At 46.2% G+C, this 288,358-nt stretch overlaps 4 protein-coding genes across 7 annotated transcripts; 3 read left to right on the forward strand and 1 right to left on the reverse strand.

The window, feature by feature from the left end:
* Positions 1-14,620: 14,620 nt before the first annotated feature.
* Positions 14,621-110,150, forward strand: LOC141999577 (septin-2). 2 transcript variants are annotated; one of them, XM_074973144.1, is made up of 13 exons: positions 14,621-14,724; positions 56,655-56,706; positions 58,510-58,609; positions 60,739-60,825; positions 61,547-61,670; positions 70,981-71,115; positions 71,589-71,706; positions 77,713-77,814; positions 78,760-78,905; positions 81,114-81,197; positions 82,643-82,700; positions 94,569-94,661; positions 109,277-110,150. In XM_074973144.1, the coding sequence occupies exons 2-12, from the start codon at positions 56,680-56,682 to the stop codon at positions 94,635-94,637; spliced, it is 1,050 nt and encodes a 349-aa protein (XP_074829245.1). In that variant the 5' UTR covers positions 14,621-14,724; positions 56,655-56,679; the 3' UTR covers positions 94,638-94,661; positions 109,277-110,150. The 2 variants fall into 2 exon arrangements, with proteins under 2 accessions (XP_074829245.1, XP_074829243.1); XM_074973142.1 differs by lacking the exon at positions 14,621-14,724 and adding an exon at positions 46,258-46,371.
* On the reverse strand, positions 17,780-21,598 carry CLDN5 (claudin 5). The gene has a single exon (XM_074972664.1). The coding sequence runs from the start codon at positions 21,503-21,505 to the stop codon at positions 20,849-20,851; it is 657 nt and encodes a 218-aa protein (XP_074828765.1). The 5' UTR covers positions 21,506-21,598; the 3' UTR covers positions 17,780-20,848.
* A 5,218-nt stretch (positions 110,151-115,368) lies between the features above and the next one.
* SEPTIN5 (septin 5) lies at positions 115,369-179,829 on the forward strand. 3 transcript variants are annotated; one of them, XM_074972865.1, is made up of 12 exons: positions 115,369-115,548; positions 115,679-115,759; positions 165,182-165,278; positions 166,256-166,342; positions 166,957-167,080; positions 167,543-167,677; positions 168,507-168,624; positions 169,664-169,765; positions 170,513-170,609; positions 172,907-173,042; positions 175,211-175,313; positions 176,281-179,829. In XM_074972865.1, the coding sequence occupies exons 1-12, from the start codon at positions 115,507-115,509 to the stop codon at positions 176,335-176,337; spliced, it is 1,179 nt and encodes a 392-aa protein (XP_074828966.1). In that variant the 5' UTR covers positions 115,369-115,506; the 3' UTR covers positions 176,338-179,829. The 3 variants fall into 3 exon arrangements, with proteins under 3 accessions (XP_074828966.1, XP_074828968.1, XP_074828967.1); XM_074972867.1 differs by having other exon boundaries at positions 115,370-115,549; positions 115,749-115,759; XM_074972866.1 differs by lacking the exons at positions 115,369-115,548; positions 115,679-115,759 and adding an exon at positions 157,572-157,692.
* A 3,619-nt stretch (positions 179,830-183,448) lies between these two features.
* On the forward strand, positions 183,449-186,058 carry GP1BB (glycoprotein Ib platelet subunit beta). Its single transcript, XM_074972713.1, has 2 exons — positions 183,449-183,563; positions 184,522-186,058. Exon 2 carries the CDS (start codon positions 184,530-184,532, stop codon positions 185,142-185,144), a length of 615 nt encoding a protein of 204 aa, XP_074828814.1. The 5' UTR covers positions 183,449-183,563; positions 184,522-184,529; the 3' UTR covers positions 185,145-186,058.
* The last annotated feature ends 102,300 nt before the right edge of the window (positions 186,059-288,358 follow it).

Below are 288,358 nucleotides of genomic sequence, written 5' to 3' on the forward strand. Positions count from 1 at the left end.
AAGAAATAGTATTTTTCCATTCACTCATTACAAGTACTGTATTGCAATCTCTTTATCATGAAAGTTGAATTTACAAATATAGAATTATGTACCAAAAACCTGCATTCAAAAATAGAAGTATTTAAAACTTTAGAGCCTACAAGTCCACGTAGTCCTACTTCTTGTTCAGCCAATCGCTCAGACAAACAAGTTTGTTTACATTTGCAGGAGATAACGCTGCCCACTTCTTGTTTACAATGTTACCTCAATGTGAGAACAGGTGTTTGCATGGCACTTTTGTAACCGGCATTACAAGGTATTTACGTGCCAGATATGCTAAACATTCATATGCCCCTTCATGCTTTGGCCGCCATTCCAGAAAACATGCTTCCATGCTGATGATGCTCGTTAAAAAAAACAATGCAAAAATCAAATTTGAGACTGAACTCCTTAGGGGAGAATTGTATGCCTCCTGCTCTGTTATACCTGCATTCTGCCATATATTTTATGTTATGGCAGTCTTGGATGATGACCCAGCACATGTTCATTTTAAGAACACTTTCACTGCAGATTTGACAAAATGCAAAGAAGGTACCAATCTGAGATTTCTAAAGATAGATACAGCACTCGACCCAAGAGAATCTGAAGTGCCTTCCAAAATCTGAGAGGGACGAGGTGTGGAGCATGCTTTCAGAAGCCTTAAAAAAGCAACACTCCAATGCGGAAATTACAGAACCCAAACCACCAAAAAAGAAAATTAATCTTCTGCTGGTGGCATCTGACTCAGATGATGAAAATGAACATGCTTTGGATCATTATTGAGCAGAACCCATCATCAGCATGGACACATGTCCTCTGGAATGGTGGTTGAAGCATGAAGGGACATATGAACCTTTAGTGCATCCGTCACGTAAATATCTTGTGATGACGGCTACGACAGTGCCATGTAAATGCCTGTTCTCACTTTCAGATGACATTGTAAACAAGAAGTGGGCAGCATTATCTCCTGCAAATGTAAACAAACTTGTTTGTCTGAGCGATTGGCTGAACAAGAAGTAGGACTGCGTGGACTTGTAGGCTCTAAAGTTTTACATTGTTTTGAGTGCATTTATGTAACAAAAAAAATCTAAAATTGTAAGTTGCACTTTCACAATAAAGAGATTGCACTACAGTACTTGTATGAGGTGAACTGAAAAATACTATTTCTTTTGTTTATTATTTTTACAGTGCAAATACTTGTAATAAAAAAAAATAAAGTGAGCACTGTACACTTTATATTCGGTGTTGTAACTGAAATCCATATTTTTGAAAATGTAGAAAAACATCCAAAAATATTTAATAAACTTCAATTGGGATTCTATTGTTTAACAGTGCAATTAAAACTGCGATTAATTGCGAGTAATTTTTTTTGAGTTAATAGCGTGAGTTAACTATGATTAATCAACAGCCCTAATGTATAGCTGGGAAATGTTTTTGGGTTATGTCTAATTCATGTTTCCTCTCAGTTGTGAAAACCTAGCTATTCCTTATTAAAGATGCCATAAGCTTTTTTTGAGAAGCATATTTGCAAATATTTTGCATGTAAATGCAAGCCTTTATGCTACCACTGTATATGTAGATCGCATATTCATGAGCTAAAGCTGTTACTAAAGACCTGCCCATGAAGGCATTGAGCCATTGAAAGGATAACAGCTAATTTTTGAATCTAGCTAAGCCTTGAAATAGGTGTGCCTTCCTCCTCCAGTGAAACTAGGGAAGAAGCATATAAAATCTCCCTGAGAAACCAACAGCGCACACCGCTCCCATTCCTCAACTTTACAGCACTCATCAGTGCTCACTCTGTTCATCTAATCTATACAAGAAAACGGCAGCAACAACCAGACAGTGGAGGAGGAGGAAGGAAAAAACCATCAGAACAAAAATAAGCCATAACATAGCATCATCGAGTAGCAACCTTCCAGTTCAGCACTGTTTCTGCAGCATCACTGGTGAGCTGATGTTTGCAAAAGCACTGCCAAAGAATTAGATTTAAATTTTTCTTGTGACAATTTTAATAGAATAGGAAAATGCTACTATTTAGAGTATGTGTCCCTGGAAAGGAGACACAAGTTAACCTGGGCAAATAGAGAGAAAGGGTAGGATTTAATTTGGATTTAAGATTCTTAGTAGTTATTGATTGGTTGTCTCAAGACTGCTGCTTGAATGGCTTCTTTTAAGTAATTGATTTTATTATTTTCTTAGGTTTCATGGCACCTAGTTAAGATTGCTCACCTTGTTATTTATAAAATGTTTAACCATGATAAACTGAACCGGACTCACTACCCTTCAAGGACAAGTCCTTTGCCCATCTATATACTGTTTATCTATGATACACTGAGACAGGACCCATTACTGACTTGGGGAATAATGTACTTTGGTTGAAAACCCTTTTGAGCCACACACGATACAAGGTTCTGCCATTTGGTCTCTCAGCAACACTGACAATCTTTATGAGATGCATAGTGGTGGTAGCAGTGCATTTCAGAAGAAAAGGCATTCACATCTACCCTCATCTGGACCATTGGCTGATGGGGCAGATCCCAGCAGGAACCTGCAGCATACCTAAAGTACACCCTCTTCCCTGTTCTCTCAGCTGAGTCTCTTATCTCATCACAGATAACTGAGTTCATAGAGGCCCTGTTTATCTGCTTTGCAAATGCAATGGATGTCTCTGCCAGTCAGTTTGTCTCATTCTGTGAACAGCACTATTATATTGATTATAATGTATACTTTAGTGTAAGGAGAATAGTAGTGTTATTTCAACAAGTTTTTCCCTGTGAACTCTCTGTTTAAGTGGATTACCTTGTATTAGCATTAAGTGTAGAGTAGCTGGGACAATACTTTAATAAACAGAGGGCAGAGGGCATCCTCATTATAAGGTTCTTCCTGCTAAAGCTACTTAATCCTGACTCTCAATCCTGCCGGCTTCTATTGTTAGTGGTCCTTTAGCAAACTCACTAAGCATAGCATGCACAGTGTAAGAAAAGTTTTCAAGCTGTTGGATACACAGCTGGAAAGAGAACCTGAAAAGGACTGAAAATGACAAGGTGAAATACAAAAATAGAAAATGAAAGCACTAACAGGAAAAAAGAGAATGAGTAACAACAGAGCGTGAGTGATCAATCTGGTTTGGTTTTCTGGGCTCAGGAAGACGGTATCTTGGAATCTGTGTTTGAGGGCACCTCCTGGGCGGTCACCAAAGCTCTTTTCAGTGTGTGAAATGAAATGGAAAACAATAGTTCTGCAGCAATTGCTTTTATCTCCTCTGATCAAGTGTTTCCTGAATTTGTCAGCAAGATGCCTGGCTCCTCTAGCAGCGTAAACAGTCTGGCATTTCCTGAAATGACAGCACTATGTGGCATTATTCAAAAGGCAAAGTGAAAGGTTCCACTATGAATAAGGGAGGAAAGGAAAAAGATGGAACTATGTTCCACTTCATGGCCTCCACAAGGAAAGGGAGAACACAAATTTTAATGCAGCTGTAGAGTATTCCTAACCCTGGTGATCCAGTTCCTGGTGATCATCTACTTATTTAAAAGGCGTGATTATGGGAATTCTGTCTTCAGTCATTTGCATCAACAGCAGAGAGATGAGTATTTGGTTCTAAAAACCCTAGCATGGAAAGACATGAAAATCATTAACTTATGTACTCAAATGAATACCATGAACAGGTAGATCTTTTCCGTTCCATGCTGTACTGTGTCCTTCATAGTCACTACATTGCTGGGTAAAAGACAAAGCCAACATTTTTTCTTCATCATTTTTCTTCCCTCATTATATTAGCAAACTAGTTAAGGAATTGCTGAGCCATGCACTTCCTGATTAGTCCTTTTTTAGTCACTGAATTTTTTAAATCTCTCTTACTCCTGGCAGATTTTGTATGTTGACTGATCATGTTTGTCTGATTACTCATCTTTTCCACCCTACCCTAATAACTAGTCTGCCGTTCCTTATTAGCAAGAGTGCCTTGTAGAAATCTCTTGAAAGCTAGCACTACTTATCTCCAAGAGCATAGCACTGATCTTCTCTCAGAAAACCTGTGTGTCTCATAGCTAAGGAGTGCTGCTCCTCCTTCTCCTCCTCCTCCTCCTTTATTTCAGTGTTTAGGGGAAAAATGTGATGATCTACTCACTTTTTTGTTTTCCAGCACATTTTTGTGGTCCTTTTTTCATTAAATCTTAAACTGTTTTTATTTCCTCCTGCACTCATCATGACTCTTCTGCAGGGAGTATGTAAGGAAAAGCTTCTCTGATTCAAAATGACGGGCAGATCCATGGCACATTAGTGAATGTTGTGAATTAGCAAGTAGGTGAACAGACCATAAAAACCCAAGCTAGAGCATCACAAAATGGACTTGGCTTATTTATTTTTGACAACTGTTTAGTTTTTAATTATATGATACTTATGCTACAGCGTTATTAGTATATGTCTAGTAACCAAAATAGAAGTTTAACAATATGAAACCTTAATACAGCTCTGTTGATTTTTCTACTAAGAAGGGTGAGAACACCACTTTTTAATTCATAAAAATAAGAGCCCAGAGTTGTTAGATTCTACTGTATACGTGTATATTTATACAAACATACTGACTTCTGACATGCACACAAATAGGTTAATGTTTATTTCTTGGTTAGATTGAAAGATGTAATTCTTTGTTATGGTCTGTGGAGTTACTGCTATATTTTTTACGAACACTTTTAGGTTACATGTCCTGAACTGTCTTTGAGTTTTTGTCAAACTGCATCACTCTCTTTCCCCCTTTCAGTTTGGTTAACTAAATATCCAGAAAGTCCCTGCTTCACGCTTACCTGTTACTGTAGTTTCCACAGGAGAGTATCTAGCATGGTTTTATAAAATGGCTATAAGAAAAAAAGAACTCCTCTCGACACTGGATGGGAGAAGCTGCTGGATCTCTGCTAGCAACTAATAAGTTTAAACATGGATGTAGCTATCACATTGCTGATCCCAGTGTGGACAAGACTTTACACTTTTAAGTCTTTTTTAGCATGTGAGCTTTTTCTTCTACAACTTTTTTTAAACCCTAAGAATGGAGAAACTGATGAAGTTTTAGGTTAGAACAGGGGTAGGCAACTTATGGCACGCATGCCAAAGGCAGCACGCGAGCTGATTTTCAGTGGCACTCACGCTGCCCGGGTCCTGGGCACTGGTTTAATTTTAAATGAAGCTTCTTAAACATTTCAGAAACCTTATTTACTTTACACATGGCAATAGTTTAGTTATATATTATAGACTTATAGAAAGAGACCTTCTAAAAACGTTAACATGTATTACTGGCACGCAAAACCTTATATTAGAGTGAATAAATGAAGACTTGGCACACCACTTCTTAGAGCATTTAGGCCACAATTCTCCAAGACATGTAAGCAGATGTGTAATTCCATTGACCTGACTGGAACTTTTGGTGCTAAAAGTCAGGCACATACTTAAGTACCTTGCTGAATTTGAGCCTCATTATTCATGACAGTCATTGTGTCCTATCCTATTGTTACAGTTCCCAGACACCTCTGAACCCATATCCACACTCTATACTAATTCCAATACACTGAAAATAGCATACTCTATTATCCTTTTGGGTCTGGATGTCAAAATTAGGTCTTCAAAGCTGACAGTCCATTCCAGTGGTCCCCAACACAGTGCCCGCGGGCGCCATGGCGCCTGCCGGGGCATTTATGTGCGCCCATCGACTGACAAGGGAGTGCTTCCACCAGACAATCTGCCGCCAAGGAGCACCGCTGCCGGACAACCCAAGAAGAATCGGCGGCATTTCGGTGGCGGCGATTCTTGGCGGCATTTCGGCAGCTGGTCGTCCGGCACACTCTTCTGGGAACATGAATATGCCTATTGCGACAGAAAGGTTGGGGACCACTGGTCCATTCAGACCACACCTCTGCTGAAGCATGTTCTCTCACTCCAGGAGATGGGCATACTGTTATTTTAATGAATATGCAAGAGAGGTGTGGAAATTTGTAAACTGAGCAATGTCTTCCCTTCCACGCGTGCCTCCAAGGCAGAAAGGGATTTCATCAGTAATTCATTGTTCCGGTATCTGTTTGGAGTTAGTCATAATGTGTGCAAGTACATGGAACAGTTGGCACAGTGAGAGAATATGTAAATATAGCCCTGTGACATTCATTAGTGCTCTAAGTACTGATGGGAGGAAAGGGCCTGCCCGTCAGTAACATACTATGTTAGAGATGGATTATAATAGTAAGATGCTGAGTCACTCCCCTCTTGTGAAAATACCTGAGGAAAGGACCTAAGTGAGGAAAGTCCATGAGAATGTTTTTGCAGAGTTCACCCCCCTGGAGTGATTTTAGGGAAGTTTGTCTCATGACCCCCTCTCTATGTACGCAATGAGCTACAGTTATGTTCCCAAACCCAGCAGAACTGTGGGGATCTGCAGGAGTCAGAGACATCTCCACTGAGGCCCTGTGCTTCTATGCTAGTTCTGGGGTCCCCCTATCTCTGGCATTGCTTATGAAAAAGGTGGGAGCTCAGGTGGGAAGGATTAATGAGAGGAACTGGTCTCCTTACCACCTGGATAACGTCATAAAAACGGGACAAAGTTGTGCTGTTGGTAAATGATACTGGGGCTCAAAAATGGATTCTGGACTAGATGTTTAAATTTCACTGTTGCATTTAAAAATTAAAAATAAATGTTGTAACAAACAAATGAAGTCATAAACAAACCCAGCAGCATGTACAAGAAAGTATTATGTTGCTTTGAATCTTGGCAGTAGCTTCCATAGAAATAATAGCAGGAAATTATGGAGGGAAAAAATGGGTGAAATCACTCAGCCTTGCTTATTCATTGTAGTCTTCTGTCCTGAGATAACGATTGGGTTTATTTGTATTATAAAATAAAAGATTGCTCTTATAATTGGAAACCGTTCTAGCTGTGTAGCTAAGGGTAAAGGTTATACTGGTTATTGCAACAGATATCCTAATTCTAACAAAAGATACTCAGCGAAGACAGAACATTTAACAACTGGACCACCTAGCCTAAAAGTATCCATGAAGCAAGAATTTTGCAATGTTGGGAATTTTGTTGGAGCTGACAAGAAATCTCAGATTTTTCCAGTGATTTTTGTTTTCATTCCTTCACATGGGGCAAAGTTTTCCTGGGAAGCTGTGTGCAGATAGAGTTGCACCATTTTGAGGTTTCACGTGTGCTCCCACCACGGAGTACTTTATTTTTCTTTCTCAGATGGATTATTTTGTGCCCCAACCTGCACTCATTTGAGACCTAGTCTCCCCCGATGTGCGCACACTAGAACGGCCATTAGCGTTAATGAGTTATGCGTGTACACATCAGGGGGAGAATAGGCCTTATTGTTGAGTTTGTTTGAAAGCCGGGGTAGAATCCACAGGTACCTACACAGAGGGAGACTAACTGACACGGTAGCTGGAAAGAGTTCAAGAGAAATACCAGTCAGCGCTCAATCAGCTAACCATTCTGAGTAATGTTGGTTGGCTGAAACTTAAGAAAAATACACTGTTAATACATAAGAACATAAAGAATAAGCAGAGCCCTGCAGGGATACAAAATTCATATCCACGGATGTAAATTGGCATCTGCAGAGCTGCAGGACTCTGCTGGGAACTGCAGCGGGGAAAGCAGCAGCATGTCAGGCCAATGCTCCCGGGAGCCAGCGCCCCACGCCAGCAGCTCCTCTGGCCTGGCTGTTCTGCCCCAGCCACACCCCCAGCCCTGCTAACTGCACTGGCACCATGCCCGCCAGCAGCTGTCCCTGGTTGTGCTAGTGTGTGCAAGTGGCTCACACACTTCCAGACAGGATTCCCTTCCACGCAGCGTGTCTCCTGCATCTCCTGTCCGGGAGCATGTGAGCCGTTTGCACACACTAGCACAGCCAGGGACAGCTACCGGTGAGCCTGGTGCCTGCCCCCGTGTGCGGGGCTGGGAGCAGTACAGACACGCCGGAGGAGCTGCCCGCGTGGGGCGCTGGCTCCTCAGAGTGGCGGTCCAACATGCTGCTGCTTTCCCTGTGGCAGTTCCCAGCAGAGCCCTGCAGCTTCGCAGATAGCAATTTATATCTGCGGATATAAATTTTGTATCCACCCAGGGCCCTAAGAATAAGGCTCCTGATGTAATCCTGGCAATTATAGGCTATTTAGCCTGATTTCAGTACCAGGCAAATTGATTGAAACTATAATAAAGAACAGAAAGGTCAAACACCTAGATGAACACACAGTGTTGGGGAAGAGTCAACACAACTTTTGTAAAGGGGAATTATGCCTCACCAATCTATTAGAATTCTTTGAGGGTGTCAGCAAATACATAGTCAAGGGTGATCTAGTTGATACAGTGTACCTGGACTTTCAGAAAGCCTTTGACCAGGTCCCTCACCAAAGGCTCTTAAGCAAACTAATCAGTCATAGGGTAAGAAGGAAGGTCCACTCATGGATCAGTAACTGGTTGAAAGATAGGAAACAAAGGGTAGGCATAAATGGTCATTTCACAGTGGAGAGAGGTAAATAGCAGGGTCCCCAGGGATCCGTACTGGGACCAGTGCTGTTCAACATATTCATAACTCATCTGGAAAAAGGGGTAAACAGTGAGGTGGCAAAGTCTGTAGACAATCCAAAATTACTTAAGATAGATAAGCACGCTACACAGAGTTACAAAGAGATCTCACAAAACTGGGTGACTGGGCAACAAAATGGCAGATGAAATTCAATGTTGATAATTGCAAAGTAATGCATATTGGAAAACATAATCCCACCTACATGCACAAAATAATGGGAGTCTAAATTAGCTGTTACCACTCAAGGAAGAGCTCTTGGAGTCATCATGGATAGTTCTCTGAAAACATCTGCTCAATGTGCAGCAACAGTCAAAAAAGCAAACAGAATGTTAGGAACCATTAGGAGAGGGATAGATAATAAGACAGAAAATATCATAATGCCACTATATAAATCCATGGAATACCTGCACCTTGAATACTCTGTGCAGTTCCAGTTGCCCCATCTCAAAAAAGATACGTTAGAATGGGTAAAAGTACAGTGAAGGGCAACGAAAATGAGTAGGGATTGGGAACAGCTTTCATATGAGGAGAGAGCTAGGACTGTTCAATTTAGAAAAGAGATGACTAAGGGGTGATATGAAAGAGGTCTATAAATCATGACTGGTGTGGAGAAAGTGAATAAGGAAGTGTTATTTACCCCTTCACATAACACAAGAACCAGGGGTCAACCAATGAAATTAGTAGGCAGCAAGTTTAAAACAAACATTAGGAAGTACTTCACGTAATGCACAGTCAACCTATGGAACTCATTGTCAGGGGATGTTGTGAAGGTTAAAAGGATAACTGTATTCAAAACAGAGTTAGACAAGTTCATAGAGGATAGGCCCACCAATGGCTATTAGCCAAGATGGTCAGAGATGCAATCCCATGCTCTGGGTTTCCCTATACCTCTGACAGCCAGAAGCTGAGTCTGGACGACAGGAGATGAATCACTTGATAATTGCCCTGTTCTGTTCATTTCCTCTGAAGCACCTGGCACCGGCCACTGTCGGAAGTCAGGATGCTGCACTAGATGGACTATTGGTCTGATCTAGTATGGCCGTTCTTACGTTTTTATATCTAAAAATGCATTTAATGTTACAACCCATTTTTTTTACTGGGTAACATAATGGGGTCCATTTTCCTTGGTCCTTTTAACTGTACCTGCAATATTTATGTTGTCATAAATAGAAAGGGAAGGGTAACAACCTTTCTGTGTACAGTGCTATAAAATCCCTCCTGGTCAGAGGCAAAACCCTTTCACCTGTAAAGGGTTAAGAAGCTAAGATAACCTCACTGGCACCTGACCAAAAATGACCAATGAGGGGACAAGATACTTTCAAATCTGGATGGGGGCGGGGAACAAAGGGTTCTATCTGTCTGTGTGATGCTTTTGCCGGGAACAGATCAGAAATGCAAGCCGTCCAACTCCTGTTAAGTTAGTAAGTAATCTAGCTAGAAAATGCGTTAGATTTTCTTTTGTTTAATGGCTGGTAAAATAAGCTGTGCTGGAGGGAATGTATATTCCTGTTTTTGTGTCTTTTTGTAACTTAAGGTTTTGCCTAGAGGGATTCTCTATGTTTTGAATCTGATTACCCTGTAAGGTATTTACCATCCTGATTTTATAGAGGTGATTCTTTTACCTTTTCTTTCATTAAAATTCTTCTTTTAAGAACCTGATTGATTTTTCACTGTTCTTAAGCTCCAAGGGTTTGGGTCTGTGTTCACCTGTACCAATTGGTGAGGATTCTTATCAAGCCTTCCCCAGGAAAGGGGGTGTAGGGTTTGGGGGATATTTTGGGGGAAGACGTCTCCAAGTGGGCTCTTTCCCTGTTCTTTGTGTAACACGCTTGGTGGTGGCAGCACACGGTTCAAGGACACGGCAAAGTTTGTACCTTGGGGAAGTTTTTAACCTAAATTGGTAAGATTAAGCTTAGGGGGTCTTTTATGCGGGTCCCCACATCTGTACCCTAGAGTTCAGAGTGGGGAAGGAACCTTGGCATATGTTCTTATGAGTTTTGCTCATATAAAAAAGATACACCTGAAAATTAAGGAGCCCAGCTGAAAATTTGGCCTGTGTTGTTTAAAATCACCATACATAATTTTATTTAACACAAGCATGCATTCCAAGCCTGATAGCAAACCTGAGAGTGACTGTTACAGTGTCTGCATTTTTTACATTGTATTTATTTTTCTGTAGTACGTTATTTTCACAAGACTCAACAGGGGCCAGATTTTTCATTGCATGTGCGTGGGCAGACCCTTGCACCCATGCAGAACCCCAGCAGAGTTCTTGGGAAGCAAGTTGGAGGATCAAGGCCAAATGCATAACATCCAATTAGTCTATGCAATAAGCAATGTGTGAAAAGTGGAGTAGATGTGGTGCAGAACTCAGCAAAAACAAACCCAAAGCATACTGTCTACACTATGTAGTATTATTTAGCTAGTAACACGCTGCATTTAAATGCTTATAAATTATAGAAATTCTTTCTAACATTTTGTTTGCCCTCAACTACTCCAAGTACTGCGAATAGCAGTAAGAATGTGAAATATTAGCATGCATTGGATATATTAGATTGCATTTAATATATTTGCAGTATTTTAAATGATACAATAGGGTTACAATTCTGCTTGCCTAAAACGGCAAGTGATTTTCCCATAACTAAAGGTCCTGATCCTGCAAGGTGCTAAGAGCCTAAAATTCCCATTAATGTCACTTAGCACCTTCCAGGATTGGGCTCGAAATCAGCAATGTGCAGCAGTGTGATAACAGCTGGCAGAGAATTCAAAGATTGCTGATGTGATCAAGGCTGGTTTTGAGAGGGTTAACCACTGTTTACATTTAAAAATCAACCATTTAAAACATTTACTTTTGTCCTCCAATGTGAATAAACAAACTGATTTCCATTTAAACAAAATGTATTGCTTTTTGTTGTTACCCACCAACTGAAAGGTGGCCATAAATGTGCATGATGTTTTATTGACCATATATGTAAATTACATGTAAACCCTAAAATCTCTTTCCCTCCCTGCACCTTAAAATCTGTTTAGATCAATATGATAAAGAAATTAATCAGATTGTATTGTTCTGCCTTTTAATTAAATTAGCCATTCACTAGCAGGTTTATAAATTAATCCTTTAGAAACTTGTCTCTGTTTCATTAAGGCCAGGGCAGCATCTGGCTGCTTCTTGTAATCTGGATCCATTTCATTTTGGACTGGGCCCCCCCATTCCGTAAATGCCCTGTATTCACCAGTCTCCCAGCTGTCCAGAAGCAGTTAATGCAGGGCTGACAGGTCTTTGGGACAGTGAGAAATCAGAAATTTTTAGTTCTCTTTTCTTTATTATTAGATCTTAATGATCTAAGCAAAAGTCTAAAAATATTTAAACACCCTGGACCCACAGGTTCAAATCCCATCAGGTTTAGCTCCAGCCATCATCTTTCTGAGGTAGGTACACTGAATTCTTGGCAGTTTAAGATAGATGGTTTCAGAGTAACAGCCGTGTTAGTCTGTATTCGCAAAAAGAAAAGGAGTACTTGTGGCACCTTAGAGACTAACCAATTTATTTGAGCATAAGCTTTCGTGAGCTACAGCTCGCTTCATCGGATGCATACTGTGGAAAGTGTAGAAGATCTTTTATACACACAAAGCATGACAAAATACCTCCCCCCACCCCACACGCTATTACCAGCAGGAGAGTGGGTTTGGGGGGGAGTGGGCGGGGGGGGTGAGAAAACCTGGATTTGTGCTGGAAATGGCCCAACTTGATTATCATACACATTGTAAGGAGAGTGATCACTTTAGATAAGCTATTGCCAGCAGGAGAGTGGGGTGGGGGGAGGTATTTTTTCATGCTTTGAGTGTATAAAAGATCTTCTACACTTTCCACAGTATGCATCCGATGAAGTGAGCTGTAGCTCACGAAAGCTTATGCTCAAATAAATTGGTTAGTCTCTAAGGTGCCACAAGTACTCCTTTTCTTTTTAAGATAGATGGGTCTTTCAAATAAGACGTTAAACCCAGGTTTTTTCTGCTGTCTATGGACATTAAAGGATAGAGGTTTGCTCCAGTGTCTTTAGTCATTTCCTCTCCCTGAAGTGTTGTGCAGATGGCTGTTTGCTGATTTGCTACCATCCCCAATCCCCATTCAAGTACTAGCTGTGTTTCAGTAGTGATGTATGTAAATTGAGGCAACATCTGTGCCACTCAACCCCTGAGGAAGCTGGTGATGCATGGGGGACACAGTAGGCATTAGAAGGGAGAGATCCTCCCTGACTCCAAACCATAGGCTGGGTGGAGAATGGCTCCACAGCCATGGCTGCAGCCGACTGAGGTACTCCGAACGGACTGTAGTGTTCTCTAAGCGCACACACCCTCACAAGATCCACATAGGCCTCGTCTAAAATCGGGAACCTATTCAAAAAATTCCTATGTTCCCAATACCAGTTCATAGGTAGTTCATACCAATAGCTCCATCAGTGTTCATAACTCTGGGAGCCTTGCTGTAGACAGCGTGCCAGCGACTGCCACCATTTTAAGCACCATGTCCATTAGAACCACTCTGAAAAGGGTCCGATGGCATGATGTATCTATGTCTGCCCAGTGTTCTAGTCAATCTAGATCACTTTATATATTCTGTCCTGGCTGGTGTTTACAACTCCTTTTAGGTTCATCTACAAATGTTTTGAACATGCAGCTTGTTGTTCATGGTTCTATTACCCTGTAGCTGGTTTGTGATTTTTTTCCCCTCTCTTTATAATTGTCCCATTATTTGACTGTGGTTTGAAATTAGAATTACTGGATAATTGCAAGGATCTTTCTTCTTTCAATTTATAAAAAGTAGTACCACGTTTGCTTTTCTCCAGCCTCTATATCTCTGTAGTTCTCTATCACTGAAAAAAAAAATGTAAGTGATCCAGTTCATTTAATTAATTTTTAGACTGCGTGTCATCCAGGCCTATGGACAGGGGTGTGTGTGTGTGTATAATATAAATATTTCAAACATGCCTGTAAGTCTGCCTTTTGTTAATAGCTACTTTCCCCCAGGTCTTTGTGATGTCCTAAATGTAAGAAATGCTGAGGCCTGATTCTCCACTGTCTTGCACCTTGTGTAGTCATTTTACACCTGTGGATGTGAATGTAAAATGTGGCCAATTCAGTTATTTTGAAGAACTGTAGATAATGATACAAGGTGCATAGGAAAGGCATATCTTTCTTTATTTTATTTTATTTTTCAGAGATTTTAAAAAGGAATTCAGTATCCAACAACTCCCCCCCCCCAAAAATCAGTGTATGTGCAATATCGCCATTCTTTATGATAGATAGATTGTGTGTCTATGTGTACAAGACCATGATACTGAAGCAGGAGAAGCCCCGGGTCATATAACCAGATCTGTGGCAATTCCTTTGCACTTTCTAAATCACAAACAGCACACTTTCTTGGCCTGAACTGATGAAGGCAGTTTTGCAGCCTAAAATTTGAATTCAGTTGAGGATACTCTTCAGTGTGGCAAACACAACATCCCATAACAGCCTATGATGGGCTAAGGAAAAGCAGGAAACCCATGTAATGAGAAGATTGGTTAGGAGCCCTGGGTGGAATGCATCAGCATGCCTTTCACATAATATGTATGTTTTCAACCATGTAGGTTAATTCACAGCACTTATGACCTTTTCCTGCCATAACTTTGGTTTGAAACTGTGTAACATGCACGAAGGATTATGGGAGAGAAAAAAGCTCAGTGTTGTAAACAAACTTCTAAAATGCCAAAGACAAAGCAAGTTGTTAAAGTGATTCATGGCAGACTCTCTCAATCTGTTTAAGAAAAAGAAAAGGTAAAGCAAGGCTTGAGTAGCCAAGCAACCTCAAAGCCTGACCACTGTTGCCATGGGAAGCTTTATCAATGACGCAGTGGCTGAAATTGTCCTTTTCTTGTAATTGAGAGCTACAGTTAGAAGAAAAGGGAGTTTTCCAGACAGGCAGCCCCCTCCTGCAGAGAATCAGCAAGGAACAGACTGGAATTAAGTCTCATTCACACACACACAAAAGTCTGATCAAAATGGGATTGACAAAATCTAGTCACTTTCAGAACATAAATCTGAGTCCTTTTGAGGCTCTGTCTTCGAAAGGATTTGCCTTACCACAACCAGACTACAGGTAAGTTGAATGCAATTCTTGACCTGAAGACAGAATGTACTTGCTGTAATGTTTCCTGATCTGTTTAATTTGGCAGAAGTATTTGCTACATTTTACCAAGCAGAGTTACAAAAGCAAACCCTGACACCCAAGAGATGTACCTATTAGTGATGATTTGCATACAAAGTTAGAGGGCTCTTCATTTCACTTCAGTGATGCATTGTGGGTCCAATCTGAAACTGAATCTTGCATCTTTCAGCATTTCCCAAGTAAAGAGAACAGACAGGAGACTGATTTCATGTTTAGGATGCTGTAACGGGTCTCAGCTTGTTTAGAGCAAGGTGGGTTTTAAACACAAATTAGACTGGAGAATAAAGTAGGGTGCACTACTTACTTGCTCTTGGGACTTTAGAGATGGACAAAAAAAAAAACAAGGACAAACTATGTAACATTCAGTGGTCAGGTTTTAACATGGGAATAGCTGTATAAAGAAAACTGTGGGCATGAACTAATTCCTCCCTTGGAGTGTAAAAGGCTTCAGTACATCCCGAAGAACAGATGCATGACAAATATATCTTTGTGCAGGAAAGGGAAATATTTCTTAAACATCCTATAGCAAACGTGACTGACTGAGTTTCCCTTTCCTCCTGCCTGGTGCATTTCCCCTCTTTGCACAGATGGGTTCTAACTACATTTGCAGGGTATGAACTATAGCTGACATTCAGATTCATAGCTCTACTAGTTCATTTAGCAGTGCGGTTCTCAAACTGTGGGTCGGGACCCCAAAATGGGTTGTGACACCATTTTAATGAGGTCACCACGGCTGGCATTAGACTTGCTGGGGCCAAAGCCAAAACCTGGGCCCCACCGCCTGGGGTCAAAACTGGAGCCCTACTGTCCAGGGCTGAAGCCAAAGCCTGAGGGCTTCAGTGCTGGGTCATGGGCTCAGGTTACAGGCCCCCCACCTGGGGCTGAAGCCCTTGGGCTTTGGCCTCCCCTGCCTGGGGTAGTAGGGCTGGGCTTTGGCAGGACTTGGGTGGGCTCAGGCTTCGGTCTCCCCCTCCTGGGGTCGTGTAGTAATTTTTGTTGTCAGAAGGGGGCTGCGGTGCAATAAAGTTTGAGAACCCCTGATTTAGCAGACAAAGGCCAAGCAGGGAGACACCTTTTCTCCAGCCCAGCATGTGGAAGGCAATGAGAGGGTGGTGAGGAGCTTTTGTTAATCTCAACATAGCTGGCATGAATGCTGAAAAATGCATTCTTTGAAGATGTTTTCTTTTTTAAGCAACAGCCTGTCCAAACAATGGGATTATTTGACGAAGTCTGTAAAGTATTGAATGAACTCCCTGACAAGGCTAGAACCTGGGCAAGGTCCCTGCTAGTCACAAGAATGTAGAGTTTCACTGAACATTCATTTCTTTTGTATGTTTGTGTTGACAGCATTTGCGAAATGTCCTTTTTTCAGCTCAAATACACTTAGTAGAAACTGAGTGGCAAAGAGGATCGGTAATAGTGCCCCACTCTTAAGGTACCAGCTCATCCTGGGCCTGATCCAAAGCTCATGGAAGTCAATAGGAATGGTTCCATAGACTTCATAGGCTTTGGATCAGGTCCACTGAGCCTGGATTCGAAGTTGTTACAGTGAGTTGAAGTTGTTACAACCTGATGGCTGTTCAGGGGCCTGTGTGAAATGACTTGGTGGCTCTTGATCCATTTCCTAAGGTGCTTCTGTCACAAAACCTACAACGACCACTACTCATTTTGTTAGCAGTTCCAGCAGCGAGGCTAAGAACTGAACAGTCCATAGAGAAGAAACTGCCCACTTTCCACTAGGGGTGATCCATCTGTGATCTGTCTCAGCCATGGAGGTGCAATTTAAACACATCTTGCATTGCTGCTGTCCGTGTCATGCCTGTTCTCTGAGGTCAAATAGCTGAGTTCTTGTCAGAAACACAAATTTAATCTGAATTTTTTTTCCAAAAACAAAGGCCCCAGCCCTAAACTTTGGGAGCTGGAAGTGCTCAGTCAGCCCCTGGCAGGATCAGGCCCAAACCTCATTCTGATTAAAGCAGGACTTTCTAACGTCTTCAGTTATTTCTCCAGTGCTGTTATGATTTTTATTTTGTTTGTGACTCTATGTAGAAATAAAAAGCATCCAAACCTCAGGCTTTTATCCTGATTCCAGCTCCAGTGACGTTACTGTTAGTGTTCTCCCAGGTTATTTTATAAAGGCTGGCATAGGAAAGCCCATCAAGGGACGTAGAGCCATGAGATTCAGAATAAAGAAACTTTCAGAAGAAGTGGGCCAGTTTTTTTTGTTAGTGTAAAAGGGCTCAGCTCCAGTCTTTCAGGAGAATTTTGTCCACTCACATAAGCAGAGAATGTGGCCCATTATTGGCAGAATGATGCTGTTTTTAGTGAGAGACATGCACAGAAGTAACACTTTTTTCATATAAGAGCTCTGGCTACAGTAATTGTTTCAGATGTTGCTTTTAAGTGGATGCAGCCCTATGGTGGTGTACAGCTAGCTATGCTTCTAGAAGGTTGCTCTTTTAAAGAAAGTTTCCCTATAAGGTGTTGATTTTTTATAAGATTGGTTCAAGGGGAAAACACAAACTATTTGATACTTAACGCCAGTACCAAAAATGGTTGTTCAAAATATTGCTGGTCAGAGTGCAAATCTTGTTTTGTTTATTTAGGCCTCAAGTCCACAAACACTTTCACATGGACACAGCTTTACCCTCATGAGTGGGACTGCTCACATGATAAAGCTAGATACAGGCGTGTTTGCAGGATTGGGGCTTTATTCCTGGCTCAGGGAAAATTCCCATTGGAGTCAATGAGGTTTTGCCTGAGGAAAATGAGTAAGGACTGCAGGTCTGTTAATTCCTTTCGTTACCCACAGGGGATCAACCATAGTTAGATTAATTAGAGTGACAGTGCAGTGCGAGGGGAAATGATAACGACAGGCCCAGATATACCCCCATTGCCTTTTCTGGAGTTAGTATGGGGATTCGTATTCTCATTTTTTGTTTTTTTTAAAGGACACAAATAAGACACCACACAAATTACAAGCCAGTTTTGGTAGATTTCTTGCAAAATGTACACATTTAAATACATTTACAGTTTATAAGGTTACAATGTTTACAAACAAAAGTTGCAAAGATGAAACACAGAATATTTCACTCTTGTACCAAAATCACATATTACATCACAATAACAGTATTGTAGCTCTCATTTAAGACACTGACAATTTAAGAACTGCACCTCTTTACTGAGGAAACAATTCTACACATATGGAGTTTGCTTAATGATCACATAGGCTCAGATCCTGCAAACATGCTTGTGTTTAAGCATGAAGTTTTATCTCCAATGGGTCTAATCATGTGCTTAATGTTAACCACATACATAAGTGTTTGCAGGATCAAGGTCCTAGTTTCTCAAGCCTCTGTGTATTGACACCACCACTTTTTTATGTTTACTAAGCAAAGCAAGAACAATATGGATGAAGCCCTATTGCAAAACTCCGGATCCAGTTAAATCACAAGTCTCAACAACAATGGCAAATATTCAGAGTTGACATACACATGTATATTCTACGTTTGTGATGGAACCATTAGGCTGTAATTAAGGTTTAGTGTTATACTGCGAGGGAGACTAATGTGTAGAGTGTTTCCTTATTAGTTGGAGGCAGAAAGTAGCTCCTTATGGAGTCCATCAGGGTCGGTAGAAGTGTGCTGAGTTGGTATAAGAGTACTGTCACATGGCCTCGAACTTTTGTCATTGTTTTTAGGGTTTGCATTAGGAACTGTCACACTTACTCAGTCCCTAATCCCTCGTTTCACATACATCTAAGTCAGGAAATCCCAAGTTGTGGAGCGAAAATTAGTCATCCTTCCTCCCCGGTGATAAAAGTTATGATGGCTATGGGAGCCATAACCTAGCATTTCTTGATTATTGCATGTAAAGTCTCAGCCATAATATCAGGTTAAGAATTTTTTGCATTTCTTTGTTTGTTTTTAAAATAAAGAATGGTGTTAGTAAATTTAACTGCTGTTGCAAAACCAAACAGATGCATTTTCACATTAAATTGTGCCCCTGCTGAGCACACAAAATTTGATATTGGCAGCAAGACGGACTCAGTAAGACGGCAATCAAGACCTTGCTGAGTCCTTTACATTACTTGTAAAGTGACATCGGAAGAAGCCTATTTGGCCCAACCATATTCTATTCACCATTAATGCTTCCAATTTCAAATTGTGCATGCAAAGCATGTGCCAGAGCAAGTACACATTGTATGCTATAATGATTTCATATTCAAGTAAACATAGACTAGGAATGGATTAAGGAGGAGGGATGCTTGGCTGGCCTGAGAGTACAGAGCAATCAAGGTTAAAACTCATCTTACATTGTATTTGAATGCCCAGTGCTTCAGGTGCACATGGATCAGTGCCTATACCTGAAGGACTGTCCCAATTAGAGGAAAATCAAAGATCCCAGTCCATGATTGTTCTAAACCAATTTTCTTCAAACATAGCAGGGCAGAGGCTAATTGTCTAAACTGAGGAATTAAGACCAAGGTTAGTTTGAATCTTTAAAAAGAACTTAAATTTTATTTCAAACAAATTGAAAAAATTCCTTAAATAATGAAAAAACAAATAAACCCACCACTGTTACAATAAGCCAGATGCAGGTATTTTCTTTACAAGAAAATAAATAAAAGACATTTCAACCCAAAGGGGTTTTTTTTTTTAAGAAAATGTGAAAGGCCTGAAAATGTTTTATGAGGAAAGTTAGTGTAATAGTGGCACAATTCATTATCATCACACAGATCAGTTGATAAGAGACATAAAAATGTGAAGTCTTGTAAAAGAATCCATTAAAAAAGCCAAATCGCACCCATGACGTTCAAATTTGAAGGAGGTGATGACAAAGTCCTACTGGGGGAATGTTCTGGGCACCTGCCCCTAGGAAAAGATGTTTGATAGCACAAGCCATTTGATGCACTAACAGATGCAAACTCCTCTCTTATTTTTGCAGATACATTATACTATAAACTCCTATGCACTAAGGGTTGTTCTCGACCCAAAATGGGAGAACAATTTGTTAGCTGTGCATGATGCCCCAGCATACCCCATCTCCTTCCAAAGTTTGTCTCAAACAACCAGACACTGGTTGTTCATTACCAAATTCCAGTGCTGGGCTGTCACCTATTCCTGCCCCAAATAGTTCGGACATCTTTACAATAACAAAACATGCAGCCAGAATATAAAAATATACATATAAAATATAGACAATCTTGTTTGTTTTTATTTCAAAACCAGGGTTAACAAATAAGGAGTGTTGAGTTCTGAAATAGTTCTGTAAAATCCTGTACCAGAATCGTCCTAACTGCTTAGACTGATGGCCCGCAGAGTTTAGGTTAGTTAATTTCATTAGCCATGTGTTCACTCGGGTCTGTACAGCGGCAAGGCAGCACATTACAACAGCAGAATTAAGCTTTTTTAAATTAAAAAAATTACAGGAAGGGAAGGATGATTCCTCCTGCTGCTATGGCTAGGGAGATGAAGTCGCTGCTTAAGAGGTTTTGTTTTAAGGGAGTTCTCATTTCTCCACCATCGGATGGAGACTTTATCTTATTCTTTAACGCTACCTAACCAATCCCGTAGGTCATTTTTGGGGCAGCAATAACAATCAAATTAAATAAGCAGGTGCGGGTTTGTAACTGGTCACGAAGTAGTTTTAAAACCCCCTGAGCCCCTGCTCTGTGGTCCACATTCCTGCAGTAACAGGTTAACTCGCGTTCAGGTTACATAGCATACATCTCAAAACAAACCAGCCATTGGATGACCGGCCGATTTACCGCTCATCCCGGAGGAGGCAGAAGGGCCGGGAAGAGAGACGGAATTCATGCCGGTGGTCCTTTTTGTTTCACGTTTGTCAAAGGCTCAAACAGGGGCGAGCTCCTGGCGCCTTCAGGCGCGCAGCGGGGCTGGTCTTGTCCCGGGCCCTGCGCACAGTCCAGTTCGGAGCTCGCCTCCCCGGAGCCATTTCAAGCATCCCCGGGGAGGGAACCGGGCACAGGGCAGGGTCCAGTGGCTGCTCTGGGTCCGGCGGGGAGCTGCAGCCCGGCTCGGTCCCTGGCCCCTCAGACGTAGTTCTTCTTGTCGTACTCCCCGTTGGAGGTGGGCCGCCGGGTGGAGGCCGAGTACTTGACGGGGAAGGCGTTCTCGCCGTCCCCGGAGCAGGAGCAGGAGCAGCAAATCAGGCTGCCCCCGAGGAGCAGCAGAGCCGTGGCCGCCCAGCCGATGTAGAGGGCCGCCCCCATCTCCCGCTTCCTGGACTTGGGCACGTTGGGGTCGTAGAAGCCGCTGATGATGATGTTGGCGAACCAGCAGACGGGGATGAGGACCAGCACCCCGCAGAGGATGTACAGGACCCCGCCGGCCATGACGATCCAGGACTTGGCCTTGCCGGCTCGGACGCAGGTGGTGCACTGGGCCCCCACCACGGTCACCATCAGCGCCACCAGCCCCAGCAGGGCCACCAGCACGGTGAGCGCCCGGCCCGCCTGCACCTCGGGGTCCAGCGCCAGGATGGAGTCGTAGACTTTGCACTGCATCTGCCCGGTGCTCTGCACCACGCAGTTCATCCACAGCCCTTCCCAGGTGGTCTGCGCCACCACGATGTGGCCGTCGGCGAAGGCGGACACCTGCCACATGGGCAAGCCGCAGGCCAGGATGACCCCGACCCAGCCCAGGATGCCCAGCCCCAGCCCCAGGATCTCCCGCGCTGCCGAGCTCATGCTGCTCCTCTGGGTTCACCGGCGGCTCCGCGCTCACAGGCCAGTGGCTTCGCGCTGCCTCGGGAGCGGGCTCGGGTGGCGATTGCCCGCCTGGGGCCCGCTATTTGAAGCCGCAGGGCGGGCGCCTCCCACCTCCGGCCAGTCCCAGGCAGCGAGGGGCTGGGTGGAAGGAAGCAGGAGCGCGTGTGAATGACAAATGCTTGGAAGGAGTTGTTGTTTTTTTTTTTTTTGGGGGGGCGGCAGGACAAGAGGCTGGAAAGGAGCCAGCTGCAGACGCTGCAGCTTCCCCTTCCAGGGGCTGATCCGCGGCATGGAGGGGGGGTCCCCTGTGTGGTTAAGGGTGGGTGGGAGCCTACGCCGGCTCTTGCATTGTGACAGTGACGCAGGATGGGGACACACTGGGCCCCACATGATGAAGAGGGAAGTGACCGTCACAATGGAAGATGAAGTCACTTCAGTTACCCCTTCCGGGGTTCACTTTTCTGGCACGGGGGGGAAGGGGAACCTGACCTCTCCTTTCCCTTGCCTGCGTGCCTGGACTTCACCCTCGGCTGTAGAGTGAGTCGCTTTCCCGCACTACTGCAAGGGGTTTGTGTGGAAGAGGCTCCGCAGACATTGGATTAGTTTGGCTGGGCGTCAGCCGTGAACTATTTGCAAACCGTCCCTTTCACAACCGACTCTTGCTGAAACCGCTGCTGTTATCTCGGCCTGGTAGTCCATAAAGCACAGAGATGCTGTCGCAGCTGTTACTGGTTATGGACAACATGTGGGGTGCTGTGTTGTAGCCCGTTTGGTCCCAGGATAGTAGAGGGACAAGGTGGGTGAGGGAATGTCTTTTAATGGACCAACTTCTGTTGGTGAGAGAAGAGAGGAGCTTTCCACTGCACAGAGCTCTTCTTTGGGTCCTTGGACAAAATGTCATTCTTGGTTGGATCATTCTAATCGCTCCTGAAAACCTTAGATCTTCCTAAATGACCAAAGGGTGGTATTCAGAGTAGCAGCCGTGTTCGTCTGTATTCGCACAAAGAACAGGAGGACTTGTGGCACCTTAGAGACTAACCAATTTATTTGAGCATCAGCTTTCGTGAGCTACAGCCCACTTCATCCTTGCAAAGAAATTCTCTCATGGATCCGATGAAGTGAGCTGTAGCTCACGAAAGCTGATGCTCAAATAAATTGGTTAGTCTCTACGGTGCCACAAGTCCTCCTTTTCTTTGTGCAAAGGGTAGTAGTAGTGCAACACGATGATAAACTTAACAAGCAACAGAAAGAATTACAAAGAAGGCTGAGAGAAATAATGAGGGGATGGGATGTTTTTATTGACAAAGCCTATGGTGGCAAGTTCAAAGAGAGGCCACTGAGCTCTCGCTGGGCAGAAGCACAATAGCCTGCACTACTTGACTAACAGTGCAGAATTGTTCATTTCCTCAGTCGAAGAACTAAATGCATTTGCCAAAAAAGGCATAACACTGAATACACATTGCGTACAGCACAAAAGTCTAAGCAAATTCCATGCCAACATGTAGTTATGAGAAACCTTCTCCAAGAACAATGAGCTATACGTTATACATGGAATCTTCTCATCCTGTTTCTTTACCCATTTCTTTACCCATTCATTTCTTTACAATGATTACTTTAATATTCTAGCTAAAATACTGGTGAAGAGACTTCTGCATTCATGAAGATCAATCTGTTTTATACTGGGGAGGACAACAGGAAAGGAAAGATGCACATTGTCCAGTGATGACCTACATGTTTGAAGGAGACACATTTGACTGATTACTCACTTGATCATTTTTGTTATGTGAGTGTCAACAGTGAGCTCAGTGCACAAAAAGAGTTTGACTGGGTTAAGTTGGGGGTATTCACAGGAGATTTCACCAGCAATGCAACCATTAAACCAATGGACAAGAACTTTGACGTTTTAGTTCTAATGCATTAATTAAAACCAACGATATGATTTCTGATTTATCCATAGAGCCTTTGGTTTATGTGTTAAGAGAACTGATGTTAGCTGATTGGAAGGAATCCATCTAGGTATATGAATTCATGATTTGCTGTTGCCACTTTGATTTATATGGCTTATTAGATGGAACCTAGTGTCAAGACACCTAAATACTTGGGGAAATTTATCTTGTGAATATTCTGGTTTAAGAATTAATTGGGGAAAGCTTGTTGCAGCATAGGGCTCCTTGAATAAGCTTCCACTGACATGGAATATTGATGTGATCAAATTGTTAGGAATATAGAAGTGGAATCAAAGTGGAAGAGATACAGGTGAGAGGCAATGTCTTTAAAGAGTTGGTTTATGTGTTTTTTAACTAGCTGATTCATAAACTATGAGACAAAAATGGAGGTTGGATTCTTTGACTACCAAAACTATTATCCTTGCAAATAAATTCTCTTGTATAATCCCTGCAATCAGTGTGTTTATTGGCTCACACCTTGTTTGCAAAGCTGCCTGCAAAATCCCTTGGCGAGGAACTCAGATGCAGTGAGTAGGATATGGCTCGATAGCATTCATCACCATATATTTTTTGACAAGATTCCATGCCCAATTTTGGGCTTATATACCGCCCTCTGTTTCTGTTTCCATTGGTGTCAAGGTTAGGCGCCGTCAGCCATTTTGAATTTTTTTTAAAATTATTTTTTATGTTTGAATAGGGGGAATGTTGCATGCTTGTGCCTTGATACAGTTAGTTGATTGTTTAGAGAAAAAGGTTGAAAGAATAGAGTCAGATTTATTAGGCGCATAACTGTAAGTAGCAACAGCTGTCACGGCATTAATGATCATTTGTTAATGAATCGTTGAACTGTAAGAACATCATGAGTTTTAACAAAAAGGAACTCAGATGCTTGTTTGCAAAGACATGGTTTATAAATAGTAATTTTATGACTTAACATCCCCCATGAAACATCAAATTGATCTGTGCTTCCTTTTAGGCAATCACAGCCCTTTTCTCCTCTGGTTGTTGAAATTAATTCCGTTCTGTGTGCAGCGTCTTTAGGAGGCGTTCCAAGGTATAGGACAGAGCACAAGAGATCCCCAAACTTTACAGCAACTGTGCCCTTTTATTTGCCTAAAACTTCAACTAGACCGGCCAGTGCCCAGCAACTCCCACTCACTGTATATGCTCAAACCTGCGGGAAAGCTTGTGCACCTTCTCACAGCCTTGAGGCTGAGGACTGGAGGAGCCAAAGATCTCTTGAGGGTTTGAGCACATGCAACCGTTTGGGAGGTAGGCCACAAGGATACATCAGGGCCCAGCATGCAGACTCACCCAGGGACGGAGAGGAAGCCTAATCTGTACCCATCACAAAAGCCTGAAGTAACCATACTCATATGAAATACCAATGGCTGGGAACCAGTATGTAGCACAGCAGCTGTGCTAAACTTGCCACTAATTCACATCAAATTATAACCAGTTTGCTTTATACTGTGCTTGTTAAGATCATAAAATCATAGAATATCAGGGTGGGAAGGGACCTCAGAAGGTATCTAGTCCAACCCCCTGCTCAATGCAGGACCAATCCCCAACTAAATCATCCCAGACAGGGCTTTGTCAAGCCTGACCTTAAAAATCTCTAAGGAAGGAGATTCCACTGCCTCCCTAGGTAACCCGTTCCAGTGCTTCACCACCCTCCTAGTGAAAACGTTTTTCCTAATATCCATCCTAAACCTCCCCCACTGCAACTTGAGACCATTACTCCTTGTTCTGTCATTTGCTACCACTGAGAACAGTCTAAATCCGTCCTCTTTGGAACCCCCTTTCAGGTAGTTGAAAGCAGCTACCAAATCCCCCCTCATTCTTCCCTTCTGCAGACTAAATAATCCCAGTTCCCTCAGCCTCTCCTCGTAAGTCATTTGCTCTAGCCCCCTAATAATTTTTGTTGCCCTCTGCTGGACTCTTTCCAATTTTTCCACATCCTTCTTGTAGTGTGGAGCCAAAACTGGACACAGTACTCCAGATGAGGCCTCACCAATGCTGAATAGAGGGGAATGATCATGTCCCTCGATCTGCTGGCAATGCTCCTACTTACACAGTCCAAAATGTTTTTAGCCTTTTTGGCAACAAGGGCACACTGTTGACTCATATCCAGCTTCTCGTCCACTGTAACCCCTAGGTCCTTTTCTGCAGAACTGCTGCCTAGCTACTCGGTCCCTAGTCTGTAGCAGTGCATGGGATTTTTCCATCCTAAGTGCAGGACTCTGCACTTGTCCTTGTTGAACCTCATCAGATTTCATTTGGCCCAATCCTCTAATTTGTCTAGATGCCTCTGTATCCCATCCCTACCCTCCAGCGTATCTACCACTCCTCCCAGTTTAGTGTCATCTGGAAACTTGCTGAGGGTGCAATCCACACCATCCTCCAGATCATTAATAAAGATATTGAACAAAACCGGCCACAGGAGTGATCTTGGGGTACTCTGCTTGATACCGGCTGCCAACTAAGCATAGAGTCATTGACCGCTACCCTTTGAGCCCGATGATCTAGCCAGCTTTCTATCCACCTTATAGTCCATTCATCCAGCCCATACTTCTTTAACTTGCTGGTAAGAATACTGTGGGAGACCGTATCAAAAGCTTTGCTAAAGTCAAGGAATAACACGTCCACTGCTTTCCCCTCATCCACAGAGCCAGTTATCTCATCATAGAAGGCAATTAGGTTAGTCAGGCATGACTTGCCCTTGGTGAATCCATGCTGACTGTTCCTGATCACTTTCCTCTCCTTGAAGTGCTTCAAAATTGATTCCTTGAGGACCTCCTCCATGATCTTTCCAGGGACTGAGGTGAGGCTGACTGTCCTGTAGTTCCCCGGATCCTCCTTCTTCCCTTTTTTAAAGATGGGCATTACATTAGCCTTTTTCCAGTCATCTGGGACCTCCCCTGATCACCATGAGTTTTCAAAGATAATGGCCAATGGCTCTGCAAACATATCCATCAACTCCTTTAGCACCCTCAGATGCAGTGCATCCGGCCCCATGGACTTGTGCTCATCCAGCTTTTCTAAACAGTCCTGAACCACTTCTTTCTCCACAGAGGGCTGGTCACCTCCTCCCCATACTGTGCTGCCCAGTGCAGTAGTCTGGGAGCTGACCTTGTTCGTGAAGACAGAGGCAAAAAAAGCATTGAGTACATTAGCTTTTTCCACATCCTCTATCACTAGGTTGCCTCCCCCATTCAGTAAGGGACCCACACTTTCCCTGACCTTCTTCTTGTTGCTAATATGCCTGCAGAAACCCTTCTTGTTACTCTTAACATCCCTTGCTAGCTGCAACTCCAAGTGTGATTTGGCCTTCCTGATTTCACTCCTGCATGCCTGAGCAATATTTTTATATTCCTCCCTGGTCATTTGTCCAAGCTTCCACTTCTTGTAAGCTTCTTTTTTGTGTTTAAGATCAGCAAGGATTTCACTGTTAAGACAAGCTGGTCGCCTGCCATATTTTCTATTCTTTCTACATATTGGGATGGTTTGTTCCTGCAACCCCAATAAGGTTTCTTTAAAATACAGCCAGCTGTCCTGGACTCCTTTCCCTCTCATGTTATTCTCCCAGGGGATCCTGCCCATCAGTTCCCTGAGGGAGTCAAAATCTGCTTTTCTGAAGTCCAGGGTCCGTGTTCTGCTGCTCTCCTTTCTTCCTTTTGTCAGGATCCTGAACTTGACCATCTCCTGGTCACTGCTTCCCAGGTTCCCATCCACTTTTGCTTCCCCTACTAATTCTTCCCGGTTTGTGAGCAGCAGGTCAAGAAGAGCTCTGCCCCTAGTTGGTTCCTCCAGCACTTGCACCTGGAAATTGTCTCCTACACTTTCCACTGGATTGTCTGTGCACTGCTGTATTGTTCTCCCAGCAGATATCGGGGTGATTGAAGTCCCCCATGAGAACAAGGGCCTGTGATCTAGTAACTTCTGCGAGTTGCCTGAAGAAAGCCTCGTCCACCTCATCCCCCTGCTCTGGTGGTCTATAGCAGACTCCCACCACGACATCATCGTTGTTGCTCACACTCCTAAATTTAATCCAGAGACTCTCAGGTTTTTCTGCAGTTTCATACTGAAGCTCTGAGCAGTCATACTGCTCTCTTACATACAGTGCAACTCCCCCATCTTTTCTGCCCTGCCTGTCCTTCCTGAACAGCTTATATCCATCCATGACAGTACTCCAGTCATGTGAGTTATCCCACCAAGTCTCTGTTATTCCAATCACATCCATAATTCCAAGAGCAGAGATAAGAAGTTTGTTTCTTTCCCCACTTTTTAACAAATACAAGTGAAATTATATTAAGTTTTGTAAAGGAATAAACACTTTAAAAGACAAGCCTATCTGAAGAAACATTCCTTCATTTCAGAGTAGCAGCCGTGTTAGTCTGTATCCGCAAAAAGAAAAGGAGTACTTGTGACACCTTAGAGACTAACAAACAAACAAACAAATAAATAAATAAAATAAATTTGTTAGTCTCTAAGGTGCCACAGGTACTCCATTCCTTCATTTAGCACTTTTGCATATGCGTTTCCATAAAAAATTGGCATGCAGAATCATCCCAGGGTTAAAATCACGGACAAACTCTTTTAAAAAGTAATTTATAGTGATAAAAAGTTTCCCCCCTATGTTTTAGACTAACATTGGTCATTTTTTAGTGAGGACAATCTGAAGCAGCATGCTTTTGCAGCAAAGCCACTGTTAGCGAAAACAGCGTCTGTGAGGTAGTGGATCAGAGATAAGAAGACTGCTTCCCCCCCCACTTTTTAACAAATTATTAAGTTTTGTCAAGGAACAAACACTTTAAAAGACAAATCTATATGAAGACAGAGCCCTTTATTTAACACTTTTACATGTGTGTTTCAATAATAATAATAATAATAATTAATAATTAATAAAAAATGAGTATGCAGAAGCACCCCAGAGACAAAACCACAGAACCTTAGTAACCGTAGTAACTTTTTATTTCTGATCCACTGGCTCACAGATGCTGTTTTTGCTGCAGCTTCAAGTTGTCCTCACTAAAAGCATAAGGAAAAGCTTTTAAAAACTTTTTGTTACTAAGGGTTTGTGGGTTTAACCCTGGGGTGCTTCTGAATGCTCATTTTTTATTGGAACACACATGTAAAAGTGTTAAATGGAGGGATGTTTCTTCAGATAGGCATGTCTTTCAAAGTGGTCTTCTTCTTTTCTTATCCACTAACTTAAAAAGGCTGCTTCAAATTGTTATCACTAAAAAATAACCAATGTTAGCAAAAGCATAGGGGAAAACTTTTTTTATTACTATAAATTACTTTGATAAACTGGTTTTGTCTGTGGTTTTAATCATGGGGTGTTTCTGCATGCTCACTTTTTATTAAAACACCTGTAAATAAAGGGCTGTTTCTTCAAATAGGCTTGTCTTTTCAAGTAATTATAAAATAGAGCTTTATTCTTTTACAAAACTTAATATAACTTTTAATTGCTTTTGTTTGAAAAGAAACAAACTTCTTATCTCTATGTTCTGGACATCTAACAGCCTTCTTTATCTCTAATTCACTGGCTAACAAAGCTGCTTTTGCAGCAGCTTCAAATTGTGCTCACCAAAAGCATAGGGAAAAACTTTTAAAAACTGTTTGTTACTAAGGGCTTATGGTTTTAACATTTATTAAAGCACCTATATAAAAGTGCTACATGGCGAGAAAGATGCTTGGGGTCTGTTTTTTTAAACAAGAATAAGGCAGTTAAAGGGGAGGAGAGGGTAGAAAGGGGAGGGGAGGGGAAGGGAAGGAGGTGGGTCTTGTTTAAAAATCTTGGGACTATAGGATTGGTTCAGGAAAATGTATTCTGTGACACACCTGTAGAACAGCACCTGATTGGTCTGATCCAAAGGCATAGATAACTAGCCTGAGGGGTTGTGAGCCTTGGCAGCTCCCTCTTTCCCCAGGGACAGTCACAAGGGTAAGATCTCTCTCTCTGACTCGACCACGTGATGCCTATCTTTGCCCTTTGCAAAGGGGCTTTCTTTTCCCTTTTCCTGCCGTGTTCTCTCTTTTAACCTATCTTTATATTTTTCTATTTTATTTAACTCTTTTTAAATGCTCTTTTCTTAACCTGCCTTTATATTTAATAAACTTTTTAAATTTATCTCAACGTTTTTTATTCTTTAATAACTTGCCAAACTAGTCCTTTAAAAACACCCCTCCTTACCAAACACCTTTTTTTTCTTTAATAACTTGCCTCTATTCTTTCAAGGTAACCCTTTAAAAACAAAAATCTTTAATTTCTCTCTTTCTATTCTTTCATAATATGCCAAACTAGGCCTCTAAAATCATCTCTCCTTACTAAACCTAACCAAACAATCTTTCTTCTTTTTAATAACCGTTCTTTCCTTTTTTCCTCTAAACCTAATCAAAGCTTTCTTTTTTTTGAAAAAAACCCTCCTTTCCTTTAAGCTCTCTCTCTATTCTTTCAACCTTTTTCTTTAAACAGTCAACCAAATGTATCAAAGCAGAAGCATGCAACATTCCACCTATTCAAACATAAAAAATAATAAAATGTTTTTCAAAATGGCTGACGGCACCAAACCTCAACACCAAAGGAAACGGGAATAGAGGGCGGGACATAAACCCAAAATGGGGCATGGAAACCTGTCAAAAAATACATGGTGATGAATGCTATTGAGCCATATACAGTGAGTGAATGCCAGCAGCTGCTATAAATACTTGAAAGCAGTTGTAGCACAGCCAAGTTCCATTGCACACATGGCAGTGGGCACAAGGCCGTGTGGAGACTTCTGTTTTCATTCAAACCAGGATTATTTTGGTTTCATTTAAATCAATTACAAATTGGATTCAGCTAAACCAAAATAAATGTTCACACTGGGATTTGCACCAGTTTATCTCAGTTGGTTTAAAAATTAATTTAAGTTAAACAAATGCAACTTTCTTGTGTAGAGGAGACCACAGAATTCAGAGTCCCTGGCTATAGTCACTGCCTCTGATCCAGTCAGGTGTCAGCCTGCAACGCAGCATGGTCACTTAGGCCCAGATCCACAAAAGTATTAAGGATAAACGCAAAGTAATGCACACTGGAAAACATAATCCCAACTGTACGTATAAAATGATGGGGTCTATATTAGCTGTTACCACTCAAGAAAGAGATTTTGAAGTCACTGTGGATAGTTCTCTGAAAACATCCACTCAATGTACAGTGGCAGTCAAAAAAAGCGAATAGAATGCTGGGAATCATTAAGAAAGGGATAGATAATAAGACAGAAAATATATTGCCTCTATATAAATCCATGGTATGCCCACATCTTGAATACTGCGTGCAGATGTGGTTGCCCCATCTCAAAAAAGATATATTGGAATTGGAAAAGGTTCAGAAAAGGGCAACAAAAATGATTAGAGGTATGGAGTGTCTGCCATATGAGGAGAGATTAATAAGACTGGGACTTTTCAGCTTGGAAAAAAGATGACTAAGGGGGGATATGATAGAGGTCTATAAAATCATGACTGGAATGGAGAAAGTAAATAAGGAAGTGTTATTTACTCCTTCTCATAACACAAGAACTAGGGGTCACCAAATGAAATTAATAGGCAGCAGGTTTAAAACAAACAAAATAAAGTATTTTTTCACACAACGCACAGTCAACCTGTGGAACTCCTTGCCAGAGGATGTGAAGGCCAAGACTATAACCGCGTTCAAAAAAGAACTAGATAAATTCATGCAGGATAGGTCCATCAATGGCTATTAGCCAGGATGGGCAGGGATGGTGTACCTAGTCTCTGTTTGCCAGAAGCTGGGAATGGATGACGGGATGGATCACTTGATGATTACCTGTTTTGTTCATTCCCTCTGGGGCACCTGGCATTGGCCACTGTCAGTATACAGGCTACTGGGCTAAATGGACCTTTGGTCCAACCCAGTATGGCCGTTCTTATGGATTAATGAAAGTTAGGAGCCAAAATACCTTTGAGGATCTGGGCCTCATATGGCTTCAGTAACCCTGTTGCACTCTTGTTCTTTCTTTTTGCCACATGAGCACGTCCCTTTATTGTGCAGTTATTACTCATGTTTGTTACATAGTGCTTACAGACCAACTACGGACCGGGCTTTTTTGTACTCGGTGCTGGCCAACCCACAGTAGTAGGCAGTCCTCGCCCCCAGTGCAGCAGTACCTGCTGTGTGATTTACATCTTCCTGGTAATCAGCATCTCTGTCCTAACTACCTAGAGGTTACAAATTAGATACTTAACAAGCAGGCATGCCAACAAATTATCCCATTACAATTCTAGCAGATGAAACAGTGGCCAGCACACATCTTCACGATATTCTTCCTCCCATCCCCATTGTTTGGAGACTGAGCACGTGGTCTCTGCTACTTTTCCAGGACTGATCCATCCCAGTTTGTAAAAGCCAATATTTCTGTGCCCACTTTCAACACATATAATATAGTCATGCTAACTCAGGGCAGCTGCAGCCTCAAATTGATTTTCTCTCTCTCTCTCAGCAGCCGTAAACATTTCTGGCGTGAGAAGTGTCTTCCTAACAGAGGCTGCCTGGGAGAGCCAGTTGAGAGGACCTATCACTTCTCTCCAGCCATTTTTGAAATACACACAGTTTACTTATATTATTTTCAGGAGTAAATCCCATTATACAAGTAATGAAATTTGGCCCTGGGTATTGCTCCAGACTGTCAAGCTGAGACTACTGTTGTTAAATCAGAAAGATCTCAGGTATCAGGGAGAGAAGTGAGAGAGAACCAAGCAGACAAAGGTAGCGAGCACAGGGTGAACAGGAAGAAAACCAGAACATAGGCTGAAATTGAATATTTGCATTGATTAAAAAATCCCATCACCAGAACAATAATATAAAGGGGGAAGGAAAGCCAGATACCTCCGACTGCAACCACAGGAAGGCCACCACCCTTGCCACTTGACGGAAAGCACAAAACTCCTAATTTCCCCAGATAAATAACTGAGCAATGGAAACAGACACATGGGCAACACATGCAACCTCTTGAGGTTTCCTTTGCTAAGAAAGCAAGGTCACTGTATGGCTAGAATACCACTGTGCCCTCCTCCCTATCCACCTGTCCCTTACCAACCTATTCTCACTAATTGCCCTATCCCAGACAATCAAAGCTACATAGGAATGTATGCTTAACAAGCACAGTATGAAACAAACTCTCTGGTTATAATTTGATGAGAATTAGTGGCAAGTTTAGCACAGCTGCTGTGCTACATACTGGTTCCCAGCCATTGGTATTTCATATGAGTACTGTTACTTCAGGCTTTTGTGATGGGTTCAGATTAGGCTTCCTCTCCGTCCCTGGGTGAGTCTGCGTGCTGGGCCCTGATGTATCCTTGTGGCCTACCTCCCAAACGGTTGCATGTGCTCAAACCCTCAAGAGATCTTTGGCTCCTCCAGTCCTCAGCCTCAAGGCTGTGAGAAGCTGCACAAGCTTTCCCGCAGGTTTGAGCATATACAGTTGAGTGGGAGTTGCTGGGCACTGGCCGGTCTAGTTGAAGTTTTAGGCAAATAAAAGGGCACAGTTGCTGTAAAGTTTGGGGATCTCTTGTGCTCTGTCCTATGCCTTGGAATGCCTACTAAAGCCATTGGACACAGAACGGAATTAATTTCAACAGCCAGAGGAGAAAAGGGCTGTGATTGCCTAAAAGGAAGCACAGATCAATTTGATGTTTCATGGGGGATGTTAAGTCATAAAATTACTATTTATAAACCATGTCTTTGCAGGCAAGCATCTGAGTTCCTTTTTGTTAAAACTCATGATGTTCTTACAGTTCAACGATTCATTAACAAATGATCATTAATGCCGTGACAGCTGTTGCTACTACAGTTATGCACCTAATAAATCATCCTAAAGGGAATGCATAAGGGGCTTTGCAACCCGTGAACAGTGGGCGGATGTAGCATTCAAGCTGAAAACAATGACACAGAAGTCATGCTGGACTGAGAGGAGCTCAGGGATTAGAAATGATTGTGTTCTCACTCTTTTCTTGCAGCAAGCAGGAAGAGCACCTCACTGGCCAGGTTTAGATGGACTTGCCTTTTGGACAGAGGAAATATGACCTGGGGCTCACACTGCATTTAAAATTTTCTGAGTTTCACATACCTAACTACATCTGTTCCCTCCCACCCACTGAACTCTTGAGCATTTGAAGGCAGGAATGAAATATCAGAGTCAGTAAAAAGTTTATACTTGAAGCCCCTATAATTCCCCTGAATAACAGACACTGGAGACTAGAGGCCTGATGCAAAGGACATTGAACTCAATGGGAGTTCCTCTCACTTCAATGGGTTTTGGATCAGGTGCTAAAAAAAGCGAGGAGTGATAAGTTTAGCATCCAGTTTGGATGGATTGTGTGCAATTTTCTTTTTTTAATTAGCGCCTAAGTGGGAGTGCATTAGGAGCACTGATAAATTAGTGAAGAACGGCTCTTTATCTAAAGATCCTGATGCTTTCCAGTCAGAACCACTTTTTCTGATGCCGCTGTAAAGATGCCATTGTCTTTTCCAAGAGATGAGTTTGAATGGGACCCTATTTTGGCTTCAATATAACAGTACAAATGGGATTTGCACCCTATACACAAACCACTGCCCTCGTGAGTCCTGTGTGTAACCAGTGCAGATGCTCGTGTGGTGGTAAAAAAAAGAAGTGGGTAAACTAATCTAAACTCTATATTCTCCACATGGAAGTGGATATACTGTGTTTACCCTTGACACATGACTGAGTGCAGACACGTCCTCACTCAGTCCAAGGCGACCTTCAAGGAGATTAACGCAAGAGAATGAGCAGGTCATTGCAAAATGGACGGGAAGATATATTTAATCACAGGGTTCAGCCCAGGGTTATCTCTACTTGGAGCTGGGTTGAGTGAGTTTGCACCAAAAGCTTAGTGTCGTTTCCTCCGTCACGTCATCTTTCGGCTTCCCAAAACACATGAAATAGCGTCAAGATTTTGTAATGGTGCCTAACTAGGCCCTAATTACTTCATCTCTTCCCTTTTATAATGTCAGTAACTGACCAACTTCCAGGAGCAGGGAAGGGTCACCAGGTTTGCCTTTTCTGCTCTGTGCTGGTGCTTCCAGGGGGAGGGGATGTCAGAGCAGTTCAGGAGAGTGTGGGGAGGAAAGGGGTCAGAGCTGTGCCAGGGGGATGTAGTAGAGGGACTTCAGCTCTGACCCTCTGCCTTGTCCATATTCATCCTTCTCATTTTTGTCCTCCCCACCTTCAAAACATGTGCACACTGACTCCATGTCAGCCCCTGCACTGTTCTTGCATTCTCTGCTCAGTTCCTCACCTGGAGGCCCTCACCGATGCCTGCCCCTCCTTGGGGAGGAGGGTTGAGGATGGAAGATAGGGTTGTGCTGGATAGGCCGAGAGATGGGAGATAAGGAGATGATGTAGGGGCAGTGAAGGGACTAAGGTTGTCTTTCTTGTATGGCTGGTTTAATCATTGCCAAGGAGCCAGAGGCATTGGAGGCAGAAAGCTGGGTTATGGAACATGTCCCAAAGAGCTTACAATCTGATTGCCATGGGGGCAAATCCTGAAGTGCTTAGTTATGGCCTGATCTCCCACACACTCAGGGTCACTCTGTGTGTGTATCTGGATCCTGCCCCATGGCAGGTAGTTCAGCTGTCTCCTGGACGCTGTTTCCCCTTTCTATGAACCCTGAAGAGATCTCACAAAGAAGGTACTGGGTCTGCACACAGGGCGGGAGTGGGCCCTGGGGGATGCACATTGTCTCTCTCAAGCCCTGCAGGGAATATGGACAAAGGATAATATAGTCCCCGGTTGTATTAGTTTTTGCATGTAGCCTACCATACACCTAGCGGCCAGTTGGGAGATCCCTTACAGCCCTGTTTTCGTTCTGTCCTGTATGAAAGTCAGTCTCCTCCTCCAGATTGCTGTGTATAATTATTATGATTCTCTTTCACCCCTTTCCTACCTCAGATTTGGAAAATCACCTCAAATATCATTTGTAATTAATACTCTTAATGAGAACACATGAGATAGCTTTGTAATGTCCATTGCAGAGGTTTGAACAACTAAGGAAAGAATCTGGCCACAAAGTTAACTGCAGATCCTGTGGGGGCCAGGGAGGGAGGGACGAGTCACTTACACTAATCATGACTCCTAAAGATGAATTTCTTTACAAAAAACTAGAGGCTTGAAATTCCTGCGCTGGCTGTGACACTGACTAATTCTCAGCAATGTTCTCTCTATTGTTAACAGGATCAACACAGTACAAAGAGGTTTATAAAGACTGACAGACATCATCTGTTTTGTTAGTCCTAATTCCACTCCCTAAAAGTGAGGTTGATTGAAAGAGTGGGGGAAGAAAATTTCCCTTTCTACTCAGAAATGTCACCTCAATAAAAACCAGGGTGCCACAATGGCTTCTCTTTTGGGTAATTATGAAGGGGAAACATCTCTGTGACTACAAAAAAATATAAATGGGCAAAGGTGAAATTATTTAGCAAGTAACCAATGCCAGTTCCTTAGTGATTTTTATTACAATGCAAAACATTGCTGTTCCTGGAAGAGGAGTGCAAAATAAATCCTATCTCTGAGACATTTTGTAGGTAGAAGGTAAAGGAAATCCGCTGATTCTTCTCCATTGTCATAATCAGTGCTTTCAAAAGATGAGTTTGTGTGTGCTGGTGTATGAAAAGTAACAATCTCATATATTCAAGATTGCTGTGATATACAGTACATGAAATCCATTAATCTGGGAGTTTTGGTGCATCTCTGAAAAATATGCAAGTTTCTCCTCTTCTAGCCAGCCAGGGAATGTATTTATTACTTGTAGATTTTCCTATGGGTTGCTAAATAGATGTTGACATTGTAGCTTGTAGCAATAAATCCAAGTACATTCACAGGCGCTGACTTAATGCTCTTATATTAACAGACTTCCAGCAGTCTAAAGGCTTGTGCAATTGACCAACTTCCAGCAGTGCTGGGGTTCTTGGTTTACAATACAGTGGCCTGAGAGGAACACATCATTACAGTTATTTACCTGTCTGAAACTTTGAGATCTTTGTGTGGCTTTCCTCCATAAGAGATTTCACAAATAAATCTTTGCTTGGGAGAGGTACACATTTCACTGTGGTCAAATCATTAACTGTAAATGCTGGGAGAGAACGGATGGAAAGAGAAGTCCCCATGTGAAATATTTATCAATGAAGCACTGACCATCATTTCACTCAAATGTCTAGAAAATGCCCAGTGCATCTAATCTAGTCTGTATGCTTTTCATGTTGTTATTGTCCCATGTAGAGGATTTATCCCCAATCCCTTAATGTCCACAGGATGAAGCTTCTGTCTATTGACTGCTGAAGGACTTGTTCCTGCAGCCTTAGATTCTGATTCAGCAAAGCACTTAAGCACATTCTTAACTTTAAGCACATGTATAAGTCTCATTGAAGTGAATGGGATTCAAGCACATGCTCAAGAGTGCTTTGTTAAATCCAGTACATAGTACTTAGTACAGCCGTAGTGTTCTCCCCTCCCATCGACTTCAGTGGGACTTAACGATGCTCAGCATCTTGCAATATTGGTCCAATATCTCCAGGAGCAGTTCCTGTAACACAAGATAGCTGCTGCTAATTCAGCCATTACAAAAACAATACATTAATCTTTACTTCGTCTCATATCCCGTATATTTGCCCATATCAGGAACAGATTTACAGCCCAATGGGAAAGCAAGTTAAACAGGTTCCCACTAACTGAACAAAAAACAGCTTTATTTCATCTCAAGTGTTTGTCTATCACAGCTGGTGTTCTGACCACATATTCTGTATTGTACTAATTTAATGGAAAGGATGCTATACAGTGTGAGATTGATTTAGCTACATAATCTCAAATTATGGTTCCATTAATATAGTAGTATTTATTTAAAATCATATTAAATCATTTCTTTAAAATCAGTTTTAACATTGCTTCCCACAGAAAACAACAACAACAGATACAAAGTGTTTTTCTGGACACAAAAATTGCTTCCAACTTGACAAGATGTGACTCCAGACAGAATGCAAGATCGGAATGAAAGGATAGGGCTCTTATTGTATTGTCAACAATGAAAACTGAGGTCTGCCAGTGACTTTTATAAAAGGCATTAGGAGTACTTTGATGGAAGGACAGAATCAACATTCACTCAAAAATCAACATTATGGTAGTGTGTGGATCAGAAGTAAGTAAGGCTGCCATTCACCATAGCAAGCTCTCGCTTACACTTGGGATGTCCTGAAATAGAGGACCCAGTTCAAGTCCCCATTCAGGGTGACATTTAAAATATGCTCAAGTCCCACAGGCATCAATGGAACTTAAGCACATGCTTAAATATGTGCTGAAGTTCTGTCCTGAATAGGTATGGACTTAAGGGCTTGCTTAACAGCATACGTTCCTGAATCAGTGCCTGTAAACAGAATTTGACCCACTCTGACGTTGCACTACAGAATATTCAGACATGTGCGTGATATGTATTGCAATAACTGCATTACATATCATAGACTGCTATAGTATGGCACAGTGGAGCACATTTAAGAGGATACAACAGACTTAACTCTGCATTCCCTTGCTTTTGTCAGTAAAAACTGAACTTGTAACTGAGTTGAATTTTACGTATAATCTTTTACAGTTGACAGTCGATAACCTTAACCAGAAGGCAGTTATAGTTATACGAGATAAATAGTTCACCACTGTTTGCTTCCAAACTGAACCACATAGTTTCCCCATCACCTCGCTCCAGGGCATATTGTGAACGAATGCCTGCTGCCCAAGAAAAAAAGATTATAGTTATGTCCTGAGGGGAAATTTTTTCTGCTTCAGAAGGATTTTCACTTCACAGATGAGAGGGGAAGACTTTATCCTAGACAAAACAAGTTATCTGCTTCAGACTGTTCATAATCTCATGTCAGCTGATTGAGTCATGGACATAACTGACAGACATGCAAATGTAACAAATTTTAGTATAAGGATAGTCTAAAGCATATGTCTGGGGCGGGGGGAAGAGTCTGCAAAAAGGGTCCTCTCCTGCACTCCTTACTCACCCAAGATTTCTATTGAAGTGATGTAAGTAAGACGATGTGGCCTGAGCAGGAGTGCATGATCATGGTAGGATCAGCCTGTTCTAGAAACAACCCTACTATTGCAAATTGCAAATATACAAACAGACTAATACAGGGCCACTCAAAATTTGTCCTGCTGATTTATAGCTTGTTAGGAGTCCAAGGGCTCCCTTTATTTGCTTAAAATGAAGGAGAAAGCTGCCACCGTTATCTTTAACAAGGTGGCGTGACCCATAGAGACTACAGGCTTGATCACCAGGCTTCTGTGGAACTTTTGGGTCCCCTGTCAGCACGACAGGGCTGATAACCCTGGACAGCTGGCAGATTATTTGGGTAGTATGGAGGCTCCACATCCCACTGACGGTACCAACACATGAATGTGGCCAGGAGAAAATGGAAACTGGACACAGTGTATCTTTGCAAAGGTTATTACTGGCTGCTGGAATGGCTCCTTGTCAGCAGTGTTGGAAATTATAGCTGTCCTAAGACGACTCTAACTTACACTGGATGCTGAATTGGTCCCTGGCCCACCTCAGAATTGAGGAGCCACAAAGGTGGTATAAAGTTAATGGTCTCTGTCCAAATATGGTACACAGACATCGCCATCCCTGTTTGTATTTATTGAAATCCTGGCTGACAGTCCAACACAGAGTCCAAGGAAATGAACTGGCCATGAAGACTGACCTACCCTTTCATCCCTTCGAGGAAATATATCCATCTCAAATCTGATAATCTGGTGCAGGCACACTGGTAAACAAGGGTGGAGGTAGCTTGCATTACAATGTGCCTCTTGTGTTGCTCCCGCTATGTTGTGGCTAAATGGACTTCATTTTCCATTGCTGTTGATATGGAATCTTTATCATTATAACGGGGTAAATTCTGCCCTGATCTATGTTGATGTTAGGGGGTTGAGATGCATGTTGCCCAGGACTGTGAAAAATATGGCTCTGTGCTTGTTTAGAAATTTAGAAAAAGAAATATACTAAAAAATGAAAAAGGGTTGCTGATAAAAATGGAAACAGACTGTCTAGTGCTAACGGGACCAGTGAGAGCTGCTGCAGAGCATAGGGTTGGATCCCATGGGCAATCTGAAAGCTCAAAGGTATTTGGATGAGAAATATGACTCAGACAATCTGGTGAGGGGATATCTGAAGCAGAATGAGTTCAGCCTGCACTGCATTGGTCAAGATTAACTTGTGTGTGCAGATATACAGGCGACAGCTAGACTGTTTGCACAAGTGAGAACCAAAGTGCCAGGCTTGCAGAATATGAAGTCAGTGGAGCAAAAGAGATCTGCATATTTTCTGAAGAGTTACTTAACTTAAGACTGGCTGTCACTTCATTTCAACTGGACCTAGGCAGTGTAGCTCAAAAGCGTGTCTCTCTCAGCAGCAGAAGTTGTCCAGTAAAGGATATTACCTCACCCACTTTGTCACTGTGAGGGGTGATGTTTTGGGACTTGGGCCCTGTGTGATAGGTGTTTCTTCAAGGTGCTGAGCACACTGTTTCCACTGAACTCAATGGGAGTTGAGGATGCTTTATGTCTCAGAGGGGGCCATTGGCGAAAAGGACCTACTTGTTCACCCATGATGACGATGGTTCAGGATGGAGTTTGTATCAGTTGTTTCAGCATTTTTCAGAATCATAGAATATCAGGGTTGGAAGGGACCTGAGGAGGTCATCTAGTCCAATCCCCTGCTCAATGCAAGACAAATCCCCAATTTTTGCCCCAGATCCCTAAATAGCCCCCTCAAGGATTGAACTCACAACCCTGGTTTAGCAGGCCAATGCTCAAACCACTGAGCTATCCCTCCCCCTTGGGAATCTTAGTGAAGGTTTCCCAAGAGTAAGGATTATAGTGCCAAGCCACAAAGGCACTATCCCGTCTTTGGCAAATGAAGAGTTAATAACATGGGCTCACACAGGTGCTGCAAGAACTATAAAGGCAGCTGCTCTAGGAACTAGAGGACAGCCTGGGAGAAGGCAGGCCTCTGAATCAAGAGGTGAATCTGGGTTAGTTCCCCATTTTTGGGTTTCCTATTTGTTCCATATCCGATCTTTTAACTGTTGTCCCATGGCTGAGCTATAAAGTTCTCCCACAGAAAAAGACACAAGTTCTGTGTTTTGTGTGCTTAGTCACTTTGCCAGCCTGCAGTGTAGATAACAAAACTATGTTTCCTTTTGACAATGCCGTTTGAAAATAGGCATCAATTCAGCCTTTTCCATAACCAAGATTATGATCCCCACAAAAAATTCTGACCACTCTGCATATAGGGAAAGTTTAAAACAAACAAACAATATAAGACATAGACACCAAAAATATAATGGGGAAAGTTCACCTATTAACATGTAAACAAAGAGAAAGCAGTTCTTTGTACAGAAAAGGGGAGGCATGAAAATGGAATAAGAGTTCTATTAATCAGAGCCTGAAAACAGAATCAGCCAATGGTGGCTCCAGCTATTACACAGTGTCCTGTAGTTGCACAATATTTTTCCTTTTGAATTATGGGGTTTTAGGTTTTTGGAAGTGCTAGAGTTATCCCGGCCTTTTTAGCTCATAACACTTCCATTACACTGCAGGAGCACACCCAATTCTCCTCCTATTAGATATGAATAATGATAAAGTTACTGTGAGTTAGTCACATCCTGCTGGGGAGAACTGTGCCTTGGACCTGCAGTTCTGCAGAAAAGGACCTAGAGGTTACAGTGGACGAGAAGCTGGATATGAGTCAACAGTGTGCCCTTGTTGCCAAGAAAGCTAACAGCATTTTGGGCTGTTTAAGTAGGAGCATTGCCAGCAGATCGAGGGATGTGATCATTCCCCTCTATTCGGCATTGGTGAGGCCTCATCTGGAATACTGTGTCGAGTTTTGGGCCCCACACTACAAGAAGGATGTGGAAAAATTGGAAGGAGTCCAGCGGAGGGCAACAAAAATGATTAGGGGGTTGGAGCACATGACTTATGAGGAGAGGCTGAGGGAGCTGGGATTGTTTAGTCTGCAGAAGACAAGAATGAGGGGGGATTTGATAGCTGCTTTCAACTACCTGAAAGGGGGTTCCAAAGAGGATGGATCTAGACTGTTCTCAGTGGTAGCAGATGACAGAACAAAGAGTAATGGTCTCAAGTTGCAGTGGGGGAGGTTAGGTTGGATATTAGGAAAAACTTTTTCACGAGAATGGTGGTGAAGCACTGGAATGGGTTACCTAGGGAGGTGGTGGAATCTCCTTCCTTAGAAATTTTTAAGGTCAGGCTTGACAAAGCCCTGGCTGGGATGATTTAGTTGGGGATTGGTCCTGCTTTGAGCAGGGGGTTGGACTCGATGACCTCCTGAGGTCCCTTCCAACCCTGATATTTTATGATTCTATGAAGTTGGAAATTACATTTTCCCCATCAAGTTATGGTTGGGAAAGTTGCAAAGTCAGGACAAAATCCTGCCTTTATTGCTTTAAGGTGTGCAAGGGAGGAGCTGATGGGTGCTGGCTAGAGGGAGTGTCCCCCAGAGTCATTTTGGCAGCATAGCACATGATGGCACAGAGCAGGTGGGAACACATAATGTTACTGCTTCTCTGAAAAGGAGTAGTATGTGCTCCAGCTACTCATGCTCATGAGTATGTCTTTGCAGGATTGGGGAATAGAGAATAAAACTAACATTCCATATCCACTGAATGTTTTTCTAGTACTAATTAGTAATATAGGACCAGACTGTTCCCATAAAATACACAGGAGAAGACTAAGAAGGAATGAAAATCCCAGGAAGATTTCCTCATGGCGGCCCCCCCCACTTCCATTGGAGATGGGATTTACCTCTTCCAAGAACAGCTGTGATTCTGCCACCACGGCCCATGTGTCCACTGCACTGGCTCTATGGATGGGTCTCGGGAATCATCTGGCAAACATGGTTTTAAGATTGCAATATAATTATTTGGACTTTACATTGAGCCTGATCCTGTATAAGTTGTGACCCAAAGTAGGAACATTAAAGCACGTCGTAAGTATTGTATGGTGGAGTACTGGATTTACAAAAGCTCCATTGTAGCAACTCAGATAGGCATATGTATTAGCCGGTGATAACAAAAATCTGTCAAATACTCTTCTTCTGGTCAAAGCTTGCGGGCTTATTTGTATTTTCTAATACACTGAATGTCAGCCATACAATATAAGCTCTGAATGTTAGTGTGTAACTGGTAAATTAAACTAGGCTGCAGAGTGAACAGTTCATGATTAGGGGACTTCCATACCTCTTTTAAGGCTATTGTTTCAGTAGTCTGGCCGCATGCAGACACCAAAGGACAATACTGCAGAAGTTTACATTTTGAAGGTTATCTCTGCAACCAGAAAGGCTGGAAACTTCATTGTAAAACATGAAAGCAGCATGTTTTACAATCCCATCAACACTACAAAATAGAGCTGGTAAAAAAAAACAGGAAAAAAATCAGACATTTTGCAGTAATTTTTGTTTCATGTTGCAATGTACTTTTTCAAATCAAAATCTGTAACTGAAATAGCTCATTGATCAATTATAGGTAAGGATATGATTCTGTCATGGAGGTCACAGATTCTGTGATTTTTCTGGGGCTTCCGTGATTTCTTCTGGGCCCCAGACAGCAGTCCCAGGGTGTAAGCAGCAGCAGAGGTTGGGTCAGCATCCCTGGGACTGGAGCAGCGGCAGTCAAACCCTGCTGCAACAGCAGCCGCAGGGCTGGAGCAGCTGCCCCCACCCCAGGCCACCTGAACAGCGGCCGGCGGCCAGCACTGGTGCTGCCAGAGAAGTGGCTGCTGACCAGCCCTGGAGCTGCTGGAACAGTTGACAGGTGGTGAGCTCCAGGGCTGAGAGAGCAATTGTCCCAGCGTCACAGGAACAGCGTCTGGCAGCCAGCCCTGGGGCTGCCAGAACAGCTGCCCAGCAGTAAGCTCTCGGGCTGCTGGAGCAGTGGCCCCTGGGCTGCTGGAACAGCAGCTGGCAACCAGCCCTAGGACCACCAGACCAGTGGCCGGTGGCCAGCCCCGGGGTCACCAGAGCAGCATCCAGTCCTGGGTCCATCAGAACAGCTGACTAGCAGTCAGCCCCAGGGCTGCTGGAACAGCTGACCAGCGGTGAGCCCTGGGGCCAATGGAGCAGCAGTCCTGAGAACAGTGGTCAGTGGCCAGCCCTGGGGCCGCCAGAGCAGTGGTCCTCTGGCCTGGCAGAGCAGCGGCCGGGGTTGGGTCAGCCCTCTGGGGCTGGAGCAGCTGTAAGCCCTCAGCATCACTCTATTTGTCCCCCCAACCCACGGGCACTTTTAGGAAAAGTCAGGGGCAGGTTGTGGTCTTCTGTGAATTTTTGTTTATTACCCATGACCTGTTCCTGACTTTTACTTAAAATACCTGTGACAGAATATTAACCTTCATTATAGCTTTCCATTTCTGAAATAAGATTTTCTTTTTAATTAGTTTTTGGGTCAGCTTAATTATGTGAGGGGATTTTAAAAAAATGTTTATAAATTAAAACAAAACAATTTTCAGACATTTCTTGTTTTGAAAATAGAAAATGATAAAAAGTTTCCATAGAAATAAAGACATTTTTCGACAAAAAATATTTTCAATCTGAAAAATGTTGATCAGCTCTACTACAAAGTCAACTGTGCTGAGAGATCTAGTTACAAAGTGGTTAAAGCCTGTTTGCATTTTGTAGGGCAGACATACATGTTGATAATGTGCAACTCTCCTATCCTGATGGCAGTGGTGTAGGTGGCTTCTTCTTGCACATATACAAAATGGGAAATGACTGCCAAGGAAGGAGTACTGCAGAAAGGGATCTAGGGGTCATAGTGGATCACAAGCTAAATATGAGTCAACGGTGTAACACTGTTGCAAAAAAAGCAAACATCATTCTGAGATGTATTAGCAGGAGTATTGTAAGCAAGACACGAGAAGTAATTCTTCCGCTCTACTCCACGCTGATTAGGCCTCAACTGGAGGATTGTGTCCAGTTCTGGGTGCCACATTTCAGGAAAGATTTGGACAAATTGGAGAAAGTACGGAGAAGAGCAACAAAAATGGTCTAGAAAACATGACCTATGAGGAAAGATTGAAAAAATTGGGTTTGTTTAATCTGGAGAAGAGAAGGGGCCACTGCTCCAGCAGCCCGAGAGCTTACTGCTGAGAGTGGACATGATAACAGTTTTCAAGTACATAAAAGGTTGTTACAAGGAGGAGGGAGAAAAATTGTTCTTCTTAACCTCTGAGGATAGGACAAGAAAGAATGGGCTTAAATTGCAGCAAGGGCGGTTTAGGTTGGAAATTAGGAAAAACTTCCTGTCAGAGTGGTTAAGCACTGGAATAAATTGCCTATGGAGGTTGTGGAATCTCCATCATTGGGGATTTTTAAGAGAAGGTTGGACAAACACCTGTCAGAGATGGTCTAGATAATACTTAGTCCTGCCTGGAGTGCAGGGGACTGGACTAATGACCTCTCGAGGTCCCTATGATTCTTCACTTTGGGGGGAAGACATCAAAATCTGTGATGGTGTTTTTCACATATATGATTAGGCCATATTTCAGATAGTAGTGGCAGCTAGTTGTGAGGTTGTAACCATGGATACAGTAGCGGCTAGCCTGTTGGTCATCAGAGATGTGATTTCTTGGAGCATAAGGATGAAAATGTTATTGTCTTCAACATGTTTGCAAGATACTTGTACTTTGCCTGGGAAAGTCCCTCAGTGGTTATGTTGGAGGATCCTTGTTCCAGAACCTATCTGGCCTGAAGAGGGCCATTATGGTGGCTTGAGTTGTTGCTCTGAAGACTGGAGATCACTGATCGATGTTTGATCACAGGGTTGAGGGTATTACATGTGCTTTCTCACTTAACAGAGTGGGCCGCATGAAGGCTGCCATCTTCCACTCATGGGCAACCCTAAACTGCATCTGCAGAAACCATGGCAGATATGGATACTTGCTGCAAAAATGGAAAATTAAAAACTCTCCAGTCTGTCACTGGTCACCCAGAAGACCATGGAACATATAACAACTCAATGTCCAATTCACAAATACGAAAAAGGCATCGGAGCCATACACTCTGCTGCTCCAGATGCAATTATCCGGCTTTACCATCTGAACATAAAATTACAGCTGTTGCTCTACAGTTACCTCAGCCACACGAAGAAATGCAGACATGAGCTGACTTGTTGCAACCAGGGCCTTAGGTTGTAAACTCTTTGGGGCAGGGATTATCTTTTTGTTCTGTGTTTGTACAGCGCCTAGCACAAGGGGGGTCCTGCTCTGTGGCTCCAGCTCCTGGGTGCCAGGGTAACACAAATAACAGAAAAGCGCAATTTAAAAATCTGTTGCAGCCGCCCTAGTGATCGGCGCCCAGCGGCTATTCATGGGCTCCAAAACCACCTGGGGCTTTGCAGCCCGCCTCCCACGAGGCCATCACAGTGGGGATGTCATGCGGCGACGTCATGTCGCTGCCCTCGCGCCGCAGGATGGTGTGTCACGCTGCCAGCCGTGCCCCTGAGCCCAGCGGCCTAGCCCACAGCTCGGCCCAGCCCCCGGCTGCCGGCTTTCCGGGCGGGCAGGAAGGAGAGAGAGAGAGAGAGAGAGAGAGACACTCTAGCCCCCGTCTCCACTGTCCCTGACACCGCCCTCCCTTCCCCTCCCCACCCCACCGCGTGAGCGGCACAACCATAGAGACGCGAGGCCTGAAGGCGAGCCAGCGCGGTGGCGTGTGGGATGCCGGAGGAGCAGGGAGTGGGCGGTTCCGGTCCGGAGCGCGGCCTGGCAGCTGGGCGAGCGCGGAGGCGGCTAAGGCTCTCGTGGGGTTGGGCCCAGGTAAGCACCGGGCGGAGAGCGGGGCGCCGAGTGCAGCCCGCTGCCGGCGCGGGGGTGTCTCTGCAGCCGGAGCCTCCCCCCGCCGTTAGGGAAAGGGGGTGTCTGCGGCCGGAGCCCTGTGCGCCCGGGCCGGCCCTGCCCTTCCCCCCCCGCGTGTAGCCGCTGGGCAGCCCCCCTGTGGGGCGCTTGCTACTGGCGTGGGGCTGGCTCTGCATCGGGCCGCCTCTGTCCACTCCGGCGCGTGGGCGGGGTGTCTGTAATGGGGGTACCTGCCCGGAGCGGGGTGTCCAGGGCTGCCCGAGAAGAGCCCGTGTCAGGCAGCCCGTCTCTCTTTCCCCCTCTGGCTCCCTGGCGGGTGTGAGAGCCTGAAGCGAGTAAAAGCCCCGCTCCAGTAGCCATGCCTTTTTTCTCTCTCTCCCTCCCACTCCCCGCAGCGCCCCTCCAGCCTTTCTGGGGTTTTGGGCCGTGTCTAGGTCGCTGTGTGATTTTAATTAAAGATAATTGTGTGATTTAATAAGGTTTAATTTTTAAGTGTGCAGCACTGATGCCTTTTTAATGTCACAAGCCCAAAGCACGTTGGAGGCTCCAGGGGGAGGGAGTGTGTCTGACTGGAACTCAGAAAATGGCAGGGCTTCTTTTGTAATCTGTTTATTGAAGACTGTTTTACAAGATACACAAAATACATTAAAACACAAACAAACAAGGAACGGGTAGATCTTTTTGAAGGGGACTAAGGCCCGGCTGTTGCTTGTTGGGCTCTGCACTGCATAGTTTAATCAGAAGTGCTGGGTGTGAATGGAGCCAAGAAGTTCCAGATCCATTTGGCATTCCTAAAATGCTTTCAAAATTGCAGTATCAAGCATAATCTGAGGTTAGAAGCAAGGGAAAATGGGGACGTGGAAGTTGAAATGTAGATCCCACAGCTGGACAATAAGACTTGATTTGGTAGCTGATGACACGTGCCTTTTAAAATTATTTTATAGGTCTTAAATTATTTCTCGGCATGTAGGAGAGAATCTAAACAGTATCATGACAGTTACATTAATATTTGCAATCCTTTTCAGAACATTTTTATTTTTGTGGATGCAGATTCTCTTGCATGGAACAACATAATGTAGTCTTTTGCCTTTTCCCCCAACCACTTTTAAAGCTGTCTTGCAGAATTGTCACTAACCTTTACCAGCCCATGCACAGTATCTGCTCACCTGCCCTGTATTATGATGACTTATGGTGAATAAAATATAATTAGTTTTTTTCCATCAAAATTATTTTTCTTTGACAAGTGGATGATCAAACTTCTACAAGACCATTTTAAGATATGTTTTCACAATACAATAACTCTTTGAAAATGTTACCAGTAGTTGCTTGCTTAGGAAGGAAACACATTAATGACTTAATATACATTATGTCTTTGAGTTAGATAACCAGCTCTATAAGACTTATTTCTCAGTGACTATATGTTGAAATGATGGCAAGAAAGCGTCTAGAGTACTGTTGGTGCTGTACAAATAATATTAGGAGAAGATAAAGCTGGATTTAAAATGAGTAGGGTCAGAACTTTAGATTTGTTCATACATTATTTATACATGCTGTTCTAAAAATCAGAGCTTTACATTTTTAATATAACGGAATTATTTGTCTTAAAACCACATGGAGAAAGTGTTGAATATTAACGATATAAATAAATGGGTCCTGGCAGTGGAAATGCCTTCTATCAGGTGTACTTATTACTGCAAGTCATATTGTTGGCTTCGTTGAAATGGCTACTTGTATAAGTGGTATGGCTAGTAAGTATTGGTAGGATCAGACCCATTCTGTTCTAGTGTAAGCCACTGTTTTCTGGTATTCATAATCAATGTAAATACTACAGTAACAATACTCTCTGTTAAAATTTAAATTTTCTGCTAATTTTAAACTTTCTGCTTTCTGATTCAATGTGATTGTAATTTAGAATTTTTTTTAGGTGAGTTTAGTGTTCTTAATTGAAATAAAATATTTTTAAAAAATAGCCCTTGGACATAAAACTGCTCAACTTTAACTTCACACTGTGAGTGTGGTATATTTCATTATGTGATACAATGGAATTCATACCTGCAGAAAGGAGAAGAGAGAACTAAGCACTTCTGTGGTACTGTGGAAAGATGCCAAACCCATGACAACTTTTCACCAGTGTTTTGTAATGTAACACCGGAATTGCATCGATGCTGGAGTGTGTGGTGTGATTTATGTGTAAGTAAAGTAAGGCAGATTGTGTGGGGGAGAAGGGAAACTTATTTCCCAACTGAAAATAACTTGGTGAAAAATGTTAAAGGGTTCCTGAGCAAACATCCACTTTCTAAGATGTATCTATCAATTGAATAGTCAAAAAACATCAAACCTTTCTTCGTTAACTTTTCCAAGTCACTAATATTTAAAGACAAAAAACCTTGTAGTCAAGAAATTTGTAATGTCAACAATTCTATTTACCTTTAATACAAATTTATTAAGTAATGAGGGTGATAAGTACAAAAGATAAGGGAATAGAGCAACAGTGAAGCATTATATATTGAATTACAGAATGTATACATTGTTTTTATAAGTTATATCAATGAGTATTTAAATCTCTTCATCCTATTTGGCCCATCTTTTCTTATTTCCTTGTGTTCCAGTAGTTCAGGATCTCAGAGGTACTGTAATTGATACTTTTATTTAAACTGATCCCCATCTAAAATGGGTGTGTGTATGTACATAAGCCTTTTTTATAATACAGAAAGGTTTCAGAGTAGCAGCCGTGTTAGTCTGTATTCGCAAAAAGAAAAGGAGTATTTGTGGCACCTTAGAGACTAACCAATTTATTTGAGCATAAGCTTTCGTGAGCTACAGCTCACTTCATCGGATGCATAAAACCGATGCATCCGATGAAGTGAGCTGTAGCTCACGCAAGCCTATGCTCAAATAAATTGGTTAGTCTCTAAGGTGCCACAAATACTCCTTTTCTTTTTTTTGATAATACAGAAAGTAAATTAAGGACATTGCATTTCCTCTGTTAAAGAATAGAAGCCATAAAATTATATCAAAAAGGTTGATAACACTGAATACAAGGTATTAAACTATTGGTTTATCTTGAAGTGGCCTGTCTGCCAATGCTGTAGCAGTAGCAGGTTTGTTTTTGGAAACAACAGTTAAATCCCTGCATTCTAGGTCGGTGGAAGTGACTTGCTTAGTTTCCTACGAGAAGGAAGTCAGTGTACTTCTGCATTACTCTGAGCCATGGACGTGTAAAATAACATTCTTCAGTCAGTGACAGCTATTTCCGTTCTGAATGAATCAGCAGCATAGCCAGCCTTTTGATATGGAGGCAGCTGTTGCCTCCCCTTACTAGGAACGGCCTAGAATTAAAATTTCTCTGTACTTTGATACTCCCCCACCCTACCCATCTTAAGAGTATGTCTGGAGAAGAATGTAATCCTCTTCTCCACCAAACTCCCATATTTCTTGGTATGCAAGAGGTATTCTAAACAGTTTTATGTTAAAAGAAAAAAGAAAAGGAGTACTTGTGGCACCTTAGAGACTAACCAGTTTATTTGAGCATGAGCTTTCGTGAGCTACAGCTCACTTCATCGGATGCATAGCATATCGTGGAAACTGCAGAAGACATTATATACACACAGAGACCATGAAACAAAACTTCCTCCCACCCCACTGTCCTGCTGCTAACAGCTTATCTAAAGTGATCATCAAGTGATCATCAAGGAAGGCCATTTCCAGCACAAATCAAGGTTTTCTCACTGGATCGTGTGGTGTGTCGTCTACAGCCAAGCTCTGCGATACAACCGCATTTGCTCCAACCCCTCAGACAGAGACAAACACCTACAAGATCTCTATCAAGCATTCTTACAACTACAATACCCACCTGCGGAAGTGAAGAAACAGATTGATAGAGCCAGAAGAGTTCCCAGAAGTCACCTACTACAGGACAGGCCTAACAAAGAAAATAACAGAACGCCACTAGCCGTCACCTTCAGCCCCCAACTAAAACCCCTCCAACGCATTATTAAGGATCTACAACCTATCCTGAAGGATGACCCAACACTCTCACAAATCTTGGGAGAAAGGCCAGTCCTTGCCTACAGACAGCCCCCCAACCTGAAGCGAATACTCACCAACAACCACATACCACACAACAGAACCACTAACCCAGGAACCTATCCTTGCAACAAAGCCCGTTGCCAACTGTGCCCACATATCTATTCAGAGAACACCATCACAGGGCCTAACAACATCAGCCACACTATCAGAGGCTCGTTCACCTGCACATCCACCAATGTGATATATGCCATCATGTGCCAGCAATGCCCCTCTGCCATGTACATTGGTCAAACTGGACAGTCTCTACGTAAAAGAATAAATGGACACAAATCAGATGTTAAGAATTATAACATTCATAAACCAGTCGGAGAACACTTCAATCTCTCTGGTCACGCAATCACAGACATGAGGGTCGCTATCTTAAAGCAAAAAAACTTCAAATCCAGACTCCAGCGAGAAACTGCTGAATTGGAATTCATTTGCAAATTGGATACTATTAATTTGGGCTTGAATAGAGACTGGGAGTGGCTAAGTCATTATGCAAGGTAGCCTATCTCCCCTTGTTTTTTTCCTACAAAACCCCCCCCCCCCCCCCCCCAAGACGTTCTGGTTAAACTTGGATTATTGCTGTGCACATTGTAAGATGAGCTATTGCCAGCAGGAGAGTGAGTTTGTGTGTGTGGTTTTTGGAGGGGGGGTGTGTGTGTGGGGGGGGGGTGAGAAAACCTGGATTAGTGCTGGAAATGCCCCACCTTGATTATCATGCGCATTATAAAGAGAGGTTTCAAAGAGGGATGGGCTATTACCAGCAGGAGAGTGAGTTTGTATGTGTGTCTGTGTGTGGGGGGGTGGGGGGGGAAGAGTGAGAAAACCTTGATTTGTGCTGGAAATGGCCTTCCTTGATGATCACTTGATGATCACTTTAGATAAGCTGTTAGCAGCAGGACAGTGGGGTGGGAGGAAGTTTTGTTTCATGGTCTCTGTGTGTATATAATGTCTTCTGCAGTTTCCACGATATGCTATGCATCCGATGAAGTGAGCTGTAGCTCACGAAAGCTCATGCTCAAATAAACTGGTTAGTCTCTAAGGTGCCACAAGTACTCCTTTTCTTTTTTCTTTTTACGAATACAGACTAACACGGCTGTTACTCTGAAACCAGTTTTATGTTAGTCTTCCTTATGACATGCTTGAGTAGTTGCATTGGACTTCATTTGTCACAGGCCATTATGATAACAAAGAAATCATTCTGCAATATTTAGTTAAAATGTTCTTGTTGGCTTACTAGTGGTCCACACTCTTGAAGACTGGGAGCATATGTGATCACATAGTGCTGATAAGACCAAGTCCAGCATACACACCCCTACCACAGTTTTCACTTCTCCTGTGGTTCCTTCTTAACTTACCAAAGGATCACATATACTGTTAAGTATTGATTTCAGAAAAGAGGAATCCTTGTACAGTCTCCTGGATCTGTTTAAAGAATTGGCTATTGATGTCACTCAAGAATTGTTTAAAATAGTATTTATAATCCTGTATAGAAGACTTCCTTGTACATTTTCCATAGCATTTTTCTTCTCGTTACCATTAGGAAAATCCCATACTGCCTACTGCTAACAGTTTATGTCTTACATCCTGAAAGGAACAAAGGAAATGACCTGGTTTCCTTCCTCTCTGCCTCACTAGACGGTTTTTTTTCATGGTAGAAGATGGTGGGGTGACATGCTTGTGGCGTCTGTGTTTGCAGAAGCACAGGCTGTAACTGAAATTGGTATTTGTCTAGTCCTTGGACTCTAGCACAGAGACCTGTTTAAGATGGGATTCCTGTGAGATCGGAAATAGGCATTAGTACAGAACATGCAGTTCAGAAAGCATACTTGCTGAGTGAAAATACACTTATTTATGTACTGTAGCTCAATATACCTATGCACAGAGGAAATTACTTTCAAAAGCCCATCTTGCTTTTGTAAAATGAAACCTTGTAAATGAAATTCAGTTGTATTCAATTTCTGTTGTGCTAGAAGGGTAAAAAATGTAAAAGCAGGAGTTAGTTTGACTGCTTAATGTGTCTTATTAATTCAAGTATGCTTATCTTTATAATTTCCTTCATTTGTACATGTTGCTTTGCTTGTCTTCTGACACTTGAGGTGGGTCTTTGAATGCCTTCTGCCATAATATGATCTGTTTGCTTTGAATTAAAATTGTTTTCACTAATTTTATTACCAAGTGTTGGTGAAAGTTCATACTGTAATGTTTCTATACATGGCACGGTTTCCCACCTGATCAAACTGATTTCTTTTAGTCATATTTTATTGTGTGACTCAGTTGAGTGCATGCAGATAATAGTAGTTTGTTAGTCATTATTATTTACTACAGTTAGTCCCATCTTTACTACTAATCTACTCTGACACAGTGCTTCAGTACTACTGCGATTTGGTGCTATAAAGAAACATGAAAGACTTTCTCCTAATCCATTCTTCTCTCTAGTTTTCGTTACTATTAACTTAATGTTCAAACAGTTTTAAACTGGTTTCGTTTTAGTTTTGCTTTGCAGTAATGGGGCAAAGGGTCCAATAATATTTCTGAAAGCCTATTGATGTCCAGCTAATTGTCATTGGATTGAATTAATTTCTTGATGACCATACCATTCAGGCAATGTTCTGATCCACAAGGTCAAAAGCTGAAATTACTTTAACCATCGTAGAGTAATAATTTCCTAGAAATATGTCTGGAGTGATTTTTTTTTAATATGGTAAAATAGTATTTTAAATGACAATACCTCAGTGGCAATGTGGATAGAATGTTAGGGACCTTTAAAGTTAATTTGTATCATGTGACTAATAAAGTTGTTTGCTTTTGGGTATTTTGTTGGCATATTAAGGGATTCTTTTAAATCACTTGGGTTTGATAAGTTTTGTAAAGTCATTGATTCATTGGTTTATAACTGGAATCCAAATTGTTCCTGAAACATTCTTCATTGCAAAAGTGTTCATCTTATGTTGCATAATATAAACAATTATAAACTATTATTGAAGAATTGTGCATGTGATAAGGAATAGAACTTGTTTAATTATTCCTCCTTTCATATGCTAGGTATAGCAAAATACTAGACAAAGTAACTGACTAGATACTAGCGTTATCAAGACTGTTAAGCAAACTCTTAAGATGTGATCAGCAGTTGCTCTTTCACAGACTCGGATATTATGAGCTTTTGATCAGAGTAGGGTGTAAGGCAAATATTAGCTGTATAATAGGATCTAATGGAAAGTACAAACGTATCAGTAATTTGAATAGCTAAGGTAGCTTTGCTTCAAAACTGCACCACTTTTTTTGGGAAATTGTGCTTACCATGTATTACAAGAATTTTCTTCAGTATAAATGGGAACAAAAATTATAAGCTGTAGTAATATTCACTCAGAAGTAGACAATGTACTGTTTATGAACTGCAGTGACTGAAATGGGTATCTCCAGATTAAAACTTAAAAAGTAATTAAGGGAATTTTAGTGCGGGTAAAAGGGGCTTGCCTATTCAACAGCCCCAGAGATTGTTTTTAATGTGCAGTAGGTAGAGTATAGTAGGCCTCAGTGTCAGTCGTTATCTGGAGAGATCATTTCAAAGAGTGAAGGGATAGAGGGTGTTCTGTCTTCATTCCTATTCAACCCAGACTTCTCTGCTTAAACTTCTACTTGGCTGGCTTTTGAGACATGCATGTTTGGCCCTTAAGAAGTGAACTGAGACCACCAACTCAATTCCGATACAGTAGAACCTCAGAGTTATGAATACCTTGGGAGTAGAGGTTGTTCCTAACTTTGAACAAAACGTTATGGTGGTTCCTTCAAAAGTTTACAACTGAACATTGACTTAATACAGCTTTGAAACTTTACTATGCAGAAGAAAAATGCTGCTTTTAATCATCTTAATTTAAATGAAACAAGTACAGAAACAGTATCCTTGCCTTGTCAAATCTTTTTTTTAAACCTTCCCTTTTTTTTAATAGTTTACATTTAACGCAGCAGTGTACTAATGTTGTTTATTTCTTGTCTCTGCTGCTGCCTAATTGTGTACTTCTGGTTCCAAATGAGGTGTGTGGTTGACTGGTCAGTTCGTAACTCTGAGGCTCTACTGTAGAGTCATTCTTCCTGAGCCTTTCAGTCAGTATGAAGTTAGGTTGGGTTTGAACTGAAAATCAAGAGGTAATACGCTCACTGTCCTATTACCAATCCCTGGAGACATCCAGCTCCCTGTTGAGAGAGTTAAAATTTCAGAGGACTGGGGAAAGGCAGAAAAAGAAAAACACCAATGTGTTCCCTTTTTCAGGAAAATTATTATTTATTGTAAACCTTGTTCTGTGAGAAGCTAGTTTCTGTGAGCCAGATGTACATGTGCAGGGGAGCTTAATAATTTTAGCTCCTCTGTTTTCCAAACTAGTAATTTTGGCTTGTACTAAAATGTCACTTGTAACAGTGGCGGTGTTCTAGTGCACTTTAATTATGAAGTACGTTGTTAGTTTCCAGGGAAAGACGACAACAGACATTTCCAAATATAGAAACAAAACTTGGGCAAGCAGTTGCATCTGTAGGTTAAGTTGTGACTAGGGAATGAAATCTTTATCAATGCCATCTTTGCGGATCCATAATATTGGCTGGCTGGAAACCCAACTCCTAGTGTGTTGAGTCATAAAAACAAACTCCACTGCTACAAAATCATACTTAAAACAACTTGGGAATCGCAATGTGGGGATGCCTAGTTAGAGACACTCAGAAGTGTCATAGAAACAAGACTAATATTTCTTAACCAATGGCTGTGCCAGACAAACAAACTGGATACATAAGGAGGTTGGCGGAGGAGGGAAGACGCTGAGTTGACCTTGCTTACAGGTTGGCTGTAGTCTATACAGCCAGCAGGAAATTTGAAACTTTTGCTTCTGGACAAACTAAAAATGACATCGGCTGTGAATACATTTTCCTCTAAACTCCAAGTTGCAATTACTGTTAACTTGTATTTGCAGAGCTAAGTGACCAAGTTTTTATATTAGGATTTGGCTGAGCAGTTGCATCTAAAGTTGTGCCACATCCTGCTGGCTAGAGTAGCTACTACTAAGCATTAGGGAAGCATCTGTTTTCTGAGTGCACAGGTGTCTGCATAGGTCACTTCCCCCCTTTCTCAGCCAAGAGCTGTGTTGTCAACAAGTCAAGCTGTGAAGTATTCCTTCCCCCCTCCATTTCCTTTCAGTGTTATGTAGCTGTTCTGAATAAAGTGGACCGTTAGTCTGTATAACACAGCTAGTATTTTTCAAATGTGGAGATGTGTGAGGCCACTGAAAGAGAGGGCTCTTCCAGATAGCTAGCTGGTGTTGAAATGCAGATACTTTTGACATACACATTAACATTGTGGTGAATTTTCATTTCCAGTGGGTATTAACCAAATGCCAGGCTTCTCTCACATTCAGTGTGGTGTTAGTGTTTAGAGATGACATTTACATTTAGAATACTATTTTCAGTCACTTCTGTCACCCTCAAAGTCTGTGGGTATTTGGTTTTCTGGAGAAACTTCTGTGTGCTTTCAGATGAGAAGTTTGGGAATTTTGTAATGAAAATTCACTAAAATCCATTTGACTGTATGTAAATTACTCCTGTGAGGTGAGGAAGGCATTTTTCAGCTGTGAGAAGAAAAAGAGGAGGAAATGATTCATGGCAGGGTAAGGAGGGAAAGTGTATGGGAGTGTCAGGGCATTATTAGAAAACTGTTGAACCAAAACAAACTAAAAATTACATCTGTACTGTACTGGCACTGTACATCCTCAGATTCAGTAAGATGCATCTGTCCCCTACTTAAAGAAGCAAAAGTAATGTAAGCATACAGAGTTCTAATTAACTAGACTTAAAAAATTTCGTGTGTTAAAATCTTAATTTACAATTGCTTATTCATAACATTTAAAGTGAAGGATTTTGTTTTGTGATGATTTTAACCCCGTTATTTGAATAGCTTCATTTGGTAAACTGTATTATCCTTATTGCAGCTACTAAGTGACTAAATCTACAGAATCATATACAGAATAATTCATTACTAGACTGCTCCCTGTATGTTGAGGAAAACCTTGTTAATTTTCCTTTGGCATATTATAATAAATATGTGATAGGTATCCATTCTTGGTCATGTTCTTAAACTTGTGATGAATCTAAGCTATAGTACTGCTAACAAAGGTCTTGTTTTCTAGGTTCTGAAACTTGCAGTGACGGAACATGTCTCAGTCAGGTGAAAAAGTAAAGGTAAAGAGAAGCCTGCATAATACAAACGTGGTATATAATTCTTTTGAACCTTTGAAAATACTCATGTTTTCACTGAAGTACTTAAACATTCCAGCTAAATTTATTAGCTCAAATATATTTCTTAAATTTACTGAAAAACAAATTTGTATGTAATCCTAGTAATATAGTTTCAATAGGTTAGCCCGTCTTCCTTTATCTGGTATTCTTGTATTTATGCATAGGGATTGATGTCTGTACTTCATGCAAAATTCTTAATTGGGTATAAGTTACAATTTAAAATTTTTCCCATCTGGGTGAGTTGTAAAAGGCTTGTTTGCAAGTAAAATAACTGCCCTTTGGTGAGTGATTTTAGTTCAGGAGTATTTGCAGTATATCATTTTATTAAAAGTCTATCTTTCAAGTTCAACTCCTGTGTCTGTCTTGAATAAATGTTTGTTGCTATCAATAAGCTCAGAGAGCCCAGAATTCAAGTGGCTGCAATTCTTGTTTAGGCCTAAAATAGATATTGGGTCAGTTCATAACAGAATGAAGTGGACTGTTATTTTTATGGCCCAAATCTATCAGATACTTTTTCAGGTACATTTCTGTATCTTCCTTTTGTGTCAAAGATTTAGCACTGTGAACTTTGGAGCTTTATGTTCAGCTATATTACTAACTTGTTCACTTATGTGACCGTAGTTGCATCTTGGGAGGTGATGATAAACTCAATACTCTGCGCATTACTACCGAGTGTGCTTGTGTTTCTACATATATTTACAGAAATGTTTTTCCTCTGCATGTATACACAGGCATTCTTAGGTGCTGAAATTCACTATATTTAGCCTATATCAGGAGAGCCTATTTCTAATAACTTTTCAATTTGTAAATGTCAGTGATTTTAAGATTGCTTATGATTTAAATCTTTCATTAACTTTTTAACATACCTCAATGAAAGAGTCACCTTTAACTCTGTCATTGCCACATGGGGACTGCCCCTGCAAAAAAAAAAAAAAAAAAAGGAGCAGAGTCCAATGTACTTGGGCTGATTGCCTGCTGTGAAATTGGGCTTAAGGGCAGGCGCTTGAGCCTTATACAGGGTGAGGCATCTGCCAAACCCACCAGCAGCTGTCTTGCAGGCATTGTGGGGAATTAGAAGGCCCTTGAAGGGCCCTGAGTCCATAGGCCCTCCGCCTTCTGAGAAAACAAAAACCTCCAGGCAAGAGGTGCTGGGAAATCAGGAAGACAGATCCTCAGGTAGGAAGGGGGACTGAGGTGAAAGAAATTAACTTCAAAGGAGGACTGACCCTTCGGAAGAAGGGTCTGGGCCCAGCTCAAACTGGGATGAAGATTTTGTAGATTGGAGGTCTATTTTGATTGACTTTGTTCAGGACCTAATACACTGGACCCCAGAAGGGGAATGTTTTGAGTATCTGGGTACTGTGGGTTTTTAAAGGGGTCTGAAGTGAAGGGGATAGTGAAGCAGGCCTTAGCAGAGCCATGCTTGGGGGTCCCTGAGGGCAGGCAAGCCCATTTACAGTCACAAACAGGGCTACCTGTTGCTTCTTATGGTCTTGTGTTAATGGCAGTGTTTTCTTGCGGGCGTACGGTCAGTGTTGTCCAGGAAGAGCCTTTTGCTCAAGTATGTACCGCAGCACCTATGGAATCTTTACTTCTCTCAAAGACTTCTTGGGGAAGGAAGGGTTGGGAGGGGTTGTTCCAAGGGCTGTCTTGCTACGCTGCCAGGTAACTGGTTGATTCTCTATCTTTCTTTGTGCAGTTTATTTGTATTTTTTTACTTGTGTTCAATTTTGTTTTTCTTTCCAGTTTTCCGACTCAGCAGGCTATGTGGGATTTGCTAATCTGCCCAACCAGGTCCACAGGAAGTCTGTAAAGAAGGGCTTTGAATTCACTCTAATGGTGGTTGGTAGGTGATTTTCTTTAATTGCTTGAGTGTTAAAATATATTGTCTTGCACATCAGGGGCTTGTCTACAGCAACATCTAGTTTGCCGCAAGCTGAGGTGTAAATCTACCTCACAATAAAGCTAACCACTCACTCTAGGTAGCCATGTGGACCCTGCTGACGCGTACTAACAGTTTCTTGGTGTGCTTTGATTTACTCCTGTTTCAAAGCGGGGTAGATCAAAGCATGCTAAGGAACTGCTAGAACCAGTCAGCAGGGTCCGCACTGACACTTAGCATCTGGCAAGGTAGTGTGGGGGTAGATTTATACCCCAACTTGCTGCGCACTAACTGTTCATTTAGACAAGCCCTAAGTATGCACCTGTTCTTAATTAACTACTGTATTTGGTGTACTGAAGAACAAAGACTTTAACTAGCGTATGCTGTCAAATTAAATTCTGCCTATTTTGTGAAGTTGTTTGGGAGGGAGCATGCTCTAGTGGTTAGAGCATGGCTCAGACCCAAGGATTCAGGTTTCTGTTCCTGCCTCTTCCAGTGTTTCTACCCCCAACTCATTGTTTGACGTTAGTGGTAGTCACTTAACCGGTCTTTGACCCGTTTCCCCATCTGAAAATGGGGATGCGCGTGCACAGTGGTGTCGCGCCGTTGAAATGGGGATTCTATTCCTAGCTCTTCTCTTGCTTCCGCCCTGACTCACTGTGTGACGTTAAGGGTAATGTCTCTGATTAAATTTCCCCATGTGAAATTGGTGTTGTCTAACTGGAAGGAACTTTTAAGTGCAAAGTAATTTAAAAGTGGCTTGTTGAGTTATATTGGTATTTTCACCTTTTAGTTAAGCAAAAATCCTACAATTGCTTTTATAAAACCCAAATTACTCTCCTTTCATTAAGAAGCTTTTTGAGATACTTGCCTTAATGTTACATATTATTGAGAAATTAGTAGGAGAAAGGAAATCACAACTTTATCACGAAGTACCATATGTAACGTCTTAAAACAGCCTGTGTGCTGACAGCTGTAGCATTGACCAAAGATTATACAATAAATTAGTTTCAGCAGTTGTCTCCTACTTGTGGTTGTTGATCACTGTAGAACTTCTTATGTCTTGTAGTTCTTGATGACAAATACAAGATTTGCCCATCTAAAACTAGGTTAGCAACATCAACTGAAGCGTAGACAGCTTATGTTGGGTTTTCCTTTTCTTAAATTTTTATTGGCATATAATATACATGACCATTACAGATCACTTTAGCTTCCTGAAACAATTTATGTAGCAAAGATGAACTTGCAAACTCCATATGCTCGTTTTAGGGAGTTTCAGGTAAATTAAAGTGATCGTAAACTTTTAGAATTATAAAACTTTCCAAGTGAAGATCAAAAGATTCTCAGTGGCTTTCTTTAGTTCTTGCTATGTAGAATAAATATAGTCTGAATGCAAGGATGCTAAACTTGGTTGCCAGTTGTGCTTAACCTGGGCCTGGTCTACACTACCTGTTTCCTTCCCTGAGTGGTGTAGTTAAGCCAACCTAATCCCCAGTGTAGACAGTGCTAGGATGATGAAAGAATTCTTACATCGACCAGCTACCACCTCTTTGGGAGACAGATTATCTACGCTGATGGGAGGACCACTCCCATCAGTGAAGTGTAGTGTCTACACTGAAGTGCTACAGCGGTTTTAAAAAATAAAGCTGATTTGCATCTCTAGCTTAAGAAAACCTCAAAACTTACAAAAACGTGAATTCGAATGTCATGGCTTCTGATTTCATAAGTAAAAGAGAAAAGGTTTGAATACTTTGCCACTGTTTTGATTCAAGACTTGGAAGTGCTGTGGTGTAAAGGGGGTATTTTTATATATGTGATCGTTGCAGTTGTGACCTTTTTGCTTGCACTGTTAAATCTAATAGAGTACATTTAGAATTTTCATGCGTTCGTATATGTAAGCAAACACCAAAGATTTGTTTTTTCTTTTTTCTTTAGCATTGCTTAGCTGAGTCTCTGATCTTTTTATCTTAAAAGATAGGGTGGACCCTGGCTGAACAAATTATTTTTACTCCACTACATAGGCTTGTGGGGTTACAGGGAGGCTGATAAGGAAGATGAAGGTATTTAATTACTTGAAATGATCTTGTTTGCAGGAGAATCTGGTTTGGGAAAATCCACCTTAATTAACAGTTTATTCCTGACTGATCTTTATCCAGAACGTTACATTCCTGGAGCTGCAGGTAAATTTGACTGTGTTCTTATTTAAGGCCCTACATCATTCAGTCCAAGCACACACCTGCAACCTTGTTTCCTTTCACATCCTCCCCATCATTATTCCTCCATTCTGACAATGGCTTCAGCCATGAAGCCCACTTCGTTTTGCTTCCATGCCATTGATGCATGGAACAGCACTCCCAATCACTGTTGGTTAAGCCACTCTGTTCTCATAATTTAAGGTTTGATGTCTCCCTCCTACAAACTCACTTCTGCTGTTACTACGAGTATAAACAAACCCCCAAACTCCATAAGATGTCTATATGCCTAAACTGACCATGTGATTTTACTGTAATCCCCACTTCCTCCAGCTGATTGTTACCTTGCAGTGGTCATGTCTAAAATCTAGATTATAAACTCCTTAGGACAAAGAACTCCCTGTCTGTAAAGAACCTAGCACACTTCTTAAAGTTATAAAAATAAAACATTAAAAAATGATCATCACAGCATCATTACATGTGGCATACCACTGTTTCTCCACTCATTATGTTCTGGGTATTTCAGTTAATCATAGATTGTAGTTACACTTCTATTAGTTTATTTGGCATGTTTTTCTGAAGGATTCTGCATTACATAGCGGTGGAGGTGTAACTGGTTACAATACACTTTTTAAATAAATCTGGTACGTGAGCATCTGTGGGGTTGAACAAGAGAAATACTAATGTTTAAAACATTATTTTATTATAGAGAAAATAGAGAGAACAGTCCAAATCGAAGCTTCTACAGTAGAGATTGAGGAGCGAGGGGTGAAACTCCGTTTAACAGTAGTTGATACACCAGGATATGGCGATGCCATTAACAGCCAGGACTGGTATGTCTGTTTTAGCCACCGGGATGAATCTTTAAATCCATCTCTGCTTATGGTGTTATATGTATATGTTAATCCTAGTGTTTTGTTCTCTCCTTTTTATATGTATCTTGGTGATTCAGTGGATGGGAGTGGTCTTTGGAGAACAGTGTGTATTATTCCTGTATTTTGTGACATGCAAAGGGAAGCAACCACTTCATTGTTGTTTTTTTTAATAGCAATGTATTGTTATCTAGGGATCACAGTAGAGATTGTCTTCCTACTCCGTCCATATTTATTTGGAAAGAAAACACTTATAAAAATAGTCCGTAAATTTCTCATACTTTGTTCTTTTTCATAGGAATCTTCTTCCAAATAGTTTCTCTGATGTTTGGCAAATACAGAATCTGAAGTGTGGGAATGGAGGGACAGGGGAAAGGTGACAAATGTGGGGGGGTTGTAGAAGGAGGGTCAAGGGCTCCCTACGTTGAGAGAGGTGCTAGAAGGGAGCTGTAGCCATGTGGTTGAAACTGGTTTAGTTAATTAGCATTTAGCTTAGTTTTGGATTCTTATTTACCCAAATAACTTCAATGGCACTGGATTCATGTATAAATCAAGTTTGAGTAGAATATTTGTCCTTTATTTCCTGCCTCCCCACTGCAAAAACATCCCATAATAGATTAAAAAAAAAATCTCTGAATTATGGACCAAATTCTTTCCTGATGTGACTCTAGATGAAGTTGGTTGGAATTATACAGTCAAATTAATCTCTAGGATATAATTACAGTCATTTTGTAGTGATGTAAGTCTTTCTGTACAGCTTGCTAATTTAGACTTATGCATAGGGTCCTACAAAATTCATGGTCCATTTTGTTCAATTTCATGACCATAGGATTTTAAAAATTGTAAATTTCATGATTTCAGCTATTTAAATCTGAAATTCCGCTGTGTTGTAATTGTAGGGGTCCTGACCCAAAAAGGAATTGTGGGAGGGGTCGCAAGGTTATTGTAGTGGGGGTTGCGGTACTGCTACCCTTACTTCTGCAGCAGCACAGAAGTAAGGGTGGCAATACCATACTATGCCATCCTTACTTCTGCACTGCTGGTGGTGGCAGTGCTGCCTTCATAGCTGGGCTCCAAGCCACCAGCCACCACTCTCCTGTGCTGCCTTCAGAGCTGGGCAGCTGAAGTAAGGGTGGCAATATTTCAACCCCCTAAAATACCCTTGTGACCCCCCCCTTCAACTCCCTTTTGGGTCGGGACCCCCAATTTGAGAAATGCTGGTCTCCCCCATGAAATCTGTATAGTATAACGTAAAAGCACACACAAGACCAGATTTCATGTGGGGAGACCAGATTTCACGTCCGTGATGCATTTTTCATGGCTGTGAATTTGGTAGGGCGCTACTTACGCATTTTGATTAAGAAAGGAAGGATAGCTCCATTCTGTTTTTAAAGAAGGAAGACTACCCCTGTGGTAGCTGGGTTTTAAATAAAAATGCAATATACTGGCACTGGTGAGCGGCGTGCCAACTGGGGACTCTCAATTATTTATACATCCTATACAACTGGAGGCTAAGAATCCCTGGTAAAATTCATTTCTCTCAGCTATTTGTTTTTATTGTAAGGAAGCAGCACTAAACAGAGAAAAGTAACATTAAATAAGCAGATGACTTATTTACATATTATGCCACTGGAAATAAATAGTCATAAAATCAAGCTTTTGTGCAGGGGATAAACAGCTGATATAACTACAATTAACAAACACCGCATTTCAAAATCTTGTGGTGTACATCAGACAAAATTTGAGATAATGGTGAAGAATATTGTTGGCAAACGGGTTTATTTTTTCCTGTCTATGGAGTGCTTTGCAAGAAGACCACTCTGAAATGGGAGTGATTAGCTTCTTTTACCATGTCTCTTACATGTGCTTGAAATTCACTGGATGAAGGGTCAAAAGTGTGGTGGTAGCGGTAATTGTATCTTCAGCTTCCTTGTCCTCAGTCTATGTTGTTAAACTAATTAAAGCAGAAACTTCTGAATAACTGTAAAGTATCTTTTTGGACTGCAGTGCAGTCTTGCTCATTGTCAGTAATGTTGATTTGAGCTTCCTTTCGCTGGAATTAAGAGCTGTTAAGCCAGTGTATTGTGTTACAATGAGACCTTCCTGTTGATTGTGTTCTAATGCCCTTGTTTATTCTATTAAGATGTTTCTTAGAGACCTACATGTTCAGATTCTCCCCCGCCCCTCCTTTTCTCAGTGCAGGCTTTCTAAGCAAGCTAGTTCCATGGGGAGTCAGACACATCTGAATAACTTAGTATAAAATTCTGTACTAGGTTTCCAGTGTAAATTCTCAGAACTCAAGCAGTGACTTCAGAGTATATGATAGAAGCAATTTTCCTGCAAAATAGCACTTGTGTATCTTTTGGAAGATGTACACAGTGAATTCTCACGTCTAATTTTTTTTCCCTGTCCCCCATCCCTCCATAGTAAATTTTTAAAAATATGTCTTGTCCTATCTAGGGAGCGAGTGGCAAGGCAGCAGTTCTGCAGAAAAGGACCTAGGGGTTACAGTGGATGAGAAGCTGGATATGAGTCAACAGTGTGCCCTTGTTGCCAAGAAGGCTAACGGCATTTTGGGCTGTTTAAGTAGGAGCATTGCCAGCAGATCAAGGGACTTGATTATTCCCCTCTATTTGGCATTGGTGAGGCCTCATCTGGAGTACTGTGTCCAGTTTTGGGCCCCACATGCAAGAAGGATGTGGAAAAATTGGGGAGTGTCCAGCAGAGGGCAACAAAAATGATTAGGGGACTGGAGCACATGATTTATGAGGAGAGGCTGAGGGTACTGGGATTATTTAGACTGCAGAAGAGAAGAATTAGGGGGGATTTGATAACTGCTTTCAACTACCTGAAAGGGGGTTCCAAAGAGGATGGATCTAGACTGTTCTCAGTGGTAGCAGATGACAGAACAAGGAGTAATGGTTTCAAGTTGCAGTGGGGGAGGTTTCGGTTGGATATTAGGAACACCTTTTCCACTAGGAGGGTGGTGAAGCACTGGAATGGGTTACCTAGGGAGGTGGTGGAATCTCCTTCCTTAGAGATTTTTAAGGTCAGGCTTGACAAAGCCCTGTCTGGGATGATTTAGTTGGGGATTGGTCCTGCTTTGAGTAGGGTGTTGGACTAGATGACCTCTTGAGGTCCCTTCCAACCCTGATATTCTATGATTCTATGATCTAAGTACAGAATCTTTATAAATGGTTGTGCACACACACAAGGAAACAGTATCCTTTGTAGAAATAGCTCACAAACCACTTTGGCCATTAAAACTTGTTTCATTGTGACAGAAGGAGTGGTAGTCAGAGCACACAGGATGTCCCTTGGCCTTTTCAGAAAGTCTTCACTAGGGTAGCTAGTATTGAATGGTTGTATGAAATGCAATGAAAGTATTGAATGGTTGTATGAAATGCAATGAAAGTCAGCAAAGTAGCATGAGATTTCTGCCACATGGGAATATTAACATTCTAGCAATAATACACTGTATCTTCTTGACTAGGTATCCCACCCAACTGCCTCTGCTTTCTGCCCTTGGATTCACTGAAGGGACAAATTCAAGAGTTTGTATTTCAAAGAGCAAGACAGGGACATGTTGTATGTGTTTCCCATCCTAGGAGGAACAATGACAATTAGTGGGAGTTGGGAGGAGGTAGTCAGTGGACAGGAAAGGGCAGCCCTAGGAGGTGGGGGAAATGAATAAGAAAATAGATATTCTCCCACTTCTATAAATTTATTTCTGAAATGTGCATGTTAGTGTTGTTTGCAAAGCATTTTTAAACAGCTGTAAGAGGAGGTTGGATCTCAAGTAGGGTGGCATTCTTTTAGTCTAATGTAAACCTGTAGTTGGATGTGAATGACCATTCTGGTTCTGGAGTGTGGCATTGTTGTGGCTGCTGCTGCTACCAGTTGCTTGATTGAGGCATATCTGGATGATAACATGGGTCTTAGTGATGGAAGGTCAGGAATGCACAGCAGATCTGCTATGCAGAAGTGCATGGGAGACGTGGAGGAAACATGTAGCATCCCTCATCATAGAGGACATATGGGATTTTTGTAAGGAATATGAAGAGGATTTGGTGACACTTTATACAAAGGCTACATTTATAAAGTGTAAGTGTTTTAATAAATGATTAATTGTTACAGATTTAGTCCAATTGGTGCTTATAAAGTTGATTTATAACCATGTGTAGCACCTTCGACTGAAGTCCTTTTAACATCTATAATGCATGCTATTCATGCTTATGACATCTACTGTCACTTTGTAAACTATTGTAGGCGAAGTTGGTAGCACCACCTATACTTAAGGTTGCCTGACACTTCCTATTGTAAGTCCCTGTTTTCAGTTGCTTATAACTTTGCCAAATTGTAACCTTTCAGGCTGAGATTTTTCATTCCAGGGGTATGACTTAGGTTGAAGGCTTTGGAAAGTTTCAGCAAAAAGGGTTCATCCCTTTCCGAGAGCCAGATTAGGAAAAAATACATTGTTTTGCCCATGTTAAAAAAAACAAAAAAACAGCTGTAATAATTATTTTTGTTGTGAATCCATAGTGTCCTCCATACTTTTGAGCAGGGGCTTGAAATTTAGCAAGGGGGGTTGCCTTTTGTTGTTTCTGTGGGAAAAATTGCCCAAATTAGAAGTTACAAGCCTTTGAAAAATCGCAATCTGGGGAGGGAGATGGGTGTTGTAAGACAGAGTTGGGGAGAAGACTGGGTCTTGGACTGGGAGCCAGATATTAAGAGTGTTGGGGAAGAGAAGGGAGATGATGTTGGGTTGAGGAGCTGGAGGAGGAGAAGAGACAAGACTGGGACTGGATTTGCACAGGTTGGAGAGGACAAGACAGAGGTGGTCAGGCTTGGGGGTTACAGAGCATAAGGGTTTGCAACTACTACAGATCACTTTCCTCCAGAACCTGGGGTGGAACCCAAGATTTCTGATTCTGGTGTCATCAAATGTCTGTGAAGCCCTCTGGCAAAGCATATATCTCACCTTCATCTAGTTACTGGTCTACATAGAGGATGCCACTTTACTACTGCTGCTAGTTACTCCATTAGCTCAAGTGGCAGAGGTCTGTGCTGTGGATCTAAAAACTCCAACTCTGGTGATGACCCATGTGATCATATGATGGAGTGTATTTTCTTTAGTTTGCTATTTTAGAAACCTCGGGAGGTACATACAAAAAACTTTGTTGGAAGAACATTAAGATTGGAAAGTCAAGCTCTCAAAAGTTAGGAAGGTCCAGGATTAACACCTGTGGAACCTTAATCTAACTCCGTTGTACAAATTCATTGATAGTCTTTGATCACATTCTGGTTTAACTTATATGAACTTTAATGATATATGCACACACAAATGAGGATAAAACGAACTACTGAACAGCTGTGCATTCAGTGAGCACAATTCATCCTGTGCACTCAATGCAGCAGGCCCCTGGTGGGAAAAAACTGTGATAATGCATATGCTCTAGGGGAGTGAATGAAGGTTGTAGACAGTCTTAATTCTGGCACTTCCTAACTTTTGAGTGCTTCACTTTGGAACCTTAAGACTCTTTTTAACATTGTTTTTTGTGTGTAATTTATAAATATATCCTTAATCTGAAGTGTGACAGAGGATTCTTTATGACAGTTTCAGAATCCTGACAAGACAAGGGTGCTCTAGTTCCTAAACATAACTAAATGCAGCCTTTGCAGCTTATTGCACTGCATGCAGTCTCCCTCAGTCCTGGCTTGGACTAGGCAGTCATCAAAGGGGCTGCTGACAACAACACAGCGACCCAACTCACTTGTTAGATACAGGTATTCAGTATATTTTCTTTGTTTCATCTTTGTCCCAGTGTGACAGGTCACTTTTCAGTAGAGCTTATCAGTTCTGTTGTTCCTGGCTTTTGTGAGGCTGAATTTGTGGTTTTTGGCAGCTCAGGTTTATTTTTCATTTTTCCCGAATGAACTCTTTAAAGTAATAATTTCGTTGTTTGCCGTTATGGTACATAGTACAGGATATGCTGTCTTCTAAGTAAAATGATATCATAGTGGTGCAAAGCCAGGTGTTTCCCGGAAATCAGAAGGTGCCATACACTAATGCCACGTTTATAGGAAAAATTACAGCAGTTAGGACTATAAAACTGCACGTAAATGAATTACATTGCCAGAGAAACTTGTAACTAGGGGTGTGTTCCCATTGTTTGTACTGTACTTGGTTTCTGTTCTAATATTCATGTCTCTTCAATCTCATTATCTTTCACCAGCTAAAGGGAGTTTTGTTTAAAAGATCAACAGCAACATAAAATGTATTGTCCTCTTTCAACATGTCTGGGTACTACAAATGCTAGAACTTAAAAATGAGTTTTAGCAAGCAAATACTGAAGTTTCACAAAAGTAATTTTTTAAGACACTCCTCTGCTCTTTTAAGGTTAGGCTTGACAAAGCCCTGGCTGGGATGATTTAGTTGGGCATTGGTCCTGCTTTGAGCAGGGGGTTGGGCTAGATGACCTCCTGAGGTGCCTTCCAACCCTGATATTTTATGATTCTGTACTTTCTTTCTTTCTTTCTTTCTTTCTTTCTTTCTTTCTTTCTTTCTTTCTTTCTTTCTTTCTTTCCCTACAACAAAATATATAACCAGTGAAGTACAAATGAGAGAGACAATAGAAATATACATGTTAATTCTGTTACTAATATCACTGACCTATAGAAGGTATCAGTTTACAGATGGGTTCTCCGTGGATTGTGCAAGAAAGGAGACGCCTACATCTTCCATGTATTTCCAGGTCACTGTGGTTTCAGTTTTGAAGGTGTATCACAGTATACTGGAGGCGTCTCTTCTGCTTGCATTTCAATACAAACCTGAAACTCCTATTGTAACCTAGGTTTTACAGTAACATAAATAATAAGACATTCAAGAAATGCCCATCAAATGCCAGGTAAACAGATATGTATGAGAGTTAATCAGTAAATCAAAAAGCTTAAAACTTGCTAATAATTCTATTTCTGTGTGTATAAAAACGTGACTGAGCTGGCGGGGGGAGAATGCTCTCAATGAGAAGTCTGTCTTGGCCCTGGTTACTTCCAGTCCCTCATATCATGTTTTAGGTTGTTATAATGATATTTTCAGGCTTAAGGTTAGATGTCACTCTTCAACAATTCAGAAAACTTTTTCTGTGGATGTTAGTTCTATCTAGGGATGTAAATACCGTTTAAAAATTTAACCGTTTAAACAATTACAAATATGTCATTTAAATGGTTAATTGATTAAGTGGTTGGGGTCGATCCCACTGGCCGGTGCGGCTGAGGCTGATGGGACTGGGGCTGCTCCAGCTGGGCCCCCTCCAGCCCGGAGTTAACAGTTAAGGTGGGTTAATGGGCAAGACTATTGCTTACCAGTTAACCTTTTACATCCCTAATTATATCCCTTATGCTTGTTTGTTATAGCTAAGACATGTAGACCGAGATGATCTCTTCTGCTTCTGTGAGCAAAAGGGAATAAAAATGTTCGGGTGATAGTTGAGGACAGCACCATCTTGACAGTGTCATTCTGTCCCTCTTTCTCCTAAGTCAGAGTTGAAGCTCTATATGAGGGTAAGGCAGACAGTGAAAGGGGATATGCCCTGGGGCTATTCTTCTGGATGACCTGAATGAAGTTAGAATCCCTTTGTACCAACACTTGCACAGCTATACCAGATTTGCCAGTGGTAGCAAAATGTCCTTCCAAGAGGTGGAACGGGCTAAGAGGGCTGTGTACAAAGGCTATACCTCACCACAGATTCTGTGCCTTCAGTCTTATCAGATGCTCAGGATCCTCAGGGTTGAAAGCAAGAAAACCTCCCTGTTACAGTCTACATTTGCAACAGGCAATGATTGTCTAACCCCCACTCTTTTGCCCTCCCCCAACTTGCTGTCCACCTTCATTCTCCTTATACTTAACTTCTCCCTCCCTTTGTCTCTCCCTGCTTTCTCACTGTTGTCTTCCTTTCTAACTCCTCGAACCCCACCTCCCACTCCCCCTTCAACAACAGAAAAATCACATTTAAAGTTAATCTAAGTGGGGAAAAAGTGAATGGTAAATTTAAAATGTATCCATGACACAAAGTATCTGCTTAATCTTATGTTTGTATCCTCTGGGCTCCCTTGCCTCTCTCCCCTCTCTTCATTGTTTGTTGCTGTCACACCAAACTTATTTAAATTGTTAACACTTGGGAGCAAGGAATGTCTTTTCTTTTTTCTTTTCTTTTTTCTTTTCTTTTTTCTTTTCTTTTTTCTTTTCTTTTTTCTTTTCTTTTTTTTCTTTTTTCTTTTCTTTTTTTTTTTCTTTTTTTTGTGAGGCATCTAGTACACATTGGGGTGTTCAGAAACAACAAATCTGCTTGGTAGTACATGCATCTTTTTTTTTTTTTTAAAAAGCCATAATTTTATTTTTCACCCACTGTTTGTGATATCAGTTAACATATCAGACGTAGGTTGACATTCCATTACTTCCTTCCAATGCATATTTTAAATTGCCTTGAGATAAGTATGAATTTACCAACATAAGGATTGTGGCAAAAATAGCTTAATAAATCACATGATGTTTGAGCACACGTCTTTCAAATATATTTAGACTGAATTCAAGCAGACTAAAATACCAGAATTTTTATAGGTAACTATAGAAACCTGATTCTAAGGTCAGGGTTGTCAAACTGCTAATCAAGAGGATATCCTGGCTATGCCATTTGTCAGCGGGTTTAAAACAAACAAACAAAAAAACCCACCCTATGTTCCTGTCTTTGTCTTGTCTCACCATTGAGTTTGTCTCTGAACTTGCCGTTAACCTTTTCACCCAACAGAAGTGAATTTAAAGTTGCTCCAGAGATAAGTAGTTAGGGGGCAGGCTGTTGTGTATCACACACACTGAACAGTTTTTAAAATTCATCGTCAAAAAAGTGCTCCACAAGAGACAGTATTAGGAAACTTTTTTCAGAATAGCAGCCGTGTTAGTCTGTATTCGCAAAAAGAAAAGGAGTACTTGTGGCACCTTAGAGACTAACCAATTTATTTGAGCATAAGCTTTCGTGAGCTACATGCATCCGATGAAGTGAGCTGTAGCTCACAAAAGCTTCTGCTCAAATAAATTGGTTAGTCTCTAAGGTGCCACAAGTCCTCCTTTTCTTATTAGGAAACTGAATCCTTCTATTCAGAAGGGTTAATCAGAGCACACATTCCTTCTTTGCTCCTCCCTTCGCTGTCACAAATTATTAAAAACCAAAAACATAGAGCCGGTATAAGAAGCCTCTGTTTCTTCCTACCACAGCTTCAAAACAATCATCCATTATATTGACAATCAGTTTGAAAGATACCTTCACGACGAGAGTGGTCTGAACAGGCGCCACATTATAGACAACAGAGTCCACTGCTGTTTTTACTTCATATCACCCTTTGGGCATGGGTAAGAAAATAAATACTTATATTTTAGGGTGTTTTATCCTTAGCGTGCATTTGGTAACTTCCCCGTCTTGGAGACTAACCTTCATGTTAATGGAGTTACTTCCCAAGTTGTCAGTTAGCCAACTCAATTAAAACAGGCTTTGGGTTTAATGACCTCCTCCTGCTTTGTCTTATTCCGGTAGGAATTTAATACGGAGGAGTAAATATTCTCAGAAACACAAAAGCTGGTAATATGCATATTATTGAGATGGAAACTTTAATTACAATTCAACCCTTACATGAGCAGCTCAATAGATAAGTGCTCCAAGTCATTTAAAGTTACAGGACAGATTGTTTACATAGATACCTTGAATTAAGGGCTACTTATATATTGTTAGTACAAGTGCAATAATCCTGATACTTGCCACTTAATATGTATGTTTAATAGTCCCTTAGGTTTAATTTGTTTTTGTTGTATTTTTTTCCTACTTGTAGGCTGAAGCCTTTAGATGTAGAGTTCATGAAAGCTCTTCATGGAAAAGTCAACATTGTCCCTGTGATTGCCAAGGCTGACACTCTGACACTGAAGGAGAGAGAGAGGCTGAAGAGAAGGGTAAATATAACACCCAAGTGTCAGAAAAATGTGGACCAGCACAGGGCTGGAGCCAGATAAAAATAAACCCAGGTTGAACACCATTAGCTGAATCACAGAACATTTCAGACATAGGACCGAACTGTCACCTAGTGTAAATCAGCTCCACTGAAGTCATTGGCACTACACTAAATTACCCCAGATGAGCATCTGGCCCACAGTGTAGAAATGATCAAGGGGAAGTGTGTGTCCCCCAAAAGGTTATTGCAGCACTTCCCTGTGATTTTAAAGTGTGTTATCAAGATGTGTTCTCTAACCTCATTGCTATTAAAAGAAGCATGTCTCCCTGCATCAGTTTTTAATAGGACACTTATTTGTTTGCATGAATGTCAGGATGTACTTAGGGCTGTACTGGAGAAGGAAGTTTTCCAGACAGAGCTGATGATGTAAATCTTTCAGTGTTCAAAGATTTACCTACCTTATTTAATACTGTTTGCCAAGACTTTCCAAGAGTTGATTTTCCAGCCAGTAGGCTGCTAGGGTATGTTTTACAGTGCCATAGTTTGATTAGAAAGCTCCTAAAAACATACAAAAAAATTCAGGAGAATTTTTGCTCCTTGTGTAGTTGGGAACACTGGCATTTTGAGCATCTATATGAATGTTTTCCAGGACTCCTTCAGAATGGGTTCTGGATCTTTTTTTCCAGGTTTTTTGGTTTTATCTGTTTTCTCTGTAAGATGGACCAAGGGTTTGTCTTGACTAGAAAAAGTGGTTAAGTTTAGGTCAGGCTTAACTAGCACATGTTAGCTAAATCCAACGACTATTCCTTGTCACTACAAACCCCAAACCGTTGATGGGGAGAGAGAGAGAGAGTCTCACAAAATGGCCTGTCATAGCACTGTACTCTCCATAAATCTAGGTAGCCAGATTTGCTTTTAATTAAAGTAAAAAGGAAACTTGTGGGGAGAAGTCTTGTCTAAGCCTTTGGACTTTTAAATACTATAGTTTTGTAGAAAAAAACAAACCAACCCTCTAAGACATATCTGGTTGTACGACTTACACCAGCGTTAGCCCTGCTTGTGTGCACTAGGGGTGGCTGGTGAGTGAGAGGAGTTTATTATCTGTTTAGTGTGTTCCTTTGGGAGCTTTCTTTTTATGTAAACGATATTTGATCTTTAAACTAATTTGACTTTTCAGCATGTTTACCCTGGCCCATTAGATGAGCTCTGTGGAGCCAATTTTCGGGCATCGTCACCTGAGTTAAAGTTTCCACTTCTGCATTTGGCAGCAGGCTGAGTGCTTAAGGAGTTAAAATTTGGGTGCCCAAATACAGATTTGGGTGTGTAATGTTAAAGTATTCTTTGAAATTACAAAGTAGATTCAATGCTAAAATGATTATTCTGCTCCCATTTATATTTCAACTGAAATTTAAACTGACATAAAAGCAGAGGTTCTGCATGCATGCCCCTTTCTCCAAAAGCAACAACTCTCTTTTTAAACATAGCTGGATGTATGCCAACCAGGTTTCAGTAGTTGCTAGGACTGTCATTCAGTCATTGCTGTCAGTATCCTGGATTGAACATCCTCTCTTTATAGCACTCCTTTCCTCTACTGTTTGGTGATCTCGCTTTAGTGTCCAGCATCACATAGCATGCATATGATGTGGCATTCATTATGAGGTAATGGCAGAGAGGGTATTACCAGCAGCGGTTGCAGTGAAATACAGACAGCAAGCAAACCTATTTCCTGATCTTCCTTAAATTGGATTGCATGGCTTTCAGCATAACCCCTAAGTGACGTTAGATTGAGGTTTCGCGGTAAATATATATTTTATTGCAATACTGGCAAATAGAGGCAAGTCCTAGCACAACTATCCTATATTGAATGGATGTAAATTAATGAAACCTCACTTGATCATATTCCTTTCACATCAATCTAAATATAATTCCAACTTCCCAGTTTGTAGCATAACATAGTTTTAATAAACAAATCTTATAAAATACCCTTGATTTATATTGAAGGGCATTGTTATTACAGCAATGTCTTGTCTTACCATAAAAACATAAGAGGCACCTAAACTGTTGCCAGTTATGGTGTGGTTAAGAAGATAAACAACTTTTAATTATTTTTGGTCTACTGGCAAAGGTCAGTACAAATGGTTTAACTAAGTAAAATGTGTAATGTGGTTCCAAAGCTTTGAAAGTCTAGCTAGTGTATATTGTTCTAACTAAAAGCATCTCAGTTACAAAATCTCTTATCAGGAATAAGAATCAAAATTTGCCTTTGCTGGAGCGGCTTTGATATTGTTTTAGATGTCTCTGCCATTTGGCGATTAATCTAAGGTAGTGTTTTTGTTTTGCTTCTTTGAACCAAGCTAAAAGATCAGTTGTGGTGCTTGTGAAGGAAACCCAGCTTGGAGTAATTCCTGTTTTGTCTTGCTGGAATTCAAAGTTGTGGTTTTTTTTTTTTTTTTTTAAGAAACTCTTGAGTGGGAAGAACTGCAAGGCGGTTTCACAAGCTGTGCCATGCAAAGCCAGTAAGGAAACCTGCTCAAAAGAATGATTTCATGAGAGGGGAACTAGTATTTTGACTTCTTAAATTTCCCATGGGAATGCTAATCTGTAGGAACACAGAACCCCCTGAGGCCAATAAAACTGAGATTTCAAGACGCAAAATGCTGTTTCATTGTTGAAACCATAAAATACAGTTTGTTTTTATTGCAATTCTTTTTCCTCCCAGGAAAGCACTAGGTTTAACAGCTGTAATATATTCTAGCACCCCTTGTTGCTGGCTTTCCCTCTATTGTTTCAGCTGCATTTTTATCTCTCAAATCTCACTCAGGCTAAATGTGCTTTCTTTTTCCATGCATCTACGTAGAAGCAGCGAACTGCAATACTGCTTCACCTATACCAGCTGTTCATGTCTCATCGTTAGGGGATACTGTAAACTCCAATAAATTGTTGGGTTGCATTCTGCAAAACAGTACTAACCTCTAGATTGATATGGCTCCAAGCTAGTATCCTTTGCTGTTATATATGTATTGTCTTCAGTTGAAATGGGGTTAACGTTTCCCCATCAAAATGTTTTTCCTCTTAACTAGTTGCTCTGTTGTTGTGGACTTGAGCTAGTTTTGATTCTTAAAATGAAATTTACTTAAAATCCCCCTTTCTAATAAAAAATAAATAAAATAATTGAAAGCTGTACTTCAATTTTTCTAAACTAACGTTACTTCCAAATTTGAAACCCAAGACATAACCCTTTAGATATTCAGATTCTGTTATTAAAATGTGGCATATAGTTTATTTGGCATATTTTTTTCTTCTAAAAGTGTGGAAGGTTGCAGGTATGGGGACCTTCATGTAGGTACTACAGAGCAGCTGTGACTTTGGGTTCATTATATTTTACATTGAAAATGATGGTTTACACTCTGCACAGGAAGGAAAGATCCTAGGAATAGGGATGGTACATACACAAGGGTCACTCTTGTATGTGTTCCCTTAGCCCCCACCCTGGATTAACAAAAGGCTTAAAAGTCATTTAAACTTGGATTATACAAACTGTAGAATGGGAGAGTTTCTCCTATAACAGATTTATTGGGTACGATTATAACAGAAACTCATAGGAACAAATGATATTGATGCAGGCTCCATAGCAAGCTCTCTTGTGGACTCAGTAGCTGCATCTATACTAGCTAATTTAGTACCTATTTCAACACTGGTGCAGTTACATCAGTGCTAATTAAAGTGTAAGCACTTATGTGGACAGGACTTCAGTGCCTTTACCACTGTGTTGTGAAAACTTGCTTTCTTGACGTGGAGGCCTTAGCCTGGTCTACACTAGGGCTTTAACCATTGGAGTTGCACTGCTATTTTAAACAGACACTGACTTGCTAGTGTAGCTGCAGCCACTGGAATACCAGAGGGGTGGTTTCTACAGTCACAGTTCCTGGGTTGTCTGGAGCATCCAAGATAACTTTGAAGATGGAATGCTGACTTTCCACCGAAGAGCTAAATGTTCTTTCCAGTGATGCTAAGAACAGCCACACTTCCTTTTATCTGAACAGAATCTCCTCAATGTTATAGAAGGAGGAAATTCTCATTTCAGGCTTTTTTTTTTTAATAGTTTATGGGATCACAGTGGAAGTGTTCTCCTCTGTTTTGAAGGGAAAATTAAATATCACCTTTTGACACTGCCAGAGGTCTAGAGTTAAACTAGCTGTTTACCCCTGCAGTGATTTCATTAGGAAAAGTATGTATACAGAAGTACAGATTAGTGTTTGTTAATCCCAGACATTAGTTACAATAAGGAGAATTGTGTGAGGATAACTTTCACTGTTAAAATAGAGAAAGAAAGTAATTCGAAATCCTCTAAGTGGGACATGGACTTAATTACAGTTACAGATTAGGTGATATAAAACTTAATTTAGCATTTTTTCCATTTTTGAATATATAGCATATAAAATATATAATGGATGCACACATTATGATCTGTGCTTGCTATTTTTTGAAGCTGTGAGTAATGAATATCTCCTCAAAATCCACTTCTGGTCCTTGCTTTTTACCATTGACTGTTACTTGTGTGTTGTCTGCTCCTGCTTCCCAGACAGAGGCAGGGCAGTACGTATACATTCCAACTGTGTTAATGATTTGCTTGTTCTATAGGTAATATTATTTTTAACTTCTTGCTGTCTCTTCAATACCCCTGTTCTTTGTTGGTGTTTAAGACCTATGTTTATCTTTGATTGTAAACTCTCTGAGGCAGGTGCCATGTCTCTCTTAATCTCGGTAAAGATGTATGCAAGAATATAGTGCTATTTTTTGTTAATAAGCTTAATATCCATAGCAAGTGATGATTCCAACTTTAGCATGTTAATAAACTGAATTCTTTGAAGTTAAGTTCAAATCCATTGATTAAGCGCCTGGTAACAGCAGGATGTTTTTTTTTTTTTTAAATTAAAACTTCGAATTCAGTGAACTGTCACCATATAAACTACTGAATTTAGAAGCTATTTGAATCAGCTTGTTTACATTTAAGCTTAATTATTTTATTTGGGTGCCAGCATGACATAAACATACAGTAAAATGAGCTTGAAAATATCTCACCATGCACTTTGATATCCCAAATCTACATCTCCTTGAGTAATGGGGACATAGGTGGCAGAGCTGTCATTCATATTTAACCATTTGTAATTTTGTAGCCCGTGGCTTTTTAAAATTGTAAATAATTCCGTGAAAGTTAATTTCAGAAACTCTTTCAGTTTATTTCTGACACTCTGCATCAGTGTGTGTTTCCTATCCTGCTCAAAAAGAGAACCTACATTAATTAACAAAGCCCTTCAGTGCTTTCAAGTATGGAGACATAATTTTGTCAGGCTAAAATGAAATTTGTGTGAGAAAGTCCTACAAAGCCTAATATGGATTTCCTCCAGACTTCTCAAGATTGTGTAATTATTTCCCAATTGGTAGTTTCCTATACCTCAAACTACTGCTCTCTAAATGGACACTTACCTATTTTTGTGCCGTCCTTCTTAAGCTATTTGTGGACTGAAAGTCCAGGTAGCCTCCATTTAGTGATGGGAGATAAAATGTGAAAATACAGTTTTAAGGTAGAGACTAGGTGGGTGAGGATATTACCTCACCCCCCTTGTCTCTCTTAATATCCTGGGACCACGGCTACAACAACACTGTATCACAATGGAAGTTTTGAGGTAGAAGCAGATTCCCAATGAAGCTAAAACAGTTTCAGGTAATCACCAGGTGGGTAAGTATACAAAACCAAAGACCAAATGTAAATTGTTTTAATGACTTACTTAGTTGCTTGGTCAAGCTATTTAAGAGTAGGAAACATACTCTGGATTTCCTGTTCTGGGGATAAGAGAATTTGGATGGCAGACCTGTACATCAAAGATATCTACTTAAAACCTATAGTGGATCTCTAACCAGATAGAAACTTGATTGTTATCTTTCTCTTTCCAATTTGTGCACCTCCTGTGGCCGCGTGCGTGCCCCCCCCCCCCCAATTCTTCAGGTTCTGGATGAGATTGCTGAGCATGGCATTAGGATTTACCAGTTGCCTGATGCAGATTCTGATGAAGATGAGGAGTTCAAAGAACAGACCAGGGTTCTGAAGGTGAGTTCTTCACCTGATATTTGAAAAGACTGATCATTTTATTTTAACTAGTTTTTATAAAGCTACAGGATTCTTACAGATATTATATTCAGTTATAATGTATTTGTTGAAAATTTGTGACTTTATTCTCTCAGAACTGAATGATAGTCCTCCTTAGACCCAAATATTACATGAACTGCTTCCATGCAGCTGTAGTAAAACACTTCAGTCTTGACCTTGCAAGTACTCCCTTTGATTCTAGTCTTGGATTCTCTGAAGTCCCGTGGTGCTCGATTTTGACTTTTTAAAATGTAGGCAGATGTCCACTAGATGCTAGAATGAGATGCTAATCCTCTCTGACTTAATCCAGAATTTGAAATAAGATCAGAGGAGAGCGAGGCAAAGGTATCTGACTGTCATACTTCACTTCTTGCCTCTCACAAAACTAAATCAGTAATGAAGATCTCAATTTATTTCAGTCACTCATGTCTGTGCTACAGGTATCATTGCATAAACACTTTACAGTGTGCCTTAAACTGTGAATGTCTCTAGCTATCTGTTATCCATCATCCTAACTCTCTATTCTGTTTTTCAACTGTAACTGGCAAATTTCCATGGGCTATTTATGTTAGATGACAGGCCACGCCTGACCTGTGCTTCAACAAAAGCAAAAAGCTCCTAAAATAATAAGAGTTCTAACTGAAAACAAAAAAACCAACAACCTGTAAATAATTTTCCTTTACACAGGTGTGAAGACAAAACTGATCACAACAAGGTTACAGTTATTAATACTGAGGAGTTATGTACAGCATAGGGTATAGGATTAGGCAATGTTCTGTTCTCTGATGCTAATGGGTTTAGTCACATTGGTTTGGTAACTTTTTTTTGTCTTTTCCCTTCAATACTGAAATGTATTTCTATGCTTCTCGAGAACTTATGTTGCTTTTGCTCTGTTGTCTCGTCTAGGCTAGCATTCCCTTTGCTGTTATTGGGTCGAACCAACTTATTGAGGTGAAAGGAAAAAAAATCCGAGGTCGCCTTTACCCTTGGGGAGTGGTTGAGGTTGAGAATCCAGAGCACAATGACTTCCTTAAATTGCGCACAATGCTGGTGTAAGTAAAGGCATGTGTTTAATCTTTGGCATTATGTATCTGTTGAATCAGGAGGTGCCCTTGATGGATTTTTTTTTTTCATTTATGTACACAGACTTCATTTCATTCTAGCCATATTACTTTTGCTTTCTCTATTTTTGGATTCATTTGCCTATAGCAAGGAACAATGATGTACAAAATGCAGCCTGTACATTTAACTGTGTGATGATTACAAGTAAGTATATGTGATGACTTCTTTGCCGCTTACTTCCCTGTGATGGGTTTTTTAAAAAATGCTGTTTGTATTAACTTTAAGAGTTGATCGGTTATCTGTAGCATCCTTGCTTGGGCCTAATTAAGCTACTAGTAAAATTTGGAGCATAAAGAAAATTTTTCACAGGTCAAGACTGCTTATGGTATACCATGGAGTTTAAGTCTACTTAGACTGATGTTTCACTTTTTTGCTTCTTTCCATGCGGTGTAGTTTAAGGATGTTTTAAGATGTTCATTGGCATCTTTATAATACCTAAAGATTCCTGTAGCAGACGTAGACCATTGTCCTGCACATGGCTCCTTGGGTGTGCAAGTGTCCACCTGTGCAGAAGAGCTAGTGGGACTGAGGCCTAAGGGCCTCCAGGCTTTATCTCAGTACAAATTACAAATACGAATCATAGCCCATGACAGTGCGTTTGGATTTATCATTGTTAATATTGTCATTTTATAAAGGAATTGTTGCATCTGTTTAATTCAGATAGCATAATAATAGTATAACCACCCCCTCACCTCACTCCATGAATTATATGTCACCAAATGCTTTTTCACAAAGACTCTTGGCATAAGAGATTCTCTTATTTGATCATATTGTCATCATCTTAGATGGGCACTTATGGGGCTAAGGTCAATCCAAATTCATATTGGACATAACTAGCACTCTCTGCTCAGTGGAGGTCCAGTAATGGAATAGCGCAGGGCTATTGAAGGTATGGATTAAGTTGCTTTGGCATAGCTGCACATAAGGGGGAGCTTGCACATCACCTGCACTAGACAGGTCTGAAGCCAATGTTGTTCTTCCCTTGCTTTCAGTGCTAAATTTGGTCAGAAAGCTTTTAAGTGTTTGTTGTCTTCAGTGAGAGAGTGGTCTACAGTTTGACTCACATTAGGCTGACAGCTATGCTGTTACATCTTTGTGATGAATGATGGCAGTGTGCTTTAAAATTAACCTGTTACAACTTCTTTCTTGTTTGGTAGCACTTACTTAGGAGTGTACTCATGGAGAATCATTCTCTCCTTTCTTCCCGTTCACTGATCTGTACTGCTGTGCTTAGTTTATTTCCACATCCTCAAAAACTTCACCCTTGTTTGCTGTGATTGTATAGTGTATACATTGTATAGTGTTCACTTGTATCACTCTGTCTTTTTATATCCCTCATGCGCTGATGGGTCAGAGTGTAACTTGTAAGTTTGAGGGTTTCTTTTAGGTAGAGTGTTGCAGCAGGAAGACGAAACTTTTCTCATTGATTTGTATTTTTAAAATACGCTAAAGATAGAGGTCAGGATAGACTAAGTCTTAAGCCCTGACAATCTAGAAAGTGCCACTTAAATACAGTAAACCCGATTTATGACTATACCTTGTATGTATAATTTAGCTATGTAACTTTTTTAAATGGAAGTTTATTATGGTAACTTTCTGTTACTGGAAATTCAGTTTCAGTGCAGAGTCCTGGTGCAGTAAGTAGAGCCTCTGCTAGTCAGAGATCGCCCTCTGGTGGTCAGCTTTGATGTATGTTCTTCTGAGAGTTGAAAGTTCTTGGAGATTGCTAAGGAGCTCTACCTAGTCTGAAGTTATAAACTGTATTTTAGGACATAGTTTCTAAAATATCTCTTGAATACTAACATAAGGCAAAGGCAAGGGTTACTACAATTTGGAGATTACTGCAAACAACTCCTCTGAAGTAGTGGACAATGATGGACAGCAGAATTTTTCTTGTTTTTGAAGGTAATTATCGGGAAGAGAGAAATTTAAGCCCCATTTAAAAAAAAACAACAAAAAAACCATGGTGTGGGTATTAATGTTCCAGTTACTTTGTGGGTGGAGGACTTGGCCTTTGTTTCTATCTAGGATTTAGTCCCAAATAAATATAGTGATTTTTGTAATAGAAACCGTGAATTGAAGAGGGTGATTAACGGTTTGGCAAAAAATGTAAAATATTATTCCTTTACCTGTTCCAGAACACACATGCAAGACCTGCAGGAAGTGACTCAAGATTTGCACTATGAGAACTTCCGATCAGAGAGATTAAAACGCACGGGCAAGTGAGTATGAGCTCCTTTGGGCTTTGCTTCTGTTGATTCTGTCATTTTTCACTTGTGCTATTGGACAGATTCTCTTTCCCTGCCATTCTCTCCCTTTAGATCACCATTCTTTTCTGAGATGCAGCACTGAAATGCACCATTAGAGAATTTGTGGAAATAACTTTAACAGGGATCATTTAATAAAGAATGACAGCTAGGTAAATACCACAGCTACAAATTACTGGCTTGGTTGGTTCCATTTGCGTACCCTTTCTCCTTCCTCCTCCCCTCATTTTTAATCTAAAAATGCGTAGAGAAACAGTGGATAGTAAATATGGTGGGGGTTCCCCCCTTTAATAGTCCCTATAAAAATAATAAGCGTAAGGAACTGGGGTATTAAATGGAGACCCAGCCTGTGAAGCTCAGGATGGATGGTGTTTCACTTTTTAAGTGTAAGACTGACACATTGGCCAAGGGTTTGTGGAATGTATTTTCTTTAAGCTTTCTATTTTACTTTGCCTTGTTCAGTAATAATTGGATATACAGCTAGATAGACATGCTTAGCTTGAATAGACTTCCTTTCCACGTTTCCTTATTTCAGTTTAGCATGTTTCATTACCATTCTTTAATTAAACCCATTTGATATCACTTTCTTTATTTGTCATAAATTTTTGTGTCCTTCACAAGCTTCGTTTCTTTCTAGTATGAGGAACATATCTGTTGGCGTCGCATCTTCCTGATGACAGACAACCTATTCCTCTCCCAGCTTTACTTTGAAATGCTTATTAATTACCAAACATTTATTTTCAAAAAGAAAGAAAATTGACATCATTGTATCTATGCCATAGCTTTGTTTTATTACTGCAGTGGTACCATGGAGGGATGGCAAAGAAAATGTCTCAATTGCAGTAAATGAAAGAACAAGGCATGAGAGTGCAGGAAACACCTTTTATGAAACAGTAGGAGAAAGAGAAGATGGGAGTGAGAAATCTAGTTGGGAAGAAATTTGAAGGAGCTAGACAATATAATGTGCTGCTTAGTATAGCTTCTTAAAGCAACAAGACTTTCTCATCCATTCCCTTGTAAGAAAGCATGCAGTCAATCTTGTTCTCTCTGTATGGCCCAAACTGTCAGCCGTGAATCTGTTCTCAGAGATTGTGTGTACTTTTTCTCTTCCATGTCTGTCTTATGCTTTCCTTTTCCATGCCTACACTGTATGATGTGTAAAAAGAAGAGGACGACTTGTGGCACCTTAGAGACTAACAAATTTATTTGAGCATAAGCTTTCGTGAGCTACAGCTCACTTCAGAATGCATCCGATGAAGTGAGCTGTAGCTCACGAAAGCTTATGCTCAAATAAATTTGTTAGTCTCTAAGGTGCCACAAGTTGTCCTCTTCTTTTTGCGGATACAGACTAACACGGCAGCTACTCTGAAACCTGTATGATGTATGTTTGTGTTTGGTAGGCCTGTTGAAGAAGAAGTTGTAGACAAGGATAGAATCCTCCAGCAGAAAGAGGCTGAGGTAAGGATGCATTGTAACAAATTTCTCTTTTGATTCATTACAAAACCTGTAATTAAATGATACATATATCCATATCTGTATGATATATCAGTAGAGATCTCCTACTGTAGGAAAAATTAGTATTTGTGCAGTAAAACAGTGAAATTGAATATTTAGACTGGCTGCAGAATAGTTTTCTCTCCTGATTTCTGCACTTCAGGTCATCTAATGGTCATGGGCAAAAGACTTTAAGGGTTTAGTTTTGAAGAATGTGGGGGACCTAAATGCAAATTAATTGCATTTTGCGCATTTACTAGTATATTGTGTGTACTGTGTACACAATTCCTTGCTTGCAGGTGCATATCTTGCATTTGCAACTGAAGTGTTTATTTTCTTAAAATATAATCCCTGTTTTTTGGTTAAACACTCAGACTCATTTACTTGTGATAGCTCTGTTTGTTTCTTTCAAATAAGACTTCAGGATAGATAGTTGACAGTTAAGATTGCTATTCTAAATGAGATGCATGTTATCCCAGAGTGTGTGGTCTGTACAAACATATTTAAAATAAATGCACCCCTTGTACCTTCTGTAATGCTGACTGCAATGACTTGAAAGCATGAGTACCAACCTCCGGGCAGAATGTTAGGAACCATGCACAAATCGCAACTTGGTTATGAACTCTATGCGTAGATTTCACTAACCAATTATTAAGGGTAAGCTTCTCAGGCACTATAATAACCTAAACACGGAGTATGCAATGTTGTAGCCATGTTAGTCCCAGGATATGAGAGACAAGGTGGGTGAAGTAATATCTTTTATTGGACCAATTTCTGTTGGTGAGAGAGACGAGCTTTAACAGAGCTCTTCTTCAAACTCGAAAGTTGGTCTCTCTCACCAACAGAAGCTGGTCCAATAAAAGATATTACCTCATGCACTTCATCTCTCTAAACATGGAGTCTCACAGTCTCCTTGGGTCTGTCTTGCCACCCAGGTGAACATACCTTTGTGATAGTTGGTCCCTTACACCAAGGAACACAGCAATATTCTTGTTACTTTCAGGTTACTCCCATCCCAAAGGACTAGTCTCTTGTCCCAGGTCAGTTGCAGCTTAGATCTCAGACCAAAGACCACTTCTGTGGCCAATCCTATAATAAACTATATAAAGATTTAATAAATAGGGAAAGGAAATTTGTTATTTGCAAGGGTAAAGCAGGTAAACATTAGTACACAAATGACTTACAATCTTAAATTTCATAAGGTGATATAGAGTTTATGGATAATAAAAGCTTCTATGACCTTTAGGGCTTACCCAAGTAAAGGAGCTGGGGATTTCTTGCTTATGCCTAGAAAAACCTTGCTCCCTGGAGCTCAGGCAGCATAGAGATAGCAAATTCCTTTTGTTTGGGGGTTTTTATCCCCCTCTTGCCATGTACTCTGACCTGCAAATTCAGCTGATGGGAAGAATCCACTTCCATGACTCAGCTTCATGGGGGGCAGAGCAACAAATGTCTTTTGTCCCCTTTAACATCCTACAATAGCCTGTCTGGTGCCGATGAACCTTTCCTGCTGGGAAGGACGTAACATCTTCTGTTGAAGATCAGCCCTTCGTACTCATTAATGTCTTTCTCCTGTCTGGTGATTTACACAGTCACAGAGGCTTACAATACAACCACTCAAATATTACCTTACAATATGGGCTACAGATGTTATAAATGAGATTAATGCATGCAGCAACTCACAAGCATTCAATAAAATCTAACTAGTAAACACAATTCTAATTCTAATGCCTATTTTAACAATATTAATGTGTAGGTGAGCCAGACTGATGCCAGCTATGTATTTGGCAGAGTTCAATTGAGACACAGGGACCTTGGCATAAGCAGGCACCTGGTCTGCCAATGTCAGACCTTGTTGCTTCACACGGAATAATTATTATTGATCTTAGATCTTACATTATAATATAAAAATCATTTCTAAAAGAGTGCGTGAGAAAAGACCATCGGTCAAGGCTTAGCAACTCTGAGGAAAGATGGAGACGCCTACTTTACCTGAACACACCTGGATGAGTCAGGGAAAGTGTCATATAGGCTGTACCCATCAGTTTCCATACTCCTACAGTTTGGTCTCTGATCCCTTACTTTTATGTCTTCCATTTTTAATCTTGTTAAGCTTCACCTTAAAAAAAAATCACGTGTGCAACTATATTGCTGGTTATTTTCTTTTATTCCAGTCACTTCAGAGAATGAGAGTGTTGAATCAGTAATTGTTGTTTTGGTATGAAATTGATGTTTATTTAGGTCTTAAAATGTCCAGCATATAGATGTAGCATTGAATCAGAACTCTTGACACCAGAGACTGTTGGCACAGTATTTAAGTTCAAGTACTACAGCCATATAATTGGTCATTTTATTGGGACATGGAGGTGTTTCACTATCAATCTTTCAGAGAGCAGCATTCAATTACTCAATGCAGTTTGGCCCCAGGTCACAGTGTGTGAATGGAAGAAAATTGTGATTTAAAAGGGAGCAGAGCTAATAGAGACTAGTTTCAGGCCAGATTAAAGATAGCAACTCTATAAATAGTTGGATGCATATTTCTGCGACCAGAGGCAGTCTCAGGACTTCTACATGCAGCCGGAAGTCCATGAAATGCTAATATTTCAGTCTCCATGTTTCCATCTTTCTTTATAGCATGCCTGTTAAGACTGAATCCTGTTACCTGCCTTACTGTCTTCTCTGGATGTTTAAAGACTTCCTTTTGGGGGAAATCTCCCATGGTTCCACTACCAATAGTGGTGGTGGTAGTGGGAACACTGCTGAAGATGGGACTCCAGTGTTTTTTCCACAATGTTATTTCAGTATGGTGTTAAAAACATCATTATAAACCTGTGTTCTGTCAGTGCTAGCACTTTCACTGGTGGAGCTGCATTGGTGATGGTAACATTTCTCCAAGAACAATGTACATAAATTAACTGCATCCTGTTTACTGATTACCAGACTAAGGAACAATAGGCTAACATGGTGACTGCTTTGAAAGTATCAAGAACATCATTTGACAGTGTTTTTCCTATTACGTTTAGAGGTTTAGATTTAGAGAGAGGTTAAGTGACTAGTATTTCTACTTGTTTGCCTGTATGTATGTGGCCAAAGAGATGATGAAGACTTTGAAGTTCTTGGAGGACAATCTCTAAAAGTTCTCAGTGGGACTAATAACCTCTACATAACTACTGTTAAGGTTGTGAAGGATTAGGTTGAAACTTGAAAAAACAAATAGATTTAAACGTCTACTGTCCCTTAAAACAGTGGTTTTCAAACTGTGGGTCGTGATCCAGTAGTGGGTCGCGGAATGTAAGGTGCTGGGTTGCGGCAGCTTTGGTCAGTACTGCTGATCGGACTGTTAAAAGTCCTGTCGGTGGTGTTGCCCGGCTAAGGCAGACTAGTCCCTACCTGTTCTGACACTACGCTGCGCCTTGGAAGCGTCCAGCAGCAAGTCCGGCTCTTAGGCGAGGGGGCCACGGGGCTCCGCGTGCTTCACCCGCCCCGAGCACTGGCTCCACGCTCCCGTTGTCTGGGGCGGTGCTTGTGGGCGAGAGCCTCGGGGAGCCTCTTGTTGTGCCTCCGCCTAGGAGCCGGACTTACTGCTGGCTGCTTCCGGGGCGCAGCGTGGTCCGCGGTGCAAGGGCAGGCAGGAAGCGTGCCTTAACACCCCTGCTGTGCTGCTGACTGGGAGCCCCCCGGGGTAACTCTGCGCCCCAAATCCCCAGCTCTGAACCCCCCCAAACCCAGAGCCCCTTCCTGCATCCCAAATGCCTTATCCCTGGCCCCCCCCCCAGAGCTCTGACCCCCTCCCGCACCCCTGCCCCAGCCCTGAGCCCCCACAAACCCGGAGCCCCCTCCTGTACCCCAAACCCCTCATACCTGGCCACACCCCGCAGCCCTCACCCCCCGGACCCCCACCCCCTCTGCCCCAGCTCTGAGCCCCTCCCACACCCCAAATCCCTCATCCCCAGCTCCATTGGGTGTGGGCATCAACAATTTTCTTCAACTGGGTCACCAGAAAAAAAGTTTGAAAACCACTGCCGTAAAAGATCAAGAGGCTTTGCTGAGTCTTCTGTAGATAAGCTGATATGAAATCTCTTCATCGCCAAGGCAGTCTGAGATTCAGGTTGGGGAGGACTGTGCGGGGAAAGAGGTGCAGAGGAAATGGGCTTACATTCCTTGGCCTTTGCTGAGAAAACAAACAGTCATTTCCCCTTCTGTTTTGCATTCCGATCAGTAACTGTGCTTGAAGTTCTGTTTACAGTTCTGCAGGGTTTACATAACCCCAGAGGGAATGAAGGTTTGGGGATGTGCCAGGATCATCATTATCAAGGCATGATTTTTGCTAAATAATGATCCTTTATTATATCGGAAGACATGTTCCTCGGCCAATTTGAGTCATTAATCTCTAAAACAGGTTTCAGAGTAACAGCCGTGTTAGATTCTTCAGCCAAATTACAAGACCATTTTTGACATGTATAGATTTAATTTTGCTTTTCTGCAGACAGTTGAGTTGTTTTTTCTGTCAGTCTCCAAGTGTTAATGAACTGGTTTTATGAGGGAAGGGAGTGGAGAGAAGAAAGTAACGGTGTTTGCTTTCCTTTCTGTAAATATATTACAGTACAAATTATTTGTTGTGACTTTTTGCTATTAACAGCCCCAATAGCTTTTCCAATAAAAGTGTGGTGGAGACTACTTGGAGCAACTTATCCTGTTATGTCACATTCTGAAATGATTCTCTTGTTAATGAGAATGAGAAGCATAAAGGGTAAAACTTTCAAAAATATCTGAGGCACTTTTGAAAATGACACTTAGGCCCTGTTCATTGAGGCATCAGGGGGCATGGATTCTAGCCCTAATTCTGCAACTAACTCATCGTAAGACTGTAGGCAGTTCACTTTGCTTCTCTCTGCCTTAGTTTTCCCACCTGTCAAATAACACACACTATTATTTCAAAGGCTTTTGAAATCCGTAGGTGAAAGATGGTATGCGAATGTAAATTACTTATTCAGAATCATGCTGGCCTGCAGTAAATTGAACACCCTGTAATACTTAACACTCACAATTGGATTAGTTCTTCTTTGTTTTCCCCTATTGGCCTTGCCTAGCTTTCTGATTTGTCTCTGTTCCTTGATCTCTCAGTGTGTCATCAGATAATAGGGGTACAGTGTGAGAAATACACCACAAAGGGGCAGTCTTCTCCATTTTTCTTGGCCCCATTCTGACAGACATCCCAGTACCTGATAACTCTATGTAAACTCATTTTACCATATTTATATATTCAGTAAGATGCAAGTATTTTGGGAAGTATTTAATGTTTGCATGAAAAGGCTAACATGACAGTTGATGAAGGTCTAAAGACCATAGATAAAAGTATCCTTAAAGTGTGATACCTTTTTCTTTGGTAAGCTATAGTCCTTCTGCAGTGGTAAGAGGAAGTAGTACTAAATTCAGTCTTACACTTTCCTCTGTGGAGTGAAATAGCTTTTATCCTTGGAGAACAGGATGAAAAGAAAACCATCAGGAAAAAAAAAAACCTGATCAGCAGTGCCAGTCCTGTGGAGAATAGAATGATGATGTTGACATAATCTTTGAACAATATATTTTGCCTTTTAAAAAGTTACTTGTTGAAACCAGTTTAACAGTCATAGTTCCAAGTAAGAAATGATACTCGCTGCTCGTAAAGTGCAGTGGCTGTGAACACAGTGACTTGTCTTATTTTATAAATGTAGTATTTATAATTCCAGAGAGTCCCATAAGCAAAACATTTCTCTTGATGGAAATCCTTTTTTGCAATATAATTATTTGAGTGGAGCATATTTTTCTTGGCCTTACTTAACAGGATTAGTTGCACTCTTTGGTATTGAAGGTATTTTTAACAAACGCAGCGAATATCGTGGGAACATCTTGAAGCTACTGAAGGTCCACAGTCTTAAATTCTATTTCTTCATATTATTTTCTTCCTACAGCCCCCTTCTCATCTGAATTTTATTGTTAAGAGGGACCTGGCTATTTGTTTGAAAAATGAACTGTCTTACTGGAAAGTGAACGTTGCTGAGTTCTTACCATTCCTTTTTCTCTTCCATCTGTGGGGCCGTTGCCTAAGCATTACTCAAGCAAGAGTCTGCAGCGTGCAAGGCTCTGGCTGGTTTTGTGTTCTAGCCAAAACATGCAGTAATGGGAATAATCAACCATGTAATACAAAGTTGTATCAATGTCTATACTCTCTTAACTCTCATGTGAAATGTCTGATTCCTCTCCATGTTGTTGTTGCACTGCCATCAAGAATAATGTGACACTTTGAGCTAAATTCAGCCATAGTGTGAGGAGCTCTTTCTCAAGTAAAGTAGATGGAGTTTACACAAAGACTAAGTTTGGTCCTTTGACTTCTGCTTTTTGGGCATTGTCAGGAACTGTGTTTCTAGAGGATTTCCAGAGATGTTCCTCCTTTTTGCCTTTTTTTGCCCTTGATTTGCCTCTCCTCTTTGGGGTTTGGTGTTACAGCATCCGTTCTTCTCTTGGGGGTGAATGTGTGCTCCCTGCATAGCATGTCAATGCTGCTTCTGCATCAGCAAGAGATTTGCTGCAACGTCAAATGAGATCAGAGTATGCTGCCTCTCACTCCATGTCAAGATAGGGAGTAACAGACTAGATATGAAGCTTGAACTGTGGTGTCTTGAGTGCTCTCACCTTGAAGCAACAGGAGGAAAAGTGTGTGTGTTGTATACACAATACACTGGTTGCTCATTTACTTTCCCTCTCCTCATAAGAATGAAAAGAAGTCCACTTAAAACTGTACCATTCAGGAGTGGTTCTTTCATTCTCGCCTCACTCATAAAGATAAATGGCGTAAGAGACTGAGCATCACTTATTTGTGTATAATATAGGTCAGCTCATTCTCCCTGAATCTTACGTGCTGTGTCATTGCTAAATTAATGGATTGAAATGATCTTGTCAGCTTCCAGACAATGGTGCAAATGGACACCACTCTCTCCAGTGACTGCAACCTGCTTGAAAGGGTGTGTTAAATGTACCGTAATCCCCTGTCCATAACATAAAAACTGCCTTTATATAATCAATCATTTAAAAAAAAATACATTATGCCTGGAAGAAATTATTTGCTACATCTCTGCAATCTTTTTTTCCCTAATGCAGCTATCCTAGAGATGAGGAATGGTATGAATTGTTGGTAACCTGGAGTCATTATCGGATTTTGGAAAGTGATCAGTATATGTAAATATGATTCTGTTTTAGTTAATAGAAAAGTCTACTTGAGCTATATTTCCCTACTGAAAAATATCCTTATATATGGAACTCTTCATCAGGAGTATAATATTTAGCAGCGTTTCAAGCAACAATTAACTGTTCCCCACATACTAATACCCTTGCTCCTGTCCTTCCACACACACTCCTCCTTATCCACCCCCCAGTGTAGTTCAGCTATTAGATCTCTTTTCAGCAAGTATTTATACAGCCAGATTTCAGGTCTCGATATCCATCAGTGCTCCATTAAAATATTGTACGTTCTTCATGTAGAAAGTGCTGTAGTACATCAGATACTTGTCATTTTGGTCAGAGTCTGTAACTTTTGCAGGGAGGAGGAATCTCTTATACCACAGTCTCAGAAAAGGAAGTTAGTCTGCAGACCAAGAAGCAGCTCTCCAAGAAGAGCAGAGCTGTGCTTTCTAAATACAGTTGCACTGGCTGCATTTGGTGGTGTCTTACCCTTATTTTTGTGTTTGGCCAGTTTGTTTCAGCAAAAGGAAATTGCCCACTTATCTTCACACTATACTAACTGGTGTAGGATACACAATTATATAGAATCATAGAATATCAGGGTTGGAAGGGACCTCAGGAGGTCATCTAGTCCAACCCCCTGCTCAAAGCAGGACCAATCCCCAATTTTTGCCCCAGATCCCTAAATGGTCCCCTCAAGGATTGAATTCACAACCCTGGGTTTAGCAGGCCAATGCTCAAACCACTGAGCTATCCCTCCCCCATGTGGTTAACTTAATGGGCATTGAATGCCAAGGAAGCTCCTACTGTTAAATAACACTAATGTGGTTTTGCAACCTTGCCATTACTTAATCTGTGCATCTATATAGTATGTGGGGGTAGTACCTCATATCTAGAAAATGCATTACTGTACTTAATCTCTAGATCTCAAAATACTTTATGAAAGTGTGTGAGGAAAATCCTTCTCTTAGGGAAACTGAGGCAAAAGAGGTTAAGCAAAGAGGTTAAGGTTTAAATCTTTGGAAGAACTTTAAAAAACAAAAATCCTTTTCTGTGCTGAGCCTTGGCATGCCAAATCTGTCACCATTGTTATACTGCCTTACTCATGCTGGCAAGGTTCTGGGGTGAATGAGAAGGAATTATCTGCTTTGGGAGGTTTATGAAGTAATATAGAGAGTAAAAAGAAAAGGAGTACTTGTGGCACCTTAGAGACTAACCAGTTTATTTGAGCATGAGCTTTCGTGAGCTACAGCTCACTTCATCGGATGCATACTGTGGAAACTGCAGAAAACATTATATACACAGAGACCATGAAAAAATACCTCCTCCCACCCCACTCTCCTGCTGGTAATAGCTTATCTAAAGTGATCACCAAGTTGGGCCATTTCCAGCACAAATCCAGGTTTTCTCACCCTCCGCCCCCCCCCCCCCCCCCACAGACTCACTCTCCTGCTGGTAATAGCCCATCCAAAGTGACCACTCTCTTCACAATGTGTATGATAATCAAGGTGGGCCATTTCCTGCACAAATTCAGGTTCTCTCACCCCCTCACCCCCCTCCAAAAACCACACACACAAACTCACTCTCCTGCTGGTAATAGCCTATCCAAAGTGACCACTCTCCTTATAACGTGCATGAAAATCAAGGTGGGCCATTTCCAGCATAAATCCAAGTTTAACCAGAACGTCGGGGGGGGGAGGAAAAAACAAGGGGAAATAGGCTACCTTGCATAATGACTTAGCCACTCCCAGTCTCTATTTAAGCCTAAATTAATAGTATCCAATTTGCAAATGAATTCCAATTCAGCAGTTTCTCGCTGGAGTCTGGATTTGAAGTTTTTTTGTTGTAAGATAGCGACCTTCATGTCTGTGATTGCGTGACCAGAGGGATTGAAGTGTTCTCCGACTGGTTTATGAATGTTATAATTCTTGACATCTGATTTGTGTCCATTTATTAAAAGAATAAATGGACACAAATCAGATGTCAAGAATTATAACATTCATAAACCAGTCGGAGAACACTTCAATCCCTCTGGTCACGCAATCACAGACATGAAGGTCGCTATCTTACAACAAAAAAAACTTCAAATCCAGACTCCAGCGAGAAACTGCTGAATTGGAATTCATTTGCAAATTGGTCTCTAAGGTGCCACAAGTACTCCTTTTCTTTTTGCGAATACAGACTAACACGGCTGTTACTCTGAAAAAATATAGTGTGTGTGTCTTCAAAAGCTTTATTTTGAGGCCTTGGGCGGGATATTTTGGTTCAATCAATCTTTAAGCATTTTGTCTTCCCTTTTCTACCAACTCTTTTGGGTTTTTATTTTGTTATAGTGGCTACTTCTCTCTCATCCATTAGGCTTATCCCAATTTTAATTATTGTCCTTCAGGTTCTATAGCAGCCAGGTACATAATGATAGATGTTATGTATAAAAAAACCAAACAAACCCAAGCCTGCTGATGCTACTGTAAAGACAGCAGTAAAGATTTAGGACTATTTGTGCTAACTTGCATGTGCCTGTCTCTATTGGTGTTGATGGCTTCAAGCAAACAGCTGGCAAAAACAAAATAAAATTAACTTACTCAATTACATATTTGTTTATTCAAGAAAAAGGTAACTTTTTAAAAAAATCATGTTTTTCACGACAGATTGGTGGTAACACTGTATTTTTAGCATTTTCTTGACTCATCTGTGTTGAGAATCTCTGATCAAAGGTGTATATACGTGTGAAGTATTATTACAGTTCTAAATGTTTGACTAGGTGATGTAGGTAGATATGAGATATATTCATCTATTACAGAATTTCATCACTGACTTCACATTTCTTCTCATTTCACATCTGAATGTGCTTTAATGCTGTACAGTTCAGATGGGAAACTCCTTTTCTCAGGTTACCTCAGCTATATTCCTTCATGTTCTTTCCCTACTCCTCTGTCCCCTATCTAAGGTCAGACAAAATAAAGTAATATGTGTCTCTGGAACTGTAACTCTTTTCTGATCTGGATACCTGCTTTGTGTAGACAAATAGAATCCATTATTGCTCAGCCCCAAATGCTGAGGATCAAGTGGGTATTTATAGAACCTCCCACATATGATTCACTCATTCATGTAAAATAACTGTTCTCTAGTTAATGTTTTGCTTTTGTATTCATGCTAGACATTTTTTAATGTTTCATTTTTTCAGACTGCATTACATTATTTTAAACTAAAATATGATTAATAACCAATGAAACTTTTTTTTTTTACATTATCCCTTAATATTGTAACTATAACATTCCTACAAAGTAATCAGTAAAGAACAAAAGCATGACTACTTTTTGGGGAGGGAGAAATGGTTAGAACATAACTTTCTTTTCTTTCCCACAAAATAAATTAAACCCATATTCTCAGATTAGCATTCTTAAATTAAAATAGTATCTGGCGACAGTGCATTATCATTGTTGCCGTTGTTTAATGGAACATTGGTGTTCTGCCTACCATAGCAAAAAAATAAGACTACTGCTCTAAAATCTAATTTGTTTGGTTTATAAGCACTCTGTGGCTTCAAGTTTACAATAAATCTAGGTATAATTTACATGCAAATTGTAAAAGGCCTGATTTTTTTCAAAATCATAAGAGCACAAAATGCATATACAATTGGATGCCCCATTTGTATGTGCAATTTTCATGACTGCATATACAAATGTGCAACTGGCCATTTGTGAGTTCAGATAGCAGATTTGTGGGTACAGTTGTAATTGTATGCAGTTTTTGAAAATTGGGCTCATAAGGTCTGTTCCTTGTATTAAAATTAATGTTAAAAAGAAAAATAAACAGGATTTAAAAAGAAATGATCTTACATAATAGATAGCCAACTTGCTTTCTCAAGGGATAGAAACTACAAATCAGTGTCTCTAAAAAGATGAAAACATTCAAAACAAACTAGTTATTTCCAAGAAAATGTTGAATACATAAAATTAAAACATTGGTGGCTAATATGTCTGGGCTTTCCTTTTCTTTCGCTATAGATTTCATTGAGCATCTTTTTATTTTGCACTTGAAACAGTTTTTTCAGCAGGGTTGGCTAATGCTCCTCAAATTTTGGGGCGTTATCCAATTAATCAAACCAAACAGCAACTTCAAAATCACCATTGCCTTTCTGGCATTATGGGCTAAGTACTTGTATTGGAACAAACAAAGCTGATTTACCAGAAATGCACCTCTATACACAAAAAGGAAAGGAGGGTGTTTTCCTCTATTTTGTTATATCTGTGTGCTAATTTGCAAGTCTGCGAATGTGCTTCTGAAAGATCTTGGTTTCCACACTCTCATGGTCAAGATTCTCATGTAGCTTGCTGACCTGAAATGTGTGTCTGATATGACCCTGACTTCACACTCTGGGCCAAAAGGATCTTTGACTGGGATACATCAGTAAGAAATGGACCATGTAATTAAACACTAAATTGTAATATAGGGTGGGAAAGAAACTGGGTCCCTTTCTCCACCAAGGAAGGAAAGGATTCACAACTTTCTGTATATCTGGGTATTTTCCCCATTAGTTTCAGGGAAAGAATGAGCCTGAGCTGTCCAAAGTCTGCGAGTAAAAGGTGGTGTTTTCTTTTTTTTTCTTCACAGCTGCGTCGCATGCAGGAAATGATTGCACAGATGCAAGCCCAGATGAGGATGAAGCCTGGGGATGAGTGAGATGCTGAACATGTGGCTAACAAGGTACATTTTTTGTTTTGTTTTATGTAGCTATTCTCTTCGTTAAAATCCTGTACCATGCTTCATTGATTTGCTAGAAAGTGAAATCTTTGGTAACTTCCTCAAATTGACTTTAGTAAACACTGGGCTTTGGATTTGCCTTTACAAGGAGTCTGTTTCTACAGCTCCTGGCACATTGTGGGTGTTGTCAGAAACAAATTAATAACCAGCAAAGAGCTTCAGTTACCAAACCGAAGAAGAGGTGTAATGGACGGTTTGGGCTGATATAACTGATTTGCATACTGGTTGTCCAGCTACTATAATGGGCCATCCTGATAATCACTACAAAAGGTTTATTTTCTCCTGCTGATAATAGCCCACCTTAACTGATTACTCTCGTTATAGTGGGTATGGCAACACCCATTTTTTTTCATGGTGTGTGTGTGTGTGTGTCTTCCTACTGTATTTTCTACTGCATGCATCCGATGAAGTGGGTTTTAGCCCACGAAAGCTTATGCTCAAATAAATTTGTTAGTCTCTAAGCTGCCACAAATACTCCTGATTCTTTTTGCTGATACAGACTAACATGGCTACCCCTCTAAAACCAGCCTCTATAGTTAGTCTAGATCATTTAACTTCCTGTTTTGGGCTATTATCTGTAAGAAACTAAATTGCATACAGCCCTTTTTTCATTTTCACTGTAAAGAGTGAATGGTGTCTGTCAGATTGGTCCACTGAACTGAGTAAGTCATTTAGTGGAATCCAGTCACGTGAATTTTTCTGGGATCTCCCTCCTCTCAGATGGTGGTTTCTGATTCTGATAATATCGCCTCTGAAACTCCAGTGCTCCTTTCAACAGTCTGTATATATATTGTGCTGCCTTTGCCTTCAAATCAAAACTAAATCTTTTCAAGGTGTGTCAGTAAATGAAGAAAAGTATGCATATCAATGTGAGATTCATTTCTAGATTTGCTAAATATTATACAGAAACCACCCATTAATCACAGCAGAGAATACACAAATTATCCAGCAGCTCATTTTATCTGAGACACTTTGCTGCTTGCTCTAGAAGGCTAGTCTGTGAATTAGATTTGCATCTTGGCTGACCTGATCTCTTCACCCGTTACATCTCTTCACTGCAATGCCTGCTGGTGTGCACAATAGCCAGTAGGGAGGCTTTTTCCCACCATACAGCAGTAGCATGAAGTGTTTCAGTCCTGTTCTCTTCAGACGATAAAACCTCAGAGGGCCATAGCTTGTTTCCAGCCCTCTGCTCTATTCTGGTTGCATATAGCCATCTTCAGCAGGAGTAGCTGATTTGGCTTCAGTTTGCCCTCCGTTCAGGTGTCTGTAGTTTCCTGTGGCATTTCCCCCTGCTTGTCTCTCTCAAATATTATAATTGTTTGAAGTGTTGTAGCCATGTTGGTCCCAGGATATGAGAGAGAGACAAGGTAGGTGAGGTAATATCTTTTATTGGACCAGAAGTTGGTTCAATAAAAGATATTACCTCACCTACCTTGTCTCTCAAGTATTATAATGCAAGACTTTACTGAGGTAAGTCAAGATTGCAGACACTTACCAGTATGAGTGCATATTTCCTTTCAAGAATGTTACTGGCTGATACTTTAACATCACTTTCTGGAGTAAGTAGAGTTAATAACTGTGGTAACTTGCTTATATGGAAAAGTAAGTATAGCCATCATCCTGTATAAGCAGCCTGCTTAATAAACTGACAGTGTTTGCAAAGTGTTAGAGGAAAAAATAGTGGACAAATCAAACTTGTTTACTGGATGCATACTTTCTTGATGTCAGAGTCTACATATGGTATATTAGTCCCTGGGGCCAGCATTCAAAGCTTGCAAGCGCTCAAGGGGAATCACTTTTTATTGTAAATCCCTGTGTTTTCTTCAGGATGCAGAAAGCATAGTTCTTATATTTTCTTAAATACAAGAATAAAAAATAGAAACATATGAGGAGCCTTGTTCCTGTTGTTTGATACTTCATTTTAATGCTCCAGTTTTGATTTGCTGGGTTGCTGGAATGTAAAGCCTGAATAAAATGGATTATATTATCCCTTCTGACCTTGTGACAGCTGCCAACATTCCAGGCCTAAAATAAGGAGATTTTTGTTGCCTTTACTTGAACCTTCACTTTTCCTGTTTACATTTAAAAAAACCCAACAACCCTAGAACTTCTTAAAATTAAGCCTCGAAAAGGAGTAAACTTGTCCACTGGGCCCCTATTAAAGAAGACAAAGTTCTACTGGTATATACACCATGTTCCCTGATGAAAGCCATATTAAAAAAAAAAAAAAGTAAATTAAAAAAAAAAATCAAACTCAGGTCTTTTTCACCCTGTCACAATTCCAAATTCCCAGCAAATGGGTAAGCCTTCACAACTGAGACCAGACTGACCGTGTCTCCTCACCTCTATATTAAAATACATAGTCCCAGAATTGAAAGACTAAACACTCAGGAAATTTCTTGTGGTTGACCATACTGTGTATACAGTAGCAATGACTCACTATTAGTCTTCTGCATACATAGACAGTAGCTGGTAACTTTATGGGGTTTTTTAAATGCTGTAGTTTGAATCAGAGGTGGTTCTGAGGTCCTGGGAAATTAATGGTAGCCCTTTTTTGGTATGTCCAAACCCTTTGATTTTTTATTTTTTTTAAATGAGACAGCTATTTTCATAGGAAATATTTTGAAAGTACTACTACTCACCTTGCCAAAGAACCCAATCCTTGTTGATAATTGCAGATTACATATTTACACAGTCACCTATAGAAATCACTATATAAAATCACACTCGGAATCTAGCAAAATTCTTTCCTAATTGTTGCCTGCAAAGCACACTTGAACACTGTGTGCACACAAGAATATCCAAACATTTTACTTTGATCCCAGTGCTCAGACACTGGCCCAGCTATGAAATTCAGTAGCTGAGAGCTGGCAGAATGCAATACTCTGAACACTGGTTGTCTAATAATGGGACTAAGTTCTCTCTGGTTCAGAAATCCCATATCCAGCTCTGCCATAAGTAGCTTTTTAAAAATTGGAGCAGGGTTTATCCCAGGTCAAGTTTGCAACCATGGACACATGGGCAAACAAAGGTCTGGACATGATGGTATGTGTCTGGGTAAAAAGTGTTTTTGTGGGTGCTTTGCATTACTCACTGAAATACAGCCTCCCCTAAGTATCTGAATTACTCACAGACCAAAGGGCTAATGCTGTGAACTCTCATATCTCACATCATTTTCATTTTGATGCAGAATAAAAACCTGAGAACTAGACCATTTCAGTTTCCTCCTATAAATGTCATCCCATCAATACCTGTAAAATAGATTAGTTATAGGAAAGGATAGTTTCTAATGAAATATTTGTATAAACATGCTAAATCTATCCTAAAACATTTGAAAACCACAGAAATACTGGAAATACTGGGATTGAACACATTTTGAGAAATGGATTTGGCTGAGAAATGCTGTGGCTGTGAGGTGCATGTTATCTATAGGTCTCACCATTTCTTAAGCCTCTGTCTAGACAGGGGACTTGTCAAAACCAGATCACCAGTCATACCATGTTCTGAATAGAATTTTGACGATTCCTCAGTTTTTCCCTTCAAGATGCTCATACTGTTCTTCCATATGGAACAGATCCTCAGCTAGTGTAAATTGTCATAGCTCTGTTGACTAAACCAGACAACTGACATGGGATCCTGTTGTCACTTTGGAGAGGGCACAAGAGCTTGGGCCCGTCCCTCTCTTCAGAGGTTGAACATTCATTTGCTCCTCAGGAGTACTTGCACCAATAACTCCCAGAACAGCCCCCAGTGGACCTTTAAATGGAACAAAGCATATACAAAATTGATAGAGAATAATTGAAAACAAAGGTGGAGCTTCAAAGCTGTGTAACTAGGTCGAAGGTTTCTTATCAGTTGAACAGAATTTCTTGTATTATAGGTGAAGATCGTGCATCCTGAACTTAGCCACGTGTTTTTCTTTGGTTTTGCTGAGGTAATGAATCTCTACAAAGCCAGGCTTTATTGCAGAGGTGGGGAGGGCACTTAACAAACACTAACTGGAAGACTTTTGAAAATATATGGAATGAGGGGGACACGGAATAGGTGGAGATTATAGACAGGAAGGAATGAACTGTGTAGAGCCTTGAAAGAGGATGGGTAGATCAAGTTTGGTATGGAAGAGTGGAAATCTGTGAAGAGATTGGAAAGGAGGTGATGGTGGAGGAGACATAATCAGCAATGAAGGAGGAAGATGTTCTTGAAAGCAGTGATAACCAATACGTGCACATTTCATGATCTGTTCCAGATCTGTGGGAACTGTTGTTTTTTCTGCTCTCCTCTGATGATTAAAGGGTCTTAGAGAGAGCAGCCCCACCAAATGTGCGTGGGCTGCTTTGTGCACATGCCGGGCTGCTGCCTTTTCACTTTCAGCTTTGCTGTTACAGCTATAGTAAATGCCTTCTTGCAGGTTCAGGCGAAGTATGTGTATGTGAGCACCTTCCTACTCACAGAACTGTGCCTAAGTGGTGGTGACAGGCTAATGGATGAGTCCAGTGCAACTGGCCATGAACAAAACAGTTACCCTCATGAGTGTAGTCAAATATACAAAGTATATAAACTGGAAACGTATTTTCTCTTAATTTCTGTTACAGTTGGTGTTTGTATGTGAAGTACGTACAAAATTTTCAAGCAAAAATAATTTTCCTTCTAAAATACAGGAAAATATGGTGTCACTTTAAATACAAAAGCTGTCTTCATTCTTGTGTTTTGAGGATTTAAGCAAGAGATTTGGAGTGTGGGAATAATTAACCAAAAAACTAAACCAGACTTAACTTTCTTTGGCAGGTCAGCTGGCACAATGTATGTATTTGCAAAGTTTCTTCTAACCTGTTAGATTAGAAGGTATACTATCAGAGTTAGTGCCAGTCTCTAAATCTGCCTTTCTCAGATGAATAACTTGTACAAGATGATGAGGTTTTTTTTTAGCTGAAAATGATTGCGGGTAGGTGGTGGAATTTTTTTTCTCCTCAAAGCAGAGAACTCAGCTCTCTGTCTGTTTTCCCCCTTCTCATTCCTGCAGATCTGGATTGCCATTATCTTTCACTCCATTGTCCTGGATAGCTTCAGGGTGGTGTTGGGACAAAGGCAATATAAAATAAATATAGACAGATGGAAATATATTCAGTAAGACTGACATCTTGTTCCTATAACAGCTGTAGAAAATGTTGAAAAGTTTTTAGCATAGCTGGCCATTTCCATGATTGCCTAGAGAGTTGTTAACAAAGTTGCATGTTTTGTGTTTACGCTGTTCATGTTCCTGACAAGCGTAATACAAAAGAAAGGAAGTAAGTAGCTAGTTCCTAATGGATAACATGATGACTTAAAAAAAAAAAAAAAAAAAAGCTCTGTACTGTCATAGCAACCAGCCTTATAAAGTGGTATTGTCAGATGCCAAATTGATGTGATGAGAAATGTCATCTGAGGAAGAATGTAGCATGCTGTAGTTTTGGCAGATGAAATGTGAAGCTTAGGGAATGTAAAGCTTAGGCAAATTTTTAGTTTTTGGAACAACCACCTGGCACAGCTTGTGGATGTTTTTTTTAGCTAGAATAGATGGGCTGCACCATTCTCCCATTTCTTTGGCTTTTCTAGATTCTGAGTGTCAAGTCAGTCTGTCAGCACCACAGCTTCTGTTCAGTGTGTTGCAGTTTTTCTTGCAGAGGGGAGGCTGCAGCTTAAAACTTTCATTCTCCCCTAACCAGTGAGAGAAAAGCTGTCACTCCGAAACACTGAACTCTATGCTGGTGTTCATATTAGTCTCTAAGGTGCCACAAGTACTCATTTTCCTTTGAGGCACTGTAGATGGTGGATGGACCTTGCCGCTAGCTTGCATAGAAAGGTCTTGTCAGTGATCTTAAAAACTTTAGCCAGGGGTATGGAGGCTGGTGTGCTTTCACTAGTTTATAATGCGCAGTAACTCACGGTGTTCAAATGAGACACTGTGATCAAGTGATTAGAGCAGGGTTGGGGTAGGGGACTTCTGTCATTGCCTTACTCTGACGTTGGGCAAATCATTTACTCTCTCTGCCTTATTTTACCCACTATGCTTACCTGGCCAAGGCTGTTAAGGCTAGTGTTTGTAAAATGGTACACTTCTTGTGTGAAAAGGCACTCTATGCATGGAAAGTGCTATAATTCTTGAAATAGTGCTCTGTTCAGCCAAAATATGAATAGTGCCCCATAGCCCCTTATCCATCCAGAATGCCCTGGATTGATAGATTGTCTCTTGATTGTTGTTAGGAATATAGTCGAAGCACCGCTTATCCTTTTTATTCTAATCCTGGTTCTTCCACAGTCTCCCTTATGGTATGTCAACCCAGCAAAGAAAAACCTGCAGCTGGCCTGTGCCAGCCTGCTTGGGGATGTTTTATTGCTGTGTAGACTTCTGGGACCTCCAGAGTGCTAGAGTCTGGTTCAGCCCAAGCCCAGAAGTCTACACAGCAATAAAACAGCCCCACAGGCCAAGATCTGCAAGCCCAAGTTGGTTGGCACGGGCCAGCCATGGTCTTTTTTTGCTGTGTAGACATGCCCTTAGTGGCCTTGGGTGAATCACTTAGCTTCTGTCAGTTTTCTCCTGGGAGTAATGCAACACCTTGTAAAGGTAGTGGTTTTCAAAGCACTGTATATAAAAATTAATCTTCACTAAGTGCTAAGAAAGTCATTTTTGACTGGCGTCTTTCCTCTTGTTCTGTAGAACTTTATTTGGCTTTTAATCCACTCCTTCTGTATGCTGAGTTCCCAGGAATTCAGTGCTTCTTCAGGGCCTACTTCTCTGGGGAATTCTGCAACAGCAAAGGGCATTCTACAATTCCCTACACTATATTGTGTACCAGGAGTTATACGACTCCAAGATCCCGTGCTCTTCAAAATTCCATTCCTGTCAAATCTTATCTGTCAGTGCTGTTATGGCTAAACAGTAGGGGTAGAAATGGAAAAACACAGTACGTGACAACCCTAAATGTTATCTGTCTAATGTAGTGTTTCATTTTTATTTTTTAAAAAGTAGAGGATTCAATTAACCATTTGGAAAACTTCTGTAGGCTGACCGAAAAAGTTTCATACTGGTTGGTGGTATAAAACAAAATGCCTAAGACACAACTCTGCAAGACAGGAGGTTTTGAAGTGCTGGACTTATTTCTTTGAGTGAAAATAAGCTCAGCATGATGAGTGAAATGTCTGGAATGATGATGAAAAATGATGGGATAAATTCCCAGCAGTGCAGATGCATTCCTATGTAATCATTTCATATGACACACCCTGTACCTCAGCATCAGCTGTTCTGTCAGTTAACACATAAATGAAAGTTGGCTTCGTTCGCTAAGTGATCCCACAGCAGAAAGATTATCCAGTGTATCAGATAATTTTTGTGTGTTACAAAGGCAGGTTATTTTATCTTAAACATTGGGTTGTGTTTTTCATTAGTTCCTTTTGAGGAATCTTGACAGATTTTGTGTATGTGCATGATATTATAAATTTGAATTAAAATAACTAGGGCTGTCAAGCGATTGGGAAAAAAAAATCGTGATTAATTGCACTGCTAAACAATAATAGAATACCATTTATTTAAATATTTTGGATGTTTTCTACATTTTCAAATATATTGATTTTCAGTTATAACAGAATACAAAGTATACAGTGCTTACTTTATATTTTTGATTACAAGTATTTGCACTGTAAAAAAACAAAAGTAATAGTATTTTTCAATTCATGTAATACAAGTACTATAGTGCAATCTCTTTATCATGAAAGTTGAACTTACAAATGTAGAATTACGTAAAAAAAAAAAACCTGCATTCAAAAATAAAACAATGTAAAACTTTAGAGCCTACAAGTCCACTCAGTCCTATTTCTTGTTGAGCCAGTCGCTCAGACAAACAAGTTTGTTTGCATTTGCAGGATAAAATGCCTCCCGCTTCTTGTTTACAATGTCACCTGAAAGTGAGAACAGGTGTTCACATGGTACTATTGTAGCCGACGTTGCAAGATATTTACATGCCAGATGCGCTAAAGATTCATATGTCCCTTCATGCTTCAACCACCATTCCAGAGGACAGCTGATGATGGGTTCTGCTCGATAACAGTCCAAAGCAGTGCGGACCGACGCATGTTTGTTTTCATCATCTGAGTCAAATGTCACCAGCAGAAGGTTGATTTTCTTTTTTTGGTGGTTCGGGTTCTGTAGTTTCCGCATTGGAGTGTAGCTCTTTTAAGACTTCTGAAAGCATGCTCCACACCTCGTCCCTATCAGATTTTGGAAGGCACTTCAGATTCTTAAACCTTGGGTTGAGTGCTGTATCTATCTTTAGAAATCTCAGATTGGTACCTTCTTTGCGCTTTGTCAAATCTGCAGTGAAAGTGTTCTTAAAATGAACAACATGTGCTCAGTCATCATCTGAGACTGCTATAGCATGAAATATATGGCAGCGTGTGAGTAAAATAGAGCCGGAGACCTACAATTCTCTCACAAGGAGTTCAGCCACAAATTTAATTGACGCATTATTTTTTTAACAAGCGTCATCAGCCTGGAAGCATGTCCTCTGGAACGGGTAGCTGAAGCATGAAGGTGCATACGAATGTTTGGCATATCTGTCATGTAGATACCTTGCAATGCTGGCTACAAAAGTCCCATGTGAATGCCTTTTCCCACTTTCTGGTGACGTAAATAAGAAGTTGGCAGCATTATCTCCCGTAAATGTAAACAAACTTGTTTTTCTTAGCGATTGGCTGAAAGAGCAGTAGAACTGAGTGGACCTGTAGGCGCTAAAGTTTTGCATTGTTTTGTTTGAGTGCAGTCCTGTAACAAAAAAAAAATCTAAATTTGTAAGTTGCACTTTCACAATAAAGAGATTGCACTACAGTACTTGTATGAGATGAATTGAAAAATACTGTTTTTTATCATTTTTACAGTGCAAATATTTGTAATAAAAATATAAAGTGAGCAGTGTACACTTTATATTATGTGTTGTAATTGAAATCAATATATTTGAAAATGTAGAAAAACATCCAAAATATTTAATAAATTAACAGTGCGATTAAAACTGCGATTAATCGTGATTAATTTTTTTGAGTTAATCATGTGAGTTAACTGTGATTAATCAACAGCCCTAAAAAAAACCCCTTATGACAATTATTAAGCTCTATCTAAATTGCGTGTTTTGAAATGTTAAGAGTTCCTAATAGCTGTCTGCAGTACTCCCATTTAACAGGAATGATGTTAGGAGCATCAGGAAATACATTATTTATTTGTATTTTTGTAACTTCCAGTGCCCTCCCTTGTGATCAGAGTTCCATTGTTCTAGTCACTGTATGTACACCTAGAAAGAGCCCTCTAAAAGGAGTAGTCACGTTCTTTCCTAAGTCAGGCAAGGGGAATGGTGCCTCCTGTTGACCCTATTTACTGCCTCTGAAATAAGAGGCTCAACTATCCTGTGATGAAACATTGTAAGCATCTTCCAGTATTACTTTTTCCTCCAGTAGACGGCGCTGCTTTTAACACAGCTGGTTAAATACATGGGGTATGGCAGGATAGAGAGAAGACAATTACTACTTTAATTCCATGAGTATCAAGCAAGCCTATGGAGTAATTTGTGAAAGCCTGTCAAGTTTTTAAAATGACAACTAGGGGTTAGAGCAAAATTGTGGGTTGTTAAATGCTTTTAAATAGTTTTTTGTTAAATAAGCTTTTTTGGATTGTAGTTCCAGAGCTCATTGCTCTCCATACGTGACTTCAGTGGGTAAACCAGCTATAAGCAAATGAACTGAAAAAAACAAAAGACGTTCAAAGGTATCTGAACCAGCTTCGTAACTTGACGTACACCTGGCAAATGAAATTTTAAAAGGAGAAGGAAAAAAATGCTGCTGATCAACAGAAGGGAAGATGAAATGAAACTAATTTGAAGCAGAGAAGTCAACTATAAGAACGTCTGAAATAACAGGAATGTCTCTAAAAATATATGTGGGGGGGGGGGAAGGAAGGAGGAGAGGAGCAGGAATGAGTCAAAACTGGCTAGTGAAATGCCAAGTGTGGAAGTAAGTACTTTTTCAGAATTGCAGCAAAGTTTTCCTATTACAGCGCATCCTAATACGAGTCACTGTATGATTAAATTCTAATTCACAAGCCTTTCAAAAAAAGATGCATCTGTCTGTACCACTGCGAATGGCTCAGTGATACGAATGCTGTATTTATACCATAAAATGTATGGCATTTGAAGAAAAGCCAGTTTGGGTGTTGAGAGGAAAGGGCTTTGATTATAAAGCACACTTCTCACCTTTAGGAGTAAAAAGGGGGGGAAAAAACCCCAAAAAACAGAAACCTGAACTGTATGTGAGGAAGAATGCCATCTTAGCTGTCACACCCTCTGGTTGTCCCTGAACGGAATTGTGGGCGGAAATTCTTGATGAACCACATACTAGCTCCTTACTTTGCCATCAGTGAAATATTTCAGGTGAGGCTGCTCCCAACCCTGATACAGCGCAAGGACCGAGCCTGCCCCAGAAACACCCCAGGACCCTGCCCCTCCATGTGGGCAGGCAGGCTCAGCAAGGCGGGATCCAGGTGTGGGTTGAGAGGGTTCTGTGCGGGGCAGTCTAGGTGCGAGGGGGATCTGGATGCTCAGTGGATTGTTGGGGGCGGTTCTGGGTGCAATGGTAATGGGACTCTTTGGGGGATCCAGGTGAAGGTGGTTGAGGTTCAGCGGGGGTGGGGTCTTGGTATGGGGGGGATAGAGCTGGCAGGGAAGTCTGGGTGTGGGGTGCTCAGTGGGGGCTCCAGATGCTGGGAGAGTGGGGCTCAGTTGGGTGGGGATCCAGGTGCAGCTGGTTGGGGCTCAGTGGGGTGGGAATCCAGGTGTGGATGGCTCGTCGTGGTGGTCCAGGTGAAGTGGGAGTGGGGCTCATTGGGGGGGGGTTCCGAGTGTGTGTGGGGGTGAGGCTCAGCGGGAGGTTATGAGTATGAGGGGGACTGAATCTACGGGGGTTGGGTGGATGGGGGAGCAGCTCCCTATACAAGGATCCCTCCCCCTGCAGCTGAGGAGCAATGGGTACAGGAAGCAGGGGTGGGGTGAGGGGGTGGAGTTTGCAGAGCTTCTTGCAGCTGGGGGAGAAATCTGGGGGTGGGTCTGACCTGGCCCTGGATGCCGTGCAGGGAAAGAGGAAGTCCCGTCATCCCCAGCCGGGACTAGCAGCTGAGCCTAGCTCAGGGTAGGAGCCACCAGCTGGGTCTTCCAAGTCCCACCTTCTGCCCCACAGTGATTCACCTCTCTGCTGGTTGCTCTGTGGACCCAGAACATACTGCTGGGGCGGGGTCGCATGACTCTTGTGACTTCCCTTTGCTTCCCTGTCAGAAAGTTATTTTTCTGCGGGGAAGCAAAGAAATTTGTAGGGGACATAAATTCTGTGCATGTGCAGTGTTGCAGAATTCTCCCAGGAGTAAATGGATTAACTACCAAAAAAGATAAGCAGTTCTTTGCTGAATTCCCAAATGCCTTCTGCCTAAAGTGGCCTCTACACTTGAGAAGCATTTAGTCAGTGTCCCACTGTGGTGCTAGGAGGCATTGTGTTGCTGGGTGTGTGCTGTATTTCAGATCAAACTTAAAACCTGGTAATTACAAATTCCATGGAACTTTTATGAAAAATGTAGGGGTGTTAACTTGTGTATGGTGGCTAAATTCCAGTCATGGAATGGTAAGGTAATCAGAACATAAGTGTCTGTATGGGTGTGCACTAGAGGTTACCAAGCAATCTTCTAGCTAAAATTTGCTAGGAAGCTTTGTTTTAATGGCATAACGCTGGAAAAATATAGGTTTCAGAGTAGTAGCCGTGTTAGTCTGTGTTCGCAAAAAGAAAAGGAGTACTTGTGGCACCTTAGAGACTAAATACATTTGTTAGTCTCTAAGGTGCCACAAGTACTCCTTTTCTTTTAGGAAAAATATAGTGTAACTGTATTTAAATAATGATATGAACTTGTGTTGCAGATACAGGTATACAAGTTATCTATGGGCTACTGGATCAAATTCAGGGAAATATGGGTGACACTATTACTTTTAATAAGTATAGCAAAACTAGGAAGATAAATTCATAAAAGGAACAGTGAGGATATAGTGGATCCCAAGAATAAAATGTATTTTCTCCCTAGGAGAAAGAAGGAAACGCTAGTTAACGGAATCCATATCAAGAGAGCATGGTGATTTCTGACTCTCTCTAAATAAGGCTTGTACTTGTAAAATGAACAATGAAAATTAGGTTGTTATAAATATTAGCAATTTTAGTGCACGTAATTGTGCAAAATAAACAGATCTATTTTTTTATTTGAAACTCCAGCTTTTTTCCTGAATTTGCAATCCCAAAGGCTTTTGGGATTGTTGATGGACACATTTCTCTTGCACCTGCCAGACAGCTGTGCAGCTGCAGAAGTTTACAAATTTATTTCCTAGTTGGAACAGAAATGTATCATAATAGCCTGTGTTTACAGTCAGCTGCCCTTGGACTCAGACTTATTTAGAGCTTCAGTGATGGCTTGCTTATTCTGTTTGGTTGTTTTTTATTATGTGAAATGAATATAATATATTAGATGATTGGCATGCTGCACAAAATCTGCATTGTGAGAACCACAAGGAGCATAGGACCTTGCCTAAATTGGCTTTGTTAAAGCTTTTTTCCTACAGTGTAATCGCCACTGGGAATCCTAATCTGGATAAATGAAGTTATACCATACTCTGTGTTTTTACTTGCGATGGTAACTTCAGTGTTTCCTAGAATATTCCTTATTATATGCTCAGATAAGTGATAAGATAAAACAAACTTATATCTTGCTATGGACCAGCGGCCTACTGAATTTGAGTGCTTCAGTTTTTGAGTGTCCAGCTTGAGAGATCTTTTAAAGGAGCCTGATTTTCAGAAAGTGCTGAGCATCCACCCTCTGAAAATCAGGCCCTTTAAATGTATTACATGTTGAGTCATCCAAACTGAAGGCACCCAAAATCACTAGTTATTTTTGAAATTGTAGGCCAGTATCTCTTGATTTAACTGTGAGTGTCTCTGGATGAATTCTCAGAACAATCTAGCCATTTTCTTGCTAAGCTTAGGCAGTATTATAAGAGACAGCTTTGATAACACAAAGCTCATTTCTGTTTAGCCTTAATTAGATGGAATTATTGCATTTATTTTCCTTGATAGAAATAAAATTGTACATTTCTGCTTAACAGACTGATTGGCCTTCAGGATGAGACAAGCTTCTTACATTCAGCACTAATCAGCTGAGCCACACCATGGCCTTTGCCTTCTCTCAGACTGAAGAGAATATGGGCATGTGAGAAAATACATGTAACAACTAAAAATAGTCTCCTTCCTCTGCTCTTATTAGAGATTTGAATCCATTAAACATTTGGGGCCAAACTCACCCCAGGAGTAAGTGGACATGATACTCACTGACTTCAGTGAGTTACTCTTGTTCACTCCAGTGCTGACTTAGGTCCATGTTGCGTGGAAACATAAGGGTTTTGATCCCAGGGACTATGTTTATCAATGATTTGGATAATGGCATAGAGAGTACACTTATAAAGTTTGCGGACGATACCAAGCTGGGAGGGGTTGCAAGTGCTTTGGAGGATAGGATTAAAATTCAAAATGATCAGGACAAACTGGAGAAATACTCTGAAGTAAACAGAATGAAATTCAATCAGGACAAATGCGAAATACTCCATTTAGGAAGGAGCAATCAGTTGCACGCATACAAAATGGGAAATGACTGCCTAGGAAGGAGTATTGTGGAAAGGGATCTGGGGGGTCATAATGGATCACAAGCTAAATATGGGTCAACAGTGTAACGCTGTTGCAAAAAAAGCGAACATCATTCTGGGATGTGTTAGCAGGAGTGTTGTAAGCAAATCACAAGAAGTAATTCTTCTGCTCTACTCTGTGCTGATTAGGCCTCAACTGGAGTATTGTGTCCAAGTTCTGGGTGCCAAATTTCAGGAAGGATGTGGACAAATTGGAGAGAGTCCAGAGAAGAGCAACAAAAATGATCAGAGGTCTAGAAAACATGACCTATGAGGGAAGATTGAAAACATTGGATTTGTTTAGTCTGGAAAAGAAAAGACTGAGGGGGACATGATAAGTGTTCAAGGACGTAAAAGGTTTGTTACAAGCAGGAGGGAGAAAATTGTTTTTCTTAACCTCTGAGGATCGGACAAGAAGCAACGGGCTTAAATTGCAGCAAGGGAGGTTTAGGTTGGACATTAGCAAAAACTTCCTAACTGTCAGGGTGGTTAAGCACTGGAATAAATTGCCTAGGGAGATTTTGGAATCTCGATCACTGGAGATTTTTAAGAGCAGGTAAGAAACACCTGTCAGGAATGGTCTAGATAATACTTAGTCCTGCCATGAGTGCAGGGGACTGGACTAGATGACTGCTCAAGGTCCCTTGCAGTTCTATGATTCTGTGATTTTATGTTATACTCTTTGCTGTGATGAGTGATTCAAGAGTAAAACAGCGTTGTCATTTATGAGTTATTCTGTTGTTGTTTTCCATAATAAACTGTTTTCTTTTTCATTCATAGTGATACACGGTTCTCTTAAAAATGGATCAGTGCTTTATTCTGTTTGATGATGCTATTGAACACCAGTAACAACACTCAGATACGATGCTGGATGCAGCAAGACCTTGCGGGGGGAAAGTCTTGAAGATTGTGTTGTGAAACCATATTTTTTTTTATATATCCAACCTTAATCATGTGATATGTATCTTTTTTTGATCCTCTTGGTAATTATGTCTTCATGCTTATAATGTAGGTTTATTATCCTTTCTTTATCTTTTTATACAAAAACTAGTACACCACGCTGTTTGTTCTAGTCATTGTGAGTGGGTTTAACATGATGTATCACATTTCAGCTAGGTTATTCTTGACAATTTTGTGATAAATACTAAAAAAAAAAAAAAATCTTGTGAACCGTTTACGGTAAATGTGTGTGTTTGCACAGCATTCTGACTTTCATTTGCTTTGTCTTAGTGGAAGCATTATATAACTTGTTACTAGTTTAGTCATAACTTTTCTCATATATAATATTAAAAAAAAAAAGACACTCTCTGTAGGTTGTGCTTTTGTTTACTGTGGTAGTGTCATCACTGGTGTATTTGCATAATGAAAAACAAAGGGTACAAAATGCTAATGCTACATCAGAGGTGATAGAGAAGCTGAGTTTCCTAAACCATTGTGCCTTAAGCCATGTGTTCACCCTGCATGCCAAATATCTTTCATGGATGCCTATGAAGACTTGTCTTCAGTTCTCAAATATTGCTTGCAAAAATTTCTATCAAAGGCATTTTTATCCTTCAGCCAACTGAGTGATGGCATGTACTGAACTTTTTATATATCATGACACTAACTTCCCTTGGAGTTTTGTAATAAATTGAATGAACATGGAAAAAAGTTGCGTGTGTTATCCTTTAATTTTAAATCACCTGGGCAGGTTAATAACCAAATCCATGTACAGCACTCTTTTTATTTTTTTTTAGGGACTCGAGTGTTTATCATGAAGAAGGAGCCTTTTTCTTAGGGCTTGTCTAAACACACAAGTTACACCAAGTTAGCTGAAATTAGTTTTGGAACCTGATTTCAATGGGAGTTCAGCGCCCACCCTACTTCGGTGCCTTTGAATATCCTGCTTATCTGCGTCTTTACAGGCCTAAATACCTTTGAAAATCTGCCCCCCAGACCTTGTTATGAACAAGTGAGTGTTGTGATTGTGTTTATCGAATGTGTGGGCTTCACTTGCACTTCTTGTTATTCCGTGTGCGTACACAGGAGCGTGTTTAGTAAATGTGGCATGTAGACCATTTAATACAGGAAAGCGTTCTGTGCTTAACTGGGACATCTCTTGGGAAATTGATTTACTCTAATGCGAGTGAATGGTAATGACTACTGCTTTATCAGGACAGTGTTGACAAACAATTTGCTTCATGGGGATCTGTATTTTGGCTGTATTAAGCAATGTTAAACTGGGAAATGGTAAGCTCCAGTGTTACTAGAGAAGCTGCCAAAGTGAAGTTAAAGGGAGAAATGCCATGAATGACTTTGTTCCTGTATTTAAACCTCTCTAATTGGAATTCTAGACCTGTCTACTGAGATCCCAAGTGATGGGGGTTTTACTGTAAGCTTGTCTCTGACAAGTTGAGGGGATGAACATTCAACTAGGTGAACCTATGGATTCTACCTATGTCATATTTCTAAAGTGCTATTGCAGTACTGCATGTTCTACAACTATCCTAAATTTCTACACCACCTATTTGTGCTCATGGAAATCAGGAGACTACTAAGGCCTTCACCTCCAATCTAAGGATAGCTGCATGCCATGGGAGGTAATATGAAAGGTGTCTCTGTCAGAGCAAATGGAGGCCAGACTTCCAGAAGTATCTAGTGATTTTTGGGTGCCCAAATAGATATATTTTTAAAAGGCCTGATTTTCCAGAAAGCGGCGAGCACCCTCCTTCTGAAAAATCAGGCCTCTTTCATGTTTTAATTTGGGCAACCAAAAATTGAGGCATCCAAAATAATCAGTCACAACTGTGCTTTTTGGGTGGGAACTCCAATTGAACAAGCTTCATAAGCAAATAACTAGTGGCTGATGCTTCTGACTGTATCATTTTTGGAGTCTCATCAGGGATACTCCAGATTAAGAAATGGGAATTGAATAAGGGTCCAGTGATACTCCATCCCATGCCTGATGACCTTTAGTTGAATCCCTTCAGTGTTCAAATTCATAATATTTTGAGGTATTGTTTCATTTTAGTATGATATCTCTCTTCCCTGGCAACATCTACAGTGATTCTTCAACTACATTTAGAAGTTTGCCTTTATTCAAACCCTCACAGTTTATCAAGAGGAACATATATTCATTAAACCAATTTTTGTTGTTGCAAGATGCCTGTTAGAGTAACTCTCTTGAGCTGCAGATTTTGATCCTGTTTTTCCACTATGCTGTCACTCCTGGCAGGGCAGTGTTAGTGTCAAGTACTGAATAAAGTCCATTTTCCTTTGTGCACTCCACACAGGTTTTATCAGAGCAGATGTGAAGCTTTCTAGTATTGTGGGACAAAAAGCCTGCATATGTCTGTTTTAAAGGCTGTCATTAGCAGGATCTGAGAGAGCATGATTACAATCTGTTCAATCTGCATTGCATTTAAAATTCTGTGGCAGACTAACAATTTATGAAGCTGATGATTGGATTGTTGGTGCCTTTTGCTGTGTGGTGAAGACTAATGGCTTGTGGTTGTCTAGCATCCTTAAAGGAGCAAATATGGAAACAATTACTGTACTTTGAAAGATTTTTTTCTGATGGTTGAATCAATGAATGAAAATGAATTTGGGATGATTTCATAGGGGTTTTTAAAACGTGTCTGAGATGGCCAACCTCCAACTTTACAAGTCTTTCTGTGTTTTGATATGGGGTGCGATGAGATGACAGAATAGCTGAAGTAATGGCCAAAACAAGAACTTGAAGCCAGTGCTATAGTATGTGTGCCAGGTTTGGTCCAACATATGGAACATCTATGTAATTATTAGTGCAAGTACATCTATCACTATGCAAAACGCTTGTGTATTGTGCCCAAGAATCATGTATTATAGTACACACAGAGGAAGGCCACATACCTAAAGTCAGGCTTCAACAATGGGAAAACTGATTGAACTGTACATAAACCTATCCTGCTCTTATATACAGTCTGTTTATCAATAGCTGGTATGAACTCATGGTGTATTCTTTTGTGAAGGAGTTAGTAATCTTAAAGTACCCCATAGGTAATAGCCCTTGTCTGCTATAAGATTTTTGGGGACTGATTTTTTTTCTTCACAGGTACTGTGGCTTGGAAGTCGATGAGAACTGCTTCTTTTGAAATCAGGTCTCTGGAGACTCCCATGTGTGTCCCTTACCATTAATATGCTGTATATTAACTCTCTAGTATTGTCCCTAAATTACAATCTAGTTCTGCTTGCCTGTAGAGGGTTTTGAATTCATCTAGGCTCATGATATGACAGTCCTGTCTCCCTATAAAACACTGCACTTCAATTGGCAGAGTTTTCAATCACAATACCACCTCTTAAAGTTGAGTAATGGAAACATGGCAAATTGCTACTCTGTACAGTGTTTTTGTAGGGGGGAAAGCTTGACTCATATTGTATCTCGAGGTAATATGTTAAATTGCAGAGCATGTATTTTCTAATTGATCCAGTTAAAAAGACAGCCATCTCAATGGGGTTTCCTCTCTCTAGTTTCTGTGGTTCTGCTCATTATTAACAACTGTTTCTTGCAATGGGTTATTGACAACTGTACTGCATGTCATAGACTCTGATCCCGCAAATACTTACACCTGTACATAACTTTATGCAGATGTGTCCCAGTGACTTTAGTGAGAGTAGTGATGTACATAAAGTTAAGCATGAGTGTAAGTATTTGCAGGATCAATGATATTGAACACAGTTTTCATGTTGGTACTAACACTTCCTTTTCCAGTCATTAACATTACACTTCAAAGGCTGCATTACTGTAATGGTAAGGTAGCACAGTTAAAATCACAGTCAGGAAATGCAAAAGTTAAGGTTCCAGCAACAAGATAATTAATCTGTAATTACACATGTGCTTTCTACTCACCTTGCTAAATGAATGAATTTACAAGACTGTAGGTTCTTTGGAGTAGGTTCTTTGTCTTTACTTACGTCTCTACAGTGTGTAGCACAATAGGGCTTTGACCTGACTGGGTCTCTGCATAATATAAAAGTTTTACAAAATGAATGGGTCAATTAAAAACTTTAAATGTGAAAAAATCCTCATGAAGGCAATACTTTCATAGACCCATAGGTTCTAAGGCCAGAAGCACCCATTGTGATCATCTAGTCCAGTGGTTCTCAACCTATTTACCATTGTGGGCTGCAAATGCAGCTCTCTGTGTTATCTGGGCCACATCCACATAATGTATATACAGACGCTCCCCGGGTTACGCAAGACCTGACTTACGCAAATTCGCACTTACGGAAAAAGTTCTGTAAGCTAGAAATAGGAGGTGGGTTTTTTTTGTGCAATGTTTGGGTATACATTTCTGACTTGTGCAAAATTTGAGTTACGCAAGGCTTTCCGGAAGGGAACGATTGTGTAAGTCGGAGAGCGTCTGTACTACCTGTATGGCCTGGAAGTTGTCACATGGGCCACAGCTGTGTGCTGATTGGGCTGCAAGCAGCCCTCAGGCTGCAGGTTGGGAACCACTGATCAAGTCTGTAATATGAGCCATAGAATTTACCCAAAATAATTCTTAGAGCATGTCTTTCAGAAAAACATCCACTCTAGATTTAAAAATTTGGCAGTGATAGAGAATCCACCGTTACCCTTGGTAAGTTGTTTCAATAGTTAATTATTCTCACGGTTAAAAAGTTATGCTTTATTTATGGTCTGAATTTGTCTAGCTTTCACTTCCAGCCATTGGATCGTGTTAGCCCTTTCTCTAAGGTTGCACAGCTGTAGAATCTGTGGGAAAAGTTAAGCTATGTTAAAGGTATGTCATAAAGCAACCAGGAGACCCTTGTGTGGTAAAAGAATAGTCTTTCTTTTCTAAATTGGTTCTTATACTGTGACCATTACCATAGTTTGCCTTAAAGAGGCTACTGTTTTGTAAATTAATGGGTCTACTTTTCTTCCTTACCCAATGTGTTTTTTCCATGTGCATCCCTTGCACAGTAAAACACTGTTAAATTGTAACATCTGCAAGGGTAGTAGAGGTCTCAAATGACCTAACTGTATTAACTGTTGGCAATTGAAGAAACCTAGTAACGGTCCTTAGTGAGGATAACTTACGGTGGAAACTTGAACGTTCCAAATGCAGTCTTTGGATGCTTTTTAAACCAGCCTGGGAAAACTCACAGAAGTTGGAAATAGTCGGCTCCCTTTTATGTTAATTCACCAACGATTCCACTGTCCCTTAAATTTTAGTAGTTCCACTGCAGGGAGCTGTCAAGCATCCATCATTTCAGCTAACAATCTTTTTATTTTAAAGTAATGAGTAACTCAAGCAGTGCACTCAACTAAAATAACCTTCCCTGTGCTAAGATGCAAATGTCCTGTGTCCAGGAAAAGGTGGGGGTATGGGTGGGGCTGGTTGCATGAAAGTGGGGTGTAACTCATCCACCCTTGCGGTGTGATATTTAACAGGCCTAGCAGAAGTAGGGTGCCCAGAGCGCAAGTGTGAAAAATCAGGACACAGTTTGGGGGGGGGGGGGGGAGGAAGGAGAGGGTAGAGTTGCATATAGAATGAAATGGGATAGTCCCAATAATAGCAGAGGTCGGGTCCAAGTTTAAAAAAAAAAATCCCTTTGCATCTCCCCCTTGGTAGGGTGGGTGATGATTTAAATCTTATTTGCAACGAGCATCCATTGTGCAACCTGGAGAAGCCCACCCCCAGGGGCTGCTGCGGCGGCTTGTGCGCGGGTGGGGGGATGCCTCTCTGCTGGAGGGAGAGGGTTGGCTACGGGGTGGGTTTTTAACGCGTGGGTGGGGACAGCCGCCACCCAGGCCCTGCAGGCTGCGGAGGGGGCGGGCGGCGGAAGGGCCGAGCGCGGGCGCTGATTGGCTGCGGGCTGGGCCGGCCGGGCGGCACGAGCGCTCCCGGGGGCCAGCCCCGCTCAGCCATGCAGCGGCGCGAGCTGACACGCGCACGCGGAGAGCGCTCTTGGCTGCGGGGCGCTCGGCGAGCCGCTGTCTCTGCAAAGCCGGCGCCGTGAGCACCCGCCGCCGCCCCCCGCGCAGGATGAGCACCGGCCTGAGGTACAAGAGCAAGCTGGTCAACCCAGGTGAGCGGGGCCCCGGGGGGCTGCGTGGGGACTGGGGGCGCCGGGGCTGGGCTCAGCTTCCCTGGCTCGGCTCAGCCTCCCTGGCTCACGCCGTCTCTTCTCGCTTTCTCTCCCTCTGCCGCCGCTGCTGGGTTCCCCGATGGGCACCGCCGCCGCCTCCTCCTCCCCCGCTGGGGCGCGAACACGGATCGCCTTGCAGAAGAAAAACAGGTAGGTGGGGCTTGGTCCTTCCCTGCCTCCCGCCCCCAGACACCCTGCCCCGGGGCTGGCAGGAGCTGCCCCGGCCCGGCCGCATTGCTGCGGTGGGGGGTGGGCGATCTGCCGTGGGGTCCCCCTGGCCCGCCCATGCAGCGAGCGGGGGGCGGGGGCGCTACCTGTCTCGCCTGGGCTCGCTGGGTTTGTTTCTCCTTTGGCTGCATCCCGTGCAATAGACCGTTAGCCACGGTCCCCCTGGGCGTGCGGAGCGGGCTGGGATGCAGCGGGGAGCTCGGGATCCGAAGCAGACATTGCAGTATTCGGAGCACGTCCCCCTGTCAAACCCCTTCCCCACACCCCGTCTATGCACAATCTCCCCCCCCCCCCTTGTTATTCCGCTTGATCCTCGCCTCCAGCCGCAGAAATGGGCACGCTGGGGACATCGGCTTCGATTCGCTCTTGGGAGACGTGCGGGGATCGGGAGGGTGATGTAATCAGATGACATCAGCAGGTTTTTGGTTCTCTATTTGGTCTTTGGGAGGATTTAGGGTGGTTTTACAGGAAGAGGCATTTGCTCTCCAGTAAGCACGACTTCTTGGGTAGGGAGCGAGCAGCAGGGTCCTCCGGTATGTGCTTGAACACCCACCATCATGGACAACCTTTGATGGGAGATAGAGGCAGGGCCTGCCTGTCTGCAGCGGGTGGAGCTGAACTGTATTCCATGAGGACCCGGGTAGGCAGTAGGAGGAGACAGTTAACACATGGGGATGCTACTACAGATTCTGTCAGCAGTAATGCCCCTATTCCCACCCCTTCATCCTCCTGCCGGTTGCATTTTGGATGTTCCCTCTTGATTAGTCCTTCCTGTCCCAACGGGGTTCTAATTCACTAGACAGACCCGTACACCTTATAGCTTTCTGCCTGTTAAGGGATCCTGTAACACTGCACAGCCTTGTGCTCCATAAAAGTGCAACTTGTTGGACGGCAACCCAGGAGTTACCTAGTCATTGCAAAAAAACAATTTTTATGTAGCACAGTCAAGCACTGTTAAAAAGCTCGTGTGCATTTCTTGTAGCTGATGATTGTTTGAAAGGGTGGGGAAATAAAATAAATCCAGTGATAGTGTGGTGATGGAAGCTTGGTAAATGTGTTTTTTCCAAACCTGAAGTGTATCACCAACATTTTCCCCTTCCGTTTTATTTTGAGGCTCGTTCTCCCTCTCTCCCTCGCCCTTATCTTGAAACATACAAGTTCTGCAATTGTAGTAAAGCCGGATCAAGCTGTAAATCGGCAAGAGAATTGTGAATCTTAGCTTGGAGAGATCAATTATAAAAATGTGTGTAGTGTGTTTTTTGTTTTTTTTTTAAGGGAACATTTCTGTGTAAGCCTCTTGTCTGCTCGCTCCCGGTGAAAGAAGTAAGGCAGGGATGATGATGATGAATTAGTTACGATTATAGTGTGTAGAAGCCCCTATCATGCTGCATAAAAATAGTTCGATATAGTCCATGCTCCAGAGAGCTTACAGTCTAAATAGGTAAGTCAGACAAAGGGTGGGAAGGCAAGTAGGTATGGGGAAGTGAAGTGACTTGCCCAGCGTTACACAGGAGGTGAGTAGTAGAACACAGGTTCCCTGACTCCCAGGCTAGTGTTCTATCTACTAGACCACATTTTATATTTCAACATGTCACTCTGCAGCAGAGAGTGGTTTTCCGCTGTAGAAAAGCTGGCCTGGCCTCATATATACACAGATACTTGCATATATGTCCCTGTGTTTATATGGAGAATATAGCATGGGCCTTGGGTGGAAGAGCACGCTTAATTATGAGTTTGTGCCAGCCGCATTACTTATGAGTGGTGGAGTGAAACCAAGCTGTGAAAACAAAGCAATCTGCTGAAATGAGGGTAAACATCTTACCATGTATCAGTCAGTTAATATCCTTATTTAACCAGGTTAAATCCTTCCAGAACAGGTTTTCATTTACAGTGCTGACCCGTTTAAGATAGAATCACACATGCCGGCAGATAACAAAAAAATGTACCCAGGCTGTACTTTTATGCCACTATACTGGCTCCTCAAATTTAATACAAAAGCCAATTCTATAAATACCCTCATAGAATAACAGTCTTCAGAGAAGGCAATAAGAAATCACATTACAAGTATGGTATCATTCAATAAAAATCTTACATAAAATGTTATCTTAATGCCAATGTCAGGTGCATCATACAACTGATCTAATCTATGTCTGAGAAATCAAACAGAATGATTTCAGAGGATATTGTACTATATTTGGTTTAGACCCGTGCTATCTTAGGACACTGGTCAGGGAAGTAGTTCGTGGTTGTACAGTGCCTAGCACAATGGGGCCTAGATCCATGAATGGAGTCCCTAGGTGCTACCGTAATACTGCTAATAAATCACAGTAGACTTCCTTTCTTGGAGAGGATATGAGTGCTTTCCAAGGAGCCTCCTGTTAATTGCTAAGTTTGGGCCTGAGCCTGTGCCACTGAAGCCATTAACTTCAATGGGCATGGGATCAAGTCGTCTGAGAGGAAGGATGGTGGGTTAAGGCAGTGAACTGGGACTCAGGAGATCAGAGTTCAATTTCCAGCCTCGCTGCACTTTCCTACGTTACCTTGATTTAACTCATTTAATCTCCCTCATTTTGCCAACTGTGAAATGGAGATACCACTACTTTCCTGCAGCGGGTGTTATGAAGGTAAATCCATGAGTACTTTTGGGGGGGGGGGCGTGGCGGCAATCTTGGATGATGAGCTATCCTGTAAGTATCTAGATAGAAGGTTTTGCCTTCTCACCAGGAGGGAGATCAGGTAGAGGTGGTGACACGGCTAATGAGACACAAGCCCTTGTGCAGAAGGGAAGATCTGTGGTGTAAACATTCCTACACGAGAAATGAAGCAATTTGTATAAAGAATGTGTTGAGCAGTGAGCCAAGAAGGACAAGTGCAGCTGATGGAGACTCTCTGCCAAAGCCTGAGGGCTCACTGTGGGTGGAATGCCGGTGAAACTGAGCACCTGGCTGAGTGGAGCGGATTGGCAGGCTCCCTCTGAACCTGCCTCTCTGACTTTGTTTGGGGTGGTTCCTTGTTGTGTTCCTGGAGGTTGGCTTCTGATGACTCAAGGCTGTTGTGTAGCCCAGTGCTCTTTGAAGTGATGGTGGTGTGTTTAAAAGTCTATTAATGTGGGCAATGTCCTTTTTAAACTGGGAGGGTGAGAACCTGTTCTTACAGTTTCTCTCTCACCCACATGAAATTGCTGAGTTGTTTGGGAGTGGAAGTATGGATTAGCTAGTGGATCCAATTCTCTTAATGTGGTTGAAAGTACAGTTTGTGCCTTCACATCCAGCTCTGTCCCTTTCCTTCCACTGCCACAATCAAAGGGTGACTCTTGGAAATGGGTCTCTACTGATCATTAAAAGTATATATTTGGGTAAAGTGTGTATGAAGGATGCTGTACAAAAGACAGCACCTGAATGTGTGTAGAGGGGTGGTTTGAACATACGTCTGGGCATCAGGAATTGTTATATTCAGTGTAATGAATCAGTTCTCCCCAAAGTAATGATTGGCCTGAAAATCATGAGATTTGAAATGCATTTGAAAATAATGCATTGTTGGGTTGGGTTTTCATTTACTTTCTGGTTCTTGAATCTTTAGGTTTCATGTTTTCAAGCTATTATCTGAAATCAGGATGGCTGGAAACTTAAAATGGAAATAAGGTGTAAAGAAAACCCTCAGAGATCAGGAGTGTAGGTGACATTGTCACTGACTCCCTCACAATCAAGCGCGAATAAGTGTTCCTGTCTGTAAAATGGGGATAAAACTATTCACTTCACTCTGGTGTTGTGAACATGGATTAGCTGATGTTTGTGAAGAGGGCAGTATAAATGCTAAGGCCTCCAATCCTGCAGGCAGCTTCTCGTGGGCAGATTCTTGCCTGTGCAGAGTCCTGTTGAAACCCATGTCCGAACAGCTTGCAGGACTGGGACCTGTTCATATGCATCTTTCAGTGTCGCCAACTCTCATGATGATTTGGTGTTTTTCTGAGAGCTCCAGCTCCTGGCGGGGTCACATGATTTTGTGAGACTCTGAGCTTTCATTAAGAAAAAAAGAGTTTCTAGCCCTAATGTTAGTGGAGGAAAGCTTCAAAATGTGGCCCGAGTCCAGGTGCAGAAACCACAAGACAGGTAAACAGAACCCTACATCTCTTTGGCTTAAAAAATCAGGAGAGATTTAAAAAAAATAATCTCATGATTATGTAGGGCCCCACTCATAATTTCTTGAATGGTTGGCAGTACAGGGTTGTATTCAGACACACGGTGTGTTAGTTTGTCATTTCAAATATGTTGGAAGATTTTTAATTTTTTTGTTTTTTTGGCCAGAGTTGTACAGTTTTTCATCGGGGTGTGGGTTAGTTTGTCCCTGATACACGGTTGCTTAACTTAGACTCCGACTCCATTGACATCTGTTCCAACCTATTAATTCTCACACTTGGCTCCACATCCTTGGCTTCCAAGAACAAACTGCTGGAACGGGAGCAATGAATTGATCACAGAGTCCTGAGGTAAACGCTGGAAATGGTCTGAAAGCAGCACCTCTTTGCTTATTGGTTTTCTACTGTCTGTGTAGCTTGGCTGGAGGTAGCAGAGAGGTGGAAGATTTGCACCTTACGTCTCTGTCAGCTGTGGTGTGTATGCTGTGATTTTCTTTGGTTCAGCTAAAAAGGCAGCTTGCTACATAGCCTCGCAAAGCAGACAACAGTTCAGTGCTAAGCACGGCTGTGTCAGGGGCTGGGTAGGGTGGGGGCTACAGTGTGTCAAGAGGTTCAGCCCTTGCCTGGATCGCCTTCTGTCATGCATCTGTCCATACAGTTTTATTGCGGGGGCCCCCTGCCATGCACAGATGGTCTATTCTGGGCAGGGAAAGCCTGGCCCATGCAAGACTTACCGTAGTGGCATCTGATGTTTCCTTGCATGACTTCTGAAGCAGGGGTAGCAAAATGAGGTCCGTGTACAGGTGGCTTGATCATACTGGTCCAAGCTGCTTGAAATCTGGGCACAGATCCTGTCGAATGGAATGATGCTGCCATTCTTATTTCAGCTTGTCAGTTATTCATGCTACAAATGGATAAAGTGGCCTTCAGGGAGGGCAGAGAAGGGGCTGAGCCGTTGGGGCACATGCTGAGTCGTACAAGTACAGCCCAGCAGTTTATGAAAAGGAGAAGTAAGAATTTTCTGGCTGTGGATTTTCTCCTCCCAACTTCCACAAACCACTCAGCCACTTGTGCATGTGTCAGATATGTAGCGGGAGGCTTCCAGGGCATGCTGCTGGGGCTTTTAGATGCTGTGGAGGAGAATTACAGGGACATTGTCCAGACTTTTAGATGCTGAAGAGCATGTTTAGGGCCTGATCCTGCCCTCACCAAAGTCAATAAAGCAGGATCCAAGCCTTGTTTAGGTCCTGTAGATGGTCTAGAGCAGCGTTTCTGAATGGGTGGGTCACGAGGCAGTGGGGGGTTGCGAGACATTGGAAGTGTTGTTACAATCTAAAGCAAAGCAAATCTCGCTCTCCCTGCTTTTCACACCGCGTTGTCCTTCCAAGTCAAGTGTTCTCTGTCAACCTCTTGAAATGCACGCACAAATAAATTACCTAGGGTTAGCACGGATCCTGTTAGTTACAGTAGAACCTCTGAGTTCTGAACACCAGAGTTACGGACTGACCAGTTAACTACACACCTCATTTGGAACTGGATGTACACCATCAGGCAGGAGCAGAGACTCAACAACAACGCAAACAAAGTACAGTGCTGTGTTAAACGTAAACTGCTAAAAAAAAATAAAGGGAAAGTAGCATTTTTCTTCTGCCTGGTAAAGTTTCAAAGCTGTAGTAAGTCAATTTTCAGTTGTAAACTTTTGAAAGAACAACCAGAATATTTTGTTCAGAGTTACAAATGTTGGAGTTACGAACAACCTCCATTTCCGAGTTGCTTATAACTCTGACGTTCTGCTGGACTCTTATGGTAAATGTAAAGGGATCACACAATTTTTTGATCTTGAATAAGGAATTGCCAAGCTGAAAAGGCTGAGAAAATGTTCCAGAGAGAAAAGCAAGTGTATCAGTTCACTGTGTTCTGGATAGTTTTTGTCATCCAACTTCTCCTTTAGTCGCCTAATGGATTGTATTTTTAAATATTTGGAAATCCTATAAATCAGACAAAAGGCACATTCAGCCAGTTAATCTCCCTCCCGCCCCCCGACAGTGCATGATTGTACCCTACCATATATTTCTTACTGCTTTAACCAGTTTCATTTTAAATATTCCAGCGGGACTTGCTCACAATTTTCATTAGACTAAATTCTCCTTTACTTACCTTCGTTCTGTTGCATGATTCCACGAGTACCATGCCAGTTCAGCAACGCATTTAAGCATGTGCTTAGTGCTTTGCTGACTCAAAGCCTACATAATTCCTCTCTGTCCTTAACGTTTCTACATTTTGTAGGCAGTTTTCATGTCTCCCAGTGTAGATCCCACTTAGCCAAGTCATGGTATCAGGGGAATCTTGTCTTTCCTCATATGTCAGTCCCTCCAGTTAATGCATTTGCGTTGCTCTTATCTGAGCTCCAGTATGCAAGTGGCGGGGACGCTCACATGGTCAACACCTGTACTTTGCAAACATTCTGCCCCAGGAGCTGAGATTTCTGTAGCATCATGTTATCTCAAGCCCTTTGAGAAAGGGAAATCCTAGGTCTTGGTGCTAAAGGGTTAACGAGCAGAAGCCAGTGTCCTCTTGAACTGTATTGCTTCACTAGGCCTGGTGTTTGAGCTATTGTAGCAGCAAAAGGTGGTGGACAGGAAAACCACAACGAATAATTATTCAATACTTGCAGACCAAATACAAGAGGTGTTTTGAATACATACTAAATGGAGAAAATCTGCTAAGTATTGTGTGCATGTTGGCAGGAAGTTTCTTGGTACATGGAATAATTCTCATGTGAGCAGGTTTGTGTGTGTCTGTGTCTGCAGTGTGGTTAGCCTTGAAGCGTAGGAAAAAAGACGTCTGTTTTCTGTCACACATTCCTCTTGTATGGTGAGTTGTGCAATGTCCCTGGGCTGTAGAGCGGTTCACACCGTTTGTCTTCATGGAGAATGTGCTGCATATCTGTGATCGAGCATGATATGCTGCATGGCTGCAGTGGGGAATAGGGTCCCAAAACGTACGTACCCACCCTGTTAGTACATGGATTACTGTTATTCCAAGGCTGCTCTACCCCACGCATTTAAATTAAACAAAAAATAAAATAGTGGATGGTATCGTGTACTGACAAGTTGCATTTGTGTGTCATGTCACCCTCTAGTAGCTAGGCTATAGACAGACTAAAGGACATACTATTACTGCTCAAGTGGGGAAGATCTGTACTTTTGGGGTGCAAAGTCCAGGTTGCTAGGTTCCAGCTTGTTAGGAATGTGTGAGAGATTGTGTCTGCAGCCTCTGAATTGCTTCTAGTTTGACTTTGTCATTCAAAACTAGATCCCATCTTGCCCCTTCTCCGGGATAATCAGGGCCTCTCACTCCCAAAGCCAACCTCTGAGACTCTGTTCATTTCTGGATACCTCCGTGCCAGAACGATGTCAACAAATTGGAGGGAGTTCAGAGAAGAGCAATGACAATGATTAAGGGAGAGGAGGAACTGGCTGAGTGGCTGAGGAAAGTATGGCCAAATGCTAGCCAGGGGATACGGAGAGGAAGTGAAACCGTGCACAACTAACTGAAAGGGAGTGACCCCTTCCACCAAGGAGGGAGGAGAATAGTTGTGGGGTGAATGGGTTTGGTAGAACTTGCCAGGCATGAAATTAAACAAAGAGAAATTGCGGCTGAAGTATCAGATGTTTTCCAAAGGTGGAATCATAGATTGTGGAGCAGCGTCCATAGGGACATAGGTGGGAGCTGGAGTGTTTAAAACTCAGCTGGCCTGGACGCTGTAGGGAACAATCCCACGCTGGCAGAGGGAAGGGCTATGGGAACCTCCAAGATCTTTCCATCTCTAATTTCTGATTCAGCGAGCTTGGGGCTTTCACTCCCCTTTTCATTATGAGCTGTTCTTTTGTCCGTATGCAGTAATCTCTTTCCTCCTTCCACCCGCAAAGCATCATCTACGTACAGCCGGTGCTGCTGTCTGAGCTTGAGCGGCTTCTTCTGACACTGTAGTGTTGACCCTATGCTAGCCACAAGGGGGTGCAAAAGCGAATTGACGATCGCACCCTTCCCTTCCTGTCTGGCTGCTGAGCACTTGGCTGCACCAAACTGAGAAGGCCGACGACCTGGGTCCCTCCTGGCTCCAGCTGTACTGCTCAGCTGCTTTTTGTGCCGTTTCCTGAAATGTTGGGAATGACTTATTATGCTTTTGCTTTTATCGATTACATGTGGTTGTGTGGGTGTGGAGTTGGAATGCCCTGCCTGAGCTGGTGGAGTTTGTGCTGCTCTCCCAGAGTGATTGCTGGCAGGGGTTTCAGAAAATAAACCACAGAATCCCATGTGGGAGCTGTGGGAGACTAGACACAAACAGTGAACCCGTCCCACTGGCCTCTGGACATTCTTGGTTTGTAAATAAGAGCGAAAAAATGATCCACTAAAGCAGGACTATGGGACAAGAGGCTCTGTGATTTAATCTCTCCCTCCTGCTTTCTGCAAGGGGAAAGCCATGTTCACACAGGAAAGGTTTAGGCACCAGAATCTTTTGGTTGCTGCATTTCATTTGTTTGTTGCACTAGCAATCCGAGGTCCCAGTCAGGAGCAGTGTGTTGTGCGAACACAAGAATACAATCTGATAGTTTGACTATTGAATGGTGCCTCATAGCTCTTTTTAAAATCAGCTCCCATGTAAGTCACTTTGCTTTCAACTGTTCAAACGTTTGTGTAGCCTATTAGCTATTTTCTCAGTGTGGGAACTTTTCTACTCATGCTTCTCACCCCATGTGCTATACATATACATGGAGAGTATATATTCCCATTCAACTCCAACTGCAGCCTTTGATAATGATCTCTTATTTTAGGATTAATTAGATAGCCAGGTGCAACCCAGGACACTGCTCAGTTGGGTTCCTCTACATACCGTCCACTGTGACAAATTGCCGGCACTACTATGATGGGTCTCGCGCTTTCTCTTCTTGGGGGAGTTGGGGGTTCAGGGCACGGTTTCTTGCCCCTGAACTGGGTGCCTCACTAGTGCCCTAGAGGATGGGAGTGGAGAGGGAGGGACCCGGGCCTGCCCTCTACTCCGGGTTCCGGGTCCCAGCCCAGGGGCCCTAGGGATAGCAGTAAACCACTAGAACTAGGGGTTCCTTCCCCTGGGCTACTTCCTTCTCCTGCCCTTCAGCTTGTGGGACTTCCTGCTCTCCCTCTGCACAAACCAGGTGTCCCTTTACCTAGGGTCTTGGTCTTCTTAGCCCACTGCAGCACTTCTCAAACTCTCCTCTGCTTCCCTCCAAACTGCTCTCTGCTCCAACACCAATCCACTATGTTTCAACTTCTCCAAACTGCTCTTTGCGTCAGTGCCAATCCACTCTGCTTCAACTCCTCCAAACTGCTCTCTGCTCCAACACCAATCCACTCTGCTTCAACTCCTTCTCTTGTCTGATTGAAGCAGGGGGGTTTTATCATGTGACTGGCTTCAGGTGCTTTAATTAATTGATAGCGAACTTTCTTCCCTCTACAGGGAATAAGGCTCCCTTCTAACACTCTCCTGCTGCCCTCTGGCCATGCTGTATCACATCATCTATATGGTATTTACGTGGGCCGCATCCCGGTAGTAGTCAAGCACTTACAGCATCTAATGTCTCCTAACCCCCCTGTGAGGTAGGGCAGTGCTATTCTCTCCTTTCACAGCTGGGGAACCGAGGCGCAGAGAGACTAGGTGACTTGCTCAGGCTCACACGGGAAGTCTTGGTTGCAGCAGGGAATTGTACCTGGATCTCCCAAGTCCCGCTGGACCATCCTTCCTTTCTCATAAATACTCTTCTTAGTCCCTAGCTAGTCACAGTTTGGCGCTCCGTTACAGTTTCAAAGGGTCTACTGCCTGTCCCTTTTGGGGGGTGTTAGCAGGTACTTGAAGTGCCAGTGAGCAGTTCTGGAAATAGCCCATCTGTTCCAATAATAATATTCCTCTAACTCCTTCCACTGGAAGATCTCAGAGCTCTTTGCACATGTTAAGAGTTCAATCCTACGAAGGGCTGAGTGCCTCCAGCTCCTGCCGAAGCCGATGGGAATGGAGGATGCTCAGCACCCTGTAGGATCAGGCACTAATGACCTAAGCCTCACAGTGCTGGTGGAGGGAAGCGTTTGCACCATTTTACAGGCAATGGGGCAACTTGAGGTCCAGCGCAGTTAAGCTCCAATTCACACGGCAAGTTAAGCTCATTCCACAGGCTGATGAGGAGCTGATAGGTTCATTGTTCATTTGAAGAGGTTCCCCTGCCCTCCAAGGGAGCTCTTGGCAGTGTGTGTATTTATTAGGAGAGAGGCAGGTTTTCAGGGAGAACAGTAATTAAACGCATGGTGCTTGTTCACCTGCTATGTTCTGGGAGGTAAAATCGGGCATGTGCTTGGGAACAGATCCAGCTCGATGCCTGGCGCTCTGTATCCGCTGGTTCATACGCTACTTTACTAGCAGGGCCGGGGTTCACAGGGACGCCCTGTTCTGTCAAAGCCGAGTCACAGCCGGGCTCAGAACATCCTCAGTTACTGCGCTCCGCAGCTGTTTGTTCTGGTACCAGTGGCTGCGTTTGAGACGCACCTAACTTCACCTCAGTAATTCTTCAGACCAGCGTAAGTAACCCAGCCTGTCGCAGCTCAGGCTAAGCGCTCCCCGGCTCTCTCTGCACTTGCAAGGTTCACAGGATCTGAAGTGAGATCTCACAATGATTTTAATAAACAAAACAAACTGGGAAAGGATCCCAAGGCTTCCTCTGTCCTGTGGCGCTATCTCTGGCACTTGAATAGAAAGGCCGCATGCCATCTGATTGCTCTGTGACTGTACTATTTTTAGAAGCCCCTTATACCACTTGTGAAAAGTCTTCCTGTTTGTTGTGATAGGACCAGCCTTTGGCAGCTGCTCCTAGGCTCCAGCCAGTGCCAGGACCTTTGCTGTCTAGTTTGAATTGCTGCTCGCATCTGAGCATCTCTCTGGTTCCCCGTGGTTATGCTGTCATGGGCAGATGTCAGTCAATAGCGGAATTGTTTTCTTGGTAAATAAACATTGGTGTGTGTGGAAGGCACAGAGAGCTGTATGGACCGGGGGGGCTGATAACTTGTATGTGGAGCGCACAGTCCCTGTCACGGCATGGTACACGAGGCTGGCTGGCCTGAAATTGGATCTGATCTAGTTTTCCTGTTTACAAAGTGCGTGTGACTTTTTGTAGTTGTATTTCATATGTGGAACTTTTCATGCCAAAGAGCTTCTCAGGCGTATGCCGTGTCCATCCAGGGGTGCTGGAGTGCAGCAACCTATGGGCTGGAGGGTAACACGCATTCCGTGCACAGCAGTGATGGGGGAGGAAGTTTCGGCCAAGGACACCAAACCTGTGCGCTTATAACTGGTATCAAAGAAATGTCAATGTCCGGGTGGAACTGGCAGGCGGGATCTCTGTTTTCAGTTCCTAATGCGAAAGAGAGACACCCAGTGCATTTCATGGCACTTGGTTTGTCAGCCTCAGAAAGGTGAAGGGTAGTGCTGACCTTGTGGGGATTGGATCTGGTAGAATCTATTGGTATTTTAAACCTGATGCTTACAGCTTAGAACCCTGTCCTTTGGGATTTCATTCCCTCCCCCTCCACCCCCCTTTAAAATAAATCCTTCAGTCTTTTTTCTTTTTCTTTATTTTCTTTAAGAAACCATAGCAGCAGCCCAGCCCTCATCAGCAACCCTACAATAATAAGCCAGTGTGTGTTTGCCTTGAAGAAAAACAGATCTCAGCTTTGCGCTCCCAGGGCGGTCGTTGTTTCTCCCTTCGTGCTCGTTTGAGTTTTATAATTATGGCAAAAATACCTTGATGGAGTATCCTGCAAAAAAGTTCCCTAAATGCAGGCCATGAAGTCAGCCTGGACCTGTTGATTAGATAATGTACCATGGGAACACCCAGTGCCAAAGAAAAGAGTGCAAGAGAGACGTGTTACGTGGTTGGATCACCTGAAATACTAGTCAGGAGCAGATTGTGTGTGTGTGTGTATGTATGTATGTATCTATATTCTCTCTCTCTCTCCCTTTCTCTCTCTTTTTATTTTGTGTCTATACAGAACAAGACACTTGTCATTGTTAGATACATGTGGGCATGCATACAGTAACAAGTGACTTGGGCTGGGCCCTCCCCCACCCCAGTTCTCTCTGCTCTGTTAGTCAGAAATACCAGCGTTACAACTCAGAAGCCATATTCTAGCCCAGTCTTCCTGCCTGACATCTCCCTGGACTGTAGAATTTTCTCAGTTCCTACGTGGTAGGGAATGTCCCAGGCTACAGGGACCCTTGCAGCCAATTCCTAGATTCCAGGGCCTGAAGGGACCGTTGTGATCGTCTAGTCTGACCTCCTGCATAACAGAGGCCAGGGAACTTTACCATGCGCATCAACTCTGCGCTGGAACTGGGGAAGTGTTCTGATTAAACCTTCCTTGGCCACCAGGGTTGTGTCTGTGATACGGGTCATTCAGGGTGTACCTGTGTGGGAGATTTGAATCTGTGACAGGGCCAGGGGATGACAGTGGGGCAAAATGGAAAATTAAAGGGAAATACTCTTTTAGAAGAATTTTCGTGGTGTAAAAATACATCCAAATGTAGACAAAAGTGTGGCTAGAATGCTGGACTTGGACTCGGAAGATCTGGCTTCCAGACTGAGCTGCGTGACCTTGAGCAGGTCCCTTCTCACCTCTCTGCCTCGGTTTCCCCTTCCACACTTTTGTGTATCTTGTCTATTTAGGCTGTTTGTACAATGCCTCACAACATGGGGCTCTCCTCTTGGTTGGGGCCTTGAGGTGCTGCTGTCTAGGGCTTGTACACACTATCACTTGTGTCAGTAAAACTTACTTTGCTCAGGGGTGTGAATAAGCTTCAACCGAAGTGACGTTACACTGACCTAAGCGCCAGTGTGGACAGCGCTATGTCGGTGCGTCTCACAGAGATGTGTTTATTATGCTGATGGGAGAGCTGTCATGCATCTAGTGTAGACTAGCCCTTACAAATGAAATAATACAATTTCCATCCTCTTTCGCAGGAGTCATATATCAAGGACAAAACAAGCTCTGGCATGCACAAAGTTCTGGGCACGTTATGTACCATACCTGCGCCTGGGGTTCGCTTGGAGACATTTAGCCCTAAATTCCTTCAAAACATTCTGGTTTGACTTATGTCTGCATCACAGGCTCCAAAAGTTATTGGAGGGGATCTAATCTGCTGTTGCACCTGATTCTGATTCAAGAGGCTATGCGTGGTGGGTTAGCCTCTTGTGCTTACCAGTGGTCTGTTGTTGTTGTCACTTGCATGTACTATCTCTGGGCAGGGTGTGTGTGCATTTCCCTCTCTGTGAGGTATGTGTGGAGTTTGTTCTCAGTTAACCCATCCTACAAGCATCATAAGGCTGTCCTTTTAGCAGTGTGGCTGTTTCCGTTTATTTTTGGGTTGCCTCTTAGCAAAACAGTTTAGTGAACACAATTTTTCCACTACATTTCTTCCAAATTCTCCGTAACAATAGGGACTGTTGTGCCTTGAGCTTCGAACAGCCACAGCATTTACACTCAAATGATTTCCTGTCTTGTTTAATATCTTTTTTTTTTATTATTACTCCATTTCTTTTGACTTCTGAAAATCCTCTGTAGTCATTTCAGAGGTGGCACTTGCATGAACTCTGTTGTGCCGGTGTCTGCTTCCTTAGAATCTAATGCCGTTCACTTTTTGTAAATTTTCACGAGCGTTCATTTTGGAGGCAACACAAAAAGTCAGTGAAATCAACAATGATGCAGAAAGATATGCACAGTGGTGGGAAGGATTTGCAGTTCCTCCAAGGCAATGTTTTATCAATGAGCCGTCATTAATAATTTTGCCACAGGGCAAATGGGGATTATACCAATGATTTTGATTGAATCGGCTTTAAATTATCATGGAAAAGAAGACAGAAACAGCAGCAAGACCAAAGACAAAAATATCAGCAAAGAACAGAGACTGTACCAAGAGCCTGAGCCATTATCTCATACCATGCAGTGATGCTGTCTGGTGTTTTATCACTACTTCAGGCGGGAATCTGACCCTCCGGATACATCGACAGTGGAAAAAACAAAACCCAAACCTGCAACAGCCAGTTTCAAAGCCTGGATCAGCTGACTTTGGCTCACACTGCAGGGCTAAAAATAGCAGTGTAGACTTGAGACTGGGGCTGGAGCCCAGGCTCCGAGACCTGTCCTTCTCACTGGGTTTTGGAGCCCAGGCTCCAGCCTGAGTATGAAGGTCTACGCTGCTATTTTGGGCCCCTTGCGCCTGAGTTACTTGGCGCGAGCTCTGAGAGTTGTTTCAGTGGGTCTTTTTTTGCAGCTTAGATGTACCCTGCATGATCTTTCTTGACTCGGTTTTGGTTTTAATCATTGGCTCCAAATACTGGTATGGTATCAGTGATGAAATTTACCAATGTTACAGGACTGGGTTATGAACCCTCTGTTTTTATGTTAAGATCATAATGCCTCTACTGATCCCATTCCTAAACACAAGCATAATGGGGCCTCTTGGCATTCCAGCAACAATATGATGATTTCTATTATTATTTATCTATCTTGAGGCAGTGTCCCAGTTGTGGACCCAGAACCACATTGTGCTAGGCGCGGCCCAAACAAAATGAAAAGACAGTTGCTGCCATGGAAAGCTTATAATCTACATCATGTTACCAAATAATAATGAGAACCAACTTCTTCCATACTGCCCAGAGAGCTGACACTGGGCAGAGGAAGTGGGGACCTAGAGATGAAAAGCACCACTCTGAGAGTTCAGTGCTTCTGGAAATGCTCACTGCAGAGTGTGGCCGTTGCCTAGGCCAGCTCATTTATTCAAGCCCTGTCACTGGCCTGAGCTAATACTGGGTCCACGTGCCGTATTGCAATATTGCATCTTCCCTATCTCCCCCCACCATGTAACTCAGCTACGTTCTAGTCAGCGTAAAAGGGTCTGTTGCAAAACTTCTGACATCTCCCATGAATGGGCCTCTGCTGAGTAGTTTACACACCTGGTGCCAGGAGCATAGTTGGCTTTTATGTGCTGTGGCCCATGGATTAGGCATGGCTGCATCTAAGAAGGGGAAGAGAATTTAAGTTAGGAAAACACTGTGGGCGGGAGGTCCAGAGCTGCTCTGAATGGCCTTTTCATCTCAAGGCTGTAAAACTCAGTAAGAGACGTTGATCTGTGAGCGGCTTCAAAGGGCTCTGGCTCCCCCAGTAGTTTTTGTACCTCTGGAGCAGGGAAAAACACATTTATTTGGCACGGCTCTGTTGGACTGTTTGCAGGAAACTTTCCAAGCCTGTTCATGTTTGCACAGGAAGTTTCCTTGCTGAAGCAGGGGTGTGTGAGCAGAGCGTGTGTGGGAGCTAGCACCAGGCCAGCCGTACATCTTGGGGAGATGGTGCTTAGCCGGTCTAAGCAGAAGTAATATTACAGTTGTAAGGATCTTATTCATCTCCTATACGTTTAAACCAATAATTGTATCTGGGGCTGGTGGGAGATTCTGGACTGAGCACTGAGGGTATCCGGGTATTCTCACACACCACCAGTGCCGTAGCTGTGACCTGGAGGGGCCATCTTCTGAGACTGGGGTCTCCCTGCGTGTCCACTTCTTGGCCACTCCACTGAGAGTCCTGCTTGTACCGGCAGTTTGTGTGAGCTGGGCTTCTCTTCCCTGGCAGCTTGGTGGAAAGTGGTTTCCTGTTGCATGCCAGACCAGCGTCTTTGCGTGTCTTCTCCTGCAGCCCCTTATGTGTAGATGAGGCTGTCGGTAAAAATACCCAGGGCCGCATCATTGTCCTCCTTAAAACTGCCCTCTGCAGTGGCACCTACAAAGCCTTGACAGCAGTTTAGACCGCTGGGGTGCTGACACTGCTGCGTATCCCCGCTGTCTCATTGTTCCCACACGTTCCTCCCGTTTGTGTTTGGTTTGCTTTTGTCTTACACTTAGATTATGAGCTTGTTGGGACAGGGATTGTGTCTGTGCCTAACACAGTGGGGCCTTGATCTCTGACTGGGGCCCGTAGGAGCTACCGCAATACCAACAGCGGTCAGACTGGAGTGCTTTGGGGTCGTTGCTGACCTAGGCTGGGTTTGAACCTGGGAACTCCGAGGCTAACTGGTTCTGTGTCCTTGTACCTGTCTCCTGAGGCATTCAACAGGCTTCAAAGCCAGCACAAACCTCTTTATTTAAACCCCTCTCCCCACTTGCCTTTTGCTGAGTGGATAATCTGAAGGTGGTGTTGCTTGTTTAATCTCATTGTTTGCTGCAGGGTAGCTGGATGTAGGATTGAAATACAAAGAATAATGAGGGAAAGGTTCAGCAGGAAATACAACTACTCTACAGAGCTTAACAGCTGTTTGTAATGGTGAGGATGCTGAGTGCAGGATGGCTTCCCCTGCATTTCTGTGCTGTAGATGCTTCACCTTTAAGCATGGCTCCCGGGCTTCTGGGTAAATGGTGAAATATGATCTGTCACAAGACACATTTGTAATAGTCAGTCCTGACTAGCTCTGGGAAAGGAAAATAAATCCCTCGCCATCCCTATCTCTGCCAGGGGGCTAATATCATCATTCCTCAAGTGTCTGTGGAGTTTGCAAGCCCATTTGTACCTGGAAAGAGACAAAGATTTTCTGGAAATAGGTTGATGACTTTCTGCTGCGTTCAGAACAGTTTGAGTTCACAGCACCTATTCTAGGTCCCCTCCCCCCGCGAGGCTGCTGTTCAGAAAATGCAGTGGACATGGCTGGTTGGACCTTGCTCCCTTTAGCCTTGGTTGAGATGGGATGCAAATTTGAGTATGTCTTTACATGAACACACAGTAAAGATGTATGTAACATGACACAGTCTGATTCGTGGTAAGTTTCCATAGGCAATGAGCTAAACACATAATTCCAGGCTGAGTGACTTTTTCTTTTAAGGAAAACCACAAAAAGGAACATAAGTAAAGTCTTCATCAACAAACTGTGTGTTTCTCCTTGGTTGCGTGCTGCAGCAGGTCTGAGAACAAAATGTCTGTTGATTCCTACACTCAGAGAGAGTGCTGAGAAAGCTGAAGGTGGGAAGGTCACGCAAAGCAAGAGGTCTGGCTGCCTTTCAGCAGCACACACAATATTTCCACTGGGCCGGTCATGGCATGTGGGGAGAACGTGGTAGCTATACCTGGTTCCCCAGGTTAGACACCTCCACAGAGCAGAGAACCTCTCTCTCTCTCATCAAAAACCCTGTGCTTTTAGAGCCCCTTCCATCCAAGGATCTCCAAACACTCTGCAAACAAGGATAAATTAAGCCACACTTACTATTACCACTTTATAGATGGAGAAACTGAGGCACGGAACACACACACATTTGTGTGCCCAACTCGTGCTCCCCTGGGCCATGATTTTTAGAAGTGTTGAGCAGCTGCAGTCCCCTTGGAAGGTGCTCAGCACCTCTGACTGTCAGTCCCCAGGGCTCTCAAGTTTAGCATCCCAAAACGGGAGCGCTCAACACTAGCGTTGAGATGCTAGACCAACAACGTGGGTCTAAGCGCCTCCCCGTGCTCAGCTCTAGCCAGCAGGCCTGTGCACACGTTCTCTCGTGGCCAAGCTAAGATGCGAGGCAACGTGTGTAAAATTCATCCCTGCTGTAACTCTCCTGAGTGACCGATGAGCAGCAGCCGTGTGTGGGTGAATTTGGGCCTAATCTCTGCCACCAAAGTCTTCAGTAAGTTGGGTGTTTGCTGCCTCACAGAGACGTCTCTGTCGATGGGTTCTGCTGGCACTGTTGTACTGTGTGGCTGAAGGGGCCATGCCACAGTGGACAGGAAGAGGATGCCAGGAATTAACCAGGTGGAAAGAGCCCGCTGCCGCCTCCACAGAAATGTGTCACCTGGCACATTTTTGTGTTTGTTCCTAGGCCGTCAGGAAGAGAAACCTCCTGTACAGACCTGCTCCCTCTGACTGGAGCAGAGGGGGTGGAGAGGAGAGGACTCTGGGACTTATCCACTGTAGGGGGGAGTTGGACTCAGGGCAGTTCTAATGCTCCTGGCTGGGTTACTCATTTGCTTCTCTATGTGGCTGGCAGCATCCACCGCCCCTGTCTCAGGCATTGAAATGAGGCTACAGAACGAAATGCTCCCGAGGAGAAGCTGGCAGCAGGGTGCAGCTTCTCTTTAATCCTCCCACTGTTAATCTTCCTGTGCCAGGGAGGCTGCGTGGCATGGAAAGCTGAACGCCGGCTGGGAGCCAGACAGTCCTGAGGGTCTGACCTTGCATGGGCCTGAAATGAATTCTAGGTAAATAAGGACCCGTTTCATCCTTTTGCACTGCTTGCATGCACAGACACGCCTCTTTCTGCATGGGGCATCTCGTTTCTCTGATCTCAGGCTTTTGCACCACACCCATCGCTGTGCTGTCCACGTATCCACTGTCCCTGGAGCTGCCTTGGCTGGTCAAAGCTCTGGTGCATGCCTGACATACAGAGAGGCTTTCACCCTTTGACAGCATTGCAGGCTGCAGCCATTTTCTCAGTCAGCTTAGTGCTGCTTCTGATGCCACCGTGGGGGTAGGTGCTCAGGCGTAAGTAGGGGGCTTTACGCTCCAGCCTGGCCAGCCCAGCACTTGTCACTGAATACACACACAGAAAATCAGAGCAAGAGAGAAAAGGTGACTCTGTGCAGTACCTGTAGGGCCATCCGTACCAGCTGGGCAAAGGCTGCATGCATCAAACCCTCGTGGTAGCCCGATGTAGGGTCTGTGTGTCCGGCTCCCTGCACTGCCTTGGGAGTTAGGGAGAGGAGGGTCAAGCAGGGTCCACACTACTCGCATCCATGGTGCCAGTTCTACTCTGTTAGCTCAAAGCAGCTCCTGCTGGACTGGTCCTCGCAGATTGCCCGAGGGTGGGAGTCCTGGGCTGAGGCTGGCGGCCTGGGGGGTGAGCCAGGATTAATGAAATGTTGAGCTTTTAATGGGGAACATCCTCTGTTGGCTTTGGGTCATTTTCCCTCCTCTCTTTTTGGTCCGAGGCAAAGTCTCTGAGCAGTTTGAGAAAGGAAGTGAGTTCAGACGAGGGGTGACTTCATCTGTCTGCAGCTCCAAGGTGGGGCCGTGTCTGGAGGTATGGTCGCTCCAAGCTCTGCTCTTCCAACTCAGCAGGCTACGGCTGTGAATGCAAAGCTGTCCGTTCCCTGCTGCAGCAGGCCCTGTCTACCAGAGCCATGTCTGGGGCGGTGTCTATCCCTGAGTTCTGGGTGTCTCCTGTACACTGCAAGGCACCTCTTCCTCAGCCATGGGGACTGGGATATTAGTGTGTGCCCAGCCTTCGGTGCCATGTGCTGCCTGGCATTACTACCTCTCCCTAGCTGCCCGGCTCCTGGGGCCGCCTGCCGCCTCTCCCTGGCTGCCTGGCTCCTGGGGTCGCCTGCCCGGTGTCTCTCCCTGGGCTCTGGCTATCCACTTCCCAGGGGAGCAAATGCAAAATGTTCCGACTTGGGTTGAGCTCCTTGTGCTTCATGTGGTTATGGTGAAGGGTCCGTCCTTCCATCTCCCTCAGCATCTTTTCCTAGGTAAGTCAACGACTTTGCTCCTGCAGTGTCAGCCTGCACTGCACTGAATGTGCTGGTGCCTCACAGGGCCCAGGCCCCACCCTGTCCGTGGGACTGTGCCTGCCCGTCACAGCTCTGTCCTTTTACAAAACAAACCCCTCGCTCCAATCTGAGCAGCATCCTAGCACTGTCTCGCAGACCACGGGCACCTGACACCAGCTGCTTTTCTGCCCATGCCGCCTGGAGCCTTGAGAGGGATGCAGCCTTGGAAGGCATCAGGCTGTGCTGGGCCATTGCGTTTAAAATACCCCTTCAAACCTGAGTCCTGTCTAAAGCAGCCAGTCCCAGTGGCTGCGCTGCTGCTCCGGGAGCTACTGTCCCCAGCAGGTGATCAAATAGGTACTGAGATAGCAGCTTCTGTGGTATGTCTTCCTCTTTGGCCTCCATCCCCTGTGGTATCTGGTTTCCTCTTTGGAAATAAACAGCCAGCAGCAGTGGGGGTGGCAATCGTCCTTTGTGGGATTCAGCAAGAAAACCTTCTTCTGTCCAGCAGCCTGTCCACACCACCTCCCCTGAGACTAAGTGCTCTTGGCTTTGGGAGGATGCACCTGGGAGATGGAGCACTCCCTGTTCTGCATGGGGAGGCCTTGTCTGTGGCTGAGGAGATCTCGATACAAGGATTGACAGACAGGGAAAACCCATTCAGATCTACTCTCCCCTCCCCGCCCCCATCCCATCCACGGCTCTGCCCAAACTCAGTGCAATGGCATGGGAAGGCAGCAGAGCGGGAGGGCAGAGACGCACCTGCCTGCAGGAGAAAGAGGAGGGTTGGGCCAGCAAGGACCTGGGGGAAGATGGGTTCCTGTCTGTGCTGAAGGGAGGTTGGAGCTGCCAGGCCTGTAGGGATCGGCCTCTGAGCAGTGCTGTGCCATCCGTGGCCACGTGTCTTGTAGCTCCACCAGGGTCCCAGAAAGGCGCCGTTGAGCCCACAGCCCTGCGTGTCGCTGGTGTCAGTCAGGCCCAACAAAGGACGTGTGTTCGGGTTGTAGACTGGGACAATCTCATGTGTCAGAAACAAACCAGCCTTTCTGTTGCTAGGTCTGTCAGCGTGAAGCTCCTCAGTGAGGCTTCTGCAGAGCGCTCAGACCAACCTCGCCCTGCTGGCTTAGGGCCTGATTCCCAGTCCACTGAAATCAGTGGCCACTTCTCAGGGCGTGTAGGCCCCTAGTGCCCAAGCACCTGGGCTCCAGTGGTGGTAGGCAGAGCACCCCTGAGCCACGTGTGTCCTGCATGACCTCTGCCATGCTCCGTAGGCCTTCCTTTCTCATGGACTCCCACCAAACCGTCCCCCAAGGACCAGTGTTTGGAGCTGGCTGTGTATAGCATGTAGTTGTTCCCCAGTGCCCATCACGCTCGGCCCCCCCGTGATTCAGAAAAACCTGGAACTGGGCAAAGCAGACAAAGCCATACGGTTCTAGATGTTGGGTGGGACGAGGACCTGAAGAGCGTGGAAATGGACCTGTTGGGCTGTTTTCATCAGCTCCCTGTGGGGCTGCAGCCCTGGAAATGCCCCCGAAGCCAAGTGCAAATGCTGCTGTTAAGGGTTGTCTTTACAAAGTAGAGGTGTGAAATTTGGTGCTCTGTACAACCCCAAAGTGTGACACAGCCCTCCCAATGCACCGCCCTGCTGACCTGCAGCATCCAGGGCCTTCCTGGAGCAGAGATGAGCAACGACCGCATGATTGACAATCAGGTGTCCCCTTGGCAGAAGCATGACCCCACCATACTCCCCTTCACTCATGACCTATGTCAGGACTTGAACACAGGTCTCTGAAAGCTGGTAGATGGCACCGTTCTGGCCCAGGCGCTCATGGCTGTTTCTCCAGCTCCTCTTCCCACCAGCTTACTGCTCACTCAAGCCCTTGTTGTGGCTGGTTTGGGCAGCACAGCACAAGTTTTCAAGGCCACTGTGGAGGGACTCCCAACCTAAACCCAAGTTAATGAGGGAGGCTACATGGCTCAGCATTAATCCTGAGCACACATCTGTGGTGCTGCCCGTTTTGCTAGCTTTGCCAAAGCTTCCCTAGGGGAAGAGAGACCTGGATCTTCCCCAGCAGGAGCAGAAAGAATCAAAGAGCTAAATTGGGAATAGCTTGGCTAAGTGACGGCGAAGCGGGGATGGAGCCATCTGTGTGTGTTACTGGGGGTGAAGAGGTTTTATGGGGTGAGGCGTTAAGGGGGTATAACTAGGAGGAATGAGGTGCATTCAAGAACAAATATTAGGAAACTTCCTGACATTGGGAAGAAATGCTGGATAGTGGAATAGTGCCCTGAGGGTAGTGGCGGAAGCTCCTGTGTGAGACATTTTGCATTACACCGAGCAGAACGCAGACAGTTGTACAGCAGGGAACAGTCCTGCATGGCTCTCAGGAATGGATGAGACAGACTGCTTTTTAGGGCATTTCTGTGTCTCGTTGCTATGTTGGAGCAGAGAACTAAGCATTCTCGTCCACTCGTAGCTAGCGTCAGGGCTTCGTTTGCTACAGGGCAAGAGGGGGCTGTTGCCCCCTTCCGACATTGGTCCCCCCCCCAGCTCTCCATAGTTCTGTATGCTCCCCTTTTTGCTGCTCCCCCAGACTTTGCAGGGTATAATAAAATCACACATCCTGTTCTATATGATGACAAAACTCCCCAGCCCATGTCAGAATTTCTCTGAACTGTTGCCCCTGGCTAGCATGGCTGTAGTCTGCAGATGGGACTTATCTAGTGACCAGCGGATGAGCAGTGCTGGTCAGGAGCACTGCATTTGATTACAGGGTCGGCTGGGCGACTTGCCTGCTGAGAAGGTGAGCAGGAAGGTGGTACACGAAGGCCAGGGTCCTTGCTGTGGATTGCACGTGGTGGGAGCTGCCCCTCCTTGGAGTGGGGTGGGATGTTCCAGAGCGTTTGGTTTCAGGACTGGTGTGTCGAGCTGCCCACGGCCCACCCGGTTTCATGGCGTGCTGTTGCCACGTTTCCCAGTTCCTTGAACCGAACTGTGGTTTTCTCTGGGAAGATTGGGTTCAGCGGAGAACAAACCCCCTGTGCTGGCTCAGAGCGAAACTGGGGGGCTTCTGGGGGAGACTCAGTATGCAGTTCTACTTCCCTCTACCATCCATCCCAGCTTACCCCAGACCATGCTCTGTGGCACACATCATTGCTTCCTCCTGTTGTTTTTCAGACAGTAGTTTGTTTTTAATGAGAGAGCTGTCCCCTGAGGGACTTCCCTGCCTGAGCAACTCCGAAGGCCTTCAGCACCTCCTTGAATTAGATTCCCCTCTCTCTGCGGCTGGAAATATCCCAAGTGACCCTGTTCCCTTTGGGTTAAGCTGCCTTTAATGATTTCCACTTGTCTAGACCCGGGCCATTTATCTGTTTTTAATATTTATCATTAAATTGAGATCTTTCTCAACCATCTAGCACTTCCTTATTCACTGTAGCTCACCCTTGAGTAGCCCATGATGCTGCTGAAGCTGAGTGGAAGAGGGAAGGGCAGATTGGCAGACAAAGGGAGGGAAGAATCGATCCACAGGCCTTGTCCTCATAGAACTCCTGGCCTTGAAGGCTTCAGGCCGTGAAGGATAATTTCCCCCACTGGCAGCAGTCCCTGGGGGAAATGTGAGGGCCCAGGAGTTCAGGCTTAGATGCTCATAACGGTCACTTCTGGTCTCAGAAATCTAAGATTGTGCTGAAAGAGGAACAGGCAACCACAGGAAAAGGGTAGGTGCTGAAACTCAGCTGCAGAGAGTTGAGCAACTCATTTCAACTTATGAGACCTGTTGTTGAGCAAGATTGGTTTCCCTTTAGAAGGTGCAGCCAGTGAAATGGGGAGGTGAAGTCGCCCCCCAGTTCTTTTGGCAAACACAGCTAGTCGTCTTCTCTCCACACGACGCGTTTTCCACTTCTTCCATTCTTCCTGCGGTTCTTGCTGTGATTGCAGAAGCAGCATGTCCCAGATTGCATAACTGTATATGTGCCCAAGCTGCCAGCTTTGTTCATTCATTTTGGGTAATGTGCCTGCATTGGCACCATTTGCACATGCACCGTCACGCTGTTGGGCATGCAAAGACTGCCGTGCCCCAAGCTGCGTGTGCAAAGGTGGATGAGCAAATTCGGAGTCTTGTTTGTGAGCACTCTCCAAAACGTAGCCCTTAAAGTGAGTGGTAGCTGGGGGTAGGGAAAAGAGGAGTGGTTCTCAAAGGTGTTGTTGGTGGGATGTCCTAGCTCTGCAAGGGAAGATCTTTCCGCTTTGTGGCGGGGACTGGACTCTCTTGCTTCCCCTTCTTAGCTCCAGAGGATATGGGAGTGTTGAGCGCAGTGTGTAGCCTGGCTGTAGCGTCATCCCATACGACACAGTGCTAGGCAGATCTGTCGTTGATTCACTTCACAGTCCAGCGTGGAGTTGCGACCTTTGTTGGGAGCCCGCCTTCCCCCCACCAGTGATCCCAGCCGTGGGGAAGGGTGGGGTGTGCTCCACAGTGCGCTGTCAGAAGAGAAATCCAAGAGTCCTGGCCCGAGTACATCATGCCTTCTACGTCTTTCTCCTGTGTGTAGGAGATGGTCCTGGCGGGCCACACCTTTGGGCAGAGTGACTTCATATGTCACCTGCTCAGCCGGGGGGCTGTGTGTTCAGCCCCCGCTTGCTGAGAGAGAGAGAGGGGCTCTCAATAGCGGCTCCTGTGAGCTGGCGGGTCAGTGGGAACCGATGGCGTCATCTCTGAAGTGATTTGTGTGAGTCCTTCGCTATCTTGAAACCATTAATTAAGTTTTGTGGCAGGACAGAAACATGCTGAGGTTCCCTGGGCTGGTGGGGCACATTTGCTCCTGACTCTTACCGTGTTGCAATGGCAGATTAACCCCTGCCCGCCCCACTCCTCTTCCTCTCCCGACTCTGAGACGCTTCCCATCTCCCTCATCTCCCATGGCAATCCCTGCTGAGGGACGGGGTACCCCTGCTTCCCGCAAGGGTTGATGACCTCAGATTCTCTCTCTGTTACTTCCCCCTGCCCCTGGCCTCAGCCCTTGGAACGACCGACCTCCTCGCTGCTGGCTCCTGCGCTGGGAGGAGTCGAGAACAGGATGTAGGGGAGGCGGATTGTGCAGGCCGGGTGAGGAGCAGGGGGTCAGAACTTGCTCCACTCTTTGAGTCCCAAACTAGCCCTGCCTCCCAGAAGACCTTTCTCCTCCCTGGCACAGGCTGTGTCCTAGTGGCCACCCATCCCCCTGCTCTTGTCAGGGAACTATTGAATTCCTGGGCCACATCAGCGTGGGGATTAGCAGTTCCCTTAGAGTAGTGGTGCACAAACTTTTCCAGTAATGGAATCTGTCTGCACCCTCCCCCCACCCCCCCATTACTACACAGTCATGGCTTCCTCAGCCATGGAGCTTGGACTGAAGGAGGAGATGGGGGCAGAACTGGGGATGGGGGAGGAGCTGAGGCTAGCAGCAGAGCTGGGCTGGGGGCGTAGAGGGAATGGGGGCAGAGTGGAGTTGGGGGTGGGGGTGGAGCAGGACTGGGGGCTGAATGGGGCTGGGGGTGGAGCAGGGCTGGAGGCATGGCACTCCCGCCCCATCCCCCATGGGGGCTGGCCCAGGCCTGCTTGTATGTCTTCTCCCTTCCACCTGAAACATTCCTCTGCATCACCCCGGGGGGGCCCATAGTTTGTGGGACCACTGCCTTAGATGTTAAACCATGACAATGCTAGGGGTTGTCTAGTCTGGGGATTCCATGGCTTGAATAGAGCCCCAGAATAATTCCTCCTCCTCCTCCTCCTCCTCCTCTGTGAAGAGTTGAGTTGTGGGCCTGAGTTTGTTTGTTTGATCGAGACCTGAGCCCCCAAACATCTGAGGTTTGTGCACCTTCTCCCCAGCCTTCCTGCTCTTCTCCCAGTCCTGAGGTCATCCCCTGCAGCTACTGAGAGAGACAACGCCATTCTCCTACCCTGGAGTGGGGCTGGTAGACACTCCTGGCCATGCTTTCCAGCCCAATTGGGCCCAATTCTCCACAAAAGGAGCAACTACAGAATATGACCTTTATCTCTATTAGGCTTTGTCTACTAAAAATTCCTGCCATTCCTACCGCCGGCTCAGCTCCATTGGTGGAGGAACCGTGGGAGCCCTAGTCTAGATAGGGCACAGATGGCCACCCAGGCCCTTAACTATATTAGTCATCTCTGTTGCTCCCATCAGTGGAGCTGAACTGGTCTCAGCAGTGGTGGGAAACATTAGGGAGGAAAGCAGAGTGTGCCAGCAATGGAGTGTGAAGAAGGGGGGGATGGCAATGGAGCTAATGATGACGAATGCTTTGTGTTCTTTGTATGGCCTCTGGGCCGGAGAGGCTACTAAAGATCTGGGTCTTGGGTCTGCTGGCTGATAAGACTGACGGCCAGAGTCAGGCTAGGTGTACGTTCCCAGTAGCTGAAATGCTAAGGGAAGGGCCGTGCGTATGGAAGGCACAATACGTCTAACAGCTGTGGTGGTTAGTGTCCCTTGTAAAGAAAGAACGTACGGGGAGGGGGTGTGAGGCACAAACCAGAGGGGGATCTTTGCAGCCATGATATCGAGTGCAGGGCAGTTTGCCAGGGGTGAGTGAATTCAGAAGGGAACGAGGGTTGGTAAACTGGGGGGTGCGAAGAGCCTGGCCCGTCCAGCAGGCTGTAGGCTGGGAGATTGTCACACATCAAATTAGGAGGAGGGAGGGGGTAATCTGAGCTGGCTTGACCTTGAGTGGCTTAGTAGTGTCCTCTGTACAGATCAGTCTCAGGCTGACGAGGCGACCTCTTGCTCCATGCAGTGGAGTGCTCTGGCAGTTGAACTTGCTGTGTCTCCCAAAGGCTGGCCCATGAAGTGTGCTCAGTCTGTTCCATGGCTGCCTATCACCTACCTGGGGGCTATACTATGTGGTGGCGATAGGCAGTACTGGTTGTGTTACTTGGGGAGCTGGAGAGCCAGTGAAAACCACAGGGTCGGTCGGTCTGTCCATTAGCCTTGCTAAAGAATTCCCATGACATCTGAGTCCTGTCCCTTCTGTACCACAGGAGAGGCTGCGGGTTGGTGATGGCCTGATGCGATCATTGCTCACGAATGCCCACTCCTTGGCAGACGTGCTGCCTGGCACAGTTGTATTAAGCTGTAGCAACAACACAGCATCCTTTCCTTACAGAATTATTATTGTAGCTGTGTGACTGGGGCCAGACCAAATAAGAATGCTTGGCTGCTGGCAATCTGAATTGGCTGCCACTGATTTCCTTGGAGAGAGGGGTGGTCTGAGCACAGGACTGGGAGCCAGGAACTTCCATATTCTTACTCACTCTGTGACCTTGAGCAAGTTACCACCTTAGGTCCTACTCTGCCTCGGTTTCCCCATTTACAAAATGGTAATGAGACTCCTTAACTCCCCCCTGAGGATGAATTGGTAATTTTAGTAGATGGCTTTGACGATGAGGAGCAGTAGGTAAGTGCTGCGTATTGTTGTTGGTCCCACTCAGGCTTGGAAGGGTTTGGGTTTTTTTAATGAACCTTGATAGATAATATAATTTAGCATTTAAAAAGCCAACAGCCCTGGCAGGGTGTTGAGAAGGGGGGTTTCCTGCAGTTGAGATGCAGAATGATCATTCTCGGTAATTGTATGTGTGGGAAAGGAGGCACCAGCTAACCAGAATTGCAGCATCTCTGGTCATCTTCTTCAGTTCCCCATTTCACTTTGATTATTACAGTGGAATCCGTCCTAGTCCCATACAGTCAGTCTCCACACACACAGAGATACTGAGGTAGGTATGTCTGGCGCATACACCAAGGAGTCCAGCTAAGAAACAGGAAGCCTAATGTTATGGATCTTGGCTGCTCTCCAGCCTGTGTGTGTGAGGGTGTGACAGCCGTGCCGCCATATGAAATCAGTGGGAGATAAATGTGCAATGGTCTTTGGTCTTTAAAGTGTGTGACTAGCTCAGCGTTAGTGCTGTTTGCTGGCCTAGAGGGGAGGGTGCTGGGGGGGGGGGGGTCTCTTGTTTGTGTCTGCCACGCGATGTATTAGCCGGGCCAGACCAAAAGTCACATAGTGGCACTGCGGGGCTGCCATGTTTATGTCTCCGGGCTTCACCCCTGAGATGCTAGTGCATCCTCGCAGCGTGAAGCTGCAGGGTTGTCACGTTGCAGTCCTGCATTGTGATGCCACATAAGGCCTGATGCAAAGTCAGCCTTGCCAGATGTGGGCTGGACCCTGGAAAATCCAGCCAGCGCCGTGAGTTTTGGAACGGGCAGCAGCTCCCGCACCAGCCCGTCAATAGCTGCAGTGTCTGAACCCTTCTCGTTTGCGTGTTGCCAGCCGCACAGCTGTGCAGTAGCTGTTGTCAGATCCAGCACCCAGGAGGATGGCCAGCAACTCTGGCACTGAACAGTGGGGAGGAAGCTGGCACCAGCATCCCCCTGACTTCAAAAGACCTCTCAGTCCAGCTTTCCGCAGGGAGCCAGCAATGTTTTTGTAGCAAGAGGAGATACAGCCACGACCCAGTGAGTAACGCAGAGCTGCTAAAAGTCTCTCTGCATGAAAGCTTCCAGTGGGGTAGGATCTGCAGCCCTGCCTGGGGCTCTGGGAAGCAGGACACCACCAGCCCTCTCCTGGCCAGAGAGACTTGGTGTCTGTACTGGAGAACCCAGTACGTGAGAGCGAGTGGCAGGGTGAAAGGGTCAGCATGCTGGAGGTGGGAGCGCCTGTCTTTTAAAGACTCGGACTCAGGAACGCATAGAGGCCTATGCTTGAGCGGATGACTCAGTGGGCTGGGGTGTGTGGAATGGGGGAGCAGTAACTCCCCAGCACGCTCTTTCCTCCACTGAGCCCCCAGGGAGCCCCACTGGCCCTAGGCCAGGGTCGGGGGAGGCATGTTTGGGGTCCTCTGCAGTGTGCTTCCCTCCAGACCCTGCGGGTGTCCTTGCAGGGTTAAGGCTGCTTGCATCAGCACTGAGCGGGTGGAGGCTCCCAAGGGAGCTGCTTGTGCTAGCATGGGAGAAGGCCAGGCCCCACCTCAGAAGCCCCTGCATCCGGAGGGCTGGGATCAGAGCTCTTTGCGGATACCTGTGCTGTGTGGATTTCAAGGCTCCCATCTCAAGACACCGCCCCCCAAGCCCCTTCCCTCCTCAGAGAGGAGCATTAGGAGGAAACTGTACAGTGATCCTCAGAGTTTCCTGACCCCTATGCCCCCGTCTCAGAAGTTTTTCTACGGGAGAGTGTGATGTCGCCCCACTCTGGTCTTGGGGAGACCTATCGCTCCATTGCTGATAAGAGGTTCTGTTTTTGTAGGCTCTACATAAACAGACTCTTGCTTCAGCAGTTACCTAAGAAGTGTGTACCTACCATAGCTGTGGTTCTGCTACATCCACACAGGTCTGGGCCTGGTGAGCTGTTAGCCCCCTTGCTGCTGCTAAACCCGAATACAGGCCTGTTCCTGGCACCACCGCTCAGAAGAGAGGGAGGGGGAATGGCCGTGTGCCAGACTGAAAAGGACAAACGCGTCTGCTGCAGTAACCCCAAACTGCTGAAATGCTCTGAAAAGTGTCTCTGCTCAGCCGGCCTCCTCTGGTCACCTTGAACCGAGAGCAGCATCCCGGAGATGGAGAGAAGTGAACGCTCCTGCTGACGGATGCCGTCAGATTTCCTGGGGCTACCGGCAAATTGCCAGGCCTAGAAACCATCGGGAGGAAACATTACATGGAAAGGGAATCTAATTACCCTTCTGGTGAGGGCGGCGTTCGTTCTCTCTTAGGGCCAGTCTGGGAGGTTTCATGTGCTGGGCCACCTGGACTCCTGCCGAAAGCTGGTAGATTTGGGGTAAATCGGGGGATGTGCCCTGTTGGGAAAGTTAGCAAGAGTCTCAGGCCTGGAGGGTAAGAAGACCAGACGCCCCCTGCCCCAAGCATAGATTGCCTGGCTCAGGCAGGGGGCAGTGGGCTGCTCACATGCGTGAGGGCTATTTATGTGCAAGGGGGGGCCTGGCCTGGAGTGTTTGAACTGAGAAGTGCAAACCTGTTGTCTGTAGATCGCTGGCGGATGATGGAAACAGCATGCTTTGCCCTAAGGGGAGAGTCTTGCATTGTCCAACTGTGACCTCTTTTTGGCCCATTGATGGATGCAACTGACTGGCTCAGGAGAGAGCCTGGGGGAGACGTCTTCAGCAGCAGGCTGGTAGCTGGGCAGGGAGTGGAATGGGAGCTGCCGTGGGGAGGGGAAGAACTAGTTACCGCCAAGGGGGATTGCCTTGTAAAATGTCGGTTGTGAGAGGTACTCCGGTGGGAACGCCTCTGTGCTGTCACACCTGGGCTGCAGCAACGAGATGGGCTTGGCACAGACCTGCCCTGCCAGCTCCCCGTGGGTGATTCGGCTGCCGCCTTCAGTGCCGTGTCGTTTTTCTGAGCTAATGGCATTTAAATACTGTGGGGCAAGCCAAGAGAGGACTTGTTTTCCTCTCTCGTGGACATCAGATACTCCCAAAGTTCTGCTAATTATAGCTCTGGGCACCAGACGGCGGCTTGGAAGGGTCCCAGCGCAGTCGGCATTGATTCTTCCAGAGTTGTTTTCTGGAGTCTGGCGGCAGCGCAGCCTGGATGGAAAATGCCTCTTTGCCGGGACGGAAGCATCCTAGCGGTGGGAGGAGTGGAAATAAACAGGGGGCCCCTGGGGTTAGGCTTGTGCTTCTCTCAATAGGCAGAAATGCCTTCCCCCGCCTGCTCTTTGTTGGGCCTGGGCCGCTTTCCGTGGTCACCGGTTTGTGCGCCTTTTGCAAGCGTATCCTCCTGCAGCTTGACTCCACTGACTTTCGCTGAGTTACCCTGGCATGAGGACGTCTTGACAGCGATGCCATCTCCAGCTTGGAACAAGCCCTCTTTGGTGTATGGGCCCAATCTTGGCATCTTTTACTCCTGTGAGCTGCCTTGCCCACTTCAATGGGGCTCTTCCGTGAGCAGGGATTGCAGGATTGGGCCCTCTGACTGTAACTTGGAAACTGCCCTTTGTCAGGATCCTTTCCCAGGGCTGCGGTGTTCCTTTGGGTTATTCTGTACCAGTAGTGTACTGCCTTGATGCCGACTGCCGGTGCTGTCGTTTATTTGGAGAAATCCCCTGGGTTTGGATGGAAAACTTGACATTTAGGAGGAGCCGGGCTTGTTTCCTTTTTTAATGAAGCAAAATCCTCACGGTTTTCCACCCTCTCTTTCCAAACAGCCCTCGGCCCAATGTATTTCAGTGCAGTGGAAAGATACGTCCCTAACTTTCTCCCGAGCTTCCCTATTTATAGCTCTCCAAAGTTGGCATGTATGTGCTCTGTCCCTCTCCATTTTCCAGCTGTGGCTTTGAGATTAGAGGAAAGGAATCCTCACTGTGCAGCAGAGAGGAACATGCTCAGGGAAAGGCAAGTAGTGCGGGCAGAGGTTTGGCAGTGCATACTGCAGTGGTTGCTAACCGTTCCCACTCTGTCTCCTCTCCATGCATCAGCCTCTCTGTGTCTCTGCCCTCCGGAGGGTGATGTGCACTATTCAATCACATCTGGAACCTCTCTCTTCGCTATGAGCCCAACGCTCGAGCCTGTCACTCATGCAAGGAGTCTTACTGACCTCAGTGGGCGTGCTAACGTCAGTGAGGGCTCCAGGATCCAGCTCTTCAGCTGCGTCTGCAGGTTCTGCTGCCAGTCCAGCTAGAGAAAAGCCAGCTTTCAGAGTGACTGGCTCTGAGAGATCAAGTGACTTGCCCACAGTCACTCAAGAAATCTCCTGAGTCCAGTCCCAAGACCATCCTTTCTCTCTACTTATTGCTCTTTGTAACTTACTCTAGACCTGAGACTGTTCCTGCTGTCCGAGTGCCTCTGTGTGGATTATAGGGTGTGTCGGAAACAGCTCTGAGCCGACCAGACTGTGCCGACCAGCTGGCAAGCTGTGAATGAGACCCTGGGTAGTATCTAACCTGCAGAGAGGTGCCCTATGGCCAGCATGCACATCATTGTAAAGCATGGAAATGGGAAAGAGATTGAAGGGACTTTAATTAATGAAGCATATTCCTTCGATGCACCTGGAACGTGTGATTTGTTACTTCGTTGCTGTTCTGTGAACGACTTTGACATACTTTACATGGTAAAATAAGGCTGGCTCCTGTTCCCATGGAAGTCAGTGGAGCAGGATCAAACCCATGCCATCATTCTTCGCTTATTATAAGCGCGTGTATCACTCTTTGCATCGGGATGTCTCAAAGTGCTTTACAAAGGAGCTCAGTATCATTATGGGGAAGCAAGAGATTGCAATATTGCAAATGGGGAAGCAAGAGAGGCGAACGGATTTGTCCAAGGTCACCCAGCAGGCTTGTGGCTGAGTCAGGAATAGAACCCAGGTCTGCTGAGAACCAGCTCAGTGCTCTATGCATTAGGCCTCACGATCACTCCTGTACATAAAGAATAGTGCTTTACCTTTTCAGAGCACTTTACAGATAGCAATTATTGAGTCCTCCCAACACCCATGTATGCTGGGTAAGATAGTATTAGCCCCATTACACAAATGGGGAAACTGAGGTAGAGAAATAAATTTGCCCACGGCTACACAGCACACCAGTGTCAGATGCAATTAGGAATTGTGACCTCCTGATTCTCCACCCCCAGGCACATTCCTTCAGATCATCCTGAAGCAGAGACAAAAAGCCCTTGAATAATGATGTAAAGTGTCAGCAGTAATATTTAACGCAAACCTGCCCTTTGGGGACTTTTCTTTTTTCTCATGAAGAAACGTCAGGTCACTATTTTATGTATAAAATAGGGGCATTAAGAGGTGGATTTGACTCTGGTCTCTCCTGAATGAGCATAAAGTCTTTATGCGGCACGGGCCATAATGGTTGGGCCAGGATTTTTCAGTCTAATTGAGCCAAGTTTGGAAAGACCTGTCCTTGGTTAAGATTTTGAATATGGTACAAATCCTGCAGTCCTTACTGAGCAAACACTCCCATTGAGGTCCAAGGAATGAGCAGAGCAAGATTTGGCTAATATCTGTGGATTGCTCTTTCCTCTGCAGTCACACTGGGTGTCAACCATGAAAAATGGTCTATAGCCCTTCACAACACCCAGGAGTTAATCTCTGTGGTCAAGGTAGCAACTGGAGTTGCCCATTCAATAGTCTAGTGTCTCCCTCTTGTGGAGGAATATAAAACTGCATTAAGGATGATGGCGTAGGCTTGGCAGAATTCAATTTATTTTTTTTTATAATGTTGATGGGGAATATTATTTTTGAGCATTTTTTCACTTAATTTTCTGCAACTGTGAAATATGGGAGGGTCAGACAATAGTTATTTGACAGTAGACACTGAGATTCAACATCACACGTCAAAATATACAAAGTAAATATCCTTAAATTAAACTCTGGTAAGTTTTCAAGCAGCATTTTTCTTTCCCTATTGGTGGAAGTATATTTTTAATGGATTTGTGTGTGCGCCATGAAATCGACATTTACCGATAAAAATTCAGTCCTCCCAAGCCAGTCTCTGACCGTCAGTCAAAGCCTGCCTGTTACCGTGCTCCATCGAGAGCTGGTTGGAAAAAGGCACATTTGGTGTGAAAATGTGCATGAGAAATGTCTGGTTTCCTTCTGTGTTTTGCTGAAAAATTTCAAAATCGTAATCTGTTCCGACCAGCTCTGCTTCCATCCATTTCGGCGTACGTACAAACTATGCCATAGTCATGAATACGCTGGCCGCGTGTTCTCATCTGATTTGCATGTGAGTAACGGCACACAGCCCAGCGAGCAAGAAGAGCTAGTGGTGCTGGGAGCTCTTAGTTTACATTTTATTCAGATTCGTGGTTGATTTCTCCCCTCTGGGGCCTAGCAGCTGCACAGTTGCTGACTAGGTTTGAATTATGATAATTCTCAGCAGTCCCAATTGTGCTCAGGACTGTCCCTCTAGTGAGAGAGCGTCTCTGCCCCAGAGAGATCACAGGTATAAGACAGACAAGGGTGTGAGAGGGGCTATAATAGCATCCAGTTTCACAGAGAGAAAACGGAGGCATACAGGGGAGTCTATGGCCGAGTTCCTGAACCCAGCTTTCCTGAGCCTAGGGCTATGTCTGCAGTGTAGTGGACAGAAGAAAACAGACCCCAGCCAACTTCGGAAGAGCTAGACCGAATCGCCCGAGCTGTGGCGGAACGGGCTGCTGCTCCAGGTCCGTACCCAGAGCGCTGGGTGGGCGTGTACTGCTGCCGCTTTGCTGCTATTGTTGTTCAGGCTTGTTAGATTAGAGCTCCCTCGGATGTGTTTACACGTGCTGCAGCTACGCCTTTCATCGCAGCGTGGACCTGCCCTCAGGCCAGGGCTTTCGCCACAAGACCATCCCTCCTCTTTGCCTCTTGCCCGCCCAAGGGCACGTTTTCAGCACAGCAGGCCGAGAGCTGGCCTTCTGCTTCCCATGCTCTCCGCTGAGGCTTGTACAGCACAGTACTCAGGAGATTTACAAGCGTGGCAGAACTCGGCACTCCCAAACGAGGCGAGAGTGGAGTTCCCGCCAGCCCTGAGAGAGAGGAAGGGCAGGAGGGGTGCCAGGTTGAAGGAGAAAGGGTAAAAGAACCCAAGCATGTTGGTTGCTAACTGTCTGCCTGACGGGAAGGTGCCGATGAAAATCTGCAAGGATGGGGCTTCCTCATCCTCGGTTGGCAGCTCGTTCCATTGCCCAAATTCTTCTAGTTAGAAATGTTTTTTTTTTCTGCCAAACCTCGAGCTTGTCACTTTATTCTGCCCTCACTGACGCTGAATAACTAGACCTGCTCTTCCTGGTAACATCCCTTTGCTGCTTTGTGGACAGTGGTAATCTCCTCCCTTTGCTGTAGGCTGAACAGTCGCACTTCCTTGAAATTCGCCTTCCGAACCTGTCATCCTTTGGGTTCTTCCCTTCTGGTCTCTCTCCAGTTCGTCTACACCCTTCTCCGAGCATGGCGCCCAAAACTTAGTGAAGTCCGTGCCCCAGCTGAGGCTTAACTTGTGCCAACCAGAGTAAAACAACCTCCCCGCTTGGCTTCCACGTGATACACGAGGTTGAGTTGCCTAGACAGGGCGCAGCATTTACCTTCTTTACCTGAGAGGTGAACAAGGCTGCCATTTTCAGAACTGCTCTATGCAACCAGGACCTTGCATGCTCCTTGTTTCTGGTCCCCAGAAATGCATTAGGTGATGTGCAGCTTTCTGTGCTCTTCATCAAGTTGCTCTCTGTGTGATGTGCCTCGATCAAGCCTCACTGGGGATTGTAAGGAAGAGGGAACCAGCTGGTGCAGCCAGCGGGATGGAGCTATTGTATTGCTTGGCTCTCTTGTTCTTCAGTTGCCAGCGCTTCTCTGTCTTGTTGTTTGCATCTAATGCTAAGTCCTTCTTATCAACAGCACGCTAATGCTCCTCCGGCAACACGCGAAAGTTCCTTATTCTGCAGCATTAATTATATCCAGGTCCATCCTGCGAACAAGGGTAAAGAAGCTGAGCTGCAAGGCTCTGACCAGTGCCTTTCTGCACACTGGGCATGAGGATTTGGACGCTTCCCCCTGCTTGAGAACATGGTTTGAGCCCACCTCTCTCGTCTCACCACATATGGAAGTGAAGCCTCCACCCACTTCAAAGGCTGTTGTGAGCCTGTCCCACTAGCCATTCCCTTAGCTTCTCTTTCCACTTGGCACTCTGGTCGAAGTGGGGTGAGGGCGCAGATACCAAGTGCTCTAGCTTCAGCTCTCTTGATGCTTGGACGGTGTTGTTGGCATCAGAGCGAGTGGTTTCAGCGGCCCAGCCCAGCCCTGCAGCCAGCTGAGCATCATGGGCTCTTTCAAACAACGCTCTTGGTGTTGCTCGCCTGTTGCTGACGAGAGGCCTGTGGTCGGGGCTGAATGCCCACCTTTTATTGCCTTCAGAATGGCATCCAGGCAGTGACAGCACTGGCAGCCCATCTGTGTTTCCACTAGGCAGATCAGGGAGGCTTGATCTCATTAGCTAAGGCTCAGGCGAGAAGCCTAGTTCAAGGAGTTGGCAAAGGGTGGCACTTGCCTTCAGAAGAGCCGCGGTGCTGAAGAAAGCCATGCTGTTTGGTTCTCTCTCCGTCTTGTGGCACTTGGTCACCAGCAAACACACAGCGTGCCCTGCCCCGCCCCAAGCAGCTTGCAATCTAAATAAGACAGGCCAAGAGCAAGAGACGCAGTGCAGCAGAGGGCGGTGGTAGGGATCACTGATTACGAGGAGCTGGGAGGACGATGGCTTGATGATATTCCTTTATTAATGGGTACACACGTGGAAGAGAACTGGAGTTCAGGAAGACCAGACTGTGCCAGGCGATGCTGCTGCTAGTTTCTGTGACCATGGCAAAGAGCTTTATTACAAGAAGAAGAACTGACCCATGAGATGGAATCCGCTTGGTACCGGAGTTCATACCATGCAGTGTAATGTCATGTTCTGCTCCAAGAACATTTGACAAGAAGCTGCGTGGCCCAGTGGGTAGAGCCCTGGGCTGGGACTGGGGTCCAGTCCCAGCTTTGCCGCTGGCCTGACCTTGGCCCAGTCCCTTCCCTTCCTGTTCTTTGTCTGTTTTATCTATTCGGACTGTAAGCTCTTCAGGGCAGGGGTTGTCTCTCCCTTCGTGTTTGTACAGCGTCTGTCAAGCTCGGTTGTATTCTGTGCCCTCGTCCAGCTCAATCCCAGTGATAGAGTTAAATTGGAGTGAGAGATCATGAAGTGGAGAGGCGCAGGCAAGGTGAGAGGACAGAGTGGGGAGGAGAGAGAGATACCAAGTCCAGGAGCTGTTGGAAGAAAAGAGGGCCCTGGATCCTGAAATGACCCTATGTCCCTGCTGAGCTCCTGTCTAAAAGCTAATGACCTCAGAGAGCTGAGATAGAATGTGTTGGTCCTCCCCTTGTCAGAGTTGTCATGCATTTGACTTCTAATTTTTGGGGCAGGGTGAGCTTTACCACGGTGACGGAGTGAGGCGTTTCGAAGGGCAACAGCAGGGTAAGGCTGGGCTTTGATGGGCTTCTGCAAGTTTCCACCTGGAGCCTGGGAATTCCAGTCAGTGTGGCTGAACCCAGCTCTACGACCATCTCGAGCTGATGGGGTGGGTCTGTAGACGGGTGTGTTTGAAAAGCACAGAACGTGCTTCTCTCTTTGCCCTGTAATTTTTGGTTTGCTGGCTGTGCCGGGTCAGGAGCCAGGATGACTTTCCCTAAAGTTGCAGAAAGAGGCTGGGTTTGTGACCGGTAGCCACTCTTCCTAAAGCATTTTTCAATACTGTAGCTCAAATCCTGCAGCTTTAAGAGGCACATTGTAGCCAAGACCTACCCCTCTGCATTTCCCTTTTCCTCTGTTCTCCTTTGCATTCCAAGGCATGTCCTCCTAGCTGGGATTGCACTCTGGACGCTGTTCCAGATAGTGTTGTGTGCAATTTAATGCCCTTCCGTGATGCAGGAGCTCCTTGTTTTTATGTGCACTGTCAGCACTCCTCCTTGGGCTTACTGGCAGCGAAGTGGCTTAGTTGCAACCCACCAGTGTTGCTTCCCAGCTAGGAAAAATGCTCCAAGCTATGGCTGGCACTCCAGTTCCTGCTAGGACAGGTACTCCTGGTTGATGGTCTGTGGTCGGGGCGGTCTTCAGCCAATGGTCTGCCAAGCCGGAAGGGACAGGCGAGTGGTCCAAGAGGGGGTGGTTGACAGAACGGAAGAGTTGGAGAAACCCCTGGGTTAGAGGGAACACGTTGAGGCAACGGCTCTTCCTGTGTCCCAGGCCATTGCCTCAGAGGCTCAGCATACAGGTTTCTTGTGCAAAAAGCCGTGGGAACGTTCTTGCTCTTCACCCGCAAATGAGCGCCAGGTTCTAGCTGTGGAATCCTCCATTCAGTGGTGGGTGGGGGCAGAAATCTTGCCTTCAGGAGAAGGCCGCAGCAATGTGAGCACTGTCCAACTATCCCCTGAGCAGGCAGGACGCCCCTGGGCTATTCACACTTGGCACCAGGCCTTTTGATTAGCAAGGAGTATGGAGCGGTGGCATCCTGTGAGTGAATTACAGTCGGTGGGCCTGATTCTGAGAGGGGCCGAGCCCCCACAGCACCACACGGCAGTTGCGGTGGCTTAACATATCTCAGGATCTGGCCTTGATGTCTGGTGGCCTGAGCTCAGCACTGGTAGGGAGCGAAACGCAGCGGCTGGAATTGAAACAAGCTGGGAGGCTCAGGGGAGGGTTACTCATGTGTGATGACAGCTGCTATACGGAGGGAGTTTTCCTGCTCTGGGAATGTTTCCCAGCTCTCCTCCCCTCCCCCTTTTGAACCACCATAACGTCTATTTGTAACTTCCTTAATGACATGTTTGCTGTGCTTCTGTATCCTCCTCCTCCCCCCCCCTCTATTATCCATCCCTCCGTCTCTCCCTATCGCTACAATAAAGATCCAGTGAATTTAGTTTCTTCTCTGGGGGGTTCCATCGGCTGAAGCCATCCTCGGACCTGCTGTGCCCATGGGCCAGTCGCTTCCCTGCTCTGTGTCTCAGTTGCTCAATCTGTGAAATGGGAATAAGGATGTTCACTTTTTTGCTTTGAGATCCATGGGTGGGAAGTGCCATGCACGTGCTAGGTAGTATTCCTTGTGCCCAGGAGAGCCAGCTGAGGCTGTTTCCGCAGGGGAAGGGCTGGAATACCAGTTAGGACTGAGAGAGAGAGACTGGCACTGGGTTGCAGCTTCAGGGGCAGGGGAACATGGGGGAGAGAGCAAGATCAGATGACCTTCGACGACGACTCCTTAATGCCTCTGCTAAAGCACTTCAACTATGGAAAGTTACTGCCAAATATTTCAGAGGAGAGGTCGGAAATGAAAACATGAGGAAAACACCCTGGAGAGATGGAGCTGAGCAGAGGAGGAGTGGAGCTGATAACACATTCTTTTCCCCGGCAGCTGGAATGGAGTTCTGTTCCTCCTTGTTCATTACAATGGCTCCTTTGCAGCTGGAGGCTGAAATCTCCTGCCTTCCTACACCCACCTACCTTGCTGGCTCATTAGGATAGAACGACCAGGGGGAGAGTTTTTTAAAACAACAGCACTGGGCATTTAATTGGAAAGATAATGATCATCTTTGGAAAAAGGAATAAGAAGCAAAACTTAGGGAATTTGGTACAGACTGAATCCTCCCACTGTGTCTTTAAATAACAGTCAGAGCCTGGTCTCAAGCTGCAGCAAAGGGTCAAAAATCCAAACTCAGCCTTAACTCACGTCTTGGTAAACTCCCTTTTCCCTCTCACCCGAGCCTGAAGAACAAACAAGCGAAGCAGATTGGGGCCTTTTTTAGCACCAGTGTGTGGGCTCAGGCTGAGATGAAGGCCTGGACTCTTGGCCCTCGCTCTGAACTTCAGGGACTGTAACCTACATGCCTGTGGCAGATTCAGCTGTGTTTAGTTTGAATGCAGCTGTTGTTGTTAGGGGCCTGTTGCGTGTGGTGGGAGTGTCCGCATCTCTGACGGGGGCTGTCACAGCTCAATGGTTAGAGGGGCTGCGTTTCACCAGGTTGCAAATCCAGCCAGCCTCCCCGATTCCCGCCCACCACAAGAGGCCTCAGGGGTGGGTCTGTAGTTGAAGGAGGCATTGTACGTATATGTAACATCGTTCCCCAGTGTTGGGAACCAATCCTAGTGCTCCTTAACAATCCTGCCTTGGCTTACTTTGCAAATATCTGTATTTGCTGAGTATTTTTCATACCACTAGTCACTCAGTAGGCTGTGAACATAGCAAGGCTTTGCACCCGTACAGCCCTGTCCATCTGAGGGGCTTGGAGCAGTTTACAGAGTGGCCAGGTGGAAACTGCAGGGCACTGTCAGCCAACAGGGAACTGTCTGGGAAATGGGTCCTCCAGGAATCAGGCCTGGGGGAGGATGAGATGTAAGCAGCATCCATCCACCCACCACCCTGTAGATGTTTTGTTTGAGCCAGCTCTAGGCCACCTGGGCACTCGGTGTTTTGAATAAAAAGAACGAGGAGTACTTGGGGCACCTTAGAGACTAACAAATTTATTTGGGCATAAGCTTTCGTGGGCTAAAACCCACTTCATCAGATGCATGGAGTAGAAAATACAGTAGGAGGATGTATTATACAGTACATGAAAAGATGGGAGTCGCCTCACCAATTCATCTCCAGAAATAAGGCTCCATCAGAGGGAAGGATGGGAAACCAGGCATGAAATATTTGGGCTATTTCAGACCAATGTTGGCTGGACACATTTTTCCCTCCTTTTCCAGGTTCATCCGTCTGGGTCAGGTTGATAGGACTCTCAGTCAGTTTCCCAGGGCTTGCAGGGTGTCCAGCCTGATTCCTCTTGCTTCCTCCTCTGCCTGTGTTTCTGTATGATATGAGGCCTCTGAGAGCATGTTCTCCAACTCCTCCCTGCTCTGATATTTACCCCCGAGGTGTAAAGCCATTGGCTGCTCTGTGGAGGACCCTCAGAGACACAGCGCAGTAGAACTTAGAGCAACCAGGGCTCCCACTAATAGCGGTGTACAGAGCACACAGGCGGGCCCCGGGATTGCAAGTGCTTATGTGACAGTTGCCATCTGGGCTGACGCGCTGGGGTTTGAACTGGGGACCTCCACAGCTAAAAGCATGAGCTGAAACAAGCTTGAGCTAAAGAGTCAAGGCCCTGGAGCCAGTCGTATCCCTCTGTGTATTGGCATCGAGGGGGACTTGTAACATGCAGTCCCCAGTGGGGTACACAGAGAATATTCAGGGAGAGCCTTACCGATCAATGATCCACAGACGAGAACTGGGGCGTAACAGGCCCAACTAGAGGGTGTGACCTGGGAGAAGGGGGACTGACAAGGAACTTTCTTCTGTGTGCCCAGCCTGGAACGCACTCAGAGCCCATGGCGTTGAGCGTGGTACAAAAAGTTAGAGGTGTCCCGTCCTCCCCCCTCCCCGCACCACCAGTGTTGTCATCTCTTGCGATTGTATCTCAAATCTCGTGATGGTTGATGTATTTCTTAAAGTTCCAGATCCTGGAGTCATGTGATTCCACGGGAATCTCAGCATTCATTTTTTTAAAAAGTAAGTTTCTACCCATTGTGGTTGCAGAGGAGAGCCTGAAAACATGGCCCAATTGCCCTTGGAAGGTTTCCAACCCAGACCATAAATAAAAACACCCCCCATGTGGATTATTTTAAAAAAAACAAGCAAAAACCCTGCATTGTTGTTAAGCCAATTTCTTGGTTTTTAAACTAATCTGATGTTGGGGGAGGGGACTAACACACACGATTTTGGAATGATTGGGTTTGGCAATGCTGTTTCCTGTGTGTGTCCCCTGTCCCATCCCCCCCCCCCACTTTTTTGTACCTCCATCCAAACTTAAGTAACCTCCCTAGGGTCCAGCAAAGGTCATTTGCCCAATAGAGGTGGGTCCGTAACTAAAGGTCAAACAAATTTGTGCTCGTGCCCACAGATGGGCCTGCACTGCATCTAGGCAAATCCGGAGGCGTTTGGATCTGGGGTGTGGTCTGAACCCACATCTCCTGGAAGCTTTGTGGACCCTTGAAACGTTCAGCCACAGGATTGCCTCTCGTTGGGGGTGCTCGGGACACGTTGCACCTTTGCTCAGCTCCACCAGTCAGCGTATGTAAGGAAAACACCAAATTTAAGAGTCCGGTTGAAAAACTGGATTTGGTTTCCGGGCTGGGGCTGTGTCCTGTTTGCTTAAAGTGCCCTGCTGGGCCATCCTCCCATGAACGAAATTGGCCTGGGCTATTGTGAGCTTCCCCCCCCACAGTCGCTGTCACTTTGGTCCTATTCTTGTTCGCACGCTCCTCCCGCAGGCCAGGCAGCCTCAGCACCACAGGAAATGGCTGTCGTGGGAGCGCTCGCCTTGGCAGAGGGACCGAGCTGTGCGTGTGTGTGTGTGTGTGTGCGTGCGTGCATGCGCGCAGGCGGGGGGGTGGCTGCCTTATGGATTTATTCAAGGCTGGGAGTGAACACATGGGTGGCTGTTGTTGGGTTTCTTTGGCCCGGGGCGGCTTTCAGACTCGCCTGCCGGGGTTATGGATTCAATCGTTATTCAGGAGCGATTAGTGGAGCGGCTGCTTTCTCCCCGGACGCAGGCCCAGAGAAGCCACCTGGTCAAGCTGAAGGTACAGGGTGTATTTATAGCTGGGGGGGGGGGGGGGAATGCTGCCCGAGGAAAAGGGTTTAACCGCAGAAGGGACCTCTGAAGGCAGAGGAGCGGAAAGACGCTGGGAAGGGGAAGAGCCAGGAAGCAGACAGCGGGACTGGGTTGGGCGTGAGGGGCTGCAGGGAGGTGTCAGACAGCTGGGAGACACATGGCAGAGCAGTGTTGTTTCATGCAGTGACTCCCCTCCGCTCCCATCTGAGTAGGGCAAGGGAGGGACACTGGGTGGGTGTGTACATGTACACACTGCCTGATTTGTGTTACCATGTTAACGCTGCATTTCACTAACCAGGTTTTTTTTTTTTTTCCCTGCTGTTCCGGGCTGGTGACCGTGTCTCAAGTTCACCCACACACTGTCCTGCTAGGCTTGGCCTGGGAAGGGGGCGAGAGGGGAGCAGGCCGTGGGAGCTGTGGTTTTTGATCCAGGCAGTTGCTTTTGCCTCTTGTCTGCTCAGGTTTCTGAAAAGGGAAGGGGAGTACAGGTCCGTTGCTGTACGCTCACTGCCCTGGCAGAGATGTGGTGTCACATATGCCCTATACAGAGCAGAGTGGCTGCCCTGCGTTTATCTGGCCATCAGGAGGGGCACTGAGGAGCTGGCTGGGAACTGAGCCCTGACCCACGTGGTTGGAGCACTCTCCGCACCAGTCAGCGGCCAGGACAATGCGTACGGGGCAGCATCCGCTGCGAGCCGGGGTGCAGGCAGGGGGGCCGTCAACATCCTGGCTTGGGATGGATCATTTCCTGCCGTCTGCTGTTCTCGTGGCATCTGGCTGATTTTCACCATCACACAGCCTTTAACTACTCCCTAAGTCTAACTAAACCCACTGGGTCAAATTGATCCCTCGGGTAATCACTGGGTTAGTGATTCCATTGTGTGAAATGGCAGGTCGGCCTGTGTGGGGGGGTCAGTTGTAAAGGAGATGGGGAGAAGCCAGTGTGTGTGCGCATATCAAACTGCTCACGCAGCCCCTGTGGAGGCAACGTGCATTGTGCCACACACCTTAAATTCCAGTGTACATATGTAGACAGCCCCTGGCCGAGTGGCACAGCAGTACGAGGGATTTCTTCCCTTTGCCAGACATGCAAATGCCAGTGCTCCTAACAGAGGGGTAGGGTGTGAATTTAATAGATCTCAGCCTACAGGCTGCTGTCACCGTCTGTACCCTTTGTGCACCATAAGCCCTCGATAGGGCTGACTACGGAATATGCTGGGATCTCCCCAAGATACAATGTATCGCCGTGACCTTCGGCGAACTAGGCAGCGTGTCCCAAACTGGAGATTAGACCCCTTTGGTTTATAAACAGGGCCCCGAATGTCGGTGACGCCTCCGCTTTCACTCTGGCTGGCTTTAGCTGTTGCCTGTGGGGCACAGAATCATAGAAGATCAGGGTGGGAAGGGACCTCAGGAGGTCATCTAGTCCAACCCCCTGCTCAAAGCAGGACCAATCCCCAACTAAATCATCCCAGCCAGGGCTTCGTCAAGCCGGGTCTTAAAAACCTCTAAGGATGGAGACTCCACCACCTCCCTAGGTAACCCATTCTAGTGCTTCACCACCCTCCTAGCGAAATAGTGTTTCCTAATATCCAACCTAAACCTCCCCCACTGCAACTTGAGACCATTGCTCCTTGTTCTGTCATCTGCCACCACTGAGAACAGCCTAGCTCCATTCTCTTTGGAAGCCCCCTTCAGGTAGTTGAAGGCTGCTATCAAATTTCCCCCTCACTCTTCTCTTGTGCAGACTAAATTAGCCCTGTTCCCTCAGCCCCTCCTCATAAATCATGTGCCCCAGCTCCCTAATCATTTTCTTTGCCCTCCTCTGGACTCTCTGTAATTTGTCCACCTTCTTTCTGTAATGGGGGGGGCCTGAAACTGGACGCAGTACTCCAGATGTGGCCACACCAGTGCCAAATAGAGGGGAATAATCACTTCCCTCAATCTGCTGGCAACGCTCCTACTAATGCAGCCCAATATGCCGTTAGCCTTCTTGGCAACAAGGGCACACTGTTGACTCATATCCAGCTTCTCATCCACTGTAATCCCCAGGTCCCTTCCTGCAGAACTGCTGCTTAGCCAGTCGGTCCCCAGCCTGTAGCAGTGCGTGGGATTCTTTTGTCCTAAGTGCAGGACTCTGCACTCGTCCTTGTTGAACCTCATCAGATTTCTTTTGGCCCCATCCTCCAATTTGTCTAGGTCACTCTGGACCTTATCCCTATCCTCCAGCATATCTACCTCTCCCCCCAGCATAGTGTCATCCACGAACTTGCTGAGGTTGCAATCCATCCCATCATCCAGATCATTAGTGAAGATGTTGAACAAAACCGGCCACAGGACCGATACCTGGGGCACGCCGCTTGATACCGGCTGCCAACTAGACATCGAGCTGTTGATCGCTACCCGCTGAGCCTGACGATCTAGCCAGCTTTCTATTGACCGTATAGTCCATTAATCCAATCCATACTTTTTAAACTTGCTGGCAAGAATACTGTGGGAGAATGTATCAAAAGCTTCACTAAAGTCAAGATATATCACGTCCACTGCTTTCCCCTCATCCACAGAGCCCGTTATCTCATCATAGAAGGCAATCAGGTTGGTCAGGCATGACTTGCCCTTGGTGAATCCATGTTGACTGGTCCTGATCGCTTTCCTCTCCTCCAAGTGTCAGGGTCACTCCTCCAGGGCTGTGTGACATCCTGAGGCCTTCATGCGGGTGTGAGGCTGACCCTAAAGGACACACACGCAAAGGAGACAGCAGGGCTCTGCCTGGAAGGATGTGGCTGTGGCTGACCTATCTCTGTGCAAGCCTGGCTTCCTGCCCGCTGCTGCTGTTTTATTTGGGGCCAGTGGGGCTCCTTTAGGCATCTGGGTGTCGTGGGCTGTGTTAGGTGAGGCTTGGCCAAGCCCCATATTAGGACTGTGCAGGGAGAGAGGGAGCTTTTGCAGTGTCACCCATCCCTGAGGTCCAAGCCCCCAACCTGCTGGACGGCAGGATTTTACTTCTACTCCCGATCCACAGATGCGAAAGACACCTGCCCTCCTTCACCAGCTGTGCTCAGACGTCATGGAGCCCACCATTCCCCCTAACACGGAGTCCCCTGCTCTCCCCAGGCGGATGACCCCAGAGCGTCAGTGTTGGAATATGTCTATTACCACAGCATCCCTTTGAGCGTAAAAGGCACCAACAAACAATGAAACCTAATAAACATGTTGGATTTATCGTATGACTAGGGCACCACCCACCTCTAGGCCTCGTGAGCTTTCTTGATTGACTACATCATCCCCTCTCTGCGGTGCGGATGTAGGACTCGGGTAGCTGACTTAGAAGCCATATTTGCCCTCCATTGAGCCCAATGCGCCACAGGAGTGTTACACCCAGCAGGAATCTGACCTGTTGTTCAGTGCCTGTAACACGGCATCGGGTGGGCCCGTGTGCAGCTAGTCGGTCCATGCTGAGAGAGATATTCTGGGCTAAATTCTGCCCTCAGACAAGCATACGCAGCCCCCACTGAAGTGGGTGGGAAATGTGCACACGTGTTTCTGGGCAGCCGCTGATCCATGGTATGTGTCCCATGATAGACTGCTTCGACCTGGCCTTGTTCGCGCTGAACTTCTCTGTCTGGGACCACAGTGGGGCGGGGTAGGCAAGCTACGTTAATATGAAAACACTAAATAGATCAAAGTATTTAAAAGACCAAAGTGCCTTCCTCAAGGGAAGGGAGGAAGCCCCATTAGAGCAATGAGGATCTCTTTCCCCCCCCTTTTCCTCTGGGGGAAACCGCTTCTGCAGCCACCTCCCCACACGTACACTTTGGAGCGTGTGCACTCAGCCAGGCTCCCAGTGCAAGAGGGCCAGCTGGGATTCCCTTCGGCACTTGACAAAGCTATCCCTGAATTGGTCAGAGGAGTCACTGGGGAGCAATGGGAGGGTTTCCCCTTCCCGGAGACTGAGCTGCCTTTGCATTAGCCATTCTAGACCAGGGTTAAAATACAACGAAACTGGAAGGGGAGCTCTCCTATCCATCAAGCAGCCCCAGCCGTGGGGAGGGGACCTCTCACCCTAGCCCTTGACTAGGGATGAAACGATCATTTTCAAAACGCTGAAGGGAAGGCATTGTGTCGGTGAGTGAGCTATTGATTAAAGGCAGCAGTCTGGGCCCAGTAGGATCTGTCCATATGAAATGGAGCAGCCAGTCTCCTCTGAGGTGTACATAGAAGGAAGTAACTAGCATTACAATAGGTCTAATCTCTCCAGCTTGGCCTGAGTAGCTACCGGAGAGGCAATAGGTCAAACTCACCCAGTTCTGATTTCATTGAAGTTAGCGGAGTGACGCCAGGGCTCGGTTTGGCCCATCTCTCCATTGTCAGAGGCGGAGTTACCTCATCTGGTGGATTTTTTTTAAAGAATAAACGATATGGGACGGGAGTTCTTACTGCACCGTTCCTGTTCCTAAGGTCCTCCAAGATAGGAGCTGGTGATTAACTGCTTCCAAAGACCATTCAGAATGACCCACATCTCCCTCCTGGACCAAACTCAAAGCGCGTCTGTGTGAAAAGGGCCTAGCAAAGGGTGCTGGCTGTTTAAGTCCATCTTGATTTACCACTGAACAATACCTAGGGCCTCCTGGGTTATTGACCGTTGTATTTTTGATTGCAAGCCAAGCAGCCAGAAAGCAGAAGAGCTCTGGCACATAACACACACCCAATAGAGGGGATCCCTTTTCTTAGTCTCCCGATTCCCTCTTGCAAACTGACACTGACCTTTTCTTACCCTTCTTAGCATGCGTCTCATCTGCCCTTTGCAAAGCACGCCGGGGCGTAGCTGCGGCATGTTCCCCAGGCAGCTCTCCCGGCAAGATCCAAGGGAGTTGGGTGCATGGAGAGGTTAAAATTCCCATCGTAGTAATGAAGCCTGACGTTGCCCGGCAAGCCTCAGATCCGTGCCCTCCTTTCCAGTCAGAGGAACCCAGTGACAGACCTGGAGCCTCTGTCACTTTTTATCAAGAGAGTTTTCTCCTTCGCTGCTGCTGCTTCCTGGGCCTGTGGTTTGGGATGTCAAAACCTTTTAGCTCAGTCAGCTAAACGCTTGCCTGGGAGGAACACTAGGGGTGCCGGTTCTAATCCCACTCCTGACTTCACTCTGATTTCATGTGTTCATTGTCCTCCTGCGTCTATATTAACTAAGGATGGGAAGGAAGCAGAGGGGATCAATGCTGAAATGTAGTGTAGAGTCAAGCCCAGGAGACTGGGATTGGAGCCTCTGGCCACGCCACTTGTCAGGGTTAGAGTGATAAAAATGTCACGGGTCTGGCAACCCCATTGGGAGACTCGCCCCAGTGACACAATGCACATGATTTGGGGGGGGGGGGTTTGCCTCAAATATTTGCTTTGGTGCAAGCAGCTTCTCCAGGCACTGTGCAGCTGGGGCCGAAGAAGAGAAAAGATGAGGACCAGGATACATCCTCAGCTGGGGTGAACTGGCCCAACTTTCCAGGCAGTAGGCAACCAGGGAGGGGGCAGTGTCCAAACCCATGGATGGAAGCACTGATGCCAGTGCCGGGTTGAAGCTGCGAAAGGCTCTTGGCTGTGCGGGTCTGTGTGGGTGGCGTGAATCCTGGTGACGGGTTTGTTTTTAAGCCAGCCGCGGTGGGTTTGAAACACAGAATTTGGGATGCATCCAGCCCAGGTGGTCGATGAATTGCCACGTGGCTCATATTTGGACATGTAAGACGGGAGCATGTTTGCCAGGTCCTTGCTCACCTGCCTCACTTGCCTGCCCCCCCTCTCTAGGGGCTGTGGGGGACAGGAATATGCATGCAGCGTTGCAGCGAGCAGGGAGGCAGATTTTGCAGCTGGGCTGTAGGGATCCGGGACTGATGACTGAGCAGACTTGGCTGAGAGAAGGACTCCTCTGTGTAGCAACTGCGGTGTGCAGCCAACAGTTCTTCCCAAGATACATGAGCTATGACTGCTGTATTCATGGGCTTTTGCTGAGCTGAGCTAGAATTTGTGGCATGATAGATACCCGAACTGGCTCTTCCCCCAGGCCCCAGAAAGCCGCCTGTCACATCTTGAAGCCAGCATTAACCCCTCGGGTGGGGATGGGAGCGCTGGAGTTAGCTCTTCTTGGGTCATGCATGCTGTGAGAGCTCTGGGAAATAATCGGCCTGTGCTAAAGGAGAGCTGCCTGCCTCACTTGATGAGATCCCACAAACTTTCCTTTAATCCGCCCTGGGTTTTATCCCTTTATGGGACTGTGTGTTGCAGAGGCATGTGGCGTGTCTCTGTAGGTGTCTCATGCACGCAGCATGTCACATGCAGGACTGTTTTGCATGTAGAGTGTGTTTACTTCCTCTATGCAGCATTTGTCCCATTTTGTTCCAGCAGGCGTTTATGAAGTGTGCCTGACTGCAGTATACGGTGTGTGCGTATGTAGCGTACAGCCGTGTATTTTCGTGCGGTGCGTGTGCAGGTACACAGCAGGTGTTGCGTGCAGGCAGGGTGGTGTCCCCATGCTTGCAGTATGATCGCCCAGGTTACATGCAGTAACACGAGTGCCCTGTAAAAGAGAGATGTCCGTATCAATGTAAGTAGTTGGTGAATAGGTAAGGTGCTCACAAATGGTTCTGGGTTTCGTAGGACCAATAAAACTTCTTGCTGTGCACTGCCAATGGCTGCTTTTGTGCAGCTCTTAGATGCAGCTAGAATGACCTGCCTGCAGTATCGTCCAGCGCGTGCACTTCCGACCAGGGGGAAGTGCATGCGTGTTGCACACTTGTATTCCTGCATGGGAGAGGTCAACGCAGGTTTGCGCTGAGCTCCAGTGATGGAAAGGAACGGGGAGGCCCAAAGCGCTTTATTATCCCTTGGATGAAAGCGCCTGTACCAGGGCAACGCCAGAGATGTTCTCTGCTATTTTGCCTTCTCCATTTCACTCTGCAGCCTCCTGAAACTTGACTCTCTTTTGAAATAAGCAGCTCGAGATAGGCCCGAATGCAAGAGAGAAAACCCCGAGAGAGCCAGCCAAAGGCAGTCCCTCGTGCCCTTGTTGTTACACAGCACTAGAGTCTTGGCAGCACTGGCCATGTTAATTACACAGGCTTGTCCGTCGCAAAATGTACATTTTCCCCTTTCTTTGGACAGACAAAGGAATATCAGCCCTGCAGCCTGGGCTGCAGGGGACCTGGAGAAAAACCCACACTTGGTATCTGTGCTGGCAGGTTTGTCTGTTGCTGTGCCGGTCAGGAGGAGGAGAAGGGCTTGGGAAGCTTATGGAAAGATAGAACGCCCGCCTCTGCTCTTGCAGTTGGGGATGGGGGAGGCTGTCTCTCTGGAGGTCTCCCACATGCTGATGGGAGCCTGCCAGGGCTCCAGCCCTTCCGCAGTCATGTGAGAATGGCCTGGATGGCTGGCAAAGCAGCCTGTGAGCTGTCCCTGTCTGCCTCCTTCCTCAGGACCATGAGAAGCAGTATGTGGGATTCGCCACCCTGCCTAACCAGGTGCACCGGAAATCCGTGAAGAAGGGCTTCGACTTCACCTTGATGGTCGCCGGTGAGATTTCCCTGCCACCCCAGTGGGTTCCCTGGGAGCCTTGCTGCCTGCCTCCCTGGATAAGGCCCAGTTGCTGCTGAGCGTAGTGTTGGGAGGACATCCTTTGGGTCCCAAGGAGCTAGTGCTCTCCCAGTACAGAGCCGTACGGGGCAAGCACCCACTGAAATGACCACGGCTGCTGGGGGAGTGGGGAGCTGCTCAGCGCGAACAGGGAGGTGGCTCAAGCCCCAAGCTGGTGCCCTGCCCTGGAGATACTGAAGCCATTTCCAGGCCTGCCAAACCGCTGGGTGAAGCCCAAGTGGCACTGATGTCCATGAGAGTGTTGCTAATGATTTCAGTGGGTCAGGGTTTCATCTTCTTTGTTGAGCCCAAATGTCTCCTTTCACCCTCTGCTTAATCAGAACCGATCCGCAGACGCCCACTAAAGAAACCCAGGAGCACAGCCATGAGCTGGCTGAGCCAGGTGCTCTCTGGTGATTGCCCGATCAGGTCCTGGGGCTATGGGGCAGAGGCCTGTGCCCACACCTGCCCACCAGCCCTCTTCCCCAGAGACTCCAGCATCGGCTGGATCTTTCCCAGGTTCTGCTTTCTAGTTTCCCAGACAAGCATTCTTTGACTCCTCAGCCCTGCTCCACCCCAGTCTGCCAGTCGGACACTTACTCTGGAGGAAGGGCTCTTCCGGCTCCTCCTTTAGCCCCCCGAGCTGAGTGAGCCTGTCCCTCCGCCAGCCGAAGGCGTGACTGCAGGTAGCAGAAACAGGGCTGGCTAGGAGTCTAGGCAGAGAACAGGGAGGAGCTAGGCTCTCCCATTTATACAGAGTCAGAGGGATCTCGCTGGGGATGTGCCCGCCAGTGTGCTGCCCCCGAAAGGGTTGTCTCTCGCTTGCTTTGGCTCGGGAGGCAGCATGGAAAGCCTTGCTCCAGGATTTCTTTGTAATCTGGGTGCTGGGTTGTGTTGCTTTTCTTTGTGTCCATTAGGAGAGTCGGGCCTGGGGAAATCCACCTTGGTGAACAGCCTGTTCCTGACCGATCTTTACAAAGACAGGAAGCTTCTCAATGCCGAGGGTAAGTGCAGCACAAGGGGGATGTGTGGGGCAGGTTGTTTCCACAGGGACTAAACTGGTTCTCTTTTCAAATACAGCACTTGGAGTCCTCACATTAGCCACAGCACAAAGCACCCCACATTCCTCACTGCCCCTTAGCTGCCCCTTTCTCCCCAGCGAACCATACAGCCTCTAGTACTAGAGCAAGAAAAGTCTGGGGCAGGGATTTCCAAGCACTGGCGTTTTCTCTCCAAAGAAAAGATGCCGAGTGGCCTGCTACATGATGCACCACCTCCCCATACCAAGCCCTTGATGCATGATGGGAAATGTTGCCCAAGGCGGGCACCGGGCCTCTGTAGGCAAATGAAAGCAGGAAGCACCCAAAGTACAACTCCCATGAGGCACTGCGTTTCCCATTTCAGAATCAGATATTTTGGTTTTCTTACATTTTTGCCCCAAAAAAGACACTTTTCAGTGAAACACTCCCCTGCCCGTAGCAGTTCTGCCTGGGACGGTGCAGGGTAGTATTGTGGGAGTTGGCCTGATGCCGAAGACCTGTCCGTGTGCAGACCCAGCCTGGGGAGGGGGTCTCTCAGTGCTATCCACTGTTTTGAGTTCATTTATTTCTGTTTGAAGAGCGAATCAGCCAAACGGTGGAGATCCTGAAACACACTGTGGACATTGAGGAGAAGGGCGTCAAGCTGAAGCTGACGATAGTCGACACCCCAGGCTTTGGAGATGCTGTGAACAACACTGAGTGGTGAGGGCAGCTGGGCAGGGGCGCCGGAACGGAGGGGCCAGGGGTCCATGGCCCCATCACTTTTTACTGGCTGTAAGGGCGAGCAACTGGTGGGGGGAGAGACGGAGAGGAGTGAGCAGGGGGCGGGGTCTTGGGGGGGAAGAGGTGGGGCGGGGCCTGGGGGAAAGGGGCGGGGCCATGGTTCAGGCACTGGTGGCTCCCCCACACTTTTAGGGAACTTGCTCTGCTCTTGACCCTAAGGCAGCTGCCATTTCCCTCCCTCCTGGGCGATGGGAGCAGGGGGCGGGGGGTGCCACTCTCACGCGTTATAGAGAAATGGCCAAACTCAGCCCTTAGCACTGCCCAGGACAGGGACTTAGGCTGGGGGAGGGGACAGGGAGCTGGTGCTTCCTGTGCTGTATATCTCCGAGGCTGCCTCCTGTTAAAGGCAGGGTTTGGTGTGTGTTTTCATTGCTCCCCCAGCTGGAAGCCCATCACCGATTACATCGACCAGCAGTTCGAACAGTATTTCCGCGACGAGAGCGGACTGAACCGGAAGAACATCCAGGACAACCGAGTGCACTGCTGCCTCTACTTCGTCTCGCCCTTCGGGCACGGGTGAGGTGCTGCGCTCGCTGGGAGCCAGGCCCCTGCCCGGGGCCACGCCTCAGAGTGGCGCATGCAAGGGTCTCGCGCGCGGGCTCCTGCCGGTGTTAGCAGGAGTCATGAGAGCAAAACCCTGCCTTTCCTGCTTTCCTCCCCCCTCCGCTAGGGGGGCTTGTAGCACTTAGCACCGACATAGCAGCACTGCCCAGAAGGTGCTGTGTCCTTGTTAAACCGTTCATCTCCTTACGCTGGTGGGAGGAGCCTGTGCCCAAATGTTGCCCTCTTGTGGCAATGTGGGGGATTGCAGGTAATGAGTCCGAGTGGGATTTGGGGCTAGAGGCGCTAACTGATCGTCAGTCTGGCGGATCTGTGCCTGGTGCTGGACAGGGTGGGGGCAGAGAGAGCTTTAAGCTGCCTTTACACCTCCCAGTCCTGGTGCCAGCCTGTTCCCTGGCGTACATTAAGGGACCTTGCCCAGTGGGGATACCAAGGGAGCCGGATCTGATAGCTTCGTGCAAGGTAGCTGAACTGGGCCAAGGGTGGGGCCCCAGGCAGGGTTTATGCTGTAGGGGAGTATATACCTGTCTGGTGTCTTTCTGATTCGATAGGCTGAGCGGTTACGTTCAAGCCACCCCCCATGCCCTAACTGCACCAGCTGAGAACTCTCCCTGTGGCTTGTAACGTTGGCAACGCCATTGCCCCAGACCCCGAGACTGAGTTTCTCTAGCCCCCCCACTTACGGCTAAGAGGGTGTCTGGCCCGGTGGGTGAATTGGAGTGCCCCCTCCAGAGGAAAAGCAGGCGGGTGAGGTAACCCCGGCCACTCGCCCTCCCTGCTGCAGGCTCAGGCCAGTGGACGTCGAGTTCATGAAGGCTCTGCACGAGAAGGTGAACATCGTGCCCCTGATCGCCAAGGCCGACTGCCTGATCCCCAGTGAGATCCGGAAGCTAAAGGAGAGGGTGAGAGACGCTGCTGTCCGGCCAGAACATGTTGGCAGGGCTCGGGGCCGCATGGCTCCCCCAGTCCCAGGTTCTGCCTGAGCCCTGCTCGAAGGAGGCCGACAAAGCCCCTCCTGCTGGAGAGGTGATCAGTGGGGACAGCCAGCCAGGAGCGAGCAGACCCTGCCATCCCTGCTTTGTGTCAGGGATCGAGCGGAATGGCCCGACCCACGGCCCTGTCCCATTGCTCCCCATGTTTCATGGGGCCCATGCAAAATAACCCCTGTGGGGACCCATCCAGCTCCGTCCCCGCCTGTGGCTGGGTCCCCCACCCTGCCTGGTGCCCTGCCTACCAGAGATCCCTGCTCCTGCTGCAGAGTCACCGCTCGCCTCTGCGTGATGCTCTGTCACCTCTAGTGTCTCTGGCGTAGGGCCCGGGGAGCCAAGCTGCTGTAACTGTAGCTCCTGCCAGTGGGCGTCACCTGCTTCAGTGCCCCCCTTATTCCCCTCCCACACACAGGTGTGCCTAGGTCCCCTAGGGCTAAGCTGGTCTTGTTTAGAAGACAGTTCCTCTCCTTCGTTCTTTCCCATGTGTCACCGGGCAGAGGCGTCCCTGCCCTTGAATTCAACACAGACAACAACAAACTAGGGAGGTTTAGGTGGGTCATTTATCCAATCCCACAGCAGCTGCTGGCGATAGGGGAAATGGGTCCAAACCCTTCCCTCCCTGCCCATCTCCAGATGCCCCAGTCAGGAGCCAGCCCTGATGGGGCTTGGTTGGTTGGCTTCCCTGCTTTCATTACTTCTCCTCCTTGCCTTGGCCATCCCGGGAGCATGGCAATCTCAGGAGAGAGTCTGTTCTCCGGAGAGTGCTCTGCAGGGTTTGGAGAAGAGTCCACAATGCTGTGTGCTTTCCCCGCTGGTGTTCCCCTCCCTCGCCAGCGACCAGAGCAGAGAGGCTGCAGCGAGGGCGGCCGGGTGCAGGGGGTTGCACTCTCTGGTCCTGCTGACGGGCTCTCTGGTGCTGTCATTCCTTTTGCCTTGCCCTGCGGGGGAGCAGATCCGGGAAGAGATCGACAAGTTTGGGATTAAAGTTTACCAGTTCCCAGACTGCGACTCTGATGAAGATGAGGAATTCAAACAGCAAGACCGAGAGCTGAAGGTGAGGAAGGCCCTGGACCTCTTCTTCCAGTTCAGTGGTCTCATCAAATAATTGCTCCAGCAGTGGTTGCAGAGTCCCCAAGGCTGGTGTTTCCTGGGTGGCCAGGTGCCCTTCCCCCATCCCACCAGGAAGGATCCCCCAGTGTCAGCCAATCTGCATGTGTGATCCAGCAATGCCGCTGGCAGCTTCTCGCATCCCACTTGGTGGTGCGGCTCCTTCCGTGTCCCAGCGCTGAGCGTCGGTTTCGGAGTGACGCTCGTCGCCACGGAGCAGCGATTCTCGCCTGACGAGCTGTCGGGAATGCATCGTGGGGCAGGGCATGCGGGTGAAACGATGCGACTGCGCACAACTGGCCGGGGGCAGACAATGGCCCTCGAGCCACCGGGGAGGGCCAGGCCCCTTTCTGTTCCTGAGCTGGCTCGGGGCTGGCCTAGCAGAGAGTCCCTGAGCGTGGCATGCGCAGGGCAGCCTGGCCTGGTTAGGGGCAGTGTGAGCTGGCGTCCCGCTGACGGCCGCTCCGGAAAGGGGCAGCTTGTGCCCCTCCCTGGACGAGCTCCGTGTTCAGTGTCTGGAACAGGATGAGGTTCCTGCACGACTTTCCTGCCTGCACCCCCACCACTGGGCCAGAGAACACAGTCGCCCTGTGTGGGCATCATAACCCGAGCCCTCGGGGCTCCCATCTGGGCCATGCGTGACTCCCGCCAGCCCTGCCCGGGCTTCCTCATTCCTCGGCGGCTCTCGTTTCAGGAGAGCGCTCCCTTTGCCGTCATCGGCAGCAACACGGTGGTAGAGGCCAAAGGCCAGAGAGTGCGTGGGCGGCTGTACCCGTGGGGCATTGTGGAAGGTAGGCCGTGTTCCTGGGCGCCTGGCAGGGAAGCCAGGAGGAGGGGGTGAGGGCTTGCAGCTCTGAGGCAGAATTATGGCCGGTGGAGAGTCCGGCTCAGTGCTACGCTGGGGCTGCTGGGAGCTTCAGTGAAGGCCTGTGGCTTTGGAGCCCCGTGGTGGTAAGCAGGGCCGTCCCTACCCGTACGCAAACTACGCGGCTGCGTAGGGCACCAGGAAATGTGGGGCACCAGCTCCAGCTGCATCCAGCCCCAGCGGCCAGCCTGATGCCCCGGACGGATGCCCTGCTGCCTTCCTGCCCTGGCTGCTCCTGCCTCCCAAAGCCCCTGCAGTGGGGCTGCGTAGGGCACCACAGTCTCTAGGGACGGCCCTGGTGGTAAGTGCGTGTTGGCAGCAGGGCACGCTGAGGGCCCGTCTGTGCTGTATTCACCGGGTGTGACTGCAGCCCCTGTACACGTACCCGAGCTAGCGTTAATCTTGCCAGCCCAGGTCCTGGTAGCAGCAAAGCTGCAGCAGCATGGGCTTCAGCGGTGATTAGACGGTGTCCTCTCATGTTCTCTCCCCCCTGGTCTGCTTTTGGCCAGGCTGATGTTGGTGGCAGTGGCCTGTGAGCTGCTGTGTAGCCACGGGTTTCAGAGTAACAGCCGCGTTAGTCTGTATTCGCAAAAAGAAAAGGAGGACTGGTGGCACCTTAGAGACTAACCAATTTATTTGAGCATACGCTTTCGTGAGCTACAGCATCCGATGAAGTGAGCTGTAGCTCACGAAAGCTTATGCTCAAATAAATTGGTTAGTCTCTAAGGTGCCACAAATCCTCCTTTTCTTTTTGTGTAGCCACAGTACACCCACAATGGGGCGGGTTTGTTGCTTCGATGGGAAGAAACCGCGGTTTTAAACGAGAGCGATGCCGGCATTCTGCAAAGGCCGCTCCCAACCCCTAAGCCTCAGTGGCTCCAGCCGGGGGAGTCGGTGGTGCTCAGAGAGCCCTGCCAGCAGCGATATGTTCCAGTGGAGAAGAGTGCTGTGCCATGAACATTTCTTTAAGGGGCTGGGCTGCCTCACTTTGCCTGTAACTTTCTGTTCTCCCGGATTATAAAATCCCCTGGGCCCAGTGCCCTGGAAATGGGGGTGGTGACTGATCTGACTCTCCTCTGGCTTGTCGCGGCAGGGTGCGTGCGGGTATTGGATTGTACAGGCACTAGTGTGTTGTGCTAGGGCTGCTCAGGAACAGCCTGACGGCTCGGACCGGGCGGATGCATTGCAGCGTTTGGGTCTGGGAGGAAAAGCAGCTTGCGAAATCCGTGGTGTGACGTGGCCTGGCTGCTCTTGACTTTGCAAGCTAAAAAATAAAGGAAAGGAGGCAGGTCAGACTGGGGACCTGACCTCCCCTGGAACTGGCCCTTTTAACTGTGCAGGTACGCAGGGGAACAATTAACTGGAAAATCCTGAGCCAAGCCCACTGATGGCTGTTTCAGAAGAGGAGTAAAGCTGCTGTCTGCATGGCTATACAGGGGTGACACTTGTTAGATACACACAGACTGTGCCCATGCCTCAGTGCAGCCCTGGTGTGCCTGCCTCCCTGTGACTTCACCTCCCTGTTGTGTGTTCCTCCTCTTCAAAAGCAAGTGAGTCTGGGCCTAATCCAAAATCCATTGGGATCAATGGAAAGAAGTCCATTGACTTCAGTGGACTTTGGATCAGGCTCTAGATTTAGGATGAATTTAGACCCAGAGACCAGGCTCATAAAGCCCTTCGATTTGATTCTGATTAGTTTCCATTGCTAGCTGCAGTCTCAGAGACTGTGCCCGGTTTGATGAATACGATCCATACCCCTTAGAACCAGTGTCCCCAGTCGGAACCCGCCTGGCCCCAAGCCTCCGCCCACACAGTCTTCCTTCCCAAAGCCCAGGGAGCCAGGGGAGCTTAGCAGCCTGGCCTACAGGTGAGCAAATTCAGGCTCTTGTGACCAAGGGGAGAAGCAAGCTCTAGAGCAGAGGACCCTGTTGTTGGAAATGTTCTACCTCCAGCCCCTTCCCATTGAAACCAGGGTGGTGTTAGCTTGAGCCCAAGTGCCCTGATATCACACCAGCAGAGAGGCAGCCCCATGGGCATGTGTACCCAAGCAGCATGAAAGTGGGGTGCCGGGCAGGGTAGGAGATGGGCTAGTGGGGCGGTCTGGAGGGACCTTGCAGGAACAAGGGTTGGATGTGGCGAGGCTCTGAAGGGGCGATTGCTCATCCTTGCCCCCGGTCAGGTGTTGGGGTGAAAGCCGAGTGCTGTTTGTTGCTGCTCCCCCAGTGGAAAACCAGGCGCACTGTGATTTCGTGAAGCTGCGGAACATGCTGATCCGGACACACATGCACGACCTGAAGGACGTCACCTGTGATGTTCACTATGAGAACTATAGAGCTCAGTGCATCCAGCAGATGACGAGGTGGGTGCCCGTGGGCGGTGCTCTTCTCCTGTGCGTCCGGTGCCTCGGGCGGGGGAGCGCTCATCTGCTTCTTGTTGACGGGGCTCCGGGGTATTCCAAGTGCTGGGGGGGTACTCTCTGCAGAGAGAAGTTGCAGATGGCAGCCAGGTGTACTGAAAGGAGAAACAACTAGCCAACGTACCCCAATCGCAGTGTCTCTGAGAACCACCACAGGAGACCTCTGTGAAGCCTGGTCGCTGCCTGGACGCTCCCACCCTCAGCCCTGCGGTGTTGTGGGCACCGAGAGAGATGGTCCTAGCGCAGGAGCTCTTTTCAGTGGTAGGAAAAAATGGAGCTGGCCTAGTGACATTAACAGGGAATCAACTGTCCCCCTGGGGATTTGTCTGTGAATGGCACGTGTTGCCAGAGCAGCAGCCTGGAAAGGGGGGGGGTGGGGAGTTGGCAGCTCCCACGTCCTCGGCAGCTGTGGCCGTGTCTTAGGCATGACATCACCACTGAGATGCTGCTGTTTCTCTGGCAATGCATCTGTTGGAGCAATTAGCGATTACTGAGTCTTAACGAGTCACCAACAATTGCCCTGCCCTCTCATGGGTCACTGCACTCTGCTTCCCTGCAGTTTCAGCTGGAAGGGAGAGCTGGTCACAGAAATCTCTTAAAAATCCCCCCACCCCTGCAAATTTGAAATGTCGAATTTTAAAAATCTCTAGCACACTTCTGTTGTAGATTGTTACCTTCCCTTCCTATGCTCAGCTGTTGCCTAGTGTTGCTGTGTGCTCTCACGTTCCACCCCAGAAGTGGCTGTATTACACTGATGGGCAAGTAACGCTTGCACACTGGGTGTAAATATCTGTAAGTGTGCATGTGGATATATACATGTGATGTGTATGTGCGCACACAGCTGCATAGAATTAAATTTCTATGACAGACAAACCTATTCATTTTCATTGGAGGGAATTCAGAATCCCAAGAGAGCTAGGTATGGAACGATTAACTCTAGAGAGCTGAGAGAAGTGACTTGTTTGCCTAAATACTGTTTAGATACAGAATTTAGTAACCATTTAAAAGAAGATGATGAATAAATTACTTAACTAAACTAGGTTTCAGAGTAGCAGCCGTGTTAGTCTGTATCCGCAAAAAGAAAAGGAGGACTTGTGGCACCTTAGAGACTAACCAATTTATTTGAGCATAAGCTTTCGTGAGCTACAGTCACAGTATGCATCCGATGAAGTGAGCTGTAGCTCACGAAAGCTTATGCTCAAATAAATTGGTTAGTCTCTAAGGTGCCACAAGTACTCCTGTTCTTTTAACTAAAATAGTTACCTCCCTCCCTACATTTTTTTTGGTTCTAAATCCAACACCCCTGTGGTTTGCCTCCAGTTCTCATGTCTTTGCTGATTCTCTATACTTAAGTCCGAGGGAACTGGGATGTAATAGTTTCCTATGGAGCTGAACTCTAAGATAAATGTGCATTGAGTCAACAGGGCCATCAAGTGGTGAGAGGATGCAGTGACACCTTGGAATTCTCTAAGGGCTGCCTGTTGTTCCCCGAGGGTTCTTCACCACTTGAATGTAGTGCCCCGACTCTTGCTAGGATTCGTATAATTAAACTGGCTCCATGTTTTGGTCCTTCTGAAAAAGGTCTGTGAACATGGAACGGTTGCTTGACAAATGTTGATATTCGTGCCGACCTCTGTCTATGCGTGGGTGTATGTGTGCGTATATTTATCTCAAACAGTGAGAGAGACCTCAAGACCATGATTGGTAAATGCCTCTCATAAATTTGTCATCCGCACAGCTCGTGGCTTATTGGTTTGCTGATGTGGCCTTAGGGTAAGGTGGTCAGAGATGCCAGCTCTTTAAGGGATTGGGTTTACTCTCCGCAGTTGGTTTGTGGCTTTCCCCTCGAATAGCTGCCGCAGCCCGCTCTTCTGAAATCTCAAGTGTGATACGTACCTGTGTGTGAATGGATCCCACACATCCTTGCCATGCTCCCCCAAACTGCATCCAAGCGGCCTGGTGTCTGTGCCACTCCCCAGCTGGCTGGCCAGGCGCTTGGGGCTGTGATTGTGCCCTGGGGTGTTTGTGACAGGGCCTCGTTCCCTGCTGTGCAAACCCCAGCTTGCCTGGGACAGGAACAGACTGAATTTCTCCACTCTCTCCCCCCACAGTAAGCTGACTCAGGACAACAGGATAGAAAGCCCCATCCCTATCCTGCCCCTTCCGACGCCTGATGCTGAAACGGAGAAACTGATCAAAATGAAGGATGAAGAGGTGAGTACCCACTGCACGTTGCCCTCCTCAGCGATGAGCAGAGGGGCTGCCCCAGGCGAGGCTGTCCTGGGGTTCCCTGGTGCCCCCGTCCCTGCTCTGCTTTTCCTTCTGCTGCCCTCTGCACTCCCGAGCTCCCAGTCAGGAGGGCAGGGCCCGGAGGCTGTGTCCGTTTCGGTCAGTGGCGATGCCATCCTGTGAACTGCAGAGCAAGGCCCTGTTCAATGCCAGCAGCCATCAAGTTCGGAGAGGAGTTAGAGGGTGTCTCTCTGAAAGCCGCTTCATCCCTCCCAAGGCTGAGCAAAGCACCAGTCAGCTCTGCCAAGGTGGGCACCATTGGGTTCCAGAGTCAGAGGGTTTAAAGCCGGCAGGGACCACCCCTGCCATGGTCGCCCTGTGACCTGAAGCACCCAGAGTCAGTCGAGTGGGTGCGAGGACCAGGAGTGCACCAAGTGCAGGCTGGGACCACGCACGGTTCCCATGTACAGCCCGGCCAGGTCACGCTGTGCAGCTGCCAGGCCAGGGTGTAGCACAAGCTCCTTCCTGTGCCAGCCGCTGTGCTGAGTTAGTGGGGAAAGGGGCAGGAGCAGGACGTGGGGCAAAGGCGAGATCATGAGAAAGGGGGTGATAGAGGGCAGAGCCTCGGGCAGTGCAGTGCGTCAGGGTGAGCGCTATCCCGCCCACCTGCCCTCTCCACCTTGCGGGGGTGAGCACCATCTCCCATCCTGCCCTCGACGGTGGGGGCTCCTCCAAACCCCGGCTGCATGATCCTGAGCACCCTGTGAGCCGTCGCTAGCTAGCCCATGCAGACAGCGGAGTGACACGCACCGAGTGGGGCAGATGGGGGCCTAGAGCCCCACTCGCAAACATGCCGTCCCAGTAACGGGGCAAGCCCACCACCCCCTTAGAGCATCTCACTGGCCGGGGCGGAGCCGCGCTCTCTCTGACCTTCCCTCTCCCTCTCCTGCAGTTGCGGAGGATGCAGGAGATGCTGCAGAAGATGCAGCAGCAGATGCAGGACCAGTGAGAGCCAAGAGGATGGAGAGCAAAGGGAATCCCTGGCGACCTTCTGGGGCCCAGCTTGAGAAGTGGCCGTTGTAGGAAGAAGTTCCCCGTTGCGTAGAGACTTGTGGGCGAGAGCTGTGCCCCCCCACCCCCTAATTTATTAGCAGTGACACTGGCTTTCCTGTCAGCTGGAGTGTGGAAGAGGCTCTTCACTTAGCAATTTACTGGTGTGTTTTTCTTTTGTTCCTTTTAAGCCTGGGAAGTGTCTAAGGCATTTTTAGAACCGTTCCAACTTCCAAATGTACTCAGCCCTGGCCAGGGAACGCGCCTCTGTTCAAAGTCACGGTTTCTATGGCGTATGAGCTTGAAGACTCTGTGTAAATGCACATAAATGTTTACTCCCAACCAAGGTGCTGGGACCCTCCCCCCCCCACCCCCCCGGGCCAGGGTGGGCACCTAGAAGGACAAATGTTCCCTCTGCACCAACAGCTCATGAGTTGGACCCAGCCAGCCATCCCTCCCCCACTGGAGGATTCCAGGCCACCCCCCTGCTCTGCATGGGAGAGCAGTGGGCTGGGGAGGGGGGTGCGGGGTGGAGTTGATCAGGGGACACTGGCCTGCGGGGGTATTTTTAAGGTGCCTGAACATTCCTGTCTAATTTTCCTGTTGAGAAACTCCAGGATCTTTTGCACTGAGAGGGGAGAGATCAGCCCCACCCACTAGGTTAGAAGATACCAGCTTCCCCTGCCCTCATTTGGAGCAGTGTTTCTTGACGGCCGGTCCCTGGCCTGGCGCCGGTCCCTCAGATCTCCTTGACACAGCTTAGGAAGGCAGGGAGCTGGTCCCTGGAATCAAAAACGTTGAGAAACTCTGGTTTGGAGCATAGGGGTGAGGATGCGGCACTTGGTGCTGGGAGATCCCGGCTTGCAGACACAAGGAATACAGGAGCAGCCCATGAGGTGCCAGCATCTTCCCAGCCAGCCCTGCCCCTGCTGTGGCCAAACCATACTGTGGATTTGAGTCCCTGGCAGAACTAGGGAGCAGTTAGCAGGAAGCTTGGTGGCTTTTCCTTCGCTTCCTGCTTTCCACCCCAGAGAGGTGAGGGAAGGGGTATCCCTGGTGTAGCCCCCGCCATCCAGCCTGTGCATAGCCCTTGGGCTCACTGGGAAAGGTGACACGCCAGCCAAAGGGACCAAAGAGCTGAGGGCAGTGTCCCAGTTTGTACCTGACCAGGGGAAGCCTCGGGGCAGGAGACAAACCCTAAATACAGAGCTTTCCTCATCCCTGAGCATTCGTAGCCTTGCTGGCCCCTGAGTCCGTCCTGCTGGGGAGGGAGGACATTTTCCTTTGCACCGTTCTCGCTGTGCACACGGGGGAGCTGAAAGACTTCTATCGGGGCAGAGGAGGCAAGGCAGGCCATGTACACGGCTGGCCTTATGGAAAATGGCACCCTTGGCTGCCCTTCCCTGCCCCACTCATGGCTGCACAGGGAGGAGTTTCTGAGCCTGGGGGCTCCCCTGACCGCCTAGCACGAGGACGGGAAGGGGAGACCCAGGGGCTGGCCCGCTGGCTCTGCAGGGGCAAGCCCGGCTGCCTGCACCTCCCCGCCTAGCTGGCAGCTCCAGGCGGTATCATCCGCCCCCGGCCCAGCTGGCCAAGGGCTTCAGCCCTGGGCTCGCCTGCATTCACTCCCATTCTGGCAGCCCAGGCCTGCCATCTTGTGGCACTTGGATGGCGCCTCCCTGGGCAGTCGCCCATGTCTCCCACCCGTAAGGCTGGCCCTGGCTGTGTAGGGAGCAGGTTGGTGCTGAATGGGTTGTGGGCAGCAAGGGAGCATTTGAGTCCCTGGGAGGAGGCTTAGTACAGCCCAGCTCCGCTGGCTATGCACTGCCCCCTCTCTTCCCTGTCACCCAGGACTCCACCCAGCAGCCTTTCTGGGCAGTAGCTTTAGGCATCCCCCGTTTCCCGCCCCTGGTCCTAGCCATGGGGACCTGCGTGGTTGAGTCCCAGCGCAGGGCAAGCGGGCAGGATCTGGTGGCAGAGATACGAGGGCTGTGTCTGCAGCAGCCGCTGTCCTGCTGTCATTTGCTGGGTTATTTTTAACCAAGCACAGTAAAGGAGCAACCAGCAGTGTGGCCTGTCTGATAGTAATGCCACTGGCCGGCCAGGGAAAATGGGCCCGGAGGCTAACTGGGTCTTCCCTTAGACTCCTTGGAGTGCTGGCAAGGAGCTGATTGCCTGATGCACATGGGGGTGGGTCCTTCTTGCCCAGCCCCTGGTTCCCGCTCTGAGTCCTGTGGGTGCCCATTTACCTGTGGCTTTGTGCTGTCCAGCTCTGACTCCTTGATGGCCGGCTCTTGGTGTGACACACGGCGTTGGCTGGGTCTGGTTAAGTGCCAGGGCTGCTTCTGCTAACAGTGTGTCATGCTGGCTTCTCTCAGCAGGGCCCTGGGGCCTGATCTCTTGTCCTGTTGGTGAGTTGCTGGGGCGGTGTCTGTTACTCACAGGCAAGCCTCTTTTGTCTTGGGTAGGTGTAGGAGAGACGGGACAGACCTCAGAAATAATGAGAGGCTAAGCTAACGAAGGGCAGCAATGCCTCTTGGACAGATGTCTAAGCTAGGCCAGGGCAAACTGAACCTCTCAGCTTAGAGGCTGGCTCATTTAAGAGGCCTCTTTTGCTGCCCCAATGAAGTGCAGAGTGGTGCAGTATGTCTGGGGCCCAAACTCAGGCCAGAAGAGCAATGTCACTATCTCCCCAGCTCCTTTGTCCTGTCCCGTCCCCTCTGTGCGAAGCACGTAAGAGATGGGCAATGCCATGCCAGGGTAGACTGAGGGGCCATTTACTCCTGTCTCCAGCACTGTCCAATGCCAGATGCTTAAAGGGAAAGTGTGAGCCGCCTCGCCATAATGCACTTGCTTGTGTGGTATTGTAGCCCGAGGGGGCAGCTTCTTCCAGGCCTGGGCTGGTGATCAGCTACTATCCTGACGCATGAGGATTGCTAACTTGTATCAGTTTTGTTCGTGCTAGTGTAACTGCAAATGCTGTTCCTGTTCATTGGAGTGTCTGTTCCCTTTTTGTAAAGCTTAATAAGTTCCTTGCTTCTGCATTATCCTGAGGCAGTGAATTCCACAGGTTAACAATCTGTTGCAGGTAAGGTGGTAACATTTCCAGACCAGCTAAGGGGGCCTCTGTGTCCAGCATGTTTTGGCCCAAGAAGGGGTAGAGGAGATCATCTTCCCTTTAGCATTAGATGACAGTTTGGTTGAGTGCAGCCTGCAGCTGTACTGGTGGTTGACTCCACAAGCAAGGCATTGAAGCAGGGCACTGCTGTGGGTCTGAGGCATTTGGCAGGACAGGGCACCGCAGCCAGAATTGCTGACTAAGACATCTGCCCCCTTTCCCGGCGAGGACATCTCCATCAACTCAGTGCAAACTTCTGCTAAATCAGGTAATGTTTCCCAGACCCATTCCACACAGAGCTGAACTCCTCAGCCATGGGCAGGGGTTGCGTGGCATCAGAGAGGGAAAAGCACCTTCTGCCAAGGCAGCTAGAGCTGCAACTTCTCCAGAGTGGGAAGTAGGACCACAGAGACCCACCAGCAAAGACAACACAGCAGGTTTCCTTCCTCTCGGGAGGCTGTGGGGAGGGTTGGCTGCCTGGAAAGACATTGGAAATGGAGGTGAGCCCCTGGAATGCTCTGGAGATCTGCCCTCTGTCTGCGTGTTCTCAGAGTGGAGTCTCCCCAGTTGAATTGAGCTGCCTTGTGACTGGTAGAGGCGTTCCTGGGTAAGCATGGCTGGCGGTTCCTCCCCTGGCAGCGAAGGAAGTAGAGAGTATGGTTAGGATGCTCCTTCCCCCTAACACACACCCCTACACACTCACACACCCCTGCATCCTAAGCCTTTGCCAGTTTTTTGCACTTCTGAGCAACTCCAGGCTCTGAGTCTGGCTCCACCGAGTTCTCGTGAGCTGTCGCTGGGCTGGGGGTTGTGGGTGCCACGTCTCAAACCGTGTGCCTGATTTGGGAGGTGGTTGTGGGATGAACCCGTTTGTGTGCCACTGGTCCTGGCTCTGCCAGCACTCGCTGACCACCTGCATGCCTTGTCCTGCATCCTGTTCCTTTGGGGGGGGGGGGGGGGGGAATTCCATTCTTCACGCTGTGCGGCGGCTTTCCCTGCGCCTTCATTGCACACGCAGTAACCCTGGCTTGCTCGTGACCATGTGATTTCTGCATCCCCTTGCTCTGTTCTTAGGCGCTTCCTTTCCCCTTTGTCGGTTTGGTTGGGTTTTTTTGTACATTACTGTTGAGTACTTTGTCATTGTGAACGAAGAGAAACAAACCCTTTGGAAACGTATCCATTTTATTAAAATGATGATGATGGCTATTATTATTATTAATAATGTTTACTACCTGAACTGGTCAGTGAAATAAATACATGAAAAAAACCCACAAGATGACCTTTTCCTGATTTTGTTTTCTGTCTGCGGAAGGGGGACTTGTTAGGAGTGGGGACAGAAATGCAAGATGCCTGGAAAATTCCCCTGGGTGTGATCTGTCCAGTTCTCTAGTTCAATCAGATTAGGCTGGACGTAGGCATAGTCCGAGTCAGACCTGAGTGGCCCAGAGATCCTGTGCACCAGGACACAATGGCACTCACTCAGATTTGGAGGGGAACATGGGCTGGAGGAGTCAGAAGGGTGGGGTAGAGGGGATTGAGAAGGGGAGAGGAGAGGGTCAGGATTGGCGGGGCAAATCTGTGCCCCCTCCCACTTTAGATGGCACTCCTCAGCCCCTGATGAAATTCTCTGGCCTGGCTTACGCAGGAGGTCAGGTGGTCATAATGGTCCTTTCTGGCCTATGGAAAAATCTACCTGGGTGATCCCCGTTGTCTTGAGGCGCCCCCCAAATGAAAGAAAAACACTCCAGCAAAAGCTGAGCAGTTTGTGGGCCCAGATTCCCTGCCTGCCTTCTGCACTGCTGTAATAGTCGGAATGAGCCACTCCGATTTATTAAAAAGAACAGGAGGACTTGTGGCACCTCAGAGACGAACCAATTTATTTGAGCATCCGACGAAGTGAGCTGTAGCCCACGAAAGCTGATGCTCCAATAAATGGGTGAGTCTCTAAGGTGCCACAAGTCCTCCTGTTCTTTTTGCGGATACAGACTAGCACGGCTGCTACTCCGAAACCTGATTTATTAGAAACTTAAAGCGTAATGGTTTTAAAGCGTATGAGACAAGGTTTTATCCCCAGTCCTGCCTTCAGCTATAGCCCCACTGAATCAATGGGCCCAATTTTCCCTGGCCCTGTTTCTTAGGTCATCCTGGACCCCAGTGCAGCTGGGTGTCAGTCCTTCCTGTTCTGGTCTGGTAGCATTTTACACCCCTGTGTAAATGGGTGCAGAGAGAATCTGGCCCAATGGGCTTACACGAGAGGTATTGTACGGGGAAACTGGGGGCAGGGTTTGTGGTCCTTAATGCATGCAATGGGGATGTGATCTCAGCATCCCCAGAGCTGTCTATTTTTATCCCTTTGGGTCTGCTGCTCAGGCTGGAGCGTCTCCCAGTGCCACGAATTCCGACAGCAGGATGTGGTAAACCTGCCTTGCTAACTGTGAGCTGCACATGCTTCGAGCTGCTGAGTCATCTGACTCTATCGAGACAAGCCCGCTAGAGCACGATGTTCCCATGAGCATTATCTTTCCCAGCACTGGCCAGCCGAGCCAGCCTGCAGCTTTCTCCTTTCCCCTGGATCTTGCCTTTTTGTGTCTGCAAGTATTGGGCTCTCCCGGGCTTCGGGCATGTGAGAGAATGCAAGTTTTCAGAAGAGCAGCTCGCCAGCTCCCTCCCTACTCAGCTAGCGGCCCAGGCCACAGCTGAAAGCCAGAGCACCTCATCAGAAGTCACCAGCTGCTCGGAAGGGCGGGGATTGGGTCAGTGCTTTAATGAAGGTCCTCCAAGGCGCGCTGATACTGTACATAGCGCGAACAGGATGTTTGGGGACACCGTGCTGCCAGGAGCGCTCTTTCAGATGAGATGTGAAACCAGTTTAGCAGACGTGCTTTTCACAATGGTAATTGTGTGAGCCTGAATTTTCTGGTCCAATTGAATCTTGAGTAATTGCCTAAATCCACCTGCAGCTTCGGTTGGATACAGTATTCCCCTTTGCTTCCTGCTCCAACATATTTGGTCCCCATTTACTGGACAGATTCACTAAAGGGAGACCTGTCCACAACCAGTGAAGATCCCATCCCCCAGGGTCAACTGATTACAGGCACTTCCTGTCCCAGACTGAGACTCCTTATCCTGTCTCCTTCACTTCCTGTCCCAGTGCTGCAGACTCTTAAAACAGCTGCAGGCAGCTGTGAAGCGACTCATAGTTTTGTGCATATGTAGTTCATAAAGAGCTTGAGGATGAAAGGCGTAACAGGGTATTATGGGAATTACCTGGAGCATTGTCATATTGAAGCTGACACTGATCAATGTTAGGTTCCCCAAGCTTCCTTACAAACCTCTCAGCTGACAAGTGAGATCTCCGCCTGATCCTGCCTGGTTGCCATTGCTAAGTCTTTTCCAGCCTCGAGAGGGCCGGAGCTGCGTGCTACACAGAGGTTTGGGGAGCCGGGGAACAATCTGAGAGATATTTGCCATTGCCAAGACAGAGCCAGACAGGCAAAGTGGAACTGAGTGTGGGAAGTTATGGGCCCTTCCCCAGGGGCTGATGGGGTTTTGAGGACTCTCCCATGGATTTCACATGAGGTTCCTTGCATATTTTCTTGCTGCTGCTAAGCAGAGCAATACAGAAAACAAAGCAAATACTTTGGGCTGCTTATCCTCTAAGAGGAGGGCTTCCTTTCCAAAGGGTGCCAGGGTAAAACAGGGCACTGTTTTGAAAAGGGCAGGGCTGGACCACTCACAGATAACAGCAAAATGCTTTTGCCCTCTCTTTCCTCTGGGCCAAGACCCTCTGCCATTCACCCGTTGTCATCAGGCCTGCCACATTTGAAGCGTTACCACAACCAGTGTCATCTTGCATCCCTCGGAACAGTTGCTTGGTGAAACCTCAGCTGTTCCGGCGAGACGGTGGCAGGGAGGAGTCCTGGGACTAGCTTTCCCCTTATCTTGCAGAGCCAAGTGGGGAACTAGCAGAGAGCTCAGCTGTGTACTTGCAAATGCTCCTGCACCACTTGCCCTCTTACTACACTCTTCCCTTGTGCCAGAGGCCAGCAGGGCAGCAATCTGCAAAGGTGAGTCTAGACACTGCGCTTCCTGCTAACTTTACCTTCTTCCTCGGTCACTTCACTGCACAGCATTGCTTTACGGTGAGGCACCAAGCTGCTCTCTTCTTACCACCTGTACAAGTCAGAGTCCATGATGACCCTTAGGATTTTTTGCAAGAATTGCAATACTAGGACAGTCCAATGGCTTGTCTCTTGTCTACAGCAGTAACCAACGCTTAGATCCTTCAGAACAAGGGTAGCCCCCTACTTCTGCAATACAATCTCAGAGTGGGGAATTTCTACCTGAGCCCACCTGATCTTTATATGTCCTGATGCATGAGAACTGCTCGTCTCTGTCACTTTTATTCTAGCTGTGGAAACTGCATTGGCTGTTCTTAGTCATGCAACTGTCTAATCCTTTTTTGAATCTTCTGTAGCTTTTTGCCTGTGTAATAACCTGAAGCTTCTGTTAATGAAAGGTCATTCGGAGCCTGTGACTGCATGAGCAGTTTTGCACACTAACGCGACTGCTGCTGAATTTCCTTAGCTATTATAGTGCATCAGGAATGCAATCATGCAAATACCAGCTTCTCTTCACCACCCTGGGCACCAATGGAAATGAGATTTGATGGCCTCAGCCAGTTCCTACTGGATGTCTGGTCACATCATAAGCCATCTGCCCTCCACAAACCCCGGGCTAAAATAGCAGGAGCACTCGCCCGTCTAGTATTACGAGAGAGCGAGCTCTTGCCCAACACATGCTGAAATTATGCCCTTGTCAGAGCTGGGGGTCTCTCATCTTCCTGGGTACCAAATTCACCCAAAACTTAAATCCTCAAAGGAAATAAAAGCCCTGGGTTTGTTCTGTTCAGTTTGACAGTGTCAGGTGTCTGCGTCTGCTGCTTTTCTTATGCTGAGTGCCTGAGGTTTGCGCACAATGTTCCAAGGAGTTCAGGGTCAGAGGTGGCTTGTGTGTGTGTTTCAGAGCTGAAGATGATCTGCTGGATCCTCTTCCTTTCCCTGCTGGGCTTTCTGCCCCTTGTGACGCCCACCTGCCCCTCACCCTGCCAGTGCAGCGCCAACATCGTCAACTGCATGTCGGGAGAGCTGACCAAAAGCAGCCTCCCCGCATCTTTCAGCCCCTCAACTCAGACCATCTTCCTCAACAACAACCTGCTCACCAGCATCCCCAGCGGGCTCCTGGACAACCTGCAGAGCCTCCAAGTGGCCTACCTGTGGGGGAACCCCTGGGAATGCGACTGCGACATTCTCTACCTGCGCTCGTGGCTCCAGTGGCAGCAGAATCGGACCCTGTATAGGAACGTGGTGTGTGCTTCCCCGGAACACCTGCAGGGCAGGATCATCGCGTACCTGTCGGAGGATGAGCTCATCTCTACGTGCCAGAACTGGTACTGCAGCATCGCGCTCATCTCCCAGATCTGCCTCTTCCTCTTCATCCTCCTCCAGGCTGTCCTGCTCCTCTTCATCATCTTGTTCCTGCATAGATTCCAGAGGATCGCCAATGTAGCCAGGCAGACCACCAAGGAGATACACCAGCACGTAGATACATGGGCTCCCCTTTCAGAGAATGCCCATGACATTGATTAATGTCACCAGGGCTTTCAGTCCTCATGCTTCAGGGCATAAGCTGATCAGCGGGGCCAGGAAGGACATCCTTCCTCCTGGGATTGTAGCGTTGCGTGGGCCATTTGGTGCATTATGCTGAGAACCAGCCTTTCTCTGAAGCATCAGGAATAGGCCACTTTCTAAAGCAGGACATAGGCTGGGCCTATTGCTCTGTTGCAGTGCAGCTAATCCTGGGATGTTATAATTCTGCACTCTTCCAAAGGGATAGAAACAGGATTGGGACAAACTGTTCTTTTATCAGACCTGTGCATACTTGGTTGCTTTGCTGAAGTGAAAACTGTTACTGGTCTGGTCTCATTAGAGATTTAGTGATGCTCTGTGCAGAATCACGTGCTCCAAGAACCATAAGGAACTAACTTATAGCTGGCAAGAGCCAGGGCAGTCTGAGCTAATGCTGCTGCTATGTGATTCATGCTCATTTGGTCCCCAGGGCTCCACACACTAAAACACTGGGGGCTGAGCTTAGAAAGTCCCTGATGCTGCTGGTTTGTTACAATGTGGGCAGAATCCAGCAGGCTGGCCCCGGGGTTAAGTAACTGGAGTAGGACACAGGAGAGATGGATTTGATTTCCCAGCTCTGCCTCGGATTTCCTCTGTCACCCTGGGCAAGTCAATCAGTCTCACTGTGCCACAGTAAAATTGGGATAATGTTCCTCCCTGCTGGCCACGCTTTGCCTTGTCTGTTTAGGGTGGGACTGTTCAAAAGCCCACAGTGTTGCCTCAATTCTGTTCCCCACTAAATGAAGGCGGGAGCCCAGTTAGGCCAATGCTGAGCGCTTCTGAAAGCCTGACCTCTTTATCTTCCTATGTATCTGTATGCTGCCCAGCAGGATGGGGGCCTCTAGGGGCTAGTGAGATAGCAAGAAATACATAATGCAGCTTTAGCTATTTATAAAAGTCCTTTCATTTCTGTAACAAAACCGTATTAAAAAAATGATGATGCAAATGGTTCTTCCCAGGTTGAAAAATGTATCTGGTTTAAACTCCTCGCAAACCATGCAAACAGGGGACCCACCCAGGAAAGGGTCTGGGGTGGGACCTTATTTTAAAAAGGATGTTCCTAGGAAATGGAATTGGGGGGAAAAGATTCACCCCGGACTCTGCAGCTGCTGGTTCTTAATGTGGAGTTTCTTTGAATTCAGGTTTTACATGGACAATTTGGGTTGTTTCTGGTTTTTATTTATGGTGAGGCCTGTGTTTGGTAATTTGCCAGCGGAGGGGCGAAGAGGAAGGTAGGTGAACTGGCAAGATGGAACGAGCATCTAAAATGAAGCAATGGCCCTGCAGGCCCATAATAACTCAGGGGATTGGGACTGGAGGCTTAGGTGACTGGTTTCCATCACAAGAGACCCCTGTGGCGGGGGCTGAGGGCACTGGCTGTTCCTCAGCACCCAAGGGGTTAACCTCAGCTCACCGATCCTGCTCCCTTAACAGAGGCACTGAGGACAAGGCCTGTAAATTGTTCTGGAGGCTGGATGGCAAAGAGTGGTTCTGGGGATCGTTGGGCTCCACGTTCAGGGACATCCTAGACCTGGGCTGGATCCCAAGCTGGGGAGTTCAGCCGTTTCCTTTTCTGTTTAGATCAGCATCATTTGCTTTCTAGTTACAAACTTCATCCCTTGGGGACGGGCCTCTTGGGCCTTCCGTGGTTTTTCCTGCTGACTCAATCCACTAGCTGGGCCTTCAGGGCACACGCCAAAGTCTTGGGCCTTGTGGGGGGCAGGGCGCTGATCCAAAACCCACTTTGCAGTCAGTGGGAAGAACTGGTGGATTCCAGTGGGCCCTGGATTAGGCCCTGGCAGAGGGCCGAGTGCATAGGAGGGGTGTTGTATTTATCTGGATGGAAGAAATGGGCCCAAAGAGTCAAACTTGTGAACATGAGCATGTCACTGTCCAACATTAAACAAGCTTCGGGGTTTGGTTTACAGAGACCTCAGCCTGCTTAGCCCCATGGCCAAAAACCAAACCAAACCAAAAACAGCAACAAAAAACCCCTCTTCAATCTTTTTAAGACACAGAACGGAAAGAAAGACCGCTAAAGCATTTGAAATGTAAAGTATTACATAAGGCTTTTATTTGAACAATGTCCCTTGTTCTCGTTCCCTGTAGGTGGCGAGTTTTTAGAGGGAACCCCTCCTGTTTCAGGGTGTTAAAGATGTAAAGTGGTAACCGCTGCTGTGGGGAGGGAGAAGAGAAAAGGTCCCATGGGAGAGGCTGCAGTTGTTGTTACTGTTGTAGTTAAAGTCCAGGCCTGTTTCCTAAAAGACAGAACAAGAAAAACACACACAAGAGGGAAAGAAGACAAGAGCAAAGACAGACAATGCAACTTCTGTCTCTGGTGCTGACTCTCACTTGCAACCTCCCTGCTGGAAAAAAAACAGGCCCAGCACGCCGTCGTCTTAACCACTCTGAAGCCAGGTAAACTTGTAACAGGGTTGGTCTGATTGGGGCACGGCTCTTAGCTGCCCTTTTGTGTTTACAGGCTTACAGCAGTGTTACAAACTATAGTCTTGGGCTGGCAAAGCCAGACACTTGTACTAGGCAGAAGGCAAAAGGAAAGGGCTGGGAAAGAGAAGAAATAAGGTAGGGCAGGAAAAAGACACATGGAGTGACAAAGTCTCTCAGCCCTGGTGGTGTTTGGGATTCAGCTGGAGGTGGTGGTGTCATGTGGGTGCAGCTCTCTGGCCCAGGCTCTCAGGGCAGCTCACGGGAGTAGGATGAAGCAGGCCCAACGGTGTGACAGTGGGCATCTCAGGAGACAGCCATGATGGCGAACCTCGCTGCTTCCCATTCTCCTGGCTCTCAGTCAGCCAGCGTCTGCCTTTGCCAAGTTTCTTCCCAAAGTCGCTTTTTTGTTTTTAGGACCCCGAAAGGGCGGATCCCATCCCCTCATTATTTTGTCCACGGATAGTCCTAATTCTCAACACACCTGGTTTGGTTTGTTGCTTTCTGGGCCCACACTTCTCCTGTTTACCAGGCACGATCTTAACCCAGTCCTGGAATTAGGTCAGGAGGCCTTTTGGTTTGGACTAAGTCTGTCTGTCTGTCTCCCTTTCGCACCTTTCCCTATTATTCTTAGGGATTATTGTGACACTTTATAAATTTGAACCCACTTTCCCAGAGTTCGGCTCCCAAGTGGAGTGGGCCTGCTAGGCCCCAGTTCTCACTACCAGGGAGGGTTTCTTGGGGGGCGGGGCAGGAGGAGAGTTTTATTTGTAAGTGTAGGCTGGTTGGGGGGGTGTGTGTGGGTGGGTGGAGGCGGGAGGGTTGGCTGGGTTGCAGGGTGGTAAAACGTATAAATAAATTGCAACCCCCTTGCTAGCTGTATCAGCAGAGCAGCCAGGGACTGACTGACGGCCTTGGCAGCTCTCCAGCCTAGAAGTGGTCCATCCCGCACACCGGAGGCACCTTGGCATTGGGCACAGGGTGGGGGTAGCTGGCTTTGCTGCAGCTTGTGCCCGGTTCGAGAATGTCCCTCTCCCTCACTCAGCTGAGGTTTTAAAAGCCTGGCCAAACTGGGGTGCTGGAGAAGGGGTGTACCCTTGTCATCTCAGGGCAAGCCACTGCCAGGCCTGATGTCAGCTGCGAGCAGAGGTCACGCTGTCTCTCTCAAGCCCTTGGATCCATGCAAAATGGAGTTAACTGTGGAAATGCCACCCCACTCCTCCGCCCTTCTTGACAGACATTACCAAGTGCTGCTAGGTCCCAAACAGTGATGGGCCTGTTGGCGCCTGCATTCAGCCTGCCGGTGTAAAATTCAGCCCGGCACAATGCAGCTCTTGTGAAAGGCAGGCCTGCCTGGGGCCGCCAGCCACACCTCGAGGAAGCACAGAGCCGCGCGGCACGGGCTGGTGAGTGAAATGAACTCACTAGCAGAATCAACATTAGCCAGAGAAGGGTTCTCTCCTCGGTGCCGTCTGCTGCTCCACCCTCATCATTTGTATTTCATGCTTCCGCAATGCAGACGGCCCGGGAAGCCACTAAAAATAGGCGCTCATGAGTAAGGAAGAGAAGGTTACAGGCTCTGGGGTAGTCTTGAGGCAGCTGCATGTCACTGCTGCCACGAGAACACCCTGTCGTAGTGTCTCAGATGGGCCCTGGCCCAAAGCAGGCAGCAGAGAGGCTGTGGAGAAGGGTGGAACAGGAAATAACAGCCGTGACAGAGGAAGTGGAGAGAGCACAGGGCTGGGAGTCAGGAATCCGAGGTGCTGTTCTTAGCTGTGCCAGTGACTCAGGATGTGGGGAAGGAGGCGGAGAAGTCCAATGTTTTCCACTTCATTCCGGCTGGCGGGTCCCCCCTTTTCTATTCCCCCCAACAGCTGTGGCTGCATGTGCCCTGTATGAAGCCTGCACTGAACAGGGGCAGACGGTCTCCTGGGAGCCTGGTGTGATGCTGCCCCAGGCTGCTAGATGGCAGCAAATGCTCCAGAGACTGAAAGCAGCTGGTTTCATGCAGCTGCAATAGGGAGAGCTGGTGAAAGTGGGTCTCACCCACCCAGACTTCACCCAACCCAGACTGCAAGGGGCAGGGAGAGATAGGGAAGCGGGGGAGGCCTGTGGTCAGCCTGGATCTTTACACACATGAATTCTAGGGTGAGGCCAGATAGTCGGAGAGTCTGAGTCACAACTAGGTTAGTGAAAAATAGGCCTGAATTCTGTTTGCTGGCCCATAGGGGGGTTTCTAGTGTCTCTGGACAGCCTCAGTGAGATTCAGCCAATGGTTTGCAAATCCCAACATTTTCCCTCATTTTGTTGCAAATGTTTGCCTGAAAATTCAAACTGGAATTTCATGATCTGTCCTCCTGTTCTAACTAGCTTCAGACAGCCAATCAGAGAGCAGCAACACAACTAGGGACAGCGAGATGTTAAATTACAAAGCTATTAGTAAGGGAAATTATTTGAAGAAAATTGTAACAAAGACATTCTCAGCAACTGAGGTCAGATTGCAAATGGGTCTTCAGCCAAGGAAGGGGCTAAATTCATGATGAATTGTACTTGAAATAATATTTTGATTAGCTCTAAGTAATTCTCCGAACCCCTGGTCTCCCACCCGCAAGGAGCATGCTCACAAGTGTGCATGTATGTAGTTGTTTTACAGATAGTGGCCCTAAGACATGGAGCTAGACTGCTTTGTTCAACGCACAGGGAGAGAGAGGAGAGAAATGAACCCAGGAAAAGGGCTGGTTGAAAAATTTCCCTCAAAACTGTTTTTTTGAGCTGGGTGAAACCTCGTTATTGGACGTATTAAAAAGCTTGTGTGAATGAACCCTTCAGTTAACATAATGTAAGGCTAAATTAATCACAAGCCTTCGTCTAAAGCCAAAGGGTAACGTGAACCCGCCCAGGGGTTTTGGATTGTGTGGGTGGAAGTGCTTTGCTGAATATTGTTTTGGATGAGAGAGAGAGAGCGCAAGGGAGAAAAAGGGTGAACTCCGAGGACCAACGAGCCACAGACAGCCTGAAGGAGTAGCTGAAATCATGGTCTCTGACCCTGGAAGAAGCCTGGGGAGAGGGTTTTGGGGCGAAGGTGCAGGCTGCAAAGCGTGCCCCTGGAGCTGTGAGCAAAAGAAGCTGCTTCCTACTATTGATTCCTTCTGCGTTCAGAGGCACAGGACTTTGTACATTCTTTGTAAATAAACAAAACTGCATCCAAGAAATACTTGACCAATTCCTCTGCCTAACTGGAACAACCTACTACCCCTCACGTTTTTGGCTAGCCACATGGCTCAAAAAGGGTAGTATTGTGTTTTAATAGGAATTGGATTGTCAACTAAATGGCATTTTGCATGAAAAGTGCCGGCTTTCGATGCAAAATTTGATTATAATTTTTTTTGGTCAAAAAACCAAATACCTGAAACATGAAATATTTCGATTTGGATATTCCACCACGGTGCCTCATATACCTCATGACCCCATTCTCCTCTCTGGGTCGGGCTCCTACATCCCATGACCCGGGACTTCGATGATACAACTGCCTTGCTCCACCATGAGGAGACATGGGGCATCATGGGAGATGTAGTCTGACTGGGGAGCACAACCTTATTAGGAGCAGGAGACACCCAAACTACAACTCCTGTGAGGCACCAGGGCAGCATTTCCAAATCAGAATATTTGAATTTTGATTTTGTTGCTGAAGAGTTGAAATTTGCCATGGAAGAAAGTCCTTATTCCCCCTATTTCAGCCTAACCTTGAGGAACCAGGGTGCCTAAGACCCAGGGAACAGGAGCAGGCAGCCCATTCTCTGCTAATTTCTATGCTTCTCCTTAACCTTCCCTGCTTTTTTCTTAAGGCTGGTTAATTTTTGTTAGTTGTCTCCCTCCTATTGTGCCCTGCTGGTCTGTGCCTTGCAGATGTCTCTCTGTGCGCTGCAGACCCAGGGTAAGTATGCAGAGACTCCTCCTTCTCCTAACACCATCGCAGAGCGCGCTATAATGCAGCAAAATTAACAAAACTTTGTCAGCTGGAGACTTTTACTTTTCCTCACTTTGCAAGGCACCAGCAAGCCACCTTGAGGGAGCTCGAGGGATCCTCAGGATGTCACTGATCCATCTGAACATACACAAATAGGGCAGCAGGCACAGGGTCACTCACGGGCAGAGGCTGGCCAGGAAGCAGCCAAGTGGCTCTGAAGGCATGATCCCGGGCCCATGATCACATGCTCGGCTGCCTGCCTGTCAGCACTGCCCTGGCGTGCCAAGAAAGCTTGTGGATTTAGCATGCCCAGGTAGACAGAGGGCAACTGCTGACTTTAGGTTTCAGTTCTCTGGGGAGGCAGGAGGGGTCCCCGCTCTGCGTCGTTAAGACTTGGCACATTTGCGGTAAAAAAAAACCTTCTTGGCATCTTTTGCTCCTGTGACGCGCGTAACCAGCCCTAGTGACATGATGCTGAATTGTGCTGAGCCCATAATAATGTGGAGGCCGTGACAGCACGTCTCATCTGTAAATCTAGAGCCTGCACTCCCTGGCTTCCTATCACAGAGGCTTTTCTGCTGGGTTCTGGCTTGCTTGGCCTGTGTTGGGGGCTGCCATGATGAGAATGGGCCTTCAGTCTGGTGGGAGGGATTTAGCCTGGGCTGTATGGTGAACGGGGAGAGGGAAGGCTGGCGGTTGGGTCTTGGGAAGCAGGGAGGCTGTGAAAAGAGGCATAGGCAAGTGGTCAGGGCTCCTTTGCAAATCAGTTCCCAGTGTCTAGGCCATAAGAGGATAAACACCTGCACCCGTAACGGCCAGACAGCTGGGTCTGCTTGATAGACACCCCCAGCCAGAGGTTCACAGTGCTCCCGAGTTGCTCTTTCTCGCCAGACTCTGTCACTGAACGTGGGAGCTGGCTGGCTGGGTTTAGAAACCCCATGAAACCAAGCCCCAGTTAGGGTGACCAGATGTCTTCATTTTTATAGGGACAATCTCAGTATTTGGGGCTTTGTCTTATATAGGCACCTATTACCCCCCCCACACCCATCCTGGTTTTTCACACTGGCTAGCTGGTCACCCTAACCCCAATGTGGCTGCAGCGACGTGAACCGATTGGCCAGGTGCACAAGCAAAACAGTCGGCCACATGGGGGGCCCCGCTGCATCCCGTGCAAATTCCCGGTCATGAAGCAGACCTCTTTCCCTTGCTGGAAGCAGGGCACAGTGTATGTGGGGCAGGGGGCTGGGATCCCTGGCTCGATGCTTCTCCACACCACACGCTCCTCCCCGGCTCGCAGCTAAGGGTTGTCTACACTGCAGCTGGAGTGTCCTTCCCAGCGCGGGGTGGAGATGGACACACGCTAGCTCTGCCTGAGCTCGTACGCTAAAAATAGCCGTGCGGCTGCGGCAGCACATGCGGCAGCTCGGGCTGCTTGGCCAAGTCCGCACCGGAGGCGGGTTTGTTCTCGGGTGACTAGCTTGAACCGCCACCTGGGTGCTGCAGCCACACTGCTATGTTTAGTGTGCTAGCTCCAGCAGAGCCGACGAGTATGTCTACCCACGCCGGGAAGCACCCCTCCAGCTGCAATGCAGACACACCATTACAGCCCCACTGACCATAGGACTGGCTCTGAGAGGCCTGTGGAAACCATTCTGATCTGCAGATGAGCCACCTGCATCCTACTTATTCTCTCATCTCTGCCCCTGCTGGGCTTGGGAAGGTCAGGGCTGTCCCGGCGCCTCAGTTTCACCATCTGTAAAATGGGGATACTGATACTGAGCTCCTCTGTAAAGTGCTTGGAGAGCAACTGATGAAAAGCACTACGTACGGGCCAGGTATTATTAATGTAGTGCAGTGGTTTTCAACCTGTGGTCTGTGGCCCTCTGGGGGTTTGCAGACTATGTCTAAGCTTTCCAAAAGGGTCCACACCGCCATTCAAAAATTTTTAGGGGTCCACAAATGAAAACAGGTTGAAAACCACTGTTGTAGTGTAATGGCTTTGTTGGCCTAACATTGGGCTTGCCGCATTGCTTGTGAACAGCAAAGTCATGACTGAGCTATGCAGGGCATCCTACATGAGTGCCAGGAAAAACAAAGCCTTTAGCCTACGCCATAAGGTATTCTCTTTGTCACAGCAGAACTATTTTAGAAATGTTTTAGCATGGCTTAAAATCATTGCCTGGTCCCATTTTCTGTCTGCACCTGCAAAGCCAGGATCCTTGGGGGCTGTGAGCCCAATTGTACACGGCTCAGAACTACTTTTATTCTAATCATTTCCAGAAACCTGTTATATTATCTGCCATAACTCTTCTGGAATGCATCATGCTGCAGTGTTAAGGTTTGCGTGTATCACAGGTTGTGTGTGTGTGTGTGTATGTGTGTATATATATATATGTGTATATATATATATATATGTGTGTATGTGTGTGTATATATATATATATATATATATATATATATATACACACCCACACACAAACTCACATTGACTTCAATGAAAGTTAGGCTCCTAAATACCTTTGAGGATCTAGGCTTACAATCCCTGCAAAGGCAGGATACTGCCGCTGTTAAAGGACATCACAGATTTAAACTGGTATTAGCCAAATTACATAAACACACTGAGCCAATTTTTCTTCCCTTTACCTCTTTTATGATGTGAGGCTGCTCAGATATATACACGGGTTTAGTTAGGACACTGAAAATGGAATGTGCTTAAATATTTATTTGTAAATGGAAGAAAAGTCAAATGCAGGGTTATGAAGCGGAAGGCCTAGAATGTCATTGGCAGACAACTAATAATTTGTATTGTATAGCAGTGATTCCACCCGTGTATCTGGTTATGGTTTCTGTCACACTCTTTAACAGCTGTAAGGTGCTCTATAAGCACTGACTTGCCGTGGTAGTGGGGCCCTGATCCTTCAATAGACAATCATCGTGTTTCAAAAAGTAGTTTTTGTCCCTACTTGAAATGTAATCTGCGCTCAGCAGAGAGCCAAAGCTCCTGGATACTTCTCTTCCCTAGCTTACTGGTGAACCGCTCATCTAAACAGATAGAGCTTGGTGTGGACACAGGAAAAGAGGCCTGACAGCTAGCCAGGCTGATCTGGGCAGATGTGCTGACACCAACTCTCGAAACTTACTTGCTACATGGAAGTTTTTTTTTTCCTGATTACAAAAATATATAGCACCTTGTCTGTATCTCAGAGCACTGGACCAAACTGAGCCAGGACCAGGACTCCTCTCCATTAGTTCTATGTAGATATGGAGCCTAATTCAGCTAAGCTGCTAGTTCTCTGTGTATGTGTTGATTCTGGCTGGATTTCAAAGGGCTAAAATCTGCCCCATGGCAGCTGCTGAACAAATTGCCAGGCCTTTTCCCCTGGCACTTGTGGAGGACTGTCGGGGAAGCGCAGATCCCCTTGAAACAAACCTAACGCTAAGGCCTCAGACCATCTCATTTCACGGCTGAGAGCCCTGTGACCCCTTTTCATAGCCGCAAGAATCCCTGCCCTTTGTTAGAGGCTGTCTCTCTGCCCATCTGATGCCACAACAGTAGAGATCACCCGAGCCTGATATTTTGCCACCTTCATGGCCAAGCCAAAGGACCAAGCCTGCGTAGAGGAAGCTGATGTTATTAAAATTGGCCCTGTTCAATTATCAAGCCGATAAGGGATGGGTGCAATAGGATGCTGTAGGGTCAGTGCTGGGAGGAGTCGATGGCAAAAATCAAGACTGGCTTTCTGGGTACAACCCTGCATCTTCCTGGCTGTTCCGGGGGGAGCCAAACACTGAAGTGACTAGCAGCCAAGCAGGGAGATGCTGTGTTCACACCTACTAGAGGCAACAGGCTCCTCGTTCGGCACTGTACCAACAACAGGGGCTGCCAGTTTAACTAAGGAGGTGGACAGGCTGGTCTTGCCCACTTCAGAGTGGTTTGTCTGTTCTCTTTTCCATCCAGAGCGGTGAAGGAGCTGAGCCAGGCTGGTCACTTGGCCCGCCGCACCCACCAGAGCTTGCACTAGGCATCACTTTGCACTTCGCAGCGTACACGTACCCCTGTCCCACGCATGTCGGGCTTGCTCTCACTTTGGTTACTGGGCTTTAGTTTTACCAGGCTGCAGGATCGGGGGCAAAAGCTAAAGGCAAGGGGTTACATTCATCTCTGGTGGAACTGCGCTGAAGCCAAAGGATTTACATCGAGGGTGAGTTTGCGCCCCCCACCTCCCTGCCGCCCGCTGTTTGCCTGAAAGAAATTACTCCAGCCTCCTGGGACGGTGCCTGTCCTTAGCTCCCTTCTGTGCAGCGTGCTGGGCTTGTCTGCCATGCTGTGCTCTCCATCTGAACTTCGGCAGGGTGAGCTGGGTTAGTCAGAGGCTTTATATGTGCAGCTCCTCGCGCTGTTCAAGAGATGGCGCCAGCAACCCAGTCTTAGCTCTGCTTCTCCATTACCTGATCTTTCAACACTGTGTTAGCAAACTAATTTTTTTCCCAGGATGGGACTTTAATTTCCTCCTATTGATCATGGCCAGAGAAGAAAGCTGAAATGGAGATTTTATTCCAAAGACAATGGCCCCCTTATGTGCCATGTCATGATCCCTTTGTACGAACCCGCCAGTGAAATGAGGGCACTTCCCTAGGCCGTTTTGTACCTTTCTCATGACAATCTTTATATTTTATCAGCTGTCTGGATTCCTGCAGCGTGCGCGAGAGAGAGGAGATAAATTACAAAATCTTTACATTCCACTGATGCATGAGATAATATGACAGTCAGAGGGATCGGGGCATTAGGTACAGTTGCATGGGTTTTTAAAAAAACCATATATTTCAGTGAAATGCTGACAGCCCTGATTAAAATCGGGCCTAATGTGGACAACTCCTCCACACAGCTTTGCATGCTTCTCCTGACCTGCAACAGCCCTCCTGCTGTTCCAGTCCTAGACCCTCCAAACAGGTCTGCTAGTGCACTTCAACCCTGACTCCGCGCTATTCTGATCTCTCCTCCCACCCCCAGCCCTGCTGATAGACCTCACTCCTTCCTGGCACCACCCAGGCTGCAACCTTCTGTCCCTGCTCCCATAAGTTCTTCCAGTGTTCTTCAATTCTTACCGAAAACATGCCCTGTTATTGCATCCCTGGGCGTCTCCTGAACTGAGGCCTGTAGCAAGCCAGCTAGACTGAGACCTTCAAATTCATTACCCTTGGACCAAAAATCCAGCTTTGAAGGCAGGCCTTCAAAGGCGAAATGCTGATGCCCCTGTTTGCTTCCTCGGTCCCCATTTGTCAAACACACCCTTCATTAATCTTCAGTTCCCCCTTTGCACAGAGCATGCAAAAGGCATCATTCTGTTGGCTGTGTACTGCACCTTTAAATGCAGGGGAATCTCTCTACCAGCTGGAGGGGTAGCTGCCATTTGGTATTTCAGCTCAGGTGCAGAGGGAGTCCCTGTGCTCTCTTGTTCTCTCTGGTGGAGGCTTCGTATCTGGGCTGTCGGCATTAGTTGATCTGAACTAAAAAGCCACCTTGATGGCAATGGCCACGCTTTGGGTGCTATTTCTTGCTCCGGCTGAAGAGCTGGGAGCTGTCAATGCTAGTGACTAGCGAGTGGCCTGGGCTGGGTCAGAGAGGAGGGTCAGATTCGGAGAGGGGTTCAAACATCATGGCCTTGGGGGGGAGAAATGCTTCTGCTTGTCATCGTGCGCTGAGCAAATTGGTGTGTGTGTGCGGGGGGAAGCAGCCTCTGATATACTCCACCCGAAAACCTGGGTGAAAAGAATAATGCAAAGTCCAGTGTTCAAAAGTTTGGAAATGCCGGAGTTAAGGTTTCCTGTTATGTCCTTAACGTGGCCCCCTTGTGCAGTGCGTTATGATACAGGCTTCAATTCCATGAGCACAGACTGGTTTTTCCACAGGAGGGACTGAGGTTTGATGATGGAAGTTTGCTCCCTGCTGCCTGGCAGGGGGTGGGGGGGAGGAAATGTGGATATGGGAGTGTGGGCAGGTTATGCAGGCGGCATGAGGAGCCCACCCCTGCAGTCCTGCTTAATGCCCCTTCACTTTGCCTACATAGGGATTGCAGGACTGGGCCTCAGGAGGGGAACCCAGCCCAGGCAGGTGCAGATTTTATTATCTGGAGCTGCAAACAATGCCCGACACCCCAACAGCAGGGGCCTGCACTTTGCTCCGGTCCCAAAGGGAAGGGTGGGGGTTTTAATAACTCCACAAGGATCTTCGTTCTAGGTAGAGATGTGAAACATGCCCTGACTGAAGGCAACAGACCAAGCTTCACCGAGGCCTGCGCTTTGCCTGGGGCCCGTGCCAGGAAGAGGAGCACAGAGAGGGGTGAGTGTGTGTCATGCTCTGGGGGGATGTTCTGACTCAATGTCTGCACCCGTCTCAGCCCATGGGGTGGGCGTTGCCAGTCTGGGGGGCTGATATCTATTCTGGGGAGTGGGACAAGAGTTGTCCCTCCCCTCTCCTACGCTCACTGATGACTTTTCTTAATGACTCCAAAGAAACCTGGAGACAACCCAAGAGACCATTTCAGTGTGCACAGCCTGTCTAGCCCTTGGGCCGGTTTGCTGAGACCACCAGCTATGTCCTGGTTTGTGAGGCTGGTGGGTTTTTTTATATCTGTCTTTGTCCATTACAGACTGAACTGAGACCACTGAATTCATTCCACTCAACAGCTGTAATCTCCTAGTAAGACTTTCTGGATGCTACCAACTTGGGCTGGATTCAAATAATTAGTCTAGAGCTATCCAAGCCCTTGAGCCATCCAGTCCCTTCGGTTCAAACAGCATCAAAACCCATTCAGTAGCAATGGGCCTGAATCAAAACCCAAGGACCCAAACTGTGAGGAGACAAGGATGCAGATCCAGACTCTGCCAGTCTCTATGGTTTTGTCAGAAATCGCACTTGTGTATGTTACTACTTATTGTTCTTAGCCTTTATTATTTGTGCCGCAGAAGCACCTATGGGGACCATTGTGGTCATCTTGTCTGATTTCCAGAGCAATGCAGGCTTTAGAATCTCACCCGTGATTCCTTCATCAAACCCATAACTTCTGGTTGAGCTAGAGCATTTCTTCTAGAAAGGCATCCTGTCTTGATGTAAAGGCTTCAAGTGACGGAGAGTCCACCACATCTGTAGGTAAGTTGTTCCAGTGTTCATTACCTTCCCTGTGGGGAAAACCCTCTGCCTTATTTCTAGTCCAAACTTGTGTTGCTTCAGTGGCCAGCAATTAGATCTTGTTATGCCTTTGTCTGCTGCATTAAAGAGCCGTCTGCGATCAGATATCTTCAGGGGCCCAGCGTGCTAGGCACTGTACACTCATACAGGTGGAGCTGGGTGGGAAATGGTTTTCCTGTCTCATGAGAGTTTTCAAGACTCGGAACGAGTTTCCCAGGATGACAAGCAGAAATCTTGAATATTTCCGCAAACCAAAAATCCGTACTTTTTTGGGGGGATCAGATCAATTGCAATGGTTTGGTTTTGATGATTTTTAAACTTTTCATTTTGATTTTGACCTTTTAAAAACATTTTTAGAACGATCAATTAACTTAAAGCAACTTTTCGTTTCAAAATTTAACTGGAAAAATGAAGCTTTTTAGTTTGGCAAATGTGAAAGTAGGACCCCCCCGCCCAAAAAAAAAAAAAAATTTCCAAAATGGGAAATTTGTCAACACTGACCTCTTCCCATAAGCAGGCTTGGTTTTGATGAACTGGCATTTTCTGATGAATAAATGTTTTGTCGAAAAACTTCCGAGCAGCTCTACATGCCATATAATAAAAAGTCAGTCCTTGCTCCAACGAGCAGGGAACCTGCGGGACGCCAGCGGGTAGCTGGAACAAACAGGGGGAAGGAGAAGGCAAACAGTGAAATAACCCTGATTAGCTGAATCAGCAGAAGTACCAGCACCCCGCAGCCTGGCCATGTGTAGGCCTCATGGCAGAGGGGAGTTACAGGCCCACGTGGGAGCTATGTCCCTGCTGCATATAGATCCCCCAGAGGGGCTCTGTCTGGCCTAAGTCAGGGCTGTATTTTTGTCTTCCCCTTCTCCTTTGGAAGAGTGGCATTAAGTGCATCTGGGCCACAGCAGGACCAGCGGCAGCCTGGGCTGCTCCCCTGGAAAGCAGAGGCCTTGTGTCACTCAGCCACTGGGGACTTGTTTACCGTAGGGGTATGCAGGAGCTCTCCTGGAAGCACTCCCAGTGCTCTGGGAGGTGTTGAGTTCCACATGTCGACACGGGTGTCCGCAGCCCAGCTGCGTCTCTCTCCTTTCAAAGGAAACGTCTGCTGGGGAGGGGGCATCTCCCTAGCCAGGAAACAGCTTGAGTGCACATCAAACAGGAGCGTCCCTCTGGGATTGGGGCGGGGGAGGGCACTAAGAATCCCCTCATTCCCCCCCACTGGGGAGGACAGTCTGGGATAGGAAGAGCCAAACCCAGTGTATAAAGAGGAGAGCCCTATCGGGCGGCAGAGCTAAAGGCCCAGTTCCGCCAACCCCGGGGAGAGCCCTGCAGGGTGAGTCTGAGGGTGGGAAGATGAATTCTCATTGAACCCGCACCTTGCGGGGGTGTTAGCGGGACTGAGCTGAGCCCCGCTGGGGGTAATGTGCTCTCTCTCATGGTAAAAGTGCCTGGGGACGTTTGTTACTGACACCGAATGGGAATTGGCTCCAAGCGGGAACATCACTGCTCAGACTAACATGTACATCAAGTGGAATGGTCGCCGGGGATCAGCCTCACCCTTGCTGCTGTCCTGGGGGCCTGCTTTGGAGAAGAGATGCCAGGAGACTTGCCTGAGCTAACAGCCATGCAGCGGGTGCCATTAAAAGCTGGGCACTGCCCACCCGGAGTGGGTCCATTTCCCAGAGCATTTGTATTATTTCCTCTTCTTAGCAAGTACCAGGAAGAACGGGGAATCCCACGATCCTCGCTGTCCACTCTCACCAGCTGTTTCTCCTTGCTGCTGCCCTTGTGCTGAATCCCTGGGTGCCAGACTTCGTTCACCAAAGTCCCCCTTATTGACCAGTACGCAAGGACTCCATTCGCCCTGCCCTGGGCTATTGCAGGGTTTGGGCTGCTGCTATAGCATAATGGTTGTATGTGGCCAACAAAGGGGGGTGCAATGGCAGGGAAACCCAAGTTCGTTAAACCCACCGGCTGTTCTAAAGCGGGGAAGCGGTTCAGTCATTCTGTGCCCTTTCTCTCCTCCTCTCCTGGTGGGTGGGAAGGGTTTGGATGCAGCCGGAGCCAGCAGAATGCTGCAAACACAACGGTCACAGATGCTGATTCGAGTTCTGCACTGTGGCTGGGTTCGAGCCTGTGTGGTGTTCTCGGACAGGAGTTTTGAGTTGGCAGGAATGTTTGCCGGGCGACAATGCACAGAGACCTAGAGTCACGTGGTTCCGGAACAAGAGCATTCACTGTTTGCTGTCCAGCAATTGTTACTAATTGATCTGCTGTTTGGAAAAGGTTCCAACACTCAATTAAGGAGCGGAAACAATACCAGGGAGGTGGGGAATTGGGCACCCCAGTCACAATAGTCAAAGCACATAGTGTGTAACACCCCTTAGGTTGACGTGTGTTCACGTGGGCTTTTGGGCAAACCTTTATGGTTTTGCAGGTATTGGCATCAGTGGGGAGCCCAAAAGAGGGCCAAATGTGACGGGTGACGTATTGGCAATGAGTAGTTTGACCAGCTCCATACTGAACATTGTTCACATGAGGAAGGGTTTGCTATTCACTGAGCAATCACCATAGAGGGAAAAAAGAAAAGGAGTACTAGTGGCACCTTAGAGACTAACCAATTTATTTGAGCATCAGCTTTCGTGAGCTACAGCTCACTTCATCGATGCATCCGATGAAGTGAGCTGTAGCTCACGAAAGCTTATGCTCAAATAAATTGGTTAGTCTCTAAGGTGCCACTAGTACTCCTTTTCTTTTTGCAAATACAGACTAACACGGCTGCTACTCTGAAGCCTGTCATAGAGGGAAAGGGAGTGGCCAGACTGATAAGGGTAAAAGGACGTAGCTTGGCTTGAAGGGGGAATGCCAGGATGTTGCTCTCTCTGCTGGAGCTCATTCACCTCTCTGGATAAAGCTAAACCAGGGCTGATTCTTGGCCTTGTGAGGCAGGTTCGGAACCCAGCACAGCAACGCAGGGCTCCTCTGTATAGTCACACTGTCCCTAGATGCTGGAAGCCCATGTAAAGATGTGGGATAATTACTGTTGACAGGTGGATCTTGTTAGCTCCAATCAGAACCTAAGCAGGGCGCCCTGGGCTTGGTGACAAACGGGACCAAAGTTCTGAGGCAAGGGCCCTGGATTCTGGTGCAGCAGGCTGGAAATTCAGAGGCAACTTAATTTCAATTTTAAAATGATGGTTTTCAATTAAATCAGAAAACAGGTAATGAAATCAGATCATTAGCCCCATGTTGTCGCAGCTGATAGTAAATTCCATTTCTTTTACGTTGTACCCAGATTATGGGGCTTTGGTATGCCAGGGAGTTTTGTGCTGACAACACACATGAAGTTGTCAGTGGCTCAGCTGGAGGTTTAGGAAAGTAGGTGGGGGCATCTGCTGAAGTATGGATGGCTGCTAAGGATTGTGAGATAAGCACATGAGCTAAGACGTTGCTGCTTACATGACCAGAAGTGACACAGCTAACAATGTTGACATGTATACTGTCATCATTAGGTTTCAGAATTAACAACTCCATTGTTGGGACAATGGAGGCAATTCAGATTTCTCAGAGCTGTTTCAGGCTGTTCGCGGACTCAAGAAGGCAACACTTTTGGTTTACACTTGTCACATTTTCCAGGTTATCTTCACACCCATTAGGGCTAGAAGCATAATCTTTTAAAATGAAAACGTAGTTCCTGGAACAAAATTTGCAGCAATGAAAGATGGGGAGACAAAGGGTCAAATTCTGTGGCAGTAGGATACCAGTACAGCCTTGGTTATAAGAGACATCAGGGTATCTGGAGGCAGAGGGAATTATGGGCGGGGATAGAGCAGATCCTGCAGGGAAGGCCTAGGAATGACTAAACTTGAGGAGAAAGCTGAGGCTGAAGTTTGTTGTTGTTAGCTGAGTTGCCAGCAAAGCCAGCCTCGGGCATAGGCCAAGTTTGGACTCAGTACTGTGAGATCTATGGCTGAAATGCACTGTGGAAGAACTCAGTGTGGTGACAATTGTGTTTAGACTGTTCAAAGTCGGGGGGAGATGCCACCTGCTTACATCTTGGCTCTTGAGGATACGGCTGTAGAGCGATTTCTTGGCTTTTGAAAGGTATCTGGTTGCTTTGAATGGCAGGGTTTTCTCAAAATGTGTTCCTGGGGCCCAGCTGCAGACGCCTGGCCTTTATTCCTTCCCCCTCGCCCTCCCTACTCCATTCAGCCTATTCCATTTGAACCCCATGCACGGTGTTTAAATTGTTTTACTCTAGTATCTCCCTGACATATTTAATAGACTGTGATATTTATTGTAATCTACGAGACAAGGAATAATTGACAAGTTCCATTCGTTACCGTCTCCCCTTCCTTTCATTACACAAAGGGGTCACATATCAGAGTCACACACCTTCATCTGCCGGCTTTTTTTTATCATTTCCTAACATGAGCTCGATGTATTTTTGCCCAATTTACCTCTTGCGTGGTCCCCTACTTTGCAGTTTACTACAGGCACCTGGGGCATCGGTTATAAGGAAGGCGCTGTCGGCTGAGCTGATACTGTGAGCATGCACATTGTCTTCCTAGCCTGTGATGACCCTGCTGTTTAAGGGAACCAGGCAGGGCACAGGATAATATAACACCGAGGATATAGATCTTACAGTGCTTTACAAAGGAAGTCAGGATTGTTAACCTCATTTTACAATTGGGGAAACTGAGGCACAGAGAGGGGATGTGACTTGCCCCCGGTCAGCCAGCTGCTTAGCCAGGAATAGCACCCAGGTCTCCCGAGTCCCAGTGCAGTGCTCTGACCATTGGTCCGCTCTCCCTGCAATACGAGGAAATAATGGAAGACCACCGCACTTGGTTATTTCTATAGAACTTTCCTTCTCTCTGCTGCCTTTACAGAGCTGGCTTATGAAGGGGATGCCAGGCTCTGTGCTTCACCACGTCTCTGGTGACTGGGCATTAGAGGTTCAGCCTTTGGTTTTCCCCAGGAGTGGGCGGGACAGTGCCTGCGATCACCCCCGGTTTGTGTGGCAGTGGTGGGCTGGCTGGAGGTGTCAACGTCACCTGACACGGTGCTGAGCTGTCATCATGGGGCGACACCATGACCTCGGTGGCTGTGTGATAAGGCTGCAGCATGCTGGGTCACCCAGATGTGTAGCAACTTCGCAGCGTGACGGAGTTTGTCTCACTGATGCGTTGAGGACTCGGGATTCTGCTGTAGGTCACTTTCCATCAGTCACCCCACCCGCAAACATTCAAGTGTTGTCTAAAGGCGGGGGGGACTGGGCTTTCTCTCTGCACACTGTGTGGCGCAGTGCTGAGATGGCCCTTGGACCCGGGAGGGACCTTTCTAGCTGTGGTGTCATTGAGCATGAAATGGCTTGTGGATTGTTCAGGGGTGTGGATGTCTGTAACTCTCCGCCTGGTCTCCTCCGCCCACAACGAACCTGCAAAGGGCGTCAGGGCCTTGTCCCTGTTGAAATGCTGCCCCCAGAATGGTCACTACGCAGCGGTAGTTGCAGTAAGTACAGGTGCACCGGACACTGGGGCTAGGACCCGAACATTGCCCCGGTCCCAAAGCAGCGCTGGAGCAAGGACCGGAAGCTGGCAGTCCCAGCGGGCAGCAGAACTAGAGTGGGGTAAATCTGTCCCAAGTTCTCCAAGCTGAGGTGTGCTGCATTCATGCCATCGAAGAGCAAAGAGCCCATCCTCCTGCTCGGCATTCTGCCTCTGGGGCCCCAGTGCGGCGTAACCCAACGCTCTCTGTTCCACCTCACAACCTGCTAGGAGCGCTGCCTTCGGGGCTCCAGGCCTGGCCCCTCAGCCGTCTTTCCTCCTCTGGTTCCTTCCTGCTGTCCCTGGCTCCCTTCTGTTCTCGTACCCCTCTGCCCTTCTCTGCTCGTTCCTTGGTCCTCCCTTTCTTTGTGCCTCTCGCCTCTCCCTGCCCTCTCCCCACCCTGGAGGCTGGACAGGAAGGGCTCTCCCAGTGCTGGCAGGAGAGCAGGCTTTATCGGGGCGCCCCTTTGCCTAGCGGCACCATTCTGCTGTGGGACATGCTGTGGCTGCATTTTTCTAGCTTCTCTGTGTCCGTGTTGTTCTCTCCCTGAGGGATGCCGTGCTGCTGACTCGGTCTCACGTTCCTCCCACGGGACCGTGACACAAGCCCAGCCAAGCTTTTCACATGTGTTTGCAGAAGGACCTTTGCTCCTGCGGTTTGCCCACCCCCCTCCCCAACCATGGCCAGGTGGTCCAATGGCTGAAGCTGAGATTTCTCCTGCCCTCAGCTGCCAGACTTAATTAACCTCCTGCTAGGGCCGGGCCATTCATTATGGGAAACTAGATGCATTCCACGGGCCACTTTTTGTTTTTCTGGCACCTCGTGTCTATACAGGACAAACCCAGCTCTCCCCCCATGTCTTTGTATGATGGGGTCAGAGAGGATGGGGAGGATTGAGTTCCACCCATGCCCTCGCCTCTGCACAGCCAAGGGGGCTGAGAGTTGGAGGGCTGGCCAGCCCGACACTGCCGAGAAGGGAGCCCCCTTGCGAGAACCTGCACAATCTGTTCCGCAGGAGCATGGCTTCCCGCCCTCAGACTTGATGGTCCCGGGGAGACGGACACGCCATAATTATCTCGGCATATTGACCATTTTTGAGGGTCATGTCTCACGTTCCAACAGGGGAGAGGCCCCGATGTCCTCTAGTGAGGGCATTTATCACCTGCAAGGTTCATGCTGCTGGCTGACTTGCTTGATCCTTCTTGACTCCCTCTCTGGCTCCTGGCCTGCCACCCTGACTCACTGAGCCTGCTTTGTGTTGTAAGGGGCAGGTGCTCCTGGGGGCTTAGCTCCTCGCTCCTGGGGTCTTCTGGGACAAATAGAGACACTGCCCCAACGTGAACTCTGGCAGTGGAAGGCTTTGCCATGTGTCTTTGTGAAGGCAGCAGTCCCCTCCCTCCCGTAGCCATTTAGGGAACAGGCGTACGTGACCAGTCAGAGCATTGGCCTTCCAGCTGAGACAATGGCCTTCAGTGGGAGACTGAGGAGCTGGAGGTTTTCCTCTTGGCTCAGTTAGGTTTTCACAGCACTGCTGGCCAGAAGCACAGAGACAATATTCTCCATGGCGTTACCCTTCTTCAAGAGCAGAGGCCCAAATCCCTTCCTGTCCCTGCAGGTTTCAGAGGTCTCCTCACAAACTACACCTAGACTCCCTGTCTGGGGAACGGCTGAGGGATGTCGTGTTCTAGACTCTCACTCGGTATCTCGTACAGTGTGGCTATGGCCGAGTTCTCAGCCTGGCCCAGATATCCCCACTCATGGAGAGAGGGGGACTGATTCCTCCCCTCACCGTGTCTAGTCTAAAGTCTTTAAAAAATGATCTCTTAAGTTGCTCCCAGCCTGGTGCATTCCCATATTCTCAGGTTAGTAAAACTGGAGCCCCCACGCTTGGGTCATGGCCACAGACTTTTGCTGGCTGTTCGGGGCTGGAGCACTGAAGTCTGGGAGGGAACAAGTACTGGATTGTTCCAGTCCAGACCTGTACATCCCCGATTCCTTTCAGTGCCATGCAGATCTCTTCATCTGTACAGGGCCATTTATCTCCTGCATGAGGCAGGTCACTCCTCTCCAAAAGACTCTTGCGAGGCAGGGGCAGTACCGTGAGCTGAGTATCTCTCTTCATGCAAAGAAAGAATCCAGTAGCTCTAGTTACCCACATTAATAATTAAAAAGTGTGGGCCTGCATGAAAATGCAAAATGTTCCGGAGAAATAGACAGGGACCTTTTTGATTGCAGCCCTCCACCTCCCTGCCCCAGGGTTTGCTTGACATGAGAAAAGCCAGAGTTTACCTGGATGGCCAAAGCTGGGGGGAGGGCGAGATTCAGCAGCCTCGATCTATCCAGTGGTGTGACTGAGTTGCAATAAATCAGGACAAGTTGAGCTTTTTTTTCCCTTGGTTATCCAGCCGTTTTTCTCCCCTGGTGCCGCTTCACGCTACTTCTGACTTTGATTAATAGGCCTCGGAATAAAATGTTAATCTAAACGGGGCTCCTTGGCCCAGCTGCCCCTACCCTCCTTGCCTTGCTCCAGGAATATTGGAGAAAACACACCAAGGTTTTGTCTCCCTGCAGAGTGCTTGTAGCTTTTGATTAATAGGTGGAAGGGCCCAGCTCCAGCTTCGTGGCATCTCTCCCGACTGCAGAAAAATAAGCAAAAAGGTCACCAAACAGGACGCAGAGAAGGAAAGTCCCAGGCGCTGTAAAGAGAAGAATGAAGAGAGAGCTCTTTATAACTTGAGATGGGCCCCAAGGAGAGCCCTGGATCCAAATGTCCTGGAGATCTGGGGGATTCACAAATTTGGATTTGAATCTGCATTCCCATTCTGTGAACGGCCGCTTCCTTCATAATGCGCCTAAGCAAGAAACCCCAGATCCAGCCAGTTCCAAAATGATGGGGTGTAGAAAATCCTGATCCAAAATTTTGCACCTTGAGCCCCTGTCTCCGTGTAACATAATGCATGCAGCCTTTTTGCATGCAGGGATGGGTGAGATGGAGTGTCAGCTCTTGTTTGACTTGAGCCAGACTTCAAACAGGACATGCACAGCCCCCCCCCTCCCCGAACTGTCGTCCTTCCTCACAACTGAGCAGCTCTTGGAGATTTCGAAATGCTCAGGTATGTGGGTTTTCACGTCTGCTTTCTGGCCAGTATTCGAATCAGAAAGATGTTTCCTGCAGCATTTTCATCCAGAAGCCACCAGAAAGGCCCCTGCTCCTGCAAGATTGACTTCCATGGGGCTACACCTGTGAGTAAAGACTACTCATGTGAGTAAGGGTTTGTAGGGTGATCGCACTGCGGGTAAAGGGGGAGATTCTGGCAGGCCAGGGAGGAGTAAAGATTGGCCCATGTGTCTGACCAAATTTCCAGTTGCTCCCCCTGCTTTGAAGTAGTTCTGTGGAATGAAGTATCCCCTTGCTCTCATTGATTCATGGAACAGAGTGCAATCAGTGGCTGGTCCACTTCTTCCAGGTGCCATGATCAGAGTGTGGGAACTGAAGCTGTGGAGAGGCAGGGAATGGAGAGGCAGGTTGCCTACAGATGCTTGTTGTCCGAACATGCACAGCCATAAAGCTACAGCTATGCGAAAGGATCACTCCTTTTAAAACTAAGAGAAACAAATCCAGCTTTGCTCTTACTCAGATTTTCAGGTCCTGAATTTTTAGTCCAACTCTGCCAAGTATTTGAATGGCAATTCACAAGCATTGGAATACTCTTGGGCTAAACCAAACTCCTGCCTACCTCCTAGGCCAAGGCAGCAAGTCATAGAATATCAGGGTTGGAAGGGACCTCAGGAGGTCATCTAGTCCAACCCCCTGCTCAAAGCAGGACCAATCCCCGACTAAATCATCCCAGCCAGGGCTTTGTCAAGCCTGACCTTAAAAACTTCTAGGGAAGGAGATTCCACCACCTCCCTAGGTAACGCATTCCAGTGTTTCACCACCCTCGTAGTGAAAAAGTTTTTCCTAATATCCAACCTAAATCTCCCCCACTGCAACTTGAGACCATTACTCCTTGTTCTGTCATCTGCTACCACTGAGAACAGTCTAGAGCCATCCTCTCTGGAACCCCCTTTCAGGTAGTTGAAAGCAGCTATGAAATCCCCCCTCATTCTTCTCTTCTGAAGACTAAACTAAGTCATTAAATCCCACCCCATATTAAGAGTCATTTAAGTTTCCTTCACCTGAAAGACATTTGAGAGGCAGGTTGGCCCTTCTGTGGGGGGGGGGGGAAGGGGGGGATTTGCATCGCTCCCTCCGCTGTGGCTTTTCCTTTCTTCTTCTCTTGAAAGTGCATCTTCCTTGAGGCTTCCTTAGCCCTTGACTGGCTTGTCATCAAACTCGCTCCCCGGCTGACATGCCTGGAGGATGCAGCCGTCCCAGCTGACAACTGCTTTGTTCCCACATGATGAATGGCTTTGTGGCCTAAGCCCTGCCATTGTCCACTTGGCCTGTGGCCCTCACTTCTGGCGATCCTTATCTCCCCGCTGGAGATGCCCTCCCTTTAGCAAAGGTGACCACTGGCTGAGAGTCCATTACCTCCAGCCTATTGTACCTGCTCCAGAGAAGAACCCCCAACATAGAGGCGGGGGAAGAAGGACTGGCATCCACTCAAGAGGCTGAGCTGCCTTGTTTACCCAGGACTGTGTGGCATTCTGCTCTTATCTAGTAGGGGAAGGCAGATACGAAGGCTTCTTTTCCTTCGCCAAACAGTTGGCTGTATAGGCAGCGTGGAAGCACTCATGTAATTACTATTCTTTGGCTATCACACGCCTATCTTGTAAATCAACAATCCATCACAGTCAGCTGGGCCTTGCATTGTTCCGTAATTAACTGGACAAACACAAGAGCATTGTTACAGTGCCCCTTCCATACAGGGCAGACAAAGGCTCAGAGGAAGATCACCCCCCGCCCCCAACACACAACCTTTTTCTATATTTTTCAATGCCTCCAGTGAGCCTGAGCCTCTGAAATGAGCATTCATTTGCAAACCCGCAATCAACACAGAAGGAGAGTCACCAGGGGAGAGCTGCTGAAAAGGGTTTTAACCCCTCTCTCCCTCACCCCCACTTGCTGGAAGGCATATGCTTAAAACGTTTTCCCATGGGGATTTTTGTAAGTGTCAGATCCTCGGTTGATGTAAATGGATGCAACTCCAGTGGCCGCAGCGGTGCGATGCTGATTTACACCAGCTGAGGATCTTGGGGAGAGCTGAGATTTTTGGGGGAGTAGGAGGGCAACATTTTTTTCACCCTCTAAGATTTTGATCCCCTTGGCCCAGGGCCTTTCTGTAACCCACATTGACTCAGTGTTGCACTCTGTCTCCCTTTACTAGTTGCTGGGCCATGAAGAGAGATTGGTGAGCCTGCTCTAGCCTGGGTTAGCAGATCTGCACCCTTTAGTTTGGAATACACATTCACAACGTGAGACCTAAAGGTTACACCTGTGGTGCCTGCTGCTGACAGCCTAGCCAGAAACACAGTATTGTACTTCCAGGGTCTGTTCAGGCTCCAGGTGGAAATACTTTATTTTCTCAGAACCTAAGGGGTATTTAGTAACCAGCAGATCTAAGACAACACTCTGTATTTTTTTAACATTGTCCTTTGTTATCACAAAATAACTTCCAGCCCTCAGAGTGGTCAGTATTTGGTATCATACGTACTGTGTCTGGAGTTATGGTAGGAGTTAGGACCAAAAAGGCAGGATTGCCGTATCACCTAGTTGGCAGAACCTGGAGGAAAGATCTATTCCCCCAGTGTGGAGAGGGAGAGAGAGAGAGAGGGAAAAGTGCATCTGCCATTCCAGGAGTGTAGGGAGTGGGCTGAACAGTAGGAAGAGACGATATCAGAAATGTAAGGGGAGGTTAATAGTGCCCTTAAAGACAGAGGATTTGTACTGTTTTCAGGGAGCCAGCAGTGATTTCTGAGAATGAAGATGGTGTCTCCCTGCCTCTGGGTGTGCTGAGAGAAGATCCGCTACCACAATCTGAAGTGTGGAGAGATGGGATTTAAGGAGAAGGTAGTGGGAAAAGAACAGGTTCCTTTATGAGTGGAGATAGAAGTGAACCAAAGAAGGGCCTACAGATTTGAATACCGCCTGCACAGGAGTAAAACTCTGAGTTCACAAATGTGACTGAGATGTAAAGAAAAGCGAGCCACAGATGGCACCTTGGGAGTCACCATAGTGATGATGGAGGCTAGTGACAGAAGTGTCACTATTTCTAGTCAACAAAATGGAGGCATGTTGCTTTTCCAGTTTCACTACATCCAAGCTGAGACTCCTCACACCTGTGCTGGGCAACCCAGGAGGATGTCAGGGTGGATAGTAGCAAAGAAACAGTACTGAGGTCAAAGATGAGGAGACCCAAAAGGAGGCCTGATCAGATGAAAGGAGATCTATGGCCATATGGAGATGGGAAGTGTTCTGAAAGGGGACCGAAGCTACACTAGAAATGATCAAAGAGGTGATTTTGAGAGTGAGATAAGAAACCCCCTTTTCCAAGTTTTTTCTAGGAGAAGAAAAATTTGGAGATGAGGCAGTGGATGGTGAGACTGTGATGTTGGGGGTAAAGAATGAGGCAAGGCAAGAGGGGAATAGGACTGAGGCATAAAATGTTGTCCTTTGTGGAAAGGATGAAATCAGTGAGGACACCAGAAGTGACTAGAGGAAAGGAATAAGATTAACCCAGTCATAATGACAAGAGGTGATAGATTGGCATAAAGTAAAATACATTGGAGATGTTGTTGCAGACAGCATTCATTATATTATGAAAGAAACCAGTGAATTCCTAGCACTTCGAGGTAGGGAACCTGCATGTGATAGCAGAGTAAGAAAACCCTTGACATTTCGAACAAATGGAGAGAGGCTGAGAAGCACCATCTGCCAGGGCTGGGTTGAGATTGACTCAAGACACCAGTGACAATGCATTCAGTCACGTTGGCTTAATTTCGTGGCCAACACCAATGCAGCAACAGAGCTAGCACGTGTGATGAGGCAGCGAGAAGACAAGTGTCCACCTGCCAGGGCTGCAGCTGAGATTCGGTGTGGGCGTTTCACTGTTCGTGCCCTTCCATTGTGTCCCGGGAGTCTCACGGAGTCTGATTGTCCTCTCGCTTACCCAGGTGTCAGGTGGGGGTAAGTCAGTGGAAAGACATAAATGCAAAGCCAGCATAAGACAGGGAGGACTTTGTTTAACATGCCCTCAGATAAATGACAGCAACTTCCTTCAGGGACACCATGCCAGAGGCACTGGGTAGTTCTAATGTCCCTTCCCTATACCTACCTCACGTTTTATCACTTGTCTGATGACATGCTGTGCCATACGTCTAAGCACCCAGGCAGCAGACAAGCAAAAACTGGTCACCTAGTAAGAAAGATCTTTACCAGTGCAGTCTGGGTTGACTGATAATTCAAGTGGTTGTTAACACAGGGGTGCATGCAGAAGGCATGGGAGTACTGTGTACGTTTCACTGTATGTGACTTTATTTTAGGGGGAGATGAAGCTGGATGGATATTGCCTGCTAGGTAGGTGGATCCAGCTGGCAACCCTGTAGCCTACTGAGTGGCCAAGTGGATAAGGCTCTGGGCCAGGAGACCTGGATTTGAAAGCTGCCTTTGCCACAAGCCTTGGATGGGTCACGTCACTGCTCTGTGCCTCTGTTTTCTCTTCCACCCTTTGTCTCACCTATGTAGATCAAGGGTTTTCAACCTTTTGTCATTTGCAGACCCCTAAAAATTTCAAATGGAGGTGCGGACCCCTTTGGAAATCTTAGACATAGTCTGCGGACCCCCAGCAGTTCAGGGACCACTGGTTGAAAACCCCTGGTTTAGACTGTGACTCGCTCACTAGGTGCTTATACGGCACCTGGCACAATGGAGCCCTCATCTCCATTGGAGTCTCTAGCCACTACTGTAATACAAATAATAATGCTGGGTGTAGACCTGCCCTTCTCCTCCCCAGGTCTGAAAAAGAATCACAACTCTCCTGGCTTCATTTAACATTAAGTGCAAAGGACCAGACTGAGCTGTAACCCCCGTGGCTCTGAAGAGCAGAATTTGTCTCGGAAGCTACAGAGCTGCTGTCCTCACTCTGTTAATATGAGAAGCGATATGGTGACTCTTGGGTCGTTCGGATGAAATTTATGTCTTATATTTTGGTAGGCCAGGCCACAGAATACAAAAATAACATTGCTTCTATAACCCCTCTTCAAGCCTCTTTGTGGCTCAGTCCTGGAGTTTCCTGAGCCATGTCATGAGCTGGAAACGCGACCTGCCTGCTCCATGCAAACTCCAGAAGTGACCTTGCAATGACCTCTGAGCCACCGCATGCTCCCCTGAATGCCACCAGCATCCCAGTGACCTGGTCACCGGTATTAATATCCGAGCACCTTGGAGCTCCTCTCCGGAGGCCAGTGAAGCACGAGGGCTCTACGCTGTGCAGAGAAGAAGGGACTTTGCCACTTCATTACATCTGAATGGAAAGGGGAAGGCCCGTTTGTGTTTATTTTACAGACCCTTTTATTGACTTGATTTATAGCCTGAGGCCAAGAGTTAATTGTGGTCTAGTCAAGAAGAGGGCACCTGGGGAGAGGCGCTGCTGATAATGCCACCAGAGAGAAAACACATCTCTGCAGCGTGCTTTCAGGAAGGGCCATTAGTTACAAACACCAGCCCCTGCTTAGCAGCATCAGCGACTAGAGAGAGCTCTGGGCATTGACGGCTTGCGGTAGCTGTTCTACCTACAGGACTGGCCGCAGCTCACTCGGTGTGGGGGAATGAGCAGAGATCAGAGGTTAATAAAGAGAAGGTGCTTTTCCTTGGCATACCCTACATTAAAGCATCCCCTTCACCCCCCCTTACAGGTGAAACCTAGTCACCTGTATAACTGCTACTGTCATCACCCTCTCTAATGCAGGTCTGCTAAAGTCACTCCCAGAGCCTAAAAACAACTCACCTGTCAGCACGGGTATGGGCCCGCTCTCCAAAGCAAAAAACCCAGCTCATCTCATTTCCAGTGCTTGGGAGTCCTGGGAAACATCAGACAATGCTCACCTGCATCCAGAGGGGCTTTGTTTGGAGGCAGGCAGGGTAGCAGGTCTCTTTCGCCAGCCCTGCCCTGCAGCAGCAGCGCCTCCCTGTGAGTTATGGGGCAGGGGTGTGAGATCCAGTGGCCTGACCCAGCTGATGGGGTGGGGCAGAACTACTTTAGTTCGCTGCTGCGGGGGCTGCTCTTGCCCAGGTGCTCAAGGTGGCCAGGTGGAGTAAGCCCTCCCCTTCTCCCCACTGGCACTCCTGCCTCGCTGGCAGCCAAAGGCCTACACTTTGTGTCCCCAGAGCACAGCTGAGGTGTGGGGGAAGTGTGCCCGCTTCTAGCAGCTCTAGGGGACCCAAGGAGGGGGCGCAGGGCCGTGGCCACTCCTCCTCCTGCAGTGCCAGGCCTGCAGGGAGCACACGCTGCTCCCAGTCATGAGGGTTCACAACGCCCCTTGTACGTGAGCTCCTCAGCTCCTGGCCTCTGGGAAGGATCAGTAACTCATGCACACCTGGCTGTAGGTTACTGTGGCTCCAGCAGGGAAATGTCATGTAGAGTGACTGTTCCGTGACTCTTCCCCATGCTCTGGCAGGCCCTGCCTCCTCCTGGTCCCCCACAGATCTTCACTACGTGGCCACTGCTCCCCTCCGCCGGGCTTCTGGAGACCCTCTGGCCTTTGAGCTTGCTGGCAGAGTGGGGGAAGGGAGCATATAAACCTTTGATAAATAAACCCAAAGACTCTTCCCCCTCCACCCTGCCCTCCCAACTTCCCAATCTTGCAAAGTGTGACTGGCAGGTTTCATTTGTTCACCGCATGGGGTTACTCCTGGGGTGCCCCTGGCCAGTACAACTGAAAATAAATTGGAAGGAGTAGATAAAAGAAAGGGAATGATCAGGTGGTTGAAGGGGCTGAACGAAGTGGGGCATGGGAACAGCTAAAACGGGCTAAATTCCCTGCTGGTGTCGACTGGCACAGCACTATGGGAGCTGCACCAGCTCACACCAGGAGAGAATTTGCTCTAGTACGTTTAGCCTGGGCTAACGAGCCATGCGGTAGACACGACGAAGCCGGCTGGGATGGAGTGGCATTCTGTGTGGCTTCCAAAAAATGGGGCAACAGCAGCTGTGTGCTTTGCAGAAAGGGAGCAGCGGTGGGAAGAGGGAGTTGGTTGGTGATCTGTGGCTGGCATGGCTTTCACTTATTTATCAGTCTCGTAAAGTCCCAGACATGGCAGCCTGAGGAGGGAGAGGAATTGTGGCGGGGGGGAGAGGGGGTTCAGAACAGACTTGCTTGCAATAAGATGGAAGTGAGGAAGAGAAGGCTAGGCAGCCGAGCAACTTTCTTAGGTCACTAACTGGGGAAGAGCCTACCAAAGGGAGCCAAGGATCTCGCTGAGGTAGCTCAGCCTTGGCAGGATGAAGCACTGGACTTGTTCTGTAGGGAGCAATCTTCCCATGCAGGGGAAGGAATGGAGGCGTTAACAATTGTCTTCCCTCTCTTAACTCTGCGTAGTCTGAAGAAAGAGAGATCCTGTGCCGCGAGCCAAGAAAAATACAGAAGACATGAGACCTGGGCCAGATTGTTTCCTAGTGAGAATGTGCTCCAGCAGGCATGGAAGGATGCAACTCTGAGCGTCCTTCACTCCCACTGAAGACGACGTGGACTGAGGACGCTAAGAACCTTGCAGGGTCCGGCTGAGTCTGGCAATGGCCCCAACACCTTCTAGGAAGAGAAGGCCGGAGGAGGTGAGCCGTCTGAATGGTGGCCCTTTTGCACTGAGGAAAGCTGACACACTTGTGCAGTCCTGCCTTTTTCTATTACATTTGCCCTCCCAGTGGGTTAGGTAAACCCATCTCTGTCCCTCTGTGTCCTGTTCTCCAAAGATAAGTAGTGGGAGATTATTAAGCCTGTAGGATGTGTTACAGCAGATCTTCATAAGGAGTAATGGCTGTGTTACTTTCCTTGTCCTGTCTGGGCTCTGTATTAAGCTGTTCAGACAGAGTCCCTTTCGGCGCCAGTAGAATCGGTCTTGATTTCAGGCAGCCAGCCTGACTTCATATTCCTAGGGCCGCCGTCTCCTTTACACTAACCGGCAGCATTCACTGACTGGCTCTGGCAGCAGAAAGGGGCTGTGACTTACCTTCCCACCACCCAGGCCGCTGCGAGAGTCATGCAAAGGGGCCTTAATACAAACGAGAATCGGGCTCTAGAGACAGAACGCAGTGGTGACCCTGTGAATTCAGATCAGTCAGAGAGCAAAAAGCGCAAAGCACTGAGCTTGGCAGTTGCCCCCCTCCCCCCCCCAGCCCTCTTTCCGCCTCCATGGAAAGGCCCGTTAGTGGCAAGCGGAATTTATCTTTTGCAAAGAGCTTTCTTCCACTTCCTCCCCATTCAGTTTGTCAGCGGGCAGGGAAGCAGCTGTGCCAGTTCGGGTGACATTTCCCACCCTGTTTGGCGGCTGATGGCACCAGCCCCATGGCTTCCTCTTCCACCCGAGAGCTAAAAATAGAACGAGGTCAGCGATGGCGCCTTCGTGAGGGCTCCCGGTGGAGCTGAGCCCTACCAAATTCTCACCCCACCTACAGACTCCTTGGAAAGACGTGATTATTTATTTATTTATTTATTTATTTGTATTACCGTCCCCCCAGAGATGCTTTCTGGCTGTTGCCCTTCGGCTGGGAGACGTATTCCTTGCTGGGGCTGCCCTAATTCATCACCAGCTGACACCAGCAGGAAATAAAAGAGCAATTTTCCCTTCATTTCTCATGTACAATGAGCCTTTTTCTTTAATCAGCCCAGGGCCCTTATCTCCCCCACATCACCGTGGCCACTGTGCAGCTTGTTTTCACCTGGGCCTGAACATTGCTTGAACTTTTGGGACATTTACTTTGGCCCCTAATCAGATAATCCCTTCTCTTCCCTGTCTGAACAAATCAAAGGTGGTGCTGCTTTCCCCCTCAGGCCCCTAGCCCATTGTAGAGCATGAATAAAGGGAGGCGGATGCACTTCAGCATGCGCTGACCGGGCTGTTCACTGACCACAAACCCACAGATGCTGATTGCTGGCTAGGAGCCTTGGGCTCGCAGTGCGCCTTCGCTGTCACTAGAGGGAGCTGTGGTGGCAGGGGGGTTCTGCCTTGAGATACAGAATGGGAAGTATCAAGGGCTTCCAAGCATTTTCAATCTGTCTGGGCTACATCCGAGTGAGAAGGATGAGAGGCTGTGGGGCCCTGTGATGTCCTCCCCAGCCCCTTGCAACAGGCAGAGCCAGGGAGGGACAGCGCTGTGGGGACCCACATTTGGTTCAGGTGCAGTATGTGGTGGTGCTGAGTATGGTCCTCCTGAGTACGAGGCACTAGACCAGGGGCTCTCAACCTTTCTAGACCACTGTACCCCTTTCAGGAGTCCGATTTGTCTTGCGTACCCCCAAGCTTCACCTCACTTAAAAACAACTTGCTTACAAAATTAGACATGAAAATACAAAAGTGTCTCAGCATATTACTGAAAAATGGCTTACTTTCTCCTTTTTACCCTGTACAGTGGAGTTGCATCTTACGTGGGGGTTAGGGTCTAAAGTCAGCGCATAAGGCAAAAATCGTGTATAGTCAAAATTACCCTTGAAAATCCCTTAAATCGCCCATAAAGTATAGTGTACTGTACATGGTTTTGTGTATACAACCCTGTACAGTAATATGTATAATGTATACAGTAATGTACAGTATATAATAGAGTACATATGCAAAATATAATTTTGAAGTACTGTATTTTTAATTACAGGGGGTTGTCAGGGCTTGATGTCGATCCAGGAGACAGAGGTGATGGAGAGCGTGGGTGACAGAGAGCGAGTCATAGACGAAGTGGTTGGCTCTGGCTCAGCTCGGGAAGTTGATTGCATAGGCTCATCTGCTGCTGGTTGTTTTCCCTTGAAAAACATGGTGATCGGCAGCTGTCGCTGTTGTCTCTTGAGCTGCTCAAACATTTCTTGACACGGTCTCAAATCGTCGGTAATACTACGTGTGATTTTGAGGCTTCGTTCCATAGAGGGAGCGTATCCAGAAATTAAATCATTCAAGTGTTTCGCTGCTTGGAACACTTCAGCAAACTTGCTGGCTCTTCCTGTTCATCGTCGTCATCTTCATCTTCTGTAGATGATTTTATCAGTTCCTCTCACTCTTCGTTAGTCAATGTTTCTCTGTGGCGCTCAGTTAATTCTTCAGTTTCTTCCTCGAGGATGTGGACGAAGCCGTCACCACCCACTTGCCTGGCCACCTGAACAATGTGTTCCACTTCTTTGTCAATGGTCGGGAAACCCTTAAAATCATTCACACATTCTTTCCATAGGTTTCGCCAACATGCATTGACTGTTTCAGGCTTGATTGCATTCATTGCCTGTTTAGTATAGGTGATGCAATTGGCAATGTTGAAGGCCTTCCAAGACTCCATCACATTAAGATTGGGATCAGCCTCCACAGCTCTACGTATCCGTGAGAACATAAGCCTCGTGTACGTGGCCTTGAAACAGCGAATCACACCTTGGTCGAGAGGTTGGAGGATGGAGGTGGTATTGGGGGGGAGAAAGACGACTTCAACGTCGTTATGCACAAACCGGAGTGCTGCAGGGTGGCCAGGAGCATTGTCTACGATCAGCAACACTTTAAAGTCAAGTCCTTTCTCTCTGAGGTACCGCTTGACCTCCAGAATGAAACACTTGGGGAACCAATCCAGAAATAATGCAGCCGTCACCCAAACCTTTTTATCTGATTGCCAGAACACAGGCAGGAGATCTTTGTTCTTGCCTTTTAGGGCACAGGGATTTGCAGCCCTGCAGAGCAAGCCTGGCTTTATTAAATGCCCAGCCGCGTTGCCACAAAACAACATAGTCACACGGTCTTTAGCTGCTTTGAAGCCAGGGGCTTGTCTTTCTGATTTCGAAATGTAAGTGCGGTTGGGCATTTTTTCCCAGAACCGCCCAGTCTCGTCAGCATTAAAAACTTGTTCCGGAAGATAGCCCTTTTCTTCTACGATTTTCTTTAATTGTTCGGGGTAGGCTTTTGCTGCCTCTTCATTGGCAGATGCCGCTTCACCAGTAGTCTGCATGTCTTTGAGGTTGAAGCGGTTCCTAAAACTGTTAGGCCAACCTTGGCTGGCTTTGAATTCCTTCTCATCAGAAGGCTGTTCCTCTTCGGCGGGAGGTTTGAACAGCGCGTAGAGGCTAAGAGCCTTTTCTCACAACGTGTTGCCATTGATAGGCACACGTTTACAGTTCATGTCTTCCAGCCATAAGTTTAATGTCTTTTCAGTCTTCACTAAAGTCTTATCACACACCTGGCTCGTCACTTTAGCAGTTACTGGAGCACTTGATGCCGCGACTTGGCGAATTTCTCTCTCTCGAATCTTGATGGCACGGATGCTAGATTCAGTGCGGCCATATTTACGCGCCGCTATGGAGACCAACATACCGTCTCTCAATAAATCCAACACAGCCAGTTTTTCCTCCAGCGTTGGAACAGATCGCTGTTTCTTCAGTTGAGCACCAGATGAAGTAGTTGGCTTGTGTTTAGGGGCCATGTTCTACAAAAAATACATACAGTATCTTTAAACACTAGAATCACACTCAGCGTGGCGAGATGCTCACACTATGATAGGCACATGGGAACCGAGACCGACTGCGGGAACAGCAGATTCACGTCTTCTATCTCACGCTCACTCCGGGGCATACGCTTATTGAGTGGAATGGTGGGCGGAATCACCCACACTATTTACAGGTGTCTTGTTAGCTTTCTTTGCCGAGTGCATATAGATGAATTCGTGTAAGTTAAATGTGCGTATGATGCGACTCACCTGTAATTATAATATAAATCAATTGAAATATAAATATTTGTACTTGTTTTTCAGTGTATAGTATAGAGAGCAGTATAAACAAGTCATTGTATGAAATTTTAGTTTGCGCTGACTTCGCTAGTGCTTTTTATGTAGCCTGTTAAGCTAGGCAAATATCTAGATCAGTTGACGTACCCCATGGAAGACCTCTGCGTACCCCCAGGAGTATATAACCCTGATTTAGAATCACTGCACTAGACAGACATTGCATCTTTTTCCAGCACTCTCTGGGCCTTTCCCCCTGCAGCCTGCCGCCAGCTCGCAGAGTCCTCTATGAAGCATGGGGTCCCAGATCCACACAACTTGGGAATTCAATGTCATGTCCTGATAAACAATGACTCCCAGACACCAGTGTCAAATCCCCACAGGTCCCAGTGAGGTAAGTGCCTTGGAAATGCCCAAGAGAGACTGGATGAAAGTGGATCCAGTTCCCTACGGCTTACTAAAATAACGGCCATGTCTAACATGTGAGGCATTGATGTTGTGTACCGGCAAAACTGGCAAGGCCCTGCCTGGATCTACCCTACCTACCCCCAAGAGATGGGACTGAGCCATAAGCCTGGATCTGAAACCTTGGGAACTTGTAGGCATTTTGGACCCAGACTCTGACTATATTGAATGAACAGCTGGGACCCAAATACCCTTGAACTTTGGGACGAGTAGCTTGTGCCCTCCCATCTCTGTCAGAGAGCTCAGTAATTCTCACAGCTGGGAATTTCACTTTGGTTAAGCCTCCTCCTACTAGCCAGCAGAGGGCACCATCAGTCTAAAAAGCATTAGTTTGAAAAACATTTCTCCTCTTTGCTATTTTCATGGGAGGGGAATGTTCTACTCTGCCTACCTCCTTCCTCACCACCTGAAACCAGATCCTCTCCATGCTGCTGAAGCTTTCCCTTCAAGGTCACCCACCTGAGTCCAGTCAAAGTTTTGGTGACCAAATCCAGTGGCTGTTCAGTAACTCCTGTGTGAAATAAGTTTGGGAATCTCAGTCTGTTGCCCAGTGGACAGATGCCTGTATAAACTCCTCCACTACAGATGGTTGTTGGCAATCTCTGTGCAGGCCACAGAAAGTACATGGATAGAGACTGAATGATCCACTTAAGCAGGTGGTCCCGCTGAGTCCTGGTTGAGTTGCATGGGAGGAGCGTTACTGGGGATGCTTATGTAACCCTTCTGCCCGTCAGAGTTGGCAGCAACAAGGGCCGGGTTCAATATCTAGGGGAGCCATTCCAATAACACAGTGCAAACCGGCTCGAGCCTCCACCCAGTGACCTGGGACAAATATATACCACCCCCGCTGGGCGCCTCCAAGAGGCAATACTTCCCCTCTCGCAAGCACATAGTCTGAATGTAGCAAAAAGCCTTTTAATAACACAGAGAAACAATGTGGCATTATGTTGGGGAAACACCACCAACAGGATTCATAACACAACCCATGAGCAAAAAACCCACCCCAAGCAAATTGGGGCATGCCCTTTCCCTTTGGTTCTTGAGTCCAGCAACCCCAAATCACCCAAAGTCCCAAAAGTCCAATGACCCAAAAGTCTCTGTCCCTGGTCAGGGCAGCCCCGGAGTTCGAAAGTTTATCTGCAGAGCTTTACCTCCCAACCTGGGTGGAGATGGGGGCGGGGGGTAAGAGGCACCTTACATGATCTGAAGCTGACTGCCCCACAGCTCCATAGGCCTTCGCTCCGCTCTGCCAGCCACCCCATGAACTCCTTCACTCAGCTCCACTCCGCTCTGCTCTGCAGCCCACACCCGCCACCCCACGAACTGCTCCACCAGCCGGTCCACAAACAGCTCCGCGTCCCACCAGCAGCTCCCGCCGTCCTATGAACTGCTCCACCAGCCTGTCCACAAGGCACTCCAGCCGTCCTGCAAACTGCTCCACAATATATCTTCAGGATCCCCCACTATTTAACACAACGCTCAGTGATTTCAGCTCTTAGTCAGTTCAGCTCTTTGGTGAATTCAGCTTGTAGTAGGGGATCCTCAGTGCTGGTGCACTATTAGCCCAAAGTGAGCTCAGCAGCCTGTAACTAGACTTCTAATGAAATCAAAATTAGCTCTGTTATTCCACAGCAGAGAGAGGAGGAAGTGCAACTAGCATGTAAGGCCCTCACCAAAGGGCCCACACCACCAAGTATTAATACTTGTCCCCAGCCTCTCTCAATTCACAGAGTTTTGGAACCCATGACCCTTGCCTAGCGAGTGCTACTTAGTTGATGGTGAGTCCCTCCATCAACAAAAGGCCAAGTACAGTTCCAAGCACAGTTCTCATAATCAGGGTAATAACAATTTATTCTTCCTGCCCCAATAACAGAGACACTGGGGATCCCACAGCAGCCAAAGTGACCATTTGGACAGCTATGGCCTCATTCTAGGCGGGGTGGGTGTGCCTATGCAAATGAGATCGGCCCCTGAAGTTCTTTTCCACAACTTGCCACACCTCACCACCAGATGTCAGGGTGGAGCCCATCCTGACTCTGCTTACACTTACATAGCGGCTGGCTGTGATGTGCTTGTGCTGTAGATAGAGAGAATTTATCTCTACAAACAAAGAATCAGTTAGTGTTATGTTGTCTAACTCTAAGTATCCAATCTTCATATTAATGTTTCCTATCTAACACTGCATGCATCTTCACTCACCTCCTCCAATTTCCAACCATCAGACTCACCTACTGCAGCTGGTTTCCCACCACTCTTCTCTGCCTCAGCGCTATCTTCTGCTGCTTTATATAAAACCAGGTGGCAAAACAAATAGTGTGCTACGCTTTCTCTGAAAACTTGTGTTGTCTCAGAGGACGCTTTCTGTTGTATCTCCAGCCCTACTTTCCCCTGCATCATGACCTGTTGCCCCTACTTGTTGGGTAAGCGGTTTGGTTTCATTGAGAGAACCTCCTGGGGAAAGGAACTTGCCTTCTTTTTGTCTGTGAAACACCAAGCACACCAATGATGTGGTATAAATAACGTGGCTCTGTACTATTAGCAGCATGAGCGATGAGTCCAAAACAGCCCTAAATTTGTGGTTCTGGACCCTTTTGTCCCGTGGGCCCATTTCTGATGAGTGCGTTTGGATATACCAGCTTGAATACAACGAGTGACTATATCAAGCACCTAGTGATGTACTGTCTGGGCCAGATTCCCATCTCCGTTTCATCAGTGTAAATCTGGAGTAACTCCACTGATTTCACCAGTTATTCCAGGTGCACACTGGATAACTGAGCTCAGGATCAGGCCTAATGGGTGTCTTCTCTTTTGTGCCTTTGTGTTTTATCTCTCATTTTTAACTCCACCTATTGTTTTTCTAACTCCAGTTGGTCAGGGATGAGCAAAGTGTCAGATATAAGAATCTCTTCCTTGCTAGTGCATGCACACATGGACCCTTCACCCACAACCTGAACCAAAGCTGCTGTGTTCATTTGTAGTTTTGTTTTTTTCCGTTCTGTCCACAATGGCATTTCCTAATTGCAAAAACAGAGGTAGTGGGAAAAGAGGCATGTTGTGTGTCTCTGTGGTCCAACCTGGAAGTGTAGAGAAGCGAGGTCTGTTTAGGTGCTAAATTTTGCCATCTCTCTTCAGTCCTCTACACCATCCAGATATTTGGGACCTCCCAAAGTGGTACTAATGCAATATAGTTGGCTTTAATGAGACCACTTGGCTGAGTCAGATGAGCAGGAAGTAGCTTGATATGGGAAAGAGAAGACAAATTTGAACCTGTTTTTAAGATGTTACAATATTGTTCAGTTTTCCAATGTAAATGAGTTGTGTGATACAATCTATTATCAATGTATGGTATCTCAGTATCTGCACAATGCTTTGCACAAGCCAGTATGGTAGCACTGTTTTGAATTCATAGTTTTCCAAATGTACCCTAAATATATGTGCTGGACATTTTAAGTCATTTCTGGAAAGATCATCTCCAGCAAGTGGTTTTTCTATCTCCAAAAGCAGCAGTGTTTCTGGAAATACTAAAGAGCCAGTGAGTTGGGATTTGTAGTTTTATAATGCCATTATTGATACTGTAGTACTATCTTCCTAGAAGCCGATCAAACCAGGCGTGAGGTTGGGAACCAACCATGGGTAAATTCAGAGCATGTTACTCAAAATACTTTTCTTTGGGTCAGGAGAGGCTGGCAGAGATACTCAGATCTTCAACAGGGCACCCGAGACGACTCTGGGCGCACCTTTCTTTATTTAGCAGGTTGTCCTTTTTCTTCAGTTCTGGGATCCATTGTTCCAGATAAACCTTGATCCTCGATTGTTACTGTTTGTTACTCTGTTACTCCACAAAAGTGTACTTAAAAGCATCCTGTGTATGGTGGGAAAGTAACAAATGACATGGCATCAAGTTCTGTGCTTTGGATTTAGCTATGAGAAGAGCAGGTGAGCTCAGAGCTGATTTCTTTTCTTAGTGCCTGGTGTTCATCTGCATCTGGTCTGTTGCTAGAACTGTTACAGAGAGAAACTGTTTCCATCTCCTGTGCAGGAATCAATGCTCAGATCTTGCTATTTCTTCTTCAAGGAAAATCTTTGTGTAAGAAAAGAGTCCTAAGAAACTGCATTTTCTCAAGTGGATCCCATTCCCCAGAGAAGCCAATGACATGAACATCAATGACCCATCTCAATGGGTTCCTGAATTATTTAAATGATGTTAAAATGGGTCTCTACAAGACTCGGGGATATCTCCTGGGACAGAAATATCTCCCTAAAGACACGGAGCTGTCAAAGACAATTGTCTTTTGAACACCTATCATAGAACAGCCCTAATGTGTCAGCAGATGTACCTTAAAGCTCTGAGCCTTCCCCTACATCAGGATCAAGCCAAATGATCTTTACCTTCTGTGGAAACACACTTTGACTCAAGGTCATAGGGAAAGGCCAAAGGGCGCTCTGATTTGACCTCCATCATTTTAAATGCCAAAAGGTTATCTTGAGCTCATTACAGTTGCAAAAGTCTTGGAGTGTGGTTACCACTTTAACCTGGGGAGCATAGAGGAATGCCAAGGGAATGCAGTTAGAATACTCTAGTAGGTGCCCCAGTTCTGTACTGTTTTCACCACTGAACATGCTGCTAGGCCAATTCACTGCAAGGGAGAGAAGGCAAGAATTTGGCTGTTGAGTGGTTTGCAGAAACTACGAGTCAAGAAGGGCAAATTCCAAGCCACTATGCGCCCAATGGTTTTCCCAGGAGAGCTCCAGAATTCCATGGACAGCCCCATCTTACAGTGGATGTTGGAATCTTTATGCCCCCATAATGGAGATGAGGATCTTTAGCAGGACTCGCCGTATCTTCTTGTCTGAGTGGATTCTCCCAGGTTTTTCAAGTCATAGGCACTAAGGAGGTTCAGCTTCAGATAGGAACGTTTTCACTGGTTTCCCTACTCACATGGTTTTGCATTCCTTACATTGAGGCAGAGAGCTATGTACATTCATATCTATAACATGCACACTCCTTGTCTTACACACATGCACACATGTTAGGACAGTTTAATTAGATTTTCTATTGGAAGGTGTAAATGTACAGAGGTGGCTGGTTTGGCTTCAGTCATGTGATCTCTAGGTGTTTGGCTGGTTGGCTGGATGTGCTCACTAAACTGTATTGTTAATTTTTGTTTAAAATCCTTTCAGAGAAATGAGCCTGAAACTATACCTGGCATCCAAACACCCTTCAATTTTGAGAGATTCAGAGTCCAGATTCTAGATCCAAATTTTATATGAGGCCCCTCCCTCTCTAATGGTTTGAACACTTTGGAACTTGTAGGTCAGGCCCATCTCTAGTTTTTAGGGGAGGCAGGGACAATATGGCGAGAGCAATGCCTGCCCTTTGGTCTACACTGCTCCCCAGAGCTGGTAAAGCTACTGGACGTAGGGCACTCTGTGTCTGATAGCCACTGTCCCCTGCATCCAGTCCTGCTGGGGATTCATTGGGGGCACCGCACCTCTGTCTCACCCATGGAATCTTGTTAGCAATGCCAGGGGAGTGGGGGCGGGGGCATGTAGGCTGGTGCCATCAGCTTGGTGCATCTGGTTCCTAGCTGCAGCAGGGCCAGGAGCTAGAGGCAGAGGGAGCCCAGCTGCTGGAGAGGATAGCAGTGGCAAAAGCATGAGAATAGCACACAGGAACCAGTGAGGATGGGGAGAGCGCTGTGGCTGAAAGGTGATGGAGGCTTAGGCTGAGCTGAGAGAGAGTGGTGCAGGGAGTTGGCCCTGGCTCCTAGGCAGCAATAATGCTTCCTGTCTCAGTCGAGGGTCAAAGGGTTTGAAGTTATGGTTCAATTTGGGTGCTTATCTGCATGTTAGCGGAGCCTCTGGAGGCTGCTCACTTGGGCAGACGTCTCAGGCTTTCGCCTGGCATTGCCATTGCTTCCTGCGTCTGGTCAAGGTGGAAACACCACAAGCCGAGGCCTTGCCTGTGCTCTTTGACACTCCTGTTTTTGGCTGGAATCAGGAATCCCAGCAGAGGAAAAGGATGAAGAAGAGTGGGGCTGGGAAATGGCGGGAAACATTATAATTAGACTGGGGGCTTTAAATGGGCCAATAGCTGGGAGCTAAGCAACATCGGTCCCAGAGTCATAAACCTATTTAGGGGCCTAATTCCCATTGATTTCAATCTGGGCCTTAGAGATGAGGGAGGAGGAGCGTGTCTGATATGGGCCTGTGCCACAAAGCTTGGGGATGGCCAGGCCCATCTCCCATGTAGGAAGGATGGCAGCTTTCATGAGAAGACTCTTAAGTAACTGGGGTCTTATGGGACCTTTACTAATCCCCCCCCCCCAATGCTACTGCTAGTGTCTGCAGTTTTGGGTAGTGCTGTGGGTCCTTAAGTCTGTCTGTCTGTAAAGGCTTTCTCGGCGCTACATCCCTGCTGAGGGAGCTGTGTGCTGAGCCTTGCACTGCTGAGCGTAAGCCATGTTTGCTGTTAAAGGCGCCACTAATCTAATAAGAGTGAGGGGCCCTGCGTTACCTGGATGAGATCTCTGCGCTAGCATGTGCCCTGGCTCAGTGGGAGGAGCTGGAGACGGCGGCACCCTTGGGGCCAGGATAAAGAGACAGAGAGCATCCTCCTGTCAGTCCTGGGCTTGCCCATCAGTCATTGTGGCAGCTACAGGATCTGGCCTCCGCAGGGAATTAAGTAAACTCCCTCTCTTTAGGGACCTGCTGATGGAAGCTGGTGGGAGGGCGGGAAGGAGGAAAACAACCTTAGTGCCCCCCTGGGCTCAGTCTGTGCCCTGCCCCTTTCTCACCCAGTGGGGCCTAACACCAGCATTGTATGTTCAAGGGCTTTCTGTCTCAGTGAGCGCCCCCAGCCGCTGAGCTCACAGCTCGCTCCTAGGAAAAGCCGCTGCAAGACTGACTGAAAGAAGCCGCGACAACAGCCTCCTCCGGCAGCAGCTCCTAGTGCTCCAGTAATGTTCTGGTGAGCCGAAGGGCCATGTGTCCCTCTCGGATACCCATCAGCATGAGGAGGGTCACACTGATGTAACTAACAGAGGGGAATTTGGCCTGTTGTGTTTTGGGCCGTTACCGCAGGATACTGGTCAGAGATATCTTCTAGTGATTGGAGCAGGACTCCTGGGTTCTAGTCCAGCTTGAGCTGCTCTCTAAAATAAGGATGGAGCCTGCTTGGCTGGACTAGAGGGAATCAGGTGGATAAATAGATCCCCCTATCTTCCTGGCAGTGTTAGCACCACAAGTGTTTGGAGCGCAGTGACCAGCTGGCATCCTTTCTGAACTCTGACAAGTCCCTGCATGGCCTTCTGCTGATACGGAGTGGCTTTGCTTTCAGGGGAGCCCAAGGGCGCCTGTTGCTAATTAGACACACAGCTAATGAAGCAGAAGGAAACAAAGAGCAGGAGCTGGTCTTTTGGGAAAGCTCAACTTTGGTCGCCCAGGATGACTGCTCCTCCCTCTCTAACCATTTGGAAAACAAACAAAAGGGGGAACCTTACATTTCAAAGCAATCCAAACACAGCCAAGCCCCAGAAAGACACCAGGGAGAGCTCCAGCAGTGGGATTTAGCGCTGAAAGGAAAAAAGGATCTCCAGGTTTAATGAGACCTTCCCCCTGCATGCCAGGATCTCTCTCAATCCCCAGTGTGTGTCTGCTTATCCATTAGCTTTTCATTTTTCTTTGTTCAAATAAACATTCTTGTTAAACTTTTCTGTAGGGGGCAGCAGGTGTAGAAATCGGAGCTGCCATCTTCTGCTCCTGTACCCCCTGGGACTTACAAAGATGTTTATTTCACTTTAAAGGATGTGGCCAATGGAATCTTCATCTTTTGAAAAAAAAATTTTTTTGGGGGGGTGTGGGGAGGGGTTAAAAACGGGACGTTTGTAACTGAAATCTCATTTCTTTCGATGTTTTGGTTTGATCTCTGTCACACCCCGCTTTGTTAGTGTAGAGTTGCTCACAAGGGTCGGGCAGCAAAAAAATAAACACACATGAACAAAATTACATGACCTTTGCAAACAGATAGTTCTGGTGGACAGGTCCATTATTTGGGCCAGTCCCTTTAACAAGAGACAGGTGATCTGAGTACAGGACCAGGAACTCCTCCTAATTCCAGCCCTGACTCCCTTTGTGACCTTGAACCATCTCACTTAGGCCCTGATCCTGCAATGACTCTGCATGCACAGAGTTCCCCCTGGACAGAGCTCATTGCAGGACAGGGGCCTTAATCTCTTTCCTTGTCTGTAAAGTAAAGTGTATTCTTGCTTGCCTTATTGAAGTATTTGGAGGAAAGGTTGAAAGAATTGGGCCTGTTTAGAATGGAGAAGAGAAGGCTGAGGGGGGACATAACAGTCTTCAAATATGTAAAAGGTTGTTATAAAGAGGACGGTGGTCAACTGTTCTCCATGTCCACTGAGGGTAGGACAATAAGTAACTGGCTTAGGTTGCAGCAACAGAGATTTAGGTTAGGTATTAGAAAAACTTTGAGTCGGGGGTGGTTAAGCCCTGGAACAGGTTACCTAAGGAGGTGGTGGAATCCCCGTCACTGGAGGTTTTTAAGAGCAGGTTAGACAAACACCTGTCAGGGATGATTCTTAATCCTGCCTCAGCATAGGGGGATGGCCCACATGAGCACTCAAGGTCTCTTCCAGCCTGACATTTCTATGATTGGTTAAGGTATGCAAAGTGCTTAGGATACGAAACGTGGTGATGCCAAGTTTCGCAACAGTTGGTGTTTTTCTTAATGTCCCAACTCCTATAATCATGTATGTAAAGAGGTGAGAATCCCAGCTTTCATTTAAAAAAAGAACATTTCTGGCCCACATGGTTGCAGAGAAAAGCTGGAAAACTAAGACCTTCCAGGGGCTTCAAAGCCCAAAGGCAAATGAAAAAACACCCCAGCTGTTATTTTTAAGCAAATCTCATGCTTTTGGGGCCTGAAGTGTGATGTTGGATGCTTGGGGTTGGCAATACGGCCTATACGCAGGAAATATTTTTAGTAGTGCCTGATGGGAATCTTTGCAAGCTATTTTGTCTGGGCTGTTTTTGAAATCTGCTGGTGTTATCTATTTTCTGCCTTTCTTTTGGAAGGAGAACAGTCTGGAGATTAAGGCATGAGCTGGAAATTGGCTTCTATTCTTGCTCTGCCAAAGACTTCCTGAAAGATCTTGCTACACTGCAGTGATCAGAGTCTATAGCAAAACTCCAACTGAACTCCCAGGGAGCAGGAACAGGCCCTGAACCGCTACATGCCAGCTGTAAAATGAGATTAAAGATACTTTCCTGTTTTCCCGGGACCACAGGTGCTGACTTTTGTTTTTGCCGGTGGGTGCTCCTCTCCACCCCTGTGCAAGTGGTGGGTGGGGAAGAGAGAGAGCATGGCAGAGCCTCTGGGTGGGGCATGGGCAGGGCCTCGGTGGGCGGGGGGGAAAGACTCTGAGTGGGGCAGGGCCTTGGGATGGAGTGGGTGAAGTGTGGGCAGTGACTCAGGGAAGATGCCGAGTAGGGGTGGGGCCTCAGAGTGGAGCACAGGCAGGACCTGTTGGGGGGGGGGGGAGAGGTTGAGCGGGGGTGGGGCTTTGGGGGTGGAGTGGCAGGCCGGGCCACAGTTTAGGTCCCAGGACCCACAAAAGATTAATCCGGCCCTGCGGGTGCTGAGCACCCACAGAATTGATGCCTATGCTTGGGACATTGTGAGGCTTAGTTCATGCAGGTTTTGAAAATATTTTGGAACTCCTCGGATAGAAAGGCCTGTCAAAGCACAAGGTGTTCATGTTCCGCCCACTTGCGCTCAGACGGGATCTTAGTTTCTCAAGAGTTCATCCGATTTTGCTGCTTTTATCCCTGTCTGAAGCCACCTAATGCCTTGCTTTTGTCACTGGAGTTTGTTGCTGTCAAAGGGCCTGTTCCGAGGACGACTGTAGCCGAAGAAGGACTCCCACTGATTTCAGTGAGCTTTGAGGCAGGCCTTGAATACTTATCAGGATGTAAAAAGCCAAAATGAAACCCGGGGTTACAATGACCTCAGGCAAGGGACAAGCGGCAGGAGCAGATCAGCTCTTCAAGTCGCTAATAGCATCAGTGCCTTTGAGAGGAGAGGCAACTACATGATCTACGGCAGAAGCAGCATACGTCCCACGAAGCTTCAGTTGCTGTTTATGAGCTTTTTGCTGATGAGTTACTGCAGAAAACCCAGCATCCCACACAGCTGTACTTCAGGCTGACTGCTAATGAAAATGTTTAGTCCAGTTGCCACACTCGGGCTGAGGGCCACTGCAGACGGCATCGGGTTTCTTTAACCTACTCAGAGCTTGAAAAATGTGTCCTTGATTTCAGTCCCCAGGAACGTGGGCCTGGACTTCTTTGCCGTCTAATGGATCTTTTATTTGATCTGCTCGTCCAAACACGCTGGGCATGTGCTTGGGTCACTTAGGGAAAGCTGAACCCCGCTCATGTTCTCTCATGTAATCCCTTCATGCTGATGTCTATATTGCAGCAGGTAACAAAATCCATGCAGATTCATGCCAGCAGCTGACCGTCCCACACAAGCCCGGTTCAACTGGTGAGCTCTTTGCAGCGTTAGGGCTGCTTTGCCTAATCGCTTACTGCAGAAGTATGAAATGCATAAATATGTCAGAATATAAATACTGCCTTGGAGCAGTTGTTCGTACATTGTGAACAGATGCAGCAGGAGACAGCGGTGTGGTTGTATCTCTGTAGGTTTAACTTGTGAATCAAATCCGCAGGGACATCTTTGCTGACTCAGGTCAGACAGTGTGCAGGGTACTTTTCAAGCCAGTCACTGGGCAATGGTATTTAGGAAAATAAAGGTAGGTAACTCATTGCTAATCTAGATTATGGTTGGACTGTTGCAAACCCGTAGTTGTTTACAAAATGCAAGGGCCCTAATCAAGCTCCCACTGAAATCAATGAGGGAGTCTTTCCACTGATCGAAATGGAACTTGGATTGGGCCCTGACTGCAGTTTAGTCCAATTCACAGGTTACTTTGTGTTTGCCAAAGCTCTCTGGGGCAAGGGCTGTCTCGTTAGCTGTGTTTGTACAGCACCCAGCACGATGGAGAACCAGTCCTCACTGGAGCTGTTGGGCATTAACTTATGTGTATATTTATTAATAAATATAATTAATGATTGAAGACATTGGTGGGGTATAGACTGGAGGTCGGAGAGGACTATTCATCCCAGAAGTTGGTGCTGTTTGAGGCAGATTTCGAAATGTGAAACATCCCGAGATGATTTTAAATGATTGTTGTGTTTTTGATTAGTGGCAGCCCGTGGGCCAAGCTTCTGCCTAATGGGAACTGAAGCGGTGGAGATATTAATCCCAGGAAAAAAGGACTTTCTAGTGAAAACCCTTGGGGACCCTTCAATCAAGGTGAGTGATTGGGAGGTGGTACATTCTAGTAAATGGTGCTTGCTGGATTGTAAACAGCTGCAGTTTCTAGGGAGTAATTTTTGATTGACCTGCTAACCATGCCCACAAATTTAGCAAGCACAGATGTTTGCCCTGCCAAAATGGTTTCAGCTGCACACGCACTCTGCACACAGAATAGATGTGCAACAAAGTATGAAGGTGCAACTGATCCGAGGACATTCATGAAAATGTGTCTTCTGAGGTCACTGCATCTTGTTACCCCTATAAAGAGTGTGGTGAGACATTGTCAGGTTCATCTTACTTGAATCCTGAATCAGGCAGTTCTTCTAATTATCCACAGCATGTGTCTGATAATCACGGGGCATCTCTGACGCAAGGCCTCATAGGCATCCTTGTGCCAAGGCCTGAGATTTCTAAAGACAGAGCTCCCACCTAATTCCTTGCCAGAGGATTTTGGTAACATCCCTTTCCATTCTATGCAATCAGATGGGATTCTAAATGGGGTTTTTATCCAGAGTTGCTGTGACCTGGACTGCAAACCTGAATACATCTGTGTCCCCCCAGGATATCTCAGAGATCTGATCCAAGAGGCATCTTCACACCTCCCCCTAAATGACAGGAGAATATCTGTGCTGTTTGCTCAGTTAAAACACAGAGGTTTGGGGTGTGCTTGCCGCAGTAGGTGACAAAGTATCACTTAGCAGATACTGAATGAACTGTTTCAGAGTAGCAGCCGTGTTAGTCTGTATCTGCAAAAAGAAAAGGAGGACTTGTGGCACCTTAGAGACTAACAAATTTATTTGAGCATAAGCTTTCGTGAGCTACAGCTCAGCTGCTGTCCAGAACCACTACCTGTTGCAATGTTCCATACACTCACTTTTGAATTGTGGCTTCTGTTGGGACAAGATGGACTGAGAGGTGAGTTATGTGTCAAGCCAAAATGATGGTGCCTAAAGGCATCAAAATCCAGCATGTGCTGGAAAAGCCTCTGTATGTGGTATCTATGGCTGGCTATCAGAGCACTCTATTTTATGACGATGTATTGTGATTTAGGTATTGGTAGGTTAATTTACTAAATTTTTATCATAATCCTATGGGAGCCATTTGCAAAATATGGGTCCTGGTTCCGATTTTATATCTCTCCGAAGTTTGGGGGTGCTGGAATCTGTGTTCTGATTTGGCCCAACTCTGGGTGTCATTCAACTCGAATTCTTTCTTTTCAAAGAGCCTGGGGAGAGAATTCATGGCTTTTGAGGCCAGATGATCATGTAGTCTGACCTTCTGTATAACACAGGCCATAGAATTTCACCCAGTGATTCCTCCATTGAGCCCATAACATCTGGCTGACCTAGAGCATATGTAGAGACATCCAGTCTTGATCTACAGACTCCGGGTGACAGAGAACCCACCACATCCCTTGGCAAAAGGAGATTATTCCAGTTTGATAGATGATTGGTTATGCCACTTCTTACTACTACCTGCTTAACAATAAAAGATAGAAAACCTGGAGCAGCCCGTCGGTTTTTTTTTTGGTCCACTTGAAGCATCAGTGACTTTGTATGTGCAGATTTTGCACACTGCCCTCTCCAGCTGAAGTTATGTTGAACAAATTGGGGGGAAGTTAGAGGCCTTACGCTCTAAGCAATGACCTGGTTTATGTGTGCACAGCCAAGTCTTTGCAGATTTGAAGACTCTCACTCATAAAATCACAGACATAATTTAGAACTTTTCAACATTTAGCTGGCCTGCCCCCTGCTATTTCCCCCCAGTGTATTCTAGTATCAATAGTGGGTGTCACAGATGGCTGCGCTTTAAACGGCCGCTGTATGAAATGGTCTAAATGTCTTAGTGGGCTGGAGTGAGTCAGAGCTGACTGGAAACAAAATTCACTTGGTGGATTTTCTCTCGGAGGGGAGCTAGTAATTCCTGGTAAAGATCAAAACCAAGTACAGTTGGGTTGGTTTTGGCTGGCACATTGCTTTGCACTAAAAATCTCCCCTGGGAACAGTTGTAAGCTTAAACTCCAGAAGACCTTTGCTTTGCATTGGTGGGGCCCCCTTTCACGTGTTGTTTGCACTCTTGAGAATTAATTATGGCAGATGCTCTGTGCATGACATGCCACCTGGGCACAGAGGGAATTGAAGTGTGCCACCGTGTGAGAAAGACTTTGGTTGGAATCCGAGACTTGGTCTCTTAACTCCCCAAGGCAGATGCAGATTAGAAATTCCAGGGAGAAGATGGCTCTGACCACCCCAGGGGAGTTTTGTGAGCGGCTCTCAAAAGCAGTAGGTGCCTGACAGCACTGAGTGTGAGTGGCCTTCTTGTGTGATGGTGTAACTCCTCCTTCAGCAACCCAGGCACTTCCTGATGGTGATCACAATCCAGATGTCCTTCGTATGGGACCAGCCGGACAGCGATCAAGCAAAGTACACATTACCAGGACAATTGGGGTAGAAAGACTCCAGAGTCTGGAGCTCACTGGGAGGGTGACCAAAACCGAGGAACAGCTTTGAGGTGTTCTGGGGTGGGGTGGGGTGAGGAAGGTGGTGGGATGTGAGAGTTTGGCATCTATGGGATATAGACTAATTCTGCTCATTTACCTCTGCAATTTCTTCCTTGTATGAGGCATTCCTTCTCCTTGCTCCAGGGGGAAACTCGGCAGGTTCTTAAATGGTTGGTCTTTGCATCCGTGTCCTGCTGGATGTATCTTCTCACGTGCGCAACCCCCTGGTGTGGGGCTGGCCTTGCACTTCCACAACTCCTGCCTGCCTGAGGAGAAGGGAATGGGGCATGAACACCGATTGCCTGCATGCTTGTGCTGTTGCTGGCCCACTGCGCAGCCAAGGAGCAGTTCTCTCTGCAATTCTTGTGGGACTCCTTAAAGCAAGCTAATTGGACATCCTCCCTAAGAGACTCAAAGGCCTGCTGCTGTCATGTCTTCTTTAGCAATTGAAAATTATCTAAAGAGCAGTTGTAACCACTAAGCGCCACCAACCGAAAAGGAAGCCTCACAGAAGGACAGGCTCTTTCACCACTGCCAGCATGTTGAGAGTCAATAACATCAGGTCGCACTGTGTTGAAGTAACGACAATTGACAAGTCAATGAAACAGGAAGGGTGCCGTGAGCTATAGAAGGAGCTGGTGTCTGTGTTCCAAGGAGTTAAGGCTTTCCTGCCAGTGGCTGGTGCTGACATGTTGTTAATTAGGCTCTCAGGCGTGTCTAAGATAAACGCAGTAATTTAGATAGAGAGTAGGTTTGGTGTAAAATTCAGGCATAGCCTGTTTGGATCTCACTGTCTCCCGAGGAGCACCTGGGGTGACACAAACTGATTCCCTAATGGAGACTGACAGCTGCAAGATGCTTCTCAGTGTCTTTTTAACAAGCCCTACAATGGCTATTGGGGATCAGTATGGAGAACATGTAAAATGAGTTGCTGTAGGAGGATAAAAGGAGATTGGCTGACTTCTTAAATGAAAGTTCCTTTTATAAATGAACAGAATATCCTGTATGAACCCGGTGTTGGTCCTGTTGATTTTATTTTACTAATTGCTCCCAGTGACTTTTTTTTTTACGTTAGAGTATCAGAGAAAGAGGGAAGAAGGGAGGTATTGCCTAGTGATTAGAGCAGAGAACTGGGCAGTAGAAGATCCTGGTTCTCATCTTGCTTCTTCCACTCACCTTCTATATGACAGTGAAGTCAATGGGAGATGCAGGTGGCTCAGCTCCTCTGAAAGTCAGGTTTGAGCTGTCCCAAACTCGGCACCTAAAAAGAGAGAGACAAAATCAGAGGCCGCTTTTGAAAAATGTGTGCCTCATCTTCCAATCTACGACATCCTGCTACTGTGGGCTGGTGGACAGGGCATTAGCGGAGCATCCCTCTTCCCTCCCCGCCCGTGGAGTCCTGGCAGTCAGGACAGAGCCCTGTGCCTTGGCAGAGGGAATAGGAGTTTGATAAGTGGCAATCAGGGCCTGACCCAAAGCCTTGTCTTTGCAGCCGTCTACTCCTATTCAGCACTGCACGTGAGTGTGTGCTTAGCTTGTACATTGACTTCAGTGGGGGGCATAGCTGTGTATTTAAATGCTTTGCTGAACCGGGGCCTAATGTGGAATCTCTTATGATGATCTGTGTGGTTCTAAAGCACATGATATAAACCCACCCAGCTGTGGGGGACCAGGAAGCATGTTATAACATGCTTAGAATCTAATCAATCGTGAAGGGGGAAAGAGGATTTAAAATATTGTTTTTACTTATTTGCAACATTGGCTGGCAATCCAAATGGACTGACTCCCTTGTAATATCATCACAACTGGGCTCTCTCCTGGGTCTCTAACATCTGCCCAAGCTGCCCCTGCAGAGGGGATGTCAGGTTTGAGTGTTAATACACACAGAATAAAGGAACCTTGGTACTGAGCATTTACTAAACAAACATTCCCAGAAAACGACGCTGATGTGCAGGGGAGACCAAAGCACCTGGGATTCAAGCCTTTTTACATTGCTTTGGGGACTTTCTTATGAAGAGAAGACAAGAATGAAGATGTCCGATATCTTCTTGCTATCCAATTGCTTCCTACTGTGCATTAAACATGCATAACTCCCCCAGTTGTAACTCATTTATCTTTCCGGCCAAGGACAGGGTCTTTTCTCACAACGCGAGTAACCCAAGCTGTCCGAGGGGGGAAGACGATTGTGCCTGTCCTCCCATGGGTGTGCTAAGGCGGGAGGGCACAAGGAGCCATTCTTCCATATCCGTGTGACTTTGTGGCTTCCTATAGGGACAGGCACAATTGCAGTCTCTCCTCTCGCCTGAGTACAGGCATGCCTTCCAGCCATCTGCCTCACTCCTGGTGTCATGCCCGTGTTCCCCACACAGGGCAATGCATGCTGTACGTACCCAAGGGGTGCTGTAGCGGCTGCATTTGCTGTGCAAGCTGGGCAGCTCCAGGAGGCTCTGTCCTCCCTTAAAGACACAGTCTGGCCATGTCACTGTACTTCCTGTGTACCCAGCGCTCCTGCTGACCTGGTGTGCAACTTTGGGCGAGTCACTTCAAATTTCTGTGCCTCTGCTTCCATGCCAACCCCTTGAGGCCTCTAGGTGCTACTGTAACACAAGCCGTCTCCAGGTCCATTCCAAATTACAAGGTATCCTTCCCTTCCTGTCCTAAACTGTTGCATAATGTTCCTGTGCATTGTTAAAGAGCTGCCACATTCCACCCCAGAAGTGGCTGTGTTTTAGTGGTGAAAAGCATCCCATAAAAAGTGTGAAATGTCACCGCCTTTTTCTCAATGCTATAATTTGCAAATGACCAGGAAAACACTCTTCCAATTAAAAAACACACAAATTAACCTTCTGAAACCCCACTGAGGATGGGAGTGCCAGTCAATGCATGGCCAATACGAGCCACGTGAGACAGAGACTGAACATTGGGGTATTGGAGTGTCCTTGTTAATGACAGCCCTTCAGAATGGTGGGTTGTTATTTGTATTGTTTTACCTCCGGGCCCTAGACCTGGATTAGAAGCCATTCTGGGAGGTGCTGTACAAACACAGAACAAAAAGACAGTCCCTGCCTCAAAGAACTTCATTCTTCTTCCAGCTGATGTAATCCAGCTGTCTAATCGATGGCATTTCTAAAGCACCTGTCACCTTGCTATGCACTAGCCAGCTACTTAGGGATCCTTCTGATTTCTTATACCTCTGAGAAGTTATCTTTTCTAAGGGCTTAAGGGAGATTTGCCATTTGCCTTTACTGAGAGAAAGATCAAGCCCCGAGGAAGGTTCTTTAAGGATATGTCTACACAGCCTGTGGCAGCGAGCCTCCCAACCCGGGTTGACAGCATCGGGCCAGCGCTCTCAAAAATAGCTGTGCAGACAGCCCTTTGAAGGTGTGACTCAGGCTGGAACTCAGGGGCCAAACGCACCTCCCTGCCTAGGTGTCAGAGCCACATCCCAAAGCGCTCTTTACACAGCTAGTCTTTAAAGCCCTTAAGAGAAATTTTGCAGGGGTTGGGTGATAAAGGTCCTTGATCATTTCAGTATGTCCTGGGACCAATAGCAATGGGTCCTGAGGCAAGGCAGTATTAAGAATCAAATTAGTGTTCTTCGTTATGGTATTCCAAGAAGGCATTGGTGACACTGACATTGACTGAGTGTAGCGATCGGTGTCGGCTATGTGTCTCCTGTCATAACGGGCATTGCATTATTCAGCTGATTGAGAATGTGATTAGCTTTTCCTTAGCTGCATTCCCTTCAGTCGTGGCATGAGACTGAATACATCAGCCAACCCTGATGTTTATTCTGTTGAGTGTATTTTATAGGCATGGATTCGGGGTTGCTGATTGATGGGTAAATGGTCACCTCCCGTTCCTCCTGCTCTCAGGAGCAAGCACTGAGCCTCTGGCCTAGCCAGCCCAGCCTCCAGTCAAATTAATGAGCTCAGCTGAGTTGCAGTAGGACCACCGGATTGATCAGCCTGTCTGATTGGCTGAGAGGAGCCACCAGGCCTGCTTTTAAGCTCAGCAGCAGGTCACTGCCTGATCAGTGCTTTAGCCCACAGCTGGGATTGCTCTTGCTCCAGTCCTGCGCCAGCCCTGTTCCTGATTCCAGCTCTGACCCTTGGCTCTGGTTCCTGACTCTGGCCTGACCAGTGGCTCCAGTTTCTGGCCCCCTGGACAAAGCAAACAGGAAGGAGTGTTGCTCCCATTAACAGAGGTGGGACTGAGGCTCAAAGAGATTAGGTGACTTGCCCAATATCACACAGGAAGTCTGTGACAGTGCTGAGAATCGAATCCAGGAGGCACCTTAACAACTGGACCATGCTGCCTCAAACAGCTTAAGTAGACAAGGGGCAGGAGAGGTGAAATGACTTGCCCAAAGTCTCACGGCAGGTCAGTGGCAGAGCCTAGAATCCAATGCACGTCTCCTGAGTCTGTCTAGTCCCCTACCCATTGAGCATATAGCCTCTCAATAAACAGTACTGGCTCGCACGGTGAAGCAGCCAGGGTGCTAAGATGTATCAGCCCGGCTGGCCCTCACTATCCTGCCAGTCAGTAAGCCTGGGTTAATATATGGCAATGTGAGTGTGAACCTGGCAGTCCTCTGACAGCATGAAGCAATGGGGGACCCTTGGTCCTTATGAGGAAAAGGGCACAGCATGGGAGAGGAAAACTCACAGGGATCTAGGGATGTAAAGACTCTATCCTAGGCCAGCTAGTGCTGAATGCAGGAACAGGGGCTGGGAACCTGCCAGGAGACAGCTCGGGACTTGCTAACGTCTGACACTTCCCCCACAGCGCCAAGTATCCATGTAGCAGGATGTGCCCGTTGAAGGTGCTGCTAACAGACATGTCTCTTGGCTCTATTCACCTGTAACACACGGATGTGCCACAGGATGTGTCTTTGTAAACTGGATCAGAGAATCAGGAAGTTTTGTTCCTTCTCCGTTGCCAAGGCCCAACCTTCTCTTGCCTTGCCTAGAGGGGGAAACTGCTCAGTGGGGATACAGCAAGATGGAACTGGAGGCTGGCTGGCCTGCTTGCGTTGCTGAATCCAGACCCAGCAGATGGCACTGAACTGGAAGAGCATAGAGGCAGTGGAAGGGAGATGAGGGTGTGCTGCCTCCGGGTAGATGTAACGCTTTGAATGGGTTTGGGGGTTCGTACATTTATGGAGTTAAACATCATTGGAGGTGAATAAAGATGTCCCACGTGGGAATCCCCATCTCTTCCAGCCCAGCCCTGACTGGGCCATAGATGTGTATTGACTAGCTGGCATTTGGCAGTGGATGTTGACAAGGGAGGTATGCTGGGCCTGAGATTCTTTGATGAACTAGAGCGTGTGCATTGATAGGGTGACCAGATAGCAAGTGTAAAAAATCGGTACGGGGTGGGGGGTAATAGGTGCCTAAATACGAAAAAGCCCCCAAAATCAGGACTGTCCCTATAAAATTGGGACATCTGGTCACACAATACATTGGCATCAGCATGGAGAGTGGCCCCATGAGAACTCCCCAACCTCACCCTTGTGATCCTCCTTCCTTCTAAGCACCCGTGCCCAGCTGGCCCCTGCTCCGGTTCCTCCTGGCTGAGCCCCCTGCGGAGAGGGCCGACACAGAGGGTGCCTCCCCTGTTCATGCAGAGCATTCTGGACCCAGATTGTCAAGGGCAGTTTGGCACCTAAATACCATTGAGTACCTGGACTCTAGGCTTCTCCTCTCCACACATTGCACAGGGCCTGCATACCCCATCACAACTCTATCATCCTGGTCCCTCGCAGGTCTTTTCCAGCCTCGGTAACGGACCACCACAATGGCAGGTGTTCTTAGCTACCATCATGCTTTATTCTATCCCTTCAGCAGGCCACAGCCTGGAGGGTTAGTTACGTGTGATTTACAGTCACTAGCCAGTTTCCCTTACTTGCATCTGGGCCAAGGGGCACAGAATTAGCAACAGCTACTTCTACCTCCTTTCAGGCTCCCTACCACGTCCTCCCTGTCTGCTTATGTTGTGCCAGTTGCTGCGTGTTTGTGCGTGTGGGATTACTTTCACCTAACTAGCACCTCAGCTGTATCTCTCCTCAGCCAACTGTCTGCCTTTCAGTCAGCTCCCAGTTGAAGTATACTGGTGAGACCTGGAATGACTGGGTGCTGAGTCAGCCCCAACTCAGCACACCCTCTTACACCTACTAATCAGCCTTTTGAGAGGAGCTACCATCACTCCCTTCTCCGCTGGGCTGGCAAATAACTGCCTGTCTCCAGGAGCTGCACCTGGCTGAGCTGTTGTACCCATCTACACTCAAACCAGGGGTAATAAAACAGCAGGAGGCTCAATCCAACATGATCAGTCACGCTACCCATCAGTACTGACGGCAAACAGCTTAGTCAATAAAAACCCTTGCACATTGCTTGCCCCTTTGGCAGGTGGAGAACGGGTTGGTTGCTGTGGGTGAAGGTTTAAACCTTTTGCATTCTGCTGGGAGAGAAGTGGCCCTGAGGGCATTATCTTTTTGCTGGTTGACTCTTTTCTTTTCTTCAAGGGTTTATCTATTGCTGTCTCATTCAGGAACAGTTCATCAAGTGCATGGTGGCACCAGAGGTGTCATGCCCCGCTCGCGGAGATATACCCACGTGCGTTGGGCTCGAGCTCATGTGCTAACCATAGAAGGGCAGCTGCAGTGGTACTCGTGGCAAGAGGGGCTAGCTGCCCAAGTGCCAGCTGAGATGCTAGGCACGTCCTCCACTCGTGTTGCAGTGGCTGTGCTCTGTGTTTAGCTAGTGCGGTGATGTCTCCTCCTCCAGCTGGGAATTACACCCTGCAGCTCGAAATGTAGATGTACCCTGTGATAGAAGACAGGGAAGCCCATTAGAGGGCTCCAAAGATACTTAAAGGGACAATACCCAATTCCTATATGTTACAGCCACGTTCTGTGATCCTGATCAAACCAAATTCCCATTGAAGTCAGAGGGGGTTTTGGTCTGTTAAGGGTACAATCCAAGTGGCTAGCACAGTCCTGAGTTGAGGCAGAATGCCTTCCTGTTTACTACTTTGCAGTATTCAGAGTAGCAGCCGTGTTAGTCTGTATCGGCAAAAAGAAAAGGAATACTTGTAGGATCTGATCTAAACCCCACTGAAGTCAACGTGTGTCTTTCAATGGTGTTTGGATCAGACCCTAAGTCCTTATCAGAAAATCCGCTGACTTTCCTCATCTTCTTTCTCCTTTTCTCTCTTGTGATATTCTATAGACCTGAAGATGACAACAGTTGCTCAGAAAAAAAAAATGCAGTTTCTCATTGTGAAGTGCAGAGGAATCAGCTAGGGCTGGGCAGTGGTTTCTGGATTTTTTTTAAAGGTAAAATATGTGTTAATTAACAAAGAAAAAAGCCCAGATAAACCTGGGCATGAATTATAGCCCAGTTCAGATTTCAGTGTGTCGCATTTTGCATTCAGTCTGGACAACCTGTGGCTTTCTTTAAATTGCATTTGAACAAGAGTAAATACAAAAAGAAAGAAACCAGGAGAGCAAGAGCCTGCAGGAAATTCCTCTACTGTAAACAAAATGGCCTTATGATTGATGCTAATGTACAGCCCCTTGTAAACACGTCTGTTTACTTGCAGGAAGCCAGAAAGAAACAACACTGGGCCCTGCAGATTTTATCTAGCTTTGCTTAAACACTTCTGGCTTCCAGTAGTCACTCTAGATAGAGCACAGGATTGACGAGAGTTCATTGGAAATCTCCCGTTTACTGTACTTAATATCTATGCCAAATACTGTAGACGGGCAAAGCTGCATGGGAGTAATTGCTAATAGTGTTTTGTGGCAAGCCTGAACCTCAGCGGTAACAGCTTATTAATGATGGCTGTGAGGCATTAATGCTTTGCAAAGGGGCTCTAGTTCTCAACACATCTAATGAGGGAATGTTATGCCTATAAAAAAAAATGCAGTAATAACACTGATCCAACACTGCTAAGTTCCAATAGGCTTCCACTGAGAATTCACGGCTGTACCAAACACGGCTGCTGTTGCTGATGTTGATGGATATTGCGTTGATGGAAAATGGGATAATCGCTGTGGAGCTCTCAAAGAAAAATCAATGCAAATCCTGGAGTTTGAGGGTGAAATCCTAGCCCTGGTGAAGTCCAGGGGAGTTTTGCCTTTGACTTTAGTGGGGCCAGAATTTCACCCTGAGTAACTCTGAGGTGTCTGGATTTTTTAAATTAGATATTAAAGAGAAACTACAAGGGATGCATCACCTCTCTCCTGCAGAAGTGTACATGCTCATAGGAGGACTAAATGCTAGGCTAGGAATGAATAGGGTGGTATTAGAGATGGGCAAAACTTGGGGATGTTTTTGGTTTTAGATGTACACGGTCTTGTGAGTTTGCATTTATTTTGCTGGTTGTTTATCACCCGTCTCCCAGGAAGTGAAGGCATTCAGCACTTGACTGTATGTGTTTAGAGCCATTCCTGAGGACCTTATTCTTTCCTTACAAGGCAGTCAGACAGAGCGATCTGGACAATTTGATCATCTGAGCTCATTCAAAAGGTGCTTTAATGAAGCCAAATGCAAAATTTATACCTCCAGGAACATGGAACCACAGGCCATGGCTGCAGACTAGGGGACTGTATCCTGGAAAGCAGCGACTTGGAAAAGGAGTTAGGGGAGCATAGTGAACAAGGAATTGAAATGAGCTCCCAGTGTGATGCTGTGGCAAAAAGAGCTAATGTGATCCTTGTGTGTATTAATAGGGGAGTAACAAGTAGCAGTAGGGTGGTGATTTTACCTCTGTATGTGGCATTGGTGACACTGATACTAGGATACTGCAAATAGTTCTGGTGTCCATGTTTTATAAAGGATGGTGAAAAATTGGAGAGGGTGCAGAAAAGAGCTATGAAAACGATTCAGGGGCTGGAGGAAATACCTGTTTACCAGTGAGAGACTTAAAGAGCTCAATCCGGTTAGCTTGTTGAAAGGAAAACTCAGAGGTGAATTGAGTACAGTGTCTAAGAACCTTCCTGGGGAGAAAATATCAAATCTTTAGTGAAGAAAGGGTTGACAAGAACTGACGGCTGGAAGCTGAAGACAGGCAAATTCAAACTGGAAATAGGGCAGACATTTTTTAAAAGCGAGGGTGATTCATCGTTGGAACAAACGATCTAAGGAAGAGGTGGATTGTCTTCAGATCAAGATTGGATGCCTTTCTGGAAAATAAGCTTCAGCCAAACACAAGTTTTTGGGCTCAACACAGGAATAATGGTGAAATGTAATGGTCTGTGTTATACAGGAGGTCAAACTAGATGATCTAATGGTCCCTTCTGGCCTTAAACACTATGAATCTATGAAAAGTATCATTGACTATAAGGGAGTTTTGCCTGAATAAAAATTGCAGGACTGGTTTCTCTGGGGACCAATCCTGCAAACAATTAGTACTGGACGTAGTGCACTGAAATCAATGGGTCTGCTTATAGTAGAAAGTGCTATGCCCAGCATTGTTGGCAGGGTCAGGCCAATATTGGTAAACTGCTTTGGCATGTAATGAATGATACAGAAAAAAATCCTCTACTCCTATTTTCTATTTGGATGCACACACAGATTCAGGGTATTAAAGGGATATTGTTAGGTAGTTTAGGTCAAAAACTGAGTTTTAAAATAGGTGGTTTTACAAAATATTAGAATATAAACGTTTTCATGGCTTCGGTTGACATGAAAACTGTTTACACGGATGGAAACTTTCTCAGACAGTGTTTGCAGCATTGTGCTAGTGCATGCGAACCAGAATATACAACAATCATTTGTTTCCCTTGTCCAAGCTGAGTGAAATGGGAGGAAGGGGAAAGGCTCAATCCTGCAAGGTGCTGAGCACTCTGACCCCGATCAAGCAAAGCACTCAAGCACATGTGTAATTTTCAGCACACGAGTAATCTGATTGACTTCAGTGGGATTACTCATGTGCGTAATGTTAAGCATGCACATCAGAGTTTGCAGATTCAGTGCCTAGGATATTTATATTCCACTGACAGCTCGTGTGGTGCCATAATCCTGATATAATAATGTCTGCTTGAGAGAGAGAGAGAGAGAGGTCATTACCTTTGCTTTAATTCTTTTTTTTTACTCTTGCCTCTCTTTAGTGTTCTGTAAGACACCCTGATACTCTACACAAATAAAAGGCTTTGGTGATGTTCGTCTGAGAGGCCACTTCTCCCCTTCTGTGCTGTTCTGGTAGCTGAGTCATGCATTTATTATTGCAGCTGCTCAAAACCGTTCCAATTTTTGAAAAACTGATGAAAATGTTGCTGCTTTTTGACCAGCTGGTCAAATTATTTCAAAATGGCAAGAGTTCCGTGAGAACCATTCAGCAGTTTTTAGCCAGCGTTCTGTATTTATTATGCATGTGTATTGCAATATTGCCTAAATGCCTCAATCAGGGATCGAGGCCCCGTTGTGCTAGGAGCTGTACACATGTAACAAAAAGATAGTTCTTGTTCCCAAAAACATTTCAGTCTAAGGGGTAGATTGTGCAAAGCTGGAGAGCTGTGCCCTCTAGGCCTGATCCAGCAACGCACCTAAGCACACGTTTAACGTTAAACGCTCAAGTAGTCCCCATTGACTCCAGTAGGCCTAATGAGTGAAGTTAAGCGCATGTTTAATTTATTTGTCGGATGGAGGCCAGAGTGCCCCGCACCTTGAAGGATCAAGCTAGAAGCAATGTCTTGCTACCAGACAGAATTGAACGTCTGGGTGCTCAATGTGATGCTTTTTATCGAGCAAAGCAGGGCAAAGAGGCGATAGGCCATAGCTCTGGTTTGGCCGCGCTTGGAATAGCATATTCAGTTCTGGACACATGTATAGTGTTCTATAAAGAATAACCTAACTGCAGGCTGAAGGGAGTCCAGAGAAGAGAAACAAAACAGGTTAGAGGGTTGGAGGCATTGGCTGATAAGAAAAGACTGAGAGCTAAATATGTACAGCTTGGCTAAAGAGCAGGGGACATAGCAGTCCTCTCCAGTTATCCACAGGGTAACACCATGGATGAAAGCCTGACCCAGCTGAAATCAATGGGAGTTTTGCCAGTGACTTCAGTGGGGCCAGGATTTAATTTGAAGGAGGGGAGAGGAAATCAGCACAATAAAGAGGGATAATGGGATGAAATGGGATAATATAGGCTGACTATGAGGGAAAACATTGGGTTGCACTCCTCTACCACAGTGATGGGCAAGGTTTAAAAGTACCTACATATACCTACCTAGCTGGGGATTGGTCCTGCTTTGAGAAGAGGGTTGGACTAGATGACCACCTGAGGTCCCTTCCAACCCTGATATTCTATGATACATAGATAGCTTTGTTAGCTGGTGGAATAATTATCCAGAGGCCGAGGGAGAAGACCCGTTGCTTGCCATAGTTAAATTCAGATGGAAGGAAACATTGATAAATGTACTGAAGAGAAGCATCCTGCCTGGCGGGGGGCTGGACTAGATGCACTAATAATAACCCTTAACTTTTATGCAGTGCTTTTCATCTGTTGATCTCAAAACGCTTTACAGAGGAGATGTCACCCCTTTTTAGATTCAAAGTCAACTGCACCCTGTCTGGTGCAAAATGCAGTGTTTTCTGGTTCCTGAGTCAATCAATGTAGCCTTCTTTCTTCTTTGATCCCACCATCCTTGTGGTGTGTTGGGATACAGAGGTAGGACCAGGCACAGAATTTATACCAGACTGAGAACAAACATTGCCTCCTGTGGGTGGTTTTATGCCTGGGGGACCAATATCTCAACTCAGTGACTTGCTTGCCACCCTCTTTTTGTTTTTGATGGGAAAACAACTCAAAGGGCTATAAATCATGGTATGGTTCTCCCTTCCACTTCTAGGAGCTAGAAGCCTGGGCATATGTCTGCAAAGAGAGAGAGAGAGGGAGACAACAGAATTATTTTCTCCTTAATAAATTTGACACAGAGCCTGGGAGTGTGTTTATAAAGCCCTAACAGAAAGTAGAGGAGGGTTTGTATCTTTGTTTTTTTAAAGTGCAAAATCAGGGCTGGTTTATTGGACCTTGGGGACTGAACGCTGCGTAGAAGGCCACCCATCTGGAAAGCAGCTGATCATTGCTGAAACTTTCTTCCCAGGCTCCGGCCCTTTTTTGACAGGGTGCTGGGGTTTTATGAGAGGCTGACAGCAGGCCTTTTACAGACCATAACTCCTTGTCTCAACAAATGTTGCTATAAATTAGCAGGAGAAAGGACCAGAGGGGATTGTCCCAAACTGGCTTGTGGTCCCAAGCCCAAAGTCAGCAATTTTAACAGAATAATCCACAGTTTCTCAAACCAGTTGTGCCTGGAAACAGCTTTTTTTGGGAGCATGAGAGAGTGGGAGGGAGTGGAGAGAAAAATAAAAGGAGGGGATTATTTCTAGATGGCAAAAATGTAGACTCTGCAGGTCTCCCTGTGGAATATGCAGGGTTTATGAAGAAAGGTAGCAAGCTCACGGTTCTTCCAGTTTTCTCCTTTACAATATTGCCAACATTTTGGTAGGACCTGGAATCAAATCCTGGATCTGAGCACTCACAACCCCTGGGAGTATCCAAGATCTGGATCTGCATTTTGCAACAGGCCTGTGTATTTATAAACCAAAAATCAAATGAACCAAAATCAATGAATGTTAGTGTTCAAATCAAATCGGAAATGTATGGCTTGAGTCTATCTAATTAGCTAATAACCAGTCTGATACCGGGCTTGTATCTCAGAGAGTTACAGCAGATAAGTGGGTGAAAAGTGTCCAGGAGAAAAGAGGTCCTTCCCGATGAACTGTTTGACCAACACATTAGAGAATTTGGGTCTGACACAACTCTCGTTTACATAGGGGAAAATCAGGAGTAAATCTATTGAAGTCAATGAAATTACACTGATATAAGCATGAAGGCCTTTTGGTCCCAGGAAGCTGGACACTAGGTAAAGCATTCTGTTCGTTTGTTTAACAGTATGTGTCAAAAAGAAAATCTATAAACAGCTGGATGAAAAACTGGGGAAACAATTTTTGTTGATTTTCCCCACTCCTTTTTGTTGTTGAAATGTTAACAAAAAATTTCGTTGGGATTTTTGATCTCTTTCAGCCAGCTCTGTTTTTTAAGAATCGTGAGCTGAAGTAGAGAGGAAGGGTGGCCCAGTGGTTAGAGCATGAGCCTGGGACTCGGGAGACCCTGGTTCAATTTCCTGCTCTGACACACACATCCTGTGTGAACTCGGGCAAACACTTTCTCTCCCTGCTCCACTTCCCAGCCTGTCAAATGGGATAATAGCACTGCCCTACTGCACAGTGGTGTTGGGAGGGTAAATGCATTAACGATTGTGAGATGCTCAGAAACTATAATATGGGGGCTGTAGAATTAGACCCACAGACTTTTAAGGCCAGAAGGCACCATCATGATCATCTAGTCCAACTTCCTGCACATTGCAGGCCACAGAACCTCTCTCCTGCAATAGGCCTGTTACCTCTGACTGAGTTACTGAAGTCCTCAAATCTTGATTGAAAGACTTCACCATATAGAGACTCCACCATTTACTTTAGTTCAGATTCATGCCCCACGCTGCAGAGAAAGGTGAAAATCCATCAGGGTCTCTGCCACTCTGACCTGGGGGAAAATTCCTTCCTGACCACAAATCTGACCTAAGATAGCTAGAAGTAGAGCATAACAAAGTGATCCTGGTTAATGAGGTCTGACTGTGGAGAGGGAGGCTAAAAGCGTTCCTCTATCTCATTTACACAATTGGGGTACAGAGCCCTGGCTGCGTTCTAGTTTGCATTAGGGATGTTTGTACTGGTCTGACAACACTCGTGCAAATCCTCAGCATAGATGCTCTGCATTGATGCAAAGCCAGGCTTTTTCCAGGGTGACTCTCCCCAGTTTGAAAGTGGGGTAAATCATCCTGCTACAAGCCTCACAGTGACACCTCCACACGGCCTCTACACTGGGTCGTTGCTCTGGTGGAGATGCACCACTTCAAAAATCCCTGAGGTGGACAAGCCCCGGGTCCTGAGACGACGACTGCAGATGGAGGTGCTTACAGATTAGAAGTTGTAACATCCTTCTAGATAGACCCAGGGTTCCCAAACAACTGTGCTGCATATTAAAAGGATGTTGGCATAGTTGGCAGGCCACACATTTTGTGTTTGTAAAAATTTTTTTTTCAAAGTAAATACCTCAGAACACCCGTTTTTACTGAAAATTCAAATATACAACCAATAGCCCAGCACTGATCAAACCGGCGTGGGTGTGTATGAGTGAGGGATGATTAAAAACTTAGGGAAGAAAGATATTTAAGTTTCAAATTTCTGAGGGGTTATTGTAGCTGGCGGAGGGGTACGAAAGGATTTTAAAATACCCTTTAAACTGGTCTTTAATAGTAAATGGACCTTCAGTAACTGCAATTAGGGTTTTTTTTTGTTAGCTTTGATTTAAGAGCAGGCGTACATTTTATTGAAATAATATAGATGTGGCCCTGCAAAGGGAGTCAATATTGTTGTTCTGTCTTGTAGGCCAGAGTTGCAGCCCCACTAAATACCCTGGCAGTGTTTTGAGGAGAGCTGGGTGACTAATTTTCAGTGAAAACTGTTTTTGTCAAAGTTTGCTTGTTTTGCGACCCCTAAAAATGCTCGTGAAACAGAAACAATTGTATTCATTTTTTTTTTTTTAGCCTTTTCTCAGCAGAAGGGTGGATGTAAAATGTTGGGCTGGGGCGACTGAAAATTGGCGCTAGTACATTTTGGTGGTCAGCTTTCACATTTCCTAAAAGGTTGATTGGCTGTGACTGGTCACAATCACATTGTATTGATTCTGCTTTCCTGGTTGGCTGAGGCTACTTCATGTGGTCAGGAGGGTTAACAGCCATTTTGACTTCTCCTCCTGGAGGGAGTGGCTGCGTTTTAGGTGTGGTCTCTGAGCCAGCTGGATAAACTACCGGTGGCAGCCCCAGGAAGCAATTCTATGCTGGAGCATGGAAGAGGGCTTAGCACCCATTCCGCCTGAACACCAGCATTGGCTCTACTTGGAAACTCCCCACGAGGACACCAGAGGAGAGAGAAAACCGGCCTCCAAAGATGCCAGAAGTGGATAAGAGGCAACTGGTCCTTCCCTGCAAGAAGACAACACCAGGTAGGGCGGGGGAAGTGGTGGGGAGATTCGTGGGGGTGAGCAAAGAGCGGCATGGCCTGGTGGGATCCTGCGCAGCTCTGATAAGCATCTGAACCCTGAACCTTTGGAGACTTCCCAGTCATGAGCTATAGTCCTTGGCTGTACTGAGACGGGTTTAGAATCTACTTTTTCCACTTAATCTGTCTACTGTATGGTGAGACTGGTTTGTTGCTTCCTTTCAGTGTCGTTTGGACATGCCAATGGGCTGTGAGTGTTTTTTATTCTGTTCCCCTTGGAGCCATAGTGTATAAATCAGGCAGGCTTTGGGCACACCATGGGATCCTGGTGGGAAACATGCTGGTTTCTCTGCTGCCCAGCTATAACAAAAGCCAGTATATCCTTACCCCAGACTTACTCTGGAGGCCCTTCATTCTGGTGTAATAGCAACACATAGCCCTTACCAAGGTTTAAAGCCAGCGCTCTGCTTTGGTTGGCATGTGCAGGACGCGGGACAGAGCTCCATGGTTCCTCTGGGGATGGTACCAGAGTGATTATATCCCTGGCTCCTTCTGTCCTCCCCTGCGTTTCTGGATCTCTGTTCTTCATGTATTATAAGGCGTGTGACTCAGTGCATTGTGCTATAACGCTCGTGCACTCCGCTCCACAAGCTGCGGTCAGCAGAGGGGGCGGGCATAGTAACTTGGCGCAAACACGGAATGTATGGAAGTTGCAGTATTTTGAATGCGAAGTCAATTGCTCAAGTTATGCGTGGGAATGCTTTGGGCCCTCAGAACGTCACAGAAAATGGAAAGATGGAGCAGGTGAAAAACGTAGCACCAAATTCCAGGGGAAAAAAAATCTTTCTCCCGCTTTCCCCGGCCTTCGCATTTACAGTAGCTGCCAATCCCCCCGGCAGCAGAAGTTGCCTACTTCTCTCTGCCTTGTGAGGCTGAAAGGTAGAGTGAAAAGGAAGGGAGCTGTCTGAGATCCCAAATCGTACTATATGGAAACATTACAAAAATGTATTTAAAAACAAAATATTCGAGAGAATCATTTCCTCTGCTCCTTACCATACGTGCCAAGACTCTGCTTTTCTCCGACAATCATTAATCAGACCTCTAATATGACTGGGCCTGATCCATCTCTTATTAAAAGCAAAGGAAAGATTGTCTATTAAAAACTGCCACTCAGAGTTGAACTGGGCTCGTTGAAATCGGTGATGATCCTCCCACATAGCACAACTTGCAGGATCAGGGCTGTAGACTGTAAACTCCTTGGGGCAGGGACTGTTTATGTGCAGTGTAGAGCATTGAATACATTTGTCAGCACTTCACAAATAATGAATGAGACCAGTGTAAGGAGAAATCTCTCCACTCAGCCTTTCTGATCTCAAGTGCTGAAAGAAACACAGAGCCCTGAGCTCTCAGGACTTGGCAGGTGACTAGAAGGAAAAATCATTTCACTTCGCCTTTAAATTCAGGCATAATCTGCATTTGTTGGGCTGGGTGAAGTATTTGAGCTCTCGATTTTACTTTATTATTTTTGGGAAACCTTCTTGGGATGTGTGGTGTGAAAACGCTTTTGATATGTGCTAAGGATTTGATTGAATTTCTCCTTTCATCTGTTCTCCATTGAAAACCAGACTAATTGAATGAGATTCTCTATGGCAAAAGTAATAATAATAATAATAAATATTGCAGGAGAAAAATAATACTTTGGGAAGTAAGACTTTGGAATTTTGCTCTTTTTACAGTAACTGTAAAAACAGGCAGTGAACAGGTTTTAAAATGATATATTATGGGAGGTAGTGAAGATCAGAAATCATCATGGTAACAGGATTTAACTCAGGGGTGGGCAAAGTTTTTGGCCCGCGGGCCACAATGGGGTTGCGAAACTGTATGGAGGGCCAGGTAGGGAAGGCTGTGCCTCCGCAAACAGCCTGGCCCCCTCCCACTTCCTGCCCCCTGATTGCCCCGCTCAGAACCCCCAACCCATCCAACCCCCCTCCTTGTCCCCTGACCGCCCCCTCCCGGGACCCCTGCTGCTAACCGCCTGCCCAGGACCCCACTCCCTATCCAACTCCCCCGTCCCCTGACTGCCCCGACCCCTATCCACACCCCGCCCCCAACAGGCCCCCTGGGACTCCCACACCTATCCAACCCCCCGTCCCCTGACTGCCCCCCCAGAACCTCTGCCCCATCCAACCGACCCCTGTCCCCTGACTGCTCCCCGGGACTTTCTGTCCCTTATCCAACCCCCACGCCCCCGACCATGCCCCTCAGAGTGGCAGGACTAGCAGCCGCGCCGCCTGGCCGGAGCCAGCCACTCTACCTGCGTGGTGGCGTGGCTGTGGGGAAGGGGGGGGCAGTGGGGGGAGGGGCTGGGGGCTAGCCTCCCTGGCCAGGAGGTCAAGGGCCAGGCAGGATGGTCCCACTGGCCAGACGTGGCCTGTGGGCCATAGTTTGCCACCTCTGATTTAACTGATGCTATCAAATTTTTGAAGCTCTCAGATTTGACCTGTTTTTGGGGCCTGATTTTCATTGACATAAAGGCTCCTTTAAACCATTCAGGTATTACATAGACACCTGCTTTATGGCCTCCTTTAACTTCCAGAGTGGTGCAAAGTGGGTTTGGAGAGCCCCTCTAAGTCTTTGCGTGTGATTTTATAAACAATTCAAACAATTTAAAGAAAAATTATGGAGTGCTGCGCTACTGGGAGTACTTCCCAGTCGTCGCAAACATGATCAGGTCCAAAGAACACTGTGCAGAGAATTAATGACCAATTGATGTCCGTACTCAGTAAAGGAAAATCTGTAGTTAAGAAGAAAGATTTAATTTTCAAATGTTCAAGGGGCTTATAGCAGTCTTTGGGTAGAAGGAAGCTATACCAGTTTAGTACCAGATCCAGCAAAGCACTTATGCACGTTCTTAACTTTAAGCAAGGGAGCAGTCCCACTGAAGTCCAGGGGCCTATCGAAAGCTTAACGTTTAACATGTGTGTAAGGTTTTGCAGGGCTGGGACCTGAGGGAAAAAATCCCTTGGTGGGATTTTTACTCTGTAGGCCCAGTAAGGGTTTTCTTCCTTCTTCGTCAGCCTTGCTTCTTCTCTCCTTCTCTGTCATTTTGAGGATGGGGTTGGCGGTGCCATGTTTCCATGTGCACGGACTTGTCATGAGTTAGGCCATGTCTCTCATACAGCGCTGCAGCGGTGGAGCTGTGGCTTTGCCGCGCGTCTGATGAAGATGTTCTGTGTTGATGGGAGAGAGCTCTCCCGTCGGCATAAAAAACCCAACCTCCGCAAGCGGCAGAAGCTCCGTTGGTGGGAGAAGGTCTCCCGTTGACAATGTGCTGTGCACACGAGAGCTTATGCCGGTGTAACTTACATTACTAGGAAAGTGGAACAGTCACGCTCCTGAGCGACATAAGTTTTGTCAGCATAGGCTGTCCTGTAGACATAGCCTTATTCTTTTATTTAAACTAGTCAGCGGGTTATCTTACTTCTGGGACTTGGATTCAAGTGCTCGATCAACCAGAACATAAAAGAAACACGTTGTTTCTCTCCAGGTGATTGTACCAACAACAACAACAACAAAAAAGGGACTTGGGTTAAAAAAAAATAATTTTGATTCGATCCAGGAGTTTCTTTTTCCATGTCTACAGAGATAAAGATGAAGGAAGTAAGAGACAAGCCCTTTTAGGAACATGATATTTTGCTATGATCTATCCCATGATTAATGAGTTGGAAAATGCTTGTAAAATAGAGATAAGCTATCATAATGCACAGCTTGTGTAGTATACGCATGTGTGAAATGTGGGCATGGAATGTAAACACCACATTCTGTGTATGTTTGTATCAATGACATGAAACAGGCATTGATCCTGGTTCCGCTGCTCACAGAGATCCTGCTTCACGCTGAAGTCTGAAATTCCCATTTATTTTGGTGGGAGTGGAGTAAGACCAGAGTTTTGGGTTTTTTGCTTATTTTTCCAGAGAGATCCAGTCAGCCTACAGTATTTGGGCTTTCTTTGTTATAAGATCTAGCTGAGCTGCTTCTAAGGCACCTATCACAGAAGTATCTAAGAACTGTACAGCAACTGAAAATAGCATTGACCATGCCCCAAATGGCAATATTCTAACTGTCTCCCTTGTTCCCAGTGTAAATATGTGAGTATTCTTGGTTTTGTTTCCTATTCTTCTTAGTAGTTGCCTGTGGACGTAGGTTCTTCAGCATTTTGTGCTCATCTGTGACTGACACGCTGTTCTCATACATGCGTTGACATCAGTGGTCTAGCTGTTGAGCGAAGCAGGAAGGAAATTGAAATGGCGTGTTAATTTTGAAGCCCTTTCTCAGCATGCAGGAAGGCGACAAAGTTTGCTAAATAAAAAGTGACAGAATTAGCAGGGACGAATCTCATAGTGTAGAACTTCCAAGATTCCAAATAAGAAACGAACCAGCAATTTTTCAAAAGTCTAAGAGGTCCTTAAATAGTGTCTCTCGAAAACAGATGTCTACCCTGTATTTTCTATTGTATGAGAAATGTAATGTTACAACTGCTCTCCTTCGACCAAATTAAGAATCCAGTGGCCCATTCTTTCCCTTATGTGGTGTTAATGCATTTTTTATCCTTTTCACGTTGTATGTCTCAAACATGCCTTTCCTCGTACTGGTCCGTCCTTTTCAAACCCTCAAGTTACAAAAACAACCCCTGCTCCACACACCGCAGAGAGATGGGCCTGAACTGCAACAGCTGTATCCAGATGTGAATGCTCCCAATGCTCAGGGTGCTTTAGATCTGTGGTTCTGGTTTGGGCTGGCCTCTGGCTTTATCAGAACCACAAAACTCCCTGCTATAAAATTCCATTCCAACTTTCACACAAATATAAAAGTTCTACAAGTGGACCTACAAAAGCGTCCTAGTGAGCTGAACCCTCAACATTATGGCTACATCAATGTTTTTATGTTTGGACTCCAACCCTCTTTGTAGAGACCTCTATAAGGTCCTGTGTCCTAATAGGCGGGTGATCTCCTCCTGCTGGAAGTTGCACTTTTCCTTTAATATAAGTACTAATCAGTAGATGATAGGAAATAATCCTTCATTGGCAGGGAGCTGGACTAGACGATCTAACAGGTCGTTTCTGTCCCTCATTGCTCTGAAGCTGTGATATTGCTAGATTGGAATGTATGGAAAGAGCCCAGAACCGGTTACGGGAGAATAAAATTGCTTTGTTTGTTCTGGAGGTAAGCTGAGGTACGAAACATTTACAAAATCGTCAGTGATGTATGTACTGTAAAACAAAGTCATTTGGTGACAGGATACATGTAACTACATTCAAAATCCTTTCTGACCTATTCCCTTTCCCATCCTCATTGTTGACCTTGGCTGCTTTTTTAGCTCGGTGGATTAAAATAAATTTAGGAATGGGTTGTTTGGTTCTCATCCTTTCTTCAGAAAAGAGCTGACTAATTGACAGCCTTTTGCACAGCACTCTGAAGACAGCAGATAGTATCTTCTTGGACACATGTGAAATCAGAGGGATTCCAGAGATGCATTAGTGCCCCATGAGGTGCAGGTGCACACAACCTTCCGTGTTCTGGGAAAGGGAACTTCCACTGAGCTCCAGGGTCTCCCTGTTCTGAAAGAGAGATGATCAAGAAGAAATGTAATTGCACTGTGCACACACAGCTGTGGAAAGGATAGTCCGTTCAAGTGAACTTCCAACGTCCACTGTTTGTGGCTTTTTGCCTTGATTCCCAGGAAAAACTGTGTATGTCAAACTCATTAGTCTGAAAATATGGCAAGTGACCCACAGACACGCAGGTTTCGTCTTCACAAAACTATTTTAAATATAGCTGTTGAATACTGGTTCAGTCAAACCTAGCTGATCCATACTTAGATATATCCAGAGCTACAGATAAACCATCTGCAAGATTTAAGTGGATGACAGCAGCATGTGTGGTAGGGATGGGTACTTGAGAGAAAAGGTTCATTAGGATACAGTCGTTGGGAGTCATGACTTGGCAAGGACTATAGGATTGGGTCCATGGTTTCCGAGGACCCCATGCTCCCCTCTGCATCTGAGCCTGCAGGTGTGTTACATTATTTCATCCTCCTATGCCCCAGATACACCAGCCCATAAAGTATTCAATGCCTTCCAGAGGTTAAACCCATGCGAACAGCAAGTGCATCAACCTGGCAAATTGCAGCATATGCCAATAAAAAGCTAATTGCTAAGGATCTCAGGTAGGCTAGGAAGTGAGCTTCTGAAACACATCGTTGAATTGTAAGCTGTATGACATCAGGCATTCAAATAAAAGCAGGAAAATCATCCACTGCCCCAGTGGCCTGAATAAACATCTCAGGCGTTGGACAATGGCTGGCCCGCTCTGACTTAGGTTAAGTGACTTGCAAGGTGTCAGTTCCCCATTTTTGACTCTGACGGGTGTCCCAGCTTTCAGCTGCTGAAAATGCCCAAAGGCCCTCTGCCTAAGGCAGCTGTGATCATGAGAACGTCCGCTGTGAGAAGTGTTAGCTCTCAGGTGGTGTGCCGGCAAAGGTTAGAGAAAATAGCCTGAGCCCTGCAGCAGGCTGGGATTTCAGCCACTGGAGTAGCCTGCACAAGTGCAAAACCTGTGTGTAGTTTGTACTGGTACAGTTTGCCTGGGTTTCAAGCAGGGCAAAGTGCCCTGGCGCAGATTGCACTTCCCCGGGGTAAATCGTGTTTGCGCTAATGCAGGCTCCCTTGGTGTCTGAGATCCCTGTGGCCACAAGGCCTGGATTCTAAAAGAGCCTCCATGTGGGATGGCAGGCTGTGACTCCTTCTGTCGGAAACGCAAGGGAGAAGCCAGACCGACTTAACACTCTCCTTGTTTATCTTAATGGCTGTCTGGTAGGTGAAGTGCAATTACAGAGGGCACTTCTCTCTGCGGGGCTCTCCCAGTGGCTGGAAGAGCATCAGTCTTCAGCAGCAGAGCCTGAATCCTTCCCATCCTGCTGGCAGATTGATAAGGAGGGAATTTCTTCCTCTGCAGCTAAGTGCTGCCCTGATTAACTACAGCTCCTCCTTAAGCACTTCCGGAGGTCAAAGGGCTGCAGACATTAGTCCATAATGGCAGACCTGAGGTCATTTATAACCGATATGAATAGGTGTAATGCCTTGCTGCAAAGCCATAAGTAAATAAACCTGCCCCCCTCTCCCCCCCGACTCGCTTTGTAAAAATCTCTAAATGTGATGCAGAGCCGAGTAGAAGATGGAAGAATAACTGATGGTTCCCATTGAAAGAAATATATTACCCAATAGCTTGTGAGACAAGTGTGTTTATCTATTATTCTTATTGTATAGGACCGTGTAATTCAAGGCCTGAATTCCCTGGAGTGTGACAAGTGTGGAGACTGAGTGTTGCAACGCAATAGTACCCAGATGGATTTCCTTGGGTCTCATTGTTAAGGATTTGCTACTATTTATAATAGAAGATTAGAATTTTCCTAGCTACATATTTTGATTTTAATCCACATTCTTAAAAGGGCAGATTTACAAAAGCAGCATGTTGTAATGACACGAATGAGGCTGTATGGTGTCACAGTAGTTGTGATCGAGCTTTTTGTGTTGGCTCTGGTCACTTTCAGAAACAGTAAATTATACCAGCTCATCGTGATCGCAATGAGAACAGGCCCACCACACCTGCAGTGCTCGGACAGGCAAAACTCCCCCTGGAGTGAATGAAGGACTGCAACACTGATCCCCATCAGTAGTGAAGCAAAGTGGTACCTCATATATTACCATGGGTACGTATGAAGGGGCTAACCCTGGTCCCACCAAAATCAACAGCAGAACTCCCAAGCAAAAGCGGTCACTCCTAGCCTCAGCAGCTATACACCAGCATTCAAATGTGGCACACAGACCCAAAATGAGCGCTGGGCAAACGAAAACAGACTTTATAGAAATTACACTAAACTCGTCAAAGAGTGTCAGAGAGAATGACAGCCATTATGATGATTTATTATTGGTATTATCTCTGTTGTTTGAACCACCAAGGGAAAGGTGACCCAGGTGACTGCCTGGGGTGCTGGGCGTGGGGGTGTGTGCTGGGTTTGGGGTGCTGTAAGGTATTCAACAGTTTAACAAATGGGGGGGGGGTGCCGAAGACGCTCCTTGCCTGGGGCACCATTTGGTCTAGGGCTGGCCCTGGTACTACCCTATAGAATTCTGTAGCGGGGTGTGTGTGTAATTTTCTATTGAATTCTGTATAATGGTCCAAACAGCCTATAGAAAAGTATCTTCTATTCAATTCAATAGGACTTTTCCATACAAAACCAGGGAGCTGGGGGACAGTCTTGTTGCAACCTATGTTTGAAAACTGTATCTGTGCTTAGGATCCATATTTGCCTAATAATCCCACAACAGGAGCTGTCATCGTATGATACACAGGGCCAGGCTGATTTCTCTTACGGCTTAATTATTGGAAATTCGGTCTATTTGTCCTTGGCGCAATTCAAGTCCTATAGAGACAGGCAAGGTCAATAGCGTGAATGGTGTTTATTTGCCTGGTTTTATTGCGATCAAAAGTGGAAACAATTTCAACAAACAGTGGGGGAAATAAAGCCCCGTCCACCACCAGGGTTTTTAATAAGGTGCCATGGCTGAATCTCCAGAGTCCCATTGGCTGCTTTGCACCTGAAGCCTGCCTGAGAAGCACCGAGGTGATGACAACAGGCCTTTAAGATAAATAAAATAACTGAATAAAAAGTGCTGAAAGACAGCAGCAGGTGAACTGTTAATAATAAAACCTGAGTTCAGCCATCCCTGGTTGTACAGCCAGGGCTGAATAGCGGCTGGGGTGAGCTTATCATTGAGTTGGGTTAATACACACAGTCCTTTCCCCCAACTTTTCAACAATTGTTTGATTTCTCCTGTGATGTAGCTGGAAGGGTAAAAATGAATCCCCCTCTCCTTCACAAAAAAAAAAAAAAACCACAACAAAACTCTGCCTAGCCTTTGTAAAGCTGCTGCCATGGCCAGGTGCTGTTGGGGTGATAGCCACCGGTTGTTTAAGGAAAGTAAATATTGTGCTAGAAATGATTACAGTTTCTATACAGAGTACCACCCTATGAAGTGCGGTCTTTCATCAAGGATTGTTTGTCAAAGAAACTCAACACTTCAGCATGTGTGTTTGTGTGTGTCGGAGCCAGCTCTTGTTGAGTCAACGGAAAGGCTCCCATTGACATCGGTGAGAATCGCATCGAGCCCCGAGTGCGTGTGCGGCTCCCTTGGTTAGAGGTGATGCATTTCTGCAGCTCTCGATGGAATGACCTGGTGATGGTTTCTCCCTCGGTCCTGGTTGGAGGGGGCAGTATGAGGAATGGAGGGTCGAATATCCAATTGAGATGGAGGATCTGATCCAGTGTCCGTTGTTGTCAGTGGGAATCTCTCCACTGACTTTAACAGGCTTAGGATCTGGTCTGTTTGTCAGTTGCTTTCTTGACTCCACTTAGAAACTCGAGGAGGGGAAGTGGAAGCAGAGCAAAGGTGGAGGAGTTCCCACTAGTAACTCAGTTGTGTCTAGTGGAGGAGTCTGGCCTGTCCTTACAGCCCTAGGACAATATCTGAAAAACTCTTCCCCTTTCCTTGAAGCAAAAGGGTCTTTTTCTTATATAGGCTTCTATTACCCCCCACCCCCGTCCCGATTTTTTCACGTTTGCTGTCTGGTCACCCTAGTTATGAGTCCCAATTCACTTCTCACTATTTTTCCCTCAAAAGGTGAAAAATGTCTAGTTTAGTGAGATCAGAATGCAGGAGGCCACAATATCTATGGGAGGTTATTTTTATCTGAATAGGCACAATGTAGACATACGGGCCAACGTCTTCATGCTTGGGTACCTACAGCTAAGCAATTAAATCTGTATAAATGTGGCCTGATTTTCAAGGATGCTGAGCACCGGCAGCTCCCATTGACTTGTGCGGTATTAGTGGATGCTCAGAGCCTCTGAAAATCAGGATGCTTTTATTTATGGGCCTTAAACATGAATTGAGGAGCCTAAATTTAGGCACCCAGGTTTGTAAAGCTTGATCTCTAGTAGAGAAATTAACCTTCTGTCCTCAAGAGGTCCTCTAGGTTTTTGTTCTTTTATCCCCCCAGTTATGTTTCTGATCCCACATTTCAAAGGGCTTGTGTTTTGCCTTCATACTGGACACATTGTTTGAATTAACCCTACATGTTCTAGGTCTCTAACCCTGCAACGGGACAGATATTTTAAAGAGGATTATAGTGCTGTACTGATGTGGGTTTTTTTTGGCCGGGGTTGGGGGGAGAACTCACAACTCCCCAACCCCTTTTTACTGAATATTTTGTGTAAGGTTGTGAGAAGCAAACTAACAAAACCTAATTTCAATTAGTAATGCTACTGCTGATTCTCTCTGCTCACTCAGGACGTGATTTTCCAAGACCTGTATTTGGTTTTTGAACGACCTCATCTCTCAGACCCCAGGGGCGGGGGCTGGGACAACTCTGTGGGAGGCCATGGTGTTGAATCCATTTGGCTGGTATGCCCAAGGGGCCTTCCATCATCACTGGCTTCGCATGGAGTGAAGGCTTCTCCATTCATTGCACCTGGTGGCACTGAGGAATTTTACCAGGCATGAGTTATTCAGAAACGCCCCCCACTCTTTCTGCTCTGTCCGAGACATTGTAGGGTATGATTTTCCCTCTCCCCTTTGCTCAAGGAGGGCCTCAGGGCCAGAAATTCAAGTACGTCCATAATTATGTTTGAAAGGCAAAGAACTTGAGAGAAATGTCACATCTGCATCCAACATACCCTTAATTACTCGCAATGGACACTTCGGCTTCAAAGGCCACCCAGTTATTGCGTGTGTTTACTATAAACACAGCAGCTGTTATGGGTTATGGGGGTGGCCATTTAGCTGGATGTTGATGAAGTCAAACGCTGACATCCTTACCTGAGACCAGATCGCACTCTGTGGGAAAATCCGCTCAAGGGGTTGAGCAGAAAACTCAGTGTAGGAACCTCATGGAGTCCTCCCCGGATCCCTTCCAGAGGAGAAGAGGAGGGGGGTTGCCCCTCCGTCCCCAGAGGCTGCAAATTCCCCAAGTTGTGCATGAATCCTGAGGGATCTGTAGGAGGCCTGGGCTATGCACACAGAGGGCCTGGAGCCATTCAGAAGGGCCCCTCCTGCCGTCACTAGAGAGGGGTTGAGCGCAAGAGGGGTTGAGCCCCTGTGTGCAGGTGAATACAAGGCTGTGGGGGAATCCTGCACATCAGGACTGGGGCATTCTGGGGGGCAAGCAATTGGGGGGAGTAGAGTCAGTAGATTCAGTTTCTCAGCTACACTGGCCAACTGCTCATCACTGTGCAGGGAGAAGGGGAGGGGCAGCAACCATGGGAGTTTCTGCAAAGCTGGGCCTTCAGATGCAGTAGCCATGGAGCAGCTCCTCAGCACAGAGGTGCCACAGCCCTCCTTAGCGTGCCATCTATTTAGCAGGCTGTGTGCTGGGTCCAGGGTTTGGGGCTCAGCCAAAGTCCCCAGAGATCAAATTCCTTCCTTCCCCCACGTACGCACAGGTAGAAAGTACCAAGCTGTGGTCCTAGGGGGGTGAGTAGGCTGTAGCCCCTCCTAAATGTAAAGGTGTGGGTAAAATCCTGGCCTCATGGATTGAGTGGGAAGTCTGCCATTGACTTCAGTGGAGCCCGGGCTTCCCCCCATGGAGTTTTCCAGAGCAATTCAGTCTTCATGTAGCGACTCACATCTCTGAATGGGGCTGTGATAAACAAAACGAGCCACTGCAGGGCAGGGGGAGCGACAGAGAGAGATTATCTGGGGAACCAAGAGGAAAGTATGGGAAGACCTTTTAACTGCATTAAATGTCTGGTAGGTGGGTGAGCCTTTGCATATACCATGTTTTCCTGTGAAGGCAGGCAACAAGGCTTAACTTAGAGCAGGAGACTGTGGGACCCAGCCCCATCTGTGTGGAAATCGCCCGAGTCACATGATTCATCCCATTGACTACTCAAGGTAAGGGGTTGCAAGATAAGGCCCAAATCATTGAGATGCTCTGCTATTTTTTCTGATGACTTTTTGCCCTTAATTAGCAAAATAACCCATCCTGCTAACAGCGGCAGAGTCAATGTGTCATATAGCGAATGGGCCCCAGTGTGTCGCAGAGTGGAAGAGGAAGGATGGCCCAGTGGTTAAGGTGCTAGCCTGGGACGTAGGAGACCTGCCGTTGATTCCCTGCTGCTGCAAGCTTCCTATGTCACCTCGGGGAAGTTGCTTCGTGTCTGTGCCCCTGTAGGGCTAATAGTGCGAGGATAAACACATTACAGACGGTGAGAGGTTTAGGTACTACAGTCAGGGGGGCCATAGAAGTACCACAGTTAGATCAGAGGCAGCATAGGGCAGGCCTCTCTCAGCCCTGCCTACCTGGTGGTGACAGATGCCCTATTACATTGAAGCAGCAGCCTTGGTTCAGTTTAGCCCTCTTGTCCCAGCAGGGTTAGCATACAAGGCTGTGGGGGATCCCTGACTCTGATCCCAAAGCCCTCCAGTGTTTGGCGTGGCGCTCAGAATGACAGCGTGCGGGTGGCGCTGCTTATACCTGAATTGTAAAAGCCAAGCTGCATTTTCGTAGAGAAGGGGGAAAGTGCTGGTGCTTCTCTCTGCCGCTGGGAATTGTGGATTGCTTTGTAAGTCAGCGTGCCTGCAGTCCAAGAAAAACTCCAATGTGCTGTCACAGTGATTTGAAGCAGAAGGGACGGGCTGGGTGCAAAAATCGTGATAGCGAAAAGAGGTGAGTGGAAAAATGTATAGACACGAGACAGGGAGGCGAAGGAGAGCTATGGGGATGAGAGAATTCAGGACAAGCCAACTTTTGCAATGGCTTTGGCAAGTATTGTACAAAATCCGGAATTGGTATGCGGCAGCGGCAGAGTGTAATTTATGAATTGGCTTTAGCTACAGGATTGGAGGGACAGAATGTGCAACAATTCACAATTATTCAGCCAAAATAGGTGATGGGCGATTTCTAAGTTTTTCCTCCCTTTTGTGCAAACTCTTCACGCTGGCAACATTTATTTGAAATAACATCACAGTGTGTCTGTGGGAAGGGGAGGAGGGGAGTTAATTTATGGTAGTGGTGTGTAATCTTTTCTGATTTCGTTCTTGGTTCATCCTGGGGGGGGAGTGCCAATCCAAGGGATGGGATGGGCTTGTGAAGCTGGAAAAGGGTTGAGAAGAAAAGAGAAGGCAAAGGAGATTTTGGTGTTTGGAGCTCCATTCAATGAGAAGAGATGCCATGCCACCTATTGGACCGATGGAACCATTGCAAAGCATTAGTTTTCAGGCCAAGCAGAAGATCCTTCTTTAGGAGAACAGAAAGCACATAAGAAGTCATCGCTGCTGCAAGGTTTTGGCCTTCAAAGGATTGGTGTCCTGAAACCTTTCAGCCCAAACACCTCCAGCGAAGTGTGTTCATTTGAAAGGGTTTAGGGTTGACTGAGTAGGTAGGGGACACATCTACAGAAGTAATCTGGGTTGAGGTGCACTTGCAAACTGACTTTATGTGCCATGACTTGGATTTTTTTCAATACCTCGATGACCAGGATGCTGGATTCAGAAAGGAAGCCCCCTCCTCTCACTAGAAGAAGGACCAAACAGGCCAGTGTTTACGCAACTCATCCCACATCAGAGTGGCACCCGTAAAGAGGGAGAAACAACAACAAAACCTGATGCATATTTATGTATTATGTCCTGAATGAAAAAAAGAGACCAGGCACTCCCTTACCTCAGAGGGAAAGAAATTCCCAATATCTATTACTTGTGAAGTTATCCTTCCCATAACGTACAATCCATTAAATTGAGCATTCCAGTGATGAACAGAGAGACTCACCAAAGCATCACAAAGTAAGAAATAGTCATTGAGAAACCTGACAGCCAAACATCTAGAGTACTAGCCTTTTGCTAAGTTGTTTTTTTCAAAGATCTACTAAGTGACATTGTGTCGACACAAGCTGTATTAATTCTATAGCATGTAAATGTTCATATACTGCCAATATCTGTGAGTGTAGGCATAATGTGTATTGATATAGAAGTATTGTACATACAGAACACTGGATCAGTTCTTCTGATCTGTAGGGTATGTCTACACTTCAAGCTAGCTAGGTATCCATCTGAGACACTCGGTACGTACTCAGGACAGATAGCCCTCTTGCCGCTCGCTCCACTATGGCTACACTTCTGATTTTAGTGTGCTAGCTCAATCAGAGCTAGTGCAGGTATGTCTCCTAGAGCTAGAAACTACATCTTCCAGCTTGAAGTGTAGACATACCCTATGTTACACATTAGAACCAATGACAATTATTCTGAAAAGTCATAGAGACCTCCCCTCCAGAACCGTGTCCAGAAAGGAGCAAGTGTTGTAATGGTCTTCAAAGAAGATAAAATACAAAAAGTGTCTGTGTAATAATTAAGGGGCTGGAGGGACTGATTTGCAGGGGTGGAAATATTTGAAAACCTATGCCTAGCAACAATGAAAATCTAAAGAAACAAATCATTAGGCTGTACATAGATCAGGAGGGTGTGAATACCAAGGAGGAAGAGGAATTATTTAGGGTGATTCTGTGGGCTATGACGAGGAATAAGGAGATTACAAGGAAGATGTAGGCTGAACAGAGGGAGAATCTCAGAACAGTGAGATATGACAGAGGGTGGAATTGTTCCCAATGAAAGTGACATTTATTCTAAAAGTAATGGGGAGGATGCTAGCAAATTTGTGGGAGGGCAGAAACTGTCCTTTGCAGTAGGAGGCAGTCAGTACCTGACTAGTTCTTTTCTTTTTCCAGCTTCTACAGCAACCACAAGAAAGGTCGGATCAGACAAGTTAAATGTTGCTGCTCCCTCATAATATAACCCATCTCCTGCGTGGCCAGTAGTCCCGCTGTCCTGTCAAATTGCAATGGACCAGCTGGAGCAGCAATGGATCAGTGCAGATTTCCTTGAGCAAGCAGGAGAGCCTCTTTAATCACTGAGCCTTCTCCTGTCAGCAAACTGGCCAGATGAAGTTTCCTCCTCTGGAGACCTCCGATCTGCTTCTGTGTGTCCAAAGGATTCTGGAAGCCACGTTACTGACTTTGTTCTTATCGACTTTAAATTATTTTATAGGCCTTCACAAAAACACAAACTACTTTACAAGAAAGAACTCCAAACTTGCCATAAACTTAGACCTCACTGAGTATCTTAGTCTTTGACATGTTTGAAGATTTTTGGTGATATTAACTCAGTTTCTAAGCATTTAGCAACAGCCTGCTGTACTGAGGCATTTTTTGTTGATTTTTTTTTAAATATGTGAAACATCTGGTTCTGCTGACCCTGTCTCAGCTATTGACATTGGGTCACTCTCAGCAGAGTGTATTTGCTTAGACTCTTAGGAGAAAAGGGGTTCATTTCTCACCAGAGATGTGCTTAATCTGCAAAATTCTGATCCAGGTCTGGATTTTGAACACTCCAGAGTTTGGCATGTTGGCAACCAAGCTTTCCATCCAGCCCCCTATAGGAGTCAGGCCATTTGCAAAATTCTGATCCAGATTTGGGTTCTGATTTTGAACACCTTCAAAGTTCGGGGGCTTTGGACCCAAGATCTGGGTCTGGGTTCATCTTCAGTGATTAGATCTCATCACGTGTCATAGACTTATAGAATTTAAGGCCACTGTGATCAGCTAGTCAAACTTTCTCCATTACATAGACTAGGGAATTTTAAGATGTGTTTCCAGCAGCCAGACCAATATCTCTGATCCCACTTTCCTTTTCTCTAACCTAGTTACATCCTTACTTCCTCTTCATTTTATTATCTACTTCTGTACTTTAGCTGCTTGGCGTCATCCATTCTCAACCCAGTACTGCACAGAGGTTAGTTATGCTGCTACTGAAATGCTGCATGAGCTGGTTAAGACCGGACAAGTCCAGCAACTTGGACAGAGATCTCATACAAAAGGGAGCCCCCCCACCTCAACAATCCCCTTTAAAGATAAGATGACTTCAAATTGGAATTACAAGGGGCCGCACATATCTGATATCCTTTCTGCTTGGCCACAGCCCCGCCAGTTCAAAATGGAGCGTGTTCCCAGAGTTCATGGGACTGGAAGAGGACGCGATCTCTAATAACACAACACATTCATGTTAAATATATAACTGCATTGACAGTGTTTTAAAAATGTTAATGTCCCCCTCGAAAGGAAAATAACAGCAAAAGAGCTACCCTCATGCAATGTGAGAGTTGAGATTTTCCATGCGTGAGCATCATGAAATTCAAAGTTATGATTCTCACAGCAATTGTAACTTGGCCACATGGCACATAATGGATGAGGGGCCAGATTCCACCGAGCACCGCAAAGAGGCAGAATGTCTATCCAAAGAGGTACACACATGTTCTGTAAAATCAGTGCTGATGTCCACCTGTACTTTGGCCTGTAAAACCAGCCCTCTCTTGGCTCTGTCCTACTGAAAGGATGACTGATCTGCAAGGAGTCAGTATGGAGAGACTGGGAGATTACATAAATATTTGGAGCATGCCTGTGAGTCCTAGGCCACCCTGTAATGCTCTCCCTTCTGCCTTTGTTACAGAAGCTCCATAGAGCAACCTTCTCTGCAGAAATGGGAAGACGCCAGAGCTGGGGAACAGAGCTCCTACTGCTGGTTTCTGATGTGCACCTGCATGTGTCATTAGCTGGAATTGGGCCCATACTCACTTTAATTAGCAATTGTCTTTCAAAAATACAAATCTAGGAATTGTTAAAAGGTGTAAATAAGTCGTATCCTCCTCGCCCTCCTTCAGGGGGGTTCCCATGGTGAGAAGGTCCTTCTGGGAAGAGGACATCAGAACATTTGTTGGCCAACCAAACATTCTGAGGCCTTTTCATAGATTCATAGTTTAAGGCCAGAAGGGACCAGTGGATCATCTAGTCTGGCTTCCTGAATAGCACAGGGCATTACATTTCACCCATTAACCCTATGCTGAGCCCAATAACTGGTGTTTGACTTATGCAAGATCTCCTAGAAAGGTGTCTCACCTTGATTTGAAGACATAAACAGAGGGAGAATCCACCGCTTCTGTTGCTTGTTTGTTCCAATTGTTAATCATCCTCATTGTCAAAAATGTGTGCCTAATTTCTCACTTGAATTTGTCTGGCTTCAGCGTCCAGACTCTGGTTCTTGTTATGCCTTTCTCCACTAGATTAAAAAGCTCTTCAGTATTGGTATTCTCTCCCTGTGAACGTATTTATAGAGTCACCTTTCAGTCTTCTTGTGGATACACTAAACAGATTGAGCTCTTTGTCTCCTGCTGTTAAGGCATTTTCTAAAGCCCTTGAGTCATTTCTGTGGCTTTTTTCTGCACCCTCTCCAAGTTTTTAACATCCTTTTAAAAATCCTTTAAAAAATGTGGACACCAGAACTGGACACAATATTCTAGTATCAGTCTCACCGGTGCCATATACAGAGGGGAAAATCATTTCCCTACCCTACTCATGTTTCCCCTGTTATACATTCAAGGACCGCATCAGCCCTTTTGCCACAGCATCACACTGGGAGCTCATGTTCAGTTGCGTGTCCACTGATTCCTAAATCCTGCTTTCCAGGGTACAGTCCTCCATTCAGTCGCCATAGCCTGTGTTCCTTGTTCCTTGAGTACTGAGTATCCTTGAGGTATAACTTTGCATTTGGCTGTATAAAAATGCCCATTGTTTGAGTGGGCCCAGATTGCCAAGTGATGCATTTCGCTCTATATGACTGCCCTGCGCTCGTCATTAATTACTACTCCACCAATCTTTGTTTCAGCCACAAATTTTATCAGCCGTGATGTTTTATTTATAGTCACCTCATTCATGCAAACGTTGAATGGCATCAGGCCTGGTACCAGTACCCCACTAGAAACACCCCCCTTCGATGATGGTTCCCCATTGATGACTACTTTTTGAGATCTGTCAGTTAGCTAGTTCTTAATCCACTGAATGTGTGCTACACTGATATTTGATACTGCTTAGTTTTTAATCAGAATGCTGTGTGGTACTATGTGAAATGCCTTATAAAAGTCTATTACATCTACACAGTTATCTTTATCAACCAACTCATTATCTCAACAAAGAATGAAATCAGGTTTGTCTGACCAGACCTATTTTCCCATAGCACCATATTGACTGGCATTTAATTTATATCTTCTAGCCTTTAATTCTTTATCTGTTGAAATCTGTATCAGTTTTCCCATTATGCTGCCTGGATTGATGTCAGGTTAACCAGCCCGTCATTAACTGGGTCATCCTGCTGGCCGCTTTTGAAAATTGGCACAACACGTCTTCTGGAACTTCACTAGTATTCCAAGATTTATAAAAAATTAAGATCAGCAGTCCAGAATCCTCCTCAACCAACTCCTATAGGGCTCTTAGTTGCAAATTATCCAGGCCTGATGATTTAAAAATGTTTATCCCTACTAGATGTTGTATAATATCCTCCTCAGTTACTAATGAATTGGAACATGCTTCCTCCTCCTCCTGTGATGAGTATGTCATCCTACTTCTTTCCAAATACCAAACAGAAATGTTTATTGAACACCTCTGCCTTTTCTGCATCATTATTACCAATTTCAGATTACATTTGAGAAATTGAGGGAGGGGGATGGGAGGCAAAGTGCACCATGAAATAAGTTAAAATGAAGCATTGGTCTGAGTATGTTTATTGGACTGCACGATACCCATCCAGCTGTGATCGGCATCAGTGAGCACATAGACGAGTGCTGTCCAACTGATGTCTCTATTCATGTGGGATTAGACGGCTGTCTGGCTGCTGGCTGAAAAATCATTATTCTGAACGCTCTGTCTTGCTGGTTGGTTTTTGTTCTTTTTCTTACAATGTGCAGTTGGGTTATGTTTTGCCTTCCCCCTCTCCCAGCCCCTTTTTGGGGAAGAAATAGAATTTTCTCTCCTTGTTAAGCAATTCTCTCTCGCCCTTTTTTCTTCATTTCCTAAGGGAGAATGATAGATTTGGTCACATCTAAGGACCTTCCCAGCTGTTTTGGACATGAAGACAAAATGAGCTCGGAGACAAAGTCATTGATAATGTGGGAGATTAGTCTGGGGACTTCTTTTAAAACAAACAAATACAATTGGCTCTTCATTAGTGTGCATGACTAAAACACCCATAATATAGAACCAACTGGCCATCCTTTGACTTGGAATCAATGGAAGCACTGCGAGGGCAGATCCCCAGTGGGTTTAAACCAGCATCACTCCATTAACTTCAGTGGGAGCTGTGCTGATTTACACCTGCTGAGAGTATGGCCCCGGGTCTTGATATTTAATATCATCTATATATCTGGTGTCTGAAAAGGTCTCGCGTGATAAGAGCAAAATAAAGTTACACGGATGATTTAGTGTCTCACATTTAATTTCTTTAAAGAGCTGAGATTCAGTAACAAAAACAACACTACCCCCTGCTGCCACTTTGCTCTTTGAGAGATCTGAGCTCCCAGCTTGGCTGCTAATTGGTTGCATTTGTTTTGCTTTCTTCTCTCCCCCCTTCCAAATTCCCCCCAAGCAAACCAGCGAAAACTCTCCCAGCAGCACTCAGTCTATGGTTTTAGGGCATAGCTGTCATTCCATTAGGCTTGGCTGGGCCTGCGTTAAAGCGTGTCATACAAATTGAGGGGATCCAGCCTATTGACAGACAGATATTTAGCATGTAATTGCACTGAAAGTGCAGTACAAAAGCTCTGGAAGGTAGAGAGTGGGGGGTTTTGATTGCATGAGATCTAATTGGAGTGAGCTTTGGACTCTTTTTCTAAAGCGCATTTGAGCTTCATAACAACAGGTGTCACGGAAAGGCACAAATACGTCATCTTGCAGCCACTGGCCTGGTTCATTGTTCCTCCTCCATACCCCAGCTTATGCCCCCTGCAGAAACATTGTGTGGTACGGTATCTATTACAGAGCAAGCGACAGCGCTCCTTGGGCTGGTGCACAGCTCTCACACACTCCTCCTATTGTAGAGACGTTCCTCAGAGGAACCAAAACTAGAAGTGTTCGGCCCTGTCCAAACATGGACCTCCTGCCTCTTTACTTAGCCGTGCCCATGCAGAGAGACAGCCCAGTTTCGCCACATGGGCTATGCGTTTTATCCTGTAAGGGATGGAATGTAAATGTAAAGTAGAATTAATTGGCAGTAGAGAAAATAATGGATCAGATCAATTGCTGGTGTATCCGCCCGGCAGTCAGTCACTAAGGAGGAATTGCATCTCTGTGGGGAAACTCCAGCCACCTCCTCCAAGTGCAAAGGAGCCATTTGATACTGAGGCCAGTTCTCTTCCCCTCTCCCAGCCCTGGCAGAGTTTGCAGCTGCCTAACAAACACTGAATCGTTCTCCTAGTGTCTCTGGGAGGGAGGGGTAGAACACCGAGCCCCCTTCACAGATGGGTAGGCAGAGGCAACAAGAAGCTATGGCTGAAATTTCCCCCAGTGGCCTCTGCTTATGGGAGCTTCAGTTTTTTTGTGCCCAAGGTGCGAGACATTGTGCTGGATTTTCAGAGGTGTTGAGCTTGGCTGCTCTGATGGGTTTCAAATGGCCTCGAACTCCGTGGGAACGAGGCACCTAGGCACTTCTGAAGGTCCCTCTTGGTGCCTACGTGCATCTTTAGGTGGCTAAACACCTCTGAAAACCTGCTGTTGAGGAGCCTACGGGCTTCTCCACGTGGGAAGCTAGTGTGGAGTAGCTACTGTGCTTGTAGCTATTTTGCACTAGCTACTCCAGACCCCCCCCTAAGCCTCATGGAAAGTCAATGGGACTTAAATTCCTGGCCCAGATCCTCTAAGGCAGTGTTTCTCAATGACTGGTCCGTGGACCTGCACCAGTCCCTGAGATCTCCCTGACACGGTTTGGGAAGGCAGCAAGCCAGTCCCTGGTATCAAAAAGGGTGGGAAACACTGCTCTAAGGTATATAGGTACCTAACTCCCATTGGTTTCAGTGGAAGTTGGGCCCAGATCCTCAAAGGTATTTAGGGAGCTATATGCCTAAATCACTTTTAAAAATGGGACTTAGGTTCCTAAGTCACTTATTCTTTGAAAATTTTGCCCTAAGTAACTTGCTTAAGGTAGCACTGTGAGTTCGTGGCAGAGCTGCAAAATAGAACTCCAGAGTCCTAACAGCCCGGGCCTTGCTGTAACCACTAGATGACACTCCCGAAAGGAATGCTACTGAATGTCTGTGTCTGAGGCCACTTTTAATTACCTTAGGCTGTAACAGAGTCAGTTATGTGAAAGGCACAGAGGGACTGCAGAAAAACCATCTGTACTGGAACCAACCCAAGTAATCCCCTTAAACACATAACCCTTCAAGAATGAGAGCGCTGTTCAAAAGATGTTTGCTGAGCTTGGTCACGTGATGTGCCCGAAAGAAGAAGGAATCATTACAAGTGAAAAACTTTTAAATAGATGAAGTTGCAGGTCAACCCCCTCCCTCCCCCCACCATGGAAATTAATGGGAAAGAGGTTACATATGAGACACGGTGGAAATGTATTAGAGGAGCGGCATAATGGAAAGAAGAACTAGTGCTAGGAGAATTTTTAAGGGACTTTGGAATTCTGGGGGTTTCTTTGAGCTGGATTTGATTTTTAGATGCTTATCTCCACTTTATATTAATCTCCCTGAGTCTGCACAATCTGTCTGGAGACTGCATGAGAACAGGTTTTCTGGAGAGATTGCTGAGCAATCATGCTCCCAGCCAATGGGATTTACCTCAGAGACATTCTTTGTTGTGGGAGTTTAGCTCCTCCAGTTTTCATCCTGGCCAGAATGCTGCAAAGAAGGGTTGGGGGAGAGACACACAGAAACAGGGAAAATTGGAAGGACAAAGTTATCTTAGCATTTGAGAAAGGAAGAATAGTCTTGTGGTTAAGGCACTGGGCTGGGAGTCAGGAGATCTGGGTTCAGTTTCTGGCTTTGCTCTACACTTTATGACATTGGGCCAGTCTCAGTTTCTTGTTCATGAAATGGGGTTAATGTGTCCCTAGTTCACAGGGGTGTTGTGTTAACTAATGCTTGTGAGGCCTCAGATACAATGATGGGAGACTGTACCAGTCCTTAGGTAGATTTCAAGCTTGCCAAAAGTTTCCTTTTGGATTTGTTTCTAGAAAAGGGCCAATCTGTTCTGCCCAACCTGGAGAGGCAGTGTGGTCTTGTGGTTAGAGCACAGGACTGGGTGTCAGGAGACCTACGCTTCATCCCTCACTCCCCAGTGTCTTGTTGTGTAATCTTGGGCAAGTCATTTAATCTCTCTTCCCCGGCTTCCCTAATTGTCAAATGTGCTACCAAATACAAATACCAGCATGGTGTCAGGTGTTTTACAGACAGGCAGGAAGAGGTGTTAATATTTTACAATCTCAGTAAACATCAGATTAATGTAAGGAAGCAGGTGGGAGTGTGACCAAAAGCAGCATGATTGACAAGAGCTTATTATCACTGGTCATGTCCCTTCAGTGATTGAAATTGTTTCAAAGGTATTGTTCACCTATCTCCCCAGCTCTGGGGGCAGGAGGGACTCAATGCCACATCCAAGGTTTTAAAAAGTGCCCCGTAATTCGGGGTGCCTCAGTTAGTGGGTGTCCAACTTGAGAAGACCTTCAAGAGACCTGATTTATAGGGTCCTTTTGAACATCTTGGCCCACGGCCCTCCCAGAAGAAGTGTGGTCTAAGGAGGAAAGGGTGCTGGGGAAGGAGGGAGTGTCAGGTGGTCAGCGGTGTAGCTTAGTCACTTGGGGGACACATTCTGATCTCTGTTTAAAGCATGTAAAATCAGAGTACTCCATTGGCTGGGTTGGGGAGACTCTGGATTGATGCTGGTTTAACTGGAACCTGACCTGGAAAGATTTCTAAGGTGCTGAGAAAGAAAAAATAAAGGTACCAAGTAAATATTAGTGCTAGCCAAGAGACTGTGTCTTCACTGTGCCTAGCCCTCCCCTCAGGCGGCTGGCTCCTCGATGGACAGTGAACGTGATAAAGGAAGAAAGCTGCAAATGGGATCACATTTCCCTCCATTGCATCTGTGTGTGTGTGGGGGGGGGGGGGGCTTGATTATTTCTACACTGCAGCTCAGGAGGGCTCATAAATCAAGGAGCTGACTGCACTTTTTTTCTTTCCCCTCCCATGTGACTGATGGTGTGAATTTATATGTGGTACTTTCCCCCCTCTCAGTTACAGTGAGACAGAAGGCTGACAAATTTCCACTGGCGGTTGTGCAGAACTGTGGATATTTCCCACTCCCCACCCAGCCCCAGGGAAGGCTGCTTGTAGAAGATGACAACTTTGAGTCTTCAGCTGGGAGCAGGACGCCACCTGATGCTCTGTCTGCATATTGTTACTTGCTTAGTTTCGCTGCGTGAACAGCCATTCGGTGACTATGCTTTGACACCCCTCCTTTGTGAGCTCCAGCACCTGTGGCCCAGATGCCAGCAGAGCATGCTAAAAAGAGAGATGCTTCCAGAGAAAGGGCATCTTCCCTCCAGAATAGTATCCTGGCCTGGAGAAGGGGAGAACCTTGATGTGGTGGGTTAAAACGACAGAAGAGCTTGTATCAGAACCTTAGATCCCTCCCACTGAACTTTGGGAGAGTTCTGATTCAGATCTGGATCCAAACGGTGCACTCAGACCCAATTTGTAAAAAAGGCTTCAGAGGCAATCCTAGGAATTACAGGCTGGTAAATCTAACTTCAGTACCAGGCATGTTGGTTGAAACTATAGTGAAGAACAGAATTATCAGATATACAGATGAACAAGTTTTGTTGGGGAAGAGTCAACGTGGCTTTTGTAAAGGGAAATCATGCTTCACCAATCTATTAGAATTCTCTGAGGAGGTCAACAAATAAGTGGACAAGACTGATCCAGTGGTTATAGTGTACTTGGACTTTCAGAAAGCCTTTGACAAGGTCCCACACCAAAGGCTCTTAAGCAAAGTAAGCAGTCATGGGATAAGTGGGAATGCCCTCTCATGGATCAATAACTGGTTAAAAGACAGGAAACAAAGGGTAGGAATAAATGGTTAGTTTTCAGAATGGAGAGAGGTAAATAGCAATCTCCCCCATGGATCTTTACTGGGACTGGTGCTGTTCAACATATTCATAAATGATCTGGAAAAAAGGGTAAACAGTGAGGTGGCAAAGTTTGCAGATGATACAAAATTACTCAAGATAGATAAGTCCAAAGCAAAGAGTTACAGAGGGATCTCACAAAACTGGGTGACTGGGCAACAAAATGGCAGATGAAATTCAATCTTGATACATTTAAAGTAATGGAAAACATATTCACAACTACCATACAAAATGATGGGGTCTAAATTAGCTGTCTCTATTCAAGAGAGAGATCTTGTGGTCATTGTGGCTAGTTCTCTGAAAATATCTGCTTAGTCTGTAGCAGCAGTCAAGAATCTAACAGAATGTTAGCAACTAATAGGAAAGGGATCGATAATAAGGCTGTAAATATCATAATGCCACTACAGAAATCCATGGTAAGCCCACACCTTGAATACTGCGTGCAGTTATGGTTGCCCCATCTCAGAAAAGCTCTATTAGAAATGGAAAAGGTACAGAAAAGGGAAAAAAATGATGAAGGATATGGAACAGCTTCCATATGAGATTAATAAGACTGGGACTTTTCAGCTTGGAAAAGAGATGATGGGGGTGGGAGGTGGGGGGGGGGAGATATGATAGAAGTCTATAAAATGTTGACTGGTGTGGAGAAAGTGAATAAGCAAGCATTATTTATTTCTTCTCATAACACAAGAACTAGGGGTCACCCAATGAAATTAATAGGCAGCAGGTTTAAAACAAAAGGAAGTATTTCTTCACACAACCCACAGTCAACCCAATTTATCAGTGTATGTTGTGAAGGCCAAGACTACAACAGGGTTCAAAAAAGAACTAGATAAATTCACGGAGGATAGGTCCATCAATGGCTATTAGCCAACATGGTCAGGGATGCCACCCCATGCTCTGGGTGTCCCTAAGCCTCTGACTGCCAGAAGCTGGCACTGAATGACAAGGGATGATTGACTTGATAATTGCCGCCTTCTGTTTATTCCCTTTGAAGCATCTGCCATTGGCCACTGTTGGGAGATAGGATATTGGGCTAGTTGTACCATTGGTCTAACCCAGCATGGCCATTCTTATGTTCTTATCTCCAAAGCGCAACCCAGCATCTCATTATCTTTTGCATTTTTCCCATCTGTAAAATGGGGATATTGATTCTCCTCTGTTAAGCGCTTTGAGATCTATGGCTGGAAAGTGCTGTATAACAAGATATTGTTATTATTTTGCACCTGCTGTAACTGATCCAGTGGAAAGACTTTCATTGATAACTTAGAGAATATATTTAATATGGTGAGACAGGATCTTGTAAAACTCTTTTTAAATGTTCCTGGCAAAAATAATAATCTGTTTACTTTTAATTCCTAAAATATACAGAGCCACTTTTTCAAGGAGATCTTACCCAGGGCTCTTATCTGGCATATGCAATTTTCCTGGAGCTGGGGGCAGGGCAGCGGGTGCAGGAGGCAGCTGAGCTGCGTGTGTCAGCTTCCCATGGCAGAGAGTTCTCCTGTGCAGGGGGAAGGTTTCTTCTTGTTAACGAGAGAGAGGATGGCAAAGAGCGTGGTGGTCAGGTATCCCCGTAGGAGATCAGAGATGTGGAAACTGGGTCTCTGACATCCCCGATGAGTACCCTAACCACTGGGCAATTTTGGGGAGGAGTCTTCCTCTCATTTTTTGTGAAAACTTTTGGAAGGTCTCTGTTCTGTCACGCTTTTAGAAATCTCAGATTTTCATGGGTTGGGAGACCATTTCCCACCCAGTGTTACTCCTCTCTGTTCTCACTTTGTCTCTCTAAAATGTTCTGCCTACTCCTCCAATGAGGCTTAATTCTTTGTAAAGTTCTTCAAGACCCTCTGACAAAAGGTGTTATATAAAATCAGTGGCCCACTTTCTACCACATGGCCCAGCCACTGGGAATTTTGCAGTAATACTGGCAATAAAATACTCACCCTCCTGCTACTAAAGCAAAAGACTAACCACTTGAGCTCAAGGAGAATCTGTGGGGTCTGTTAGAATTATGGGGTTTGGGACATACAGTGGATTCCACACACAGTTGTGATTCCATCTAGCAGAAGGTACATGGGCAAACTGGCTAGTTCATTCCAGTATTATTTTAAGGATAAGGCCTAAATGTCAATGGAAAAAATCAGCCTGGCTGTTCTGTAGGGGAGACAGAGGTGTCCACTTCACGTGTGCAAATAGCTCTCCGATATTTTGGAAAGGGCATATGAGTGTCACACTGTACTTGGCCAAAGAAAGAAGGGGTGGGGGGAGGGAATGGGACTGCTGATTGAAATTAAACAAGTCAAGTGATCAACACAATTCTGGAGGCCTGTCAGACATCACTTAGAAAACAGCACATGTTTTACCATTAAGAAAAAAAAATCTTAAGTGAAACGAGCATCAAAGAGAGTCGCATTACAGGGTGGGTGGGGGCTCACTTTACTCTCACCCCACAGCAGCATTTGAGCGGCTGACCTCAGCCGCTTATTTCTTACATGGTCCGCTTCATGCCAATAACGCAAACGCTTTTCCACACATGGTCTTGTCGCCGGCTGTTTTGTGCCTCTCTGACTGCCCAGCGTTTGCCTCCTCCCAGAGAAGCCCTCAACTCCAACCGCCTTCGCGGAGCAGAGGGATTTCTGCTTCAGCCTGGGAATTTTAACAAACTCTTTAAATTAAGAAGCCCAAACATGCCTTTAGTTTAGATTTAATAATGCAAAAATTAAATGCATTCCAGCAGATTCTCTAAACCAGATTTAGATTATAAGATTTAGATGATTAAAGGCATAATTTCTGACTCTGTAATACGTCCACACGTATCTGTGACCTACCTGCTAAACCTGAAAATATGTTTTTAACAATCAGTTTGTATTTGATTAATATGCAATACATATGTTATTAAATCTAAATTGGAAGCATGTTTTGGAGCCTGAATTTACAGGGTTACCACATTTCATTTTTAGTGCTTTCAATAAGTATAGAGCTGTATTGCTAAAGCATGACTCAGAATTCAGGTTTAATATTCATGCTGTAATTTGCAGAAAACCATATATAAGTTTGGTGCAACTCCAACTCATAAGGCACGCCATAAATAAAGCGTCTGTTCTGTTACTTTAGAAGGGATAGAGAACAGGTGTTTTGTAAGGAACAATATGTTATGGCTGTAGCGAACAAAAGCCGTCTCTAGGGTTCCACTGGGCACCATCTCGCCCCCTTCTGAGTGGATGGGGTAGTCATCTGACATGCAAGCAACTATGGAAATACCCCACCATTTCCCCCCAAGGGAAGGGCCTGCCGCTGTACTGACGGTGCTTAGGGTGTCCAGAAACACAGGAAACTCTGGGGCACATCCCATGGATCTTGGCCTAGCATATGGAGCGACTACTGCTCTGGCTACCTCCCAGTCCTGCTTCAGCATTGGCAGCCTGGCTCACAAGCCAAGCCACCACTGACTGCCAGAAGTGCAGGCCACAGAGCAGAAGTTAATGTATTTTGCATATAGTGTTCTCCATGGGGAGTATGCAGCTATGCGTGGCAGTGCTCTGTCCAGCTGGCTATGCCCCGAATTCACACACAGCTCCAAAGGCAGATCGTTTCTAGCTGGGCCTGCTGGAGCCTCTGTGCTGAGGTGGTTAGTGTGTCACATAGCTGTTCTCTTGCCATACCCACGTGGCCCCTTTTCAGTGTGCTAATTGTGTATTCACTCCCCCGTGTGTTGCCGAAGGGAGCATTGCGTCCTACGTCTGCCTAAATTCAAGTTTTTCTTCATCTCCCCTGTTCCAGAACGGAAAATAGAACAACCAGTGTTAGAATCAGTGTCTAGCCACTAAGGCTGCTGGCACTTAGATGTAGGGATAAAATGGCTTGTTGCATTTCACCCCAGAAGTGGCTGCAGTTAGGTGGTGGAGAAAGTGATCCTTCACCAGTATGTGACGTGTTTTGGGATCCTAAAGGCTATGAAATCCCATATAAATGCAGTGGATTATTATTACAATGATTGTAATAACAGGTAGAACCTGTCCCAGGGTAGGGTTGGACCCCGAGGTGTGGAGTTAGATGCTTGCTTCTAATGGAGTGGTGGAGGTGATCTGCATGGGGAGTGACTTGCAAAGGAACTACTGAGATTTGGCAGGGGAGGGGGGCTTCTACCTGGGCATTGTGGTGGCCACTCCAGCCCCTCCTGGTCCCTCTCTTGTGTGTCTCCCCCGCTCACTCCCCCTACCCACATGCGCACATTTTAGAGGGCATGACATGCGGGGGCTGAAACATAGCAGCCCCACAATATTGCCATTGCGGGTTGCCCCTCCCCTGGTTCGAATTATGGGGTCGGCTATGGGCCACAGGGGTGGCGCTACAGAGATGTGACCCTTCCCCCTCCCCCGCCCGACTCCATCCTGGGGGACCCTGGGGTTATACCAAGACAGCCTCTTCCTGGGGGATCGCAGTGCTGTTCAAGGGGCCCCTGCCTAGGCCCATGTCTCCACCCTGGGCCCCCAATTATACCTTGCTCCTGCTCATGCCCCTTGCCCCCACCACTCGGTCCCTTTGTGCCACACCATAATCATCCTTCAGGCGATTGTGCAGACGTATTTCAGAACATACTCCCCACACAGGGCATTCGCTCCCCAAACCTCAGCAGACAAGAAGAGCTTCAGTCAAAATCACACCGCCCCTGCCTGCCGTGGTTAGAGAAGGGACTTCACGCCCTTCTGCCGTAGGGCTCCGGGCACCGAAAGGCACAAAGCGAGTGTGAAATGCCAGCCCAGGCTGCTCCAGGCACAGCTGAACCACGCCTCAGAACTCGACACGGGCCCTGTCATTTTGTTTTCTGTAGCTGCTTGGCAACCCAATGTGGGGCTTTTTTGTTTGTTGTGGTTCAAAGCATTGCATCAGCAACAGGTTTAAAATGTACCCTCCGAGAAATTGGTTCTGAGAGGGGTGATGATTCATCTTAAAAAAAAACCCCAAATGCTGGCTGGCTGGTCGTGTCAGGTAGTGGCGGGCGAGGAGATGAATGGGTGGATTTAAACAGTCACGGGGCTGGCAAGGAGAACAATGATTTGACAAACTCTTTTATTCTGCGTGCTGGCTCCATTCGTTTTCTCCTTCCCCTGAGTTTATCCAGGCTTGGATTGTGGATTCGAGTCCAAGTGCTCAGCACAAACAGTTGCTCTGAAGCTCTCAGATTCTGGGCAGGATCAGTGCATTGAGAGCTCTTACCTCTGGGTTTTCTAATTCATGGAATACTTTGGCCGTTGGGGCTCACGGTATACATGTCTGTGCAAGAAGAGTAACCCTTTCCTTTCTGAAGTTAGCTCTGAGTGGAGGGGGCCAAAAAGGAGCCAGTCTCATCTCCCAGTGAAGGAATAAATATATATTTATTTTGCAACATGTGATGTCACGTGATCTGGTGGTTCACACCTTAGACAGAAGGTTTTACCAATTGGTTTACAATGTATTAAAACAGATTGGGCTTTAGCTAACGCTAGACCTTCATTCAGAGCATTACAAAATTGTTTTTACTGCTCTAGACAGATGCACAGACAAACACACACCGCGTTCCCCACCTGTGTCATTTATGTATAGCACGTCCAGTGTGCATGTATGTAAATATATGTGTGTGACTAATCTAGAACTCAGAGTGTATTTTTCCTATTCATGCCATAAATTCCATAAAGGTTTGGGATCGCCCATTGTTAGTGGAATTTATAAGCAACCCCTCCCCACCAAATGCAGCTTGCTTGTACTGCTTTGGCAGTGGCACTGATTCAGGGCCAGATTCAGCCACTTCTGTACCCATTGACTTGGGCCTTGCTTGGCAAATTGTCCTGCCATGTTAGGGCAAGCAAGGTGACAGAATAGTGCTGTGAAGTCACAAGCACTTTACTATAGTGATGATGAGTTCACCTGCTGGATTGTGCACTGGGCTCAAGGAGCGTGCTCACTACAAAGACAACAGCTTTGAGTTGCATTCTTACTCCTAAGAATCAAGAACTGACACAAGAGAAAATACTGAAAAAGTTCAAGTTTGCAAACAGAAGATATTGTTAAGGTGACTGAACATGGCAGGGGCTGCGTAAGCAACTTGAGCAGATTGAATTCATACACTGTTAGGGCATTGCCAATGTAATACATAACAACCAGAATGACTGATGGGCCTCTGAAAGAGTCCTCAGGGGAAGTTCTTTAAACAAATGTGGGATTAAGTTCAAACCATAAAGCTTTTGGTCCCCAAGTTCCTAGAGGACAGGAGAGTGCTGGATGGGAGATTTAATAAAGGCCTAACCCAGAAAACTGCTTAAGCGTGTGTGTAAATTTAACCAAGTGAGTAGTTGGACTACACGTGGCCCTGATCGAAAGCCCACTGAAGTCCATGGAAAGATTTCCAGTGACTCCACTGGGCTTTGGATCAGGCCTCATGTGCTTCAAGTTATACATAGATTTAAATTTGGGATGGGAGCTGAAATGAGAGACTTCTGGGTAAGAGGTTGTTCTCTCTCTCTCCCTCCCTCCACCCAGCATTATGGGTTTTGGGCCTCATTGGTCTCATCTCCCACAAGAACATCTGCAGAGACCCAGTGGTGTCCCATCTTGGACTCCTCTCATCTCCTTGCCCTTCATTTTACTCAACAAACAGTAACAAACTTGTCGGCTGGGGGCAGGTCTCCAAACTCCCCTTCCCTGCCCCAACCCAGTGTCTGCATTTACTCCAAAGATGCTACCAAGGACTGTACTCTTCTAGGAACAAAATGGAAAACAAACCAAAAACAGAGGGGGCGGGAGGGACGGATAGCGCAGTGGTTTGAGCTTTGGCCTGCTAAACCCAGGGTTGTGAGTTCAATCCTTGAGGGGGCCATTTAGGGCTATTGGGGATTGGTCCTGCTTTGAGGCAGGGGGTTGGACTAGATGACCTCCTGAGGTCCCTTCCAACCCTGATATTCTATGATTCTATGAAACACACACACACAGGCCTGTTTGTCATTTGGTCCTTCATGTTAAATCTAGTTCCACAAACTGTACATCTCCCCAACAGTGAAGGAAATGGGTCTATGCCCACAGGGGTGGAGCCAGTCTCTTCTGGGGGGCTGAGATGGGCTAGACAGAAAATTGGGGGAGGGGCAGAGCTGCACTATGCCTGGGCAGTGTGGAACAGCTGCTGCGCTGGCTGGCGCCATGGTGCGGGCAGCTGCAGCGCTTCCGTGTCTCTTCCTCATGTTGCTGGTGGTGGTGGTGCCCAGGGTCCTGAAGCTGCTCCTCAGCTCCCTGCCATTCTTCAGCTGCTCACAGCCGGTAAGAGCTGCCCGGGTGTGGGGACCCATCTCGGGGGCTGGCAGAGCCTTCAGGAATCAGCGAATGCGGGTGTGGGGCCCAGCAGCCTGGACCAGAGTGGGTCAGCCTGGACTGCTATGAGGAGGCCCAGACCCTCCACCTGCCCTTGGCAGCATGCCCTGGTGGGTGGGGACACGGGCCAGGACCTGCTTTTGTGCTCCCTGCCCCACGCCCGGGCTTACTTCTGCACTGCTTCTGGCGGAGACGCTGCCTTCAGAGCTGGGCACCCAGCCAGCAGCGGCTGCTCTCCCACCGCCTAGCTTCAGGCAGCACTGCTGCCAGTAGCAGCGGAGAAGTCCGGGTGGCAATGCCATTCCATGCCACCCTTCCTTCTACGTAGCGTTTGACCTTTGCATTGGAAGGGTTGGCTACTGGAGGCTTAGGCAAGTTTTGGGGTGTCTATAGCCCCTCCAAGACCCCCCAGTGCTGCCCTGATGCACCAGCAACAGCTTTGCAGGTGCTGGTGAGTACCAGTCCATGGCCAACAATTCCTTATTGATCTGTTACAATCCCTTGGATAGAAGTCCTAAGGTTTCTGATCGAGGCCCATTCTCCAGAAGGTCTCTGCAAATGTATGGAAAGCACTGGGTCCGCCCTTGGGCCTGCCATTAAACATTGACCAAAGAACAAGAACGCTTCTCTTGTAGCAAACGCAGGGCAGCAAGAGGCATCCCTGCAACAGAGAGCTTGATGTGTGAGATTATGATTAGAGACGCTGAAAAGTCATCGTGCAGTAATCCTCGTGGCTCAAGCAGTCTTAATGTTATGCAAGATTATGCCAGTGCTTCTGGCTGCACTTCCCCCGCCCCCAGCGCATTATCTTCTGTAGTTCAGCCCCACCCTGGACCACTTTGTAAAATTTGTGTCAGCCAGGCCTGTTCTTGCAGTGGACATTGCTCCAAGTGAAGCCTTGGAATCTGACTTTGCTGTCGTTTGCATTGGTGTAAATCAGGCGTAAGTCCATTGCAAGCTATGCCAGCTACACCAGTATAAAACCAGTGTAAGAGAGATCAGGCCCTCACTCTTTAAACAATGATTCCCTTGGCTTGCCCCATGGTGCATCCATTCGGATACTACAGTGATGGGTCCCACTACAAAAGATAGATTCAGGAATCACAATCAGCCGCGCTGGCATTTCTGAGAGGAGCGGCTTGCTCGCCCCTCCTCCAGTTTCCACAGAAGCGAGCTTCCTTGCTTGTCTCTTTGCAGTACACTTGTCACAACAGCAAGTGTACCATTCAGGGTCCCTCTGAGTGTGAGAAAGGGGGAACCACAGCTTGTTACGAATCCTTCATCTTTTCCTTAACATGGAATGGAGTGTCCCCCCCGCCCCGGGGTGTATCCGGGATGCCCTTGTTTTGTTCTGAGGATAGGACACCGCTGTGGAGGTGCTAATGTTCCTTCCTAGGCCATTGAAGTCAATGGGAGTTTTGCCACTGACTCCAACGGGAGCAGCATCAGCAGTGGATAAAAGCTGACCATCAGCTGGGCAGGAGTCGATACCATTCTACATGCCACAGTCTTAGCAGAATAAAAACAGCTGCCGAGAATGGGGGGATCTGGAGGCTAGCTGGCAAGGGAGGAGGTGTTGGTGTTGAGCCACATGGACCTTCTGAGGATGGAGGCAGCCTTCCAGAGACTCGGAAGGAATCATGGTTCTATCTCTTACCTCAATGAAACCTTGACCACTAAATTTTTGACTTCTGAGGGAGCTTCTGGAGAAGCAGGTACAAGGTACCCTTGATGCCGAACAGCCACCCTCATTTTAGTCAGGAAAGCCTGCAGAGAGCATGCAGACTTGGCATTAGGCCAGTTAAAGCCCTCAACATAACGCCTGAGCACAGCTTGATTGTCTGCTGTTAATGGCAATCACATTTCTTTGTGGGGTTTTCACTTCTGTGCCCTTCCAGCCAATCATCTCGCCTAGTGACCCCTTGGGCCCCATGGGAATGGTGCTGTCGGAGCCTCCCGGCTGGCTTGTCTGAGGGACAACTGATGGCGAGGGCAGGTTTAAAGCAAACCACCATGGCTTCCAAACAGCCCCCTAGCCAAGGGCAGGCCTGCTTGGATGAAGAAGCCGGATAATGTATTTGTTTACATAAGGGAGAGAGAAGTTAGCTACACCAAAGATGTTCAGTGCACAAGCTCAGCCTGGGATAGGCAGGGAGCATCCATTTACTTCTTCACAAGAGCTCCCACCAGAGGGTGTTCACATGAAGGCTGGGGATTTTGGCTCTCAAGAGACACTGCTACGGGTGACAGGCCCCAAACTGAACACACCTCTCATCCGTCTTAGCACTGCCCTCCTCTCCTGATCCTGGAAGAGCTATCTGCTTCATGCGGCTACTACAGGACTGGGGATGGAGAAGCCAGTGGTATGGAAAATCTTCCTGTTCAAGAGGATCTGTAAACATACAGATGAAGCAGCCCCAGTGGGGCGGCGGGAGTCCTAGTCACGGCCATGGTGCTGTCGTCCCAGCCCTACTGGTTTTTGGATTCTCTCACTAATGCCCATAGAGCAGCAGTGGAGTTCGGTACCTCCTCACACTACTCCAGGAATGAGCCATTCATGCTTTGGTTTTGAATGACTTCCCCGTTCCCCACAGGCGTGGATCCTGTGACCCTGGGAAGGGTGGTAGGTCTGCTTACTCTGTTCATGGCTGTACTGTGTTTGGCTCTAAGGTTCACAGATCCTCCCGAACATACACACCGCTCAACACCCAGTCCGTGTACGTCTCACTGAGAAACATGAAGCCTGTCAAGCTTCATCAAATGCTTTCGATCTAGCTGCAGTCCACTAGGGATCTCATTACCATACATCTCCTTCCATTAGTAAATCTCACATCTCATCTGAAAGGCACAGAAACCTCGAATTAACTCTCTCCTCTCCTTTCCTGAGCATGTGCCCCCAACCCTGTGCTCTGCACCTGTCCGTCAGCACAAGGACATGTACTAAAATTGAATTAAACAAACATTACATTTTATAACAACATCCCGGTGGGAAAATCAGAGTTATGACTATAGCAGTCTCTCCCTGATGCGCCTGTGTATGTAGGCCCAGTACGGTATTGTGGCCAAACCCTGGGCTGGGGCGCTGGAAGGTGTGGATTCTAGTCCTGGCTCTGCCACAGGCTTCCTATCTGACCTTGGTCAAGTCACTTAAGCCCCCTGGCTGAGATTTTTAAAGCCACCTAGGATTTTGAAAATTCCTATTAATTTGGATGCCCAATTCCTATTAAAAATAATGGGGATCAGACATCCAAGTCCCCTAGGCACCCCCAGACATGCTTCTACTACTTCTAAAGTGGGGCTGAGAGACTGGCCCTTGAATCCCTCTCTCTCTGCTGCCTTTCCTCTCCCTTTGAAGATCCTGCACCATAGGGTCCCAACAGCCTCTCTGCTGTGCCTTGAGTACCTTTGCATCTAAGTTTCTCATGGGCTGGAGCATTCCCAGTCAGAGGCATCCCAAAGAGCATCATGCGACAGAATGCAGGCTATTTAAATGAGAAAGCCCAAGGCAGCAGATCTATTGAGTAAGAAGATGCCAGCTTTACAAAGTTACTTTTCAGAGGAGAGCCACAATTTAAGGTTGGTGGTATATTGGCGCACCTGTGTGTGTGTGTGTGTGTGTGTAATATTTCTAGATATAGATAGATATTATATGCATTTCTCATATACTGTGCCTTTGCTTAGCTTTACTTTGCTAAGGTGCATACAAAATCAAAACTGGAGAGACTGTCTCGCTGCACCCTTCAATTTTGAGTGCTCTCTTTTTTCCCCCCTCTTGTAATACATTGCCTTGCCAAAATTCTCTTACACAAATATGCAACCTATAAACAACAGGCTCCCTCCGCATTAGCTGGTTAAAGCTGGGGGATCTGTGAGCTTTTCCTTTTGAAAAGATGGGAAGAGCGAGAGAGAGAGAGAGAGTGTTGAGTCCTGAACAATCAGGAAAGCAATTCTCATAACAAAAAGTAAATTGAATTTTACTCAAGAAATGTGAGAGATTTAGAACAATACAGTTAGTACTTAGTGGAATAGTTGCCTGACATGCAGATAGACTGGTGTGATCCTCCATCATTATACAAAGCAGACACTGAGGGAGAGCAAAGAAAATATCGAGACGACTCTTAGCTTGACAGCTTAAATCCCAATAATACATTAACCAGATAGAGTTAGGATCAAGCATGTAATTGTAGCCATTGGAATCGATGGCTAGCGGCCCCTGCCATGTGACACAGGTAGGACCTTTTGTAACAGTGACCCCATTGTACGTGACAGGGGCCAGAAAATAAAGTTGCCCGCACTCCTGTGTGTGTCTCGCCTTTATTACATGGTGTCAGGAGACAACTGGATTTTTGGCAAACATGGAGTAAATGAAGCCACCTGGAAGGGAGCCTGGTGTAAAACTAGGAGGGCTGGTTGCAGCATTCCTAATTCTTTTCGGAAGGCAGGTGGCATTGCAGAGAAACCAGAGAGGGTGAAATCCTCCACACTGATACCTATGGCAGGCTCAGAGGCACTGGAAATCTACAATACATTCCACTGGGAGTATGAGGCGGGAACCTGCAAACTGCACGGCAAAACTATTCAAAAATTGTAAGAATATTGTGACCCATGCATGTATGTCCCATTTTTCTTTCGAAGAAGCCAGATGCCAGAGGAGACAATTGATTGTCTTGTTATAGACTGTGATGGAGTGTCCACCTACACAAGGCCTGAAGGGGTAAATTAGGCCAATTAACCTTAGGCTGCACCTGGAGGAACCCTAGGGCATGTTAGGGCCTAATTACAGATGAAGTCCAGCTGTGGGGAGGATCTGGGCAGGATCTGTAAAGAGAAGAAGTTGGCAGGGTGGGGGAAACCTGCACTTGTTGATGCAGGGGGAAGAGCAGGAAGCTGCAAAGACAGAGTAGGAAGCAAGCCAGGGAAGGAGCAGTGAGGGCTGGGAGAGTAAGAGCCCAGAGCTGCTGGGTTGAGGGTCCCTGGACTGGAACCTGGTGTAGGGGGCAGGCCCGGATTCCCTTACCAGCCATCAGGGGAGTGGCAGAGACCAAGTAGTGGGGTGGGGGCCTCCTGGGATAGTTTGCCTCAAAGGACTTGCGGTACCCCAGAATGGGGGAGAACTTTCATGTGAATTGGTCGGGGGCTAAGCCATGAAGAGGAGAGTGCTGCAGTTCCAGGGGCATGAGAGGCCACAGAGTGAGTGAATGGAATGAGGGACTGAGTGACCGGAGGAAGGGGCGTCCCACCAGGTGACAGAGCTCATTCCTCAGGTGAGCCATCAGGAGGCACCACTGAGCGGTGAGTGGAGCAGTCTGCCTCACACAGACCTATGCTATAGAGCAGGGGTGGCCAAACAATGGCTCACAAGCCGCGTGTGGCTCTTTTGCAGTTAAAGCATGGCTCCCAGAGTCCCCCCCGCCCCCCATTCTCCACCTACCAGACTGGGGGCGGCTCGGGGCTTCTGCCCTGGGGGGGTGGGGCTAGGGACTTCTGCCAGAGACGACTCGTGCCTGCTGTGGGGGGTGTGTGTGACAATTTAAAGGTTCAGCCCCCCCACCCCCGCACAGCTTGAGTCATTAAGTTTGACCACCCCCTGCTCTAGAGCTAGGTCATGTGAAGATGAGCAGTTAACGGGCAAACGACAGCCTGAATTATTTGCAGTATAATCGATAGCCACATCCATGCAAATGCAGTGTGAGAAATGGATTTGACAAGGCAAAGAATAGCGCATATTTGTAGAGCTAGTGAAAACTGGCGCTGCCCAAATGGTGCCTCATGGCCCTTTTCAACCCACAGTCTCCCAAGGAACTGTTATAGGCAGCCTGACTTTCTGCAGCCGCTAATCACTTTAGGCCTTACAGAGGGCTGGCTGCCTTGTCCAGTGGGAATTATCCGCTGGGTTAAACCAGGTGATTAAAGGGAGAAAGGCAAGTCTGATCTGGTGCCGAGCATTTCCCTTGCACTCCAGTACAAACGTTGCTCTGGAAGTAAGGGATGCTCTTCTGCGGTTCCAGCTGCTTCCAGAAAAATGTTTCTAATGGAGCTCTGTCCAAATTAGACTGTCAGACCCTTAGGGCAGGGACTGTCTCTTGCTATATATCTGTACAGTGCCTAGCACAGTGAGGCCAGACTCTCAGGCCGCTAGGCACTAGTGCAATACAAAAAATTAATAGTTTAGTTATTTGCTGCTGCACATCCATACACTCTTGAGGACAAAGCTTGAATTGGAAAGGACGAGTTCATTGCCCATTCTTTTATCCCACTGGATATCAGTTCCCTGCTCAGTCCTGCAGTGTAATAAGAAATGAGTTTCTTCCCCTGGCTGGAACTCTGCAGGCTGTCAGGTCTGCGAAGGTGAGGATGCAAACCTCTCAGACTGGCTGGTGAGCAGCATTGATTTGAAAGCAGCACGTGGGACCTGGCCGCCATTGTGGCAGAGCCAAAAATGTAGCAATGTCAGAAAATACGGGATTTCAGGCTTTCCCGCCCCTCGCAGGAAAGCCAGTGTTGCCTTCTGTAGGCGGAATGCACACGCAGTCAGTGATCGGGTTCTTGAGGACAATGGTGAAAGACCTACCAGTCACTGAGGATTAAGGGGAATGTTCTCACTGAATGAATGGAGCCCTCCAGTTACTGTTTAGCATTGTGTTCACTTTGCAAATGTCTTTTCCTACACCATAGTCCTGTAAATCAGAGACTCTTCTCTCTCCAGCACTGCAGTGAAAATGTGACCATAGTGAAAGCTTAGCCTAGGGTTCTGGAAAGCACTTAAGCACATTCTTAGCTTTTTAGACAAACCCTTAAGCCTCCTTTTTGAACAGGGATGCTACCGGGAATCGGAACCTTTTTTATTAGAACCAGCCTTCCCTTCCAAAGGGTTTCCCCTTCTATAAAGAAGTGTGAGCTCTGCCATGATTCTGAGAAATAGTCATGCTCCTTTTGTAGTACCCCTTCGGGGGGGAGGGATAGTTCAGTGGTTTGAGCATTGGTCTGCTAAACCCAGGGTTGTGAGAACCCTTGAGGGGGCCATTTAGGGATCTGGGGCAAAAACTGGGGCTTGGTCCTGCTTTGAGCAGGGGGTTGGGCTAGATGACCTCCTGAGGTCCCTTCCAACCCTGAGATTCTATGATTCATTAACCTTTTCTTCTCTTCCAGCCCTGTCTAGACGTACTTGACACGGTCTTTTTTTTATGGCTTATTTGACATTCAATTATTTTTTTCTTTCTAGAGCAATGATACTTTGAACTTCTTTCATCCAACTATCTCCAAGTGATTTTCAGATATTCATTAAATAAGCTTCACGTCACCCCAGAGGTAGGTGATATGATCTTTTAAAAAAAGAGAGGAGGGTGGGCTGGGAAACCAAGGTAGAGAGAGGTAAAACAACTTGCCCCAAATCACTGAGCAAGTCAGTAAAAGAGCCAGGAATAGAGGCCATAAGTCCTGACTTCCCATATGCTCCCCTAATTGCCAGCCCACAATGCGTTTCTTCCGTGTAGTCATATGTGCACATGATACTTTGATTGTCCTCCCCTGGCCACTCAGTTACAATGCTTCATAATGCAGGATATGCGGGGTGGACGCCGTTACCCAGAATCCCAAACAGGAGGCTGGCTGTGACTGGTCTGAGAGAGCTGAAAGGGTTGGAGAGAGGGGGGGTTGTTCGCAGCCCATCTCGTCTATCCTTACCAAAGAAAGCAAGAACACAGAGAAAGGAAAAAAAAACCCCATATATTGCATTACACCATTTCTTTCTTTCTTCTCTGACTCTGCTTCAGCTCTGAGATGACTCACGCATTGAGGAGCTGGTTTGTGGTTTGGCACAGCCCACCAAACCACATTTTCAGCCCTGGGACTCAAATAAAAAAGCAGATCCGGATACTAAAAAAGTGAAGCCAAGTCCATGTGTGTGCCGCTAAGAGTGAGTCAGTGCCATCAGCTTCTTCAGCTTGGACCGGATCTGAAAGAATGGCACTTGTCACCTAATCTCGGGAGCATCTCACCCCTAGAACCACTAACTGTGTTGAACATGGTTAAAGGGCAATCGCCAGAGGTTACAAACAGAAACACAATAAGGATTTGATCACACTGATTGTAAACAGTCTCATGTTTTTTAACTGGCCTTTTTTAAAAAAACAAAACAAAAAAACCCCCAGTTCTGTGAAATGTATCTGATTCTAAC

This window comes from Natator depressus, chromosome 15 (genome assembly GCF_965152275.1).
Source record: "Natator depressus isolate rNatDep1 chromosome 15, rNatDep2.hap1, whole genome shotgun sequence".
NCBI lineage: Eukaryota > Metazoa > Chordata > Testudines > Cheloniidae > Natator > Natator depressus.

Bases quoted from the DNA above. Each gene is read 5' to 3' on its own strand.
- CLDN5 (XM_074972664.1), bottom strand. From the start codon at position 21,505: ATGAGCTCGGCAGCGCGGGAGATCCTGGGGCTGGGGCTGGGCATCCTG.
- LOC141999577 (XM_074973144.1), top strand. From the start codon at position 56,680: ATGTCTCAGTCAGGTGAAAAAGTAAAG. The intron at 77,815-78,759 runs GTGAGTTCTTCA...TGTCTCGTCTAG, and splicing joins AACAGACCAGGGTTCTGAAG to GCTAGCATTCCCTTTGCTGT. The intron at 78,906-81,113 runs GTAAGTAAAGGC...TACCTGTTCCAG, and splicing joins AAATTGCGCACAATGCTGGT to AACACACATGCAAGACCTGC.
- SEPTIN5 (XM_074972865.1), top strand. From the start codon at position 115,507: ATGAGCACCGGCCTGAGGTACAAGAGCAAGCTGGTCAACCCA. The intron at 115,760-165,181 runs GTAGGTGGGGCT...CTCCTTCCTCAG, and splicing joins GCCTTGCAGAAGAAAAACAG to GACCATGAGAAGCAGTATGT. The intron at 173,043-175,210 runs GTGGGTGCCCGT...CTCCCCCCACAG, and splicing joins TGCATCCAGCAGATGACGAG to TAAGCTGACTCAGGACAACA.
- GP1BB (XM_074972713.1), top strand. From the start codon at position 184,530: ATGATCTGCTGGATCCTCTTCCTTTCCCTGCTGGGCTTTCTGCCCCTT.